The sequence below is a fragment of the Brienomyrus brachyistius genome, unplaced genomic scaffold, assembly GCF_023856365.1.
Source record: "Brienomyrus brachyistius isolate T26 unplaced genomic scaffold, BBRACH_0.4 scaffold45, whole genome shotgun sequence".
NCBI classification, from domain to species: domain Eukaryota; kingdom Metazoa; phylum Chordata; class Actinopteri; order Osteoglossiformes; family Mormyridae; genus Brienomyrus; species Brienomyrus brachyistius.
The window spans coordinates 2,616,294-2,904,651 of record NW_026042320.1 but is presented as its reverse complement, the minus strand read 5'-3'; the positions used below and the strand labels follow the sequence as shown (position 1 = coordinate 2,904,651).

The 288,358-nt window shown below is 44.0% G+C and overlaps 2 protein-coding genes and 1 long non-coding RNA gene across 4 annotated transcripts; 1 reads left to right on the top strand and 2 right to left on the bottom strand.

Moving 5' to 3' along the window:
• Nucleotides 1-71,022: 71,022 nt before the first annotated feature.
• On the bottom strand, nt 71,023-277,978 carry LOC125723102 (NACHT, LRR and PYD domains-containing protein 12-like). The gene is made up of 13 exons (XM_048999540.1): nt 277,639-277,978; nt 273,744-273,845; nt 273,100-273,213; nt 266,985-267,048; nt 266,573-266,801; nt 264,224-265,943; nt 260,398-260,571; nt 259,835-260,008; nt 259,214-259,387; nt 248,994-249,167; nt 248,833-248,879; nt 72,231-72,313; nt 71,023-71,070 (listed from the first exon to the last, which is right to left on the bottom strand). Exons 2-13 carry the CDS (start codon nt 273,803-273,805, stop codon nt 71,023-71,025), a joined length of 3,063 nt encoding a protein of 1,020 aa, XP_048855497.1. The 5' UTR covers nt 273,806-273,845; nt 277,639-277,978.
• On the top strand, nt 83,854-86,399 carry LOC125723107 (uncharacterized). Its single transcript, XR_007386743.1, has 3 exons — nt 83,854-85,072; nt 85,174-85,375; nt 85,486-86,399. It is a non-coding gene; the product is annotated as an uncharacterized LOC125723107 (long non-coding RNA).
• On the bottom strand, nt 201,424-208,091 carry LOC125723105 (G-protein coupled receptor family C group 5 member B-like). Of its 2 annotated transcripts, none has more exons than XM_048999547.1 (5): nt 207,279-208,091; nt 203,584-203,657; nt 203,194-203,274; nt 201,773-202,729; nt 201,424-201,479 (listed from the first exon to the last, which is right to left on the bottom strand). In XM_048999547.1, the coding sequence occupies exon 4, from the start codon at nt 202,725-202,727 to the stop codon at nt 201,816-201,818; it is 912 nt and encodes a 303-aa protein (XP_048855504.1). In that variant the 5' UTR covers nt 202,728-202,729; nt 203,194-203,274; nt 203,584-203,657; nt 207,279-208,091; the 3' UTR covers nt 201,424-201,479; nt 201,773-201,815. The 2 variants fall into 2 exon arrangements, with proteins under 2 accessions (XP_048855504.1, XP_048855503.1); XM_048999546.1 differs by lacking the exon at nt 207,279-208,091 and adding an exon at nt 204,258-204,930.
• Nucleotides 277,979-288,358: the final 10,380 nt, after the last annotated feature.

The window sequence follows — 288,358 nt, the reverse complement described above, 5'->3', positions numbered from 1 at the left end:
TGGCACAACGAGGCACTGAAGGTTTGAGCCTTTTTAACCATTGTATTGAAAACTGGTTCACTACGCGAAGACAGTGCACATGAGTGACATTTCGTGGTGAAAGTACCACTCCTGATTATATATATATACATGTATGAATGCATTTGACTATGTGTGTGTGTGTGTGTGTGTGTGTGTGTGTGTGTGTGTGTGCGTGCAAACTGACAGACTGGGAAAATGAATTCAGAAGTTTTGTTTTGCTAAAAGTAAGTTCATTTTTAGAGAAAATTAGTCACAAACGAAAACAAAAGAAACTGATGGATTTTTCTCTCTTTCCTATCAAGTGAAACAATAATAAAAGCAGACTTAGTTATTGAATTTATATAAAGAATAACAAACTATCTGCCATTCTTTACGGTCACTTTTGCCAAGTTTAATGCCCTTTCTTGTCAATGACCATCATGAGCCTGCAAGTATATAAGATTCTAACAGGTCGAGATGCTCTTCAGCCAAATGGCTGCTTCAATATTAGTTTAAATACTCATGGCCATAGGTGGAAATTAGTGGGAGAACATTTTAAACTGAACTTGAGAAAACACTTTTACACAGCGTGTAGTTAGAGTATGGAACAGTCTTCCTGTTCATGTAGTGCAAGCTAAAACCCTGGGTTCCTTTAAATCAGAGCTAGATAAGATTTAAAAAATTCTGAGCTATTAGTTAAGTTCTCCCCAAACGTGCTTGATGAGCTGAATGGCCTCCTCTCGTTTGTAAATTTCTTATGCTCTTATTATTTTTCAGTCCAAACTTGGTACCTATTTGGAATAATAGATATATTACCCACAGAAATCAGTCCCCGTACCATGAACGTTGGGTAGAGAAGAACATCTGGTCAGCTTTGCATCTATTGGACATCACAGGAAATGTTCTGTTTTTTGAAAACTTTTGTTTAAAACATAATACAGTTTATTAAAAAAGAGTTTGATATTGTTCTAAAATCTATTCCAGCTGCACATTTAATGTTGGTCAGGAACCTTTTAAACAATTCTCCCCTTCTCCTATTTCATAGCCTCCCTCCTCTCCAATACAATGGTATTATTTTATAAGTAGGGTAAATTCCTAAATGAAATTATTAGACATAATATTATTAGACGTTGCTTATGAACTATTTCGTCACCTTTCCAATAAAAATTCAAATCAACCAGTAAACACATTTGCACTAAATATATTTATTATCCAATACCCCCCAAAGTCAGAGTTACACTTTAAAGTATTCAATGCTATATATACCTGTAATTAATTTCTTCATGCTAAGTTTAACTTTGATAATAATACTTGCACCTTTTAAAATAATGACATAGAAACTTTGGACCACTTGTTCTTCTCTTGTTGCTTCTCAACAAGTACAAAATTTCATTTTTTGACTTCCTTTACTTGTAATGATATTATCTTTGGTGTTGTCCTAAATGATGATACGCTTTATCTTTTACTCAATAAAATTATATTGTTGGGAAAATCTATATTCATAAAACAAGTGTCATGCCCGGCTCGTCCGCTCCTCCTGTGTGCCACGCCCCCTGATTACCCACGTGTTTTCTCCCGATTGTACCCAGCTGTGTCTAGTTAATTTGCTCAGTCCTGTGTATTTCAGTCCGTGTCTTACCTGAGTCCATTGTCTGTCATTGATGTTAGTTAGCGTTTCATGTCTCCTGCTCCCTGTTTATTTATTAAATCCCTGGTTTACCCTGACTTCCGCCTGTCCGCCTGCTTCCTGCCCGTTCGCCTCGCACGATCGCCGTTCCGTCCGGCTTTGAACGTGACAACAAGATTCTTCAAAACTCCTCCAAACTTTTTTTTATCTTCAAAAAAGAACTTTCTCAGTTCTTCACAGCTTTGACGTTAATGAGGAAAAAAAGCTGCAGTGAAACTTTTGCAAAGGATAAGGGGCCAAACTTTTAGTCCGTAGTACGTGGCCCACGATCGTCAGTCGAATTATGCACTGCTTTTTGGAGCTACAAACGTTCCTGTTAACTTTAGGGATAACAAAAGAATGATGTCATGAGATTCACTGTAATAAAATCACTTTCAAATATTAACGAAATGCAACAAATAAGACTTCTTTAATTCTTATACATGTAGTAAACTGACAGACTGAGAAAATGAATTCAGAAGTTTTGTCTTGCTAAAAGTAAATTCTTTTTTAGAGAAAATTAGTCACAAACGAAAACAAAAGAAACTGATGGATTTTTCTCTTTCTCGTATTAAGAGAAACAATAATAAAAGCAGACTTAGTTAGTTATTGAATTTATATAGAGAAAAACAATCTGCCATTCTTTACGGTCCCTTTTGCCAAGTTTAATGCCCTTTCTTGTCAATGACCATCATGAGCCTGGTATCAGTTCACACACACACACACACACACTCACTCACAACCTCCTAGATGCCGCTCTGAGAAGTGTAATGTTTGTGATCGTGGTTAATCTTATGCTACATTAAGGCCCCATAGTTAATGATGGGGATTAAATCAGGCGATGAAGACAGCCAGGTTACAATTTCATCACCTTCCAAGCTGGTTTTAAGGTGATGTCATGGTCTGTGCCTATTCTTGAAGTTTCAACTTGTGAGCCTTATGCATTGTATTAAGCTGATGTCTGTGTCAAAGTACGCATGAAAGAAAATTAGACTATTTTGCTGGGGAAAGACGATCATGACTACAGACTGGCTTAGGTCCTACAGGCTTGTTGGCTCAGGGTGTCGTGCTCTTAACATCATGGCTGAGCTCTGCATGTCATATGCATGTTCTGCTGCTTGTTTCCTTGTGCCTGTGTGTGTCTGTGTCTGTCAGTGAGTCCTATGATGCACTGACCTTCTTAGCAGAATATTCCACTTCCTTACAGTATGTCCTATTGTGACTCCCCTATGATCCTGTACTGAATATATTATAAAATGCATGGACATAATCAAATGCTACATCTTCCTTAACTATTCATTTAACATTTTTTAAATGATTTATTTTTCCACTTTTACGTTTAGTGGTCACTCCATAAGAGCTGTCCTTTAACGTGCTGCGCAGTGTCCCTGGATGCTTTGCAGTCCACTGCAAGGCTTGGACTTGAGGAGTCAATTCATTATGAAATGACTCCCAGTCTGAGCTGTGAGCTAATGCAGAATAACCAGAAGCCAGGTAGTGACTCTTGGTTGTTGTAGTTGTTCTCTTCTGACCAGGGAGGTGTTCCACTAAGCAGGATTTCTCAGTTAGCGGAGTTAACTTAAGCTAGAAGTCATGATTGTTCAATAGGAATGCTCCTTACCTCTTACTGGACAATTATGAGTGAGCCAGTGTCTTGTTTAAAAAGAGAAAATCTGTATCCATCTTCTGAATTATTCTGAATTATTCTACTCCTAAACAAACAGTTATCCTCAGAGGCAGCATAACATCTTGGCAGCTGCTCAATGCAGCATTGAAAAGCACTACAGAGAGTAATGAGCTCACAGATGTAATGAGCACAGAGCACGCTGCTCTCAGCAGTTGAGGACATAAATTTTTCCCCACAGAATACTCTGCTTGTGTAGTGTTTGTACTTGGCCTGCTACTGAAGGGGCATAAGTGATAATTAAGTGACATGATAATAAAGTGCATTGCTGGGTGTTTCTTTGCCAATCTCGCATGAAACAGTACTGTGATGCAAGACAGGGAGCTCGCACTCCCTCATTCAGAGAAGGGCACAGAGTGCGGCTGTGGAAACCAGCGCATGTGCAAAAAGGGCATCAGAAATTCTCTGCACCCATCGAGACCCATCCTGGCTGACGGGAAAGCATGGCATGCTGCCCATTTGGCCTCAGTACCCAGTGGACTTCCCAAATTTCCAGCCCTGCCAAAGACTGGTCCTGAAGGAACAGTTGAGCTTGGAATGGCCTAAGGAACTGGAAGCTGTGCAGCCAGGGCACACAAACCATCATCGGCTCAAGGACTATGGAACTTCACAGAATTAAACAAAGAAATGAAATGCATGTTCTGACCGTGATTTTCTGGTTAGAAAGAGATACCTTAAAGGAAAAGATAGATTCAGTATAAAATATATAACAGTTGTTCGTAGATCCTCTTACTGTGGTCCTCAGTGAATGGAACATTTCTAATTGTAATTGATTTCTGTTGGAAGCAAAACAGGCAGTTCATAGTGAAAAGGTTGTGCAGTTACAGGAAGGCACAAGCACAATGTTTTTTGTTGAACTTACATTCTATTTTTTCTGGGGTGTAATGACCTTATAGGAAGAAATGTTACAGGTAAGGCGTGTCTTTAATAGAATACAGTGCTGCTGCAGGAAGTAAAGGGGGGATGTTGCGTTCAGTTAGTAATTGTTCTGTTTTCCATATTACTGTATGTCACAAGAGGGTGCTGTAAGGCTGTTTTATTCGACTTCAATTCCTATTCCAAGAGTCAAGAATGGATAGTGGATCCCAGGCAGCAGTTTTCCAGATTATCAACTTCAAAAACTTAAAAATATGATAGGAAAAAAGTCTTTGTAAAATTAAGAAGTATATAATACTATGAATGACAAGGGGTCTTAATACTTTTCATTTAATTTTATTAACTCAATCTTTTGCTGGCAAGTATACCTTTTAAATTATATACATAACAGTACAACTGCATTATTTGTGTCTTGTATGCACACTCCATACAAAGTAAAAGGATAGGGCGGCTACTTCATTAATAGTATTTCTTATTTATACTTTACATTTCCTTTCTACTGCCCAACTCCCAGAGGACCATACAGTTTTATTACAATATAGCAGTCTACCGAAATGTCGATACTAATCATACATTTGAGTGACATAACTAAATAGACATATGTTGACACACAGACACAGATAAAAACAATTAAACTCCCTCTATGTGAAAATGACATGAGACACACGTCCTCAATGTTAAAATTCATGATTGTAAAAAATGACCATTGTTGCTAATGTTATATCTCAGGTCTCAGATTACTTCGTTAAGTGTCAATTAAACTGAGGCAGACAGGCGAATTATGGGGCAAACTGGGGTTTTAATAAGGGAATCGGGGGAACGGGTAGCAGGTCACATCTGACGCGACTAACATCAATGACAGACAAGGCAAGCAGGTAAGACCAGGACTTAAATAAGACAGGACCAAGCAAAGTAAATGGACAAAGCTGGAGACGATCAGGGAAGCACACGTGGGTAATCAGGGGGCGTGGCACACACGAGGAGCGGACGGAGCGGGCGTCACAGCAACAACATGAGGAATGTTAAAACTAGAAAACAGGGAACCACATTTCACAGGTAAAAAAATCTGCAGTACGGTCAAATAAGATACATAACATGTTTACTTGCCTGTGACACTGACGGGATACTAGCATTAGTTTTTGTTGAGAATACTACATAAATTTGGGGGGGGGGCAGTAGTGGTGGGCTTGTTTATTTATTCAAAATAATTGTAAGATATAAAATGCGTTAATTAGTAAAGAAGTTATGGCTAAAAGGTCTTTCCATCTACACCCTGACATGTTGCTTGTTTATGTCTAATTACCGCTCCAAGATGGTGGCGCTGCTGACACGTTGTGGAAAAGCGAGGTGAGGCATCTAGGCTTTCAAATTCATGAGCACCACGATGTACTTCGTTTAAATGGGAGGTTCACCCCAAAACTATAAAAAGATATTTTAGAGGGGTCTTAATGTTATCTATTCATCAAAGTTCTGCTGGGAGTTGTTCAGGTTTGGAAATATCAGCCGTAGAATTGTCGGGCTTCTATCGAAGTACACTACTCGTATCACTGCACATTAGACACAAGCGCGAGCTCCCTGGCAATATCTGCTGCGCAGTGATATTATTGGTGTGTGGCGTCGGGTAGAAGGAAATAGTTCGTATATTCAACTGCTCGCGACGAAGTCTGTGGATTTTCTTAACCTGTTCCTCATTTCTGGTAAGGGATATTGCTGTTGAATTTTTCAAATTCAAGTAGTGAAAGCAAAATTGAATCTTATTATATTGCTTATTCATTAATAAGTAGCTATAACATGTATACTGCCCAATGTTTTGATTTAATAAATATTTAAAATAAATAAATATTTCAAAAACACTTCAACATTTAAAATAGTTCATGATTTTCAGGAGCGGTACAGTGGTTAGCACTGTTGCCTCACACCTCTGGGTTCCAGGTTCGAGTCTCCGCCTGAGTTATATGTGTGCGGAGTTTGCATGTTCTCCCCATGTCGTCGTGGGGTTTCATCTGGGTACTTCGGTTTCCCCCCACATTCCAAAGACATGCTGAGGCTAATTGGACTTGCTAAATTGCCCGTAGGAGAGCATGTGTGAGTGAATGGTGTGTGAGTGTGCCCTGCGATGGGCTGGCCCCCCATCCTGGGTTGATTGATGGATGATTTTCAGGTCACACTGCCCCCTCAGAGCCCACCAATCAGTGACTGTCTCATAGTGTGATGTAATACACAATGTCCGCACCACCCACTTTTCAGTGAGCAGTAAAAACACACCAACTTGTCTCAGCGGACAGCGGCTCTTATCAGATAAGGGGAAAAGGACGAGATATCAAAAGTAAAAATAAATATATCACATTTGGTTAACATCAAATGAAAACAGCCCTGCAATAATATATTGGATTCTAGGATATCACCTATTAAAAGGGTGAATCTATTCTAGCAGACCATAAAAATCCAATTATGAACAGTGAAAATGGGCATAATAGGTCCCTATAAACGACAGGTTTCTGTCCATGGTGCTGAAAACCAGGATTGGCAGAATTCACATTACAGCGATTCCCCACTATATCGCGGATTTTCCTCCGACGCTTCACAATTCTCTGCGTATCCCGTACATTGTTTGTGGTCCGATTGTTTTCGTTTTGTTCTAAGCCCTACGATGGAAGACGTTGACCATTCAGGAGAAGGTAAAACTTCTGGATATGCTTCGGGAAGGAAAGCGTTATGCGGACGGCGTTCGCTATTATGGCTTGAATGAATCAACAGTACGCTACATGAAGAAGGATGAAAAGAATGTGTAAGAGCCATATATATTTTAATTTTTATATATTCCATTACATATATAGAGAGAAAGTTGTGTGTGTGTATATATATAAAAAATTATTATTTTATTATTATTATTATTATTATTATTATTATTATTATGTTACTCATATCCTTAGCCTGACATTTAACATAGCCCGATATATGTGTTTTAATGAGTTTACATATGTTTAAAGCATGTGGGAGGGGTATTTTAAGGCTTAAACTTCAAAAAAAAATTATATGATCCTTCTGTATCGTGGATTTTCACCTATCGCTGATGGGTCTGGAACGCATCTACTGCGATAGGCGGAGGATCAAATTTACCTTCATGTGGAGTCTTGGCTTTTCACAATGTTTCATTCCTACTTATAGCTAAGGTTTTTTTTAGCCGTCGTCACTCTAAGGTTGCCCATTAATGGTTTGGAATTGGGAATGTAAAGCTGTTTTGTTAGCATGTCTGCCTTACAATTCCTTTACTGTAAGTCGAGGCCTGCTGGAGCTCAATTCTGCTTCATGGCACTTGTATTTACTCTTTATTTTGCATTACATTATGTGTGAGACTAACCCCTTTCTCTACCTGTCCATTCCTCCTGTCGAGCTCCATACAGAACTGGTGGAGAAAAGGGGTGCTTGGAGGGGGGACGATATCTCTGGATGCCCACTTAAGAAATATCTGCGTTACCTTCCAATACACCTTCCAAACTTAAGTGGATTGAACATGGGTGCTGTTGAATTAATAAAAAAATGCACTGTATTAAAAATTATTTTGTTTATATAACACAAAATTGAACTATAAACATGAAATTTAAATCTGTTGAGTTTATGTGACGCCCGCTCCGTCTGCTCCTCGTGTGTGCCACGCCCCCTAATTACCCACGTGTGATTTCCTGATCGTGCCCAGTCGTGTCTTGTTTCCTGTTGCCTTGTTTCTTGTATTTAAGTTCCTGTTGTGTACTAATCCAGTGTCTGTCATTGATGTTAGTCACGTCAGATGTTCCCTGCTACCCGTTCCCCCGATTCCCTTATTAAAACCCCAGTTTGCCCCGTAATTCGCCTGTCTGCCTGCTTCCTGTCTGCTCGCCTGCCTGTTCGCCTTACCGGCTTCCAGCGTCCCGTGACAGAATGACAGACCGAACCAAGGAGGCGCGGCAGCAGACCGAGGAGCAGCATCTCGGTCTGCTGCAAGAGACCTATTATTGGTTGAACCAGCCAGAGGTCCAGGAGGATCCTCTGGCTTTGGAGTTCGCCAATCGCGGCGCTGATCTCCTGATGGAGAGGCCTCCACCGGAGAGCGAGCACCTCCTGGAGGAGGTACGTGCTTGCCTCCAGCAGCTAGCCCAGCGTCTCATGGAGCGGAGACTTGGGCTAGCTGTACCACAAGGCACGGAAGCTGGGTCCCCGTTGTCCGTCCTAACGGAGAGGGTGCAGCCTCCTGCCAGCACCAAAACCCGGCGGAAAAAGAAAAGGACGAAGTCGCCAGCGGTCGCCCCGTCTATAAACCTGGGAGCGTGCGCGCTCGTTCCCGCTGCCCATGCGACCAGGGAACTGGAGGACTGCCCGGTCAATCTTCCCTTCACCGGCGCTGCACCGCTGCTAGCGCAGCCGGCTTTCCCCATCCGGAGAGAGCAGCCCACCGCTACGGACCTACCACCGCCTCTCGAGCGGTATTACTTCCGGCCCGAACGACTGGCCAATAAGGGGGCCAGCGCGGTGCGAGATGTCATCCCGCGAATACCCCGACGATTTAAAGGGGCCACGCTCGTCTTGCCCGCGCAGGACTTGCCAGTCCCGCCGCCGCCTCTGACTGAGCAGGCAACCCCTGTGCCTGCAGCCCGTGCTCAGGCCGAGCAGGCAACCCCTGTGCCTGCAGCCCGTGCTCAGGCCGAGCAGGCAACCCCTGTGCCTGCAGCCCGTGCTCAGGCCGAGCAGGCAACCCCTGTGCCTGCAGCCCCTGCTCAGGCCGAGCAGGCAACCCCTGTGCCTGCAGCCCCTGCTCAGGCCGAGCAGCCGCCTTCGTTACCGCCATTGCCGGCGGACCCCGCTGCCGGGCAGCCGCCGCCGCCTGCGCAGCCGCCTTCGCTGCCTGCACAGCTCCCTCCGCCTGCTGCAGCTCCCGGGCAGGCGCCCCCACTGCAGCAACCTGCTGTAGCTCCCGGGCAGGCGCCCCCACTGCAGCCGCCTGCTGCAGCTCCCGGGCAGGCGCCCCCTCTGCAGCCGCCTGCTGCAGCTCCCGGGCAGGCGCCCCCACTGCAGCCGCCTGCTGCAGCTCCCGGGCAGGCGCCCCCACTGCAGCCACCTGCTGCAGCTCCCGGGCAGGCGCCCCCACTGCAGCCACCTGCTGCAGCTCCCGGGCAGGCGCCCTCACTGCAGCAAGCTCCTGTTCCTGACCGTGCTCCTGTTCCTGTCCCGGCGCCCCCTTCGCCTGCTGCAGCTCCCGGGCAGGCGCCCCCACTGCAGCAACCTGCAGCTCCCGGGCAGGCGCCCCCACTGCAGCAACCTGCAGCTCCCGGGCAGGCGCCCCCACTGCAGCAAGCTCCGGTGCCTGCAGAGGCGCCCCCTCTGCAGCCGCCTGCTGCAGCTCCCGGGCAGGCGCCCCCACTGCAGCCGCCTGCTGCAGCTCCCGGGCAGGCGCCCCCACTGCAGCCACCTGCTGCAGCTCCCGGGCAGGCGCCCCCACTGCAGCCAGCTCCTGTTCCTGACCGTGCTCCTGTTCCTGCAGAGGCGCCCCCTCTGCAGCCGCCTGCTGCAGCTCCCGGGCAGGCGCCCCCACTGCAGCCGCCTGCTGCAGCTCCCGGGCAGGCGCCCCCACTGCAGCCAGCTCCTGTTCCTGACCGTGCTCCTGTTCCTGCAGAGGCGCCCCCTCTGCAGCCGCCTGCTGCAGCTCCCGGGCAGGCGCCCCCACTGCAGCCACCTGCTGCAGCTCCCGGGCAGGCGCCCCCACTGCAGCCAGCTCCTGTTCCTGACCGTGCTCCTGTTCCTGCAGAGGCGCCCCCTCTGCAGCCGCCTGCTGCAGCTCCCGGGCAGGCGCCCCCACTGCAGCCACCTGCTGCAGCTCCCGGGCAGGCGCCCCCACTGCAGCCAGCTCCTGTTCCTGACCGTGCTCCTGTTCCTGCAGAGGCGCCCCCTCTGCAGCCGCCTGCTGCAGCTCCCGGGCAGGCGCCCCCTCTGCAGCCGCCTGCTGCAGCTCCCGGGCAGGCGCCCCCACTGCAGCCGCCTGCTGCAGCTCCCGGGCAGGCGCCCCCACTGCAGCCAGCTCCTGTTCCTGACCGCGCTCCTGTTCCTGCAGAGGCGCCCCCTCTGCAGCCGCCTGCTGCAGCTCCCGGGCAGGCGCCCCCACTGCAGCCACCTGCTGCAGCTCCCGGGCAGGCGCCCCCACTGCAGCCAGCTCCTGTTCCTGACCGTGCTCCTGTTCCCGAGGCGCCCCCTGACCGCGCTGCAGCAGCTCCCGAGGCGCCCCCTGACCACGCTGCAGCAGCTCCCGAGGCGCCCCCTGACCGCGCTGCAGCAGCTCCCGAGGCGCCCCCTCCGCCTGCTGACCCGGTTCCTGTCCCTGGCCCCGCTCCTGTCCCTGGCCCCGCTCCTGTCCCTGGCCCCGCTCCTGTCCCTGGCCCCGCTCCTGTCCCTGGCCCCGCTCCTGTGACTCCTTCACCCTCACCCCGGCGACATCGAGCCCGACCGGGGGTCGGTATGTCTGTGTCCCGCAGAGGGAGGGGACACAGACGTCGGACTGGGGTCCCTCCCGCCCTGCCCCCTGGCTCGCCCTCCCTCGCCTGCGCTCTGGCTCGGTTGGCGCCTGCAGGTCCTGGCCCTCCGGGTCGGCTGTCGCCTGCGGGTCCCCCTCCGATGCCTCGTCGCCCTGCCTCGCTCCCCCCTCCGGTGCCTGGTCGGTCGCCTGCGGGCTCCCCGACGGCGGCTCCTCGGTTGCCTGCGGGGCCCCTACCTCCGGCCCTCCACCGGACGTCGCCGCCTGCTGCGGCTCCCCCCTCCTCCGGGCCTTCGCCGTGGGCCCCTCCTGCTCCCTCGTCCCCTTCCCCGGTGCTCCCTCCTGCTTCCTCCCTGGCCCCTCCGCGGGTCCCTCGCCCTGCCTCCTCGGCCCCTCCGAGGTCCCCTCCGGCTCCGGCCTCCCGGCCGCCTGCGGCCCCTCCGGCTGCCTCCCGTCGCCCGCAGGGGCTCCCTCGGGCTCCCCTTCCTTCCTCCTCCTTCTCTCCCTTCTTTCCTGTCTCTGTCCCGCTTGTCCTTGTTCCTCCTCCTGCCTTTGTTCTGCCCCACTCTGTTCCTGGTTTCCCGTCGTTCCCTCCCGTCACTCCCGCTCCTTTTGTTCCGCCTGTTCCCTCTGTTCCTCCCTTCCTGGTCTGTCTGTCGGCTTTTCCTGTCTTGTGTAGTGTCCTGTCCTGGCTCCTGCCTCTGTGTCAGTTTTGCCTGTCTGTCTTGTTCCCTGTTCCCCATTGATTTTTGCTCTTGTCTTTCAGGTCCTGTTCTCCCTCGTCCCGTCCGTCGCCCCCTTCCTGGGCGCGCCCGGTGTAGCGCGCCTTTGGGGGGGGGTTCTGTGACGCCCGCTCCGTCCGCTCCTCGTGTGTGCCACGCCCCCTAATTACCCACGTGTGATTTCCTGATCGTGCCCAGTCGTGTCTTGTTTCCTGTTGCCTTGTTTCTTGTATTTAAGTTCCTGTTGTGTACTAATCCAGTGTCTGTCATTGATGTTAGTCACGTCAGATGTTCCCTGCTACCCGTTCCCCCGATTCCCTTATTAAAACCCCAGTTTGCCCCGTAATTCGCCTGTCTGCCTGCTTCCTGTCTGCTCGCCTGCCTGTTCGCCTTACCGGCTTCCAGCGTCCCGTGACAGTTTATATATTGACAAAATAATAATTCTGAATTTTGAACCCTGTGTTAATTGAACAAAATTAAACTTAATATGGACAAATGGAAAGCATTAAAATTATCCTTATGGGGGGAAAGTTAATGTTACTAAAATGGTTGTGGTGCCTCAAGTTAATTATCTCTCTATGATGCTTCCATTTAATATTCCGGAAATGATATTTGAACATATAGTAAAAGATTTTTGTTTGGGAAAGAAAAAAACCTATAGGATTAAAATTACTTCGCCCAGAGACAAGGGAGGTCTAGGATTGCCAGATGTTAGATTATATAGCATGTCATTTGAAATAGCCAAACTCTACTATCACTGGAAGAATGTGAATTCTGATGTGGACTGGATAGCTATCGAGAGCAATTTGGCTTCACTATTTCAACCTCTGCACATTCTGTCACAATGGGGGGACAATATAAGAAACACAAACCCGATAATATCTTTTTCGAGGAATATATGGATCAAAATACATAAGAAGCTTAAAGTATCACATGACATGCAGCCATATTCCTCAATTTGGCACAATCCTCAAATACAAATAGGAAAAAGTATGGAAACAATGGCAATCCAAAGGGGTGAAAACTCTTTGGGATTTATTTGTAAATAGGATGTTTATGTCATAATCAGACTTAAAGAGTAAGTATGATGTAGGAGGAGGAGGGAGTTTTTGGAAATTTTTGCAACTGAGGCATTGAGTCACGAGTGTTAAAATAGAGAAGATGAATGGTTAAGAATACTTACTAGAGTGGGGAAATATTATAGGGAAGTAAAAGGTAAATTTATTCAGTGTATAATTATGCACTGACACTACTGGACACCAATTAGACTAAATAGAACTGGACTAATCAGTGTTTCGGAATTTTAGAAGGCAGGTGGGGGCTTATTTACACATGCTGTGGCAGTGCTCTCAGGTATATCCATTTTGGGGTAGAGTTCTTGATCTCCTGGACAAATGGCTAGGCTTTACTTTTCCCTGCAAACCCGACTCTGTCTGCTAGGAGATAGAGTGGAATTGCCAAAGGTGAATAATAAACAGTTTAAGGCTGTGATGGTGGGACTCATAACTGCCATGAGGGTAATATTAAGGCATTTGAAGTCCTCAACAATCCCCAATATAAAGGAATGGACCGATGAGATGATTAAGGCAGCTTCATATGAAAAAATGTTGGACAGACTAAATGGGAAACGAGATATAATGAAAATGTGGGAATGTTTCTAGGGCCATGTTTTTGAAGGATAAATGGCTGGGAGGTTGAACTAGTGATTGGTCATATTGTTTTATAAATGTGAATGGCTGAAGTGTATTATATGAGAGTGCTGTAACTTTTTGGTTTGAAAAATAAGAAAAATTTGAATTACAAAATAAAATGTTCTTAGAAAGTAATTTCATGTAACCACTTAAAATTAATTACATCCAACAGTAAATTTTTTAGTGTAGGTAAGTAGATGGATCGATAAAATTAAATAATTATTACAAATCACAAATAACTATTACAGTCATGGCCAAAAATATTGGCACCCCTGCACTTGTGTCAAAAAACACACCCATTCTCCTAGAAAATTGTTGCAATTACAGATGCTTTGGCATTGTCATTAATTTCTCTTTTTGGCACTTGAAGAAAACAAAAAGAGGAAGAAGGAAAAACAGGAATCGGAGACATTCCACGCAAAAGGGCACCTGCCCTTCTCATATTGTCTCAAAAACCCAAAGCCAGTCAGAGTGGTCTGGGGGTGATTGTACACCAAAATAGGCCATTTCATTCATGTTGATCTTAGTCTTTCTCATGATGGTGGGTAAATCTGGGGTGGCTCTTGTGGTTCTCATATGAGGTCTTTGGTGCACATTAAGTGAATCAGATACAGGCCACCCATTGTGTACCTCTGTGCCATTTAAATGGGCTTGCAATCTGAAGAGGTGTGAGGTCACAGTGATTTAACACTGGTCCACTTTTTCTTATGGCCTTGAGCCAGGTCATGACAATATCTTGTGCAGCACTAATGACGTAATGGCATCTGCTCATGTTATCTCATAACTTGAAGCTGTTTGTGCAGCACAACCCACACGGCACCAACAAGACATTGAGAACAATCCCAGCAGCCCTCGGCTCTCTTACCCAATGCTGTTATAAGGGGACCAAACTTCTTTAAATTTCGCTTCCACAGTGGCTTTTGAAAAAAATAAGCAAATCACGCAATGCTATTGAAATTATTAAAACATAGAGATTAACAGTCAGATATGTTTTGTGATTTTAAATGAGGAAGTGATATATTGGATATAACATGAATGTATTTCTTATTTCTTTTTTTTTTGGGTTTTCTGTGGTGAGAAATGAAAGCTACAGGCATGTAAATATTGCTTCCTGTAGTAACTTGTAAAATGTTCCTCATTGTTAACAATCACATTACATGTGAAGGTGTCAGTCAGTGGAAACGCATAGTGAGGAACGCTGGCCAGCCATTGTATTCGTTCAGGACCAGCCCATCAAGTAAAGGTTTCAGCACCACGGACAGTGACCTGTGTTAAACTGACCTCAGGTTCCTACATTGGCTCTATGGAATTTTCTGTAAATAATTAAATGCCACTGGCCCCCTACATGCGGAAATGTTTCCCCCTCCCCCAGACTTCTTCAGAGAGCTTTGGAGGACATTGTCTGCACGCTACCAGAGGTAACTAAGAATGTGCTTGAGTTGGGAGGAGGCAGTAGTCCCCATCTTTCCCTCCTGCTGTAGAGGGTCATGGGGAGGAGGTGGGTTTGCTGCTCTCTTTCGTGTCTCTTCAGCAGGTGGCTCTTAGAGATTTGTCTGAGAAAGGTCTGTACCAGGCTTGTGTTAAAGTGCTGCATTTTCGGGCACTGAGTGGACTGGCAGATTCTAGGTGGTCAGGTTTGTTGAGGCCTGGATCTTCCCCGCGGGGATGTTGGAGGTCCCTGTACAAGCCCCCCATTGAGAAGCACACGGTGGATCTTCAGTGGCAGATTGTGCACGGGGCAGTGGCCACAAACAGACAGGTGATGCACATTGATTCCACAGGGTGGCAATTGGTTTTCTTAGCTAATCTGTTTCTTTAAAACAAAGAAATGGATTGTTTACTTGTGTCTTTTATTCTACATCATAGATAATGCGAACCTTCATATAAGTAAGAGGTAATATTTTGCTCAGTATCAGTTCAAGTTCAAATACTTCAGGTTTTTTATTTGGCAAAACACATAAAATTGTTCAGATACTTCAGGTTTTTTATTTGACAAAACACATAAAATTGTCATGCAAAGTCATTGATTTATTTTTAAAACTATTGCACTGTGATACATTTAACATCATATTTTCAGTTCTGCCAAATCTCATATTGACATCTTAGTGGTTTTCCAACGGCTTGTGGTGTCACATGGTGGTCGAAAATGATATTACAGGCTTTTGTTGAAATTACCTTAAAATTCATCTGGAATGTATTGATTTATGCCATAATTAATGATGCAAATTAACACAGATGGGGCCATTTTGACCCCATTTTGATGTTTTTGAAGAGGTAGACGGTCCAGTTGGCTGTATTAGTCAGTCTGCTAAGAAACATGGCGCCAACAAGCCCATGGCCCCTTTTCATGTAAAACTTCGTACAGGAGGCTGTTTGTGCAGATTAGTGCCTTTGTTAGCCTCGGCTCCTGTAAATCATATAAGCACACCCACCACACCCCCAGGAGCATTCCGCGTGCCCCCACCGGCCAACCTGCTTGTCCCCCCCAACCCACAGACCGTCTGTAGTTCTGAAATTTATCCACATGGCTCCTGACCAAGTCTAAGGTAAAATTTCATAAATGAAATTTTCAGTAAAATACATTTTTTTCCTCTAATCTGGGAGACAGTGCAGAATTATTGGAGTCGGTCCTAACTCTGTCTTGAATATGTACCCAGCAGGCACCTAGGACTCGTATCTCCCTCTGAGAATCTCTTCTAATGCGCTCAGCAGCAGAAATTCTCCATCCTAGATGAGCCTGCAAAGTTCTGTAGAAGTTAAATATACTTTAGTCAAATAAAGGATGAGACAATTTACTTAAAGCATGATACAGTTCATATTGCTCTTCAGGCTTCGTGATAAAATATTAAAATTATGGAGTACAAAGTTGTACATGCAAAGAATACAATGCAGAGTGGCAGAGCGCCTGGCCCAGAGGGTTTAATGGAATTTATCTTAATGTCTTTATTCTATTTTACTTTAATTTTTACCGGCATTCATTGTATTGTTCTTTCGATTTTATTTCTATTTTATTTTTGCTAATACACCGGATCTGAGTGCCTCATTTTGTTCCCTTCATGTAGAACACGTTTTGTAATGACAATAAAACATCCTTATCCTCATCTAAATCACACTGTCTAACTACTAACCTGTTTAAATAATATAATTGGATCTCAAAGGTTAATTGTCACTCAATTACCCCCTCAGCCCAACAGTACCACAAACACCCAACATGCACGGAAATTTTCTCCTAAGTTGTTTTCCCTGCCTGGAACAATACCACAGCAGTCACATGGACTGATGTTTCAAAACATTTCAGAAACCTTGCATTGAAACTTGAGGTCTTTAGGAGGGATCAGTCCTGGGTGGCAAAGTTGCCACCACAAAGGTTTTTGATTAAGGGATTCATGATGCCAGGTAGCCATCTTTCACAAGCTGGTGGGCTGTGCCACTGATGCCTTTGCTTGGGTTTTATATGTCTGTCCTGGTTTGTGTTCTTGCCACTTCAGGTTCCCTGGTTTTGGTCTACAGTCCTCGGTCCTCTGCTGTGGAGTCTACCTTCTGCTTCACCTCATTCTGGAGCCGCCCATTCAGTCAGCGGCCCATGTCCCCCTGGTTCCCTGTTTCCTGAGGTTAGTCTGCTAGTCTCTGGGGCCAAGGGGCAGAAATCTGCCATGTTGGATGGGTGGCCCAGGTTGGGGTGCTCCATCATAGACTGGTACATGAATGGACGAGTGTGCGTCGTGACGAAAAGAATGTCATGGGAACATTTAGGACTGACTGCAGTATTAGTTCAAAGCATGATTGTGTTTTTCTTAATTTTTATTGATTTATTGTTGGATTATTAATTTTCTTAAGTAACTTGATTCAGTTAAAAGGGGTTTGTCCATTTGCTTTAGCAGAAGTTCGTGTAAGTATGATGTTCACCTTCCCTTTTCATCTTTGTCAAGTTTTATGCTTATTTCCCCTGGTTAAGTTAATCTGACTTGTGTGTTTAGGAGGGTCATACAGGCTTTTTGTTTGTAATGGAAGCACAGGGTCTGTACTTGCAGCTTATTTGCCATGCTAATGGAAGCATTTTACCTTCCTCTCTAATCTCTTTTTTTCTTGGCTCTCACTGCAGTCTCCTCTATGCCAGGGTTTCTCAACCCAGTCCTTGGACCCCACTGCAAAGATCCACAGTTTTGCTCTGTCCAAGCTCTCAGCACAGCAGTAAAAGGTGACTGTTTGGTTCATGCATGCAGGGATCTGGGACAGAGCAAAAACGTGGAGCTGTCTGGTGGGCTGAGGAATGAGTTTAGAAATGCTGCTGTATGAAGTATTAAACCATTTGACCGGTTGGATAAATGTTAAAATGTTTTCTCAAAATATAAAAAGAGATAATCTTCTGTTTTGCGTCTCATTACAAGCAAACTTGTTTTTTGTTTTTATGTCACTCTAGTATTTGATATCTAATTTTCAGTCTTCTGGCAATATAATCTGGTGAATGGGGAAAGACTTCCAGCAGGGGCTCCGGTTTCCTCCCACAGTCCAAAAGTGCGCAGGGTAGGTTAATTGGCAAATCTGAGTTGTGAGTGTTTGCGCCCTGCAGAGTGTTGACTCCTGCCCAGGGTTGGTTCCTGCCTACGCCTGTTGTTCCAAGGACAGGCTCCGGTCCCCCCCGCGACCTCAGTTTGGCTTGCTGTCTCCCCGCTTGGTTTTCTTTGGTTTACGTCTTCACTAGCCCCCTTGTTGCTTTGACTTGTGTGTAAGTTATGTATGTGTGATTGTATTGCTGCATAGGGAGTGACTGCTATTTTGTTTTGCAAGTGTGTGTTGGACTCTGTTTATTTGGTTAGGGAGTGAGGTGGAGTGTTTGTCTTTTGGTTTCCTTTTCTTTTGCACTTAGGTGAGATTAGCTGTGGGTCGCACTTGATAGTTGGGGATTTTGTTTGTTATTTTGGCTGTGGTCAGTCCCAAAGTCTTTTGCACTGGGTTATTTGTTCAGTGTCAGTATTATACATGGAAAAAAAATGAAAATACAAAAAATATCCCTTTGTCCACTGGTGTTCCCTTCTTGCCCTCACCCTGTTTGTCCCTTTATCCCATTCCCCTTTCCCGTGAATACTGTTACACTCCAACCCTAGACAGGATATCAAAACAGCATCTTACCTATCGTTTTAAAAGAGATGAGGGATATTAATCATTGACCTTTATCTTTGCTATTTCAGAAATCCGTATCTGCTACCTTGTGACTGGAAGTATACACTGTAAAAAAAAGGCAAAATTTGTCACAGTTTTAAACCATTTTATATTAGCCAATTTGACTACAGTATAATTATTTTTTTCCTCTTATGTTAAATGACAGAAAAGTTTTTATCAAAACTACATTGCATAACTGGCATCGTAGTACTGATTAGCACCGATTCAGGCATCCCGATGAACAAATATGAAATTCATTTAAACTGTGGTACCTTAAATCCGTCAAGTTACCCCGATAAGCCAGTAACCCTGATTCGTAGTACAGGCCACTGATCGGTGTAAACGTATTGTTTAAACGGCGCTGTTGCATTACCAGGGTGAGACGTTGACTTGTTGGTTAGCTATAAAAACAGACGTTAGTGCAACTCCACGTTAATGGTGCGGTCATCATGGCTTATAAATGCTTATTATCGTTCATCATTGTTTGTGTCAGTAACGATAACATAAACACGGGTAGGCACCAGGAGAACATCATTGGCTCTTGCATCGATTACTTTTCCCGTAACACCCTTTAGATTGTTTCCCTGAAGGGCAGCAAACCGACAATTTCGGTGTGATTGAGCTGATCACGTGTGCATGGGGAGGGAATGCGGACCACATGACCTTCCCGGCGAGCTCAGCGCATCCAGCATCGCTTCGCAAATACAATCAAAATGTTTTATCTTTATTCACACTTTCTATCTTTATTCATTATCTCTACGATCTCACTGCTGGACGAATGCCTGGCATTCAGAGCATTCTTTATTAGCCATTTGCCTTTGGATGCAGTTTATTTGCATGCCCCAAAGCTTCCAGGCATCAGTAATTGCTTCCCATGTTACTCCGGTCCTGGGGTCTTCTGTAACTGCCCTTTGGGATTACATATATTCAGCATATGCTTTTGTCCGAAGTGAGGAGAGTTTGGGGTCAGAGCACTTGGGTCTAAGGGACTTGCTCAAGGGCTTAACAATGTTACGATTACTCTGCCATGGGAGTTGAACCAACAACCAAACTGGCAGAGATGGCCAACCTGCTGAGCTCCACACCCGCTGACGATCTCCTTTTCCTGTCTGCTGCAGTCTCCATGGACCTGAGTCCAGAGAAGCACTCTGAACTTGAGGACATCCGGCTGAGGAAAGGAGCCCTTCTGCTGGAGATCCAGAGGCTATCACATTAACAATTACTGGTTGAAAAATGAATTGCTGTTAGTGTCTTAAATCATACTGCTGTAAAAGTAAAATTTACAAGAGAAATCAATATGCTTAGAATATGGGTTAAGATGGAAAATAATCCGTATTATTTGGGTTGTACAACTTTGTACTCCATAATTTTAATATTTTATCACGAAGCCTGAAGAGCAATATGAACTGTATCATGCTTTAAGTAAATTGTCTCATCCTTTATTTGACTAAAGTATATTTAACTTCTACAGAACTTTGCAGGCTCATCTAGGATGGAGAATTTCTGCTGCTGAGCGCATTAGAAGAGATTCTCAGAGGGAGATACGAGTCCTAGGTGCCTGCTGGGTACATATTCAAGACAGAGTTAGGACCGACTCCAATAATTCTGCACTGTCTCCCAGATTAGAGGAAAAAAATGTATTTTACTGAAAATTTCATTTATGAAATTTTACCTTAGACTTGGTCAGCAGCCATGTGGATAAATTTCAGAACTACAGACGGTCTGTGGGTTGGGGGGGACAAGCAGGTTGGCCAGTGGGGGCACGCGGAATGCTCCTGGGGGTGTGGTGGGTGTGCTTATATGATTTACAGGAGCCGAGGCTAACAAAGGCACTAATCTGCACAAACAGCCTCCTGTACGAAGTTTTACATGAAAAGGGGCCATGGGCTTGTTGGCGCCATGTTTCTTAGCAGACTGACTAATACAGCCAACTGGACCGTCTACCTCTTCAAAAACATCAAAATGGGGTCAAAATGGCCCCATCTGTGTTAATTTGCATCATTAATTATGGCATAAATCAATACATTCCAGATGAATTTTAAGGTAATTTCAACAAAAGCCTGTAATATCATTTTCGACCACCATGTGACACCACAAGCCGTTGGAAAACCACTAAGATGTCAATATGAGATTTGGCAGAACTGAAAATATGATGTTAAATGTATCACAGTGCAATAGTTTTAAAAATAAATCAATGACTTTGCATGACAATTTTATGTGTTTTGTCAAATAAAAAACCTGAAGTATCTGAACAATTTTATGTGTTTTGCCAAATAAAAAACCTGAAGTATTTGAACTTGAACTGATACTGAGCAAAATATTACCTCTTATTTATATGAAGGTTCGCATTATCTATGATGTAGAATAAAAGACACAAGTAAACAATCCATTTCTTTGTTTTAAAGAAACAGATTAGCTAAGAAAACCAATTCCCACCCTGTGGAATCAATGTGCATCAGCTGTTTGTGGCCACTGCCCCGTGCACAATCTGCCACTGAAGATCCACCGTGTGCTTCTCAATGGGGGGCTTGTACAGGGACCTCCAACATCCCCGCGGGGAAGATCCAGGCCTCAACAAACCTGACCACCTAGAATCCGCCAGTCCACTCAGTGCCCGAAAATGCAGCACTTTAACACAAGCCTGGTACAGACCTTTCTTAGACAAATCTCTAAGAGCCACCTGCTGAAGAGACACGAAAGAGAGCAGCAAACCCACCTCCTCCCGATGACCCTCTACAGCAGGAGGGAAAAATGGGGACTACTGCCTCCTCCCAACTCAAGCACATTCTTAGTTGCCTCTGGTAGCGTGCAGACAATGTCCTCCAAAGCTCTCTGAAGAAGTCTGGGGGAGGGGGAAACATTTCCGCATGTAGGGGGCCAGTGGCATTTAATTATTTACAGAAAATTCCATAGAGCCAATGTAGGAACCTGAGGTCAGTTTAACACAGGTCACTGTCCGTGGTGCTGAAACCTTTACTTGATGGGCTGGTCCTGAACGAATACAATGGCTGGCCAGCGTGCCTCACTATGTGTTTCCACTGACTGACACCTTCACATGTAATGTGATTGTTAACAATGAGGAAAATTTTACAAGTTACTACAGGAAGCAATATTTACATGCCTGTAGCTTTCATTTCTCACCACAGAAAACCCAAAAAAAAAGAAATAAGAAATACATTCATGTTATATCCAATATATTACTTCATCATTTAAAATCACAAAACATATTTGACTGTTAATCTCTATGTTTTAATAATTTCAATAGCATTGCGTGATTTGCTTATTTTTTTCAAAAGCCACTGTGGAAGCGAAATTTAAAGAAGTTTGGTCCCCTTATAACAGCATTGGGTAAGAGAGCCGAGGGCTGCTGGGATTGTTCTCAATGTCTTGTTGGTGCCGTGTGGGTTGTGCTGCACAAACAGCTTCAAGTTATGAGATAACATGAGCAGATGCCATTACGTCATTAGTGCTGCACAAGATATTGTCATGACCTGGCTCAAGGCCATAAGAAAAAGTGGACCAGTGTTAAATCACTGTGACCTCACACCTCTTCAGATTGCAAGCCCATTTAAATGGCACAGAGGTACACAATGGGTGGCCTGTATCTGATTCACTTAATGTGCACCAAAGACCTCATATGAGAACCACAAGAGCCACCCCAGATTTACCCACCATCATGAGAAAGACTAAGATCAACATGAATGAAATGGCCTATTTTGGTGTACAATCACCCCCAGACCACTCTGACTGGCTTTGGGTTTTTGAGACAATATGAGAAGGGCAGGTGCCCTTTTGCGTGGAATGTCTCCGATTCCTGTTTTTCCTTCTTCCTCTTTTTGTTTTCTTCAAGTGCCAAAAAGAGAAATTAATGACAATGCCAAAGCATCTGTAATTGCAACAATTTTCTAGGAGAATGGGTGTGTTTTTTGACACAAGTGCAGGGGTGCCAATATTTTTGGCCATGACTGTAATAGTTATTTGTGATTTGTAATAATTATTTAATTTTATCGATCCATCTACTTACCTACACTAAAAAATTTACTGTTGGATGTAATTAATTTTAAGTGGTTACATGAAATTACTTTCTAAGAACATTTTATTTTGTAATTCAAATTTTTCTTATTTTTCAAACCAAAAAGTTACAGCACTCTCATATAATACACTTCAGCCATTCACATTTATAAAACAATATGACCAATCACTAGTTCAACCTCCCAGCCATTTATCCTTCAAAAACATGGCCCTAGAAACATTCCCACATTTTCATTATATCTCGTTTCCCATTTAGTCTGTCCAACATTTTTTCATATGAAGCTGCCTTAATCATCTCATTGGTCCATTCCTTTATATTGGGGATTGTTGAGGACTTCAAATGCCTTAATATTACCCTCATGGCAGTTATGAGTCCCACCATCACAGCCTTAAACTGTTTATTATTCACCTTTGGCAATTCCACTCTATCTCCTAGCAGACAGAGTCGGGTTTGCGGGGTAAAGTAAAGCCTAGCCATTTGTCCAGGAGACCAAGAACTCTACCCCAAAATGGATATACCTGAGAGCACTGCCACAGCATGTGTAAATAAACCCCCACCTGCCTTCTAAAATTCCAACACTGATCAGTATTAATTAGTCCAGTTCTATTTAGTCTAACTAGTGTCCAGTACTATCTGTGTATAATTTTATACTGAATAAATTTAGCTTTTACTTCCCTAAAATATTTCCCCACTCTAGAAAGTATTCTTGACCATTCATCTTCTGCATTTTAACACTCGTGACTCAATGCCTCAGTTGCAAAAACTTCCAAAAACTCCCTCCTCCTCCTACATCATACTTACTCTTTAAGTCTGATTATGACATAAACATCCCATTTACGAATAAATCCCAGAGAGTTTTCACCCCTTTGGGTTGCCATTGTTTCCATACTTTTTACTATTTGTATTTGAGGATTGTGCCAAATTGAGGAATATGGCTGCATGTCATGTGATACTTTAAGCTTCTTATGTATTTTGATCCATATATTCCTCGAAAAAGATATTATCGGGTTTGTGTTTCTTATATTGTCCCCCCATTGTGACAGAATGTGCAGAGGTTGAAATAGTGAAGCCAAATTGCTCTCGATAGCTATCCAGTCCACATCAGAATTCACATTCTTCCAGTGATAGTAGAGTTTGGCTATTTCAAATGACATGCTATATAATCTAACATCTGGCAATCCTAGACCTCCCTTGTCTCTGGGCGAAGTAATTTTAATCCTAGGTTTATTCTTTCCCAACAAAAATCTTTTACTATACTCTCGTACTGTTCAAATATCCTTTCCGGAATATTAAATGGAAGCATCATAGAGAGATAATTAACTTGAGGCACCACAACCATTTTAGTAACATTAAATGCTTTCCATTTGTCCATATTAGGTTTAATTTTGTTCAATGAGGGTTAAAAATTCTGAATTATTATTTTGTCAATATATAAACTCAACAGATTTAAATTTCATGTTTATAGTTCAATTTTATGTTATATAAACAAAATAATTTTAATACAGTGCATTTTTTTTATTAATTCAACAGCACCCATGTTCAATCCACTTAAGTTTGGAAGGTGTATTGGAAGGTAACGCAGATATTTCTTAAGTGGGCATCCAGAGATATCGTCTCCCCTCCAAGCACCCCTTTTCTCCACTAGTTCTGTATGGAGCTCAACAGGAGGAATGGAGATGTAGATAAAGGGGTTAGTCTCAAACATAATGTAATAAAAAATAAAGAGTAAATACAAGCGCCATGAAGCAGTATTGAGTTCCAGCAGGCCTTGACTTACAGTAAAGGAATTGTAAGGCAGACATGCTAACAAAACAGCTTTACATTCCCAATTCCAAACCATTAATGGGCAACCTTAGAGTGACGACGGCTAAAAAAAACCTTAGCTATAAGCAGGAATGAAACATTGTGAAAAGCCAAGACTCCACATGAAGGTAAATTTGATCCTCCGCCTATCGCAGTAGATGCGTTCCAGACCCATCAGCGATAGGTGAAAATCCACGATACAGAAGGATCATATAATTTTTTTTTTAAGTTTAAGCCTTAAAATACCCCTCCCGCATGCTTTAAACATATGTAAACTCATTAAAACACATATATCGGGCTATGTTAAATGTCGGGCTAAGGATATGAGTAACATAATAATAATAATAATAATAATAATAAAATAATAATTTTTAATATGTATACACACACACAACTTTCTCTCTATATATGTAATGGAATATATAAAAATAAAAACATATATGGCTCTTACACATTCTTTTCATCCTTCTTCATGTAGCGTACTGTTGATTCATTCAAACCATAATGGCGAACGCCGTCCGCATAACGCTTTCCTTCCCGAAGCACATCCAGAAGTTTTACCTTCTCCTGAATGGTCAACGTCTTCCATCGTAGGGCTTAGAACAAAACGAAAACAATCGGACCACAAACAATGTACGGGATACGCAGAGAATTGTGAGGCGTCGGAGGAAAATCCGCGATATAGTGGGGAATCGCTGTAATGTGAATTCTGCCAATCCTGGTTTTCAGCACCATGGACAGAAACCTGTCGTTTATAGGGACCTATTATGCCCATTTTCACTGTTCATAATTGGATTTTTATGGTCTGCTAGAATAGATTCACCCTTTTAATAGGTGATATCCTAGAATCCAATATATTATTGCAGGGCTGTTTTCATTTGATGTTAACCAAATGTGATATATTTATTTTTACTTTTGATATCTCGTCCTTTTCCCCTTATCTGATAAGAGCCGCTGTCCGCTGAGACAAGCTGGTGTGTTTTTACTGCTCACTGAAAAGTGGGTGGTGCGGACATTGTGTATTACATCACACTATGAGACAGTCACTGATTGGTGGGCTCTGAGGGGGCAGTGTGACCTGAAAATCATCCATCAATCAACCCAGGATGGGGGGCCAGCCCATCGCAGGGCACACTCACACACCATTCACTCGCACATGCTCTCCTACGGGCAATTTAGCAAGTCCAATTAGCCTCAGCATGTCTTTGGAATGTGGGGGGAAACCAAAGTACCCAGAGGAAACCTCACGACGACATGGGGAGAACATGCAAACTCCGCACACATGTGACCCATGCGGAGACTCGAACCTGGGACCCAAAGAAATGCTAACCACTGTACCGCTCCTGAAAATCATGAACCATTTTAAATATTGAAGTATTTTTGAAATATTTATTAATTTTAAATATTTATTAAATCAAAACATTGGGCAGTATACATGTTATAGGTACTTATTAATGAATAAGCAATATAATAAGATTCAATTTTGCTTTCACTACTTAAAGCGCCAGAACATCGTATTTGAAAAATTCACCAGAAATCAGGAACAGGTTAAGAAAATCCACAGACTTCGTCGCGAGCAGTTTAATATACGAACTATTTCCTTCTACCCAACTCCACACACCAATAATATCACTGCGCAGCAGATATTGCCAGGGAGCTCGCGCTTGTGTCTAATGCGCAGTGATACGAGTAGTGTACTTCGATAGAAGCCCGACATTTCTACGGCTGATATTTCCAAACCTGAACAACTCCCAGCAGAACTTTGATGAATAGATAGCATTAAGGCCCCTCTAAAATATCTTTTTATAGTTTTGGGGTGAACCTCCCATTTAAACGAAGTACATCGTGGTGCTCATGAATTTGAAAGCCTAGATGCCTCATCTCGCTTTTCCACAACGAGTCAGCAGCGCCACCATCTTGGAGCGATAATTAGACATAAACAAGCAACATGTCAGGGTGTAGATGGAAAGATCTTTTAGCCATAACTTCTTTACTAATTAACGCATTTATATCTTACAATTATGTAGAATAAATAAACAAGCCCACCACTACTGCCCCCCCCCCAAATTTATGTAGTATTGCTCATAGTATTCTCAACAAAAACTAATGCTAGTATCCCGTCAGTGTCACAGGCAAGTAAACATGTTATGTATCTTATTTGACCGTACCGCAGATTTTTTTACCTGTGAAATGTGGTTCCCTGTTTTCTAGTTTTAACATTCCTCATGTTGTTGCAGTTTCGAAAATAGTCGGTTCACTAAGTCATATCTATGAATCCTCTATTTCACAATTACCATGCCAACATCGCGTATCGCCCAAGGAGGCACACAGGGTTTCAAATCTATGACGGTGCTGCCTACGCTACTACCAGTCACATGACACAGGAGCTACCGAATACCCGCCAATCGGGAGCCGGCTAGATCAACCACGCCCACCCGTCACATAGAGGAGAGTGAGGCGAAAGAAGCGAATCAGTTTAAAAATGTCACCATTAACGCGGTATTTAGTAGTCTGGAGATATTTTACTTTAAGCAAGGCACAAAATAAAGTTGTAGTATTTGTAATAAAATTTGAAGATTAGCTGACAGGAAAGCCAGGTACAGGTTTAGTCCTCCTTAATCAGCTTGTCGGTTACTAAATGTCGGCAAATAAGCTTGCCTTTTTCTGTGATTTTTTTTCAGTTTAATTGACACTTAAAGAAGTAATCTGAGACCTGAGATATAACATTAGCAACGATGGTCATTTTTTACACTCATGGATTTTAACATTGAGGACGTGTGTCACATGTCATTTTCACATAGAGGGAGTTTAATTGTTTTTATCTGTGTCTGTGTGTCAACATATGTCTATTTAGTTATGTCACTGAAATGTATGATTAGTATTGACATTTCCATAGACTACTATGTTTTAATAAAAATGTATGATCCTTTGGGAGTTGGGCAATAGAACGGAATTGTAAAGTATCAATAAGAAATACTATTAATGAAGTAGCCGCCATAACCTTTTGCTTTGTATGAAGTGTGCATACAAAACACAAATAATGCAGTTGTACTGTTATGTATATAATTTAAAAGGTATACTTGCCAGCAAAAGATTGAGTTAATAAAATTAAATGAAAAGTATTAAGACCCCTTGTCATTCATAGTATTATATACTTCTTAATTTTACAAAGACTTTTTTCCTATCATATTTTTTAGTTTTTGAAGTTGATAATCTGGAAAACTGCTGCCTGGGATATACTATCCATTCTTGACTCTTGGAATAGGAATTGAAGTCGAATCAAACAGCCTTACAGCACCCTCTTGTGACATACAGTAATATGGAAAACAGAACAATTACTAACTGAACGCAACATCCCCCCTTTACTTATGTATTCTTCTTCCTGCAGCAGCACTGTCTTCTATAAAAGTCACGCTGTCACGATCGCGGTCGGGCGAAGCGGCGATCGTGCGGGCAGGCGTGGAAATAGCAGGCAGACAGGTGAAGTCGGGGCAAAACCAGGGATTTAATGGGCGAACGAGGACTGGAAAACGTAGCACACCTACAAACATCAATGACGGACAAGGGAAACCGGGGAGACCAGGACTTAAATACACAGGACTAATCAAAGTAACTAGACAAAGCTGGAGACGATCAGGGAAATACACGTGGGTAATCAGGGGGCGTGGCACACACGAGGAGCGGACGAGCCGGGCATGACACACGCCTTACCTGTAACATCCATCCATCCATTTTCCAAACCGCTTATCCTACTGGGTCGCAGGGGGTCCGGAGCCCATCCCGGAAGCAATGGGCACGAGGCAGGGAACAACCCAGGATGGGGGGCCAGCCCATCGCAGGGCACACTCATACACCATTCACTCACACAAGCACACCTATGGGCAATTTAGCAACTCCAATTAGCCTCAGCATGTTTTTGGACTGTGGGGGGAAACCGGAGTACCCGGAGGAAACCCCACGACGACATGGGGAGAACATGCAAACTCCACACACATGTGACCCAGGCGGAGACTCGAACCTGGGTCCCAGAGGTGTGAGGCAACAGTGCTAACCACTGCACCACCATGCCACCCCCCATAAATTCATTTTTCCATTTTTATTTTCAATAATATTGATGTTAACTCAGCATCTTATTTTCAATGTTGAAAAAGTCACTTTATATCAAGGTTTCGCCACCATTAATTTTTCAATATTGAAAAAATGACCAAAAATCAATTCAGTTTCAATGCTGATAATTTAACACTGACCATAATTCAATGCATTTAACTATACTTCAACGCTGAAACAATAATATGATGCTATCTGGGCTATGAATAATTATTTCAATTGATATACAGATTCCAAGCCCATATAGGTGATACACAGGTACGTAATGGGCGTCTTATGTCTGAGGTAGCCAGCTACTGTGTTTGATAACCCACCATCATAATAATAGTTTCCTTGCACTAGTATAAACCAATTGATCCCTCTTGCAATAACCTGTGGTATGAAACTGAATAAAATGTATCGTACCAGTCTTGGGGAAAACCAGTGAGAATCCACTGTGAAACAGCACTGCGCAAATTCTCATGTGTTCCTAATGACAAGGGCAAGACTGGTAATCAAATTAGCCTCTCAGCAGGAGTGTTAGTGTAAAAGCAGGGCTTATTGACACAGATAATAAAGCTTGTTAGAATGCGTAACATAATTATTTAGCTGGGCCCAGAAGAGGTGAGAGCTCCCCTAGTGGCTACAGGAGTGCATTTTCCCCAAAGCAGGTATAATGGATGGTGGTCTTATTGCTTTTAGACCACAACTTGGGATAGAAGAACAAATCAAATTATTTTCCTCATTTAATATTCAGATTTTAATTGGGCTTAAATTTTAGAGCACAGTGTGTTCTAGGATGGTACGTTATGGATATTAGTCTCTACCACATTCTAACGCTATAAATCCGGACCTTTTCCTATGTTTGATTTGGTGGCTGCCAGGCGTTCTGAGTAGTATAGTGACTATGGTAGGCGTGTGATTCCCTAAGGAATTTTTTGTTCTGTTCTGTGTGGCAAATACATATAATGCTGACATTTTTCCTGGAAGATTTGGGATTTTTCATCCCGTGCCTTAAGGTATTTCTCTCCAGCTCTAGGGAGTCTCCCCCGAAAACACCAGTCACTCACTAGCCTTACACTTATGCTTGCTGACTTATTCAACACCATGAAGGATTAACAGAAAAACAGAAACCTATTAAAAGGCTGCACCATATCATGATATGCAAATAAACATCCAGCATCATTGTTTCACAGGGAAGTACATTATTTATTGATAATTATAACCCTAACCCTTACTTCTCAGCTTGACAAACATAAGGTGCGGTGTGTGAACATGTGAACTGGTTGAAATGCAAGTGTCTCACAGTCAATGCATAAGACTTGAGAGCCCTGACTTTACTTATATAGCCCACAACATGTTTATGATTCATGAATAAATCTGGCCAGCAAATCGGTCTTTCATTTTCCACAGAATAAAAAAAACGATAATGTTATCCCGCTGATAATTGCAGGCGCGTTTCACCCCCGGCACTGGCTGGAGACACAGGCAAAAGGCATACAATCTTATTGAGGTACAAAAATTATTCCATCTACTCTGCACTTCTGCATAACTTCCATCATAGTGCCAGTTTTTGCGGTCAGCAAGTTTATTACTGTAAGCGCCTCCATAGTAGTGCCTCTGAGGAACTGAACCGGACTTCCGATGGTGTCTCTCACATGTACATCATACATATATATATATACACTCACTCTCTCTGGGTCTTTCACGTGATATGTGGTCAGCCACTATATGGGAGGGATATTCAGGCATAAATTAAGGGCATATTTACAAGCCGCACTAGTGTACCTATGTAACCGGTCATTCCCTGCCTATACTCTGCATTGTGTTTTGGGGTGTTATCAGGTGTGTGTGGGGTGCAGGAGGAAGGGATATTACAGACGCCGTTGTCGTTCCTGGATTTTATTGAAACTGTTGGGAACAATAAGGAAAGGGGTAAACTTCATATGCTCTGGCCCTCTCGCTCTCTCTGCACAAAGTAAAACAATGTATATACTTATGCATAGACGTGTTTTCTATCCCCTGCTTATGATGAATAATAAATCAAATATAATATATATGGGTCATAATTATACAATTGATTTACTAACTCGGGGGACCCTGCCACTAGATCCTCACCTCTTCCCACGTGTGCAATACACCAAAGGGAAGAGGAAATGAGGTCGGGACCCTTATAAAGGGGAAAAGACAGAGGGAGGGGCGATGCAGGACAAAAGCATCATGGGAAAGTTTAAAGGATATTGTACCCATCAGGTTAGACAGAAGAAGGAAAACAGAATCTTGTATAATTATAAGTTAAAAGTAAAATAACAACCTGTTACACGTCACCTACACTTCAGACTTCATCCTCAAAATCAAAGCAGTATTAACACAAGCAACATGTTCCATCTCTTAAATCCAATCTAACATTTAAAAATAAAGTCTGTTTCAACTGGACTTTTATCTAAGAAAAACAAACATTTTATGTTCGAGTTGTTATAAAACTACTGAAACAAATAATTGGCTATACTGCAGTTCCGCTGTCTTGTTTGGCACCCTAAATTATGTCCTGCATTCTGTGGAAACAAATGAAGGCTGAGGAATGTTACGTAACACAGCTAGAATGCAAAAACTCTATCTGGTGTAATTCAGTGCATAAAACCAATGGTCTTAAGTGTGGTGTCTTCTTCGTAACACTCCCTGACTTTTGTATCCATGACCATGAGATAGGGTGGGCTGCTTTTCTTCCTTCCTTTGACTAGTATTCCTCCCTTTCCTCCCAGCCTTGGTTGGTGGGTCAGGCAGCATCACCTTCTTTTAATAGACCCAGGTGTCATTTATCTTGAAATTAGGTTCAAGTGCAGAAAATGATCTAGTCTTAGACAATCTCTGAATTACAGAGAAATCTGATTTATTCTGAAACTGTGAGAAATTGTTCATCTGTATTTTGCTGCATTGCTAATTGTTGATGTGTGTGCCCTCCTTGTGCAGTAAAGGGGAGATCACATGCAGAGCTGGTTTTCTGTAGTTTCTTAGCCTGAATTAAAATAAAATATTCTCTTCATATAGGAACCAAGTCTCTGGCTGGAAATTTCTACAAAAGGTCCATCTTCTTTTGCCGTATCAACACTTAAATGAGAAAAGCAGACAGGGACAGTATAGGTGACAGCAGTGACTGTCCTTCCATGCCATCCAAATGTCCAAGGGGTATGACCAGAGTACACATGTACAAAAAATTATATATCAAAAGCAAGTACCTTTGTTGAAACGTGAAGGTAATCGTTTACAACATAACAATTCCATCCTAAAAAAAAGAATTTGTCTGTGTATTGCCTAGGAACTGCTACAATGTTAAAATGGTAAATCCCAACCAACCAGAGCAAGAACTGACACGTTATTTAAGAACTGAAAGAAGGAGAAAATTGAAAACTTTCTTCGTGGGATCAATAACATATATGTTTTGTTTCCCACGGTCCTGTTACTAATTCAAATCTTAAATCCTGTACTTTGATATTTTGGGCTGAATGTAATGACAGCAAATGTAACAGCTGCCTCAATGCAGGTGAAGGCAGCCCAGAGGGTCCAAGAGGTCAGTGGTCAATTACTGCATAGGGATCAAATCTGCAATCAGAAAATTACTGCATACATGCCTTTATATTACGGTCAAGCGGAGAGTCAGAGCAGTTTCCATAGAAACAACGTAAACAAACTTTACCGTTTGAAGCACAACAAACTCTGAGTGAAAATGGCGCAGAGGTGAGTAGCTTGTTAGCTCTCCAAAATGTCTTTGAATTCTTCAACTGATGTTGTGCTACTTCGATTATTTAGCCTTTTATACTATAATGACATATAGTAAATGTCTATAATACAATAAAAAACATTACATATTTTTTTAATATTACATATTTTTTAACGTCATTTAAAGTGCAGTGGTTTTTATTGCTACTGTGGTTGCTAATATTTAAATAATGACAGACTATTTGGTTAGTAAATTCATCTCAAACATGCTAGTTTAGTAGGGCTTCCCAACCTTTCGATGTCCGCGGATCGGTTTCCGTCGTAGAAAAGTGTCACGGATGGGTAAGATGGCGGTATAATTTGGGGGTTCCCACGCCGAGCGGCGGGAGATTGACGGTGTATACGGACATGCGGGGCTAATGGCGTATTTCCGTACATCAATACGGGCAGCTTTCTTTCCAAAACGGCGCGATCCCCTAATAAACGGGACGGCTGGCTCCTCTACCCCCGGTTGTCTGCCGCCCGGTGCAATACTCCGCGCGGACGGTACCGGAACACCGACCGGAAGTTGGGACCCCCTACTGTACAGGGTGGTAGGTAAATTGTTAAAAAAAATTTGGGCCATTACTTTCGGAGTAGGCTAGATGCTTCTAAGTTTATCATTACATCTATTTACATTGTTACACAGGATTAACACTTTCAAATATTCTTAGCTTGGTTAGTGTTAACTCAGTTCTTGGTAGTATTCATCTGGGTATTCATTTGATGTGGAGCACAGTTGTTTCGTATTTGATTCTAGTTATAATTTGGTGACATTACTGTTTAATATGCTATTGCACTTACAGTATCGTGCATTTTACAGTCGATTTTTTTTGCAATCTTGCTCGCTGTTTCTTTTATTCTTTCTTTTTTATATATGTGACCCCTGTAATTATTTATTATAATAATTATAACAATTGTATTTTCTGTATGGTTGAAGAATTTCCAGCTCTTTATTTATTTTATTATCTCTCTTAAGTGCTGGTTAATCTCTCGTTTATTCCCCAGAGAGCGAATTGAGAGAGCTGATCGATGGACCAACACCCAACACTGGGAAGCCTGGAACCTGTGGGATGAAGTGATCAACTGGGGAGAAGGTGTGGAGGAGTTCTCACCAGTGACACTCCCCACTGTCCAGGCTGGGGGGGTTAAGGGGGGATTGGGGGGGTCTACTGATTTGGGTAAGGGAGGGGAGAGTGTGGGAAAGGATGGACTGCTAGCCAGCACTAGTATTTCATCTCAAAGTCTTCAGAGTAATTACGGCCTTTCATCTGAAGACTGGGAAATTTATAAAACTTGCTACCTTAAAAAAAAGAAAGTCAGGAAGGACCGGACAAGCCGGGGGGAGGGTGAGGTAAGGGGGCAGAGTAGTGAGGAATATGTGGAGGTACCAGAGTGGGGAACATTTGAGGGGAAGGCCTCCAGGGTTGTGATGGAGGGGACAGAGGCTGGTATTAGTATGATGGATATGCTAAATGGAGGTGAGGAGAATGGATGTGAGGTGGGAGTGAATGTGGAGGAGGTTAAGGGAGGAGGAGGGAGAAGTACAGGGAATGCTGTGGAATATGTGGTGTCACAAGTAGGCAGAACTTGGCTAGAACCCATCCAGGAGGAAGACCTTGAGGAAGATGAAGAAACAGATGAGGAGCTTCAGGAAGCAGAAGACACTGATGCTGCCACAGTGGACAGTTGGCAGTGCATGGCAGCATATGTAGCCAGAATATGGCTGCAGACTTTACAGGAAGATGGACCTGAGGAAAATGAAGAAGCTGATGTGGTATTCCAGCAGGCAGAAGATGCTGATGCTACCACACTGGTCAGGTTTCAGTGTATGGTGGCATCTGAAGACAGATCACAGCTACTGACTATACCAGAAGAAGGACCTGAGGAAGAGGACGAGACTGAAGTGATGAAGACAGATAAAACAAAAGAAGATGCCGATGCTGCCGAGAAGATCTACAGTGAAGAAGAAGTATCATTCCATGTGAATGCCGAAGATCTTTCTGAAGATGATACTGAGAAGAGCCACAAGAAGAAGAAGATGAAGTGGTGCTTCTTCTGCTGTCCCCTGCCCTTCAGAAGAAGTAGCAAGAGGCAGTAATTATAAGGTTGTGAATTCAGGTTTACAAATGACTTAAAGCAGTAATATAACTGCATTATTGACACCTTCACAATGCACTGTAATGCATCCATAAATATATTATAGACATGGGTATAAATATTGAAGAAAAAAAAGCATAACACATTATAGCCTTGTTTATTATGGATTAATGGCCGATATAATGTATTATGAAGATATTTATTGTGTATATATAGATCAGAGCATTCATAATGCATTATCAGCATAGCTATGTGTTATGCCTTTGTATAAGTATTTACAGCCGTGTTTTTTATACTTTTATAAATGATTTATAAGGCATTAATTGGGTATGTATAATGCAGTTATATGACTGCTTTAAGTAAAGTTAAGTAAAGTGTTTATTTTCTTTTTCTTAGAATACCCGTGTTAGAGCCCTGCATTGGGACTGGGATCCCGCGGGACCCAACGGAAAGAGATACTGTTTAAGTGTTAATGTAGCTATAAGATACGATAGGATAAGATATGCTAAGTTAAAATATAAGATAGGCTAAGACGAAATATATTAATATAAGCTAAGTTGAAATATAATAAGATAAGATAGGTTAAGTTATGATATGACAAGATAGGCTAAGATAAAATATGATAGGCTAAGTTAACATATGATAAGATAGGCTAAGTTAAAATATGATGATAGGCTAAGTTAAAATATAAGATGGGTTATAATATGATAAGGTAGGCTATGTTAAGATAAGAGATTTGCAATAAAACATATTTACTTTTCAAACTGTGTCTTTGTCATCTTTTCAGTGTTGTGTCTGTCTTTGTTTGATAATTTTGAATTGTTAATTTATATCTGAGACTCTCCTAAATGTCAATAAGCAGAGACGGAGGAATGGGAGGAAGGTACAGTTAAGTATAAATGATAAAGTATCAAAATCACAGTGTTGCCTTATTTTGACGCAGAGAAAGTAATTTCAGTGTTACTACCACATATGAGTTAACGGCTGCAAATGTTGGTGTTAGAAGTGCCGGTAAATAATGCGGCGTAAGTTTAACTCCGGTGTGTTTCTGAAAAACACGCAGCCTTCTGCCTGCTGTCATTCGTCGCACGTGTAGGAGGCTATTCTGGTAAGTAACAGGTAAAGTTGTCATTTAACGTAATGCTAACGTGCATTACCAGTTAGTAAGTGTTTTACTATATCACACACCTTACGTCCTTTATAGTTTTAGCCCGGTGCACTCTGTATCCATGCTAACTAGCTAGCTAATGTTAACATGACGCAGTACAGTCTTCCAGCTTGGGGATTCCCACCCCTGTCCGCGGCCAGTATTCCGCAGGGGGGTTTGCGGAGGTGTTGGTTGCAAATGCAAACGATCCCTTCATGTTCATGCGTTGTGTCCTAATGTGTAAATAAAAGATAACTATCAAATTCAATGTTCATGTCCTATTATACTAGATAAGACTGTAAAATAGTTTGCCCTGCATATGGATGCCATGTAGTCAGAGTATGATCAAGATAGGGTGTGAGTGTGGAAAAAAGACAAATGTAACAGTATTTGAGGGAAGAGTGTGAAGGAGGGAAATGTAGGGAGAAGGAGGTTCCTCGGAGCTCCGAGATGTGTTTAGCTGTAATAAATCTGAAATATAGCTATATGACATAGTTTTTGATAAAACCAGCATTTATTTTTTAGGTTTGTCGAGCTCCGTCAAAACAATTAGAACGAGTTCATTATGTAACTGGAACCCCTCTCACATGTAAACACAGTGACACACTACAGCATTGGTTTATTGTCTGAGGCTATGATACTGACCACAAACACATTCTCAAATTTCACTGCACCAATCACAGCATATGCAGGCAGAAAAATGATCGCAAAAAACATTCAGCATTAGACTCAAAAACCGTCTGTAATGTCTGTGTTTATCCAGTGGACCATAAATTAAAATAAGCTTTCCTATTTCAGTTTCTTTTAGATGTTATAAAGTAATAAATAAACAATCATAATAATTAAACCATGTATTACTGACTATCGGACAACTTCAACAAGTTACCACATGGATGCAAAATCAAAGATATTCATTTGTGCCTGGCACTAACCATGTATTCCTTCACAGTACTAAGCCATAGAAAGGTCCCCAATGAAACCCCTGCATTCCTGCATCGCAGATACCCTAATCTCAGCATTTATAAGGTTATATTTGTACTACCTGCCAATTTTTATATTAGATGAGACTAAAAATTGAGAAATATCTATATGCAGAAGTAGTTTTTCCTGATAAGAAGGATAATATCAAGACTGTCAGCATTTACAAATCGAATTATGACATATCTGAGTAGCCCAGACTGTCCGGAAAACAAAGCCGTACAGCATATGTGGATGACTAATGTACATACAGTGTAATAAGCTTATAATCAAATGGATAGAAAAACGCTCAATAATAGACAGGATTCAGAGGGTAAATAAGGTGCATCATGTGGAAGAGAAGTTAGGTGGCGTTGGGGTGCATTGTGAGTTTCATCTGGTAGCTAGAAGGGAACAAAAAGGGCTTTTTTTTGGGGGGGGGGGGGACTTCTCCGGCGGCTACATCGCTCTACCTTTTTTTAAAACGATTTATTTAAAAAAAAATCTTTTCTCCTTACACTATAATGGCAGGTTTAGGACTAATACAGTACAGTCATAACCAGTGTCAAGGATTCTATGCATTGCTACACAGAGACAAGTCCAGATATTGAGCCCAAGGCTAAAATTGTGGTTTACTTACGAGTGCACTTTGCTGGGCAGTGGGGGTGTTTGTCCTTCTCTGCTCACATTTTCCCCTCTTATCCTGTCTTCTCCTCCGCAGCCCTTCCTCCTTCTCTCTGTTGCTCCTATATTCCCTCCCCTCCAGTCATCTATGTTCTCCTTCCTCTGCAGTCTCTCCTCTTCTCCCATTCTTCAGTTATACTGTCTTCTCCGCTCTTCCTGTATCCCTCCTGTCTTCTGCTCCTGTCATCTCTTCTCCAGTCATCCCCTGCTTCTCAGTCATCTCTGCATCTTTTCTCTCATTTGTTTGCTTATTCTTTGATTGTTTGTGTTATTCGTTAACCCACCACCCAATGCTGGATGAGTCTTGATGTTTTTTGTTCTTTTTAAAGTTAGGCTTCTTCCTGTGTTTTTGTGCCATATCTTCTGCCCTCTTCTGGTTGTGGCAGTGCATGACACGGCTGGAAAAATAGGGTTTATTACAACACACACATCAAAACCAAAAGGATCAGGATGGATCCAAAATGAACAGCAAATGACCAGGAATGAACTAAATGATGGAATAAACACAACTAGAGAACTATATACATACATACAACATACAGCTATAATGAACCATCAAAGAACAGAAGCAGAACAGGCACTTAAATACACAGCTAACAAGACACAATGCAGGACAGTGAGAATCATAACCAATAACAAGGACTGAGGGCAACCCAGGAACAGGTGTTACAGTTAAACAGCACTGGTGAAATCAAAGTGACCTTTCAGCCACATGGTCAGCTCTGCATCGCCCTCTGCTGTTTGCATTAGAAGCTGCTTGAAATTCCCACTCTCCTTACCAACACCTCGAAAAGCCAGGCCTTGCTGTGCCAAGTACTTAACTTCAGAAGATTTTTCCTCACTTGCTGCTGCTCTTTCCAGCTCATCTGAAGGTTGAATATTAACAGGATTGATCTTCTGAATCCATGTCATCAGTGCTAATCTGTGGCACTGCCTGTCTTTATGTGCACTGAATTTCCCCAGTGCCTTTTCCAGTTTCACATGCCAGTCTTCACAAGAGCTGAATGTGTCTTTCATGCCAGTTTAGACATTTGTGTTACAAATTATTTTGCACAGTAGAAACAAAGAACCCCCCTTAAGACGAGGGGGGGCTGTAAGGGAGCCCAGTGTGATCTTTAAACCATTTCTCCTGAAAGCAGGGTCTCCGGTTTGATAGACGTGACATTTACATTTGGCTGATTTGGTGAAGGTCCAAGCTCCTCCCCCCTCCTCCCTAATGCACCTTCATCTTCATCTGCCTGTCTGCTCTCTCTCTCTCTCTCTGTCACTGTCTCTCTCTCTCTCTGTCATTGACTCACACTCAGTCTCCCTGATTAAATGCCGTATCTGAAATACACACCACAGGCCAAACTAAGAAGCATATTAAACTAACATCAGGATCAGGCTGCTGTGACGTCATTATTCACTCTTAACCATCAATATTTGCTCCTTTTCTCACTCCCCTCCATGTCACCTGCATTTTCTGCCGTCAGCAGCCTCTTGCTGTCTCTCCCTCTTCATCTTTACTCTCAGCACAGCAGAGTTTACATGAAAGCAGTTATCAGTAAACAAGTGGTGTTTCTTGGCATGATGCTCAGGAATGGATTTCTAAGCATTTGTTATCTGAATGGGAATGATTACAATTTTTTACAATCGCTATGACAGTTTTTGCAATACATTTAACAAGTTTCCTAAACTCTTAACACAATTTGCACAACATCCGTCTTTGTAGGCTATACAATTAACAAATTTCTTGTTGCTATGATACAAAATGCATACAGTTAACACCAATTTAAAATGCTTGAACTTCTTTTACACACAAGCTCAACCAAGACCAAAACAATGTAATTTTACAGTCAAATTTACAAATGCTTTCACACTGTATGTCAGAACAGATAACATCATGTTCTAAACATAATTTATATAGGCTAAAGTCAAAGTGAACAGCTGTTCATATTGTGAATTGAAACACAAATATATTCCCTGTATTTTATTCCATTGCCAATTAGAAACAGCTTATTGTAGTTATGAAAATATATAAATCACAGCTGATTCCCATCTAGGAACCACACTCAGGTGTTGAGGTTTTTCCAATCACATGATCATATGTTCTAAAAGAGGACTCTTTGGGCTGATCTTGTGTGGAAAAGGAACAATATAGAGCAACAGAAAGAGAAAGAAAGAAAGAAAGAAAGAAAGAAAGAAAGCCTGCACGAGGGAGAGGAAGACGAGTAGCAGGTGAATTGAGAGGAGTGGGACAAGGTAGAGGGAGAGGAGTTAGAATGCAAATAAAAGTCTGTACTGCAGCAGTTCTGTGTCTGTATTTTTTTTTTACATAAACTGTACATTTTATAAAGCTACTCTGAGATGGTCATTAATTTTTTTGCATTGAATTTTTGCAGCAAAGGAAACAAAATGAATGCATTTACTAAATGCAACAAAACAAAAATGTAGAAAGGCTTCAAATATAAGGGCAGACCTGACACATATAATAATGCAGTTTTTGTAATTTCAGCTGATGATAGTGTTTGTTTGTCAGTGTGTTATGATTGACTAAATGTTCTGGTGGAAGAGAACATGTGTTAGTGTTTTCAATAATTATTTGATTTTAAAACAGGTTTGCGGTGTTTTACTAGGCATAGTGTACTGTGGTAGTTTATTATTGTATTTTGAAAATTAGTTTTGAGGTTTAGTTTACAACGTGTGATTTTGAGCATGAAGTTAACCGTTTTGTCAATTGTGTGTTTTAGGTGTGTTGGTGCGTTAAGAGTTTAGGAAACTTGTTAAATGTATTGCAAAAACTGTCACAGCGATTGTAAAAAACTGTAATATATGAAGAACCTTTGACTCACATACTGTATACGTCTATCATCTGACTGGCACTAATTATCTCACTGTCTCTACTTACTTTTCTGCTTTTCTGTGGTTGCCCAAAAACTCATGATTGTCACACTTCCTCTTCATGATGACAAGCTACTCACTCTGAATAAAAGGTCACTGTAATAAAACTACCTGCATCAAACATTAATGACACAAAATACCTTAAAGTATTACTTACGTACTTATTTTGCACAGTAGAACCAAAGAACCCCCTTTAAGGTGGGGGGGGGGGGGGCAAAGTGAAAGTTATATGGAAAATCGCCTCTTACCACTGAAAGACATGGGGATGGGTGGTGCTAATAATGGTACTGCAGCCAGCCAGTAGGGGGCGCTTGACATTTAGTGTTTTCACCTTTTAGAGATGTTATGGTCTCCTTGTTTTTTGCAGTCAATGCTTTGATCACAGAATAAATGTTAAAGAAGTGAGCACTCCTGTCATGCTTTAGTAAGATTAGTAACACACTGCTTCAGATTTCACTGACCTGATCTCTGCTTGCAAAGAGCCTGAGATGGACCTCAAAGGTTTAAATATACATTTGCAGATAAATATTACATGTGGCCCAGTGGGTGGCGCTGTCTGGGGATTTGAACCCCCATTACTGCATGTTCGTACCTTGTTTGTGCTGGTTTGCCTGCTGTTTCTGCCGCAGGTGAAAAAGCATACAGGCAGCTGAACCGGTGTCTCTAAACAAGCCATTGTGGGTGCGGGTCATAAGGCGATTTCCTACTGCACGAACTTGGCCCAATTGAAGGTCTTAGGAGGTAGTTCCTGAACCATTTTTTAGTTCCAAAAAGAACATACTTTTTTCTCGACCAAGACTTACTGGGTGGGGCTTATAGTGATAAACTTTTCCTATTGGTTGACCACAAGCCCCAGCGCCAACTTGAAAGTTTCATGGAAATGCAGGAAAAGAGAAGTGGAGCAAAAATTGAGCAGATGTAATTTTTTGTAGCTCAGTTATACTAAAGGCATCAATGAGTAACTTTTTTGCTTCTGTCCCCATAGTTCTGCATCTGAAAATGCGATTGATAATGATTAGCGTAATGAAGAAGTGTATATTATGGACACTGGACTGGAGCATTGTCAGATAACCTCTCAGTTATCCTTGTGTGAGAAATATACACAGTCACATATTGAGATTATATTAGATGATGTGGTCTTGAGAGTGGGGCGGCATGGTGGTGCAGTGTTGCCTCACACCTTTGGGACCCGGGTTCGAGTCTCCGCCTGGGTCACATGTGTGCAGAGTTTGCATGTTCTCCCCATGTCGTCGTGGGGTTTCCTCCGGGTACTCCGGTTTCCTCCCACAGTCCAAAAATATGCTGAGGCTAATTGGACTTGCTAAATTGCCTGTAGGTGTGCATGTGTGAATGCATGGTGTGTGAGTGTGCCCTGCGATGGGCTGGTCCCACATCCCGGGTTGTTCCCTGCCTCGTGCCCATTGCTTCCGGGATAGGCTCCGGACCCCCCACGACCCAGTAGGATAAGCGGTTTGGAAAATGGATGGATAATAATAATAATAATAACAAATAATGATGATAATAATAATTGCACTATGTCCAATGACTGCCAGTTACTGTAAACAGTAAAGAACACGTAACTGGACATGTCTGTATTATTTTGGTTTATACTTATTAATCCATTAATTTTAACTTTTGTACTTTAAATGGACAGAGTACAGTTATTATTATTAGGAAAAGTATTGTGAGGGAACGCAAAACTATTGAGAGGAAACACAAAACAATTAAAAATATATTTTCTCACCCTGACATCTAAGGGACTCCATATACTGCAGATGATCTATAGAAAAAAATCACAAATACATCACTATCAACAAATATGTGGTTTTATTTATGATGTATGAAATCAAAATTATTGGGATGCAAAAGAAAATGGCTCTTCGCAATTTTCTTTTAAACCATAATCATAGGCTAATTGATTAAACATAAGTATTGATTCTATTTTGAAAGACCACTTTGTTATGGAAGGCCATTTGGGACTTAACGTCTACTTTGACACCCATGTCAACACGTCAAACAAATTACGTCTTAACACGTATATTATTTACGTGTTAAGCCATTCGGACATCTTAACACGTCTTAAAACTGCATGTTAATGTGGCCAATTTGAACCTCTAAAGACGTTTGTACCTTTAATGCATCTATGCTATTGGTTGGCATAAACGTACACACCCCTTTTGACGTAAGGGCTATACGCATGCAGTACGTGCCCTGTACGTTGTAGTCACGTGGTCTGTACGTTCAGCCATGTGAGTCCTACGTTGTTAATACGTATAGGCAACATATGTATTACGTGTCAAACGTGACTGTGATGTTGTTTTCAGCACAGTCCATTTGTTGGAGGAGTGACTCACGGGTTTATTTAAACTGGCAGAACAGTTATCTTTAAATCTTTACAAAGTATAACTGGCAGTTTTAACATTTAATGAAAATGGAGCAAAAATGGTAAATCTGGCTAATACTGATTTAATTGCATTTCCACAGAATGCAGGACATAATTTAGGGTGCCAAACAAGACAGCGAAACTGCAGTATAGCCAATTATTTGTTTCAGTAGTTTTATAACAACTCGAACAGAAAATGTTTGTTTTTCTTAGATAAAAGTCCAGTTGAAACAGACTTTATTTTTAAAAGTTAGATTGGATTTAAGAGATGGAACATGTTGCTTGTGTTAATACTGCTTTGATTTTGAGGATGAAGTCTGAAGTGGGGGCGGCATGGTGGTGCAGTGGTTAGCACTGTTGCCTCACACCTCTGGGACCCGGGTTTGAGACTCTGCCTGGGTCACGTGTGTCGAGTTTGCATGTTCTCCCCATGTCGTCGTGAGGTTTCCTCCGGGTACTCTGGTTTCCCCCCACAGTCCAAAAACACGGTGAGGCTAATTGGAGTTGCTAAATTGCCCGTAGGTGTGTGTGTGAGAGTGACTGGTGTGTGAGTGTGCCCTGCAATGGGCTGGCCCCCCATCCTGGGTTGTTCCCTGCCTCATGCCCATTGCTTCCGGGATGGGCTCCGGACCCCCCGCGACCCAGTAGGATAAGCGGTTTGGAAAATGGATGGATGGATGATGACATAACTGGTCTGTGAGCATATGATGTAGGCTGTCCAGGAATGTAATAATGTGTGCAGTGTTACATGGGCCCAGGGTTGCATGATGGTGAACAGCACCGTTCTGACTTATAGCTGCGCACATAGTTATGTTACCACCACGCTGTCCTGGGACATTGATTATGGCACCGTGTACAATAATGTTCCTGCCATGCCAACGCATTCACTGTTTCTTTCAAAAGGGACTCTGTAAATGTGCTTCATCCTGATTCTGTTGCATGCCAGTACACGAGATAATGCAGAGATGCTCACATTGTTCATGTTTTGGGAGGTGGTGTCATCCTCTGTTATACGCTGCTGTATTTCTCGTAGCCTAATGGAATTATTTGTGATCACCATATATGGGTCTCTCGTTCTTCAGTGAACATTCTTCCTCTGCCCCCAGATTCTGGATGTCTAGCAGGTCTGTAGAGTAACCTTTTCAGTTTTTACCTGTACAGCATTGTTGTGTTTCTCATTAGAGTATAGTACTATTACAAAACGTACTGTGAAGTAACTGTACTAACCGATTCTCATTTGGAACCGTCCTTATGATGCCTGCTACAGCGTAGCGGCTCAGGTCAGACTGAACCCATTGGCCAGCTTCCCTCAGGGTCATTCCATGGTTGATCACATGATCCACTGTTGTAGCTCTGATGACATCAGTTATTCTATTTCTTCTTACCCATCCTCCTTCCTCTTCACCTCCTCATCCTCTAAATTCACCTCCTAGTCTTCATCCTCTTCCTCGCCCTTCTCTAATTCTCACTCTTCTCAGTCTTCCTTCTCCCTCCATTGTTCTCCACACTGAAAGCTTACTGTACCTGTGGCTTATTTATAGCGCTCATGCTGATTGCAAAGTGAACTAATTATCTAAAACCATTTTCACATGTGACAGTGTGGCCAGACAGCTGGCAAAGTAGTGTAATCAATAGCTATAAATGTGTATAGTTTTACTAGGAGTGTGTTGATCATTTAGAAATTGTGTGTAAAACAGTGAGTTGTGTTTACAGTTCCGCAAAAAGAGTGCTGTGCAGTGGATTGTATTTACACATTTGCAAATTGTGTGTTACAAAAGTGCAAACTGAGTGCAAAACAGTGAGTAATTTTGCTATAACTATTAATAGTTTTATAAGAATCATTGTTAGTGTTTAAGTACTCAGAAAAACTGTAAAAAAATTAAACGGGGGTGACTGTCCATTAAGCTAATCTGCAATCCTATTACACATAGCATGACACAGTACTGTTTTTGACTTTTTCTTTATATCCACCGCGATTGTGATGAATGGGGCAAGAGAACAAAAACCACAGAAATGGCTCTTTGCATGCAATCCAGTGACTACGCGAGATGGTATAGTCTCTATGGTTTAACTAGAGAAGGCTTGGAGGAAAATTCTGTGGAAAACTGATTATTTTGTGTCTCATGCCTGGGCTCTCTAGGAAAAGCATAGAGACCATATGTATCTCTACAATTGTGGAGATTTCTGTGGTGTGCACATATATAGTATATATCAAATTTATATTATATAGATTATATCTAAGCATCATTCATACTCAAGTGAGAAGACAGTTATAAATCCATGTTAAGAAAAGGTTTCTGTGTCGGAAAGGTACAGAAAGAGCCTAACGCAGGTTTACAGGAAACAATCATGTGGTGTAGAACACAAGGACATGGACAGAGAAAGGCAATGGCACAACCCCTCAATATGATCAATTCATCTACTCTGTCTTCCTCCCAGCTGTCAAAGTAATTGTCAGCAAATGATGTACTTGACACGTACATTATTTACGTGTCAAGCCGTTTGGACGTTTTAACACGTCATGTCCAGTTACGTGTACTTTACTGTTTACAGTAACTGGCAGTCATTGGACATAGTGCAATTATTATTATCATCATTATTTGTTGTTATTATTATCCATCCATTTTCCAAACCGCTTATCCTACTGGGTCGTGGGGGGTCCGGAGCCTATCCCGGAAGCAATGGGCACGAGGCAGGGAACAACCCAGGATGTGGGACCAGCCCATCGCAGGGCACACTCACACACCATGCATTCACACATGCACACCTACAGGTAATTTAGCAAGTCCAATTAGGCTCAGCATGTATTTGGACTGTGGGGGAAAACCAGAGTACCCGGAGGAAACCCCACAACGACATGGGGAGAACATGCAAACTCTGCACACATGTGACCCAGGCGGAGACTCGAACCCGGGTCCCAGAGGTGTGAGGCAAAACTGCACCACCATGCCGCCCCACTCTCAAGACCACATCATCTAATATAATCTCAATATGTGACTGTGTATATTTCTCACACAAGGATAACTGAGAGGTTATCTGATAATGCTCCAGTCCAGTGTCCATAATATACACTTCTTCATTACGCTAATCGTTATCAATCGCATTTTCAGATGCAGAACTATGGGGACAGAAGCAAAAAAGTTGCTCATTGATGCCTTTAGTGTAACTGAGCTACAAAAAATTACATCTGCTCAATTTTTGCTCCACTTCTCTTTTCCTGCATTTCCATGAAACTTTCAAGTTGGCGCTGGGGCTTGTGGTCAACCAATAGGAAAAATTTATCACTATAAGCCCCACCCAGTAAGTCTTGGTCGAGAAAAAAGTATGTTCTTTTTGGAACTAAAAAATGGTTCAGGAACTACCTCCTCAGACCTTCAATTGGGCCAAGTTCGTGCAGTAGGAAATCGCCTTATAACCTGCACCCACAATGGCTTGTTTAGAGACACCGGTTCAGCTGCCTGTATGCTTTTTCACCTGCGGCAGAAACAGCAGGCAAACCAGCACAAACAAGGTAAGAACATGCAGTAATGGGGGTTCAAATCCCCAGACAGCGCCACCCACTGGGCCACATAGCATTTCATTTATCTGCAAATGTATATTTAAACCTTTGAGGTCCATCTCAGGCTCTTTGCAAGCAGAGATCAGGTCAGTGAAATCTGAAGCAGTGTGTTACTAATCTTACTAAAGCATGACAGAAGTGCTCACTTCTTTAATATTTATTCTGTGATCAAAGCATTGACTGCAAAAAACAAGGAGACCATAACATCTCTAAAAGGTGAAAACACTAAATGTCAAGCGCCCCCTACTGGCTGGCTGCAGTACCATTATTAGCACCACCCATCCCCATGTCTTTCAGTGGTAAGAGGCGATTTTCCACATCACTTTCACTTTGTGGTATTTTGTGTCATTAATGTATGATTTAGATGCAGGTAGTTTTATTACAGTCAGCTTTTATTCACAGTGAGTAGCTTGTCATCGTGAAGAGGAAATGTGACAATCGTGAGTTTTTGGGCAACCACAGAAAAGCAGGAAAGTACAGACAGTGAGATAATTAGTGCCAGTCAGATGATAGACGTATACAGTATGTGAGTCAAGGGTTCTTCATATATTAATCATCCCATTCAGATAACAAATCCTGAGAGATCCATTCCTGAGCATCATGCCAAGAAACACCACTTGTTTACTGATAACTGCTTTCATGTAAATTCTGCTGTGCTGAGAGTAAAGATGAAGAGGGAGAGACAGCAAGAGGCTGCTGACGGCAGAGAATGCAGGTGACATGGAGGGGAGTGAGAAAAGGAGCAAATATTGATTGTTAAGAGTGAATAATGACGTCACAGCAGCCTGATCCTGATGTTAGTTTAATATGCTTCTTAGTTTGGCCTGTGGTGTGTATTTCAGATACAGCATTTAATCAGGGAGACTGAGTGTGAGTCAATGACAGAGAGAGAGAGAGAGAGAGAGAGAGAGAGCAGACAGGCAGGTGAAGATGAAGGTGTATTAGGGAGGAGGGGGGAGGAGCTTGGACCTTCACCAAATCAGCCAAATGTAAATGTCACGTCTATCAAACCGGAGACCCTGCTTTCAGGAGAAATGGTTTAAAGATCACACTGGGCTCCATTACAGCCCCCCCTCGTCTTAAGGGGGGATTCTTTGTTTCTACTGTGCAAAATAATTTGTAACACAAATGTCTAAACTGGCATGAAATACACATTCTGCTCTTGTGAAGACGCATGTGAAACTGGAAAAGGCACTGGGGAAATTCAGTGCACATAAAGACAGGCAGTGCCACAGATTAGCACTGATGACATGGATTCAGAAGATCAATCCTGTTAATATTCAACCTTCAGATGAGCTGGAAAGAGCAGCAGCAAGTGAGGAAAAATCTTCTGGAGTTAAGTACTTGGCACGGCAAGGCCTGGCTTTTCGAGGTGTTGGTAAGGAGAGTGGGAATTTCAAGCAGCTTCTAATGCAAACAGCAGAGGGCGATGCAGAGCTGACCATGTGGCTGAAAGGTCACTTTGATTTCACCAGTGCTGTTTAACTGTAACGCCTGTTCCTGGGTTGCCCTCAGTCCTTGTTATTGGTTATGATTCTCACTGTCCTGCATTGTATCTTGTTAGCTGTGTATTTAAGTGCCTGTTCTGCTTCTGTTGTTTGATGGTTCATTATAGCTGTATGCTGTATGTATGTATGTAGTTCTCTAGTTGTGTTTATTCCATCATTTAGTTCATTCCTGGACATTTGCTGTTTATTTTGGATCCATCCTGATCCTTTTGGTTTTGATGTGTGTGTTGTAATAAACCCTATTTTTCCACCCGTGTCATGCACTGCCACAACCAGAAGAGGGCAGAAGATATGGCACAAAAACAAAGGAAGAAGCCTAACTTTAAAAAGAACAAAAAACATCAAGACTCATCCAGCATGGGGTGGTGGGTTAAGGAATAACACAAACAATCAAAGACTAAGCAAACAAATGAGAGAAAAGATGCAGAGATGACTGAGAAGCAGAGGATGACTGGAGAAGAGACGACAGGACCAGAAGACAGGAGGGATACAGGGAGAGCGGAGAAGACAGTATAACTGAAGAATGGGAGAAGAGGAGAGACCGCAGAGGAAGGAGAACATAGATGACTGGAGGGGAGGGGAGGGCTGCGGAGGAGAAGACAGGATAAGAGGGGAAAATGTGAGCAGAGAAGGACAAACACCCCCACTGCCCAGCAAAGTGCACTTGTAAGTAAACCACAATTTTAGCCTTGGGCTCTAGATTTGTCTCTGTGTAGCAATGCATAGAATCCTTGACACTGGCTATGACTGTACTGTATTAGTCCTAAACCTGCCATTATAGTGTAAGGAGAAAAGATAAAATAAATCATTTTACAAAAAGGTAGAGCGATGTAGCCCCAGGAGAAGTCCCCCCCCCCCACCCCACCCCCCCCCCCCAAAGCCCTGTTTGTTCCCTTCTAGCTACCCGATGAAACTCACAATGCACCCCCATGCCACCTAACTTCTCTTCCACATGATGCACCTTATTTACCCTTTGAATCCTGTCCATTATCGAGCGTTTTTCTATCCATTTGATTATAAGCTTATTACACTGTATGTACATTAGTCAGCCACATATGCTGTATGGCTTTCTTTTCCGGACAGTCTGGGCTACTCAGATGTGTCATAATTCGATGTGTAAATGCTGACAGTCTTGATATCATCCTTCTTATCAGGAAAAACTACTTGTGCATATAGATATTTCTCATTTTTTAGTCTCATCTAATATAAAAATTGGCAGGCAGTACAAATATAATCGTATAAATGCTGAGATTAGAGTATCTGCGATGGAGGAATGCAGGGGTTTCATTAGGGACCTTTCTATGGCTTAGTACTGTGAAGGAATACATGGTTAGTGCCAGGTGGAAATGAATATCTTTGATATTGCATCCATTTGGTAACTTGTTGAAGTTGTCTGATAGTCAGTAATACATGGTTTAATTATGATTGTTTATTTACTACTTTATAACATCTGAAAGAAACTGAAATAGAAAAGCTTATTTTAGTTTATGATCCACTGGATAAACACAGACATTACAGACGGTTTTAGAGTCTAATGCTGAATGTTTTTTGCTGTCATTTTTCTGCCTGCATATGCTGTGATTGGTGCAGTGAAATTTGAGAATGTGTTTGTGGTCAGTATCATAGCCTCAGACAACAAACCAACGCTGTAGCGCGTCACTGTGGGAGGGGTTCCAGTTACATAATGGACTCGTTCTAATTGTTTTTGACGGAGCTCGACAAACCTAAAAAATAAATGCTGGTGTCATATAGCTATATTCCAGATTTATTACAGCCATCTCGGAGCCCCAAGGAACCTCCTTCTCCTTACATTTCCCTCCTTCTCACTCTTCCCTCAAATACTGTTACATTTGTCTTTTTTCCACACTCACACCCTGTCTTGATCATACTCTGACTGCATGGCATCCATATGCAGGGCAAACTATTTTACAGTCTTATCTAGTATAATAGGACATAAACATTGAATTTGATAGTTATCTTTTATTTTCACATTAGAACACAACGCATGAATATGAAGGGATCGTTTGCATTTGCAACCAACTCCTCCGCAAACCCCCCAGCGGAATACTGGCCGCGGACCAGGGTGGGAATCCCCAAGCTGCAAGACTGTACTGCGTCATGTTAACATTAGCTAGCTAGTTAGCATGGATACAGAGTGCACCGGACTAAAACTATAAAGGACGAAAGGTGCGTGATGACGTTAGCATTACGTTAAATGACAACTTTACCAGCTACTTACCAGAATCCTCTCCTATACGGTCGCCGAATGACAGCAGGCAGAAGGCGGCGCGTTTTTCAGAAACACACCGGAGTTAAACTTACGCCGCGTTATTTACAGGCACTTCTAACACCAACATTAGCAGCAGCCATTAACCCATACTGTAGGTGGTAGTAACACTGAAATGACTCTTTCTGCGTCAAAATAAGGTAACACTGTGATTTTGATCATTTATTGTTTTTCTTTACTTAACCGTACCTTCCTCCCATTCCTCCGTCTCTGCTTATTGACATTTAGGAGAGTGTCAGATATAAATTAACGATGCAAAATTATCAAACACTTAAGAGACAGACACAACACTGAAGAGATGACAAAGATACAGTTTGAAAAGTAAATATATGTTTTATTGTAAATCTATCTTAACTTAGCCTATCTTATACGTTAACAGCCTATCTTATCATATGTTAACCTATCTTATATTTTAACTTAGCCTATATTATTATATTTTAACTTAGCCAATCTTATGATATTTTAACTTAGCCTGTCTTATCATATAAGAACATAAGAACATAAGAACTATACAAACGAGAGGAGGCCATTCGGCCCATCAAGCTCGCTTGGGGAGAACTAAACTAATAGCTCAGAGTCGTTAAAATCTTATCTAGCTCTGATTTAAAGGAACCCAAGGATTCAGCTTGCACTACATTATCAGGAAGGCTATTCCATACTCTGACTACACGCTGCGTAAAGAAGTGCTTCCTTAAATCCAGCTTGAAATGTTCTCCCGCTAATTTCCACCTATGGCCACGAGTTCGTGTATTTAAACTAATGCTGAAGTAACTATTTGGTTGAACAGCATCCAAACCTGTTAGAATCTTATATACCTGGATCATGTCCCCCCTCAATCTCCTTTGCTTGAGACTGAACAGATTTAGCTCAAGTAACCGTTCCTCGTATGACATTCCTCTAAGACCAGGAATCATTTTTGTGGCCCTACGCTGCACCTTTTCTAAGGCCACAATGTCCTTTTTAAGATATGGTGACCAAACCTGCACACAATATTCTAGGTGAGGTCTCACCAAGGAATTGTATAATCTTAGCATTACCTCCCTTGACTTAAACTCCACACACCTGGAGATATACCCCAACATCCTATTGGCCTTTTTTATTGCTTCCCCACACTGGCGTGAATGGGACATGGAAGCATCAACATACACACCAAGGTCTTTCTCATGATCAGCTACCTTTATTTCAGTGACACCCATGAAATACCTGTACTTTATATTTCTGCTCCCTAGATGGAGTACCTTACATTTATCGACGTTAAATTTCATCTGCCAGGTATCGGCCCAGTCACTAATTAAATCAAGATCCCGCTGTAGCTGCTGAGCCACTAATTCAGTATCTGCTACACCACCCACCTTGGTGTCATCTGCAAATTTCACCAGTTTACTGTATATATTGGTATCCATATCATTTATGTAAATTAGGAACAATAGTGGTCCTAAAATCGAACCCTGCGGTACCCCACTATGAACGCAAGCCCACTGTGACATTGTGCCTCTTATAACTACTCGCTGTTTCCTATCTGTTAACCAGTTATCAATCCAGGTCGCTACGGTACCTAAAATACCAGTCGCTTTGAGTTGCCTCTTGTGGGGGACAACATCAAAAGCCTTTTGGAAATCTAAGTAGATGACATCATAGGCCTTCTTATCATCAACTTCCTGAGTAGCTTCCTCAAAAAACTCCAACAGATTTGTTAAACAGGATCTACCTCTCCTAAATCCATGCTGGCTATCCCGCAAAATGTTATTGGAGTCCAGGTAATCTATCATTTTCTCTTTGATTAAAGCCTCCATAACTTTACCAGTTATACAAGTTAGACTGATTGGCCTATAGTTAGACAAATTACTTCTATCCCCTTTTTTGAAAATAGGCGTTATGAAGGCGTGCTTCCAATCAGAAGGTACCACACCTTCAGATAAGGATTTTTGAAACAGTAAAGTTAAGGGTCGGCAAATAATATCCCTCATCTCTTTTAACACTATAGGTAAGATGCCATCAGGGCCCTGTGATTTATTTATTTTGAGCTTAGCTAGGCTTTGCAAAACATCTGCTTCAGTTATATATATATTAGCTATAGACAATGCTGGATAGGTAATAACTGGTAAATTACTAAGGTCCTCAACAGTGAATACCCGTGCAAAACTATCATTGAACTCATTTGCTATATCAATGTCGTTTACTATTATAAGACCCTTACTATCCTGCAGATTAGTAATTTCAGGTTTTAGAGCTCTTTTAGAGTTAAAATACTGGAAGAAACTTTTAACGTCATCCTTAGCTTCCAATGCAACCATCCTTTCGACATTTCTTTTAGCTCGTCTAATATCATTTTTTAACTCAGTCTGTAGACTTAGATATTCCTGCTTAATTCTGTCATCATCAGTTATTTTCCATTGCTGGAACAAAGCCCTTTTCCTCCTTACTTTATGCTTTATTTCCCTAGTAAACCACCTAGGTTGCAATTTCCTAGATTTATTCTTGCTGGAAACAGGTATGAAGTCCTCTTGCACTTGCAATAATGTGCTTTTAAAAAATTCCCAGGCCTCTTCAACAGTTTTGTTATTTAACTCCATCCAGTTCACAGTTTCTAGTTTTAGTCTCATACACTTAAAGTCAGCCTTCCTAACATTATATATTTTTGATTTGGACTTAGCTCTTCGAACACTAAACTTAACCTCAAATTTGACCATGTTATGATCGCTACTGTCAAGTGGTTCTAAAACGTCTAATTTACCAATCCTGTCCTGGTTATTAGAGAGAACAAGATCAAGAATGGCATCTCCCCTGGTAGGGGTGTTAACAAACTGAGTAAAAAAACAATCCTGTACTAATTCCACCATTTCCAGTTCATTTTCTGAAGAGCCAGTGACAATGTCCCACTGCATTCCTGGTAGATTAAAATCACCCATAACTACCACATCATTTTTATTGCTCATAGTCCTAATCTCACTGTATAACAATCTGCTTTCCTCAGCAGCTATATTAGGTGTTCTGTAACAAACACCGACAATTAGGCTATTTGAGTTTTTAGCATCTAATTTTACCCATATTGCTTCCGTAGTTTTATTTATATCAGTAAGTTCCCTTGCCTGCAAGTTTTCCTTTACATATACTGCAACACCACCTCCCTTTTTTCCTATACGATCCTTACGGAACAACGTGTAACCATCCATATTATATTCTTGTCCATCCTTTTCACTCAACCACGTTTCAGTTATTCCTATAATATCATAAGAGTCCGATGAGATAAAAGCCTCTAAATCATGAATTTTATTCCTAATACTTCTGGCGTTTAAGTACAGACAACAAAGGGTAGGCCTATTACGGTGCCCACTTACAATATGATTATTTGGGGCTTTCCGTTTCCCCCCACTGACATAGTTAACTAACCTCCCTGCCCCCCCAGTCCCTAGTTTAAACATTCCTCAACGACTCTACACATACGCCTCCCCAATACACTGGTTCCCCTCTGGTTCAGGTGCAACCCATCCGGCTTGAACAGGTCCCACCTGTTCCAGAAGGTTCTCCAATGCCCCATAAACCTAAACCCCTCTTTCCTACACCATCCTTTTAGCCACGCATTTAATTTCCTTATCTCAGCTAACTTAGCCTGACTTGCACGTGGCACGGGGAGTATTTCAGAGAATACCACCGTGGACGTTCTGCTTCTAAGCTTATTGGCGACTTCTATAAATTTATCCTGCAGAACAGCCCTTCTACCCTTGCCTATGTCGTTGGTGCCAACATGCACCACGACAACTGGATCCACCCCAGCTGGGGCCAAAAGCTTATCCACACGATCTGGAAGGTCTCCTACCTGGGCACCAGGCAGGCAAGACACCGTACGGGACCCTCTATCACGCGTGCACACATAACTGTCTACTCCCCTAATAATGGAATCCCCCACTACCACAACCTCCCTCTTCCTGGGGGGAGGGGGCTCCTCAGTGCCCAAGGGCCCACCTGCCTCCCCAGTCCGTTCCGGCTCTAAAGCTGGAAGAACCTGAAACCTGTTCGACACAGTCACCTCAGGTGATGCCGCCTCTGCAACGTGTGTACGCCCTTTCCTGCGTCTACGACCTACGGTCACCCAGCTCTCTCGACCTCTCTGCTCTTCATTCTCCCCCCTCCCGGCTAGTGGCGTACACACCTTCTCCCTAAAAGGCGTATTAACTTGCTCCTCTAACTCACTGTTGCATTGGATGAGAGCCAGTTGCTCCTCAAGGTCGCGAACCTTGACCATGAGCGAGTCCACTAGCTTACATCGCTCGCAGATGAAGTCCGACTGGACACTAACGTCCAGAAGGGCAAACATGTTGCAAACGCCACACTGAGCCGGCCCCATAATTAACTAACTCACTATGACCCCGTACTCCCAGCCCAGTAAATTTATATAGCGTATTTAACTTTAAAGATTAATTAGCGTACCGTTAAATGCAATAAAGTGCCGAGTACACTAAAATAAGTTACTTGGGTTGAAACGGAACTTAATTATTATTTTTATTTAAAATTTTAAATCCGATAAATTTACTACTACTTACCAAAAGAACTTCTGCCTGAACCAAGTATGAACTAAAAACAAAACGAAATCGAAGTTGCTCTTGGGAGGTCGAAAAACCACAAAAACCCCCTCACAGCAGGCTACTGCCGGAGCGGGGAAAAAAGTGGAAAATGTCCTCCCGGCCCCGACTGGCGACCGAGCAAAGCTCAGGAGCAACTGTCCTTTTCTGGCGCTGAGTAACGTTACCGACGTTAGATATTATTAGCTATTTCGCCCCGCCGGTGTTTTTTATGGAGTTAAACGCGAACAGAAAACGCAGCTCACTGCCCGTAACAATCGCGCTGTTAATAAACAGACAGGACAGACAAGCACTCACGCCGACCAAAATAAGAACAATAAATAGAAATAATACAGCCACCCACTAAACAATTAAAGCACACAAACACTCAGAAAATACGTTCCAAACACCCCAAAAACAATCACAAACAATCCCAAAACAATCGCCGCAGCTCAACACCACTCTCTCGCAGTATCCCAGCAATCTCTCGCAGCAATCCCAGGATGCCTCAGGATTCCATGTTAACTTAACCTATCTTATTATGTTTTAATTTATCTTATCTTAATCTATTTCATCTAAGCCTCTTATCCGATCCTATCTTATCCGATCCTATCTTATCCTATCCTATCTTATATCTATAATAATCCTTAAACAACATCTGTATTATCCCTCTGTCCCCGGCCATAACCCACAAGTCCATCACCAATGTCTCTGCAGTCAGTCCTCCTTCTCCGGCCATAACCCATGAGTCCGTGCATTCGTTGCAGGAGTTGCTGCTCGGCGGATTGCTGACGCTGCCCCTGGCCTCTCTCTGCTCGCAGGGCGCAGGAGCCGTTGCTGTCCGGACGACGGAGGAACTTCAGCTGTGGCCTCCTCCTCGTCGCTCCTTCTTCACAAAATCAGAATGGCTCAATGGCTTTGAATATGTCAGTCCAGAACTCAGATAATCGAGAGAGCAGAGCCAAACATAGTTCTATCTCCTCTAACAAACCTGTTCGACATTCCACCATCCGATACCATGCACCCCTTACTGTCCAGGCACTTCATTCTTTTAAAATATACATCTTGAAATGTTACAAATTTCATTGCAGGGGTCATCCCCTCGAGTACTTAAACAGCATCAGTCTCCTATAGTGTAAGAACAAAGCTGTTAATATCTTTTCTTTAAAATTTACAAGTCTATTTTGTCGGTTTTTTCACAATAAGACTCATGAACGACTAAGTTAATATGTTTTGGGGTCTGAATACACATAACGATCCTATACTTTCACTGACCTAAAGTTAAACTCTAAAGCCCCTGACCCCCGATGTGTGTGTGTTTGTGCACATGAGCATGAACAACCATGTACTGGAAAAAAAAAAAAACGTATTTATTAAAATAACTAAGGCTTTATTCTGTCAAAATTCTTAAAAAATAAGGACCAACGGTTAAATGGGGCACTATAGTCACTCTCTAGTCCCCCTGCATATTGGATGACCGCTGTCACTGTTGAATCTGTACTATGTTTCATTAACTATCAAGCAGGCTGCATCTCAGTTACCATTGTCAACTTAACATGGTACTCCATCTAGCATCTCAAATCATGCTTGTAGACGCTATAAGCTGGGGCCGTGGGGTACCTTGTAGGATGTCTTTATTAAAATAACTAAGACCTTATTCTTTAAAGTTTTAAATGTGTATTTGATGCATGATGCTAAATACTTACTAGTTCCTATTAAAGCTTACTAGTTCTTATTAAATGTAATTAAATAATCATGGCCATCTTCTTTAAAATAACAAAAATGTATCCTAAATTCTTACACCCTTGCCTGATTCCACAGTTCCTACATCCCCCTACACTTCCATGACTTGTGAGATAAGAAAAGCAGACTTCTGTCTGCCTGGTCGATCATTTCTAGCCGCTACTTAGGTTCTTCCTCAAATCTTGTTGCCTAAATGACTTATATCACAATCATACTAATTTAAAATTGCGCTCTAACAGAGCAATCCTTACACATTTTAATAAAAAACGTAAACTATATGTGTCTGATGTTTTTTTGATTGAGCAAACTCTAAAAGCCCACCTTTGGTTGTGTGCTTGTGAGCATGCTTGGGGCTTTGCTGTGTGTGTGTGTGTCTGTGTGTGTAGATTGTTCATCTTGCGTCCAAAGTTAAGGTTATATTTTATACTACTTTAAAATAACACATTTTTGTTTGACTGTTTAACAAATACATCTAAAGTTTTTATACAATTAAACATTAACAAAAGCCGTTAATGTCTTTTCTTTAAAATGTACATGTCTATTTTGCGTGGTTTTTCACAATAAGACTCATGAACGACTAAGTTAATATGTTTTGGGGCCTGTATACACATCGCGGACCTATACTTTCACTGACCTAAAGTTAAACTCTAAAGCCCCTGACCACCGGTGTGTGTGTGTGTTTGTGCACATGAGCATGAATACACATTTACTGAAAAAACATATTTATTAAAATAACTAAGGCTTTATTCTGTCAAAAAATAAATTAAATAATGACAACAGATAAACGGGTCGTTATAGTCAATCTGTAGTCTCCCTGCATAGTGGATGACTACTGACACTGTTGAATTTGAACTGTGTTTCATTAACTATCAAACAGGCTGCAGCCCCGTTACCGTTGTCAACTTAGCATTGTACTCCAGCAAGCATCTCAGATCAAGCTTGTAGATTATATAAGCTGGGGTCGTGGGCACCTTGTAGCATGTCTTTATTAAAATAACTAAGACCTTATTCTTTAATGTTTTTAATGTGTATTTGCAACATGGTACTAAATGCAGCTTACTGGTTCCTATTAAAAGTAATTAAATAATCATGTACACCTTCTTTAAAATAACAAAACTATATCCTAAATTCTTACACCCTTGCCTGATTCCACAGTTCATTAAGACAAACAGTTAATGTCTTTTCTTTAAAATTTACAAGTCTATTTCTGTCTGTTTTTCGCGATAAGTTAGTAAACGACTAAGTTAGGGTGCTTTGGGGTTTGGTCACACATTGCGATCAGCAACCTAAAGTTAAACTCTAAAGCCCCCCGACCTCCGGTGTGTGTGTGTGTGTTTGTGTGCATGCGCGTGAATAAACATTTACTGAAAAACGTATTTATTAAAATAACTAAGACTTTATTCTTTCAAAGTTTTTAAAAATGTGTTTTGATGCATGTCACTAAATGCTGCTTAATAGTACCTAACCGGGGTTGCTCCCCCCAGAGAGAGTTGCTAGTCCATATCATTTCTCACTTAAAACATGACAGGGCTTTTGGCGTTGGAAAATAACGCATTTACTTAAAATAACACATTGACAAACACAACAAATGTTTTTATCCCTTAAATTATTAAAATAACTAAGGTATTAGTCTAACAAAGTTTTTTAAATGTTTTTGAAGTACGTAGCTAAATACCGCTCACTAGTTCCTGCATCTATTAAATTAATAATGCGCTGGGTGTGTTTTATTGAAAATAAAACTAACAAAATACAACTAAATTATTTTATTAATTAAATCTTATTGGCTTAAAACTTTATACTAATTTGTCATACCCCCGTTTAAGTTACGGCACTTTACCCTGCTGATTAAGCAATTGAAGTTAGATACTTCATCCAGCCCCACAGGCCCGCAGCGGGGCGCCCGGGGCTATGCTAGAGTCCCAGAGCTGTGGTGTTAGACATCGACTTTTATTTCAATTAGACATTTATTCGTAAATAGTATAAAATAATATAACTGATTAACAAATCGACGTAATGTGCTTTCTGCCGGGGCGTGAATGCTGTCTGTCTGCTTGTCACACTCGGGACCAGCGGTTAAACGAGATGTTACACGCACTCTGCAACAATTTGTCAATTGACGCTTCCTTCACATAGGCTTATCGCTCTCGCGCCTACGACCCGTTTCCCACTGCCGCGGACATTAGCTGATCGACATGTCTAGACATACAATGCGCATAAATCCCCCCTAAAAACAGGATTGCTGTGTTTTTACCGTTATAAAATAGGACATTTTGTTAAAAAATAAACCGTTAACAATACACAACTACTGCTTTTACCATTCAAAACTGCCCGACTCTCTTTCCTCTCTAGCTAGAAAAGCTCGACGCGTCCGGTGACCCCTTAAAATTATTATGCCTTAAAACGTATTTAAAATGTCGCATTGATAAATTCATATAATGTATTTTATTCTTTTAACGACTACTGATTCCAATTTGGTGCCATATGCTTTTCTCTTGTAGGCCGTAGGATAGCTCTTTTTCTACCGGCTTTAGGCCGTGGTACGTCTGGGCTATTATGCTTAAATTCTTTATTAATTAATGTTGGCTATGTGCTTTATAACACATTTTATACTTCTTTTACACACGTTTACTTGTTGTATACACACTTTAAAGTTCCGAAAACGACTTGCCTCAGCTGTTTTCAATAAAAGACAGTGGTGTGTGGGTATCGTGGCTGCACGCACAAGCGCGACATGGAGAGTTATTTTAACAAGGATCGCCAGCGTTATTCCTTGATTCTTGTTGTCGAAATGCTTAAGATGTTTTATTTTAAATAACACATTAGCCGAAAAGAGTTTCATTGCTTAAAAACGATGAGGTTAAAGAGGCTTATTTGAAATAAAAGATCAGCATGTGTTGTCATACATCTTTTCAAGTTCTGGTTATACCTTTTGATTAACCATACGTAGATAAATTTAGCTAAGCAATCCGGGGGGTTAGAGATCGACTTTTATTTAAATTAGAAATAGATTATTTTACACTATTTACAAATAAGCATATAAAATATAGAATTGGTGTGCATTCTGCCAGAATGGCGGCATACTTCTCACAATCCAGGCCAACGGTTCGCATCACGACAACAATTTCCGCTGGTAGCCATTTGACAACTGCTTCACGCAACGAGCTGGCTCAATAAAGGAAATGATGTGTGGATCTACGCGCGTGCGCCACACGAGAGTGAGAGCATGCATTCGTTTAAACAAGAATTAACCGCATTATTTCCTGATTATTGCTATCGAAAATGCTCAGAGCGCTTTACTTTATTATTCACATTGACAGAAAAGTGCCTCATTACTTAAAAACATTACGGTTATAGGGGTTTTATTTGCTAAAACAGGCGCTCCGCCGGCGTAGCCATTTTGAAAGGGGCGTCGTCGTGGGTGCGCATGCGCCAAACACCGGACTAGCGATCGTCCATTCCGACCCGCGTTGTTCAAACAGAGTAGTAGCATATGGCAGGTCTCTGGGATCGTTTCGTCCTATTTCTTCTAAAAGTTTGCCGCTTACATGCTTTCTCAAACCTGGTAAATATAACTAAAGTCTTTCGTGTTGGTTAAATGTAATGAGTGCTCGCTTCTTTTAAAACGACGGGGCTGTATGTTCATAGGTTTCGCTTGCACTTGTTTAAATTTGCTCTTCTGCTGCTGCTTTCGGGCATGTTTGTTTAAATTCACACTGCTTTTCTTTTAAAATAACACTAAGGGTTTTCTTCTTTTGGTGCTTTCTTCTTTAAAACATTTTGGTGCCTTCTTTTAAAATACGCCGCGGCGCTTACTAACAACACGCGGCTACGGGCCGGACGGACGCCCCCGCTGAACGTGTATGCGCTAGCTTGCCATCATCCTGTTCTATGTTTTATTATTCCTTAAAAACGTAATTAAAAAGCACATTAATAAAATACATGTAATGTATTTTTATTCTATTAAAGTTTAATCTCCCAAACCCCCCTATCGGCAGCACGTGGCATAAGCATGTATTGATACCATATATGTACATAACGGCAGTCTCCCAAAACCATTTCGCCCCCTATCGGCAAAACGTGGCATAAGCATGTATTGATACCATATATGGGCATAAACTCTCGACCAATCAGAATCAAGGATAAGCCACTTCCTCTTATGACGTCAGAAGCGGAGAATTAAGCTCCGCCCAAGGTACCACCTAACCTTTTTTTTGTGGAGGTTGTACAAGTAGTTATGAGAATTTCATTTCTGATCTGAGAAATGTACCAAAGCGACCGAGAAAACCTGTAATATTGTTCTGCTGTACACTAGAGTAAATGCATGGGCTGGACTATTCACAGTCCCATAGAACTTAACTGGAGTGATATATTGTCTACTCAGCCATTTATACTGAAGCAGTCTCAGATGAGCGTTCATTGTCTGAGTTTGGCCTTTTAAACATACTGTTTGCCATTCTTCCTCAGTTATAGTAACCTGCAGGTCAGATCGCCATGCATGAAGTCTGTCCTTAAATGATTCTTTAGATTTGGCCACAAATTGTTTATATAATAAGGAAATTTGGCCCCTACCTTTCAAACATTTAAGTGTAATATTTTCCAAAATAGAAAGAGGAGGCTCAACCCGGCTTTGGCCTTGTCTTGATTGAATAAAACTACGTAACTGCAAATATTTGAAAAAGTGTTTTTGCGGAATTCCATCTTACTAATACCTTGAGTTGACCAGATTTTAAAACCTGGATCAGCTCTACCAGGACGGAAATTCTCATTACCAAAGATTGGTGAAAAGGATGAAAGTTGTGGTAATTCACCTAAATGAGTAAGAGCCTCAAACCAAACTGATATAGTATTTCTGGTATATGGATTTTTTATACACTTAATCAATTTTGTAACATATGCTGAATATAGATATAAATTCAAAGGAATTGAAATAGAGTGAGACTCTATAGATATCCAGGTTGGAGGGTGTTATGTATTAAGCACAACTATGTTCGGAATTAATTTTAAGCAGACAACTGGAAGGACACAAGATGCAGAATGGTAAAAAGAAATGTATATCTTTTATTTACGAACCAAACAAAACCCTACACGAGCCATCCACTCTCAGCTCCCGGCGGGAAGAGAACTGCGCCCCTCGTGGCACAGTATCAATGTACATATTGACCGGAACAACAGATAAAAGCCCACCACCAGGGGTTTATCAAAATATAAGTCTTCTTCTCCATTAACCTCTCTGTGTTGGAACACCACAGCTCCTCCCCTGTAAATTATAACCTCAACTTGAACCCATAACTTACATAGTACAACATTTTTTTTTTTTTTTTTGCTTTTTTTTTTTTTTACTTACTACTCATCGGCAGTTACAAGTTCAGTCTTTCAGGAGGACGTCTGTTTCTCACAGGACGGCTGCTGCGTTCCACAACCAGCGGTGGTGATGGTACTATGGGTTGTTCTTCTACCGTCTTTGACACAGGTTGTTCCCAATCACGGCCTGTAGTGAACTCATCAAAGTCCAGACCTGCATCTGCACCAGAGTCCACTTGTCTCTGTGCAGGATTTACCTTGGTACTCAACATCTGGTTTACATGTTTTTTCACACACTTTCCATCTACTTCAACATTGTACGTCACAGGACCCAACACTTCGCGTATGACACCATTCAACCATTTTTCCCCTCCCCTGTAATTCTTTACCAAAACTTGTTGACCCACAGAGAAAGACCTAACACGAGGAAGGTGTGGTTCTGTCTCAGTTTGCATTCTATGAGAAAACTCTGGTCTGAGAAGTGACAACCTCGTTCGCAACTGTCTTCTCAGAAACAGCTCAGCGGGTGTCTTGCCTGTTGTAGTGTGGGGCGTGTTCCTGTATCCAAAAAGAAAATTTGCTACACAATGCTCAAGCGTCATGCCTCCAAGTGCTCTATTCTTTGCAAGCGATTTCTTAAGATTCTGTACTAATCTCTCAGCTAAACCATTACTTGCAGGATGGTATGCAGGCGATTTAATGTGTTTCACTCCATTTCTAGTAAGGAATGTCTCAAACTCTTGTGAAACGAACTGAGGTCCGTTATCTGTTATCACTTCTTTTGGTGAGCCATAAGCTGCAAACAAAGTTCTCAGCACATCTATTGTTTTAGCTGATGTAGTAGTGTGCATGGGAATAACCTCGGGCCATCTAGCATAAGCGTCCATCACTACTAAGAACATCTGCTTGTGGTCCTCAGCAAAATCAATGTGTATTCTCTCCCATGGACTTGAAGACCATTTCCAAGTATGTACTCGTGCAGTAGCTGGCATACTACGCTGTTGTTGGCAAATACTGCACTCACTCACCTCACGTTCAATGCTCTCGTCTAATGTAGGCCACCAGAAGAAACTTCTGGCTAGGGATTTCATCTTAACTATCCCCCAGTGGTGTTCATGTAGTTCGGAGAGTAATCTCCCTCTCAATTTCTCAGGAACTACCACTCGTAAGCCCCATAAGAGACAATCATCTTCCACAGTTAGCTCATATTTTCTCTGAAAATAAGGCTTCAATGCCTCATCCTGCACATGTTTTGGCCAGCCGGTCAAAACCAGTTGCTTAACTACCTTCAAAACAGGATCTTTATCTGTCTCTTTGGCAATTTCTCTCGCCGTAATAGGCAATTCTTCCAGATATGCAACTCTGTATACTGGATTAGACACCACATCCATGCTAGGTTTCACAGGTAACCTTGATAAGGCATCAGCATTGCCATGCTGCTCTGACCTCTTGTATTGAATCTCATAGGTGTACGCTGCTAAAATTAGAGCCCATCTTTGCATTCTTGCTGCGGCCAGTGTTGGCACACCAGTTTTTGGCCCCAAGATTTTCAACAATGGCTTATGGTCGGTCACTAACAGAAATTTCCTACCATAAAGGTATTCATGGAACTTCATAACCCCAAAAACCAGACCAAGAGCCTCTTTCTCAATCTGTGAATAATTCTGCTCTGTTTTTGTCAACATTCTCGAAGCAAATGCAATCGGTCTCTCACTTCCATCATTCATTTTATGACTAATCACCGCACCAACTCCATAAGGAGAGGCATCACAGGCTAACATCAGCGGTAAGTCAGGGTCATAATGTACTAACAATTTGTCAGACTGAAGAGATTGTTTTGCCTTTTCAAATGCACTTTGACATTTCTCTGACCATTCCCAAACAACATCTTTGTGCAGCAGTGCTGTCATGGGCTGAATCAAGGTAGATAGATTGGAGATAAACTTCCCATAATAATTCAACAGTGCTAAGAATGACCTGAGTTCCGTCACATTTTTCGGAACTGCAGCTTTCTGGATAGCATCTGTCTTTTCTCCCATTGGGTGAATGCCCATAGCATCTATGACATGCCCCAAGTACGACACACTGCTCTTCATAAACTCACACTTCTCTCGTTTTACCCTGAGATTGGAAACTTCTAGCCTCCTAAGAACCTCTTCCAAGGTAGCTAGGTGTCTGTCTGTATCCTTTCCAGTCAGTAAGATATCATCTAAGTAGCAGATGACACCGTCCAGCCCTTGAAGTACTTGATCCATTATCTTTTGAAAAATTGCCGGAGCACTGGCAACACCATATGGTAGTCTATTGTATAAACCCTTGTGCGTGTTGATAGTGAGGTAACGCCTTGAGCCTTCCTCTAGCTGCACTTGCTGATAAGCTTGTGATAAGTCTAGTTTGGTAAATTGCTGACCTCCAGCTAATTTAGCAAATAGATCTTGAGTTCGGGGTAGTGGATACTGTTCCACATTCAACCAGGGATTTACAGTGACCTTGTAGTCCCCACATATACGTACACTGTCATCTTTTTTAGGTACACAGACTATGGGAGCTGCCCACTCACTATAGTTAGTTGGTGAAATTACCCCTTCAGCTTCTAATCTTGCCAGCTCTCTCTCTACAGCTTCTCTAAGTGCATAAGGCACATTTCTAGGCTTACAGAACTTGGGCACAGCATTTTCAGTTACTTGCAACCTTGCTTCGATGCCCTTGAGCTTTCCTAACTCAGGTTTGAATACTGCTGCATGTCTAGCACACACCTCATCCACTGTTTCAGCAGTCACTCGGTTGACTCTTGACCAGTCTAGTTTTAACTGGCTAATCCAGTCTCGACCCAACAATGCAGGACCCTTTCCTTTCACTACTAGTAGTTCTAGCTTTTTTGTGACCTCTTTGCATTTCACCTTTGCTGTGAATTTGCCTATCAGTTGCAATGATTCTTGGCTGTAAGTTTTCAGCACACAGTTAGCGAGGCTAAGTTTAACTGACTTAAACCTGCGTTGGTACAGACTTTCAGATATCACTGACGCAGCTGCGCCAGTGTCAACCTCCATTTTTACTCTGGCACCATTTACACTGACATATGCATAATAAGGTTTCACCACATCTGTACTGGAGTCCACTGCAAAAAGATCAACCTCACCTCTGTCAAAAAGCTGACCAGTGTCACTATTTTGAACATCAGCCATGCACCTGGATGGCACACAACCTTCTTCCGGGTTGTCTCGGAGCTGCAGCTTTCTACAGCCACGATTAGTGTATAGCGGGTGATCATTACGGCGCTGGGGAGCGTTGCAACCAGGGTCTCTCTCGCGCTGGGGAGCGTTGCAACTGTGACCTGTCCGCTGTTTGAGAACGCTGGCACCGTGACATGTCTCATGCTTGAGAGCGTTGCAATTTCCTTTGTTCTCTGTGTGCGCGGTCCCTTTTTTTACTCCTGCCATGCGTGAGCGGCATGCTTTCGCGATGTGTCCTCTTTTGTTACACTGGTGACACTCCACGTCCTTGAATCTGCACTCATCTGGTCTGTGTCCCTTACCACTGCAACGATAGCAAGGCTTCCCGCTAGCTGCAGGCTTTCTTGTCGCCTCACGCTGCTTCGTTTTAACTTGCTTATCCACCACATTAGCCTTGTAGGTTTTCTGTGAGAACTGCTGCACACTGTCTTTCGTTACTTCAAATGCAAGCGCCATGTCAACTGAAAGCGGCAACGTTAAGTCTTTAATGTGAGCTGCGCTGAGCAAACGATCTCTCAGTTCAGTGCTCTTAACCCCACACACGAACCTATCACGCAGTGCTTCGTCTAAAAATGTCCCAAACTTACATGTGGCAGCTAACTTTCTTAAATTAGCAATGTACTCACTTATGGTCTCGTTTTCCTTCTGACTTCTTCCATGAAACTTGCATCTTTCGGCGATGAAATTGGTTTTCGGAACGTAATGCTGTTGTAGCAGTCCCACCAAATCCTCATAACTTTTTTTAGAAGGCTTAGCAGGCGCGCTCAAATCCATCAACAAGCTATGCGCCCTTTTCCCTACCACAGTAAGAAAAACCGCCTTGGTTCTCTCCTCTTTGGTATCCAGGCCATTCGCTGCAAAGTACTGCTCTAGCCTTTGACGATAATTATCAAAACTTTCTTCACTTTCCTCGAAGTGGAAATCTTCTGGCTTCCCAAATGCCATTTTCTGCTCGACGGTCCTTTCACTCACCGAACGTCTCTGTGGCTCGTCTGGATTTTCTGCTGCGTCAGAGTCGCTTGACATGCTAACACTGTGTCTTCCAACTTAAAAAAATCCCATCCTCGTCGCCAAAACTGTTATGTATTAAGCACAACTATGTTCGGAATTAATTTTAAGCAGACAACTGGAAGGACACAAGACGCAGAATGGTAAAAAGAAATGTATATCTTTTATTTACGAACCAAACAAAACCCGACACGAGCCATCCACTCTCAGCTCCCGGCGGGAAGAGAACTGCGCCCCTCGTGGCACAGTATCAATGTACATATTGACCGGAACAACAGATAAAAGCCCACCACCAGGGGTTTATCAAAATATAAGTCTCCTTATATTTTATATAAAGTAATCCTTCTCAAAGTAAACCATTGCTGCTCTAATTTGTGCAACCCATTTTAGGTTGGGTAGGTTTAACCCCCCTCTATCATAAGGCAAGTAAAGCAAGGAAAGTCTGAGGCGAGGACATTTATTGTTCCAAATAAAGTTTGTAAAAGTTTTTTTCAGTATAGCAAAAAAACAAGAATGTGGAGGAAGTGGGATGGATTGAAAGAGATATAACACTTTGAGCAAAATTGACATTTTTAATATATTAATACGGCCAATCAAAGAGATGGGGAGTTTTGTCCATCTGTTCAGCAGACCAGTTACAGAATCTGGAATGGGCTTATAATTAGCTGGTAAGATTTCATTAACAGTTGGAGTAATTCTGATCCCAAGATAAATAAAACCATCTTGTGAGATTGTAAAGGGTGTTTGAACTGGGGGAAGAAGCCTCTCAGGTTTGTGTAGGAACATCAACACAGATTTAGAATTATTAATTTTATACCCTGAGAATTCTCCAAATGTTTCAATCAAATTTAGCAATGCTGGGATAGATTGTTTTAAATTGGAAAGGAATATAATTATATCATCTGCATATAGTGAAATACGATGTTCTGAAGGGCCAATTGTAATTCCTGAAATATGTATATGTTTACGAATTGCCATAGCCAGTGGTTCGGTCGCTAAGGCGAAAAGCAAGGGAGAGAGCGGACATCCCTGGCGTGTTCCCCTGCAGAGCCTGAAAGGGGCAGATATTATTCCGTTCGTTAGTATCTCAGCTGAAGGGTTAGCATACAGGATCCGAACCCATTTCAAAAATGTATCCCCAAACCCCATTCTTTCCATAGTTTTAAATAGGTACTGCCACTCAATCCTATCAAACGCTTTTTCAGCATCTAATGACAGAAATGCATTATCACAAGTATTAGATTTCTCATATAATATATTTAATACTGTGTAAGAAATTTCTCGAAGTCCGATGTTTAAGTGTTTGACAGAACTTTATTATTCGATGAGCTCAAAGGGAACAGACACTCAGCAATCATGCGTCTCCTGTTCTGCTCTCCGAACAACAAGTGCATACATCTCTTATAGCCAAAAATGCAGTCATCAGACAGTTCAAAGAAAAGGATCTGGTGTCTGTAGACACCAGGCACTTCTGCTTATTGAGGCTTGCTTATCAGCACAGAAATTCCTTTGCGGTTTCATACTGAGTCGAGTTAAATTTATCCAATTACCCAATTACTTTTATCTCACTTCCAGGTCATGCTGACCCGGGCCCTTGCTGAGCAAGCAAACGTTAGCGCCAAACCTTTTCCGTTTCTTGCGTAGTTCAGCTGACACGTCAGAAAAGAGCATAAGCTTCACAGTACCTATTTCTCGAGCTGCTTTCAGCGTACGGACCTTGTCAGCGTAGTTTGGGAATTTCATTATCACAGCTCTCGGAGGAGAGCCAGAACGGTCTTCGGAGAATCTACCAATTCGGTGAGCTCTCTCTATTACGAGAGGGCCGGGAAATTTTTCCGGACCGAGGACCTCAGGGAGTAATTTCTCCAAAAAGACGCACATATCCTTCCCTTCAATTTTTTCTGGGAGTCCCACTAATCGTAGATTGGACCGACGACTGCGATGTTCCAGATCGTCGATTTTAGATGAGAGGGATTCTAAGGCAGTTTTCAATTTAGCATTTTCAACTCCGTGACGTTATCCTCTTGGATGCTTACTCGGTCCTCGGCCTCTGTTACCCGTGTTGTGTGAGCTTTAAGATCACACTGCACTTCGTTAATCACCTGGAGCAAGCCATCAAATCGCGCAGCAAAGTACGATTTCAAAAAGTGGATAGCCTCCAGGATTACAGACTCATGGCTAACGCCTGACTCTCCCTCCTCGCTAGTACCTTCATTGGTTTTAGCATCTGCCTCGGCCTCACCAGGTACGGTCGGTTTGACTTGTTTGTTTGTCTTAGCTGGTTTTGGTGGCATCTTGAAATGTTAAGTATCATCAGATTCTAAAATAGAATCAGTTTGTCAGCGTTTGTTGGGTTAAAAGGTACAGTTTAAATCAGCATTCGTAGCGGAGCTCCGATTCACCTTCACTCAGCACCGCTCCATAACCGGAAGATTAACCAGATCTTTTACAGTGGGGTGGGGCTGGCAAGGCTGTCTGGGCACCTGCCTGTTCTATCCGACAGGGGAGTAACCAAACCTTTTACAGTGGGGTGGGGGTTGCAAGGCTGCCTGAGCACCTGCCTGTTCTGTCCAACGGGGGAGTAACCAGACCTATTGCAGTGGGTTGGGGGTGGCAAGGCTGCCTGGGCACCTGCCCGTTCTGTCCGACGGGGGAGCAACCAGACCTTTTACAGTGGGGTGGGAGTGGCAAGGGTGACTGGGCACCTGCACGTTCTGTCTGACGTGAGAGCGACCAGACCTATTGCAGTTGGGTGGGGGTGGCAATGCTGCCTGGGCACCTGCCCGTTCTGTTCGATGGGGGAGCAAGCAGACCTATTGCAGTGGGGTGGGGGGTTAATTATTTGACAAAAATTATTTATTCAAAAACATTAATAATTTAATTTACTTTAATCCACTGAACCAGGACAGTAATAGGACATAATTATATTTTCCAGTGTTTTTTGTGTCTGTCTCCAGTTAAATGATTATTATACACATTGATTCAGTGTCATTGTGTCAGTTATGTTCAGCTGCAGTAATACAGTGAATTTAACTTAATCCAACAGACTGTGGTTTCATTATGTTACTCAGTTATTGTCATGACCCGGCTCGTCGGCTCCTCGTGTGTGCCACGCCCCCTGATTACCCACGTGTGCTTCCCTGATTGTCTCCAGCGTTGTCTGATTTTCATGCTTCATCTTATCGTATTTAAGTCCTGGTCTTCCCTGTTCCCCTGTCCGTCATTGTGGTTAGATGTGCTCCATGTCTCCTGCTCTTCGTTCCCTGATTAAAACCCGTAGTTTGCCCCGATTTCGCCTGTCTCGCCTGCTCTTTGCACGCCTGCCTGCACGATCACCGCTCTCCCCGCGACTGATCGTGACAGAATGACGGACCACCGAAACAAGGCAGCGTACCTCTCCGAAGAGGACTACATCCACCTCGGAGAACAGGTATTGTTCTAGATATCCCGACCCGGGACCAAGGAGGATCTCCCCGCATGGAGCCTCATCCGCCGGAGCAGGGATATCCTCGATGAACTGTCCCTCGAGGAGGGCTCACACCTTGCAGAGGAGGTGCGTGAGAACCTCCTTCGAGTGGCCCGGCTCCGGACCGAGCGCTATGTCGCTCCCAGCGAGCCGGGGCCCATTCTTCCGCCGTCCGTGTTTGCGGACGTGGCTCCACCTCCCACCACTGCCAAGAGCCGGAGGAGGAGAAAGAGGGGACCGACGATCGCCCTGGGGGCGTGTGCCCTTATCCCGGCGTCCCTCCCGGAAGAGGAGCGGGAGAGCTCCCCGATCACTCCAAAGGCCCCCAGCTCTGCTAAGCTGCCTCCCCAGGCAGCCTCTCCCGTCCGGAGAGCACACCAGGCCGCGGGGCGGCTTGAGCAGCCAACGCCGCTGCTCTCTGCGACCGCAGAACCCGAGGAGCTTCCCCTGCTCCTATTGCCTGCGGACCCCGTGCCAGAGCAGCCACCTCTGCCAGTAGATCCGGCACCGGTGCAGCCGCCGCTGCCACCAGCGCAGCCACCGCCTGCTCAGCCGCCGCCTCTGCCCGCGCATCCCGTGAAGCCGCCGCCTCTGCCCGCGCATCCCATGCAGCCGCCGCCTCTGCCCGCGCATCCCGTGCAGCCGCCGCCTTCGCTGCCGCCTGCGCAGCCCACACAGCTGCCGCCTCTGCCTAGAGCTCCAGCTCCAGTGCAGCCGCCCCTGCCTGCGGCTCCAGAGCCCGAGCTGCCGCCTCTGCTGCCTGATGTCCCTGCGCAGCAGAAGGTGGTCCCTTTGCATGCTACAGCTCCCGCGCCCACGCCCACGGCGCTCCCCCTGCCTGCAGCTCTCGCGCCCACGCCCGAGGCGCTCCCCCTGCCGGCAGCTCCCGTGCCCACGCCCGAGGAGCTACCCCTGTCCCCAGTGACTCTGGCCCAAGAGAAGCTAGTCCTTGCCCCGCCTCCAATCCCTTCGGCCCCAGTTCCCGAGGTGGTCCCAGAGGACTCCATCGAAGCTCCTCCCTCTTCGGAGGTGGAGGAGCTTGAGTGGGACCCCTCGGGGACCTTGTTTGTGACTCTGGTACCCTCACCCCGACGAGCCTGACCCCGGCCGCGGGTCCTTATGTCTGTGTTCCATAAGGGGAGAAGACACAGACGCCGCGCTAGGGTCCCTCCCGCCCTGCCCCCTGGCTCGCCCTCGCTTGCCTGCGCCGGGGCTCAGAGGGCGCCTGCAGGTCCTGGCCCTCCGGGTCGGCTGTCGCCTGTGGGTCCCCCTCCCCGGCCTCGTCGCCCTGCCTCGCTCCTCCCTCCAGTGCCCAGTCGGTCGCCTGCGGGCTGCTCATCGGCGGCTTCTCGGTCGCCTGCGGGTCCCCTGCCTCCTGTGCGTCGGAGGACGTCGCCGCCTACTGTGGCTCCCCCCCCTCCTTGCCCTCGCCCAGGCCCAGGCCCCCTCCAGCTCCCTCGTCCCCTTCCCTAGCTCTCCCTTCGGCTCCCTCCTCGGCCCCTCCGTTTGTCCTTCGCCCTGTCTCCTCGGCCCCTCTGGGGTCTCCTCCGGCTCCAGCCTAAAGGCCGCCTGAGGCCCCTCCGGCTGCCTCCCGTCGCCCGCTGGGTCTCCCTCGGGCTCCCCTTGGTTCCCCCTCCTTGTCTCCCTATGCTCCTGCCTTTGTCCCGCTGTCTTTTGCTCCTCGTCATTTTGTTCTGCCCTTCTCTGCTCCTTGTCCCCCGCTGTTCCCTCCGTTCACTCCTGCTCCTTTTGTCCCACCTGTTCCCTCTGTTTCTCCCTTTCTTATCTGTCTTTCTGCCTTCCCTGTCCTTTGCCACATCCTGTCTTATATCCTGTCGCTGGCTCTGTTTTGTGCTTCAGTCCTGTTTCCCGTCCTTCGTTAACTTTGTTCTTCTTTTCTAGGTCCCGGTTCCCGTGTGCCGTCCGTCGCCTCCTCCCTGGCGCGGCCAAATTAGCGCCTTTGGGGGGGGCTTCTGTCATGACCCGGCTCTTCGGCTACTCGTGTGTGCCACGCCCCCTGATTACCCACGTGTGCTTCCCTGATTGTCTCCAGCATTGTCTGATTTCCATGCTTCGTCTTGTGGTATTTAAGTCCTGGTCTTCCATGTTCCCCTGTCCGCCATTGTGGTTAGATGTGCTTCATGTCTCCTGCTCTTCCTTCCCTGATTAAAACCCGTAGTTTGCCCCGATTTCGCCTGTCTCGCCTGCTCTTTGCACGCCTGCCCGCACGATCACCACTCTCCCCGCAACTGATCGTGACAGTTATGCTTTGGGTGTCGCTGAAGCAGGACATTAATAGGACAGAACAGAAAGCCTTTATTGTCATTGTACAGGGAGGAAATACAGTAAATACACATAAATATATAAAATGTACATATACAGGGGAGAGGGAAAGCCCCCCCCCCCAATCAGGATTACATTTAGTTATATTCTAGCCAGAGAGAAAATGTATAATACTATATTTTTCGTGTTTAATCAGCTCACTGAACACAGGCATTTATTTTTGTCAAACATACAGTACTGTGCAAAAGTCTTAGGCAGTCCAAAGAAATGTTTAAAGCTGTTTATCTGGGTAGCAAGTGTACTTTGGCTTAGAACAAAAAATACAATTTAACATTAGAACGTGTGCAAATTAAGAGTAACACAATAAAAACTAGTAATAATTTCTTCTGTGTTCTAAAAAGTTACTGATATCTAGTTGGATGGCTAGATGAACACCACATCAGTTCCCAAACTTCTCCTCAGGGGCACCTCAGCCGTTCCATGATTTTGCTAAATTTCACCAACAGCTCAATTAAATTATTAAATATATTGGTTAAAAAAGTCAGTGCGAGATTGACTAGCTGTATGAGGTCTGCTAGTGGCCAAGTCAAAAAATACATGGCTGCACTGGACGGTCGCTGCAAATACTAGGATGATTTTAGCAGAGGTTCTGAAATGGCGAAGATGACACACTTTCAGAGTGAAAAGGATTATAAAGGTTAAAAAGCAGAGATTTCACCTTTTTGCCAGGAGAACCAGCAACATGTCACAGTGACACTGAGGAGTCACTATAAACCCGAAACCCTGGATAGAGGGACTGAGTAAATGAGGAGGTGAATCTGTGCAGGGGGGTCAGTCCATCAGAGAAGACTCTGTAGAAGGACAGAGCACCAGCCCCCCAGTCCAGATACACTCCTACTCTGCGGGAGCCTGAGGGCCGTATGGGTATGAGAGTCTCTTTATTATTGTGCCAGACAGAGTAACTGTCAGTATAACAGCACAGAATCCATGACTTGTCATTGTATCCAAGGAGACAGTCCCTCCCTCCTTTCCTCCTGATCCCTTTATAAGTCACTCCTATCCAGGCTTCATATCCATCCCACTCAGCCTCCCAGTAACAGCGGCCAGTCAGACTCTCTCTGCACAGAACTTGGGGGCGGCTGTCAAATCTCTCTGCCCCCTCTGTCACCTTCCTGTTCCCCCCTGACAGAGACAGGCGTCTGTTTGCTGTGTTGGGGTCCAGCGTCAGCTGGCAGGAGTCTGTAGGCAGGAGGAAGAATTATTAATCCCATCAGGCCGCCTGTACTTTATGTTTCTGTACGATATAAAAACAGCACAGCTTCCCCTAACGAAGCGGGAACTGAAGCTTATGAAACAGCTCAGGAAATGTCGGAGGGAAGCGAGCTAAACTAACAGCTTAATTAGTGAAATTACGGGGAAATAAAATTACAAAGCAGCGATATTCATCAGACATATTCATCACAAGCATATTTACCACAAAATGTCAGTGTCTTTCCTTCTAACTGCTAATTCCGGCGCGTGCGGCATGAAAATGGCCATCAATAACAGAATATTTAAGTAATATTATTACATATTTAAAGTGACATTTAATAAAAGTTTGGACCTGGATTCTGATACAAAAGCTGTTTCCGGCGCCGGAGTTGCGCTCCATGAGGATTCAGTATTTACAGCGATTGCTAAAGATGGTCTTTAGTCACAGCAAAGCCGGTCTGAATGCATTTCAAATGCATCGGCTTATTTCCATGAAGCATATGTCATACTGTATCTACTGATCCGGGAGAAACGCTGCAGTGTGGAGCGGGGCGGAATAGGTGCCGCGCAAAGCCGGCAAACTAATGATAATACCGTCTACAAACCATCAAAAAAAGCGGATTAAACTACACAATGAGACGTGCATCATGAAAAACAGAAAGGTTCTCATTACCTCATTAAACAGAAAAATATTGCTCAGAAAAACGGGATTATTATTTTATTAATTCGAAAAAACAGACTTGATTTTTTTCCCAGATGAATGCAATACGCTTCCATAGCGAACCGCTTACCGCGCGCGTGACTCTAGATACGGCGCCGCTACCGCGAGGCGTGAGCCCCGCATCTCGCGCACGCGGCCGCTCTAATCTGTTAACATGGGCGCCGAAATGAAATTTGATATTTTCCGCCGCACATGATGCACATCCAGTGTGTCCTGGGCGCTAATTTCTTTTAGCACCGTGGATCAGGAGAACTTTTTAATATTCATGAGTGAAGCCCTACACGATTGGCTGGCTGATTAATATTTATGAGAGGGGCACTACCTCATTGGCCAGTTAACATCGACTTGTGCTGCCTGTTTCTTCTACCTAAAGCAGGGGTGTCCAAATCCAGTCCTGGGGGGCCGGTGCCCTGTGTAGCTCAGCTCTTTCCCTGTTCCACCATAAATAATTCAGCTCAAGAGCTGTGTGGTTATTAGCACAAGGAGATGAATCAGGTGTGTTAAATGAGGGGAAACCCAAAAATGTGCAGGACTCTGGCCCTCCAGGACTGGATTTGGGCTCCCCTGGTTTAAGGCATTCAGTGACCAATCAGTAATATTCTCTCATGAATATTAATGAGTGTTACAGAACCACCCTGTAAAAATGCAAATTCACATTTCGCACATTTGCACGGAAAAGATGGCGGCAGGTGCAGTATTTATCAGAACAGTTTTGGTCACGTTGGAAAAAGGAGTATCTGTCTAACATCGCAACAAGACAGAAATGGCACTCTCCAAGGAGAAACTTGAAGGTTGGAGATGTTGTGATGGAGAAAATGGATGACTTGCCACGCAATGAATGGAGATTAGCACGTGTAATGGACACAACAACTGACAAAGATGGACTTGTAAGAAAGGTAAAGCTTCGTTTTGGAGAAAGGAAGATGGACAAAGGACAATGTTACAGTAAACCTTCTGTAGTGGAACGCCCAGTGCAGAAACTGGTTTTGTTATTGGAGACTGTTTAATTACATTCTGAAATTTAAGGTTTATTCTGTCATGTAAACTGTGTTTTCATACAATGTAATGTTTACAGGTCAACGGTTACAGGTCATTTCTTCATTAGGAAATCATTATCACTCCGTTTGGTTCCCATTTGAGCTCTAATGATTTGGTGGGAGTTTAAATGACCGTATTAATATTTCGTTTATTACATTTATTAGTTACAAATGTTATTCCTTGTTTAACTGTATAAGACGAGTAATGCCTTTTATTGTGAAAGAACGGCTTTTATTTTGAAGGAACATAGAGCAACAAGCTGCCGTAAACCAGTGTTGCAAACCGCACAGTAGCGGGAAAACTTCATGGAAGTCGAAGCAAGGTGTGTTCCGTGAAAAAGGAATAGTTATATTACGATTCTTTTTTGGTTAATTTCTTAAATACCAGTGATGGTTTTAGCTCCTGGTTGATGAGGAACAAGGTGGGTTTTGAAGGTAGATTTGTAAATGTATATATGTTTAATATTTCTGTTGTAAGGTGTTTTGCCGAGTAAAATGGACTACGTTTTTGCTCACTACAAGGTGCTAAAGAGCACGGATAAATTAAGCGTGTTAAAGGGTTATAATTTACAAGCTGCTTTGTTTTATTTGTCATGTAAGGTCACGGACAATTTGATAATGATTTACTTTAGTTTATTTCGTGATTCAAAGGTGTTTAAAAGCAAGTGTGACGGTGCGTCACGAGGGGGAAAGGAGGTTTTTTTTTTGGTTCGTTCGGGTGATGTAGAGTAAGTAGGGAGAATTCCTTAATGTAGTCACACAGGACCAGATTAGTCTGAAGGCAGGTTCGAGCCACGTTGGTGCTCCGGAGAAGGGAAATTGCTGTGTGTTACCAGAACGACAGAGGAGAGCTGCTCCCGGTGCCGCGCAGAGGGAACCGGAGCTTGGAGGAATCGCGGTAGCTTCCCTGCTATACAGAGACGACTCATCAGCTCCAGTACCAAGGACGACGCAGGTGATATTTAATAAAGTTTATTTCGGCGAATGTACATCAGGGTGATCAGCAACTTGGCCAAGAAGTAGAAGACTTCTGCTAACGTGACGGACACTAAGCGGAGTTTTAAAAGATCGCTGCTGCACACCCCATTTTCTGCGCACGCTACCACCTGGCAGGGCAGGCCCGCTATGTTCTAACTGCATGCCCGGATGCCTGATTTCTCTGGCGGTCATTTTTGGAAGTAAATGTACTGAACAGACTTTCGCATGGGAGTGTTGATGTTATCGGACGGATTATTACAATGTGCCGGTGGTATAAAGTGCTAAATGAATAAGGTTCATTTCTGTTATGAGGTTGTTGTGCATGTTTAATATGAATGTGTCCTGTTGTAAGGTTACTACGAACGTGTTATATGAAGGGTAAAAAATATCCCGTCGGAGGTAAACGGGAGTTCTTGCTTGAAGCCTCCACCGTTAGACACTGAGCGCTCAGTAGGGTGACTGGGGCTGGGGTTTCATTAATAGAGGGGAGTCAGGTGGTTGGTGAAACTCAATTTGGTAATTGCAGTCCTTTGTTTTATGTGAGCTTTGGTTCTTTCCATCTAATAATTTAGTAATCTTACAGAGAATAAACTGCCTATGTGTTCAATTTACCCTATCCTGGTGTACAGTGGTTACCCTGCTTCTATTATTTAGGCTCTCTCCGGAGTAGGGGCGTCTCACCTGCTACTGCTGGGTACTTCGGTCGGGGGGTGGGGGTACGGTGTGGGTACTTAAACATCACGCTATCCCCAACAGTACTACACTCCAGGTTGGCACCGTGACGCTGATAGGGAAGTGCTGGAGCCTTAGCCGATCTGCTCACGTAGTGCATGTAGCAGACTAGGGAGGCGATTGGTGAGGGTACAGGGACCTACATCCTGCTGTACCTTCTCCGTTTGGAGGATTGGGCAGCCTAGACCTCTACTACGCAGGCTGTGGCCCAGTCTGTTACACGTTGTTAAAATGGTTTAATTGAATATACGTGTAAAAGATAATCCATGTAGAAAACGTTAACAAAAGGATATTAGAACTTAAAGGAAAGAATTCATTTATGTTTTGGAATAAGGAAAGGTGTTAAAGGTAACTTGCTGTCTGAGCTACTAATGGTGATTATTTTCTGTACACTTTATAGCTCTTACGGTGAGTTCACAAGGCAAGGTTAAATAAAGGATTGTGAACCATCAGTTTGAGAGACCATCATTTCAACCGGGGACGCTACATTCTGTACTTTGCCTATTTTGACGCTAGTTTCATCACCTGATTCTACTCATCAACTCTGATCTGAGGAACTTTGTTTCTAGTGTCGACGACATTCCTAGGGTGAGTTACGCCCACTTCCGGTTTTGTTGCTAATATGCTAACATGATTGTAGTTTTTTTTTCGGTACATTGCCTATTTTGACGCTAATTTCTTCACTCGATTCTACTCATCAAGCCGGATCTGAGTAACTTTGTTTCTAATCTCTAGGGTATTCCTAGGCTGTGAGATGCCGACTTCTGGTTTTGATGCTAATATGCTAGCATGATTGTAGTTTTTTGTACATTGCCTGTTTTGATGCTAGTTTTATGTCTTTACTCTACTCATCAACTCTCATCTGAGGAACTTTGTTTCTAGTGTCGACGACATTCCTAGGGTGAGTTACGCCCACTTCTGGTTTTGTTGCTAATATGCTAACATGATTGTAGTTTTTTTTTCGGTACATTGCCTATTTTGACGCTAATTTCTTCACTCGATTCTACTCATCAAGCCAGATCTGAGTAACTTTGTTTCTAATCTCTAGGGTATTCCTAGGCTGTGAGATGCCGACTTCTGGTTTTGATGCTAATATGCTAGCATGATTGTAGTTTTTTGTACATTGCCTGTTTTGATGCTAGTTTTATGTCTTTACTCTACTCATCAACTCTGATCTGAGTAACTTTGTTTCTAATCTCTAGGGTATTCCTAGGCTGTGAGATGCCGACTTCTGGTTTTGATGCTAATATGCTAGCATGATTGTAGTTTTTTGTACATTGCCTGTTTTGATGCTAGTTTTATGTCTTTACTCTACTCATCAACTCTGATCTGAGTAACTTTGTTTCTAATCTCTAGGGTATTCCTAGGCTGTGAGATGCCGACTTCTGGTTTTGATGCTAATATGCTAGCATGATTGTAGTTTTTTGTACATTGCCTGTTTTGATGCTAGTTTAATGTCTTTACTCTACTCATCAACTCTCATCTGAGGAACTTTGTTTCTAGTCTCGACGACATTCCTAGGGTGAGTTACGCCCACTTCTGGTTTTGATGCTAATATGCTAACATGATTGTAGTTAGCATGATTACATTAGTTATTAAAATAACTAAGGTATTAGTCTAACAAAGTTTTTTAAATGTTTTTGAAGTACGTAGCTAAATACCGCTCACTAGTTCCTGCATCTATTAAATTAATAATGCGCTGGGTGTGTTTTATTGAAAATAAAACTAACAAAATACAACTAAATTATTTTATTAATTAAATCTTATTGGCTTAAAACTTTATACTAATTTGTCATACCCCCGTTTAAGTTACGGCACTTTACCCTGCTGATTAAGCAATTGAAGTTAGATCCTTCATCCAGCCCCACAGGCCCGCAGCGGGGCGCCCGGGGCTATGCTAGAGTCCCAGAGCTGTGGTGTTAGACATCGACTTTTATTTCAATTAGACATTTATTCGTAAATAGTATAAAATAATATAACTGATTAACAAATCGACGTAATGTGCTTTCTGCCGGGGCGTGAATGCTGTCTGTCTGCTTGTCACACTCGGGACCAGCGGTTAAACGAGATGTTACACGCACTCTGCAACAATTTGTCAATTGACGCTTCCTTCACATAGGCTTATCGCTCTCGCGCCTACGACCCGTTTCCCACTGCCGCGGACATTAGCTGATCGACATGTCTAGACATACAATGCGCATAAATCCCCCCTAAAAACAGGATTGCTGTGTTTTTACCGTTATAAAATAGGACATTTTGTTAAAAAATAAACCGTTAACAATACACAACTACTGCTTTTACCATTCAAAACTGCCCGACTCTCTTTCCTCTCTAGCTAGAAAAGCTCGACGCGTCCGGTGACCCCTTAAAATTATTATGCCTTAAAACGTATTTAAAATGTCGCATTGATAAATTCATATAATGTATTTTATTCTTTTAACGACTACTGATTCCAATTTGGTGCCATATGCTTTTCTCTTGTAGGCCGTAGGATAGCTCTTTTTCTACCGGCTTTAGGCCGTGGTACGTCTGGGCTATTATGCTTAAATTCTTTATTAATTAATGTTGGCTATGTGCTTTATAACACATTTTATACTTCTTTTACACACGTTTACTTGTTGTATACACACTTTAAAGTTCCGAAAACGACTTGCCTCAGCTGTTTTCAATAAAAGACAGTGGTGTGTGGGTATCGTGGCTGCACGCACAAGCGCGACATGGAGAGTTATTTTAACAAGGATCGCCAGCCTGACACTGACAAAGCAGCAGCAGCCTGACAAAGCAGCAGCAGCCTGACAAAGCAGCAGCAGCCTGACAAAGCAGCAGCAGCCTGACAAAGCAGCAGCAGCCTGACAAAGCAGCAGCAGCCTGACAAAGCAGCAGCAGCCTGACAAAGCAGCAGCAGCCTGACAAAGCAGCAGCAGCCTGACAAAGCAGCAGCAGCCTGACAAAGCAGCAGCAGCCTGACAAAGCAGCAGCAGCCTGACAAAGCAGCAGCAGCCTGACAAAGCAGCAGCAGCCTGACAAAGCAGCAGCAGCCTGACAAAGCAGCAGCAGCCTGACAAAGCAGCAGCAGCCTGACAAAGCAGCAGCAGCCTGACAAAGCAGCAGCAGCCTGACAAAGCAGCAGCAGCCTGACAAAGCAGCAGCAGCCTGACAAAGCAGCAGCAGCCTGACAAAGCAGCAGCAGCCTGACAAAGCAGCAGCAGCCTGACAAAGCAGCAGCAGCCTGACAAAGCAGCAGCAGCCTGACAAAGCAGCAGCAGCCTGACAAAGCAGCAGCAGCCTGACAAAGCAGCAGCAGCCTGACAAAGCAGCAGCAGCCTGACAAAGCAGCAGCAGCCTGACAAAGCAGCAGCAGCCTGACAAAGCAGCAGCAGCCTGACAAAGCAGCAGCAGCCTGACAAAGCAGCAGCAGCCTGACAAAGCAGCAGCAGCCTGACAAAGCAGCAGCAGCCTGACAAAGCAGCAGCAGCCTGACAAAGCAGCAGCAGCCTGACAAAGCAGCAGCAGCCTGACAAAGCAGCAGCAGCCTGACAAAGCAGCAGCAGCCTGACAAAGCAGCAGCAGCCTGACAAAGCAGCAGCAGCCTGACAAAGCAGCAGCAGCCTGACAAAGCAGCAGCAGCCTGACAAAGCAGCAGCAGCCTGACAAAGCAGCAGCAGCCTGACAAAGCAGCAGCAGCCTGACAAAGCAGCAGCAGCCTGACAAAGCAGCAGCAGCCTGACAAAGCAGCAGCAGCCTGACAAAGCAGCAGCAGCCTGACAAAGCAGCAGCAGCCTGACAAAGCAGCAGCAGCCTGACAAAGCAGCAGCAGCCTGACAAAGCAGCAGCAGCCTGACAAAGCAGCAGCAGCCTGACAAAGCAGCAGCAGCCTGACAAAGCAGCAGCAGCCTGACAAAGCAGCAGCAGCCTGACAAAGCAGCAGCAGCCTGACAAAGCAGCAGCAGCCTGACAAAGCAGCAGCAGCCTGACAAAGCAGCAGCAGCCTGACAAAGCAGCAGCAGCCTGACAAAGCAGCAGCAGCCTGACAAAGCAGCAGCAGCCTGACAAAGCAGCAGCAGCCTGACAAAGCAGCAGCAGCCTGACAAAGCAGCAGCAGCCTGACAAAGCAGCAGCAGCCTGACAAAGCAGCAGCAGCCTGACAAAGCAGCAGCAGCCTGACAAAGCAGCAGCAGCCTGACAAAGCAGCAGCCGCCTGACAAAGCAGCAGCCGCCTGACAAAGCAGCAGCCGCCTGACAAAGCAGCAGCCGCCTGACAAAGCAGCAGCCGCCTGACAAAGCAGCAGCCGCCTGACACTGACAAAGCAGCAGCCGCCTGACACTGACAAAGCAGCAGCCGCCTGACACTGACAAAGCAGCAGCCGCCTGACACTGACAAAGCAGCAGCCGCCTGACACTGACAAAGCAGCAGCCGCCTGACACTGACAAAGCAGCAGCCGCCTGACACTGACAAAGCAGCAGCCGCCTGACACTGACAAAGCAGCAGCCGCCTGACACTGACAAAGCAGCAGCCGCCTGACACTGACAAAGCAGCAGCCGCCTGACACTGACAAAGCAGCAGCCGCCTGACACTGACAAAGCAGCAGCCGCCTGACACTGACAAAGCAGCAGCCGCCTGACACTGACAAAGCAGCAGCCGCCTGACACTGACAAAGCAGCAGCAGCCTGACACTGACAAAGCAGCAGCAGCCTGACACTGACAAAGCAGCAGCAGCCTGACACTGACAAAGCAGCAGCAGCCTGACACTGACAAAGCAGCAGCAGCCTGACACTGACAAAGCAGCAGCAGCCTGACACTGACAAAGCAGCAGCAGCCTGACACTGACAAAGCAGCAGCAGCCTGACAAAGCAGCAGCAGCCTGACACTGACAAAGCAGCAGCTTGGCTAGTTTTGTCGTGTAGCTCGATATGGTATTGTGCGGGAAAACATCCATAGACGCATTGCTTGGGAGCGTGACATAAAAGCCGCTTTCCTCCATGGCTGTTTTTGATGGAACTGAACGCTACAAACACGGGCCGTCGCACTTATACGTCAACTACTTGTTTAGCAGGAACCCAGCTGTTAAATTTGTCTGGACATCCCTGCCATTTCACTACAAACATTTTGACCACGCAGCGTTTTTTCCGCAACAATTTTCTCAACTTTGAAGTTTTTGTCTTTGCCTAGTCTGATCTTTTGTAGCTCTTCGGCGTAAAATGTCCCCTCTATGATATCGTCGTCATAATCTTTTAACCTATACACCGGTGGTGCTCTAGGTAGATGTTCGGCTATGGTAAAATACTCATCCGTAAATGTTTGCTCATATCCTTTGGTGAATTTTCCACGTGCTTTAGACACCCTGACCACATCACCATTTTTAAACTTATGACGATGCTTTTTAGATATACTCGGCATCAAACCATAAACGTTGTTGAAGACTTGGGCCGCATTCTGTGCATTAACCTCAACCGGCTTCATTTTAATGGTACTGTGGTGGGTATTATTGTAAGCGATCGCTAGATCTTGTACAATGTCTACATACCTTCTTGAATTATAAGCTGTAAAATAACTACACATTAAAAGACACGAATGTGTCGCTAAACCTTTCCACTACAGACGCCTTGACATCGTTACCAGTGGCGAAATGTATTATTCCATGTTTCTCGGTAAGCTTATGAAACGACGCGTTAAAAAAAAATAAAAAAATCTCTGTCCCGCGATCGGTTTGTAGCCTTTTAGGGGTCCTGCCTTCAGAGAGAATGTTTTCAAACACTTTCTTTACCTCTGCCCCCATCTTGCTTTTAAGACATTGTACCCATGCGTATTTTGATAGAATGTCTATACACGTTAACATGTGTTTAAAATCGTCATTCTGTTCCGCGTAAGCCGACATGTCCCCCAAGTCAGCTTGCCATTGAGAATCGATATTAGTCACAAAGACTCTGTTCCTTTTAAAGTTAAACCTGATCGGTTTATGTAATGTGTATGCATCTTCACCAGATAGCCATGTAGCAACTTTTCTTATTTATATTACACACACCTTCTTCATCTATCAGAGATCAGTATAATCTGTCGGGGCCTCCAAAAGACCCAGGGTTTGATGGTGTACAATAGACACGCTTCAAGTGCTTGTCATCCATCATGTACCTCTAGCAATAATGGCACAGTGGTTTTTGAGTCAACTCTTTATTTAGAATGCATGCAAAAATTGTCAGAAACATTTCGATCACATAGTTCAGCGTTTACACAGCAGCCTGGGGTGGTTTGTATGCGTGCAAAATACAGAATTCATTAACCGTCATCTATAGCCCCCTCGTAATCTGCCCCTTCAACTTCACATTTCAACTCGCGCAATTTCTCCCGTATGTTTATTTCAGCTTTAAGATCATACATAACGGCTTCAACAGCACCCTGTACTTTCATGGGGGAGGGGTGGGGATTGAACACCGACACCGCTTTTGTGATGATATGTTTAAACCATGGTCTATACAGCTTTTTGACCAACTTTTCAAAATTGTGAAAGAAGTAAAATGGCTCGGGATCGTACAGGCACGTGTGCCGAAGCTGGCTAGGATGCATCACAGAGCAACCTACACAGTCCTCCAAGTCCTCCTCGATCACATGATCCAGAATGCAGGCAAGAGCCCCTTTGATAATTTTCATAGCCGAGTCAGTGATGCTCCCATCCACAACATCTTCAGACAATGACAGCGCAGAAAAACTCTGACAGAGCTCCTCGAGTGTTGGTGATGGGGACCGTGGTGCTCCCAAGAATACATGCGGGGTCACCTCCGCAGCCTCAACCATCGATGCCGGCCATTGCGCCCACGGTGGGCTCGAAGGGGGTGACGATGAAAGGCACGGGGTCGCCTTATGGACCCCATGATGCGGCCTGCTGAAGGTCAAAAGGCTCTGGTGAGTTGTCAAGTCGCAGCCCAAAAGTCACTGGCTGTATCGGTGGAGACCAGGATGGTGACCGCTGAGGGTCGATTTCAGCGTTGTTCAGCAGCAGTCCAAAAGTATGCTCGTCTATCAGAGGCAGCTGACAGGACGGATCCGGCTGTGTGGTCACTTCAGGAGACGTCGGGATAGTCGAAGTTGTCTGTTTGCACGACGTTGCTCGCTGGGGAGGTGTGTCTCATCTTCTGAGTGCTGGCTCACAGGCGTGGTGGGTATTAATACGCTTTTCACCATGGTTAAGTACATCCTTCTCTCATCTTATTGGTTGCTATTGCCACAAAGGGGGCTGGTCTAATGATTCCCCGTCAATCTCACTTTGTTCAAACTTTCTCTCGAGTTTTACACAGATACATTCTTTATGCGAGAATATGCTGCACAGAGCTCCATGCTTGCGTTACCTCCACGGTTTGCGGGGCGCCCATGTTGGGTTTAGCGGCACTAAGTCACGGCTATGGAGCGTCGCCGGTGTCAAACTCATGGTCGGCACTGTCTGTATGAGACCGGCAACAATTTGACAATTGTTCACCATTTGACAGTTGCTTGATGCAACGAGCTGGCTCAATAAAGGAAATGCTGTGTGGATCTATGCGCATGCGCTCGTTTAAACAAGAATTAACCGCGTTCTTTGATTATTGTTGTCGAAAATGCTCAGAGCGCTTTACTTTGTTATTCACATTGGTAGAAAAGTGCTTCATTCCTTAAAAACATTACGGTTATAGGGGTTTTATTTGAAATAACAGGCGCTCCGCTGTCGTCGCCATTTTGAAAGGGGCGTTGGCGTGGGTGCGCATGCGCCAAGCGCCGGACTAGCGATCGCCCATTCCGCCCTGCGTTGTTCAAACAGACAAGCCGCATGTGACGGAGCTCCGGGTTCGTTTCGTCATATTTCTAAAATTTTGCCGCTTACATGCTTTCTCCAACCTGGTAAATATCACTAAAGTCTTTCGTGGTGGTTAAATGTAACGTGTGCTCTCTTCTTTTAAAACGACGTGCGGTATGTTTATTGACTTCGCTTGCGCTTGTTTAAATTTGTTCTTCTGCTTCTTTCGGGCATGTTTGTTTAAAATCACCCTGCTTTTATTTTAAAATAACACTAAAGTTTCTTCTTTTGGTGCTTTCTTCTTAAAATACGCCGTGGCGCTTACCAACACGCGGCTACGAGGTGGACGGACCCCCCGCTTAACGTGTATGCGCTAACTTGCCATCATCCTGCTCGATGTTTTATTATTCTTTAAAAACGTAATTTAAAAAAACACAATAAAATACATTAATAGAATAAAAATACATTACAAGTTTAACGGCAATATCCCAAACCAAATGGCCCCCTATCGGCAACACGTGGCATAAGCATGTATGGTGTATAGAGATAAGCCATCGACCAATCAGAATAAAGGATACGCCCCCCTCCCACTTATGACGTCAGAAGCGGAGCAAAATTAAGTTCCGCCCAAGGTACCACATAATATCGCTCTTGTGCTTGTTTAAATTCAGCATTTGCTCTTCTGATTCTTTTGGGCATGTTTGTACTTGTTTAAATCCCGCCTGCTTTTCTTTCAAAAAATACACCGTGGCGCTTGTGCCTACTAACACGTGGCTATGGCCAGACGGACCCCCCCTGCTAGACGTGCATCTTAGCTTGCATTAATCCTGCTATACGTTTCATTATTCCTTAAAAACTATAATTAAAACACATCTAATGTATTTTTATTCTATTAAAGTTTAATGGCAACCCTTACCTCCCAAACCATATGGCGCAACACGTGGCATAAGCATGTATACCATATATGGACATAACCCCTCGACCAATCAGAATAAGGGATACGCCCCCTCCCGCTTATGACATCAGAAGCAGAACCAAATTAAGCTCCGCCCAATGTACCACCCAACATCTCTCTTGTCCTCTACTACCTGGAGGTCACGGTCATTCTGAAGCATCTACAGCGACCAGGCATGATGGAGCACATGACCGCAAGTATTGTATTCTTTTTGTCTTCACTTTTCCTTTTTGCCAATTCGCTTATTAATCAGTGGGACATCATTGTCTTGTGCAGGTCCAGGAGCAGGACCGAATCCGACCATGCGGTGATTGAGGTGAAGGAACAAGATGTCGGCACGGCGAGTGGCCACATTTGCATTGTCCTCTGAGGAGGAGGCAATAAGCATATCAAGCTTGAAAAGATTTATTGTCATTTATTTCAAAAGCAGAAATTAAATCTCTTCCTCTGTCAACAGTAGTTTGACATCTTCACATGGGAAGGGCTACAGCTTCTGAGCTCCAAGAGAACCGGGACGACGACTGATGACCTGGGAGGAGACCTGAACCGGCTGCACCAAAAGTGAGCTAATCATGATTCATTCCCCTATAATTTGTTCTAGATACATGTTGTCATGTGTTGTGCGAGACGTATTAATAAATCTTATTCGTTTTGTATTTTAGATACAAGCTGGATCCAGTCACCAGCCAAACGGCCCGGCGCATCTTTGAGACGGCCACCAAGGACTTGAGTGACCAGAAGTCGTCCTTGGTGGCCGATTACCTCACGCATTCCACTGCAACGGCTGACAAGCACTACCGGATAAAAGTCATGGAATGTGGTGCTGGCCAATAAGCTGCTGAAGAAGCTGGCAGGTGACTCAAGGTAGGCATGTTTTCCGTTTGTCAACACACTTACCAACATCAAGACACAAAACCAAAGCCCTCACCACTGAACAATAACCGTAAAACTTTGTGTGTTTTTTTTTATCCCAGCGCTGACTCCGCAGAGGAAGGATCCAGCTGTTCTGCCCATGGCGCCGCACGGGATGCTGCCCTGGCGTCCAACCAGCAGATGGATCTCCAGGCAGCATTCCATCAGCTCCTTCGAATCCACCCCGTGACCCTGGATGGCGACATCCCAGACAAGACTGTAGGGACACAGGTCGGGCCAGTTTCAGCGACAGCTCTGAGTGCTGGCTGAAGGCCCAGATGAGGATGCGTGTCCAGCATGTCCTGAGTATTGTTTGTAGCACTAATTTTTAAAGCACTTTACTGATAAGCAATCCTATCTACATAGTCTTCCTAACAACAATTTGCTTTGTTCTTGACAGCACACTTTGGCAGACAGCAGCCCACCGAGTCCCGGGTCGACGCTTGGATCAGGAACCAAGGCTGGAGAAGCAACATTCCAAAGCGCAGCCAGCGTCCTCAAGGACTGGAGACCAGTGGGTTCGGTGGACACCGCCATTGATTCCAGCCACATCCAGGAGCTCATCCACAAGCAGAAGTGGAAGGGACTTGCGGTGGACATTGCGGGGAAGGGAGTCTGCGCCACCTGGCAGTTCCAGGCTGGTGAGGTGGTATGTGACCACCACGGGCCGGTAGTCACAGCCACTGAGGGCCAGCGGATTCATGAGAGCACAAAGGAAGAAGAATCCGGCTACATGTTTTTTTTCAGGAACAGCCAGGGCATCCACATGTGTGTGGATGCTCATTCCCCTGAGTGTGCCTGTCACCCAGGCATACAGACCTTTGGCCGGCTGGTTAACCACTTCCGGAAAAAAAGCTAACCTCCGGCCAAGGTTGTACAGCACACCAGAGGGACATGACATGATAAAAATAAAAGAAAAATAAATGTTGGGGAGGAACTTTGATTATGGGGTGCAGAGGACATCATTCAGGGGAGAGGGGTTGGAGCTCTCCTGCCTGTGAAACCCTGCACCCCAGTTTGGCCCGTTTTATGTTTATGAATGTGCAATAAAGTTACACCTTTCTATGAAAACACAGGTATACTCATTTTTTAATAGTGTTTAATGCCTTGTAATATCTTTGAATCACTTTGCCTTTCCAACGGTTTATGCCCTGTGAAGGTAGGAAACGTACAATAATATTCCTAGAGACATCGGGCCACATACAATTTAGTCCTACTCAGGGTCATAAAAAAGCAGTTGAGGAAACTGCAGCAAAGTAACATTTTGTTAAGCAACGGCCAGGTGCTGGGAAAAATAACCTTTAAAATAACTGATTATGATTATGAGTAATGCAACAAAATATTATGATCATTATAGGTCGTTTCTGTCCTCCTGTTGCTGCCAGGGCTTTTGTTTGATGGCAGTTTCACACCTCTGTGGTACACAGACAGCTACCCATCCCACAACACGCTGCGAAAGCCAGACGTCACACCTTGAGCAGATCTGCATTTCCCTTTATTTTAGCTTAATCACAAAACAACTTGTGCTCAAAGAACTGTGCTTTCATTCTATAGAAATGAACAAAAAAAAAAGCATCACAGAGGTCAAAGCAATGCCATCAGGGAAAATAGCAGCAACATTACACAAACATGCACTGTACATGGGGAATCAGGGCTCAATTCTGGACAGGGAGCCTGAGAAACGGCTACCACATCCAAGGAAGACCGCTGCTGAATTTCCCCCCCCCCATTTTCTCCTATGCGCGATTTTCTTGTATGTATGGGCATTGAAGGGAAGACGAGGAAGTTTGTCGCTGGAAGAGGTAAGTCTGTGATTACCATGACAGGCACCTGACAGGAGGGTCAGTCCATGCCAAATCAAACAGGGGCTCCATGGGCATCATTCCTGATTTTGATAACTTGATATGTTGATCCTTATAGAGAACAATGAAAATTCCCCAAGTTTTATTGAAAAATTCTGATGCAGTCCAAAGTTACGGCCCTTTCAAAGTTGGGTGCCACGCCCCTTTTTTGCACTTATGAATCATGCATATAATTTGTAAGGGTTTTCAGGAGACCATACCTTCGCTTCTAAGCATGCTAGAGAGCTGAAAATTGCTCTCCTGGTATAGTTTTCCCTGCTCTTTCAGCTCTGGGGAAGCACTTCAAAATTATGGACCTGCAAACATCAGTTTTTGGTTCACTTGCTGTGGGGTCACCACCACACCTACATCCAATATTCTTCTATAGTTTTGTTATTTGAGGAAGATACTGTAAGCAGATGCAAATTCATTCTAAAATAACCATTTATTCTTTGACATATTGCCATCTGAAAATGGTCGCAGGTGAGAAATCCCCCACAGGACCCCCTACTTCGGGGTCATGGTTGACTGTAGATAGTTAGTGACGGGAATGAAACCCGTTATACCAGTTGAAAGAAGCATATCTGAACTATAAATGCTGAAAATATGACTCAACTCCTTCAATATAAAATCCCAGGGTCAAATATGACATTTTCAAGTCTTGCCAGATTCTGAAAGAGCACGGAAAAAGTATACCAGGAGAGCAATTTTCAGCTCACATACACATGCACACACACGTGTAGTTTTCCACCGATTTCTTGTATGTGTAACTTTTCTTAGGATTCTTTAATGAGAAAACAACGTGCCAAGTTGTTACCTCTGGTGCGTTTCTTATTTATGCAGAGACATAATGTCAATTTGATGTATGGTAAGGTCCCCCCCCCCTCCAGAAGTTTTATGCAAAGACATGTCAATTTAAAAACTTTTATGGCGTTACCGCATACTTCAGAGTTAGCCTGGATGACCCCGAACCAACGGCCAGTACCACCTGCAAACTGTTGATTTCAGTCTGGATGTCAGACAGCTTAATTTTTTGGAGGGAAGCTGCTCATCCACTTCAAGAAAAGTTTCAGACACAGTGATTAGAGAAAGAGGCCAGCTTACACACTTCCCCCTTCCCTCTGTCAGACACAGGCAGACGCTGCAGCAATGAAAAGCATTTTTATTGGAAGAAAGAAGGCATCTTGAGGATACAAAAGTCCCATGTCCTTCATTTACCGAGAGTCTTTCAGAACTATAAAACACCGGGATAATGTCCAGCAGCACTCTCAGAATCTCCAAGTCCTTCACTGACACAGTCTGAGGCCGTAGTAGATTTCCTAATTCAGTCTTGAGGCTCTGGACCACTGCTGCTGCTCCTCTAGATGGGCAGCACAGTCCAAGCAGGCTTTCCGGAAAGCGTAAAATGCAGTCTCCAGAAGGACATGGATGCCTCCCCATCACAAACTCTGTGGTCAGAGACACATTGCAGGTCATGTCAATAGTCAACGGACAATTACAGTCCAGTGACGACACACTCAGGCACATGCTGATCGCAATATTTAGAAAACTTTGAATGGACACTACCAAATGTAGATGCACAATAAGCACCAACTGTTTTGGGGAGAAGTGATAAGCAGTTACAAGTAAATGCGCATGTAAATGAGTATTTAGTGCCTCCCGTCTTTCAGTCTCTTGTTCGATAGTTAATGGATGACTGGGCAGACCAGTGATGCTGGAGGAAATGAGGACTGCATTGAGATATGCATAGTACAAGACATACTGAGGAACTGGAATGACCTGCCTTGCACTAGCTGAAGAAACTGGATTTGTGAGCAGGGAGAAGTTAATTAGGATCAACCCCAGACATATAAAAATGACTGATGGTGATTATTTTTACACTGAATAACATGGCAGTCCCTGCAAAGCAAATGTCCATGTGTATCAATATCTAATTGGATAGCTAGATGAATACTGCTTATTTAAGTAATGCTAAAACTAGTTACTCATTATTTAATACACGAATTCCTGTTGCTCAACATGAACCAATGATGAAACCACCAGGACTTCATGTGATTACTTCACACTCACTAGACCATCAGTTATGCAACGTTAATTCACTCTTCCTTCCTGCAGTAATTGATTTACCACCAAATAAACTGAATTCTAAGTAATATCACACAGTGACTTCATCATTAGCTGTTGAACTCTCAAGCACAAAATGTGTCATATGGGCAGAAATGGAGCAAGTGGGAGCAGCCAAGGTCCCAAACAAAAGGGGCTTTATAAAGGATAAATACAAAAGCATAAAACAAAGAGGACTGCAATGAGTCTCAAACAGACTAACTGAAGCAGCCACCAACATCAATGACAGACCTGCGGAACACTGCAGAGCGATGGGAGCGATTAACACGGGGCAGGAATGAGAGGTAAGACTAAATGAGCACCAGGCATTGCTCGTTAACCCTCTGGAGTCTAAGGCCTCTCAGCCATTTTTCATATCAAGTCTGAAATGCCTTTTAAAGTATTTCACCTATCTAAAAAACATTTACCCCAAAGTGCTGCAAATGTTTTCATCCAACACAAACTCAGAACAAATAATCTGAGACAATTCAGTATGGCATTCTTCTATTTTTATTTAAATCAACTTTAAAAATACACGTTTCAAAAACCTATTCTCAGAGCTGCTGAGAAAATGGAAATCAACACATTAAAAATGTTTCTAGCCAAGACTTTGAGCTCTGGAGCTTATAGACATAGGGGTTGGCTTCACATAGGTGACTGAAAAATTCAGAAATCTCAGGTGGTTTGATTACTAAAGTGTTATAATTTTGGAGTGACACAAAGTCAGTGGCTTACACAATGCATTTTGATGAGATGCACAACACACCTGTAATGGTTTGCATACTGTTAAAGTAATGTCATTGTTACTTCACCCACCCATCAGAATATCAGTTTGAAATGTAAAAAAGAGACAATTATAGGGTTTATAACATGCAATGGATTAAATTCTGATGAATAAAAAGTGCAATTATATATATGTGAAATTATTGCATCGTTTTTATGATTTCTTCTGATGAGCAGATTTGACTGTTAGAAAATCATAGCAGATGTGCTCCAGTATCGATGCTTGGTTCCCTCATTTGTAATGAATGCACTTTGTAGACGGTCCCTAGCAAAAGGCTGTACTTGTAATGCTGGTTTGCCGGTTCCGTGGAAAATGCTGCATAGTAGCATCTGTATCTAAGGGACTGGTGGCATCACATGTTGTTTCTAAAGTATAGAGATGGCAAAAGCAAATATCCAGCCAACATAAACAACATAAAACCAACTTTACTGTGTTGATTTATGTGAATTGTTTTATTTTAACCGCGTGTGCTTTATCATCTATTGCGTAACTACCCCAGGTTTCCCTGCCATGTTTGTCAGAATGTTGTTGCTGCTGCTTCATATAAGAGCAGCTGTGTGTAAAATCATCTCATCTCATCTTTTCTCTGCTGCTGTGTTGCCTCGGCCTGCCAAGCTTTCCCAGGAAGACTGAGAAGTGTAATACCCTTATAGTTGGAACATACAATCAGGTTTCCATTCTTAAATAAGGGGACCACCATGCTGGTCTGCTAATCCAGCGGCACTGTCCCTGACCTCCATGTGCTGTTGAGAAGGCATGTCAGCCATGACAACCCCACAACATCCAGAGCCTTTAGGTACTCTGGGAAAATCTCTTCCACCCCCGGGGTCCGGCCACCACAGAGCTCTTCAACCACCCTGCCCACCCCAGCCCCAGTGATGGGCAAGTCCACTCCAGCCCCCTCGGGCCTCGTGTCCTCAGATGTGTCAAAGGCAGTGCTCATAGATGTATCCGAGGCAGGGTTCAGGAGGTCCTCAGAGTATTCCTTCCACCTGTGGGTGATGTCCCCAGGTGAGGTCAACAGCACCCCCTCTCCAATGTAAACAGTAGGAACCAGGAGCTGCCTCCCCTTTCTGATATTCCGGATGGTTTGCCAGAACCTGTCAGCTGCCTCCGGAGACCCCCAGGCTATTAATTCCCAGTAGGCCTTCTTCAGCTTGACAGTCCCCCTCACCTCTGGTATCCAGCATCGGGTACGAGGTTTCCGCCACGACTGGCATCGACAACCCTGCTAGCCACAGCTCCATATGGCTGCTTTCACAATGGAGGTGCAGAACAGTGTCCATTCAGACTCAATGTTCCCAACCTCCCCCAGCATCCAGTTGGAGTTCTGCCGGAGATGCGAGCTAAAGATCTGGCGTACAGGAGCCATACGTTCCCATCAGACTCTTTCTGTATGCCTGGGCCTACCAGGTCTGACTGTCCCCCCTACAACTTGAGCCAACTCACTACCAGATGGTGATCAGTTGACAGCTCTGCCCCTCTCTTCACCTGAGTGTCCAATACAGAAGGCCTAAGTTCAGATGAAACGATTATAAAATCGATCATCGACCTGTAGCCCCGCGCATGTTCATACCATGTCCACTTATGGACACCCTTATGCTCGAACATGGTGTCCGTTATGGAAAAACCATGCATTACACAGAAGTCCAACAACTGAACACCAACAAGGTTCCGATCAGGGAGTCCGTTCCTCCCAATCACCCTCCCCTTCAGGCCACACTGTCGTTGCCCACATGAGCGTTGAAGTCCCCCAGCAAAACAATGGATTCCCCTCATGGTGCACTAATCAGCACACCACTCAGGGAGCAAGTACAGTCTATACCATTTTCAGCTTTTTTACAACTTTTACAAATTGCTTTATAGTCTTATATTTGGAAAAGAAGTCTTATAAAGTTAGTGAAAAATGGTAATCAACAATGGTTTGCATATATTTATAAAGACAAGTTTTTACAGTAGCAAACAAAATTAGAAAACATTTTGCAATTTACAAAGTTACTGCTTACTTGCAAATGGGTGGGCAATCAGGACTGCTTTGAGACAGGGACACTCAAGTCAGTGACTTGTTTTTTTTTTATTCTCCTTACAAAGCTCTAAAAATACATTTAGTTTCTACCAATATATATATTTGAAAAGTTTACCATTCAAGTTTCTGGGGGTGTTTTAAAATGTTTCAATGACAAAACTTTGCAGAGTTTGGTGAAATTTCTTTTTCATCCCGTGGGCAGCAGAGCTGACTCCAGCAGGTTAAAGACACATCAGGGAGGATACAAGAGGATTAGGCAGACATGGTGGGCAGGGCAGGACATGACAAAATGGTCTATCCATTGTGTGATGTGAGGTTGAACTCTTCAACCTCAAGTCTCTGTGTCCAAAGTTTTGATTTGGTTGTATTCTCTATATAGCCTATATGAGCAGTCTAGTCGGCTTCCTCTGTGTGAAGTATTGTTTTCTATGAGCTACTATCAAGCTACTTTTAGTGAGTGTGTTCATATCAAAGGATTCACTCCCAGTTCAGACCATTTCACGCTTCTCCTCAACTCTGATTCTTGCATCCCTGTCTGGTTATTTATTCATGCTGCATTTGATAGGTCCTATGGGACGAGCTGATACAGCAGGGTATCCTGCCCGAGTTGGGCGGCTCACCGAGTGTTGCATTCACTCCTGTGCGATTGTCGGCTGCAGCGGACGATTTGGGGCTGGTGATCCGCATGGATTTCAGGGATCCTCACTCAGACAGGGAGGACCTGCTGCTGACAATTTGGCTTAGGAAGCTGGAACTGAAGATTAAAAGGTAGGAGTACCAGGCTCAGCTACTCCGTGTCCAGGCAGTGGAAATAGTGGCTGATAAGGAGGTGGCATTGTGAAGGATGAGCATGGGTGAATAAAACCCTGTTCCCCTTCCGTGTAAGGTACACTCACCAGGTATAACCCTTCATTCAGGCCTGTCCGCCCATGACCGAGCTTGTGCCCCAGACACTCCTCGACCTAGCCTCCGTTCTCCCTCAGGTTTACCAGTCTCACAGGAAATTGGAGTTGGAAATTCGGCCTTTGATGTCAGTCGTCATATCGGTCTTGTTCCTGTGTTTCGTGAGAATGAGGTGAATGCCTACTTCTCTATTTCTGAATCGATCGCTACGACTTTTAACTGGCCTTGACATCTCTAGTCACTGTTGCTGCAATCTGAGCTAGTGGGTAAAGCGCAGGAATTGTGTTCGGCTCTCACACTAGAACAAAGCCTTGATTTTGGCATTGTGAAAGCTACAGTTTTAAGGGAGTATGAATGTGTACCTGAGTCTTACCGACAGAGTTTTCGGAAGCTGAGCAAATCCCCCAGCCCGACCAGCCAAGTTGTGGCTAGTAGGAATAGTGCTGCACCCCTGACCCAAGAGGTGGAGTCAGCTTTCAAACCTTTTGCCTTCACCGGATCTGTTTCGCTTAGCGAGACTGATATGCAACATCCGGTGACTATCCTGCGAGATATGGGTACTGCCCAGTCATTTCTATTGGAAGGAATTGCCCCTCTCGATGGTACGTCAGCTTATGGTACAAATGTGCTTGTACAGGGCATCGACCTGTGTGTGACGGCGGTCCCTTTGCATAATGTGTTCCTAACTACTCCAGATTTCTCTGGGTTCTTCCATATGGCAGTTCAGCCTCGCCTACCTGTTCCTGGAATATAATTTATTTTGGAGAATGACATTGCTGGAGAAAGAGTTGTTCCTCTACCTGAAGTCATCTCCGAACCAATGTTATGTTCAAACGATGTTTCTGTAGAACGTGTTTACAGCCTGTGTGTTCACCCGTGCCCAAAGGCATATATTTGCGGACATAGACCTAGCTTATACATTTATGTATGACTCTCCTTCAGCCACCCCTTCATTTTGTGATTTTGACACCCCTGTTGCTCGCCCTGTTATTGTTTCCCCTGAAGTTCCTTCTATGAAGGAAGCCTTGGTTCTGATAAACTCTATGCGAAGAAGATGTGTTGCATTGCATGAGGCAAATGGTGGTCACACCAGATACTGACCGGTTCTGAGTCCCCAGACCCCCAATAAAGCAAAAAACTGCACATTCCAGGGTGGCCTTTTATTGTGGGCAGTATAAGGTACACCTGTGCACTACCCATGATGTCAGATCAGCATCTTGATGTGGCACACCTGTGAGGTGGGATGGATTATCTCAGCAAAGCAGAAGTGCTCACTATCACACATTTAGACTGATTTGTGAGAAATGTTTGAGAGAAATGGTAATATTGTGTATCTGGAATGAATTGTAGATCTTTAAGTCCATCTCATGAAAAATGGGAGCAAAAACAAAAGTGTTGCGTTTATATTTTTGTTCAGTGTATGTGATAGAAACCCCAGATCATAGGAGGAAGTCCAGGGTTTGTCACATAAACATGTTTAAACCCTACCTCGATCGTTCAGCCTCTGCCCTCTCGTCCATTTCTCTCCCGGACCCCACTCTAGTAGAAATGGTGGCTGTTAGTGAATATTCGCCGGAGGGTGATGAGCCACACCTAGAAAAAATAGTTTACCGTGTGCTCGCTTCCCAAATTCAGAAGCTCTTCAGACTCTTCCTAGCCGGTTAACCCACTTGCCACCCAGTCTGACATCATGTCCTTTGTAGGTAGGTTTCGTTCCCTATTTTTGGATACCCCTTCATGTACTTCTGTTGTAGAACATGATATTGATGTTGTGGGTCACCTCCCTGTTAAACACCCTTACCGTGTAAGCCCGCATAAGCTTTTGTTATTATCACAAGAAACTAACTACCTGTTAATAACGGGTGTCACTGTTCCCAGCAGCAGTCCCTAGAGTTCCCCGTGTTTGCTCATCCCCAAGCCTCACGGGACGTTCTGTTTTTGTACCGATTACTGAAAGGTAAATGCAGTGACCAAGCCTGATGCTTTCCCGCTTCCACGCATGGAAGATTGTGTTGAACAAATCGGGTCTGCCAGGTATGTGATCAAGCTAGATCTATTAAAAGGTTATTGGCAGGTTCCTCTCACCCCTCGCACATCTTAAATTTCTGCATTTGTGACCACTGATGTGTTCCTTCAGTACACTGTTATGCCCTTCGGGTTATGTAATGCCCCGGCCACTTTTCAGCGGCTCATGCAAAATTAAGTTTTCACTCATTTAAAGGACGCTTTGTTAGTCTTAAACTTGGAAAAATTTGATTTTGGACAGGGTACTGTCAGTTATTTGCGTAAATTAGTAGGACATGGTGTGGATGCCAAAGTCCAGGCTATCCGATCATTTCCCATCCCGCAAATGCCACGTGAATTGAAGAGGTTCTTGTGGATGGCCGGGTATTATCAATGTTTCTGTCGTAATTTCTTGGATTTTGTGATCCGACTGACCCAGCTACTTTGAAAAGGTGTACCGTTTGTCTGGTCCCCAGCCTGTCAAACTGCATTTGACTCAGTAAAAATGGCTCCCCTGTTTTAGCTGCTCCCGATTTTTCTCATCTGTTTAAATTAGAAGTGGATGCTAGCGGTTTAGGTGCTGGTGCAGTTCTCCTTCAAGAAGACGATCACCGTTTGGACCATCCTGTGTGTTATTTTTCAAAAACATTTGTGAAACACCAGCTAGCATATAGCACAATTGAAAAGGAGGCCCTAGCTCTTCTTTTCGCCTTACAACATATTGAGGTTTATGTGGGAGATGGTGTATATGACCACCGGATTAGCACAAACTGTTACCCTTTAGTTTTCCTGTCCCGTATGTGTAACACAAACCAACGCCCCATGCGTTGGGCACTGATTGTACAAGCTTTCAATGTAGAAGTCAGACATAAGAAAGGTGCCAGCAATCTAGTAGCTGATGCCCTCTCACGATCCTAACTCCTTTGGTTATTTGATGTGGTCAATTTGTTTTCTTTTGTTTATTATGTGAGTTTTGATTTGGGGTCTGTGTATGTTAGTAGACCCCGGGGTTCACTCTAATATGGGGGTGTGTTACGGGCCATAAGAGTTTTGGATATGTCTACAGGACACCTCAGTCTTCTGCCCTAAGCTCCACACACCACTTGCTGCTTCAGCCCGCCTCCCAGTTTCCGGCCACGCCCCTTCCTCCCTCTGACCTCTGATCCTGGCCCTGTGTTCCGGTTGAGGATAAAGCCTGCTGATCACATCCAGCTCTTGCTCAAGCTTTGTCTTTTGCTATTTCTCTGTTAGTTTGCTGTTTCTGATTGACTTCTGGTGTATGACGGTGTGGAAGTAAAATTGGACATTGGTAGGCCCGGGAGATTGGTATATTGGGTCTGTTATGTCTTAGGCCTTAGGCAAGAAGAGATTGTTTTGAATACTGTGTGACCTCGCTTCGCGATAGCTGCCTGCAGTAAGTTCCTTAGACCCAGAGGAAAGCTTGGACCTTGGAGAGGCAGACAGCGGAACTAAAAGGGGGGGTAGAAACCACCTGCAGGAAGAGATTCGAAGCTGCCCCAACTGGTGCACAACCAGTTATAGCTTTATAAAATAGTTGTGGCAGACAATATATAGCATGCTATGCGGTAGTGCAAATGTATAAGTAATTATGTTAGTCATATTAATCATATCTTAACCATGTATTTGCAGTGATTCAATAACAATACGTCAATATGTTAATCATTAATCAAGGGACAACCAAGTATTTACAGTGATTCAATGTTACGTAATCAATGTCTATATTCATATCTCAAGTAGGAGCCTAGCAGTTGAGACCTGTTCTGGTAAACTGAGCTAGATGGGTGAATTTTACCTTGCCACCAAGGTAAACCAATAGAGCAGGAGAATGGTGTTTGTTATACGTTTCCTGCTTGGTTCGTTGGTGTTTATTGACCAATCAGGATTTAGAAGTCCTTATTGAGAATTGGGAGTTATGGTTTATCAACTGGTTGCTCTGTGAGCTCCAGGTGACTTGGTACCAAGGCCAGAGTGTGACGGGAGCACTTTGCTGAATTTCTAGAATAAAAGAGATTTCCTTTACCCACCAAACTGAGAGGTCCAGACTTTTATTCTAAGTGTTATATTTAAATTTTTTCTACCACAAGCTCTAAAAGCTGAAGTCACTAACTTGCAGGATAGTAAGGGCCTTATAATTCAAAATGAAACTGATATAGTAAATGAGATTTGTCAGGTTCCACGGGGGACGGGCAGGCTGGAAGTGGCGAAGGATGAGGCAGGTAGGTGGAATACGGGGTTTATTAGGGCTGACGGGGGGTATAGAGACGTACATTACAACAATGACAGACATCAGACAGGGCAAGACATGGACTGATATACAAAAGACAAGCCGAAAATAACAGGAAACAGCTGGGGACAATCGGGGAAGCACACGTGGATGATGAGGGGGCGTGGTGCTCACAGTAGAGAACATGAGTAACTTACCACCATTTAGTACGAATACAGCTCCATCTTTGACCAATATATGTATAACTGAGGCTGATGTGGTACTAAGCCTAGCTAAGCTCAAAATAAATAAATCGCAGGGCCCTGATGGCTTCTTACCTATAGTTATAAAAGAGATGAGGGATATTCTTAGCCAACCTTTACCTTTAATATTCCAAAAATCGTTACCTGCGGGTGTGGTACCTTCTGATTGGAAGTATGCTAATATAATGCCCATATTCAAAAAAGTGGATAGAAATAATCCAGCAAACTATAGACCAATCAGTATTTTTCCAGTAACTAGCATTACTGGAAAAATAATGGAAGCCATAATCCAAGTGAAAATGTTAGATTACCTGGTTGCAAATAACATTTTGAGGGATAGCCTATAATTGGTGCAGACCTTTTTTAACTGTTTGTTTTTTAACTTGTTTTTTAACTGAAACCTGGCTCATACCCACAGACACTATACCTCTTGTTGAAGCCTCACCTGATGGGTTTAGCAGAAACCGCATGACTCTGGGAATGGAGGCTGCCTGGCCGCTATTTTTAACTCACTCTTAAAAACTGAACCCAATATTATCAAAGATTTTACAAGATTTGAAGCAATGCTGATTCACATGGTGTCTGACCCGTTCATCTATATTCTTATAGTATACAGACCACCTGAACCATACACTTCACTACTGACTGAATTCGGGGAACTTCTCTCTGACTCAGTTGTTAACTCAGGGAATGTTATAATATTTGTAAACTTCAATATACATGTGGACAAAGAGATTGATGCATTCAGCAAAAGTTTCCTGCCCCTCCTGGACTCTGTTGAATGTCACCAACATGTAATGCATGTTCACAATCATACCCTTGACTTGATTATTACTCACGTAGTTTATGCTCATCATGTATCTGTCTGTCCATTGAGTAAGTCCTTCTCCGTCCATTTTCTAATTACCTTCATGATTGAGCCACCCTCTTAGACTATGGCAGAGAAGGTTATTAGGACACATCACCTAAATGATAGAAATCCCCTACAATTTATTAATGCAGTAAGTAATGTGATCTTCATATCTAGTAGAGATGTCAATGAAGTCACCCATGACTTCAATACAGTGGTTAGTTAGATTTTAGATGAAACAACCCACGAAACACTCCCCATGATTTAATGATCACACACTCTTGCAAAAAGGAGGGCTGAAAATTGGAGTGCAAAGTGAAATAGACAGGTTTCAATAGAAATAACCCTCACTGTCTTTTTAAAACAACAGCTCAACTAAAAAATAAGGCTGAAACTCTGCTACTAAGTAATTTTGGTAGTGAACATTTTATGAACTTCTTTAAAGATAAAATTACAAACATTAGGCTTCGAACATGTTAAAATGTCTCACAATTAACTTAATATAAACAGAACATGAACACACCCTTAATGTTTTTGAATTAATTAATGAACAAGAGCTAAAACTATTATAATTAAGATCAAACCAACCACTTTTCAACTGGACCCAATCCCCACTAAGCTTCTTAAAGAATCCTGGCAAGACCTACGTATAACTACCATAATGAATGCATCTGTTATCAGGTGATGTTCCTGAACAACTTAAAGTAGCAGTAATTAGGCCATTATTGAATAAGCCAAGTTTGGATCCACAGGAGCACAACAGTTACATATCTATCTCTAATGTGTCAATTTTGTCAAAGGTTCTGGAGAACATAGTTGCTGTTCATCTTCACTCATACTTGGAGAGACACACCATACTGGATTGTTTCCAGTCGGGCTTCTGCACTGAACACAGCTCTGCAACTACCTTGCTAAAGTTGTAAATGACATAACAATGGCAACTGATGCTGACAACGTGACTGTACTAATACTTCTAGACCTTAGTGTAGCTTTTGACCCAGTTGACCATACTATTCTATTACAAAGACTTAAATTTAAGGTTGGGCTGTGTGGAACGGTGTTGAAGTGGTTCAAATCGTATTTGACTAATAGTTATCAATATATTCAAGTGTCAGATACTTGTACTCCATCTGCAATGTGACCGGTCTAATATGGAGTACCACAGGATCAGTGCTTGATTCTTTATGGTTGTCTTTCTACATGCTGCCATTGGGAAACATAATGAGAAAACATAATATTAACTATCACTCCTATGCTGACAACACCCAAATATACATTTCAGTTATGCCTAACGACACCACATCTACTGTCACCTTAGCAAATTCTTTAATGAAGACAAGACCTGGACGGCTGAAAACCTTTTAATCAGTAAGCAATCAGAAAACTGAGGTTCTGTTTTTTGTCCGTGGATAGAAATGCTATAATCTCCGCACTCCACTCCAAAGGGCTGAACATTTCCTTCAGCAGCTCAGCCCATAACCTAGGTGTCATCTTAGATATAAACCTCTCATTCATATCAAATGTAGATGCAGTATCGAAGGTATGCTTCCTACAGCTACGCAACATGCTGTGACAATTTCTTACTACACAAGACATAAATGCAGCAGCTCGAATTGTCACCAGGAGCAGGAAGTTTGAACACATAACCCCTGTTCTTAGTTATCTGCATTGACTTCTTGTTTGGCTTAGAGCTGACTTCAAGTGGTCGGTAAAGCATTCTGTTACAGGGCCCCTATATTTTGGAATGTTTTACCAGCCTATGTTCAAGATGGGACCCGGGTTCGAATCTACGCCTGGGTCACATGTGTGTGGAGTTTGCATGTTCTCCCCATGTCGTCATGGGGTTTCCTCCGGGTACTCTGGTTTCCCCCCACAGTCCAAAGACATGCTGAGGTTAATTGGAGTTACTAAATTGCCCATAGGTGTGCATGTGTGAGTGCATGGTGTGTGAGTGTGTCCTGCGATGGGCTGGCCCCCCATCCTGGGTTGTTCCCTGCCTCGTGCCCACTGCTTCCGGGATAGGCTCCGGACCCCCCACAACCCAGTAGGATAAGCGGTTTGGAAAATGGATGGATGGATGGATGTACTTGTAAAGGGAGGCACATCTGGAGTTATGGATGCTGCCCTGTAAGTACCATCCATCTCATGTACACCCCGGATGCTTGGATAGCCAATTGACCTTGAACCCCCAGAGGTTTTTTTCTGCCTACTTTTTGGTTCCATTTCTCTGTTGTCATTTTGCTTTCTTTCATTTATTTGTTTTGAATTATTCTGTATAAACAATGTAGGAATGTATTACAACACACCCAGGTAAATGCCTTGGGCCAACTCTGTTGTGAAACGTGCTATATAAAAATAAATTGAACTATGCAGATGCTCCCAAATAAGGAAGAATAAAAGTTTAAAGGAACCCAGGGTTTTTTAGCTTGTGCTGCACTTGCAGGAAGACTATTCCATACTCTAACTACATGCTGTGTAAAGCAGTGTTTTCTCAAATTCATTTTAAAATGTTCTAATTTCCACATATGGCCACGAGTTCTAGTATTTAAAATAATCTTGAAATAGCCATTTGACTGAACAGCATCCAGACCTCTTAGAATCTTATATACCTGGATCATGTCCACCCTTATTCTCCTTTGCTCAAGACTAAACAGATTCAGCTCAGCTAACCTCTCTTCATAAGACATTCTGCTAAGAACAGGAATCATTTATGTAGCCCTACTGTCATGACCTGCTCATACGATCCTCGTGTGTGCCACGCCCCCTCATTAACTCTGTGTGTAATCCCTACGTTCACCAGCCGCTCTGCGTTTCCTGCCTTCAGTCTTGTATATTTAGTCCGCGTTCAAGTCTGTTTCCCCAGTCCTGTCATTGAAGTCTCTTGCTGTTGGTACCTGTTATCGTCAATGAACCCTCATTCCCGACTCTCCGTTTCCCGGATCCTTGATTCCTCGCTCCCTGCCTGTTCATCCAGCAGGTGACGTCACAGAATGACAGGACTCTCCAAGAAGATGCCTCAGCTAACCGAAGTTGAATATGGCGATCTCATTAGCGAGGCAGTATACTGACTACAACAGCCAGAAGTCCAAGAGGACCCCGCAGCTCGCACCTTAGCTACTGATATGGGGGATATCCTGTGGGGGATTTTTCTGATGAAGGGTGATTTTCTAGCCGAAGGGGTTCGACTGAACTTACGGCAGCTCAGAGAAGTGGCAGCTGAGGCCAATAGGCAGCAGGTGGCTTTGGACAGCGGACTACCGATGGATCCACCATCAAAGCCACCCGCGTTACCCTAGACTACTGAGAAAAGTGCAGAAGCTGGAAACATATGGAGACGCTGACGATCTTCCTGGGAGCCATCACTGTCTCCGCAGCTCCCTCTCTCCCCACTGCCTGCCCTGCCGCTTATCGGGAAATCTGAACCCAGCAATATGCGCGCCGGAAGCCGCTGTCGCCACCTCTGAGAGTTTGGCCGTGGTTGCGCAGCCAGCACCGGTAGCTCACCCCTTCCGGGGAACGCACCTAGCCCTTATAGGGGCCAAGTCTTTATTGGACGCTATACCGCGGGTCCCTAAGACCCTTAAAGGGACAATGCCTATTACGGAGGAGCTGGCTCCGGTCCCTGAGGTTTCTGCCCCATTCAAGGGTTCCGGCCTGCCTATAGTTCCTGACCAGATAGTGGATACAGTCCCGAAGCCTGTTCCTGTGCTGTCTGACCAGCCTGTTCCCGTGCTACTTGACAAGCCTGTTCTTTGTGCTTTTAACCTGCCTTTGCCTGATGTTCCTGACCTGCTAGTTCTGACACACCGCCTTCAGAAGCCCCTGCTGTGTCACCATCCACATAGACTCCCGCTTCGTTCGAGGTTCCTGCAGCGCCCCCTGTGGTTCCTGCAACACTGCTGTCCTCCGGGGCTCCAGTCCCAGCGCTGCCTGTTGCTGCGCCTGAGGTTCCAGCACCGCCTCTGCACGCTGCTGCTCCAGAGGTTCCAGTGCCGCCTCCATCTGCTGCTGTGTTTCAGGCTCCGACGCCGCCTCTGTCCTCTGCTCCGCTCCGCACTGTACCTGACCTACCCGTGCCTCCTGTTCTGGCTCCCACTGGGTCACTCTGCCCGAGGCTCCACTGCCTCTGCCCCCTGCTCCACCTGAAGTCCTGGCGTCACTTCTGCTCCCTGCTCCGCCCATGGTCCCGGCTCTGTCCGCGCCTAAGGTCCCAGCCCAGGCTTCACCCATCCCAGTTCCTACTCCAGTGGCCCCTATCCCCAATGACTCCCCCTGTGACTCCCTCTCCACAGCAGGGTAGATCCCAGTCTGGTCCCTACCTTTCGGTGACCCGTAAGGGGTGGGGACTCAGATATAGGGACTGGGTCCTGCCTACCCTGCCCCCTTGGCTTGTCCTCGCACGCCTTAACTGGGGCTTGGGGGGTGCCTGCTGGTCCATTGGCTCCTCCTCGACGATGGCCTGCGGGTCCCCCTCCGACATCTTGTTGGTAGCCTGCGGGTTCCCCAGCATCAACTCCTCGGTCGCCTGCAGGTCCCCCTCCTGCAACTCATTGGTCGGCTATATCTTTGCCGGCTGTGGCTTAGCAGTCACCTGCTGCAGCTCCACCTTCCTCCTTTCCTGCGTCGGACTCTCCTCTGACTCCCTCTTCAACCTCTTCGCCTGTCTCTCGGCCTATCTCCTCGACTCCTTCCTGCTCCTTTTCTTGGTGTCTCCTTTTCTGGTTTGTCTGTCCATGTTTCCCGTTTTGTGTCAGGTTCGGTCCTGGTTGTTGCCCTTGTGCCTGTTTTGTTTGTCCATCCTGTTCCCGGTCCCTCGTTAATATTCTTGGTCTTGTTTTTCAGGTCCCGTGTCCCTGGTCTTGTCTTCTCTGTCGCTTTCCCTGAGGCACGTGTGCGCCTTTGGGGGGGGTTCTGTCATAGCCTGCTGTTCTGGCTCCCACTGGGTCGCCTGTCCCTGCTCCACCTGAGACTCCACTCCCTCTCCCTGTCCCTGCTCCACCTGAAGCTCCTCTGCCTCCACGCCCTGCTCCTCCTGAGGTCCTGGCGCCGCCTCCGCCCATGGTCCCGGCTCTGCCCGCGCCTGAGGTCCCAGCCCAGGCTTCGCCCATTCCAGTTCGCACTGGAACCTCAGGCGCAGCAACATGATGTGTGGAATCTTTACGTTCACCAGCCATTCTGCATTTCCTGCCTTCAGTCTTGTGTATTTAGTCCGCATTTAAGTCTGTTTCCCCAGTTCTGTCATTGAAGTCTCTTGTTGTTGGTATCCTTTGATATGAACACACTTGCTAAAAGCCAGGGATCAAGAACACTTGATAGTAGCTCATAGAAAACAATACTTCACACAGAGGAAACTAAGTAGACTGGTCATATAGGCTATATAGAGAATACAACCAAATTAAAACATCGGACACAGAGAGCTGATGAGGCTGCAATGCAGGCTAAGAGTCCAACCTCACATCCCACAATGGATAGACCATTTTGTCATGTCCTGCCCTGCCCACCATGTCTGCCTAATCCTCTTGTATCCTCCCTGATGTGTCTTTAACCTGCTGGAGTCAGCTCTGCTGCCCACGGGATGAAAAAGAAATTTCACCAAACTCTGCAAAGTTTTGTCATTGAAACATTTTAAAACACCCCCAGAAACTTGAATGGTAAACTTTTCAAATATATATTGGTAGAAACTAAATGTATTTTCAGAGTTTTGTAAGGAGAATAAAACAAGTCACTGACTTGAGTGTCTCAGTCTCAAAGCAGTCCTGATTGCCCAACCATTTGCAAGTAAGCAGTAACTTTGTAAATTGCAAAATGTTTTCTAATTTTGTTTGCTACTGTAAAAACTTGTCTTTATAAATATATGCAAACTATTGTTGATTACCATTTTTCACTACCTTTACAAGACTTCTTTTCCAAATATAAGACTATAAAGCAATGTTAAAACTTTTTACATTTCTCAAAATACATGTTGTAAAAGAGCTGAAAATAGTATAGATTGTACTTGCTCCCTGAGTGGTGTGCTGATTAGCGCACCATGAGGGGAATCCATCGTTTTGCTGGGGGACTTCAACGCTCATGTGGGCAACGACAGTGTGGCCTGAAGGGGGGGGTGATTGGGAGGAACGGACTCCCTGATCTGAACCTTGTTGGTGTTCAGTTGTTGGACTTCTGTGTTATGCATGGTTTTTCCATAACGAACACCATGTTCGAGCATAAGGGTGTCCATAAGTGGACATGGTATGAACATGCGCGGGGCTACAGGTCGATGATCGATTTTATAATCGTTTCATCTGAACTTAGGCCTTCTGTATTGGACACTCAGGTGAAGAGAGGGGCAGAGCTGTCAACTGATCACCATCTGGTAGTGAGTTGGCTGAAGTTGTAGGGGAGGACAGTCAGACCTGGTAGGCCCAAGCATACAGAAAGAGTCTGCTGGGAGCGTATGGCTCCTGTACGCCAGATCTTTAGCTCGCATCTCCGGCAGAACTCCAACTGGATGCTGGGGGAGGTTGGTAACATTGAGTCTGAATGGACACTGTTCCGCACCTCCATTGTGAAAGCAGCCATATGGAGCTGTGGCTAGCAGGGTGGTCGTTGCCAGTCGTGGCGGAAACCTCGTACCCGATGCTGGATACCAGAGGTGAGGGGGACTGTCAAGCTGAAGAAGAAGGCCTACCGGGAATTAATAGCCTGGGGGTCTCCGGAGGCAGCTGACAGGTTCTGGCAAACCATCCGGAATATCAGGAAGGGGAGGCAGCTCCTGGTTCCTACTGTTTACATTGGAGAGGGAGTGCTATTGACCTCACCTGGGGACATCACCCACAGGTGGAAGGAATACTCTGAGGACCTCCTAAATCCTGCCTCGGATACATCTATGCGCACTGCCTTTGAGACATCTGAGGACACGGGGCCCGAGGGGGCTGGAGTGGACTTGCCCATCACTGGGGCTGGGGTGGGCAGGGTGGTTGAAGAGCTCCGTGGTGGCCGGACCCCGGGGGTGGAAGAGATTTTCCCAGAGTACCTAAAGGCTCTGGATGTTGTGGGGTTGTCATGGCTGACATGCCTTCTCAACAGCACATGGAGGTCAGGGACAGTGCCGCTGGATTAGCAGACCAGCATGGTGGTCCCCTTATTTAAGAATGGAAACCTGATTGTATGTTCCAACTATAAGGGTATTACACTTCTCAGTCTTCCTGGGAAAGCTTGGCAGGCCGAGGCAACACAGCAGCAGAGAAAAGATGAGATGAGATGATTTTACACACAGCTGCTCTTATATGAAGCAGCAGCAACAACATTCTGACAAACATGGCAGGGAAACCTGGGGTAGTTACGCAATAGATGATAAAGCACACGCGGTTAAAATAAAACAATTCACATAAATCAACACAGTAAAGTTGGTTTTATGTTGTTTATGTTGGCTGGATATTTGCTTTTGCCATCTCTATACTTTAGAAACAACATGTGATGCCACCAGTCCCTTAGATACAGATGCTACTATGCAGCATTTTCCACGGAACCGGCAAACCAGCATTACAAGTACAGCCTTTTGCTAGGGACCGTCTACAAAGTGCATTCATTACAAATGAGGGAACCAAGCATCGATACTGGAGCACATCTGCTATGATTTTCTAACAGTCAAATCTGCTCATCAGAAGAAATCATAAAAACGATGCAATAATTTCACATATATATAATTGCACTTTTTATTCATCAGAATTTAATCCATTGCATGTTATAAACCCTATAATTGTCTCTTTTTTACATTTCAAACTGATATTCTGATGGGTGGGTGAAGTAACAATGACATTACTTTAACAGTATGCAAACCATTACAGGTGTGTTGTGCATCTCATCAAAATGCATTGTGTAAGCCACTGACTTTGTGTCACTCCAAAATTATAACACTTTAGTAATCAAACCACCTGAGATTTCTGAATTTTTCAGTCACCTATGTGAAGCCAACCCCTATGTCTATAAGCTCCAGAGCTCAAAGTCTTGGCTAGAAACATTTTTAATGTGTTGATTTCCATTTTCTCAGCAGCTCTGAGAATAGGTTTTTGAAACGTGTATTTTTAAAGTTGATTTAAATAAAAATAGAAGAATGCCATACTGAATTGTCTCAGATTATTTGTTCTGAGTTTGTGTTGGATGAAAACATTTGCAGCACTTTGGGGTAAATGTTTTTTAGATAGGTGAAATACTTTAAAAGGCATTTCAGACTTGATATGAAAAATGGCTGAGAGGCCTTAGACTCCAGAGGGTTAACGAGCAATGCCTGGTGCTCATTTAGTCTTACCTCTCATTCCTGCCCCGTGTTAATCGCTCCCATCGCTCTGCAGTGTTCCGCAGGTCTGTCATTGATGTTGGTGGCTGCTTCAGTTAGTCTGTTTGAGACTCATTGCAGTCCTCTTTGTTTTATGCTTTTGTATTTATCCTTTATAAAGCCCCTTTTGTTTGGGACCTTGGCTGCTCCCACTTGCTCCATTTCTGCCCATATGACACATTTTGTGCTTGAGAGTTCAACAGCTAATGATGAAGTCACTGTGTGATATTACTTAGAATTCAGTTTATTTGGTGGTAAATCAATTACTGCAGGAAGGAAGAGTGAATTAACGTTGCATAACTGATGGTCTAGTGAGTGTGAAGTAATCACATGAAGTCCTGGTGGTTTCATCATTGGTTCATGTTGAGCAACAGGAATTCGTGTATTAAATAATGAGTAACTAGTTTTAGCATTACTTAAATAAGCAGTATTCATCTAGCTATCCAATTAGATATTGATACACATGGACATTTGCTTTGCAGGGACTGCCATGTTATTCAGTGTAAAAATAATCACCATCAGTCATTTTTATATGTCTGGGGTTGATCCTAATTAACTTCTCCCTGCTCACAAATCCAGTTTCTTCAGCTAGTGCAAGGCAGGTCATTCCAGTTCCTCAGTATGTCTTGTACTATGAGTATCTCAATGCAGTCCTCATTTCCTCCAGCATCACTGGTCTGCCCAGTCATCCATTAACTATCGAACAAGAGACTGAAAGACGGGAGGCACTAAATACTCATTTACATGCGCATTTACTTGTAACTGCTTATCACTTCTCCCCAAAACAGTTGGTGCTTATTGTGCATCTACATTTGGTAGTGTCCATTCAAAGTTTTCTAAATATTGCGATCAGCATGTGCCTGAGTGTGTCGTCACTGGACTGTAATTGTCCGTTGACTATTGACATGACCTGCAATGTGTCTCTGACCACAGAGTTTGTGATGGGGAGGCATCCATGTCCTTCTGGAGACTGCATTTTACGCTTTCCGGAAAGCCTGCTTGGACTGTGCTGCCCATCTAGAGGAGCAGCAGCAGTGGTCCAGAGCCTCAAGACTGAATTAGGAAATCTACTACGGCCTCAGACTGTGTCAGTGAAGGACTTGGAGATTCTGAGAGTGCTGCTGGACATTATCCCGGTGTTTTATAGTTCTGAAAGACTCTCGGTAAATGAAGGACATGGGACTTTTGTATCCTCAAGATGCCTTCTTTCTTCCAATAAAAATGCTTTTCATTGCTGCAGCGTCTGCCTGTGTCTGACAGAGGGAAGGGGGAAGTGTGTAAGCTGGCCTCTTTCTCTAATCACTGTGTCTGAAACTTTTCTTGAAGTGGATGAGCAGCTTCCCTCCAAAAAATTAAGCTGTCTGACATCCAGACTGAAATCAACAGTTTGCAGGTGGTACTGGCCGTTGGTTCGGGGTCATCCAGGCTAACTCTGAAGTATGCGGTAACGCCATAAAAGTTTTTAAATTGACATGTCTTTGCATAAAACTTCTGGAGGGGGGGGGGACCTTACCATACATCAAATTGACATTATGTCTCTGCATAAATAAGAAACGCACCAGAGGTAACAACTTGGCACGTTGTTTTCTCATTAAAGAATCCTAAGAAAAGTTACACATACAAGAAATCGGTGGAAAACTACACGTGTGTGTGCATGTGTATGTGAGCTGAAAATTGCTCTCCTGGTATACTTTTTCCGTGCTCTTTCAGAATCTGGCAAGACTTGAAAATGTCATATTTGACCCTGGGATTTTATATTGAAGGAGTTGAGTCATATTTTCAGCATTTATAGTTCAGATATGCTTCTTTCAACTGGTATAACGGGTTTCATTCCCGTCACTAACTATCTACAGTCAACCATGACCCCGAAGTAGGGGGTCCTGTGGGGGATTTCTCACCTGCGACCATTTTCAGATGGCAATATGTCAAAGAATAAATGGTTATTTTAGAATGAATTTGCATCTGCTTACAGTATCTTCCTCAAATAACAAAACTATAGAAGAATATTGGATGTAGGTGTGGTGGTGACCCCACAGCAAGTGAACCAAAAACTGATGTTTGCAGGTCCATAATTTTGAAGTGCTTCCCCAGAGCTGAAAGAGCAGGGAAAACTATACCAGGAGAGCAATTTTCAGCTCTCTAGCATGCTTAGAAGCGAAGGTATGGTCTCCTGAAAACCCTTACAAATTATATGCATGATTCATAAGTGCAAAAAAGGGGCGTGGCACCCAACTTTGAAAGGGCCGTAACTTTGGACTGCATCAGAATTTTTCAATAAAACTTGGGGAATTTTCATTGTTCTCTATAAGGATCAACATATCAAGTTATCAAAATCAGGAATGATGCCCATGGAGCCCCTGCTTGATTTGGCATGGACTGACCCTCCTGTCAGGTGCCTGTCATGGTAATCACAGACTTACCTCTTCCAGCGACAAACTTCCTCGTCTTCCCTTCAATGCCCATACATACAAGAAAATCGCGCATAGGAGAAAATGGGGGGGGGGGAAATTCAGCAGCGGTCTTCCTTGGATGTGGTAGCCGTTTCTCAGGCTCCCTGTCCAGAATTGAGCCCTGATTCCCCATGTACAGTGCATGTTTGTGTAATGTTGCTGCTATTTTCCCTGATGGCATTGCTTTGACCTCTGTGATGCTTTTTTTTTTGTTCATTTCTATAGAATGAAAGCACAGTTCTTTGAGCACAAGTTGTTTTGTGATTAAGCTAAAATAAAGGGAAATGCAGATCTGCTCAAGGTGTGACGTCTGGCTTTCGCAGCGTGTTGTGGGATGGGTAGCTGTCTGTGTACCACAGAGGTGTGAAACTGCCATCAAACAAAAGCCCTGGCAGCAACAGGAGGACAGAAACGACCTATAATGATCATAATATTTTGTTGCATTACTCATAATCATAATCAGTTATTTTAAAGGTTATTTTTCCCAGCACCTGGCCGTTGCTTAACAAAATGTTACTTTGCTGCAGTTTCCTCAACTGCTTTTTTATGACCCTGAGTAGGACTAAATTGTATGTGGCCCGATGTCTCTAGGAATATTATTGTACGTTTCCTACCTTCACAGGGCATAAACCGTTGGAAAGGCAAAGTGATTCAAAGATATTACAAGGCATTAAACACTATTAAAAAATGAGTATACCTGTGTTTTTATAGAAAGGTGTAACTTTATTGCACATTCATAAACATAAAACGGGCCAAACTGGGGTGCAGGGTTTCACAGGCAGGAGAGCTCCAACCCCTCTCCCCTGAATGATGTCCTCTGCACCCCATAATCAAAGTTCCTCCCCAACATTTATTTTTCTTTTATTTTTATCATGTCATGTCCCTCTGGTGTGCTGTACAACCTTGGCCGGAGGTTAGCTTTTTTTCCGGAAGTGGTTAACCAGCCGGCCAAAGGTCTGTATGCCTGGGTGACAGGCACACTCAGGGGAATGAGCATCCACACACATGTGGATGCCCTGGCTGTTCCTGAAAAAAAACATGTAGCCGGATTCTTCTTCCTTTGTGCTCTCATGAATCCGCTGGCCCTCAGTGGCTGTGACTACCGGCCCGTGGTGGTCACATACCACCTCACCAGCCTGGAACTGCCAGGTGGCGCAGACTCCCTTCCCCGCAATGTCCACCGCAAGTCCCTTCCACTTCTGCTTGTGGATGAGCTCCTGGATGTGGCTGGAATCAATGGCGGTGTCCACCGAACCCACTGGTCTCCAGTCCTTGAGGACGCTGGCTGCGCTTTGGAATGTTGCTTCTCCAGCCTTGGTTCCTGATCCAAGCGTCGACCCGGGACTCGGTGGGCTGCTGTCTGCCAAAGTGTGCTGTCAAGAACAAAGCAAATTGTTGTTAGGAAGACTATGTAGATAGGATTGCTTATCAGTAAAGTGCTTTAAAAATTAGTGCTACAAACAATACTCAGGACATGCTGGACACGCATCCTCATCTGGGCCTTCAGCCAGCACTCAGAGCTGTCGCTGAAACTGGCCCGACCTGTGTCCCTACAGTCTTGTCTGGGATGTCGCCATCCAGGGTCACGGGGTGGATTCGAAGGAGCTGATGGAATGCTGCCTGGAGATCCATCTGCTGGTTGGACGCCAGGGCAGCATCCCGTGCGGCGCCATGGGCAGAACAGCTGGATCCTTCCTCTGCGGAGTCAGCGCTGGGATAAAAAAAAACACACAAAGTTTTACGGTTATTGTTCAGTGGTGAGGGCTTTGGTTTTGTGTCTTGATGTTGGTAAGTGTGTTGACAAACGGAAAACATGCCTACCTTGAGTCACCTGCCAGCTTCTTCAGCAGCATATTGGCCAGCACCACATTCCATGACTTTTATCCGGTAGTGCTTGTCAGCCGTTGCAGTGGAATGCGTGAGGTAATCGGCCACCAAGGACGACTTCTGGTCACTCAAGTCCTTGGTGGCCGTCTCAAAGATGCGCCGGGCCGTTTGGCTGGTGACTGGATCCAGCTTGTATCTAAAATACAAAACGAATAAGATTTATTAATACGTCTCGCACAACACATGACAACATGTATCTAGAACAAATTATAGGGGAATGAATCATGATTAGCTCACTTTTGGTGCAGCCGGTTCAGGTCTCCTCCCAGGTCATCAGTCGTCGTCCCGGTTCTCTTGGAGCTCAGAAGCTGTAGCCCTTCCCATGTGAAGATGTCAAACTACTGTTGACAGAGGAAGAGATTTAATTTCTGCTTTTGAAATAAATGACAATAAATCTTTTCAAGCTTGATATGCTTATTGCCTCCTCCTCAGAGGACAATGCAAATGTGGCCACTCGCCGTGCCGACATCTTGTTCCTTCACCTCAATCACCGCATGGTCGGATTCGGTCCTGCTCCTGGACAATGATGTCCCACTGATTAATAAGCGAATTGGCAAAAAGGAAAAGTGAAGACAAAAAGAATACAATACTTGCGGTCATGTGCTCCATCATGCCTGGTCGCTGTAGATGCTTCAGAATGACCGTGACCTCCAGGTAGTAGAGGACAAGAGAGATGTTGGGTGGTACATTGGGCGGAGCTTAATTTGGTTCTGCTTCTGATGTCATAAGCGGGAGGGGGCGTATCCCTTATTCTGATTGGTCGAGGGGTTATGTCCATATATGGTATACATGCTTATGCCACGTGTTGCGCCATATGGTTTGGGAGGTAAGGGTTGCCATTAAACTTTAATAGAATAAAAATACATTAGATGTGTTTTAATTATAGTTTTTAAGGAATAATGAAACGTATAGCAGGATTAATGCAAGCTAAGATGCACGTCTAGCAGGGGGGGTCCGTCTGGCCATAGCCACGTGTTAGTAGGCACAAGCGCCACGGTGTATTTTTTGAAAGAAAAGCAGGCGGGATTTAAACAAGTACAAACATGCCCAAAAGAATCAGAAGAGCAAATGCTGAATTTAAACAAGCACAAGAGCGATATTATGTGGTACCTTGGGCGGAACTTAATTTTGCTCCGCTTCTGACGTCATAAGTGGGAGGGGGGCGTATCCTTTATTCTGATTGGTCGATGGCTTATCTCTATACACCATACATGCTTATGCCACGTGTTGCCGATAGGGGGCCATTTGGTTTGGGATATTGCCGTTAAACTTGTAATGTATTTTTATTCTATTAATGTATTTTATTGTGTTTTTTTAAATTACGTTTTTAAAGAATAATAAAACATCGAGCAGGATGATGGCAAGTTAGCGCATACACGTTAAGCGGGGGGTCCGTCCACCTCGTAGCCGCGTGTTGGTAAGCGCCACGGCGTATTTTAAGAAGAAAGCACCAAAAGAAGAAAAACTTTAGTGTTATTTTAAAATAAAAGCAGGGTGATTTTAAACAAACATGCCCGAAAGAAGCAGAAGAACAAATTTAAACAAGCGCAAGCGAAGTCAATAAACATACCGCACGTCGTTTTAAAAGAAGAGAGCACACGTTACATTTAACCACCACGAAAGACTTTAGTGATATTTACCAGGTTGGAGAAAGCATGTAAGCGGCAAAATTTTAGAAATATGACGAAACGAACCCGGAGCTCCGTCACATGCGGCTTGTCTGTTTGAACAACGCAGGGCGGAATGGGCGATCGCTAGTCCGGCGCTTGGCGCATGCGCACCCACGCCAACGCCCCTTTCAAAATGGCGACGACAGCGGAGCGCCTGTTATTTCAAATAAAACCCCTATAACCGTAATGTTTTTAAGGAATGAAGCACTTTTCTACCAATGTGAATAACAAAGTAAAGCGCTCTGAGCATTTTCGACAACAATAATCAAAGAACGCGGTTAATTCTTGTTTAAACGAGCGCATGCGCATAGATCCACACAGCATTTCCTTTATTGAGCCAGCTCGTTGCATCAAGCAACTGTCAAATGGTGAACAATTGTCAAATTGTTGCCGGTCTCATACAGACAGTGCCGACCATGAGTTTGACACCGGCGACGCTCCATAGCCGTGACTTAGTGCCGCTAAACCCAACATGGGCGCCCCGCAAACCGTGGAGGTAACGCAAGCATGGAGCTCTGTGCAGCATATTCTCGCATAAAGAATGTATCTGTGTAAAACTCGAGAGAAAGTTTGAACAAAGTGAGATTGACGGGGAATCATTAGACCAGCCCCCTTTGTGGCAATAGCAACCAATAAGATGAGAGAAGGATGTACTTAACCATGGTGAAAAGCGTATTAATACCCACCACGCCTGTGAGCCAGCACTCAGAAGATGAGACACACCTCCCCAGCGAGCAACGTCGTGCAAACAGACAACTTCGACTATCCCGACGTCTCCTGAAGTGACCACACAGCCGGATCCGTCCTGTCAGCTGCCTCTGATAGACGAGCATACTTTTGGACTGCTGCTGAACAACGCTGAAATCGACCCTCAGCGGTCACCATCCTGGTCTCCACCGATACAGCCAGTGACTTTTGGGCTGCGACTTGACAACTCACCAGAGCCTTTTGACCTTCAGCAGGCCGCATCATGGGGTCCATAAGGCGACCCCGTGCCTTTCATCGTCACCCCCTTCGAGCCCACCGTGGGCGCAATGGCCGGCATCGATGGTTGAGGCTGCGGAGGTGACCCCGCATGTATTCTTGGGAGCACCACGGTCCCCATCACCAACACTCGAGGAGCTCTGTCAGAGTTTTTCTGCGCTGTCATTGTCTGAAGATGTTGTGGATGGGAGCATCACTGACTCGGTTATGAAAATTATCAAAGGGGCTCTTGCCTGCATTCTGGATCATGTGATCGAGGAGGACTTGGAGGACTGTGTAGGTTGCTCTGTGATGCATCCTAGCCAGCTTCGGCACACGTGCCTGTACGATCCCGAGCCATTTTACTTCTTTCACAATTTTGAAAAGTTGGTCAAAAAGCTGTATAGACCATGGTTTAAACATATCATCACAAAAGCGGTGTCGGTGTTCAATCCCCACCCCTCCCCCATGAAAGTACAGGGTGCTGTTGAAGCCGTTATGTATGATCTTAAAGCTGAAATAAACATACGGGAGAAATTGCGCGAGTTGAAATGTGAAGTTGAAGGGGCAGATTACGAGGGGGCTATAGATGACGGTTAATGAATTCTGTATTTTGCACGCATACAAACCACCCCAGGCTGCTGTGTAAACGCTGAACTATGTGATCGAAATGTTTCTGACAATTTTTGCATGCATTCTAAATAAAGAGTTGACTCAAAAACCACTGTGCCATTATTGCTAGAGGTACATGATGGATGACAAGCACTTGAAGCGTGTCTATTGTACACCATCAAACCCTGGGTCTTTTGGAGGCCCCGACAGATTATACTGATCTCTGATAGATGAAGAAGGTGTGTGTAATATAAATAAGAAAAGTTGCTACATGGCTATCTGGTGAAGATGCATACACATTACATAAACCGATCAGGTTTAACTTTAAAAGGAACAGAGTCTTTGTGACTAATATCGATTCTCAATGGCAAGCTGACTTGGGGGACATGTCGGCTTACGCGGAACAGAATGACGATTTTAAACACATGTTAACGTGTATAGACATTCTATCAAAATACGCATGGGTACAATGTCTTAAAAGCAAGATGGGGGCAGAGGTAAAGAAAGTGTTTGAAAACATTCTCTCTGAAGGCAGGACCCCTAAAAGGCTACAAACCGATCGCGGGACAGAGATTTTTTTATTTTTTTTTAACGCGTCGTTTCATAAGCTTACCGAGAAACATGGAATAATACATTTCGCCACTGGTAACGATGTCAAGGCGTCTGTAGTGGAAAGGTTTAGCGACACATTCGTGTCTTTTAATGTGTAGTTATTTTACAGCTTATAATTCAAGAAGGTATGTAGACATTGTACAAGATCTAGCGATCGCTTACAATAATACCCACCACAGTACCATTAAAATGAAGCCGGTTGAGGTTAATGCACAGAATGCGGCCCAAGTCTTCAACAACGTTTATGGTTTGATGCCGAGTATATCTAAAAAGCATCGTCATAAGTTTAAAAATGGTGATGTGGTCAGGGTGTCTAAAGCACGTGGAAAATTCACCAAAGGATATGAGCAAACATTTACGGATGAGTATTTTACCATAGCCGAACATCTACCTAGAGCACCACCGGTGTATAGGTTAAAAGATTATGACGACGATATCATAGAGGGGACATTTTACGCCGAAGAGCTACAAAAGATCAGACTAGGCAAAGACAAAAACTTCAAAGTTGAGAAAATTGTTGCGGAAAAAACGCTGCGTGGTCAAAATGTTTGTAGTGAAATGGCAGGGATGTCCAGACAAATTTAACAGCTGGGTTCCTGCTAAACAAGTAGTTGACGTATAAGTGCGACGGCCCGTGTTTGTAGCGTTCAGTTCCATCAAAAACAGCCATGGAGGAAAGCGGCTTTTATGTCACGCTCCCAAGCAATGCGTCTATGGATGTTTTCCCGCACAATACCATATCGAGCTACACGACAAAACTAGCCAAGCCGATTTGAACTGAATGGTAAATGGGAAGTAGGATTAGCCGAAATCCATTACCCACGTACATGGGATACACTGGTAGAAGAAGACACCTTGTTTTACGTGACAGGATGGATGTCGTTACCGTCGACCCTACAGTACAAGCTAAAGGCGGGATATTAGAGATATTGAAAACCTAATCAGTGAGACGAATGAGGTTCTAGGAATGTCAAAACTAAAATTTGACTATAGCGTGATAAACAAAGTGTATATGGTCGGACCCCCGCACGTTGCCTTTAAAGCGAAAGGTAATCTTGCACGGATGCTGGGGTTTGTGCCTGATGTATTTCAGAAGATTGGCGATAGACCAGCGGCACCGTACCCCGCCGACATAAGCGCCGGTTTTTACACAATTTACATGTATTCAGACATTGTCGAGCATCAAAGAGTGGGTGACAGCTACGTGCCTCTTTTACGGGGTGTACATATAGCTGGGGAACACAACTCGATGGTCACAATACCTTACGACAGGATTCATTACATGTCGCTCTGCAAGAATCACATTGATAATATAGTCATTGAGTTAGTCTGAACAGAACAAGGCGATACCCTTCCGATACGGGAAAACGATAGTAAAACTGCATTTCAGGCCGGTTAAGCAGTACTACCCCCAATGTACAGCGCCGATGGCTTTTCAGATCCACATAGCACATACTACAGAAACCAGGCGGGAAACGGGCTACCCGGATACAATGGGGCCCCCGTTATGTACGGCGGTGGTCTGGGGGGGCTTTTTCGAGGCCTCCTCAGAATGGCTGTGCCATTTCTTAAAAGGACTTTCAATATGGCGAAGCCGCATTTAAAATCGGCCGCCCAAAATATCGTTAAAGACGTAGTAACAGGAGCCATGACGGGTCAATTGACAGCACAGCCGCAAGAGGGCTCGGGGCTCATGGTGCTTGCTCGCGGCAAGCGGCATAGACCCCCTGGGGATCGAATTACCTCCGCTAAAAAACGCAAAGCAATACCCAAGAGAGGCACAGTAGTCAAAAAGAAGCGCGAGAAGAAGGTGGCCAAAAAAGCACAGAGAAGAAGCTACATTTTCTAAAACTATGGCCCTCATTCACAACATGTCGGAAGAGTGTATGAAATCAGAATTGGACATTTTTGCATTACCGTACACGCAAGCAAGCATTGATAAGAATATATACGTGGAAGTGCCACCACTCTCAGCCTTAACTGATAATGGCCCCCTGGAGTTTTTTATCGCCGGTAATGGGGAAGATTACCTAGATCTCAACAACACGCTACTGCATCTCCGGTGTCGGATCACAAGAGCTAACGGTACAAACATTGACGCAGGGGCAAATGTGGGAGTCATAAATTACCCGATCGCCTCGATTTTCTCACAAGTGGACGTATCCCTGGGTGACCGGCTAGTGAGCCAATCTAGCAACACTTACCCTTACAGAGCGATGATAGTGCCTGCTTAATTATAGCGTTGGTACGCTCTCCAGACAGTTTACCTGCGGGTTGTTTTTCAAAGACAGCAGTACAGGAATGAATGAGACAGACCCGCAAGGCCTTAACGCGGGGCTAGAGAAAAGAGCCGCATTTTCGGCAAGAAGCAGCGTTTTCGATTTGATGGGCCCAATACACTCTGACATATTTTTTCAGGAGCGGCTAATGCTAAATGGGGTCGACGTCAAAATTAAAATGGTCCGAAACAAAGATGAGTTTTGCCTCATGAGCGGTGATGCAGCTGAGCAGTACTCGCTCAAAATAGTATCGGCATCCCTCTTTGTTAAAAAAGTTTCTGTATCGACGGCTGTCAAACTGGGGCACGCGAGCGCATTGCTGACAGCCAACGCGAAATACCCAATCGAGAGAGTATGTATGAGAACTTTTAGTGTGGCCGCGGGTAGCCGTGTCTGCGCTCAAGAAAATTTGTTTCTAGGTCAGCTGCCTAAAACCGTAGTTATCGGGCTTGTAGATAATATGGGTTTTATGGGCGCGTACGATCGAAACCCCTTCAATTTTCAACACTACGACGCTGAATTTGTAGTGCTTTACGTAGATGGCCAGCAGTATCCCTCTAAACCCTTTCAACCAGATTTTATCCGAGGAAACGTGGCCCGTGAATATTACAGTTTGATTTTGGCTACTGGGAGACATTTGAAAAACGAGCCTTTCGCTGTTGACAGAAACGAGTATATAAATGGTTACACTTTGTACGCCTTTACATCCCTCGTCGGGTGACAAGTTAATCAGCATCTCTCCATGGTTAAAAGCGGAAATATGCGCCTGGAGATGAGGTTCCGCCAGCCGCTGGCCAGGACTGCGACATTGATAGTTTACGCATCATTCGACAATATAATCGAGATTAACCAAAGGAGAAATGTATTGTACGATTACTACTAGTCATGAACACCCTGCAGCTATCCAACATCCTTGGCAGAAACCGCTGGACTGCTAGACATTTTTATGGGGTGTTGGCTTGTGACGAGCTGGAGGATGTAAAACTTGAAAAATTACCCGCAATCTTCATCGTCAACACACATCCGAGTTGGGCACCCGGTGAGCACTGGCTGGCGCTTTTCATCGGTACTGACAGCACCGCAGAGTTTTTCGACTCCTACGGAAATCCTCCGGATCACCCCAGCTTTCCGAGGGTCATAAACGCTTTTATGACAAAGCACTGTGACCGTCTCGTTTGCAACGCGAAGCAGCTTCAAAGCGATCTCAGTGTGACGTGTGGACAACATTGCATTTTTTATTTAATTAACCGCTGTAGAGGCTTTTCTTTTTGCAAAATTATATCGTTTTATAGCAATGATTTAAAAAAGAACGATGCTATGGTTTCTCATTTTGTTTCTAAATTTAAATATATCAATCGTGTGAAAAATATGTTTACCAAAATGCAGATGGTGAGATGTTGTAAAGCTTTGAAAAAGATTGTGCATGACAAATAAAAAACACAAAGACAAAATATCACGTTTGAGTGTTTTAATTAAGTACAAAAGCATTTTAAAATACAAGCCAGTCGGGTCTTAAGAATTTCCGTGGGGTTCGCGGTGACCGACCATCTCGGGGTGTCCCGTCACGCCGCTCCTCGGTGCGGGGCTTGTTCTTGATCGACTCTATGAGACGTCCGACATCTTGGTTAGGTATGAGGGTGCAAGGCATGTTGAGTCTAGCCAGGCCTTGTAGAAATTCTCCCCACCCCACAGGCCTTTTCCCCTCGTTCACGTTATGCAGGTTGGTAATGTTTTTAAGCAAATCGAGCATGTGGGATCCAGCGATAGTTGTACCATTAAAAACAAACTCCCCGCGCGGATTCCACGCAGTGACGGCAGAGTTTTCATGCATTTTACCCATTATATATTCAGCCTTTTTCTTGTTACGCGAAGCAACATTTTTAATGACTTCGTCCATAATGGAATCCCCAGTAACGGTGGCACGTGCCGCCACAGCATTATCTATCATGGACTCTTCAGGAGGAAGTGTTAAAGATAAGGGCTCATTATCACCTTGCCTGGCCAAAGTCAAATATCTCTGTAGCACCTCTGTGTACAAGTGGACCTTTTCGTGGTCAGCAACATCCGTTCTTGATAAAATGTTGCGTATTGCAATGTCCAATTCGCTTTCGGCAGTCTGTCTTATCGTGTCTTTAGGAGATGTGGCATTATGCAGTTTTTCAAGCTGTGCCTTAGGGACCAGATACATTTTCCTAGCGTGTTCCATTTACTTAGCTCCGTTGAAAAAGACTGGTGAGAAACGGTATGGCGACACTTAGCAGGGGTAGAATGAATCCCCCACCGGTCTGTATAATAGCCTTCTTTTTTTTAAACGATGCCCGTTTGTTTGCCAATAGTTTAATGCCGCTCTTTTGCTTTTTTAGTTGTACAATCTGGGCTTTGGTTAACGGGATCTTGCCGCACAGCACGTTCAAAGCTATTTCACAAAGAGTGTTCAGCAAACCCGGAGATGCCGTCTTTAAAATTTTCTTTCTCTGTCTGGCGTTACTGTCAAATAAAGCTTTCAGGTCACTCCAGTTTCTTTTTATACGCTCCGACATTATTATTTTTTCTTAAGCACGTAAGCAGCCGGCCACTCGGGTGGAAGCATTCTTGTTCTGAGCCTACAGTCATCGGGTGTCACGGCTTTTAAATCCACCAACAGATATCCGTAAGGGACTTTTGTAGCGTCTTCGAAAGCTTCGAGAAAAAAATTTGAATGCCGCGGGTACATCTGCCTTGCCAATACACTCGTCTGTAATTTTTCTCGGGGGTTTTTAAATAATACAATATAATTAGCGTTGAGATTGATGGTCCGGCTCTTCTTACCTTGGAAGCAAAGATTCTGCACCAGATATATGACGCTTAGATTTCTGTGATGCGTGTACTTGGTAAAAGCTTTTTCCACCTCGCCGTTATCGCTGGCTTTTTCCATAAGGTCGTCAATGATGATCAAATTAATTTTATTTGATGGTAAAAGTTCGTCGTCACACAGAGACTCTGGGATTCCTTCCACAAATTTAATATTTTTTATTTTGCACAACAAATCATCATACAATGGTTGCCAGCAAGAATAGCACCATACGACGTTTTCAGGCACTCTGGACAATGTACAATCCACATTCTCAAGCAGTCTTTTAATGAAATAAGACTTGCCACAGTTGCTCGGTCCCGATATAATGCACGAGAATGGGTGCTGAAGTCTATTGTCGAACCCGTCACTAGAATCCATAAGGCAGTGTGGAATAGTCAGGCAGTAGCTGCCGCTTGGTGTACACAACCTTGAAACACTTGTTGACTGTCTTAGTTTTCAAAAGGAAACCCCTTTTATCCCTCAAGATTTGCTGCGTAGATGTCCTGATCTCTCGAGGGGGGTCACGTGGGTTATTCACAAAATCGTGAACTAACTCTGTGAGGGATGCGATGTTGACAACTTTCGAATTGGTGTTGTGCAGCGTTATTCCCTTAACTTTCAAGTTTGTTTTACTTTTTGCGGTTCTGTACCCATAAGTTTTGGGACCCCCTGAAACAAATTCCACAATGTGGTCATCTGGGTCCAACTCGCTTGTCAGCTCACCAAGAAAGTCACCCAAAGGTGGCATCCAGTCCCCCGGCTTGCTGACAAAAATGACAGAGTCTGTATCATGGTACAGCGTACGCCGCCCCAAGCGGTCCATGAGGTTGTACAGCTCGAGCCTAGCATACGCGGTAGTGAACGCCGCAATAAACGTGTTGACGTGCCGCGGCGTGTTAGGGAGCACCTTTATGTTCCGCCATTGGACCATTGCCACATTGTCATTCAAAAAGGAAAAGTGAGACACATTGACCAGCTTTGAAAAAATGAACATGAGAAACTCATCGGGGTCTTTGATGAGCGTCGTACTTGACTGATTTATCCTCTGACCAAATTTTCCCCAAAGACTGTTTAAAAACAATTTGGAAATTTGGCGTTTCACTTTGTTCACCCCGATATTTTCGGGGTTCAAGCGGATGCCCTCCTTCTCAAAGTAGGTCTGAATGTATCTCTCTTTATCCTCAGCACTCTTTACCCAAGAGGGATAGCCCGAAGCCTCCTGTTTTCCCTTTAAATGGGTGTTAATATAGTCAGCAAAGAGTGTGTCTGTCCTGTCGGGGAAATGCCAGACCTCGTAAATCTTGGCAATTTTGTAGCCCTTTTCAACAGCCTTGTTGATTTCGATACTGCACCACGTACCGCTCAGAGCTCTCTGCTCATCTGAATGATTACAGATCCCCTGCGTCTCAGTTTCACAGCATGTTCTGCAAAGTGTGAACATGAGTTTACCACCGGACCTGTAAGGCAGAACCGATAGGTAAAGACCTCTCGGTGGGTAAACCTTGGCTTTGATCAACCCAAAATAGTTTTCCACACTGTCAAAATCGCGGTAAATGACAACGGGGTGTCCTACCGGGTACTCCTTAAACTTGTTGACAGAGGGGTAAAGGCTCGTGAAGTCGTAATAATCTATACGCTCGTCGCCCTCTGCTTTGTAGTGCAATTGCAGGGCGTTAGTTCTGCCGCCAAACAGAGCGTCCCAAGGATCGATGTGCTCTGGAAAGTCAAATTCCCTCAAGAATGCCTGTACATTAGCGTTTTCAGCCTTCAGTTTGTCCCACTGGTGTTCCCAAATAACATGTACATTGAGGTTGTACGTGTGTTTAAGGGCAAATATCTTATCCTGAAACTGCTGATGCATGTCCCCAAAACGCAGTTTTGTTACAGGATTCAGTGTGTTAGAATCAAAGCATTCTGGGCACCCGTGAAAAAAATTCGTACGCCGTACGAACCCCGTCGATTTCGGCATAGCCGTCGAGGTAGTAGGGACCCATTTTCACCTCCCCTCTACAGAGCGCGTGCTGAATCTCTAGTTTTTCGCTATGTGCTATGTATTCCAGCCACTGAATAGATGGCGTGGAGTATGCCTTTTGTCGCTTGATGTAATTATCTGGAGTGGTTAGCGCGACTGTATTTTCAGGCAAAAAACTCATGCAAAATTGTTTCATGCACACAGAGGCTATGGTGACACATTGAAAAGGGTCTAGATTACAGCTGTTTATAATCTCACCCCTGAACCTGAGACAGCCCTCTCTCAAGATGACAACATCATTTTTACAGTACTCTGCCATTTCTTTTCTAAAGTCAAACACCTCGCTCCCAACAGTACCGTACCACTCCATAAACTCTCTCTTTTCCTTCTCCATCATGGTTTGCACCCCGTATGCCTCTGGTAGGGACCGACGTAATTTTGATTTTCTACGGTGTTCCAAAAATGTGGGAAATAGCCTTTCTTTTCGCTCTCAAAACCCAAAGCGGCGGGGAATGCGCTCAGCTTCATGGGCAGAAAGCAGAGGGAGTCAATGTATCTTTGGCTAAAGTCCTCGTCTGACACACAGAGCAGTTTGCTGCCCTGTGTGATAATGTGGGGTGTGATGCCATTTTCAACTAAATATTTCATGAGCAGGTAACTATCATAGCCTTTAGAGTTGTGCGCTATAAATGTGTATCCCTTGTATTTACGGTTGCGGTACTTTTTGAAAAATTCCGCCACACGACCATCCCCCTTAGCGGTCCAACAATTGCCCTCAAAGTCAATGCAGCAGATGTAATTAGCAATGTGCGTTCCCTCATCTTGTCTACATTCAAAGTCGTAAAATACATAGCGGTCTGTCAAGGCCTCAGTCTTTACTGGCTCGATAAAACACTGATGCTCACAATCAGGTGTCAAGTCCTCTTTACAAAAAGCGCATCTGGTATTTGGTTTACATTTATGACCCTTTCGATTATTTTTAGTGACGGGGTACCGTCGGTTACACTTGTCACAATACTTGACAGTGTCGCATGAGCTGCGTACACTGCCCCCGCCTAGTTGCTGTTTTGACATTTTATGCTGCTCGAAGCAATACCGCGAACGACAAAGACCCACAATCCTCACAATGTATGTACTGTCTGCGGTGCTTATGGCATTCGGGACTGAGACATACATTGCAGTAATACTCACATTTGTGATCTGATTTAACACTGAATGAGGCATAACAGTAATCACAGACGTATGATTCCCCAAAAAACGCACTCAAGCTTTTTATACCGAAATAATGCTGATCTTGAAGGTAGAGAAAGATTGTTTTATTACGAGGTTCGGGGTTCGTCTGAAATTTCTTAAAAATGTCAGACTTGTCACAGCGGTACCACACCACGATTTTGACCCCTAACATTCGCTCAAACTCTGCTATGCTTGAGAATGAGACCATGTCGGCATCAGTTAGACCGACTGATTCCTGCAAACGTTTAGCTTCTATCTCAGCAATCTCATGGGACATGTCAGGGTTTAAGAGGCGGACTACACAGTAAGCAAAGCACAGATTATTGCCAGAGTTTTCAGAAACAATAAGACACCTGAGCTTCTTTTGCAAAATGTCCGACTTTAACAGCTTTGTTAATTTCTGTCGATTGCCTGCCCCACCATTTCGATTATGAATAATCTGCACAACCAGCTCCAGCGTTTCATCGCTAAAAACCTCGGTATTACTCTGTGTAAGGTCGTCAACCATCGATAGCAGATCATTTAGATCGATCTCGCCTCGAACATGCATGGCTGTGTTATAATTCACTGAATCACCCTGCAGTTCCACCTGTATGATATCCCCAGGCCCCGCTAAAGCGTTCACTCTGTCCACCAAATTTTGGAATGTCTGTATAACAGCCCTGTAGACATCTATGTCATCATGCTCAATCCCCTCAAAATGAAAGCGTTGCCTTATTTCGGTGTTGTTAAACTGTGGTCTACGTATTACATTAACAACCCCATCAGCGGCACCCCCACCATGTTGTTGTTCCACATTATCAACGTCCATAATTTCAGGGTCCACCGCCGCTCCATCTTCATCATCATTTAAATCATTTAAGAAGTTTTGTAAGATGGGGTCAAATTCACCCGGTTGCTCACCATTCAGTTCAGCAATCATCTGATGCAGTTCAGCGTACATGGCCGATCCGTCATCAGCGTCAAGCATTTGCACATCGGTGTCCGGTCCGCTGTCATCCGCGTGGTCGTCAGCCATTTCCACATTCATAGACACATGAGCATTCGGTAACCACCCGTCTACATTGTCTATAGCGTCACCCATATTAACATAGTCCATAGCCTCAACAGCTTCATGAGCACCATTCTCATTTAAAACATTTATTAAGGCAAGCATGTAGGGGTTAATTTCAGCCGGTGGTCCGTCATTCAGTTCATCAATCAGCCGAAGCAGATCGGGGTTCAGCGGCGTTTCACCATCGTCGTCATCATTTATATGCATGCTTCTACCCCCGTCAAAACTCCAATGCCGCCAGTTTTCTGCCATGTCTGTGCTTATTCTTTATATCTGATCAGACAAATCCGCCAAAAAATCACACATTTGATCCTGAAAAAGGAAAAAAGCTACCTTGAGCCCCTTCAGCCTCTCGGCCCGGGATACAGCGCCGTCCAGGGCGCTCGCAACCGGCCACTGCCAAGGTGTTAATTGGTCAATATCCCAATCTTGCGTCCTCTGCAGGGGTCCCGATAAGGCCCGGGATGTGGTCGCTGGATCACCGCTTGCTGGGCCCCCTTGGTCCGGTGTCACGACCCCTGTAGTAGGAGTACCCGGCGGCGTAGATTCCAACTGTTCTTCAGGTTCGCTCTGTGCGCCGTCGGTTGAGGTTTCGGCCGTCGCTAGACCCGCTTCAATTTTTTCAGCCTCAGCGATCAACAATTCATCATCGGCAGTGTCTTGGGGGGAGAAGGACAAAATCAGTCTTTAAGCATTTCATACAGAAAAATCCACGATGCAGGTATTGTTCCACGTACCGTTAAAACTATCCGTTCTTTTCCGCTTATGTTGTCCGTGGACATTCCCTTCCCGATTATCTCTGAAAATAACCGTCGGCGTGCTTAACAGGTCGGCGTCCTTATCTGCGACAGTGAACATAAACTTTCAGTCTTTCCACAATTTTAAAAACAGTAAATCCATTGATTTGCTTATCATTGATATTAACTTACCGCTATTCCAATCCTCTACTTCACGGGGCTTACTCGAGCTTGACACCGTGGAAAATTCTTGGTCAAAAGTAATCGCAAATGTTTTCACAATAGTGACAATTCAAACAATTTTAAAGTATGGCGAAAGAAATTTAACATACCTCCAGTTTGTCATTTCCATCTTTGTCGTAGTGAGCTGATCATCGATAGCGTTTCAAGTTCTTCTGTATTTTTGGTCGACAACGTCGCCCTTAATATAGGGGAAACTTTTTTTTTTTTTTTTTTTTTTGGGGGGGAGGGGTTGGGGCTGGACCGCCCCCTTCCTCGCTGTGGGGGCCACATGCTGTGGACACAGGGTGGCGCTAGCGACCCGTCTTTACCGCCGTTCGAGTTATTACCAGTTTTAAAATGCGCTTTTGCACCCCTATTAAATAATCGCGTACGTCTACTTTAGCCACATTGAAATAATTTTATTCATTAATTTATTACGGGGTAGTTTGTCGAGTGCTTTAGTCCTCAACTTATTTATTTTTATACTTAAATATTATAATTTGTGGTAATGATCGGTTTTTACACCTTGTTTAGTGTTGCGGCTGTTTGTCGAGTGCTTTAGTCCTTAAACTTTTATATATTTTATACGTAAGCATGTGTAATTAATGGTTTTTTATTCTTTGTTTAACACATTAGTGATACGGCTGTTTGTGGAACCAGTCGGATACCCTGTTGTTTAATTCCACCTCATTGCATAAATGGCATATCACACCCATACAAATTAAAAATAACGCTATAACGAAAGAATTTGTTGCTGCCTAAATTTCAGCCGTTCCTACACAACATCCTGCTGTTCTGATGAGCTAACCCCTGCCTAACGGCATTGCCAAGTATTGCCTGTCGACCCGAAAAAAAAGGTAGTTGCATTGCAAAGGTAGATGCATGAATTCTTGGTCCAGCGACAATTGTTCGCCATTTGACAGTTGCTTGACGCAAGGAGCTGGCTCAATAAAGGAAATGCTGTGTGGATCTACGCGCATGCGCTCGCTTAAACAAGAATTAACCGCGTTATTCTTTGATTATTGCTGTCGAAAATGCACAGACCGCTTTACTTTATTATTCACATTGGCAGAAAAGTGCTTCATTCCTTAAAAACATTACGGTTATAGGGGTTTTATTTGCTAAAACAGGCGCTCCGCCGGCGTCGCCATTTTGAAAGGGAGGCGGCGTGGGTGCGCATGCGCCAAACGCCGGACTAGCGATCGGCCATTCCGCCCCGCGTTGTTCAAACAGAGTAGTCGCATGTGTCAGAGCTCCGGTATCGTTTCGTCCTATTTCTTCTAAAAGTTTGCCGCTTACATGCTTTCTCCAACCTGGTAAATATAACTAAAGTCTTTTGTGTTGGTTAAATGTAATGAGCGATCGCTTCTTTTAAAACGCCGGCTGTATGTTTATTGGTTTCGCTTGCGCTTGTTTAAATTTGCTCTTCTGCTGCTACTTTCGGGCATGTCTGCTTAAAATAACCCTGCTTTTTCTTTTAAAATAACCCTAAAGTTTTCCTTCTTTAAAACATTTTGGTGCTTTCTTCTTTTAAAATACGCCGCGGCGCTTACTAACAACACAGGGCCGGACGGACGCCCCCGCTGAACGTGTATGCGCTAGCTTGCCATTATCCTGCTCTATGTTTTATTATTCCTTAAAAACGTAATCAAAAAAGCACATTAATAAAATACATGTAATGTATTTTTATTCTATTAAAGCTTAATCTCCCAAACCCCCCTATCGGCAACACGTGGCATAAGCATGTATTAATACCATATATGGGCATAAACTCTCGACCAATCAAAATCAAGGATACGCCACTTCCTCTTATGACGTCAGAAGCGGAGAATTAAGCTCCGCCCAATGTACCACATAACAATGTATTGTATCCCAATGCATCAGTGAAACCAAGCCAACCACAATGGAAGCGCATCAGCCACCTCCCGCCTCTGCTGCTCCTTCCTTTACTGCTTCTGAAACTGCATGTCCCACCCCCCCCTCCCCCAGTCGCCAACCTCCACTCCTCACTTTCTTTATGTTCCTCTGACCCTGGCTCCTCAGTGGCACCACCACCCCACCCCCACCCAAAGAAAGCAGAAAAAGGACACAGGGAAGTGTCCTCACTGCGGCCAAATCCTTAATAGAAGGAACCTACGGATGCATCTGCGAAGACGTCACACTCCCATCCAAATGGACATTACAGCACAGAACCACCTCCGCACTCAGTGTATCGATCACACAAATGGAGTGTTTGCAGTGGCAAAGTTTTTTATAACACCCAGCACACCAGTACATGTCATTAAAAGGACATGGGGTCCTGACCAAAAAACAATGTGTGAGATGGATATCTGCAGAAGTAATGCAGAGTTTGCAGAGAGATCGAACCTTCGTCCATTTGAGTGCCACCAGATTCAGTCCCTCTCGTACTGTCCTCCGGCCAAAATGGACTCTCCATCACTTACAGAGGATGTTTTGCAGGTCATGGTACAAGACAAGCGGCTTGGGGAAGACAAAAAGGAAAGGTGTTTGGTCAGAGAGAAGCAGATGAGCCCCTCTGTCCTGTCTGGTGACTGTGTGTGGATCCCCCTACAAAAGCACATTTCTGTATATGAGTCAACTATCTCCTATTACTGTGCCTTTGTTTCCTCATCTGCACACAGACTACACACGACTGAACCACATTTCTTAGGATATCCGAAGATGGCGGCGCGTGCACATGCAGCGGCTCAGCACTCCGTAAAGCGCTTCCCGTTCTTAGGCATTTTATGGTGTTTGTGGAGACGTGGCTCGGTTCGACAATCCCGGAGGAGGCTATCCAGCTACCCGGACGCACTATACACGCGCCAACAGGGCGATCGACTCCGGTAAGAGCAGAGGAGGTGGACTGTGTGTGTACACAAATAACAGCTGGTGCACAGACGCTAAAATCACTGACACTCATTGCTCCCTGGACTTGGAGTATTGGATTGTAAAGTGTTGCCCCTTTTACCTACCAAGGGAATACTTGGTTGTTATGATCGCTGCTGTTAATACCCCCCCTCAAGCTAACACTGCTATAGCTCTGTGCTACTTGCTAACTCCTATTAGAAAGCAACAGAGTGCCCATCCGCCAGGGGTGTGTATAATAGCAGGTGATTTTAACCAAAGCGAATCTGAAGACTGTGCTCCCAAAATTGTACCAGCATGTTCAGTGTCCTACAGGAGGAGCTGACACTGCAGACCATGTGTACAGTAATATCAAGCAGGGTTTTACAGTATCAGCTTTCCCTCATTTGGGCCAGTCTGACCACATCTCCCTGTATGTAACTCCAGCATATAGACCACTCATTAACATGGTGAAACCAGCTCCTAGAGTAAGACGAGGGTGGCCAGAGGGAGCATCTGAACAGCTGCAGGATTGTTTTGACCACACTGACTGGTCCATATTCGAGGATGCTAACATCGACACCTACACCTCCACTGATCTTTACTATATAAAATACTGCATGGACATTGTCACCAGCACAAAACAAATTTGTATCTTTCCCAGCAACAAGCCATGGATGACCAAAGATGTTTGTCTTCTGCTAAAGAGGCGTAACATGGCCTTTAGGTCGGGTGACGCACAACAATACAGCATTGCCAGGTCGGAGCTGAGGAGGGACGTCAGAGACGCAAAGGCGACCTATAGAAGGCGGATTGAGAGCCACTTCGGCAGCTCCGATCCCAGACGTGGATGGCAAGGGATACGGCACATCACAGACCAAAACAGCAGTATCAACTTATCTACCGGCAACAGTGTTCCTTTGGCCGAAGAGCTCGATCACTTCTTCGGCCGCCATGAGAGGGTGGCTACAGAGACTGTTACGGCCCCAGCAGCAGCCATCAACAGGCAGGAGCTCATCCTGCAGAGTACTGATGTAGAACGGACACTTCGCAGTGTCAACATACGGAAAGCAGCTGGTCCTGATGGCGTCCCAGGGCGGGTGCTAAGAGACTGTGCCTGGGAGCTGGCTGGGGTTTTCACAAACATCTTTAATACATCTCTGTCACTGTGCTCTGTTCCTGCCTGTTTAAAAACCTCTACAATAGTGCCATTATCAAAACAGACCATAATAACAAACCTCAATGACTACAGGCCAGTGGCATTAACACCTATTATTATGAAGTGCCTGGAAAGACTGGTTCTGAAACATATAAAGGCTGCTCTCCCACCAACACTGGACCCTCATCAATACGCATACAGTACCAATAGATTAACAGACGACACCATTTCTACTGCTCTTCATACTGTTATGGTCCACCTGGAACAACCAGGGACATATGCAAGGTTGCTATTTGTTAGGTTGAAGAAACTGTTAGTAATCATTTGTTATCATTTCTGTATAATCAGCAATGAGTGTAAATATGTATATACATTATTTTGTTTTTCTTTACCTTCATACTTTAGATTATATTAGTTTACACGTATCCTGAGCACGTGTTTAAATAGTTGTCCACCTGAGTAAAACCAGAACTTCTTCTTACTCTCACAGTCTTTTCTTTGTTCTCACTCCAAGACCCCTGCCCCCCATTGACTATAAATAAAGGTGCCAAGGGGAACCACCCTTTGTAACACATTCCTTTGTAGCCTAGTATGCAGAGAGTGTGGTTACCCTTGTGCAAGTAAAACTCTAAGTGTGTTGTCTCGTAATTAATGGTGTGTACAGAGTTGGAGTGGAAAGCCTGTCGCTTTCTCCAACATATACTGTATTGTAGTTTGGTCCTGTGTGCAGAGTTGGAGTGGAAAGCCTGACGCTTTCTCCAACATATAATTTGGTCCTTCGAGCCGGATACGAGGACACCTGACGACATCGCCAGCACGCCGAGAGGAGCGACACTGAAGCCTGCCGGCAGCCACTCGGAGACGGGTGCAAGAAAGACCTGTGACGTGAATTCGTCATCAGGCCGGTGGTTAGAACTGCGCTCGACGTCTGGTGATGTCTGACGGACCTCGGTGGCGGAACACAGGCACACAGGACAGGTGAGACAACAAAGGTTATTCAGCGAAATAACCGGGTCAATTGACGTGGGTTAGGCTTAGCTGTAATTAAGCAGAAAAGGGGTTAGGCTTAGCCGTAATTAAGCAGAAAAGGGGTTAGGCTTAGCCGTAATTAAGCGAAATATGAACATGCATGTATTGTGTGAATGACTGGACTAAGACTATTATAGAGGCTTAGAGTTGCTTCTGTCAGTCCATTTCTTATTTTGCCTGGTGGGAAAGAAGTACTGGTGATTGAAGGATCAAGGACGGGTTTCATCCCTGAAAACCGATACCGCTGCACGAACAGCGTGTAGTAGAAGGCCGTATTGGTGTCCTCCCATATATCTCGTACCAGTGAATTTCCACCCAGGACCTGTGTAGTGCGGAGACGGGAAAGAAAAAAAAATGGGAAAGAATCAGAGTAAGAGGATTGAACTAGAGGGAGATGAGAAGTTTATGGAAGGATATAAACCAGGTTCAGGACAAATAAGTAATCAGAGGTGGAGAAAAAAACATGGGTTTGAAGGGAAACTCCACACTCCAGATATCTTAAAATTACAAGGAAATTTAAAACTAGAAATGTTACAAACCTTGAAGAAAGGAAAATTGGAGAAAAGGAAAAAAGAATATAAGTATTCAGATAATTGGTTGGAACAAAGTAAGTTAAGAGATGTACGTAGAAAGCAGAAAAAGGATGATAGAAAGGATAAATTAACTGCAGCCGCTCTAGTCACTTTAGATGATGAGACGGTGGCCAAAATAAAACATAGAGAAAATAGACCAGCACCACCACTATTGCCTGCCCCCATGCAACCCGTAGATAGAAGGGAAATAAAACAACCATCAGCTACGGGCACAATACCAAAGAAGCCATCAGCTCTTCCTTCTTCCCCCATTATAACTAGGAGTAGAGATCCTACGTTATACCCTGTGCGCGATCTAGCTACTGCTAAGGTTCGATGGCATCCGCGAAATGAAGGCATTGATATTGATAGTGAAGAGGAAGAAATAGAATTACAATGCCCCCTAGTGGAGGTGGCAAACCCTAATAGAGAGCCAGATGGAGGACCTGAAACAATGTTAGTCTATAGACCATGGACAGCTGAAGATAGAACGGCAGCATTAAAGGGAATACCTCCTGTTGATGAAGGGGTACCAGAATTTTGGACAGCAATATTGGAACTACAGAGCAGTTTCCACCTGAATGGTAGAGAAATGTTCCAGTGTTTAAGACAGCTGTTCAATCATAAATGGGGAAGAGTAGCAGGAGACTTTACTGGTCATGGACCAGACAATCAACCACTTGCACATAATTCACAAGCTCTGCAACAGAGTATGCAGCAATTACATGGAAGGATAGAGACAGTGTTTATGAGACGAGCAGATTATGGCAGAATTGCACAATGCAAGCAAAAAGATGGAGAAGAGCCAGAGGATTTTATGGATAGGATGAGAGTGGTGTTTAGAGGGAATTCAGGAATTCCTTATAATGAGGAAAATGGAGGAGTTTATCAGCAACAGTTAAAACGTGCGTTCATCACAGGGCTAAAACCTGAACTGAAGAGATACATAGATAAACATTGGGTACATCAGAATACTGGTTCAGTACAGCAAGCCCTAGAATATGCCCAACACGCCCATACAGCACAAAAACAGAAATCAGACGCAGTGTTTGCTGCTAATGATACTGTTGCAATAATACATATGAATCCTCCGGGGAGGGGAGGGTTCAGAGGAAGGTCACGAGGTCGAGGAAGGGGGAGAGGTGCTTTTAGGAGCAATCAGCGAAATTTATTACAGCAAGATAACACTTGCTGGACATGCGGAAAACTTGGGCACTTAGCTAGGCAATGTAGAACCAAGTTTATAAACAACCCAAATTCCACAGAGAATCAATGACAATTAGCCTGTGAACCATCAAAAGAGCCAGATAAGCTGCAGAAACAGGATGAGACAGAAGAGATAGATTTGCAAGCAGTTTGCCAACTGCTAGCACTAAAACAACTTGAAGAACTACCAAAACGAAGGCTTATTATAAATGGGAAAATATATGAGTGCCTATGTGATACCGGAGCCTGTAGAACAGTGTTAACCACTAGCCCTCCAAGGGTCACCTTTTCTTCGTCCTCCATAAATATCCGAACTGCAGGAGGCCAAGCTGGAAGTCATCAATTGACAAATCCAGTTAGCATAAAAGATGAGGAAACAGAGTTAGAATGTCACGCCCAAGTGCTAATAAGCCCTTCATGTCCAGTCAATCTGTTAGGAAGGGATCTTATGATACAAATGGGTATTAGTGTGATTGCAACACCCACTGGCATGAAGGCTATAGTAGAAAAGCAAACTTTCGTGATACATGGCATGTCAGCTCCACAGTATTATTGGTCCCTAGATCTGGGGGGGACAGCACAGACACGTGAAATATTGAGAAAAACTAGAGAAAAGCAGTCCCCTAAACAAACCCAGTTCATGCCTGGTGATGCCTTACACGTCACTATGTGGTACAAAGGCACCCTAGGACCAGATTATGCCTATGACAAAACGTTTCATGCCCTTCAAGACACTTGTATCACCTTACAACATATATATGTTAACTCCACTACTGGCTTTTCTGCTGCCTCAGTCATCTTATCTAATAAACAACAGGCTGTGTTCAGAGGGGAAACACCACACGTATCTCTATCAAAACCACCTCAGATGCAGTGGAGGGACGTAGAGATGTTCTTACGAGATTCCATGCACAGTTACAATGACTACCAACCCGTACCTGGCTCCTTTTGGAGCTATGACAAAAAACACAATGTGTGGCGGTTTCCTTTGGGATGGAGAGTTCAAACCACTCTCACCACACACTTGCAGGACCCAACCTGACAAATTTTTCCAACCCTGGAGGAGGGATCATGTCCAGATCTAGATCGCCTCCCGGAAGGGTTGTGGTCGTCCTCCCCCCGCTGATGTAGGACTGGTAAAGGGGTTTCCACCTTACAAAGTAATTGTGAAATCAGAACACCGTCCGGTAGTTAGACAATACCCGTTAAAACCTGAAGCAGAGAAAGGTATAGCCCCTGTAGTGCAGGATATGTTGGCATCAGGAATATTGCGAGAGGCTCCTGAGGCCACTTGCAATACTCCTATATTCCCCGTCCAGAAGGGACATACAGGGAAATGGCGCATGGTGCAGGATTTAAGACCAGTAAATGAAATAGTACAACATGCTGCACCAGATGTGCCTAATCCACACCTTTTGTTAAATTCCTTGTCCCCTGACAAGAAGTATTTTTCAGTAGTGGATCTGAGTAATGCCTTTTTCTCAGTACCACTACATCCTGATTCACAACACTTATTTGGTTTCACTTATAAAGGACATAAATACACATACACTAGACTCCCTCAAGGGTTTTCAGAAAGTCCACATGTATATACAATGGCACTACGCTATTCAATGAGTTCCTGTAAAATACCATCCCATAGTCAAGTGCTACTGTATGTAGATGATATATTAATTGCTTCAGATACAAAACAGCATTGCAAAGAAGCCACACTGTTAGTGTTACAGCATTTGTATGATACAGGACATAAAGCATCAAAACAAAAATTACAGTATTGCAGAGAGGAAGTTATATATCTTGGACATAAACTCTCCCAACAAGGGCGATCATTATTAGAAACTAGAAAACAGGCAATACAAGAGGCACCAAAGCCAAAGACTAAACAGCAAATGATGTCCTTCTTAGGACTTTGCAATTATTGCAGGGAATGGTTACCTGATTATGCTGCACTCGTTCAACCTTTACAAACCCTGATTTATGGGAAGGACATGGCACTGAAAGATAAAATTCAGTGGACAAAAGAAGGAGAATTGGCATTCACAAACTTAAAAATGATGTTACAAACTAATGTGACACTTGCTCTGCCAGATTATCAACAACCATTTACCCTATGTGTTGATGCAAATCAAGGGTATATGAAGGCAGTATTAACACAGCCATTCGGCGCAAAAGAGAGGCCATTAGCGTTCTATTCTAAACGATTAGATGCAGTGGCAGCTGGTTTTCCGCAGTGTTTGCAGGCATGTGCAGCTGCTGCAGAAGCAGTGAAATTATCAGCAGAATTAGTGTTGTGTCACCCACTCACTTTGAAGGTGCCACATTCAGTTTCTTTAGTTTTACTGCAGACGCCACTGCCATTCCTCACACATGTTAGACATCTGACCCTAGTCTCACTCCTGCTTTCACAGTCAAACATCACAATACAGCGATGTGGTCCTCTCAACCCTAGCACCCTTCTTCCGACAGCGGAAGATGGAGAGCCACATTCGTGCAAAGCAGTTGTGGAAGAACAAACCAAACCAAGAGCAGATATTTTACAGACCCCAATACCAGATTCAACGGTTGTTTTTGTAGATGGATCAGCATCAAAAAATGACATGGGGAAGAACAAGGTCGGATATGCTGTAGTTACATCTACTGAAGTGTTAGAGGCCGATGCACTCCCCCCTGCTTGTTCAGCACAAGCGGCTGAACTCTATGCTGTAATTAGGGCATGTGAGCTCTTCAAAAACAAGCCACTTACAATATACACTGATAGTCAATATGTGTTTGGAGCTGTTCATCACCATGCAAGAGTGTGGAAAAATAGAGGATTCAAGACATCGCAAGGAACATCTTTAACTCATACGAACCTATTACTCAGGTTGTTAGATGTTGTGCAATTACCAAATTGCCTTGCGATATGCAAATGTAAGGCACACCAAACTGATGCTTCCGCAATAGCTAAAGGAAACAGTTTTGCGGACATGACGGCAAAAAGTGCTGCACAAAAACAACCTGCCTTAAATGTTACAGATGTCTTGTTGATAGATAGTGATGTACTATGTGATGCACAGACTCATGCACCTAAAACAGAAATACAGAGCTGGATTAAGAGAGGAGCAATACAGCAAGGGAAAACTTATTATATGAATGACAAGCCCATCCTACCAAAAAATTTATACAAGACAGCTGCCTTAGTGAGCCATGGAAACACCCATGTCTCAACAGGAGGGATGGTACATATTATTCAACAATACTTTTATACTATAAATTTTTCTGATTATGCAAAACAATTTTGTCGAGCGTGCTTAATTTGCTGTAAACACAATGCACAAGGCAACATAAGGCCAAAACGTGGCCAGTTTCCCGCAGCTGAGTATCCATTTAAAATTGTACATATGGATTTCATTGAATTATCTTGGTCACAAGGGAAGAAGTACTGTCTAGTCATTATAGACACCTTTTCTAAGTGGGTAGAAATATACCCTGTAAAACACTGTGATGCAATGACCGTTGCAAAATGTTTGGTAGGCCATTATTTCCCTACCTATGGCATACCTCATATTATAAGATCGGACAATGGGACTCATTTTGTGAATCAAACCATGTCCCTTTGCTCACAAGCACTCGGGTTTACGATCAAAAATCATTGTGCTTATCACCCCCAGAGCGCAGGCTTAGTGGAGAGAACTAACGGCACCATTAAAAGAAGGCTCAGAAAGACAGTGGAAGAGACAAAAAGACCGTGGCCAGAATGTTTGTCTCTAGTAAAATTATGGATGAGAATAACTCCCACTCCTGCAGGATTGACACCATTTGAAATAGTGTATGGTAGACCGTTTCCCTTAGCAACCGAAATGAGTGATATAGGAAAAGCAGACAGAGAAAATACGTTAGCCGATTGGATGCGTAAACTACTAACATCACAACAAAAACATAACCCCAGTAGTCTGCCAGTAAATTCTGTTTCTGTTCAACAGGATAATCTGCAGCCAGGAGATTGGATCCTGGTCAAGGTCCTGTTGCGAAAGGAGTGGAGCACACCTCGGTGGGACGGACCTTATCAAGTCCTCCTCACAACACCAACAGCGGTGAAAATAGCAGAGCGACCTTCCTGGATACATAAGAGTCACTGTAAGCCCATCAAGCCCGTATCAGAGACCTCTGTACCTTCGGAGTAGCAGTGGAAGTCCGCTACAAAGGCGCAGCAATCAATAGGATACTGACGTCTCAACCCGGTGAAGAAAACAGCTGATCTGCACTCCATTTAGAATGACTCTGATTGGGTGGGGATGTGGTAAGGTAACTCTCGGTGTAATTCTCTTTATGGGAATTGTTGGTCTGCTTCTGCACTCACCAGAGCAGGTGTTTCGCCCACCTAGATGGACACATGACGGCTCCCACCTGAGACCTATCTCCACAAATGAGACCCATCCTTTCCTACAAAATTACTGGTATCGTTATGTTTATGATTCAGCAAAGAAAGACAATTTAACTAACTGTTATGTCTGTACACATATGTCCCTGGATCCCCATGCCAGTCCCTCATGGTTGGACTGGTTTCTCACTGGGTCCTGGTGGCAGTTACTGCTAAAGTTCTCACTCCCCATTCTTGTTACATTATTATTTGTATGTTGTTGTTTCATTTGTATTATACCCTGCCTCCGTTCCATGATACAACATACTTTTAGTTCTGTTTTTCTGCTATACACTGCAGAAGAACGAATGGATTTACTAACCTTGTCTAGCCCTCTTAATAATGATGATGATGTGATCTGAATGACGGTTGTGCTGAAAGTGTTTTTGCAATTTGTACAATACTGATGCTTCTGATCATACTGTCATGATAAACAGGAGGGACTGTTAGGTTGAAGAAACTGTTAGTAATCATTTGTTATCATTTCTGTATAATCAGCAATGAGTGTAAATATGTATATACATTATTTTGTTTTTCTTTACCTTCATACTTTAGATTATATTAGTTTACACGTATCCTGAGCACGTGTTTAAATAGTTGTCCACCTGAGTAAAACCAGAACTTCTTCTTACTCTCACAGTCTTTTCTTTGTTCTCACTCCAAGACCCCTGCCCCCCATTGACTATAAATAAAGGTGCCAAGGGGAACCACCCTTTGTAACACATTCCTTTGTAGCCTAGTATGCAGAGAGTGTGGTTACCCTTGTGCAAGTAAAACTCTAAGTGTGTTGTCTCGTAATTAATGGTGTGTACAGAGTTGGAGTGGAAAGCCTGTCGCTTTCTCCAACATATACTGTATTGTAGTTTGGTCCTGTGTGCAGAGTTGGAGTGGAAAGCCTGACGCTTTCTCCAACACTATTTGTGGACTATAGCTCCGCATTTAACACTATCCTTCCAAACAGACTGTTCCATATATTGGCATCCACCATAACATCTGCTTTTGGATACAGGATTTCCTAACCAACCGACCACAGTCTGTCAAGATGGGTCCCCACCACTCCTCCTCCCTGTCTCTCAGTTCTTGTACTCCCTGTATACATATGATTGCAATCCAACCCACAATACTAATGTCATCATGAAATGTGCCGATGACACAGCTGTGGTGGGCCTGATTAGCAGTGGAGATGAGACAGCATACAGGGAGGAGATTGGCAGACTGGTGTACAGCTAACAACTGGATGTTAAATACCAAGAAAACAAAGGAACTCATCATTGGTTTTAGAAGGAAAAGGGTGGATCACCAGCCTCTGGTGATAAATGGGGAAGTTGTGGAGAGGGTGTCAACATTCAAGTTCCTGGGCACACACATATCGGATGACCTCACCTGGACAAATAACAGAATTTGCTTGATCAGGAAGGTGCAGCAAAGACTGTACTTCCTGAGAGTTCTCAGGAGAATCAACCTGCCACAACCTGCCACAACATCAGAGTGTCCTGCAGAGTAGCTCTGCAGCTGACAAAAATGCCCTGCAGAGAGTAATCAGAGCTGCTGAGAAAATAACCAACACACACCTACCTACCCTGGAATATATCTTCAACCCCTGGTTCCTCCGCAAAACATCAAATATCATAAAGGACTCATCCCACCCTGCTCATAATCTCTTCCAACGTTTGCCGTCAGGCAGACAGACGATACAGGACAATAAAAACACACACCACAAGACTTTTGAACAGTTTTCACACAGAGGCCATCACCACCCTGAATGACGCTATGAAGTCGCTAAAACATTGATTGTGGAATGACATGTATCCTTATTTTATGCCAGTTACTACTTTGTTTTGACAATACATGGCTGGTACTTTAAAATTACTCTGTGTGTGATTAATTTCTTTTAATTTAATTTAGGCTTATTTATTAGTTTTCTTATTTATTTATTTGTTTATTTTAAGATAAGATTTTCTGTATTTTCTTTATGTGGGTGTGATGCAGGGGAGGCATGGTGGTGCAGTGGTTAGCACTGTTGCCTCACACCTCTGGGACCCGGGTTCAAGTCTCCGCCTGGGTTACATGTGTGGAGTTTGCATGTTCTCCGCATGTCGTCGTGGGGTTTCCTCCAGGTACTCTGGTTTCCCTCCACAGTCCAAAAACGTGTTGGGGATAATTTGGCTTGCTAAATTGCCCGTAGGAGTGCATGCGTGAGTGAATAGTGTGTGTAAGTGTGCCCTGCGATGGGCTGGATGTAGCACACTTTCATGTTTCTGTGAAAAGTGATTCCAAAGTGAATCTTTACTCACTAAAACAATTTCACCGCATTGTTGTTCTTGCTCTACAATATTGTCATCTAAACGTTTCATAAGAATAGTACACTTGTATGATCCATCAGTTTCCTTTATGAAATACTTAACAAATACCATCTCAGCCAATTTGTGTAACGGTCTTGATAATTGTACAGATGAATTCTGGGTAGATTTGGGCACGCCTCAGAGTCGTAGTGTGAGCGGTATGGGAGCGAAATTGGAGCGAGACAGAGCGACTGCTCCAGCCTTAATTAAAAAAACCGCTCCGCGCTCTGAACAAATTCCGCCTGCTCCACTCCTCGCTCACGCTCCGCTCACATGCTCTGGAGCACGTTTGTTTTTACTGTAACCCAATACTGTAGGATCCAGGGTTTACCTCCCACAGGAGGGAGAGGAAGAATTTTGACACCGCAGCAGGAGGATGCTGTGGTGCAGATGGTGATCGCCAATAACAGTGTAAGGCGGAGAGAAATCCACGAGAACATTATTGCCGATAACAACATATTTGCAAAGATCAACACTGTTAGCACAACTGTTTGTCTCAAGTTGTTTTAAAAAGGTAGCGAGGGTTATTTCTATTGCAATGAATACGGTCAGAGTAATAGGCTGGATGAGCTCTATAAAGGGCTTACTCTTATTGTTGCAGGCTGTTGGTCTGTGGCACCTGAACACTTCTAAACCTGTGGATTCCCATCTGCTCTCCAGTCTGCAGCACTCCTGTTTGTAAGAACCTGTGTGATCATTAAACCATGTGGATTGTCTGCCGGTTTTTCCACTTTATCTTTCAAAGACGCTGTTTCTTCTAAAATCAGTTATGTGCCCCCTGGTCATATGTATAGTAATTCATTTGCGTGCTCCCACTTGAAGAAATTTCTTAAAGTCAGTCTAACAATTCTCCTTTGTCAGTGTGATGACTTCAGTGTGAGCCTTTTACCTGTAGAGCATTTTGGCTCTATTACACTAGACTTCTGCAGTGGCTCAACTTTCTACGTATTTGACTGTTTAGTAGTAATTTTGGGCACAGAATGTTCTCCTCTTCATACAGGACTGTGTAAAAGTCTTGAGCTGTCAAAGAGGATGATGTTCAAATGATCTTCATGTTGGTGTAGAACTATAAAATGATGTCTGTCAGAACATGGCAGCTCTGTCATTTCACAGCCTCTCCGACAGTCACCACAGTATCTGCAGTCCCACCCCATGCATACAGCTATTTTTTGACTTGACCACTATCACACCTCTTATGGCTAATTAGTACCTCTTTGACTTTTGTTAACTTATTAAATTAATGAGTAAAATGAGCTGGTGGTGAAGTTTACATAATACTGTACGTGGAACGGCTGAGGTGCCCCTGAGGAGATGTTTGGGAACTGAAGAGGTGTTTATCTCACCACCCAAAAAGGCATCAGTAGCTTTTTGGAGAACAGAAGAAATACTTGTGAGTTTAAATTGTGTTTCTTTTAATTTCCATCCATCCATTTTCCAAACCGCTTATCCTACTGAGTTTAATTTGCATATATTCTAATGTTAAATAGTCCTTTTTCTGATCAATTATGTAATTACTACTCGGACGAACAGCATTAAACATTTTCTTTGGCGGCCCAAGACTTTTGCTCAGTATTGTAGGTAAGAGTCTTTAGAAAAAGGACAGGAGGTACTGTGAGCTTTGAAGGACACGTTACCAGCTGTATCTGTGCAACGCGCTACAGCAAAAGATTGAAAGGGTCTGCTGAGCAGAGCGAGGAATCGAGGCAGCGGTGAATGAAACTGACAAGTGTTTCCTTATATTATTCCATAAAGGAACTGCACAACAAACAACAATAACATGATGACCATGAATGACAAGTTACACTAAGGATGGTAAGGCACACACACGGCGAGTAATTACACAATGGCTAAGAGATCCGAGGATCAGGCAAGAACCGAGGACAGCCACAGTTAAAGGCACAGGTGACAACCCAATACGCAGCACAAACTACAAACAGGGGCTATATACAAGACATACACAGGGCTATACACACGCGCTCACTGGGACATGCAGATGCTGCCGGCACTACAGTATGATAGCGTATTGGAATTATACACAGTTCAGTACAGTATCGTAATTTGAAAAGCATTTGAAACAGCTGTACTGTACATTGTCAAAAAAATCTGTAAATCGCGACACTGTCTATTGTATTACCTTATATCCATGTAATACATATACAAATGTCAGATGTTAATCTGCCTGAGACATGAAGAAAAAGGGAAAAAATCGGTTATAATGGTCATCGGCTTATAGCGATCAATTTCACCCAGACAGATGTGATCACTGTATATAGATTCCACTGTATTACATGTATTACACTGTATTAAAGGCAAGAGGCATAGCGGAAACTCGCTGACTTCACTTGAGTGAGATGCCTGAATGGCTGTCATGCTCTCCTTAGCATGTATTATTCAGCTCCATTCATGTAAGTTTTGCAGAAGGCTTACTGAGCTTCCATTTTGAGCAAACTGTGCCAGTCATAAGCACAAGTCTGCCTGTTGCTCCAGTGGCCTAATGGAAGAGGCACTGGTCTTCTGAGCCAGGGACAGAGCTGGACTGGGCACCTGGGATACATAGGAAATTTACAGACGAGAGGAGGCCATTCGGCCTATCAAGCTCGTCTGGGCAGAACTTACCTAATAGCTCAGAGTTGTTAAAATCTTATCTACTGTAGCTCTGATTTAAAGAAACCCAGGGTTTTACCTTGGGCTACACTAGCAGGAAGACTATTCCATACTCCAACTACACGCTGTGTAAAGAAGTGCTTTCACAAATACATTTTAAAATGTCCTGCCGCTAATTTCCCCCTATGGCCACAAGTTCTAATATATAAACTAATATTGAAATAGCCATTTGGATGAACAGCATCCAGACCTGTTAGAATCCTATATACCTGAATCATGTCCCCCATTAGTCTTCTTTCCTAGAGGTTGAACAGATTCAGTTCAGCTAACCTCTCCTCATAAGACATTCCTCTAAGACCAGGAATCATTCTTGTAGCCCTACGTTGCACCCTTTCCAAGGCAGCAATGTCCTTTTTAAGGTATGGTGACCAAACCTGCACACAATATTCTAGGTGGGGTCTTACCACGGAATTGTACAGTATTATTGTAGCATCACCTCCCTTAACTTAAACTACACACACCTAGAGATGTAACCTAACATCCTATTGGCCTTTTTAATTGCTTCCCCAAACTGACGAGAGTAGAACATGAAAGCATCAACATACGCACCGAGGTCATTCTCACAATCAGCTAACTTTATTTCAGTGGAACCCATAAAATATCTGTACTTTATATTTCTGCTCCTTTCATGGATAACCTTACATTTATCTACTTTAAATTTCATCTGCCAGGTATCAGCCCAGTTGCTAATTAAATCCTATTGTAGCCTCTCCGCTGCTAGATCAGTATCTGCTACATCACGTACCTTGGTGTCATCAGCAAATTTAACCATTTTACTGTATGTATTGACGTCACTATCATTGGCGCAAATTAGGAACAATAGTGGTCCTAAAATTGAACCCTATGGTATCCCACAATGAACGCAGGCCCACTGTGACATTGTGCCTCTAATAACTACCCACTGCTTCCTGTCTGTAAACCAGTTTTTGATCCAGGCTGATACAGTTTGTAAAAACCCTGTAGCTTTGACCTTAAGGACTTCTGGAAATCTAATAATTCAATGAATCTACATGGTGGTGAGTTATTTGTGTTCTCTACTGTGAACACCCATGTACAATAATCATTAAATTCATTTACTATATTAATTTCATTTTCAATTATAAAGCCCTTACTATCCTGTAGATTAGTGATTTCAGCTTTTAGAGCTTTTTTGGAGATAAAACATTGGAAGAAACTTTTAATGTCATACTTGTCATTCATTTTTTAACTCAACCTGTAGACTCCTGCCTTATTTTGAAATCATTAGTTATCTTCCATTTGTGGAAGAGAGCCCTTCTCCCCCGGACTTTATTCTTAATTTCCTTAGTAAACCACCTTGGTGGTTGTAGTTTCCTAGATTTAGTTCTGCTGGTAACAGGTATGAAGTCCTCTTGTCCTTTTAAAAAATTCCCATGCCTCTTCAACCGTTTTGCTATTTAACTTGTTCACAGTTTCTAGTTTCAGTCTCATACCATTAAAGTTTGCCTTCCTCACAATATATTTTTTTCTTTTGGATTTTACTCTTCTGACACGAAAATTAGCCTGAAATTTAACCATGTTATGATCACTACTGTCCAGTGGTTCTAAAACCTCTAATTTTTCAATCCTATCCTGGTTATTAGAAAAAAGAAGATCAAGAATGGCTTCTCCCCTGGTAGGGGTATTAAACTGAGTAAAAAAACAATCCTGTACCACTTCCACCATCTCCAGTTCATTTACAGAAGAGCCAGAGACTGTGTCCCACTGTATCCCTGGTAAATTAAAATCACCCATAACCACCACATCATTTTTATTACTCATAATCCTGATGTCGTCATACAACATTCTGCTTTCCTCTGCAGCTACATTAGGTGTCTATAACAAACACTGACAATTAGGCCATTTGAGTTTTTAGCATTTATTTTAGCATCTGTCATTTCCGTACTGGGCATCTTCCCAGGGCTACGGGGACCTTCAGAATTCATTATGCCCCCCCCCCCCCCCCATTATGTACTGGGGATCCCAAAGTGGAGGGGTGGGTTTGGGTCCCATCTAGGATGACTCCTTCTCTTTATCATATTGATTGTTGCGATGAACCAAGGCAGTAGAAAGTGTAACAGGAAGCTTCATCACCATACCAGGTCTGAGGCTTAGAACGGCCATGTCCTCTGCTGGGTCTCACTTTGTCTATGGCCAACAGCTTTTACCTGCTTGTCATGGTTAAATCAGGCATCGCTTGAGGAAGGCTCATGCTGCACCTCACAGGGGCTTTATAACCTAGGGGTCTCTGAAAAGAAGCACTAAGTACCATTATGTGTGTCCAGAGCCCCTTTGCTGTTTAAAGTGGACACACTAAGAAAACACTCACCCAGCCCCAACTGTGCAGCAGAGTGGCGCAGAGGAAGTGTGCTGGGCCCATAACCCAGAGGTCGATGGATTGAAACCATTCTCTGCTATGTTGTCTGTCTTTTCTTATGCCAAGTTTAAGTGCTTCACAGCAAATTGCTGATCTTTCCTTCATTAAGGCTCTTATCCCCAGTGTTCAGAGGTTTTCAAAGGGGGGTGTTTTGCCCCCCTTTCCTCAGCTCTTCTTTGAAACTCTGCTTCTAAGGTCAGCATCCCAGACACCTTTTCACTGATGCTGATGACACTGATAGAGATGGTGAAACATGGCACCAAGATAGAAGAATGAGTGAAGCACCAAGTACTCTAAAGTGTGTTATGATACCCTTTGCTATTTAAAGTAGAAACACTGAGGAAAGACTCAGCTGGTCATTGTTCTACTACCTGCAAGCCGATCATTAGTGCATCTCCAGCCAACCGCCTCTGCTGTTTTACAAAATTCACAGCTAATCAGCTCAAAAATTTGTCAGACTTTTTCATTTTCTGTTGGCATTTAAACCCCTGACCGCTAGATGGCAGTGATGTAATCTATCTTCAGCCATCTGACTCATCCACTCCAACGTAAACAGAGTCAAAAACCAAAATGGCAATGCATGCAGGCACAGCGGCCTGGAGCTTTTCAATGCTACGCTTTTGTTGTGTAATATCTGACAATGTGCTACTGGTTTCTTTGCTTCTAGCACCAGAATTTTTTCTTTATTTTTATTCTTTTTTATTTTTGGTCTATGTATCTTTAGCTTTTATATGTATTTTATCTGTATTTATACTCTGTAAGTGTTAGTCTGTAGTTTTATGCTTACTATGGCGTCTACAGGCTTGCTCCAAATTACATCTCATTGTATTTTCACAGTGACAATAAAAGCATCTCACCTTATCCAAGGTTGGAGGTTGGATAAGGGCGCACCGCTAAAGTTTAGCTTTAGCAAACCTAGCTGTTGTGTTCACTGACTTATTACAACCTTAGAACACTAGGTGGCAGTGTCGAAAGGCAGACACTGTAGAGACGAGAAAGGAAGAAGTGTGATGAGTAGAGTGAGACGAATACGAACATCCGTACTGCTGTGCTACCTTGATGTTTTTGATGTAATGCTTGTTAAGTAAATAGCATTTCGTTTAACAGCATTTGTATATTCTCTGGCCTGGTTATTCGAGTGCTACACTACATTTCTGGCGACGAGTTTTGTGTTTTCACCTCTTCTTTTTTTTGCTGACTCACCATGGCTGGAAACGTGCCTGCACCTCCGATGTTTTTGCCGTGCCCGGGAGAGCCCCCGATACCTTTCGACATGTGGATGCGGATTTTCAAGAACTACCTACTGGTAATTAATGCAACGGGAAATGCTTGGCCTGAAGCGCACAGGAGAGCTACGCTACTCCACTGTCTCGGAGCCGAGGGACAACGGACTTTCTACTCGCTACCAGATACAGGTGACTCCTTTGACTCTGCTGTCACTGCTTTAGAGAAACATTATACACCTAAAGTAAACGTTGTTGTGGAACGACATACCCTCAGACAGCGAAAACAAGCACCTCACGAGACTAGTATACAGTATGCGGCCGTATTGCGTGATCTCGCTTCAAAATGTGGATTTGATGATAAAACCGATGAGATGATCCGTGATCAGCTGATTGAACATGTGAATAACTCAAACATAAGAGAGAGGCTCCTGCTCGAATCGGATCTGACACTGGACAAAACCTTAACACTCGCATCACAAGTAGAATCTGCTGTTCAACAAGCAAAAACAATAGCAGGAAAGGACAGTGTCTCAGTGCAAGCTGTACAACCTCGTTCACAATTCACTAAAAAGAAATACACACAGCACATTCATCCTAATAAGCCATCCAATGCCACCACTACATCTTCCCGCAGCTGTTTCAGGTGTGGTTCTAACACACATCTGGCTAATTCTTCTCAGTGTCCTGCAGCCAAAGCAACTTGCAAGTCTTGCCATAAAGTTGGACATTTTTCTCGTGTTTGTCGCTCATCCAAGACAAGTGATGTACGTGAGATTCAGCTACCTAAACTGACTGTGCTATACTTAAACAACACTTGCCATGCACCACATACACTTACATGCAAAATCAATATCAGTACTTCTGCTTCTCTTACCAAAGAGCATGAAATGGTTGTTGACACAGGATCAGGAGTATCTATTTTACCACACCACATCTATGTTCAGTATTTCAATGACACACCACTACTAGTGACTTACACAAGGAAGAGAATTCCTGTGCTTGGTTGCCCAGTTACATTTTACGTGGTGAAGAAGGGCACTTCTCTTTTAGGAAGAGATCTCATGAAAGCCTTAAGCATCTGCATTGAAGGTAACACTACCCTCCCTCCCGTGTTTACCACAAACTCTGCATCTGCTCCCTGTATCCCTACTGCTAGTGCTGTTAGCTGTGTGACTGTTTCAACCGCTTCCTGCATCCCTACTACTCCAGACATTGGTTGTGCACAAAACTTTGTGCATAAGGTGAAAATTGACCCCACTGTTAAACCAGTACGCCAGAAATTACGACGCCTGCCTTTTGCTGTAAGAGCTTCTGTCTCAGCTGAACTTGACCGCTTGCTGAAAGCTGGTGTGATTGAGAAAATTGATGCATCACCTTGGGTTTCGCCTATTGTAGTTACAGGACGGAAAACTGGTGGAATACGAATGTGCACAGATCTCCGTGAACCAAACAAGGCTGTGGTCACAGATTGCTACCCTCTACCTCATGTGGATGAACTGCTTGCAAATTTACAAGGTGCAAAGCTGTTTTCTACAATCGATCTGGCTAATGCATACTACCAGTTGCCTCTTCATGAAGATAGCAGAGACCTTACAGCATTCATCACACATGATGGTCTGTTCCGATTCTGCAGAATTCCTTATGGCCTCACATCAGCCCCCTCAGCCTTCCAGAAAATGATGGCTGACATTCTCAACGGTCTTCCAGGTGTTCAAAATTATTTGGATGACCTTATTGTCTATGGCAACTCCCCTGTTGAGCATGACCAGAACCTCAACGCTGTCCTCCAAAAGCTGAAGGAGGCTGGATTGGTTCTCAATGAGAACAAATGTCACTTCAGGAAAACCTCCCTACGCTTCCTAGGTCATGTCATTACTGTAGATGGCATTCTTCCTGACCAAGAACACATTAATGCTGTCCTGAAAGCCCCTCCTCCATCTGACGCTGTTGCCCTGAGATCGTTTCTGGGCCTAGTGTCCTGGTATTCAAAGTTTCTGCCTAACTTTGCGACGGTTGTGGCTCCTATGCGTGCCTGTGTCAGTGAAAAAGACACATTTACATGGTCTCCTGCAGCACAAAGCAGCTTTGAGGAAGTTAAGCAACTTCTTGTGGACAGTCCTGCGCTTGCTCTTTTTAACCCTTCTCTACGACCGGTAATTTCCACAGATGCAAGTGACTATGGGGTCAAGTACAACCTGATGGCACAGAGAAGCCTGTGGCTTTCGCTTCCCGCACACTGACTGAAACGGAGAGGAAATACTCGACTGTTGAAAAAGAAGCACTTGCTTGTGTGTGGGCTACAGAAAAATGGAGAACATACCTGTGGGGACGTCGTTTTACTCTCCGCACAGATCACCAGGCATTGACAACACTGCTCAGCACAAAGGGAATCGGTCGGGCTGGTATGCGGGTTGCCCGCTGGTCTGCACGCCTGCTATGTTTTGACTATGATGTTGTCTATCGACCAGGCTCCCAGAACTATACGGCTGATTGTCTCTCGCGCCTTCCCCTGCCTGCGCCTCCTGACTCTATTTCAGATTCAGAACCCGAGATGGTGGCACATATTTCTGCTGTCCTAAGCTCCCTTCCAGTGGCTGACTTCAACTCTGCTTGTTCTTCTTGTCCTGAACTGTCAGCCCTGCGCTCACAACTTGAAAGTGGTTGGCCTCCATCGGTTAAATCAGTAAGTGGTGTACTAGCCCTATACTATAAGATCAGAGATGAGCTCTCCGTCAAGGATAACTACATCCTCAGAGGCTCAAGACTCATCGTGCCACTCTCCTTACGACACGCACTGATCATGCTTGCACATGAGAGTCATCAAGGAATCGTCCGCACAAAGCAACGTCTGCGCGACCTCTACTGGTGGCCAAAGATGGACTCACAAGTTCAGTCTTGCATTGCTTCATGTATACTCTGCCAGGTTAATGATAAAACAGCTTCTATTCACCCTGCTCCTTTGCAACCAGTCCCGCTGCCTGATGGACCATGGAAGAAACTTGGCCTTGATATTGTTGGACCCTTTAACACTGCAGTTTCTGCTTGCAAACAGGCGGTATTCAGGGCTAACGGGGGTTTCTTTGGGACGACAGGACCAGGAAACATTCACCCACGCCGAATCCACAATGACAGACAAAGGGAACAGGTCAGACCAGGACTTAAATACAACGAGACTAAGCAAAGAAATCAGACAACGCTGGAAACGATCAGGGAAGCACACGTGGGAATTCAGGGGGCGTGGCACACATGAGGAGCCGACGAGCAGGGCATGACACATACATACATACAAACGCACACCCACTGCCACCCCAGTCTTGTCTCTTAACGCACACGCGTAGGCCTTTTTGGAAAAAAACATCAATCACCGCAAGCAGATACTTTAACCCATCATTGTACGTCGCCAGCCCTTGCATGTCGCATAAATCGGCCTGCCACTGACACATGGTTGTCAGTACAAACACTCTGTTCCTGGGGAAATTCTTTTTAACCGGTTTATGTGAATTTGTACATTTGTACATCTTACTTTGAAAAACTTTCATGTTACATTTTAAAACATTTGTACATCTTTCTTTGAAAAACTTTCATGTCACATTTTAAAACATTTGTACATCTTACTTTTAAAAACTTTCATGTTACATTTTAAAACATCTGTACATCTCACTTTGAAAAACTTTCATGTTACGTCTTACAAATATTTGTGTAACTAAAAACTATGGTCAAGTTATATTACCATTCTTTAAAGTTTTTAATGTGTATTTGCAGCATGGTGCTAAATGCAGCTTACTGGTTGCCATTAAATGTAATTAAATAATCATGTACACCTTCTTTAAAATAACAAGACTATATCCTAAATTCTTACACCCCTGCCTGATTCCACAGTTCCTACCCCACACTTATGTGTCCCCCATCCCACCCTTCCATGACTTGTGAGATAAGGAAAGCACACTTCTGCCTGCCTGGTCGGTCATTTCTAGCCACTATTTAGGTTCTTCCTCAAATCGTGTTGCCTAAATGACTTATATCCCACTCATATTAATTTAAAATTTCGCTATAACAAAACAATCCTTATACATTTTAATAAAAAACGTGAACTATATATGTTTGTTTTTTTGATTGAGCAAACTCTTTTGTGTTTTTGTGTGCGTGTCCAATACAACTGTAGTTTGTATCAACTTTTTTTTTTAGTTTGACCTCCAGGGTGTGTGTGTTTGTCCGCATGCGCGTGAATAAACATTTACTGAAAAACGTATTTATTCAAATAACTAAGACTTTATTCTGTCAAAGTTTTTAAAAATGTGTTTTTATGCATGTCACTAAATGCTGCTTAATAGTACCTAACCGGGGGTGCTCCCCCAGAGACAGTTGCTAGTCCATTTATTCTTTTAAAGACTACTGATTCCAATTTGGTGCCATATGCTTTTATCTTGTAGGCCATAGGATAGCTCCTCCTCTCATTCTTTGCTCCAACTTTATCATTTTCTCCCAGAGTCTCATTCTCTCAGAGTTTCTCTCAGACTCGCGCAGCACGGCTCTCAGCTCTCCGGCATCGCTCTCTCCGAGTCCTTTGCGGATTATCCAAAGCCGTGGGGACCTTACCACAGTACCGCACCAGACACAGCGTACGCTCACGCTCCATCAGGTAACCCACCCCGCTCAGCCCCGGCGGCGGCGCCCGACAAAAACCCCGACACTCGTAAGCACTCTCCTCAATATAAAATTATAATTTTTAAAATAAATAATAATGAATAATTAAATAAATTAAAATAATAATAAATAAATAAATCCCTCTCCCGTGACGTCACATCGTACCACCACAACCAAGCCCCGCCCACAAGTGAACTTTTGACCCGTGACCTTTGACCCAACCTGTCAATTTGATGGAAGCGGTATCCTCTATCTCTCTCTAGGGACATTTTTCACACAGTCAACAATGACAAGATGCAAACAGCGTGGGCTGCAGTGAACATAAAATAGATGGAGATACAGCTGGTCAGCACGCTCTCTATGGTGCCTCCGTAGAAGGTGCTGAGGATGGGAGAGGAAAGCTCTCTTCATCCGGCGCAGGAAGTGCAAACGCTGCTGAGCCCGTTTAACCGGTGATGTTGTTTGGTGACCAGTCCAGACTGTCAGTTATCTGCACCCCCAGGAATCTGACGCTGCTGACCAACTCCACAGCACTGTTGTCAGTGACGAGTGCTGAATGATTGGGCTGTTTCCTCCTGAAGTCCATGATCATCTCCTTGGTCTTCTCCACATTCAGGATCAGGCTGTTGTCACTGCACCATCCCACCAGTCTCTTCATCTCCTCTCTACAGGGCAGGTCGTCACTGTTCCTAATGAGACCCACTAATCTACTTTGGATTAAGCCTGAACACCACCTCTCACCCCCCCATCACAGACGTCCCGCCATAACACTGCCTTAATATATTACCTGCACTGAAGCCCGTTTGGAGCGAGGTGTTTCAGTGCTGCTCCGGTCTCCTCCCACAGTCCAAAGGCGTGCAGGGTTGGCTGATCGGCATCTCTAAATTGTCCCTGTACTTGTGTGAGTGTGTGTGCCCTGCCGTGTGTTGGCGCCCGCCCAGTATTGGCTCCCACCAAGGGTTAGTTCCCGCCCAGGGTTAGTTCCCACCCAGGGTTGACTCCCGCCCAGGGTTGGTTCTCGCCCAGAGTTGGTTCCCGCCTGCACTCATTGTTCCTGAGATAGGCAAATCTATATTGTTCTATTATAAACTTATAATTAGTTACATCAAAGGCGTTTCGGTAGTTTGCAAACCCTACAGACTATTTACAAGGTAATAAAACTGTTACATACATGTAAATGGCGGTGGCATGGTGGTGCAGTGGTTAGCATTGTTACCATACACCTCTTGGACCTGGGTTCGAGTCTCTGCCTGGGTTACATGTGTGGGTTCTGGGTTGTGTATGATGGGGGCAAAACTAGACCTTATACAGTGGGGTGGGGGTGGCAAGGCTGCCTAGGCACCTGCCCCTTCTGTCTGACGGGGAAGCAACCAGACCTTGTACAGTTGGGGGAGTCAGATTATTTAACAAAACAAAACATTATTTAATCAAATATATTAAGAATAATTGCATTTACTTTAGTCCACTGAAGCAGGACAGTAACAGGACATAATTATATTTTGAATTTATACAGTAAATTTAAATTAATCCAGCAGACTGTGGTTTCATTATGTTACTCAGTTATGCTTTGGGTGACGCTGAAGCAGGACATTAATAGGACAGAACAGAAAGCCTTTATTGTCAGTGTACAGGGAGGAAATACAGTAAATACACATAAATATATAAGTCGTACATATACAAGGGAGGGGGAAAGCCCCCCCCCCAAATCAGGATTACATTTAGTTACATTTCAGTCAGAGAGAAAAACTATACAATTATATGTTTCATGTTTATTCAGCTCACTGAACACAGTCATTTATTTTTTGTCAAACATACAGTCCTGTGCAAAAGTCTTAGGCTGTCCAAAGAAATGTTTACAGCTGTTTATCTGGGTAGCAAGTGTACTTTAGCTTAGAACAAAAAACACAATTTAACATTATAACGCGTGCAAATTAAGAGTAACACAATAAAAACTAGTAATAATTTGTTCTGTTTCTAAAATGTTACTGATATCTAGTTCGATGGCTAGATGAACACCGCTTCAGTTCCCAAACTTCTCCTCAGGGGCACCTCAGCCGTTCCATGATTTTGTTAAATTTCACCAACAGCTCTATTAAATAATTAGATATATCGGTTTAAAAAGTCAGTGAGAGATTGACTAGCTGTATGAGGTCTGCTAGTGGCCAAGTAAAAAAATACATGGCTGCACTGGACGGTCGCTGCAAATACTAGGATGATTTTAGCAGAGGTTCTGAAATGGCGAAGCTGATACACTTTGACAGGCATCATATCATAGTTTTACACCAACAGGAGGATAATCCAGTTGCCCCTTGATGGTCTCATCCTCGCTGCACTCGGGCCTGGGGCAGCTGGGGTGTCTGGTCAGCTTATGCCTGTGCAAGACGTCCCTGACTGGCAGCTTACCATGAAGGCACTGCCAGTTCAGGTCCTGCAGCCTGTGATCCAAACCCTTAGGCTGGATTCTCGCCCATGTGCCTTCCTCCAGGCCCAACATGGCCCGAGTCTCCCTATGACCAAGCAAAGCCTTGTAAAGGGCTCTGTGCTTGGTCAGGGCCTCTGTCTTGACACCTGCCGGAATAGACTTACTCCACTTGACAGCGTGGCTGTAGTGGACCGGCAGGGTCTCAGCCTTGGGGCCGAGGTTGGTCCACGACGTCACCAGACGTCTCATGGGGAGAGCCAGTCACAGACGCACAAAGTGCTGATGGGGGTGCTCGAGGGGAGCTGCCAGGCGCGTGCAGAGCTGCGAGAAGAACAGGCAGTCAAGCTTGAGAGGAAAGTCAATAACGTCCCTCCCCCCCCTGTCCTTTCCGAGATACATCACTTCCCTACGCACGTACTCATACCTGCCCCCCCAGACGAGGTTAAAAACGTCCCTCGTCAGGCCCCTCCGTATGAAGCGGGGCAAAGGGTACACATGTGCAAGGTAGAGCAGGGTGGGAAGAATATCCACTTTTAAGGCTAAAACCTTACCTTGGAAGGACAGGGACCTGGACTTCCACAGTCCGATCTTCCGCCTGGCGATCGCCAACCGCTCCTCCCAATTCAACCGGGCGGCACCATCCGAAAGGAAGTTGACCCCCAAAACTTTGAGAGGACCGTCACAGAGGGTGAGACCACCTGCGACGTCCTCCCTCGCCTTCCAGCTGCCGAAATACTTGGCCACCGACTTACTGAGGTTGAGCGTCGCGCCAGAGGCCCAACCGAACGCGTGAACGAGGCTCAAGGCATGACCGAGAGACTGATCCGAGCAGACGAAAAGTGTGGTGTCGTCTGCATACTGGGTCAGTTTAACAGTTGTCCCCCGACTTCCTGGGATAAGAAGGCCATCGACCCCGGGGTGGGTGCGAATGGCGCACGCCAGTGGCTCTATATAGAGCGCGTAGAGGAGGGGGGAGAGGGGACATCCCTGCCTCACTCCACTCCGCTGGGGCACCAAATCACTCAGGAAGCCATTGATAACAACATGGCTCCCAACTTCGTTATACAAAGTGAGTAACCACCCCAGGTAATTGGGCCCGAAGCCAAACTTACCCAATACTTTGAACAGGAAGCGGTGATCTACCCGGTCGAAGGCTTTCTCCTGGTCCAAGCTGACCAGCAGGAGAGGGAGGTTCCTATCCTCTACCCAGGCGATGGCGTCGCGGATGAGGTGGAGATTCCACGTCGCCGATCGACCCGGTACTCCACACGTCTGGTCGCTGTGAACCAGATGAGCCATGGCCTTCTTCAGGCGTTCGGTAAGGGTCTTTGCGATGAGCTTTGTGTCTACACAAAGCATGGTCAGGGGCCTCCAGTTGCCAAGGTCGGCCCGATCGCCCTTCTTGTGCAACAAAGAGAGGACCCCCGACCTCATGCTCCTAGTGAGCAAACCCCGGCGCTGAACGTCCTCTACAACCTGCAGTAATTCCGGCCCGAGGACATCCCAAAAGGTGGAATAAACTTCCACCGGGAGCCCATCAAGGCCAGGTACCTTGCGGCGGTTCATCTTGCCAAGCACTGCGGTCAGCTCGGCCAAGGTGATGGGGGCTTCTAAGCCGTCCCAGATGTCACTGGGAAGACAAGGTGAGATGTTATCTAGGAAGCGCTCCCCAGCAACCGGGTCCGTGTCCCTAACATTAAAAAGGTTAAGATAAAACAATTTAGCAACCTCCAGCATGTCTGATGTATCCATGACTATATTGCCATTTGAGGCACGGAGAGAGCTAAAGCTCTTCTCCTCCCGGGCTTCCCTGGCTCTGTGGAAAAAAAAGAATTGCACTTTTCATTATTTTCCACATCAAATATTTTGTCGCGGAGCATTTGGGCCGAGGCAGCCTGTTCATGCAGGCGCCTAAGCTCACCCTTTATGTCAAGCAGCCGCTCGTGGTTGATGGTGCCCCCGTTGTTGTGAGCGGCGTATTCATCCCGCAACCTTCTCTCCAGCTGCAGAATGGAGAACTTCTTCTCCATCCTGCGCTGCTTGCTGTACTGCATGGAGAAGGTTCGGATGCTGTCCTTCACACTCTCCCACCATTCGGCCACGGAGGGGAAGGTAGGCTTGTCCTTCTGCCACTCGGAGAAGTGATCTAAAAAAAGGTGTCTAAAATCTCTCTCCTCCAGGATCTGCAGGTTCATTTTCCAATAGCCGCCCCCATATACAAGGGCGTCTATGGAGACAGTGGCCTCCACTGCCAGATGGTCAGTGGGCCACTGTGGGGAGAGGGACACCTTTTTAAAAGCAACGGGGGGTGAAGCTAAAATGTAGTCGATGCGGCTGCTGGCTCCGCGACTATTATGCCAGGTGAAGCCCGGCATGCTGGGGTTGCATGTTTTAAAACCGTCCACAAGTTTAAAGGAACGAATAAAATGGCCTGAGCTGGCATCCTGTCTACCCTCCAACGAGAGCCAGGGCGAGCTGCTCCACCTTGTTCGGAGACCCCTCCTGCATTGGTGTCGCACTCGAAGGGGCCTCCTCCACCTCGACCAGGGCTTCTCCTCCTGCCCCCATCGCCGGCTGTTCCTGCCCAGTCGTGGGGGCTAGAGCTCCCCCACCATTCTCCGTGCCGACTGCTCTGTTACCCGACAGAGCGTCGGCATATGTAGTCTTTTTCTGTGGGCAGGAACGAGCCAGATGGTCCTCGCCGTTACAGTGTTTGCAGCGACGGGGGCCCTTGCAATCCCTGGCCATGTGCCCCGACTCCAGGCAGTTGCGGCGGCGCAGGTTGGCGCATCCCTCCAGGGTGTGTCCAAAGCTGTGGCACTGCCGGCAGAAGGGAGGCTGTCCAGAATAAAAAAGGTATGCCTTATTTCCCTGTAGGTTAAAATAGGCTGGGGGGTGGCTAAAACCGCCTGCCCCATTAGCGTCCGGGCGCAGGCGGGCCTGGAACTGGCGTCGGCCAGTCCAGATTCCCAGCTCATCCCGGATGTCCCTGTGGCCAGGAAGGAGGTCCACATACTTTTTTTTAAAAACAAGCAGACGGACTCGGCGGTAACATGCGGGTTAAAACAGTGGACAGTAATAACCCGCTTGTCGGGCCACCACAGAGGCTCGATGGTATACCGTCTAAGGAGAGGGTGCTGGGCCCCCTCCTTGCTCCGCTCCAGGACCTTGCTGCAGCTGTCATCGGTGGACAAGGTGACCTCAAAGAATTCGAAGGGGCCATTCCGCGGTACGCAAAGAACATCTTCCATACGAAGGCCCAGTGCTTCGAAGGCCACCTCCCGGATGAAGGCCAGCCGGTCGGGGAAGGTGCCCACCTCCCCCTCAGCCCTCCAGCAGAACCGGGCGGTATTCCGCAGGCCCCCGCCTGCTACCAGCCACGGCCCGCTGAAGGGCTTCCTCGATGGTCCGCCGGCCGTTGCCATCCGGGAAGGTCCACCGACGTCGCCGCTGGAGCAGAGTCCTTCCGCCGCCGTGGTCTCGACGTCCGCCGTCCGCCAATCCGGGATGAGTCGAGCAGAGCTAAACTATAAAACCAGCTAAAAATAAAAACACCAGTTCGCCCAGCAGGGCGGCGGACAAGCCACCAGCCACTGCGGGATCCCCAGCCTACTAAAAACAGTAGTAGTTATGACCGACTCGCGTCGCCATAATGAGATTTAGTCGTACTTACGTTAAAAACCAAGGAAGGCACGGGTCGCCCCGTGGCAGCGGCGGTCAAGCCACCTGCTGGTCACGCCTTAGGTTAACCGTGCCTTCCTCTAAAAAACCCGACACAGTCCGTGAAAACCGGTAAAAAGTCAGTAAAATCCACTTGATTTTAGCCAAAAGGCCGAGAAGCGATACCCGCAGACTGCACCCCGCCGACACAAAATCACAATCTAAAAGGCTGAAACACCATGCAAATCAATGCCAACCCAGTACAATAAGAATTTTATTTATCAAACATTTAACACTACGATCCCTGAAGTCAACGAAATTTTTCGGACGCACCTCGGGTGGAGCCCCCCCCTCACTCCCCACACAAGCTGCCCGCCCCCTCATCAGCGCCAATCAACACCTATTGTTTTGCAAATGAAAGCGGAGTTTCACGGTTTCAGCTTCGGGTCTGCACAGAAACGTTTTCTAACAGTGTGGTCTGAGGAATCGTAAAATACATGCGTTAATATATCCTAATTTGAAACACAGTTGAATCCCCATTTCTCTTGATTCGGTAATTTCAGTTTCAAGAAAGTATTTGATGGAATAAATACATGCATTTGCTTACTGCCTGTAGCAATCGGTAATCTGATTTTCAGTTTTAAAGTTCGATCAGGGCTAAATGACACATTAATTAATTTATGTCATTAAAATTACCCTGGCATGATATTTGCATTATAAATGTACCGACAGACAAAGCATTTTTATAGGTAATGAAGAAAAACCTGCAACTTGCAATGTGCAAAGACCGTAATCCCCGTAAGAAGTGCATGCACACAAAAGACTGCTGATTACTATGTCCATTTGTTATGAGAGCACAATGCGCTTTGAATGTAAACACTGACGTTGCTACTTGCGAAAAAGATCGCGCAGTTATGAGCGCACAAAAGACTGTAAATTACTGAGGACATGTGTGCATTTGTGCGTAGGATTATGAGATGCCACGGTGAACTTCACACGGAAGCAATTCACATGTTACATGGGAAACATTGCGCAGTTATCAGCGCACAAAAGACTGTAAATTACTCCCGACGTGTGTGCATTTGTGTGTGGGATTATGAGATGCCGCAGTGCACACAAACACTTCGTGATGTACGTATGAAACAGGATGGGCAATTATGAGCACACAAAAGTGCTAATTATTCAAAAACAGATTGTGGTCCAGATATATAATTACGGCATAATAAAAAAAAGACTTTCGCGTGCGTGTGTGTTTCCGTATCACATTCAATCGGTTATTTTTGATATAATAAATACATACAGTTGATGTCTGCAACAATCTGTGTAACCTTATTCAGTTGTAAAAGTTAGAGCTAAAAGATAAATTGATTTACATATATCGGTAAAAGAACCCTGGCATAACATTAGCGCGATATATGCATTATAAATGAATCACTAAGTAAGAACTCAGGACACTGCAGCTGCGCTTTGCATGAAGGCTAAAGATGGCTCTGTTTGGGAAAAAGAAACTTCGGCGTCGATTTATGCAAGAAAAAGAGACTGAAAAAGAAATGAAGACACAGCTTAGACAAGCTTCTGTTCCTCAGCTTGCCACTGGAAAGAGGACTCAGTGTCAGGTGCTCCGTCACTGTAATAGGAACCACAGTACAGAGAGATGTGTGCATTGTGACAGGTACACCTGTCGCAAGTGTAGGAAGGAGGGTCCTTGGGTGTGTGATGACTGCTAGTGGATAGAAAAGGTTTTGTATCTTTAGTGTATGTGCTTATTTTGTATAATAAATGTGTATCTTCCACTTGAATGACACGGACTCTCTCTCTCTATCATACACACACATGCTCTTTATCTTTATACCATCTGATACTTGAAATTTACACATTCTTTGTCAATATTCCTGCAGCTTGTACTCGTGAATCAATGATGCAACTTTTTCCCATGTGGCACATGAAGTGTTTACATCAGAAATGCACATGCGTGCACATGTATGACATGTTATTTCATCATACATTTACACATATAGTTGTAGACACAGAACATACATCAAAATATATGTATTTGCTATATCAAAATATATTTGTGTAATTGACACCACGGTTACCGTAGTAGATTTGGGGGTTCCACTGTATTTCAAATTATTATGTATCAAAGCATGTGAATCCTTACAATACATCACTAGATAAACTCTTTAGTGCAGACCTGAGTTGAAGAAGTGACTTCAGGCTGGGGGATGACTTCAGCTGAGTGACTGTGATTCATTTGCAAAACAAAAGGTGTTAATGGTGCTGGAGAGGGGGCGGGCAGCTTGTGAGGGGAGTAAGACGGGGGGCTCCTTGTGAAGAGAGCCTCATTTTTCCAGGAATTCTAGTGTTAACAAATAGAACTACCTGCAGAACTATTACCCTTAACACAGGCAAAAGAGCAATTCCACCAGCAAATACAATTATACACCATTAAAATCCAATTACATGGCCAATAAAACAATTAAAATGTTACCTTACATGCATGCCAATAAAAAGTTAAGACAAAAAGAAAAAGTTCAAAAAGGAACATACCCGCAGACTTCCAAACTCTGCACAAGGGTCGGGCTAAAACAGCATCATACACTTTCCTAAAACACATAAAATCAGTAACCTTAGGAATAAAATAGGTCAATCACAAAATAAACAGCACAACAGATAAAATAAAATGTTAATAATGTTAATATTGATGAATATGTGCCAACAGTGATCAACCAAAAAAGTGCTCAGTAAATTCTGTACATGCCATTAAATACAATCCAAACCAAATAAAACACAAGCACAGAAAAAGAAAGCAAACTTACATAAAACCCGAGGTGTCCTTTGTGTGCTTCAGGAAAGCACATCATGTCAACCCTGTAGGATGGATTGTCACCACCTAGACGTACTGGGGCAGCCTAGGATCAAGGCAGTTAGATGGATGTCAGCTTACCTCTGGGGGTAGGTCGTTTAGGTGGATGGCAGCTTATTTCTGTGATCAGGGTGTTTGGGCAAATGTCAGCTTGCCTCTGAGATCAGAGTGTTTAGGTGGAAGCGAGGTTACCTCAGGGGTCAGGGGGCTGGGTCAAAGGCAGCCTACCTCTGGGGTTAGGGCATTTGGGTGGATGTGAGCTTACCTGAGGCGCCTGCGTGTTTGGGTGGACAGCAGCTTGTCTGAGATCAGAGCATTTGGGTGGATGGCAGCCTACCTCTGGGGTTAGGACATTTGGACCTGAGGGGTCTGCGTGTTTGGGTACACCGCAGCTTGCCTCTGCGATCAGGGTGTTTGGGTACATGTCAGCTTACCTCTGGGGTCACAGCGTTTGTGTGTAGGGCAGCTTACTACAGCTAACTCTCAATTAGTTTAACTGAATTTATCCTAAAAAATAATATTCATCTCTATACCTGACACACAAAATACCGTGACTTATATATAATGTGGCATGTTGTAAATGCAACCAGTAATCAGAAGACATGTGAAGACACACAGAAGTGTGACATGTGCTGCACACCAGGGCAATTTCAGAATCCCAAATCAGATCTGTAGTTAACACCAAGCTATGGTAAACCAAGTGGCAACTATATACATGTATGGAAATCACACAACCCGAAAAACATATTAATACACAGGTATGTCTGACTCACTATCAAAAACGATGTAAACTTCTGTAGTAGTTAATAGATTAACAGACACAAAAAACCCAGAGGTACACCAACGAAAACACAGTGCAATGCTAGTATCCAACTAGCAAGAACTAGCTAACCAGCTAAAAAGTCGCAATTAACTTCTAAATTATCGAAACCCAGCTACATCGATAAGTACAAAAATTACCACGGAACATACATGTATTAGTTTAATAAAGTTTAAGCAGAAATTATCTAAATAAATCCGGCTTTAGTTTTGTTTGCCGGAGCTCGAACGCCGGACATGTCTTACTAAAAGGGCGCGAACTTCGGCCGGTTTGTGGCAAAGTAACCATGACAACCGCCTGCGGCTGGCGCCACACAACGTCGTTGACCGCAGTCAGACTCTCGCGTGTTTATGTCTGACCGACTCGCGTCGCCATAATGAGATTTAGTCGTACTTACGTTAAAAAAAAAGCTCTTACCAACCTCATTTCACTGTATCCTATGCACAGCAATTTATTTAGCTTTCAACAAACTTAATTTTACAGAACAGAATTTCGGTATTGCCTCATTATATATATATATATATATATATATATATATATATATATATATATATATTCATTAATTTTCTCTAGTCAACGCACTGAATTACGACGGCCAATATTATGTATTATTTTGACAATAATATAAGTAGATTATTCTTTTACTATATGTAAATTCCTTAATTATATTCCATTGCTACTTTACAAAAGCCTTCAGGAAGTTTGGTGTTTTCATGACAACTAACCAAGTGTCTAACCAGTGTTTACCTGAATAATACAGAAAATTAAATGACACTTGTTAAACTCACCTGGACGTACCTTTTACAGTCGTTTAAACCGTCATGAGCAATGCTGAAATCACTGTTGCAAACAGTTCAGCGCGTAACATTGTCATTATTTTTCATCCTTATTAAACAAGGGCACGTTTTTGTGTAATCTGTGGTGAAATGCATTTTATATTTTCGTTTTTTGAGACACTCTCCCTCCGCCGTGACGCTCCATGGAACCAATACCTTCGGTTCTCTGGGAGTTAAATAAAGGCCCGCCCGCACTGAAATATGATTGGCTTATATGGCTAAGTAAACCAATCAGGATGCTGTCTGTCTAGCACTGGCTACATGAAGAGTCACACATATAGGGATCCACACATACGCACGTTCTCTCTTTCTCTCTATCCCTCTCTCTCTCGCTCATTCCTAGCTCATTTACTTGCTCATTCGTGTGTGCTACTGTCTCGCGTGCATGCTCTTGTTTGCTTGCTCTAGTTTCCAGGATATTTTTTTTTTAATTTAGGGGCATCAGGGAGCCGCTGTCAATATGCGGGAGACTTGGGATGTCTGGATAACTGCTTATTTGTACTATCATGATAACTGATCATTTCCAGGGAGCCGTAAATGTTTACACATATTTATTATTTTATAATATTTCATGTATATTTTCAACTTATTCACACCTTATTGTACCATGCGTCCATGCATACTTTACTGTAAAATCAGACAGATAAACATTTAGAAAAATAATCGATTCTACAACTTAACTTGCAGCTGTCCAATTACACATCCATATTTTATTGCTGCAGATAACTGAGGTAGGTGTGGTATATAACGCTGAAGGTTAGACGTATAGTACAATAACATATGTACAACATGTGGTCATTTCAGTCAGACAAACGTTTAAAGTGGAAAACGAGCTTTATATTTTACCGGCAATTTCCATAGCACGTCTTAGTCGAAGTACTACACTGCCATCTATTGAACAAGTAGGGTTACTGAATCGTGAAATGTTTTTTTAGGACCACTAAAAGAGGATTATCAGTATGAAGGTTTATCAATAAAAATAATTTATTAAAATAAATATTACAGGACTCTCCCTGAAAATAAGGTGTTCTTAGCTTCCAAAGCCAAGGACACATTCTAGTGATTTTCCAGGAGACTGAACCTAACTAACCTGGGGCCTTATGAAAAACAATCAATCAGCTCATGTTGAAGCTCACAAGGTGTGGAGAACAAGAAAGACAAGTAAGGGAGAAAGGCAAGGTGCAGAGCATACACAAGCAATGTAGCGGCACATCAGTTATAGTGTATGATTAAAAATACATCATTTCTCACAGTATCAATAGTGGCCCATTGCTCCTACTGTAGCCTCACACCTCCAGGGTTGTGGGTTCAATCTGCACCCCTGCTGTAATAAACAGTGAAATTATCACAGTAACACTGTTTATCAGTAAAATAGTACAATACTGTAGAAAGTAGGGCAATATTTATGAGAACCTTGCCGATAAAATGCTGCAATGCACTGTAATTCAGTACGTAAACTGCAAATAAATAAACTGTAGAATTTACTCAAATTAAATGATGTAATAATTTGCACTCGCTTTTTTGGGTTGAATTTAGTATACGCAATTCTAGGAAATATTTTAAATAAATCAAGTTAAAGTCTGGGGTGGCATGGTGGTGCAGGAGTTTAGAATGGCATCACCGGTTCATCAGGTGTGGAGTTTGCATGTTCTCCCCATGTCGTTGGCACTGTTGCCTCGCACCACTGGGACCCGGGTTCGAGTCTCTGCCTGGGTCACATGTGTGTGGAGTTTGCATGTTCTCCCCATGTCGTCGTGGGGTTTCCTCCGGGTACTCTGGTTTCCCCCCACAGTCCAAAAACATGCTGAGGCTAATTGGAGTTGCTAAATTGCCCGTAGGAGTGCATGTTTGAGTGACTGGTGTGTGAGTGTGCCCTGCGATGGGCTGGCCCCCCATCCTGGGTTGCTCCCTGCCTCATGCCCATTGCTTCTGGGATAGGCTGCGGACCCCCCGCAACCCAGTAGGATAAGCGGTTTGGAAAATCGATGGATGGATGGATGGATGTTATTCCAAACAATAAGTAAAAAAAACACTTACCGTGTCAATTCTAGGGAAATTAGTTTCAGTAGTTTTGTGGTTGAGGTGACACTTCATCCAGTCCAGACGGTGGATAATTGCTAGGCAAAACATCAGGTCAGCAGGATCACCGCTTCGTTTCACAACTAACATTTTCCGGGCTCTAACATACCGGTCTCGCACTTGTTGCCACTTGTTTTTATGTAGCCCTACCTCTCGGCTCTGCTTCAAGTGGGCTCTGCCTGCAAGATTTCTGACAGAGGGGATAATCCAGATCTGGCAGGTTAAGAATAATATTGTGAAGTTGTTTACCAATCTCTACCTCAGTGCCCTCTCTAAGATGCCAAATAGTCTATCTGCTGGGGAAACCTCTGAATGCTTAGGTTCACCCATCCCTACTGCAGGCACAAGCAGACTGATGGGATGTGCCAGAGATGTGGTCAGAGCATGGCTGCATAGTAATGATATTGTCACTGCCACTGGAGATGTGGATGCAGTCCTTAGTGTCCTGAAGCAGCATTCTTATTTGACTGTGCATTCTGGGATGCCTCCAGCAGATTTTTGTTCAACCAAGTCAGATGCTAGGGAGGATCCTCTGGACTATTGGTTTAGGCTGAATAAGGCAGCAGATGATGCCAAAGGGTTTATTACATGAGATGTTAGGGCACTGCCATGTCTATTAGAAATTGCTCTGTAGGAATATCTTATTAATGCTTTTACATTTATCTGATGCTTTGATCCCTGCGATGGGCTGGCCCCCCATCCTGGGTTGTTCCCTGCCTCGTGCCCATTGCATCCGGGATAGGCTCCGGACCCCCCGCGACCCAGTAGGATAAGTGGTTTGGAAAACGGATGGATGGATGGATGCAACAAATACCAGTTACCATGTTCAGAAGGTCAAGTGCACTCACCCTACCCTTTGTTGGCATTAAGTGGATAACATTTGCTGGGTGATACTGTATGACCGGGGGAGGCGTTTGATGATGGATGTATTATGTGACATTATAATGTTCTGGGCATCTACTTTGATAATGCTTGGGTAATAGTACCATGTTTTGTTATTTAATATAAATACTTGACTGAACCAGCTTATGTATTTGGTCTTTAAGAAGTTTTTACTGTTGTCTGGTGTGCTGTCATATAACCTGTCTGACAGAAAGCTGTTTCTCCTCTCAGCACTAGGCGAATGGAAAAAGCCGTGAGCTGGGCTGATGACGAGTACTGGGCAGCCTGGGATAAATGGGATGAGGTGATCGAATGGGGAGATGAAGGATCTTCACCTAAAACACCTTCCTCCAACCAGGCTGGCACCAGTAATGGAGACATGGATGCTGGGGCGGTGAAGGAATATTATCAGAATAAAAAGAAAAAGTCAGACTTTAATCAGAAGTCAGAATTCAAACATATGTATTTCAGACCTTTTTTCTTCTGAGTTGGAGTCAGTCTGATATTAATTGAAACCACAAACTATGTAACACTATGTAAATGATTCTCACTGACTGAGCAACATTGAAATAATTGCTATAATCATGTTACAGTTTACTATAAAGAGAAATGTTTCTGTGCAACAGGTCAGCAAAAGAAATGGGTGTGCAGAGGCCTAACAGTGAGGATACGTAAATACCACCATCCTCAGCCTCAGCAAGTGGTCCATCAATGTCAAGCGGATGACAGTGAACAACAAACCCCACTTCTGCCAACCATAGTTACCCCATCAGTTTGGAGGGAATCAGTGGCTGAGGGGATGAGGAGATCCACTGGGCGGGAGGACCCATTCTCTGTGGCTGAGTACGAGATCCACCACTGGTCCGGAGTGAGATACTGGTCACGAGAGGCAAAGAAGACACCTGTAAATGAAAAATCCATTCTGGACCTTTGTAATGCCCTGCAGTCATTTACTCTCTCTTGGGGGGAAGGCTGACAGGATGTCCAACACCCAGAACCATATTTAAACCTTTAAAATTATAAAATAAGTTCAGTCTGATATTGTGTCAGCCAAATGGTGTCATCAATGTGCATCATAAATATAACACCTAGCTGATGGTGGACCTAAATTTTCCAAATAAACCAGGAATCATATGAATCATGTCAGTGCACTTTGTACTGAATTGCTTTGGTATAGTGATGTATGCAGGGTTTCATCTATTCCCTTACATAGTCATGTGTGACGTATTGCTGTAATGCAAATGTTTTTTTTTTTTAAACTCCCCATTCATTTGTGTTCCTGCCACTCTATAGCTAAGTACAAACATTAAATGATAAAGGCATAGCGGAAACTCAATGAGCGCATTTGACCGAGATCCATGGATGGATGTCATCTTCTCCTGAACTGTGAGTGATAATGTCTCGGCCCCAAGATGCATTTTACCACAGATCCATTCATGTCACTTTTGCAGGCTTGCTTATAATTTTCTGAGCTTCCATTGTGAGTCAAGTGTCCTGGTCATAAGCTCAGGTCTGCCGGTTGCCCCACTGGCCAAATTCCCACGGCCCTGACTTTCTGAGCTGGATATCGTGGTTTTAAGTCCCATCTGGGGTGATTCTTTTTTTACTTTTCCCAGCTGCCTTCTGCAATAAGTTTCATCTTCATTTTCAATTAATCAAACTGTATGAAAACTATATTTGCAGCAATTACAGCTTTGCAGTCCTTTGCCATTAGAGCTGTCCGTTTATGACAATATTAGGGGAAATTTCAATCCTGCTATTCCCAGAGGTGGGACTGGCTTGGTATTTTCTCTGACCTCATGGTGAAGCTGGTCTCACATGAGCTTGATAGGCTGGAGATGTGATGATTCTGTAGGCCATTCAAGCAGGACAGTTCTCTGGATTCCTCATCTTTCACCAGTGTGCTTTGAATCAGCCTTGCTGCTTGATAGAAGTGCTGACCACAGGGGGTGGCATGAGTTGTAAAACAGAGCGGTAACCTTGCTGGTTCATTGCACCTTGTACTCTGTGTAAATCACCCACCTTACCAGCACCAAAGCAGTCCCATACCATGTTACTCCCTCTGCCATGCTAGACAGAAGCATGGCAGCTATTCTTTTAAGTTGTGCTTCTAAGGCCAGCATACAAGTTGTATTTTCCCTGTTGCAAAAAACACTGGTAGAGATGGCACAACGAGGCACTGAAGGTTTGAGCCTTTTTAACCATTGTATTGAAAACTGGTTCACTACGCGAAGACAGTGCACATGAGTGACATTTCGTGGTGAAAGTACCACTCCTGATTATATATATATACATGTATGAATGCATTTGACTATGTGTGTGTGTGTGTGTGTGTGTGTGTGTGTGTGTGTGTGTGTGTGCGTGCAAACTGACAGACTGGGAAAATGAATTCAGAAGTTTTGTTTTGCTAAAAGTAAGTTCATTTTTAGAGAAAATTAGTCACAAACGAAAACAAAAGAAACTGATGGATTTTTCTCTCTTTCCTATCAAGTGAAACAATAATAAAAGCAGACTTAGTTATTGAATTTATATAAAGAATAACAAACTATCTGCCATTCTTTACGGTCACTTTTGCCAAGTTTAATGCCCTTTCTTGTCAATGACCATCATGAGCCTGCAAGTATATAAGATTCTAACAGGTCGAGATGCTCTTCAGCCAAATGGCTGCTTCAATATTAGTTTAAATACTCATGGCCATAGGTGGAAATTAGTGGGAGAACATTTTAAACTGAACTTGAGAAAACACTTTTACACAGCGTGTAGTTAGAGTATGGAACAGTCTTCCTGTTCATGTAGTGCAAGCTAAAACCCTGGGTTCCTTTAAATCAGAGCTAGATAAGATTTAAAAAATTCTGAGCTATTAGTTAAGTTCTCCCCAAACGTGCTTGATGAGCTGAATGGCCTCCTCTCGTTTGTAAATTTCTTATGCTCTTATTATTTTTCAGTCCAAACTTGGTACCTATTTGGAATAATAGATATATTACCCACAGAAATCAGTCCCCGTACCATGAACGTTGGGTAGAGAAGAACATCTGGTCAGCTTTGCATCTATTGGACATCACAGGAAATGTTCTGTTTTTTGAAAACTTTTGTTTAAAACATAATACAGTTTATTAAAAAAGAGTTTGATATTGTTCTAAAATCTATTCCAGCTGCACATTTAATGTTGGTCAGGAACCTTTTAAACAATTCTCCCCTTCTCCTATTTCATAGCCTCCCTCCTCTCCAATACAATGGTATTATTTTATAAGTAGGGTAAATTCCTAAATGAAATTATTAGACATAATATTATTAGACGTTGCTTATGAACTATTTCGTCACCTTTCCAATAAAAATTCAAATCAACCAGTAAACACATTTGCACTAAATATATTTATTATCCAATACCCCCCAAAGTCAGAGTTACACTTTAAAGTATTCAATGCTATATATACCTGTAATTAATTTCTTCATGCTAAGTTTAACTTTGATAATAATACTTGCACCTTTTAAAATAATGACATAGAAACTTTGGACCACTTGTTCTTCTCTTGTTGCTTCTCAACAAGTACAAAATTTCATTTTTTGACTTCCTTTACTTGTAATGATATTATCTTTGGTGTTGTCCTAAATGATGATACGCTTTATCTTTTACTCAATAAAATTATATTGTTGGGAAAATCTATATTCATAAAACAAGTGTCATGCCCGGCTCGTCCGCTCCTCCTGTGTGCCACGCCCCCTGATTACCCACGTGTTTTCTCCCGATTGTACCCAGCTGTGTCTAGTTAATTTGCTCAGTCCTGTGTATTTCAGTCCGTGTCTTACCTGAGTCCATTGTCTGTCATTGATGTTAGTTAGCGTTTCATGTCTCCTGCTCCCTGTTTATTTATTAAATCCCTGGTTTACCCTGACTTCCGCCTGTCCGCCTGCTTCCTGCCCGTTCGCCTCGCACGATCGCCGTTCCGTCCGGCTTTGAACGTGACAACAAGATTCTTCAAAACTCCTCCAAACTTTTTTTTATCTTCAAAAAAGAACTTTCTCAGTTCTTCACAGCTTTGACGTTAATGAGGAAAAAAAGCTGCAGTGAAACTTTTGCAAAGGATAAGGGGCCAAACTTTTTGTCCGTAGTACGTGGCGATCGTCAGTCGAATTATGCACTGCTTTTTGGAGCTACAAACGTTCCTGTTAACTTTAGGGATAACAAAAGAATGATGTCATGAGATTCACTGTAATAAAATCACTTTCAAATATTAACGAAATGCAACAAATAAGACTTCTTTAATTCTTATACATGTAGTAAACTGACAGACTGAGAAAATGAATTCAGAAGTTTTGTCTTGCTAAAAGTAAATTCTTTTTTAGAGAAAATTAGTCACAAACGAAAACAAAAGAAACTGATGGATTTTTCTCTTTCTCGTATTAAGAGAAACAATAATAAAAGCAGACTTAGTTAGTTATTGAATTTATATAGAGAAAAACAATCTGCCATTCTTTACGGTCCCTTTTGCCAAGTTTAATGCCCTTTCTTGTCAATGACCATCATGAGCCTGGTATCAGTTCACACACACACACACACACACTCACTCACAACCTCCTAGATGCCGCTCTGAGAAGTGTAATGTTTGTGATCGTGGTTAATCTTATGCTACATTAAGGCCCCATAGTTAATGATGGGGATTAAATCAGGCGATGAAGACAGCCAGGTTTTAAGGTGATGTCATGGTCTGTGCCTATTCTTGAAGTTTCAACTTGTGAGCCTTATGCATTGTATTAAGCTGATGTCTGTGTCAAAGTACGCATGAAAGAAAATTAGACTATTTTGCTGGGGAAAGACGATCATGACTACAGACTGGCTTAGGTCCTACAGGCTTGTTGGCTCAGGGTGTCGTGCTCTTAACATCATGGCTGAGCTCTGCATGTCATATGCATGTTCTGCTGCTTGTTTCCTTGTGCCTGTGTGTGTCTGTGTCTGTCAGTGAGTCCTATGATGCACTGACCTTCTTAGCAGAATATTCCACTTCCTTACAGTATGTCCTATTGTGACTCCCCTATGATCCTGTACTGAATATATTATAAAATGCATGGACATAATCAAATGCTACATCTTCCTTAACTATTCATTTAACATTTTTTAAATGATTTATTTTTCCACTTTTACGTTTAGTGGTCACTCCATAAGAGCTGTCCTTTAACGTGCTGCGCAGTGTCCCTGGATGCTTTGCAGTCCACTGCAAGGCTTGGACTTGAGGAGTCAATTCATTATGAAATGACTCCCAGTCTGAGCTGTGAGCTAATGCAGAATAACCAGAAGCCAGGTAGTGACTCTTGGTTGTTGTAGTTGTTCTCTTCTGACCAGGGAGGTGTTCCACTAAGCAGGATTTCTCAGTTAGCGGAGTTAACTTAAGCTAGAAGTCATGATTGTTCAATAGGAATGCTCCTTACCTCTTACTGGACAATTATGAGTGAGCCAGTGTCTTGTTTAAAAAGAGAAAATCTGTATCCATCTTCTGAATTATTCTGAATTATTCTACTCCTAAACAAACAGTTATCCTCAGAGGCAGCATAACATCTTGGCAGCTGCTCAATGCAGCATTGAAAAGCACTACAGAGAGTAATGAGCTCACAGATGTAATGAGCACAGAGCACGCTGCTCTCAGCAGTTGAGGACATAAATTTTTCCCCACAGAATACTCTGCTTGTGTAGTGTTTGTACTTGGCCTGCTACTGAAGGGGCATAAGTGATAATTAAGTGACATGATAATAAAGTGCATTGCTGGGTGTTTCTTTGCCAATCTCGCATGAAACAGTACTGTGATGCAAGACAGGGAGCTCGCACTCCCTCATTCAGAGAAGGGCACAGAGTGCGGCTGTGGAAACCAGCGCATGTGCAAAAAGGGCATCAGAAATTCTCTGCACCCATCGAGACCCATCCTGGCTGACGGGAAAGCATGGCATGCTGCCCATTTGGCCTCAGTACCCAGTGGACTTCCCAAATTTCCAGCCCTGCCAAAGACTGGTCCTGAAGGAACAGTTGAGCTTGGAATGGCCTAAGGAACTGGAAGCTGTGCAGCCAGGGCACACAAACCATCATCGGCTCAAGGACTATGGAACTTCACAGAATTAAACAAAGAAATGAAATGCATGTTCTGACCGTGATTTTCTGGTTAGAAAGAGATACCTTAAAGGAAAAGATAGATTCAGTATAAAATATATAACAGTTGTTCGTAGATCCTCTTACTGTGGTCCTCAGTGAATGGAACATTTCTAATTGTAATTGATTTCTGTTGGAAGCAAAACAGGCAGTTCATAGTGAAAAGGTTGTGCAGTTACAGGAAGGCACAAGCACAATGTTTTTTGTTGAACTTACATTCTATTTTGTCTGGGGTGTAATGACCTTATAGGAAGAAATGTTACAGGTAAGGCGTGTCTTTAATAGAATACAGTGCTGCTGCAGGAAGTAAAGGGGGGATGTTGCGTTCAGTTAGTAATTGTTCTGTTTTCCATATTACTGTATGTCACAAGAGGGTGCTGTAAGGCTGTTTTATTCGACTTCAATTCCTATTCCAAGAGTCAAGAATGGATAGTGGATCCCAGGCAGCAGTTTTCCAGATTATCAACTTCAAAAACTTAAAAATATGATAGGAAAAAAGTCTTTGTAAAATTAAGAAGTATATAATACTATGAATGACAAGGGGTCTTAATACTTTTCATTTAATTTTATTAACTCAATCTTTTGCTGGCAAGTATACCTTTTAAATTATATACATAACAGTACAACTGCATTATTTGTGTCTTGTATGCACACTCCATACAAAGTAAAAGGATAGGGCGGCTACTTCATTAATAGTATTTCTTATTTATACTTTACATTTCCTTTCTACTGCCCAACTCCCAGAGGACCATACAGTTTTATTACAATATAGCAGTCTACCGAAATGTCGATACTAATCATACATTTGAGTGACATAACTAAATAGACATATGTTGACACACAGACACAGATAAAAACAATTAAACTCCCTCTATGTGAAAATGACATGAGACACACGTCCTCAATGTTAAAATTCATGATTGTAAAAAATGACCATTGTTGCTAATGTTATATCTCAGGTCTCAGATTACTTCGTTAAGTGTCAATTAAACTGAGGCAGACAGGCGAATTATGGGGCAAACTGGGGTTTTAATAAGGGAATCGGGGGAACGGGTAGCAGGTCACATCTGACGCGACTAACATCAATGACAGACAAGGCAAGCAGGTAAGACCAGGACTTAAATAAGACAGGACCAAGCAAAGTAAATGGACAAAGCTGGAGACGATCAGGGAAGCACACGTGGGTAATCAGGGGGCGTGGCACACACGAGGAGCGGACGGAGCGGGCGTCACAGCAACAACATGAGGAATGTTAAAACTAGAAAACAGGGAACCACATTTCACAGGTAAAAAAATCTGCAGTACGGTCAAATAAGATACATAACATGTTTACTTGCCTGTGACACTGACGGGATACTAGCATTAGTTTTTGTTGAGAATACTACATAAATTTGGGGGGGGGGCAGTAGTGGTGGGCTTGTTTATTTATTCAAAATAATTGTAAGATATAAATGCGTTAATTAGTAAAGAAGTTATGGCTAAAAGGTCTTTCCATCTACACCCTGACATGTTGCTTGTTTATGTCTAATTACCGCTCCAAGATGGTGGCGCTGCTGACACGTTGTGGAAAAGCGAGGTGAGGCATCTAGGCTTTCAAATTCATGAGCACCACGATGTACTTCGTTTAAATGGGAGGTTCACCCCAAAACTATAAAAAGATATTTTAGAGGGGTCTTAATGTTATCTATTCATCAAAGTTCTGCTGGGAGTTGTTCAGGTTTGGAAATATCAGCCGTAGAATTGTCGGGCTTCTATCGAAGTACACTACTCGTATCACTGCACATTAGACACAAGCGCGAGCTCCCTGGCAATATCTGCTGCGCAGTGATATTATTGGTGTGTGGCGTCGGGTAGAAGGAAATAGTTCGTATATTCAACTGCTCGCGACGAAGTCTGTGGATTTTCTTAACCTGTTCCTCATTTCTGGTAAGGGATATTGCTGTTGAATTTTTCAAATTCAAGTAGTGAAAGCAAAATTGAATCTTATTATATTGCTTATTCATTAATAAGTAGCTATAACATGTATACTGCCCAATGTTTTGATTTAATAAATATTTAAAATAAATAAATATTTCAAAAACACTTCAACATTTAAAATAGTTCATGATTTTCAGGAGCGGTACAGTGGTTAGCACTGTTGCCTCACACCTCTGGGTTCCAGGTTCGAGTCTCCGCATGGGTCACATGTGTGCGGAGTTTGCATGTTCTCCCCATGTCGTCGTGGGGTTTCCTCTGGGTACTTCGGTTTCCCCCCACATTCCAAAGACATGCTGAGGCTAATTGGACTTGCTAAATTGCCCGTAGGAGAGCATGTGTGAGTGAATGGTGTGTGAGTGTGCCCTGCGATGGGCTGGCCCCCCATCCTGGGTTGATTGATGGATGATTTTCAGGTCACACTGCCCCCTCAGAGCCCACCAATCAGTGACTGTCTCATAGTGTGATGTAATACACAATGTCCGCACCACCCACTTTTCAGTGAGCAGTAAAAACACACCAACTTGTCTCAGCGGACAGCGGCTCTTATCAGATAAGGGGAAAAGGACGAGATATCAAAAGTAAAAATAAATATATCACATTTGGTTAACATCAAATGAAAACAGCCCTGCAATAATATATTGGATTCTAGGATATCACCTATTAAAAGGGTGAATCTATTCTAGCAGACCATAAAAATCCAATTATGAACAGTGAAAATGGGCATAATAGGTCCCTATAAACGACAGGTTTCTGTCCATGGTGCTGAAAACCAGGATTGGCAGAATTCACATTACAGCGATTCCCCACTATATCGCGGATTTTCCTCCGACGCTTCACAATTCTCTGCGTATCCCGTACATTGTTTGTGGTCCGATTGTTTTCGTTTTGTTCTAAGCCCTACGATGGAAGACGTTGACCATTCAGGAGAAGGTAAAACTTCTGGATATGCTTCGGGAAGGAAAGCGTTATGCGGACGGCGCTTGACATTACGGCTTGAATGAATCAACAGTACGCTACATGAAGAAGGATGAAAAGAATGTGTAAGAGCCATATATATTTTAATTTTTATATATTCCATTACATATATAGAGAGAAAGTTGTGTGTGTGTATATATATAAAAAATTATTATTTTATTATTATTATTATTATTATTATTATTATTATTATTATGTTACTCATATCCTTAGCCTGACATTTAACATAGCCCGATATATGTGTTTTAATGAGTTTACATATGTTTAAAGCATGTGGGAGGGGTATTTTAAGGCTTAAACTTCAAAAAAAAATTATATGATCCTTCTGTATCGTGGATTTTCACCTATCGCTGATGGGTCTGGAACGCATCTACTGCGATAGGCGGAGGATCAAATTTACCTTCATGTGGAGTCTTGGCTTTTCACAATGTTTCATTCCTACTTATAGCTAAGGTTTTTTTTAGCCGTCGTCACTCTAAGGTTGCCCATTAATGGTTTGGAATTGGGAATGTAAAGCTGTTTTGTTAGCATGTCTGCCTTACAATTCCTTTACTGTAAGTCGAGGCCTGCTGGAGCTCAATTCTGCTTCATGGCACTTGTATTTACTCTTTATTTTGCATTACATTATGTGTGAGACTAACCCCTTTCTCTACCTGTCCATTCCTCCTGTCGAGCTCCATACAGAACTGGTGGAGAAAAGGGGTGCTTGGAGGGGGGACGATATCTCTGGATGCCCACTTAAGAAATATCTGCGTTACCTTCCAATACACCTTCCAAACTTAAGTGGATTGAACATGGGTGCTGTTGAATTAATAAAAAAATGCACTGTATTAAAAATTATTTTGTTTATTGTTAGGTTGAAGAAACAGTTGTTAATCATTTCTGTATGATCAGCAATGAGTGTAAATATATATGTATACGTTATTTCTTATCTTCTAGCCACATACTCTTAGCTATTGTACTCTAAGTAGGTGGTTAACAGCTGCCTACTTAGATAAGAATCTCACTTCCCTCTCTTGCGCCCCCCATTGACTATAAATAAAGAAGCCAAGGGGAACCACCCTTTGTAACACATTCTGCTGTAGTTTGCATTGCAGAGAGTGTGGGTACCCTTGCAAGTAAAACTGTAACCTGTGTGTGTCTCGTAAATGTGGAGTTGGGGTGGAAACGCCGGGCGCTTTCCCCAACATAGAATTTGGTCCTTCGAGCCGGATCCGAGGAACCCCGAAGACGTCTCCAGTACGCCGAGAGAAGCGACACCGAAGTCTGTCGACAGCCACTCGAAGTCGGGTGCAAGAAAGACCTGTGATGTGAATTCGTCATCAGGCCGGTGGTTAGAACTGCGCTCGACGTCTGGTGATGTCTGAAGGACCTCGGTGACGGATCAGAGAGCACACTATACAGGTGAGAGATATGGCACCTAAGTGAGTAGGTGGCCAAGTGAGAGATACGGCACCTAAATAAGTAGGTGGCCAAGACATGCATGTGGTTGAGGTTAGCCGAAATTAACCGGGAGAGAAAGTAGGCGTTATTGGAAATATATATATTGATGTATGTGGATGTGTTTTTATAGGTTTTAGATTAACCTACACGATCCACCCTAAAAGCAACAACATACTGGTGACTGAAGGATAAAGGACGGGTTTCATCCCTGAAAACTAACACCGCTGCTCTAATAGGGAGCAGTAGAAGGCCGTGTTAGTGTCCTCCTGAGGTCTCATGCCAGAGACTTGCTTTTAGGATTTTTTATTTTTTGTAGTGTATCCATTAAAAGGTAACAATGGGGAAGAATCAAAGTAAACAAATGGAACTAGAGGGAGATGAGAAGTTTATGGAAGGATATAAGCCAGGATCAGGACAAATAAGTAGTCAGAGATGGAGGAAAAAACATGGGTTTGGAGGAAAACTCCACACTCCAGATATATTAAAATTACAGGGAAACTTAAAACTGGAGATGTTACAGACTACCAATAAGAAAGAAGGTAAAGACAGAAAAAAAGAATATGTTTTTTCTGATGCATGGTTGGAACAAAGTAAGTTAAGAGATGTACGTAGAAAACAGAGTATGCAACAATTACATGGAAGGATAGAGATAGTGTTTATGAGACGAGCAGATTATGGCAGAATAGCGCAATGTAAACAAAAAGATGGAGAGGAACCTGAGGATTTTATGGATAGAATGAGAGTTGTATTTAGAGGAAACTCAGGGATCCCATTTGATGAAGAGGCAGTAGGAGTGTACCAACAACAGCTAAAACGAGCTTTTGTCGCAGGCCTAAAGCCCGAATTGCGAAAATATCTTGACAAACATTGGGTACATCAGAATACTGGTTCAGTCCAACAAGCACTAGAATATGCCCAACACGCGCAGAGAGCGCAGAAACAGGAAAAGACAGACACAATATTCAGCGCCTCAGAAGTAGTAGCGCTAGTGCAAATGAATCCTCCGGGGAGGGGAGGATTCAGAGGAAGGTCAAGAGGCCGAGGAAGGGGGAGAGGTGTTTTCAGAAACAATTACAGGAATTCGTCTCAGCAAGATAACATTTGCTGGACATGCAGGAAACCTGGACACTTAGCTAGGAATTGTAGAGTAGGGAAACAACCATATAACCCAAACTCCATTGAAAACAATGATCAATGACCCCCCTCGGAGGCCCCTGTTACCGACACCATCCGAGGCAAAACAGAGGTGATTTTAAGAAAGGAAACGGAGGTCACTTTACAAGACTTCTTAGATAAGGAAATAGATTTACAAGCAGTGTGTCAGTTATTAGCAGAAAGGCAGTGGGAAACTTTGCCAAGTCGGAAGTTAGTCATAAACGGCAAAGTATATGAATGTCTGTGTGACACTGGAGCATGTAGGACTGTCCTAACCTCCAGTCCTCCCGGAGTCACATATTCTTCATCAGTCATAAATATAAAAACGGCAGGAGGTCAGACAGACAGACATCAGTTAACAAACCCAGTTGCAGTAAAAGATAAGGAAACTGGACTTGAATGTCAAGCACAGGTGTTAATAAGCCCTTCTTGTCCTGTTAACTTGTTAGGTCGAGACCTTATGGTACAAATGGGCATTAGCGTGGTTGCCACAGCCACTGGCATGAAAGCAATCGTAAATGAGGAAGCTTATGTTGTGCAAGGAACCACAACACCAAAATATTACTGGTCTCTGGACCTAGGGGGAACTGCACAGACACGAGAATTATTGCGGAAAACTAGAGAAAAGCAGTCCCCTAGACAGGCCCAGTTCATGCCTGACGATGCCTTACACGTCACTATGTGGTACAAAGACACCCTTGGACCAGATTATGTCTATGACAAAACGTTTCATGCCCTCCAAGACACTTGTATTACCTTACAATATATATATGTTAACCCCAACACTGGGTTTTCAGCAGCCTCAGTCATTTTATCTAACAAGCAACAGGCTGTATTTAGAGAGAGAACACCACACGTATCTCTTTCAAAACCACCCCAGATGCAGTGGAGAGATGTAGAGATGTTCTTACGAGATTCTATGCACAGTTACAATGACTACCAACCCGTATCTGGCTCCTGTTGGAGCTATGATGAGAAACACAATGTGTGGCGGTTTCCTTTGGGATGGAGAGTTCAAACCACTCCCACCACACACTTAAAGGACCCAACCTGACAAATTTTTTCAACCCTGGAGGAGGGATCATGTCCAGATCTAGATCGCCTCCCAGAAGGGTTATGGTCCTCCTCCCCCACTGATGTAGGGCTGGTAAAGGGATTCCCACCTTACAAAGTAACTGTGAAATCAGAACACCGTCCGGTAGTTAGACAATACCCATTAAAACCTGAAGCAGAGAAAGGTATAGCCCCTGTAGTGCAAGACATGTTAGCATCAGGAATATTGCGAGAGGCTCCTGAAGCCACTTGCAACACTCCTATCTTTCCAGTCCAGAAGGGACATACAGGGAAATGGCGCATGGTGCAGGATTTAAGACCAGTTAATAACATAGTGCAACATGCAGCACCAGATGTGCCTAACCCACACTTATTGCTCAACTCATTGACTCCTGATAAAAGCTACTTCTCAGTAGTGGATCTTAGTAATGCATTTTTCTCAGTACCATTGCACCCTGATTCTCAACATTTATTTGGATTTAATTATAAAGGGAAAAAATATACATATACTAGACTCCCTCTGGGATTTTCTGAAAGCCCACATGTATATACCATGGCCCTTAGATACTCTATGAGTACCTGTGAAATACCATCACATAGTCAGGTATTACTATACGTGGATGATATCTTAATAGCAGCAGATTCAGAACAACATTGCAAAGAAACTACCCTAACTGTGCTTCAGCACTTATACAATACTGGACATAAAGCTTCTAAACAGAAGTTGCAGTATTGCAAAAAGACAGTTGTCTATTTAGGGCATAACCTTTCACAAAAAGGTCGCTCGCTGCTAGAGATAAGGAAACAAGCTATACAGGAAGCACCTAAACCACAGACTAAACAACAGATGATGTCCTTTTTAGGGCTCTGCAATTATTGTAGAGAATGGTTACCAGATTATGCTTTTCTAGTTCAACCTTTGCAAAATTTAATATACGGGAAGGAGATGACTCTAAAGGACAAAATACAATGGACTGAGGACGGAGAAAATGCTTTTACAAATTTAAAAAGAATGTTGCAAACCAATGTGACCCTTGCTCTACCAGATTATCAACAACCATTCACCCTATGTGTAGATGCTAATCAAGGTTATATGAAAGCAGTATTAACACAGCCATTCGGAGCAAAAGAGAGACCGTTAGCATTCTATTCAAAACGATTAGATGCAGTAGCAGCTGGCTTTCCACAGTGTTTACAGGCCTGTGCAGCTGCTGCAGAAGCAGTAAAGGTATCAGCAGAATTGGTACTTTGTCACCCCCTCATACTTAAAGTTCCTCATTCTGTGTCTCTAATCTTGTTGCAGACACCGCTTCCATTCTTAACACATACAAGACATCTTACCTTAGTGTCACTTTTGCTCTCACAACCTAACATTGAACTTCAGCGGTGTGGCCTATTGAACCCTAGCACGCTCCTCCCCACCGCAGAGGATGGGGAGCCACATTCTTGCAAAGCAACAATAGAAGAACAAACAAAACCAAGAGCAAATATTCTGCAAACTTTTATACCAGGATCAGAAGTTGTTTATGTAGATGGCTCAGCATCAAAAAAATGATATGGGAAAAAATAAAGTTGGGTATGCTGTAGTTACATCTACTGAAGTGTTAGAAGCCAATGCACTCCCTTCTACTTGTTCAGCACAAGCGGCTGAACTTTATGCTGTGATCAGGGCATGTGAACTGTTCAAGAACAAGTCACTTACTATCTATACTGATAGTCAATATGTGTTTGCAGCTGTCCATCACCATGCAAGAGTCTGGAAAAATAGAGGTTTTAGAACATCACAGGGCACATCTCTTACTCATACAAATTTGCTACTTAGATTATTAGACGTTGTGCATTTACCGACTCACTTTGCACTGTGCAAATGCAAAGCACACCAGACTGATGACTCTGCAGAAACCGCAGGAAATAGTTTTGCAGATAAAACCGCCAAAGAAGCGGCACTGAAACAACCTACCTTATCAGTGGCAGACATTCTTTTTATAGATAGCGATGTGCTATGTGATGCACAGATTCATGCTCCTAAAATAGAAGTACAAAGTTGGATCAAAAGAGGAGCAATACAACGAGAGAAAGTTTACTATATGAATGACAAGCCCATCCTACCAAAAAATTTATACAAAACAGCTGCTTTGGTGAGCCATGGAAATACTCATGTCTCAACAGGAGGGATGGTACATATCATACAACAATATTTCTATGCTATAAATTTTTCTGATTATGCAAAACAATTTTGTAGGACATGCTTAATTTGTTGTAAACACAATGCACAAGGAAACATCAGACCAAAACGTGGCCAGTTCCCCACAGCTGAGTATCCGTTTCAAGTTGTACATATGGATTTTATTGAATTATCTTGGTCACAAGGAAAGAAATACTGTCTAGTTATTATAGACACCTTTTCTAAGTGGGTAGAAATATACCCTGTAAAGCATTGTGATGCAATGACCGTTGCAAAATGTTTGGTAAGCCATTATTTCCCTACCTATGGCATACCTCATATTATAAGATCAGACAATGGGACTCATTTTGTAAATCAGACTATGTCCCTTTGCTCACAAGCATTAGGTTTTACGCTTAAGAATCATTGTGCGTATCACCCCCAGAGCGCAGGCTTAGTGGAAAGGACCAACGGCACTATTAAAACAAGGCTAAAAAAGACAATGGAAGAGACAAAAAGGCCGTGGCCAGAATGTTTGTCTCTAGTAAAATTATGGATGAGAATAACTCCCACTCCTGCAGGATTAACACCTTTTGAAATAGTGTATGGTAGACCATTTCCCCTAGCAACTGAAATGAATGACATAGAAAAAGCAGACCGAGAAAATACGCTGGCTGATTGGATGCGTAAACTACTAACATCACAACAAAAACATAGCCCCAGTAGTCTGCCGGTAAATTCTGTTTCTACTCAACAGGATAACTTGCAGCCGGGAGATTGGGTCCTGGTCAAGGTCCTGTTGCGGAAAGATTGGAGCACACCTCGGTGGGACGGTCCTTATCAAGTCCTCCTCACAACACCAACAGCAGTAAAGATCGCAGAACGACCTTCCTGGATACACAAAAGTCACTGTAAACCCATCAAGCCCTTATCAGAGGCCTCAGCAACAGAGTAGCAGTGGAAGTCCGCTACAAAGGCACAGTAACCAATAGGGTGCTGTTGTCTCAACCCGGTGAAGAAAACAACTGAGCTGCACTCTATTTAGGATGGCCCTGATAGGGTGGGGATGTGGTAAGGTGACTCTAGGGGTCATTCTTGTTGTAGGACTTGTATGGTTGTCCTTGCTCTCACCAGCTCCATTACAGCACCTACGGCGATGGACCCATGATGACTTCCATCTACGCCCGTTGCCCGCTGACCACTCACATCCATTTATGCAAAACTACTGGTACCAATATGTACATGATACTGTAACAGCGAAAAATGTGACAAATTGCTATGTTTGTTCAGTAATGCCCACTCATAGTGAAGGACCTACGGTGTATGGTAAAGCTATGAACATATCCCAAGCCAAGTGCGCTGCTTCTTTCGCAGGAATAGGATACCAGAGCCGTCTTTCCCTTATATTTTCGCTAGCAGGGGAAGATGTGAACATAACTATACCTGGGACTAATAGAATGACAGTGGTCCGAATTAAGTATCCGGAGGCTACAGGAAACTACCCAGATGACGTTGGGTTTCAAAATGGTACCTGTATACAGGATTTCTGGGTAGACTTCGCTGTTGCTAAAACTAATGTCTCACTTCCTTTTTCTGTCTTGATGGAAAGAGACCCACTGACATATCAGCATGCCATTTGTTTTAAGCAAGATAATGGTACGCGATGGATAGGAGGAAACACCACGAACTGTAACCTAACATATGTAGACAGCATGTATGGATCTCCAATTTCGATGCTTCGCCCCAGTAATGGAACATATTGGGTGGACGGAGTAGCATGGTTGTGTGGACCTCGTGCATACTTTGTCTTACCACCGAACTGGTTTGGAGTATGCGCTCTTATTTTTGTTTCAGATCACACCTTCCTGATAGCACAGGAAAGTAAAACTTTCTTCAGAAGCAGGAGAAGGCGTTCGATATCAATACAACCCCATGATAGTGTGTGGGGAACCGACGTGCCTGCTGAACATAAATTGTGGGGAACAGGCAGTAAAGTTATGCTGGCCCTGTTCCCTGGGCTAGGAATTGGAAAACATGCTACGCGTAGAAACTCTAAATTATAGACTAGGTCTATTTATGAATGATTCGATACTGATTAACCAAAAACAAAATGAACAATTAGACATAACCAGACAGATGGTAATCCAGAATCGTATGGCATTAGACCTACTGACAGCCGCACAAGGAGGAGTATGTGTCCTCCTGAACCAAACGTGCTGCACTTACATTCCTGACAATGTGCACTCACCCAATATGACATCTGCCTTAGACCGCCTCCGAAACTTACAAAAAGTAATGACCATGGACAGTCGACCGCAGTCCTCCTCATCCTGGTTAGACTGGTTTATTACAGGAACATGGTGGACAATATTGATGAAAACATGCCTACCTCTTCTTTTGTTTTTCATTTTATTTTTCTGTAGTTTTATTACTGTTATACCATGTTTGAAAATGTTTATTAATCAAGCTCTAAATGCTGCTTTTCGGACACGCAGTACAATGTTTCTCTCCCTTACCCAAACTATAGAGACAGAGCCTGTTTCCAGCGATGGCGATGAAGAAGACATATAATTCATAATGACGGCCGAGCCGAAAGCACCCGTGCAGGGCTCAGACCTGAAGAACCGGAATTAAATGTTTTCCAGGATAATGACAATGTGGTCTAATTGAAGATTGTACCTAAAGTGCTTTTGCAACTTGTACAATGTTGATGCTTCTGATCATACTGTCATGATAAACAGGAGGGACTGTTAGGTTGAAGAAACAGTTGTTAATCATTTCTGTATGATCAGCAATGAGTGTAAATATATATGTATACGTTATTTCTTATCTTCTAGCCACATACTCTTAGCTATTGTACTCTAAGTAGGTGGTTAACAGCTGCCTACTTAGATAAGAATCTCACTTCCCTCTCTTGCGCCCCCCATTGACTATAAATAAAGAAGCCAAGGGGAACCACCCTTTGTAACACATTCTGCTGTAGTTTGCATTGCAGAGAGTGTGGGTACCCTTGCAAGTAAAACTGTAACCTGTGTGTGTCTCATAAATGTGGAGTTGGGGTGGAAACGCCGGGCGCTTTCCCCAACAGCGACGTTTAGTAAGCGACTAGCTGGTTAATGATGACTATATCTGTTCCTGACTTTCCAGTCAGCTCCTTGGGGATGGCTAATCTTCAAATTTTATTACAAATACTACAACTTTATTTTGTGCCTTGCTTAAAGTAAAATATCTCCAGACTACTAAATACCGCGTTAATGGTAACATTTTTAAACTGATTCGCTTCTTTCGCCTCACTCTTTTCTATGTGACGGGTGGGCGTGGTTGATCTAGCCGGCTCCCGATTGGCGGGTATTCGGTAGCTCCTGTGTCATGTGACGGGTAGTAGCGTAGGCAGCACCACCATAGATTTGAAAGCCTGGATGCCTCGTTGGGTGATACGCCATATTGGCACGGTAATTGTGAAATAGAGGATTGATAGATATGACTTAGTGAACCGACTATTTTCGAAACTGCAACAACATGAGGAATGTTAAAACTAGAAAACAGGGAATCACATTCACAGGTAAAAAATCTGCGGTACGGTCAAATAAGATACATAACATGTTTACTAGCCTGTGACACTGACGGGATACTAGCATGATTAGTTTTCGTTGAGAATACTATGAGCAGTACTACATAAATTTGGGGGGGGCAGTAGTGGTGGGCTTGTTTATTTATTCTACATAATTGTAAGATATAAATGCGTTAATTAGTAAAGAAGTTATGGCCAAAAGATCTTTCCATCTACACCCTGACATGTTGCTTGTTTATGCCTAATTACCGCTCCAAGATGGTGGCGCTGCTGACACGTTGTGGAAAAGCGAGATGAGGCATCTAGGCTTTCAAATTCATGAGCACCACGATGTACTTCATTTAAATGGGAGGTTCACAAAAAACTATTAAAAGATATTTTAGAGGGGCCTTAATGCTATCTATCCATCAAAGTTGTTCTGCTGGGAGTTGTTCAGGTTTGGAAATATCAGCCGTAGAAATGTCATGCTTCTATCGAAGTACACTACTCGTATCTCTGCGCATTAGACAAGCACGAGCTGCCTGGCGATATCTGCTGCGCAGTGATATTATTGATGTGTGGAGTTGGGTAGAAGGAAATAGTTCGTATATTAAACTGCTCGCGACGAAGTCTGTGGATCTTCTTAACCTGTTCCTGATTTCTGGTAAGAGATATTGCTGTTGATTTTTTCAAATGCGTTGTTCTGGCGCTTTAAGTAGTGAAAGCAAAATTGAATCTTATTATATTGCTTATTCATTAATGAGTCGCTTTATCATATATACTGCTCAATGTTTTGATTTAATAATTCAAAAATTCAAAAATACTTCAACATTTAAAATGGTTCATGATTTTCAGGAGCGGTGCAGTGGTTAGCACTGTTGCCTTACACTTGCCTGTCCCCCCATCCTGGGTTGATTGATGGATGATTTTCAGGTCACACCGCCCCCTCAGAGCCCACCAGTCAGTGACTGTCTCAGAGTGTGATGTAATACACAAAGTCCACACCACCCACTTTTAAATGAGAAGTAAAAACACACCAGCTTGTCTCAGCAGACAGCGGCTCTTATCATTTAAGGGGAAAAGGATGAGATATCAAAAGTAAAAATAAATATATCACGTTTGGTTAATATCAAATGAAAACAGCCCTGCAATAATATATTGGATTCTAGGATATCATCTATTAAAAGGGTGAATCTATTCTAGCAGACCATAAAAATCCAATTATGAACAGTGAAAATGGGCATAATAGGTCCCTATAAACGACAGGTTTCTGTCCATGGTGCTGAAAACCAGGATTGGCAGATTTCACATTACAGCGATTCCCCCACTATATCGCGGATTTTTCTCTGACGCCTCACAATTCTCTGCATATCCCGTACATTGTTTGTGGTCCGATTGTTTTCGTTTTGTTCTAAGCCCTACGATGGAAGACGTTGACCATTCAGGAGAAGGTAAAACTTCTGGATGTGCTTCGGGAAGGAAAGCGTTATGCGGACGGCGTTCGCCATTATGGCTTGAATACGCTACATGTACGCTACATGAAGAAGGATGAAAAGAACGTGTAAGAGCCATATATGTTTTTATTTTTATATATTCCATTACATATATAGAGAGAAAGTTGTGTGTGTGTGTATATATATATATATATTACATGTTATTATTTTATTTTTATTATTATTATTATTATGTCACTCTTATCCTTAGCCCGACAAACAGATATATGTGTTGTTTTAATGAGTTTACATGTGTTTAAAGCATGTGGGATGGGTATGTTATGGCTTAAACTAAAAAAAAAATGTATATGGTCTTTCTGTATCGTGGATTTTCACCTATCGCTGATGGGTCTGGAACGCATCTTCCGCGATAGGCGGAGGATCAAATTTACCTTTTTAACCTGATTTGACTTCAACCCTCTTATTTTGTTAACAGAGTGTGCGGGTGGAATACAAAGGATTACAGTGGGAAATAGGTGATTTATATTGACCTTAATTGTCACCCAAGTGACTCTGGACAATAAGTTCAATAAAGCTTCCCAAAAGCTTCTCTCTTTTTCACTAGTTACACTTCATTACACCGAAATCAAGGAAGAATCAAATGTACAAGCACATTATACAAAATATAAGATGCAAACACATAAAAAATATTTTGTAAAAACATTAAAAACAGATTTATATATATTGTGCAATTTGAAACTTTACATTTAGACCTCACTTAGAAAACGCAGGTGATGACCAGCCCAACCAGCAGTTCCGTCTGGTTGTACAGAATACCTACTTCAATTAAATTTTGAGGTCATGACTAAACTAAATTTCAGCTCTGCCTTTAACATCAGCAGTTAGATGAAACTGATCATTGCAGAGGGAAATACAGTGAAGCCATGAAACATACTAGATGTAAATATATTAATTTTCACATACACTTGAGCTCAGTGAATTCAAGCGCGTCATACACTGTAAAAAAAAAATCCACCAAAAAATGGAAAATGTACTGGCAGAAAATTACCAGCACATTTTCCGTTAAGTTAATGGACTCTTCCTTCAATTTACAAATATTGTATATTCAGTTTTCCACAGTTTCTTAAATGATAGTTTATTTTCATTTTTAATTCTTCATTCTGCCAATGCAGATTTGTTTGTTTAATAAATATGTTCGTAAAAGTACAACAAGTAATTTGAGAATATAGTGATTCACTGCATTGATTATTTTTCATAACTCAATGGCCCATAAACATACAGTTATCCATCTGAAGCTGGATTTAAACCAGCAAACTTTGGATTACAAGCCCAAATACTTGAGCTACTGAGCCACACACTTACACTGACTCAGCTTAAGTTGCAGAGACACAGTGGACTTTCTGTTGGATGTCAGACAGAACGGCAAAGGACCCCTCACTAACAGGAACCTAAAACACACAAACACTTGGGAACACTTCAAATTCGTGATCTGACTCTGCAAGGGGAGAACATGTTCACGTGGAGTCTTGGCTTTTCACAATGTTTCATTCCTACGTATAGCTAAGGTTTTTTTTAGCCGTCGTCACTCTAAGGTTGCCCATTAATGGTTTGGAATTGGGAATGTAAAGCTGTTTTGTTAGCATGTCTGCCTTACAATTCCTTTACTGTAAGTCGAGGCCTGCTGGAGCTCAATTCTGCTTCATGGCACTTGTATTTACTCTTTATTTTGCATTACATTATGTGTGAGACTAACCTCTTTCTCTACCTCTCCATTCCTCCTGTCGAGCTCCATACAGAACTAGTGGAGAAAAGGGGTGCTTGGAGGGGAGACGATATCTCTGGATGCCCACTTAAGAAATATCTGCATTACCTTCCAATACACCTTCCAAACTTAAGTGGATTGAACATGGGTGCTGTTGAATTAATTATAAAATGCACTGTATTAAAAATTATTTTGTTTATATAACATAAAATTGAACTATAAACATGAAATTTAAATCTGTTGAGTTTATATATTGACAAAATAATAATTCTGAATTTTGAACCCTCATTGAACAAAATTAAACTTAATATGGACAAATGGAAAGCATTAAAAATTATCCTTATGGGGGGAAAGTTAATGTTACTAAAATGGTTGTGGTGCCTCAAGTTAATTATCTCTCTATGATGCTTCCATTTAATATTCCGGAAAGGATATTTAAACAGTACGAGAGTATAGTAAAAGATTTTTGTTGGGAAAGAAAAAAACCTATAGGATTAAAATTACTTCGCCAAGGGAGGTCTAGGATTGCCAGATGTTAGATTATATAGCATGTCATTTGAAATAGCCAAACTCTACTATCACTGGAAGAATGTGAATTCTGATGTGGACTGGATAGCTATCGAGAGCAATTTGGCTTCACTATTTCAACCTCTGCACATTCTGTCACAATGGGGGGACAATATAAGAAACACAAACCCGATAATATCTTTTTCGAGGAATATATGGATCAAAATACATAAGAAGCTTAAAGTATCACATGACATGCAGCCATATTCCTCAATTTGGCACAATCCTGAAATACAAATAGGAAAAAGTATGGAAACAATGGCAATCCAAAGGGGTGAAAACTCTTTGGGATTTATTCGTAAATGGGATGTTTATGTCATAATCAGACTTAAAGAGTAAGTATGATGTAGGAGGAGGAGGGAGTTTTTGGAAGTTTTTGCAACTGAGGCATTGAGTCACGAGTGTTAAAATAGAGAAGATGAATGGTTAAGAATACTTTCTAGAGTGGGGAAATATTATAGGGAAGTAAAAGGTAAATTTATTCAGTATAAAATTATACACAGATAGTACTGGACACTAGTTAGACTAAATAGAACTGGACTAATTAATACTGATCAGTGTTGGAATTTTAGAAGGCAGGTGGGGGTTTATTTACACATGCTGTGGCAGTGCTCTCAGGTATATCCATTTTGGGGTAGAGTTCTTGGTCTCCTGGACAAATGGCTAGGCTTTACTTTACCCCGCAAACCCGACTCTGTCTGCTAGGAGATAGAGTGGAATTGCCAAAGGGGAATAATAAACAGTTTAAGGCTGTGATGGTGGGACTCATAACTGCCATGAGGGTAATATTAAGGCATTTGAAATCCTCAATAATCCCTAATATATAGAAATGGGCTGATGAGATGATTAAGGCAGCTTCATATGAAAAAATGTTGGACAGACTAAATGGGAAAAAAGATATGATGAAAATGTGGGAACGTTTCTAGGGCCATGTTTTTGAAGGATAAATGGCTGGGAGGTTGAACTAGTGATTGGTCATATTGTCAAATGTGAATGGCTGAAGTGCTGTAACTTTTTGGTTTGAAAAATAAGAAAAATTTGAATTACAAAATAAAATGTTCTTGGATAGTAATTTCATGTAACCATTTGTCTTAAAATTAATTACATCCAACTGTACATTTTTTAGTGTAGGTAGGTAGATGGATCGATAAAATTAAATAATGATTACAAATCACAAATAACTATTACAGTTATGGCCAAAAATATTGGCACCCCTGCATTTATGTCAAAAAACACACCCCTTCTCCCAGAAAATTGTTGCAATTACAGATGCTTTGGCATTGTCATATTAATTTCTCTTGTTGGCACTTGAAGAAAACAAAAAGAGGAAGAAGGAAAAACAGGAATGGGAGACATTCCACGCAAAAGGGCACCTGCCCTTCTCATATTGTCTCAAAAACCCAAAGCCCCAGAGAGCAAGTCAGAGTGGTCTGGGTTGATTGTACACCCAAATAGGCCATTTGATCCATGTTGATCTTAGTCTTTCTCATGATGGTGGGTAAATCTGGGGTGGCTCTTGTGGTCCTCATATGAGGTCTTTGGTGCACATTAAGTGAGGCAGATACAGGCCACCCATTGTGTACCTCTGTGCCATTTAAATGGGCTTGCAATCTGAAGAGGTGTGAGGTCACAGTGATTTAACACTGGTCCACTTTTTCTTATGGCCTTGAGCCAGGTCATGACAATATCTTGTGTAGCACTAATGACGTAATGGCATCTGCTCATGTTATCTCATAACTTGAAGCTGTTTGTGCAGCACAACCCACACGGCACCAACAAGACATTGAGAACAATCCCAGCAGCCCTCGGCTCTCTTACCCAATGCTGTTATAAGGGGACCAAACTTCTTTAAATTTCGCTTCCACAGTGGCTTTAGAAAAAAATAAGCAAATCACGCAATGCTATTGAAATTATTAAAACATAGAGATTAACAGTCAGATATGTTTTGTGATTTTAAATGAGGAAGTGATATATTTGATATAACATGAATGTATTTCTTATTTCTTTTTTTTTGGGTTTTCTGTGGTGAGAAATGAAAGCTACAGGCAAGTAAATATTGCTTCCTGTAGTAACTTGTAAAATGTTCCTCATTGTTAACAATCACATTACATGTGAAGGTGTCAGTCAGTGGAAACACATAGTGAGGCACGCTGGCCAGCCATTGTATTCGTTCAGGACCAGCCCATCAAGTAAAGGTTTCAGCACCACGGACAGTGACCTGTGTTAAACTGGCCTCAGGTTCCTACATTGGCTCTATGGAATTTTCTGTAAATAATTAAATGCCACTGGCCCCCTACATGCGGAAATGTTTCCCCCTCCCCCAGACTTCTTCAGAGAGCTTTGGAGGACATTGTCTGCACGCTACCAGAGGCAACTAAGAATGTGCTTGAGTTGGGAGGAGGCAGTAGTCCCCATTTTTCCCTCCTGCTGTAGAAGGTCATCGGGAGGAGGTGGGTTTGCTGCTCTCTTTCGTGTCTCTTCAGCAGGTGGCTCTTAGAGATTTGTCTGAGAAAGGTCTGTACCAGGCTTGTGTTAAAGTGCTGCATTTTCGGGCACTGAGTGGACTGGCAGATTCTAGGTGGTCAGGTTTGTTGAGGCCTGGATCTTCCCCGCGGGGATGTTGGAGGTCCCTGTACAAGCCCCCCATTGAGAAGCACACAGTTTATCTTCAGTGGCAGATTGTGCACGGGGCAGTGGCCACAAACAGGTGATGCACATTGATTCCACAGGGTGGCAATTGGTTTTCTTAGCTAATCTGTTTCTTTAAAACAAAGAAATGGATTGTTTACTTGTGTCTTTTATTCTACATCATAGATAATGCGAACCTTCATATAAGTAAGAGGTAATGTTTTGCTCAGTATCAGTTCAAGCTCAAATACTTCAGGTTTTTTATTTGACAAAACACATAAAATAGTCGTGCAAAGTTAGTGATTTATTTTTAAAACTATTGCACTGTGATATATTTAACATCATATTTTCTGTTCTGCCAAATCTCATATTGACAGCTTAGTGGTTTTCCAATGGCTTGTGGTGTCACATGGTGGTCGAAAATGATATTACAGGCTTTTGTTGAAATTCCTTAAAATTCATCTGGAATGTATTGATTTATGCTGTAATTAATGATGCAAATTAACACAGATGGGGCCATTTTGACCCAAAACAGCTAGTTGGAGGGTAGCAATCCTCCAGATTGCAAAGGTCAAGATACTAAAACCTGGAAAAGTACAAAGGACTGGAGCAAAAGAATAACAGTGAAAGCTGTCAGAAACAGGCAGGAAACTCTGCATGGATGTTTTTGAAGAGGTAGATGGTCCAGTTGGCTGTATTAGTCAGTCTGCTAAGAAACATAGTGCCAACAAGCCCATGGCCCCTTTTCATGTAAAACTTCGTACAGGAGGCTGTTTGTGCAGTTTAGTGCCTTTGTTAGCCTCGGCTCCTGTAAATCATATAAGCACACCCACCACACCCCCAGGAGCATTCCGTGTGCCCCCACTGGCCAACCTGCCTGTCCCCCCCAACCCACAGACCGTCTGTCGTTCTGAATTTTATCCACATGGCTGCTGACCAAGTCTAAGGTAAAATTCCATAAATGAAATTTTCAGTAAGATACAATTTTTTCCTCTAATTTGGGAGACAGTGCAGAATTATTGGAGTCGGTCCTAACTCTGTCTTGAATATGTACCCAGCAGGCACCTAGGACTCGTATCTCCCTCTGAGAATTTCTTCTAATGCGCTCAGCAGCAGAAATTCTCCATCCTAGATGAGCCTGCAAAGTTCTGTAGAAGTTAAATATACTTTAGTCAAATAAAGGATGAGACAATTTACTTAAAGCATGATATAGTTCATATTGCTCTTCAGGCTTCGTGATAAAATATTTAAATTATGGTGTACAAAGTTGTACATGCAAAGAAAACAATGCAGAGCGGCAGAGCGCCTGGCCCAGAGGGTCTAATGGAATTTATCTTAATGTCTTTATTCTATTTTACTTTCATTTTTACCATATTATTCATTGTATTGTTCTTTCAATTTTATTTCTATTTTGTTATTGCTAATACACCGGATCTGAGTGCCTCATTTTGTTCCCTTCATGTAGAACACGTTTTGTAATGACAATAAAACATCCTTATCCTCATCTAAATCACACTGTCTACCTACTAACCTGTTTAAATAATATACACTGAACAAAAATATAAACGCAACACTCTTGTTTCTGCTCCCATGTTTCATGAGATGGACTTAAAGATCTACAATTCATTCCAGATACACAATATTACCATTTCTCTCAAACATTTCTCACAAATCAGTCTAAATGTGTGATAGTGAGCACTTCTGCTTTGCTGAGATAATCCATCCCACCTCACAGGTGTGCCACGTCAAGATGCTGATCTGACATCATGGGTAGTGCACAGGTGTACCTTATACTGCCCACAATAAAAGGCCACCCTGGAATGTGCAGTTTTTTGCTTTATTGGGGGTCTGGGGACTCAGAACCGGTCAGTATCTGGTGTGACCACCATTTGCCTCATGCAATGCAACACATCTTCTTCGCATAGAGTTTATCAGATTGTCAATTGTGGCCTGTGGAATGTTGGTCCACTCCTCTTCAATGGCTGTGCGAAGTTGTTGGATATTAGTGGGAACTGGTACACGCTGTCGTATACGCCGGTCAAGCACATCCCAAACATGCTCAACGGGTGACATGTCCGGTGAGTATGCTGGCCATGCAAGAACTGGGACATTTTCAGCTTCCAAGAACTGTGTACAGATCCTTGCAACATGGGGCCGTGCATTATCTTGCTGAAACCTGAGGTGATGTTCATGGATGTATGGCACAACAATGGGCCTCAGGATCTCATCACGGTATCTCTGTGCATTCAAAATGCCATCAATAAAATGCACCCGTGTTCTTCGTCCATAACAGATGCCTGCCCATACCATAACCCCACCACCACCATGGGCCACTCGATCCACAACATTGACATCAGCAAAGCGCTCACCCACACGACGCCACACACGCTGTCTGCCATCTGCCCTGAACAATGCAAACCGAGATTCATCCGTGAAGAGAACACCTCTCCAACGTGCCAGACGCCATCGAATGTGCGCATTTGCCCACTCAAGTCTGTTACGGCGACGAGCTGGAGTCAGGTCAAGACCCCGATGAGGACGACGAGCATGCAGTTGAGCTTCCCTGAGACGGTTTCTGACAGTTTGTGCAGAAAGTGTTTGGTTATGCAAACCAATTGTTTCAGCAGCTGTCTGAGTGGCTGGTCTCAGACGATCTTGGAGGTGAACCTGCTGGATGTGGAGGTCCTGGGCTGGTGTGGTTACACGTGGTCTGCGGTTGTGAGGCCGGTTGGATGTACTGCCATATTCTCTGAAACGCCTTTGGAGACGGCTTATGGTTGAGAAATGAACATTCAATGCACGAGCAACAGATCTGGTTGACATTCCTGCTGTCCGCATGCCAATTGCACGCTCCCTCAATGCTTGTGGCATCTGTGGCATTTTGCTGTGAGACAAAACTGCACATTCCAGGGTGGCCTTTTATTGTGGGTAGTATAAGGTACACCTGTGCACTACCCATGATGTCAGATCAGCATCTTGATGTGGCACACCTGTGAGGTGGGATGGATTATCTCAGCAAAGCAGAAGTGCTCACTATCACACATTTAGACTGATTTGTGAGAAATGTTTGAGAGGAATGGTAATATTGTGTGTCTGGAATGCATTTTAGATCTTTAAGTCCATCTCATGAAAAATGGGAGCAAAAACAAAAGTGTTGCGTTTATATTTTTGTTCAGTGTAATTGGATCTCAAAGGTTAATTGTCACTCAATTACCCCCTCAGCCCAACAGTACCACAAACACCCAACATGCACGGAAATTTTCTCCTAAGTTGTTTTCACTGCCTGGAACAATACCACAGCAGTCACATGGACTGATGTTTCAAAACATTTCAGAAACCTTGCATTGAAACTTGAGGTCTTTAGAAGGGATCAGTCCTGGGTGGCAAACTTGCCATCACAAAGGTTTTTGATTAAGGGATTCATGATGCCAGGGAGCCATCTTTCACAAGCTGGTGGCCTGTGCCACTGATGCCTTTGCTTTGGTTTTATATGTCTGTCCTGGTTTGTGTTCTTGCCACTTCAGGTTCCCTGGTTTTGGTCTACATTCCTCGGTCCTCTGCTGTGGAGTCTACCTTCTGCTTCACCTCATTCTGGAGTCGCCCATCCAGTCAGCGGCCCATGTCCCCCTGGTTCCCTGTTTCCAGAGGTTGGTATGTTAGTCTCCGGGGTCAGGGGGCAGAAATCTGTCATGTTGGATGGGTGGCCCAGGTTGGGGTGCTCCATCATAGACTGGTACATGAATGATTATAAATGGTTTTTAACCAGTATGTACCGAGTGTGCGTCGTGACGAAAAGAATGTCATGGGAACATTTAGGACTGACTGCAGTATTAGTTCAAAGCATGATTGTGTTTTTCTTAATTTTTATTGATTTATTTTTGGATTATTAATTTTTTAAAGTAACTTGATTCAGTTAAAAGGGGTTTGTCCATTTGCTTTAGCAGAAGTTTGTGTAAGTATGATGTTCACCTTCCCTTTTCATAGTCTAGTCTTTGTCAAGTTTTATGCTTATTTCCCCTGGTTAAGTTAATCTGACTTGTGTGTTTAGGAGGGTCATACAGGCTTTTTGTTTGTAATGGAAGCACAGGGTCTGTACTTGCAGCTTATTTGCCATGCTAATGGAAGCATTTTACCTTCCTCTCTAATCTCTTTTTTTCTTGGCTCTCACTGCAGTCTCCTCTATGCCAGGGTTTCTCAAGCCAGTCCTTGGACCCCACTGCAAAGATCCACAGTTTTGCTCTGTCCAAGCTCTCAGCACAGCAGTAAAAGGTGACTGTTTGGTTCATGCATGCAGGGATCTGGGACAGAGCAAAAACGTGGAGCTGTCTGTTGGGCTGAGGAATGAGTTTAGAAATGCTGGTGTATGAAGTATTAAACCATTTGACCGGTTGGATAAATGTTCAAATGGTTTCTCAAAATATAAAAAGAGAGAATCTTCTGTTTTGCGTCTCATAACAAGCAAACTTGTTTTTTGTTTTTATGTCACTCTAGTATTTGATATCTAATTTTCAGTCTTCTGGCAATATAATCTGGTGAATGGGGAAAGACTTCCAGCAGGGGCTCCGGTTTCCTCCCACAGTCCAAAAGTGTGCAGGGTAGGTTAATTGGCAAATCTGAGTTGTGAGTGTTTGCGCCCTGCAGTGTGTTGACTTCTGCCCAGGGTTGGTTCCTGCCTACGCCTGTTGTTCCAAGGACAGGCTCCGGTCCCCCCGCGACCTCAGTTTGGCTTGCTGTCTCCCCGCTTGGTTTTCTTTGGTTTACGTCTTCACTAGCCCCCTCGTTGCTTTGACTTGTGTGTAAGTTATGTATGTGTGGTTGTATTGCTGCATAGGGAGTGACTGCTGTTTTGTTTTGCAAGTGTGTGTTGAACTCTGTTTATTTGGTTAGGGAGTGAGGTGGAGTGTTTGCCTTTTGGTTTCCTTTTCTTTTGCACTCAGGTGAGATTAGCTGTGGGTCGCACTTGATAGTTGGGGATTTTGTTTGTTATTTTGGCTGTGGTCACTCCCAAAGTCTTTTGCACCGGGTTATTTGTTCAGTGTCATTATACATGAAAAAAAATAAAAATACAAAAAATATCCCTTTGCCCACTGGTGTTCCCTTCTTGCCCTCACCCTGTTTGTCCCTTTGTCCCATTCCCCTTTCCCGTGAATACTGTTACACTCCAACCCTAGACAGGATATCAAAACAGCATCTTACCTATTGTTGTAAAAGAGATGAGGGATATTATTCGTCGACCTTTAACTTTGCTATTTCAGAAATCCGTATCTGCCGGTGTGGTACCTTCTGAATGGAAGTATACACTGTAAAAAAAAGCAATTTTTTTTCACAGTTTTAAACCATTTTATATCAGCCATTTTGACTACAGTATAATTATTTTTTTCCTCTTATGTTAAATGACAGTAAAGGTTTATCAAAACTACATTGCATAAACATATTTTTACGCACAGTTTGTAAAATAAAAGAAACCCCTTCAGTGAAACTGGTCAATTTCTTTTCTGTATTTTTACAGAAATTAAACTTAGGGTCATATGCAGGGGCAGCATGGTGGTGCAGTGGTTAGCACTGTTGCCTCGCACCTCTAAGACCCGGGTTCGAGTCTCTGCCTGTGTCACATGTGTGTGGAGTTTGCATATTCTCCCCATGTCGTCGTGGGGTTTCCTCCGGGTACTCCGGTTTCCCCCCCACAGTCCAAAAGCATGCTGAGGCTGATTGGAGTTGCTGAATTGCCCGTAGGTGTGCATGTGTGAGTGAATGGTGTGTGAGTGTGCCCTGTGATGGGCTGGCCCCCCATCCTGGGTTGTTCCCTGCCTCGTGCCCATTGCTTCCGGGATAGGCTCCGGACCCCCCACGACCCAATAGGATAAGCGGTTTGGAAAATGGATGGATGGATGGTCATATGCTTTATCTGTAAAATTTTAATGGTTTTATTGTACCAACATGTGTTTTAGTAAATCGAAGGCACAACAGCTGTTTTCAATAATTTTGCTTTCATTATTAACTTTAATTTTACATTCAGTGTACATAAAATGTACATTGTTTTACTGTCATAAACCAGATGACCACCATAATTGTACTGTGTTGTTGGATATATATGAAATGGTTTGCATAGATCTAAGGTTATAAACATTAAAAAAACTTAAAATTAGAAAATATAGACCCTATATTATAGGGAATATGCGAGTAATCGAATTGATATTGTAACGAACCCAAACTACAGTAGCGTCAGAGGCTGTAAACGGAGAACAGATCACCACCAGACTGCAGCTACAATTACAAAGATAATTTTATTCAGTACAATTCATGCAGCGACCCATCGGGTCGGATCTGGATTCACAAAGAGTTCGGTCCCGCTTTCTCCCCGTAGCACACCACCCCTTTTTAAGCGTGTGTTAACCCACGCTACCACACAGTAAATCCCGCACCACACAACATCCCCATTAGGGCACGGCACACCAATAGCAATGCAATGCACAGTAATCCCCACACTTCGGGCACAGGCAAGCGTTACGGGACCCGAACCGCCTCTATAGTCCTGTCCCGACCCTAAGCGGTTACACTGCGCATTTAAAACACACAGAACACTCACACAATAAAGACATAGTTAAAACAGAACACTCCCCTCCCACCGAGGATCAGGACTCTCCCCCGGGGAAGGAATAATCACACCGGTCCGTCACCTAGAACGTCCCACGGAAAGGGAATTTCCCTTCCCCCCCCAATCCGTCCCTATGAGGGCCGCTACTCCCGTCTATCAACCACCCCCACTGTCCTGACTGTCCTCGCCCTACCACACCGGGAACTGTCCCTACAGCCCACTCTCTGGCTTCACAGCAGCCCTAAACGGCATACGAGCGGCACCTCCCTCCCGGACCCCACCCGTACGGTGCCTACCTGACCAATTCCCCCTAACGCGCCTCCTACTCCCTCTCTTAACCCCAGATCCCTCACAACCCAGGAGTAGCCACTTAATTAACTATTACCTTCCACGCCCATCCCTCACACCCCACACATCATCATTACACTCCCCCACCCTTAGGGCAGACTCGTCCTCGAGTCACAACATTTCATAGTCCTTGGACCATGTTGGTGGCCTCCTCTGACGTCGCAGACGAGTCTTCTGAACTGGAGCCCCTTCCCTCCGTTCTTGTTCCTTGGCCCCATGCATAGCAGCAGGCCCATCGCTGTGTGGCTCTGGAGGGACCTTACGGGCTCGGCTCCGCCAGGTTCAGGTAGGCTGGTCCCCTTCCCCCTGCTGCCCTGGTCCAATTGCACTTGCCTCTTCTGGCCGATTCGCTGCCATTGCCCACACTTCTAGCCCTGGCACCCCCCCCTCCATCTCGCCACCCTTTTCTACTTAAGGCCGTGGTTGCGGATAGCCACCACCAGGGGGGGAACCCCTTAGCTCAGGCAGGGTACCAACAGGCATCACTTGGTCTCTGCCCTCCTGATTCGCAGCCTCTGTTACAGTAGAGAGAAATGGTTTAAGTCGATTAAAATGCACCACCACCTCACTTCCCCCTTCCACTGGTACCACTCGATACAATACCTCCGTTGCCCTTTCCACCACCTTATATGGACCCTTGAACCTCCTCTGTAACTTTGGACATAACCCCCGTCTTCTAGCCTTCCTCCAAACCCATACCAGTTCCCCCTCTGAATAGTACTTGACTTGCGCTCTAAAGTCATACGCTTGCTTCTGCTTACCCGAAGCTCTTGCCTGATGACATTTCACTGCTCCCACCACTGTGGACAATATGTCCCCTAGTCTGGCCACATATTCCGTTACAAAGGAAAATCTTTCCCCCTCGTTGAGATTCAACATAACATCCACTGACAACACTATCTCTTGCCCAAAAACAACCTTGTACGGTGTAACCCCAGTACTAGAGTGAATACTACTCCTGTAAGCCATCATCACACAAGGCAACAAAACATCCCAATTGGACTGATTTTCCTCCACAAAGAGAGACAACATTGCCAACAATGTCCTGTTAAACCTCCCAATCATCCCATCTGACTGGGGGTGATAAGCTGATGTCTTAGTCTTTTGAATGTTCAACAATTGACACACCTCGTTGAATAGATTTGATTCAAAATTTCGGCCCTGATCTGTATGGATAGAGCGAGGGGCCCCCAAGCGACAGACCCACTGCTCCGCCAAGACCTGGGCCACAGTGGAAGCTTCCTGATTAGGGAGAGGGAATGCCTCAGTCCATTTTGAGAAATAATCCCCAATGACCACAATGTACATATTTATCCCTGGAGTTACCGGTAATGGCCCTAAAATGTCCAATGCTACCCGTTCATATGGCCTAGCGGTTACAACAGACTGCAGCGGGGCACACCCCTGTTTCCCCCCCACTTTCCGGGAACCACAATCCACACACTCCCGACACAAGTGCTTAACATCCCCAAACCATCCCAGCCAATAATAGTGATCTTTCACCTTTGCTTGCAACTTTTGTATTCCCAAATGACCCCTAGTGGTAGCATCATGCAACTGCCTCAAAATTTCTGGCACCAAAGACTTGTCGATAACAACCTGGACTTGGTTTGCTGCATCAGAATGCAAAGGTGGATATCGTACCAACCTAGAACCCTGCAACTGATCCCACGCTGATGCATATTTCCACAACTCATTTGGAGGCTGACTACCTGCCCTCCCTCCCTTCCTTTAAAGCAAAAATCTCCCGCAGCTCAGCATCTCCTTGCTGATCCTGCCCCAGCTCATCACACTCCTCCTGACATGCCACTGCCTCCTGACACACCTCTCTCACAGCACATATCACCTCTCCCCCTTTTTCCTGGGTAGCTGGCGGTGAGTCTGAGGTTACTGGCAGAAAAGCGGGCACTCTAGAGAGGGCGTCCGCATTAGCGTGTCCCCGACCCGGCCGATGCACTCTCTTATATTGGAAGCTGGCCAGCTGCTCCACCCACCTAGCCAACTGCCCCTCTAAACCTTGGAAATTATGCAACCATCTTAAGGCGTTATGATCTGTCCGTAAGACGAACTCCTTCCCCAACAAGTAGTATTTAAAATGTTTTATGAAGGTAACCATACTTAACTCCTTCTTGGTTGTTGCATATTTCCTTTCTTGTTTAGTCAAAGCCCTACTAGCATATGCTATCACCTGTTCCCGTCCCCCTTCTACCTGGGACAATACTGCCCCAATACCTGCATCACTTGCATCCGTATCTAATATAAAGGTTTTATTAGGGTCGGGGTAAGACAGGACTGGTACAGACATCAAACTAAGTTTGAGCTGTTCAAATGCTGCCTGACAAGCTTCTGTCCATGTAAACCGTCTGCCCTTCTCGGTCAGCTGGAGCAGAGGACGAGCAAGTTCAGCAAAACCCCGAATAAACCTCCTATAATAAGAGGCAAGGCCCACAAAACTCCTCCCCTCTGTCTGATTTTTAGGCACCGGCCACTGGCGCACAGCTTCCACTTTAGCCGGATCAGCTTTCACACCCCTAGCCGATATTATATGACCCAAATACTGCACTTCTGTGGCAAACAAGTTACAGTTCGCCGGTTTAACCTTCAGATTAGCCTGACGCAATTTCGTTATAACCTCATCCACATGGTCCAGATGTTCTTGAAAGGTACGGCCAAATATTATTGTATCATCTAAGTACACCAAACAAGTAGTCCACTGAAGACTCGCCAACTCTAAATCCATGAGACGCTGAAAAGTTCTCAGACTGTTACACAGGCCAAAACTCAGCACATTAAATTGGAAAAGGCCTGACGAGTGATAAACGCCGTCTTATGCTTATCTTTTGGATCCACCTCGACTTGCCAGTACCCACTGGCTAAATCCAATGTAGAAAACCAGCAAGCCTTGCTCAAACTACCCAACGCATCATCAATTCGGGGTAAGGGGTACGTGTCTTTACGGGTAACATCATTCAATTTGCGATAATCAACGCAAAACCGAAGGCCACCATCTCGCTTCCGTACCAGAACCACCGGCGCTGCCCAAGGGCTATTCGAGGGCTGAATGATGTTATTCTCCAGCATCTGCTTTAAGTGACCAGATACTTCCTCCTGCAAATGGAGGGGGACACGGCGGGGAGGCAACTTTACCGGCTTCGCCTCACCAGTATCAATGTTATACAACATCAGGCGAGTTCTCCCCAAATCTCCCTCTCCGGCACTAAATACAGACAAATTCTTCTGCAACGCGGTATAAATACCAGTCATATCGGATGAGGCAAACCCCTTCTGGTGCAATCAAAATATGTTACAAGCCTATCGACTGTCCAGGGCACAACAGAATCCTCCTCATCCTCACCCAGGTCTACATTCTCTGCTTTCCGACTCACCTCAATACCCGTATGCAAGGTACCTACCCTCATCCCCCCATCATTATATTACACTGGCTAGATGCCGAATCCAAAGGCTCCAACATACCCTCAAAAGCAGCCCCACCTGTATTCTCCACCTTACCAGCAATGATTGCCTCACTTCGAGGGGGGGGGGATTACAGTATCTTCTGGAACCATGACGACCCGAGGCTTGTCCACATCTGCTGGCACAAGGAGAGGTAATAATTGACCCATAACCCGACACTCCTTCCTACCAAAATCCAACACCACCCCATATTTACTTAGAAAGCTTTTCATCCCCTCTTGCATCTTAGACACCGTGGTACGAAGCGATTTTACCTCCTGCCTTAACTCCTCTACCACCCCCAACAACACCTCCATTTGTTCATCCCTTTCTAATTTATGCTCCACCACTCCCCTCACTTTAACGTCAGGTGGCAAAGAAGTCTGCTCCAAACTTCTCAGCAACTCCATTTCAGAAGCAAGTTCAATGACATCTTCCAGCGTATTAGGCTTGGCACTACACAGGCTAACCCGAAAATCACCGGTAGCAAAATGCGTAATAAACTGGTCTCTTGCCAACAGATCACAAATCCGATGATCAGCCGTGGGATAAGCCCTAGCGGCTAATCTCCGTAAGGCGTTACCAAATTCCCTTGCCGTCTCGCTATGCAGGCGGCGACGGGCGGTAAAACTAGCTCTATTCCAATCACTACTATCACCAGGTTCAAAACACCTTGCCATAGCCGCTTTTAACAACCCATAATTACTTTTAGCCTCACTCGGCATCCCACTATACATCTCTCTAGCACGGCCAGACAACAGCAAAGACATAAACTTAATTTTCAGAGACTCATCCCACCTGTTTACCTCAGGCGCCAGATAAAATTGTTCCGACCAGTCAGACCACTCACGCCCCACACCATTAAAAGTTTCCGGTATAAATATTGGGTGAGCAGGGGGGGCCACCGGGAGATTGAGAAAACACTCTCTACACGTATAACAGGACAATCAGCGCCCTCATAATTAGGAGATTGTACACTATCCTCCGCCTCCGATATGTTAAAGCTAATTCTAGGTTTCTAAACGGGAAAACCACAAAGGAAAGAAATGATCCCACCGCTGCCACCAGTCAGACCTACAGTGTGAGGTGTAGAGCTGGGTGGCGTTCGATGCCATTGGCTTTAGATAAACTGAACTGTCAGCGCTGTCACTCTAGCTTCACCATCCCTTGTGGAACTGGAGTGCTGACATTTCAGGGACTCCCCATGCCTGTGTTCCCACTTGCCTCTCCCTCCTACTTATGCTGCCATTGCCATATCTGCCGGAGCTTGCACTTTGCACTTCATACTGCACTCACCTAACTGTTAGCACTGCCTATAGTCTCCCCTATACTTTGACTAATTGCACATTTTATTTCCCCAACTCCTCCTCGGGTGTGCTGCCTGGAGACCTCAATCTATCAAGATTTTCAGCACACCCTGCTACATGTGACATGTACCCATGACGTCCTTGCATCCAGCTCGCGTTCTGCCTGTGCCATCTTCCATGTATGACCCGCTGCCTAATTACTTCTGGTTGCCTGGCGATTGGAAGGAGAGTCGGCACGGGCTTGTCATCACCTCCCTGCTCCCCGGTTGTGCCTCAAATCCTGTGATTTGGACAATGTGACTTGGCACTTAGCCATCTCTTCTATTCGACTCTCCCTGCCGGCCCCTGGAGGTTGGGCTCCCCCTTTGAGTCTGGTCCCTCCCAAGGTTTCTTCCTTCTAGAGAGTTTTTCCTTGCCACTGTCACCTATGTCTTACTCACTGGGGGCTTTGGGTGGGGATGCTGTAAAGCGCTTTGAGACAATGTATTGTTGGGATAACGCGTCATACAAAAATAAATTTGTTGTTTTTCTGTTTTAAAACCAAATGGGAAAACCGTAAAATCACCTTTTTTTGTTTCTTTTCTATGAGTAAATTCAGATCTAACAGATACCAGAGATGTAAGATACAGCCTAATGTGAACTTTATCTTAATTTTACAACATTAACAGTCCCAGTCATAAGCTTGGAAACACCCACCCTTAGAATGGTGTATTTTTGTAATATTTTCTACATTTTAGGATAAAATATGAAGCCTGATTTTTTGTTTTCTGCTTTTCGCTTTTTCCCCTTCTGACAGAAAAACCAAAAAACGCTGCTGTTGTTTAGTTTTCCTGATTTCGTTTTGGACTGGAAAACCCAAGGACAAACGATACATGGACTTTTTGCATTTGTTTGGCTTTAATGTGTTTGATATAAACCTAGAGTTGAGAACCTACAGATGTGTGTGTTTGTATGAGTAATCCATCCATCCATCCATCCATCCATTTTCCAAACCGCTTATCCTACTGGGTCGCGGGGGGTCCGGAGCCTATCCCGGAAGCAATGGGCATGAGGCAAGGAACAACCCAGGATGTGGGACCAGCCCATCGCAGGGCACACTCACATACCATTCACTCACACATGCACACCTATGGGCAATTTACCAACTCCAATTAGCCTCAGCATGTTTTTGGGCTGTGGGGGGAAACCGGAGTACCCGGAGGAAACCCCACGACGACATGGGGAGAACATGCAAACTCCACACACATGTGACCCAGGCGGAGACTCGAACCTGGGTCCCAGAGGTGTGAGGCAACAGTGCTAACCACTGCAGGACCATGCTGCCTGTTGTATGAGTAATATAATGTAAAAATTAAATTCTATTTTATGTCCAGTACAAAAGGCAAGCATATCATACAGGTAAAACACCCACATTTAAAAAATGTTTTCATGAAAGTCTGTAACAGTAGAGTGAAGGAACTGACCAGTGGCTGGGCTACTGATATATGGTATGATGATGACCATTGAATGTTTCTCAACTTTTTAACCCTAAAAAAACACACCACTTCCAGAGATGATGATATATATATATATATATATATATTATTTATTTAAAATGTAATGTTTCCTGGGGGCTGGGGAGGACACCTGCAGGAGAGAGACAGATATTGATCATGTAAACATCCTTCAGCAGTGCAGTAGTCATACTTCACATTTTTTATTGGGATTGTTGTGGGGGGGGCACATGCAGCCATGGTACCTAAGCTCTGCTCAAGTGAGATCTGAGTTACAGGGAAAGGTCCATAGACCTTGTTTATATGCTGCTGTTCCACAGACTTCCAGTAGGGGCTCCATGTGAGGAAAGAGCGAGGGCTATGCTCTCTCTCAAGTACACACAGAGTCACAGAGTAGGTCAAAGAAGCGAAAACAAAGTACCATACCTGAGTTGTTGTCACTGAACACGAAGTCCCGGTTTGCTCCAAACTACAGGTGAGAAAGGCCCTCCTCTAAATTGGCCTCTCTCATGCGGGACGGGGGCCGTAAGGTGGCGTGGACCTCAGGAGCAGCGTGCAGCAGTATGAGCAGCCATGCCTGTGCCAGCAGCACCACTGCCTGTACCCGGTTGTCCCATGTTGGGGACAGGCCAAGCGCCGCGTTGCCATACAGGCAGAAGGTGATCCAGGCCACCCACAGCAGGACTGAGGCCAGGCAGGTGATGAGCAGCCACGTGGTCCTGCACCTCCACCGTGGCTGCTGCCTCCACAGACTGCAGGCGGCCCCCACCAGTGCTGCCAGGAGCAGGACCAGCACATAAGTGGTGGCCAGCGCAAAGTCCAGCGGCTGGTATTCACAGGCTGGCTGGCACATGGACATCGTGGCTAGAAGGATCCACTCCGGATCCAACACGGCCAAGGCCACCGCCAGCCCCATCAGTTGACCTGTGCTGGGGCTATGAGCACCTTGTCCCAACCGGCGCAGTCGCAGACCATGAAACACGAGGCAGGTGTTGCAGACAGCAAGCAACACCCCCCTCAGGACACGCCGGGCGAAGCAGAGGCTCTCTTGCTGCTCAGCGATGTATCCCAGGCTGAGGCCACAGAGCCCAAATATGGCAGCGAACAGCAGGAGTAGCGGCGCCACCCCGCTGCGCTCCTCAGCCTCTGTGATCTTCCGCAGGCGACACAGTACCACCAGGAGCAGGATCAGCGAGGCGAGGGCCGCCGCCGCTGCCGCCACCACCACCACCAAGCCCCACACCGCATCCAGCTCACACAAGGCCGTGTAGGGCCTTGTCAGGATGGAGCCGGATCCGCAAGGCGAAGCTTCGTCCCATGAAGAGCTGCCCCCCACCAGGGACAGGACGAGGAAGGTGAAGAGATTAATAGAGGGAGCCATCACTGGCAGGGAGAGAGAAAGGAATCATTTAATGGGTTGAAGAAGTATTAGTCCATTAAACGCAATGTAGCCTGCTGCTGTGCAGGACACATCACAGGCGACACGCTGAGCATGCTGACAACTGAGCAATGGACTTCTACAGTGTGAGACTACATGCACTTTCTTAAAAAGCAGTAATCAATGCCATGTCAACCAGCTGAACAACTTCACAAGTAAATCGGCACATTATATAGGCCACCATCGTTATAAAAATTAATTATTATTTAAATTCAGGGGTCTCAAACAAATTACTGTATCTGGCCGGCCGATATCAGAGAAAAATTAAAACCATGTAATGTCATTCCAGCGCAATTGACACCCGCCAGTCTGCATGTTTTGCGGTCAGGAGTTTAGCATCTCCCAGCGATTTTTTTAGTTTAAGACCTTTGATCTAAGTGAAGTATACATTTTGAAGGGGAGGCCTTACCTTCACTGTCAATGTCTTTCAGCTTCACTTGCTCTTACAACACGTACGATGCACTCACGAATCGTTTGTGTTTGCTTCTCCCTTATCAAACAGATTATTTATAAGCGGTGCATCATGACGTAGTACTGCATTTTTTACGTAATGGAACGCTAACGTTCTAAATAGGGTGGGGGCAGGGAGGGGGCATTAAGTGTAATCCTTTTTGTGTTTACTTTTGAAAAATTGAGATATAACCTTTAAAAAGCACGGATATAATGTAAGAAACTTTTAAAAAAATAAATACAAATAAAAAACGAGCAAATGCATTCAATCTCATTTCTTGTAGCTAGTGCTGGAAACTTTGGTGGACACCAATAACGATATATTTTTGTCCAGTAATATTACCAATACCTAATGTTTGTCCAAACCCATGCAGCGCTCTAAGAAACTCCAGCTTCTGCGATTCCCCCTGCAGACCGCTACGGCTGATACAAAGACAAATGCGCAAAAGATGCTAGTAAGATACAGAGATTGGTCATTGGTTAATATTATATAAATACGCAATTAATAATATGACAAGTGGCAGTATTGCTACACGATTAAATAAACGACAAAAACAATAATAATGACTGATAAGTCATAACGCGTTTTTTTCTTTGATGGTGATAACATGTACATGCAGTACACCGATACCGAAATAAGAGAATTAATGCTATTAGCAGAAAATTATTACTGGAGACATAATTGTTAGGACACCCTCGGCAGGGAAACGCGGACCCAGGAATGCGGAACAGAGCGATCTTTATTAGATCGAGCAGGTAACAGGCTTTCAATGGGCCAGGCAAGAAGAATGGTCGGGGACAGAAGGTAGATTCGGTAGCCGGGGAGATCCAGTCCAACAGGCAGGCACAGGACACGGAGACGAAGGGAAGGGGAGACGAGAGATCCTGGGGCTGGCAGGGAAGGCAGGACGGGAGGTTCAGGGACGAGGGCTGCTCTGGGAAAGGAAGGCAGGCAAGGTAAGGAACGAGGGAATGACACTGGACAAGCAAGCGCTCGATATAGAAATGAAACATTGGCAATACTTCGCAACCCCCGTTGCGTGTGCTGTCCCGTTGTAGTCTCCAGTATGCAGGCTTAATTGATGACATCCGCCGGTGTACGTGACAATAGTTATGTTTCTTCCCGTTTGCAATCAAAGTGTGAGCTTCGGGCGTGACGTTAAGCGGAATCCCAGACCGATTGTATAAAAACGCAACAGGCTTCATTTGAGACTGTATAGGCTTCTGAATTTTTCGTATAGGCTTAATTTGAGTCTGTTTTCAAAGTAAATTAAAAAAATATAGATAACTGATATGTTATCAGTTAATTTTTCAAATATTCTCATTAAAGTGCTTCTGTTGAGAGGGCTTAAATTACGAAAATGTTAACATTGTTCAGTTATTTTTATGTCCAGTGTTGTGGAGTAGCTAACTAAAATAATCGACGCTACTAACTTTACTTCTTTCAGTAGCTTATCGGTAGAGCAAATACTTTTAAAACGCTGTAGCTTTTCCAGTAACTATTTTTTTCCTTTTTTTTACAAATAGCGATATAGCAGCGACATCGTCAAAAATATTACAGGTCGTCGATCGCTGTCAAAAAATATATTTTCATTTCAACATTATTTTCCGCGTTTTTTAATTCATTTGGTTTTTGATGTAGTTAGCATCTCCCTAGCACGGCCACACAATAGCAAAGACATAAACTTAATTTTCAGAGAATCATCTCACCTGTTTACCTCAGCCGCCAGATCAAATAGTTCCGACCAGTCAGACCACTCACGCCCCACACCATTAAAAGTTTCCGGTATAAATATTGGGTGAGCAGGGGGGCCACCGGGAGATTGAGAAAACACTCTCTAGACGTAACAGGACAATCAGCGCCCTCATAATTAGGAGATTGTACACTATCCTCGGCCTCCGACATGTTAAAGCTAATTCTAGATTTCTAAACGGGAAAACCACAAAGGAAAATGATCCTACCGCTGCCACCAGTGCAACTAACCTAAACTAGCGTCAGAGGCTGTGAAAGGAGAACAGATCACCACCAGACTGCAGCTAAAAGTACAAAGATACTTTTATTCAGTACAATTCATGCAGCGACCCATTGGGTCGGATCTGGATTCACAAAGAGTTCGGTCCCGCTTTCTCCCCGTAGCACACCACCCCTTTTTAAGCGTGTGTTAACCCACGCTACCACACAGTAAATCCCGCACCACACAACATCCCTATTAGGGCACGGCACACCAATAGCACTGCAATGCACAGTAATCCCCACACTTCGGGCACAGGCAAGCGTTACGGGACCAGAACCGCCTACTGTATATAGTCCTGTCCCGACCCTAAGCGGTTACACTGCGCATTTAAACCACACGTAACACACATACAATAAAGACATAGTTAAAACAGAACACCCCCTCCCCCCCAGGTATCAGGACCCTCCCCCGGGGAAGGAACAATCACACCGGTCCGTCACCTAGAACGTCCCACGGAAAGGGAATCCCACCCCCCCACCGCCAATCCGTCCCTATGAGGGTGCCGCTACTCCCGTCTATCAACCACCCCGTCTAAGCAGTGGTCATAGCCTCCTACCCCCACTGTCCTGACTGTCCTCGCCCTACCGCACCGGGAACTGTCCCTACCGCCCACTCTCTGGCTTCACCGCCGGCCGCCCTAAACGGCATGCGAGCGGCACCTCCCCCCGGGACCCAACGCGTACGGTGCCTACCAGACCAAATCTCCCTAACGCGCCTCCCACTCCCTCTCTTAACCCCAGATCCCTCACAACCCAGGTGTAGCCACTTAATTAACTATTACCTTCCACGCCCATCCCTCACCCTCCACATGCACACATATCATCATTACACAGTATTTGAGGGATGGAGGGATGAGAAGAGTGGGATAGAGGGAAATATAAGGAGAAGGAGGTTCCTCGGAGCTCCGAGATGTGTTTGGCTGTAATAAATCTGGAATATAGCTATATGACATAGTTTTTGATAACACCAGCATTTATTTTTTAGGTTTGTCGAGCTCCGTCAAAACAATTAGAACGAGTCCCTTATGTAACTGGAACCCCTCTCACATGTAAACACAGTGACACGCTACAGCGTTGGTTTGTTGTCTGAGGCTATGATACTGACCATAAACACATTCTCAAATTTCACTGCACCAATCACAGCATATGCAGGCAGAAAAATCATAGCAAACAACATTCAGCATTAGACTCTAAAACCGTCTGTAATGTCTGTGTTTATCCAGTGGACCATAAATAGCTTTCCTATTTCAGTTTCTTTCAGATGTTATAAAGTAGTAAATAAAGAATCATATTAATTAAACCATGTATTACTGACTATCAGACAACTTCAACAAGTTACCAAATGGATGCAAAATCAAAGATATTCATTTGCGCCTGGCACTAACCATGTACTCCTTCACAGTACTAAGCCATAGAAAGGGCCCCAATGAAACCCCTGCATTCCTGCATCGCAGATACTCTAATCTCAGCATTTATAAGATTATATTTGTACTACCTGCCAATTTTTATATTAGATGAGACTAAAAATTGAGAAATATCTATATGCAGAAGTAGTTTTTCCTGATAAGAAGGATAATATCAAGACTGTCAGCATTTACAAATCGAATTATGACATATCTGAGTAGCCCAGACTGTCCGGAAAATGGCTGACTAATGTACATACAGTGTAATAAACTTATAATCAAATGGATAGAAAAACGCTGAATAATGGACAGGATTCAAAGGGTAAATAAGGTGCATCATGTGGAAGAGAAGTTAGGTGGCGTTGGGGTGCATTGTGAGTTTCATCTGGTAGCTAGAAGGGAACAAACAGGGCTTTGGGGGGGGGGGGGGGGGGACTTCTCCGGGGGCTACATCGCTCTACCTTTTTTTAAAATGATTTATTAAAAAAAAATCTTTTCTTCTTACACTATAATGGCAGGTTTAGGACTAATACAGTACAGTCATAACCAGTGTCAGGGATTCTATGCATCGCTACACAGAGACAAGTCCAGATATTGAGCCCAAGGCTAAAATTGTGGTTTACTTACAAGTGCACTTTGGTGGGCAGTGGGGGTGTTTGTCCTTCTCTGCTCACATTTTCCCCTCTTATCCTGTCTTCTCCTCCACAGCCCTTCCTCCTTCTCTCTGTTGGTCCTATATTCCCTCCCCTCCAGTCATCTATGTTCTCCTTCCTCTGCGGTCTCTCCTTTTCTCCCATTCTTCAGTTATACTCTCTTCTCCGCTCTCCCTGTATCCCTCCTGTCTTCTGGTCCTGTCGTCTCTTCTCCAGTCATCCCCTGCTTCTCAGTCATCTCTGCATCTTTTCTCTCATTTGTTTGCTTATTCTTTGATTGTTTGTGTTATTCGTTAACCCACCACCCCATGCTGGATGAGTCTTGATGTTTTTTGTTCTTTTTAAAGTTAGGCTTCTTCCTTTGTTTTTGTGCCATATCTTCTGCCCTCTTCTGGTTGCGGCAGTGCATGACACGGATGGAAAAATAGGGTTTATTACAACTCACACATCAAAACCAAAAGGATCAGGATGGATCCAAAATAAACAGCAAATGACCAGGAATGAACTAAATGATGGAATAAACACAACTGGAGAACTATATACATACATACAGCTATAATGAACCATGAAACAACAGAAGCAGAACAGGCACTTAAATACACAGCTAACAAGACACAGTGCAGGACAGTGAGAATCATAACCAATAACAAGGACTGAGGGCAACCCAGGAACAGGTGTTACAGTTAAACAGCACTGGTGAAATCAAAGTGGCCTTTCAGCCACATGGTCAGCTCTGCATCGCCCTCTGCTGTTTGCATTAGAAGCTGCTTGAAATTCCCACTCTCCTTACCAACACCTCGAAAAGCCAGGCCTTGCCGTGCCAAGTACTTAACTCCAGAAGATTTTTCCTCACTTGCTGCTGCTCTTTCCAGCTCATCTGAAGGTTGAATATTAACAGGATTGATCTTCTGAATCCATGTCATCAGTGCTAATCTGTGGCACTGCCTGTCTTTATGTGCACTGAATTTCCACAGTGCCTTTTCCAGTTTCGCATGCCAGTCTTCACAAGAGCTGAATCTGTCTTTCATGCCAGTTTAGACATTTGTGTTACAAATTATTTTGCACAGTAGAAACAAAGAACCCCCCTTAAGACGAGGGGGGGCTGTAAGGAAGCCCAGTGTGATCTTTAAACCATTTCTCCTGAAAGCAGGGTCTCCTGTTTGATAGACGTGACATTTACATTTGGCTGATTTGGTGAAGGTCCAAGCTCCTCCCCCCTCCTCCCTAATACACCTTCATCTTCACCTGCCTGTCTGCTCTCTCTCTCTCTCTCTCTCTCTCTCTCTGCCATTGACTCACACTCAGTCTCCCTGATTAAATGCTGTATCTGAAATACACACCACTGGCCAAACTAAGAAGCATATTAAACTAACATCAGGATCAGGCTGCTGTGACGTCATTATTCACTCTTAACCATCAATATTTGCTCCTTTTCTCACTCCCCTCCATGTCGCCTGCATTCTCTGCCGTCAGCAGCCTCTTGCTGTCTCTCCCTCTTCATCTTTACGCTCAGCACAGCAGAGTTTACATGAAAGCAGTTATCAGTAAACAAGTGGTGTTTCTTGACATGATGCTCAGGAATGGATCTCTCAGGATTTGTTACCTGAATGGGAATGATTAATATATGAAGAACCTTTGACTCACATACTGTATACGTCTATCATCTGACTGGCACTAATTATCTCACTGTCTCTACTTACTTTCCTGCTTTTCTGTGGTTGCCCAAAAACTCACGATTGTCACACTTCCTCTTCATGATGACAAGCTACTCACTGTGAATAAAAGCTGACTGTAATAAAACTACCTGCATTTAAATCATACATTAATGACACAAAATACCTTAAAGTATTACTTACTTACTTATTTTGCACAGTAGAAACAAAGAACCCCCTTTGGGGGGGGAGGGGGGGGGCAAAGTGAAAGTGATGTGGAAAATCGCCTCTTACCACTGAAAGACATGGGGATGGGTGGTGCTAATAATGGTACTGCAGCCAGCCAGTAGGGGGCGCTTGACATTTAGGGTTTTCACCTATTAGAGATGTTATGGTCTCCTTGTTTTTTGCAGTCAATGCTTTGATCACAGAATTGTCACACTTCCTCTTCAGGATTACAGACTTTCATGAAAACATTTTTTAAATGTGGGTGTTTTACCTGTGTGATATGCTTGCCTTTTGTACTTTATGAAGGACATAAAATAGAATTTAATTTTTACATTATATTACTCATACAACAGGAGGCATGGTCCTGCAGTGGTTAGCACTGTTGCCTCACACCTCTGGGACCTGGGTTCGAATCTCCGCCTGGGTCACATATGTGTGGAGTTTGCATGTTCTCCCCATGTTGTCGTGGGGTTTCCTCCGGGTACTCCGGTTTGCCCCCACAGTCCAAAAATATGCTGAGGCTAATTGGACTTGCTAAATTGCCCATAGGTGTGCATGTGTAAGAGTGAATGGTGTGTGAGTGTGCCCTGCGATGGGCTGGCCCCACATCCTGGGTAGTTCCCTGCCTCGTGCCCATTGCTTCCGGGATAGGCTCCGGACCCCCCCCGCGACCCAGTAGGATAAGTGGTTTGGAAAATGGATGGATAATAATAATAATAACAAATAATGATGATAATAATAATTGCACTGTGTCCAATGACTGCGAGTTACTGTAAACAGTAAAGTACACGTAACTGGACATGTCTGTATTATTTTGGTTTATACTTATTAATCCATTAATTCTAACTTTTGTACTTTAAATGGACAGAGTACAGTTATTATTATTAGGACAAGTATTGTGAGGGAACGCAAAACTATTGAGAGGAAACACAAAACAATTAAAAATATATTTTCTCACCCTGACATCTAAGGGACTCCATATACTGCAGATGATCTATAGAAAAAAATCACAAATACATCACTATCAACAAATATGTGGTTTTATTTAAATTATTGGGACTCAAAGGAAAATGGCTCTTCGCAATTTTCTTTTGAACCGTAATCATAGGCTAATTGATTAAACATAAGTATTGATTTATTTCCATGACAACATTGTATATAATACTTATTTTGTCACCCTGGTCTATTTCATTGCACATAAGAGAAGGCACACAGAATAATAACCAAAGGGTGAAGAATTTGATTGTGATTTTATTTTGAAAGATCACTTTATTATGGAAGGCCATTTGGGACTTAACATCTACTTTGACGCCCATGTCAACACGTCAAACAAATTATGTCTTAACACGTATATTACTTACGTGTTAAGCCATTCGGACATCTTAACACGTCTTAAAACTGCATGTTAATGCGGCCAATTTGAACCTCTTAAGACGTTTGTACCTTTAATGCATCTATGCTATTGGTTGGCATAAACGTACACACCCCTTTTGACGTAAGGGCTATGTTAAGACGTTCAGATTGGCCGCGTTAACACGTAGTTTTAAGACGTGTTAAAACGTCCGAACGGCTTGACACGTAAATAATGTAAGTGTCAAGTACATCATTTGCTGACAATTACTTTGACAGCTGGGAGGACGACACAGAGTAGATGAATTGATCATATTGAGGGGTTGTGCCATTGCCTTTCTCTGTCCATGTCCTTGTGTTCTACACCACACCTTTGTTTCCTGTAAACCTGCGTTAGGCTCTTTCTGTACCTTTCCGACACAGAAACCTTTTCATAACATGAATTTATAATTGTCTTCTCACTTGAGTATGAATGATGCTTAGATATAATCTATATAATATAAATTTGATATATACTATATATGTGCACCCCACAGAAATCTCCACAATTGTAGAGGTACATATGGTCTCTATGCTTTTCCTAGAGAGCCCAGGCATAGAGAAGACACAAAATAATCAGTTTTCCACAGCATTTTCCTCCAAGCCTTCTCTAGTAAAACCAGAGACTATACCATCTCGCGTAGTCACTGGCTAGCATGCAAAGAGCCATTTCTGTGGTTTTTGTTCTCTTGCCCCAATCATCACAATCGCGGTGGATTAAAAGAAAAAGTCAAAAACAGTACTGTGTCATGCTATGTGTCTATGTGTAATAGGATTGCAGATTAGCTTAATGGACAGTCACCCCTGTTTAATTTTTTTACAGATTTTCTGAATGCTTAAACACTAAAAATGATTCTTATAAAACTATTAATAGTTATAGCAAAATTACTCACTGTTTTGCACTCAGTTTGCACTTTTGTAACACACAATTTGCAAATGTGTAAATACAATCCACTGCACAGCACTCTTTTTGTGGAACTGTAAACACAACTCACTGTTTTACACACAATTTCCAAATGATCAACACATTCCTAGTAAAACTATACACATTTATGGCTATTGTTTACACTATTTTGCCAACTGTTTTTTACACTATTTTGCCACACTGGCACATGTGAAAACGGTTTTAGATAATTAGTTCACTTTGCAATCAGCATGAGAGCTATAAATAAGCCACAGGTACAGTAAGCTTTCAGTGTGGAGAACAATGGAGGGAGAAGGAAGACTGAGAAGAGTGAGAATTAGAGAAGGGCGAGGAAAAGGATGAAGACTAGGAGGTGAATTTAGAGGATGAGGAGGTGAAGAGGAAGGAGGAAGGGTAAGAAGAAATATAATAACTGATGTCATCAGAGCTACAACAGTGGATCATGTTATCAACCATGGAATGACCCTGAGGGAAGCTGGCCAATGGGTTCAGCCTGACCTGAGCCGCTACGCTGTAGCAGGCATCATAAGGACGGTTCCAAATGAGAATCGGTTAGTACAGTTACTTCACAGTACGTTTTGTAGTGGTACCATACTGTAATGAGAATCGGTTAGTACAGTTACTTCACAGTACGTTTTGTAGTGGTACAATGTAATGAGAATCGGTTAGTACAGTTACTTCACAGTACGTTTTGTAATAGTACTATACTCTAATGAGAAACACAACAATGCTGTACAGGTAAAAACTGAAATGGTTACTCTACAGACCTGCTAGACATCCAGAACCTGGGGGCAGAGGAAGAATGTTCACTGAAGAACGAGAGACCCATATAGTTAATATGGTGATCACAAATAATTCCATTAGGCTACGAGAAATACAGCAGCGTATAATAAAGGATGACACCATCTCCCAAAACATGAACAATGTGAGCATCTCTGCATTATCTCGTGTACTGGCATGCAACAGAATCAGGATGAAGCACATTTACAGAGTCCCTTTTGAAAGAAACAGTGAACGCGTTGGCATGGCAGGAACATTACTGGACACGGTGCCATAACCAATGTCCCAGGACAGCGTGGTGGTAACATAACTATGTGTGCAGCTATAAGTCAGAACGGTGCTGTTCACCATCATGCAACCCTGGGCCCATGTAACACTGCACACATTATTACATTCCTGTACAGTCTACATCATATGCTCACTAATGTTCACAGACCAGTTATGTCATCATATGGGACAATATTAGTTTCCATAGGACTGCTTTAGTTCGCAACTGGTTTACAGTCGCCCACTCTTCACTGTACTCAACCTCCCGCCTTACTCTCCATTCTTGAATCCGATTGAAGAATTCTTCTCTGCCTGGTGCTGGAAGGTCTATGATCGTCATCCCCATCAACGCATGGCTCTTTTACAGGCAATGGCGGAGGCATGCGAGGATATTGACCAGGCATCATGTCAGGCCAGGATAAGGCACTCCAGGAGAGTTTCCCCGGTGCCTTGGACTAGAAAGCATTGCATGTGATGTTGATGAAATTCTGTGGCCGGACGCAAAGAGACGACAAGAATGATTTTTTTTCTCTCTCTCAGTGAAATTGTATGTTGTCTTATGTTTCTTTTGATGCATGTGAATAAACATTCATACTTGAAATTTGAATCTTGAATTGTGTTTACAGAACTATTTATGACAAAAGTATGACCTCAAATTGACATACCTCGTGCACAGAGAAAGCAAAAGCCAGATGTGTTTTCCATTCCTACCATCAGTGTGTAGTTAGTGCATTGTGTGCTTATTAAGATGATGGTTTGTGTTAACTGATTGGTACAAAAATAAAATTTTTCCAAAGGTTTGAAGAGTTAAGCAAGATTTATTAGCTTTTGCAAGAGACCTACAACATTTTGCTGATTTGGTGGTTTTTTTATTTGTGTGCAGAGTTTTTGCAAAATAGCCAGTAGTTACAAAAATGTGTTTAAGCCACCAGAAAAAAAACGTGTGTGCTTTGGTGCACATCCATCCATCCATCCATTTTCCAAACCGCTTATCCTACTGGGTCGTGGGTGGTCCGGAGCCTATCCCGGAAGCAATGGGCATGAGGCAGGGAACAACCCAGGATGGGGGGCCAGCCCATTGCAGGGCACACTCACACACCAGTGACTCTCACACACACACCTACGGGCAATTTAGCAACTGCAATTAGCCTCAGCATGTTTTTGGACTGTGGGGGGAAACCAGAGTACCCGGAGGAAACCTCACGACGACATGGGGAGAACATGCAAACTCCACACATGTGACCCAGGCAGAGACTCAAACCCGGGTCCCAGAGGTGTGAGGCAACAGTGCTGACCACTGCACCATCATGCCGCCCCCCATAAATTCATTTTTCCATTTTTATTTTCAATAATATTGATGTTAACTCAGCATCTTATTTTCAATGTTGAAAAAGTCACTTTATATCAAGGTTTCGCCACCATTAATTTTTCAATATTGAACATCTGACCAAAAATCTATTCAGTTTCAATGCTGATAATTTATCACTGACCATAATTCAATGCATTTAACTATACTTCAACGCTGAAACAATAACATGATGCTATCTGGGCTATGAATAATTATTTCAATTGATTTACAGATTCCAAGCCCATATAGGTGACACACAGGTACATAATGGGCGTCTTATGTCTGAGGTAGCCAGCTACTGTGTTTGATAACCCACCATTATAATAATAGTTTCCTTGCACCAGTATAAAAGTAAACCAATTGATCCCTCTTACAATAACCTGTGGTATGAAACTAAATAAAATGTATTGTACCAGTCTTGGGGAAAACCAGTGAGAATCCACTGTGAAACAGCACTGCGCAAATTCTCATGTGTTCCTAATGACAAGGGCAAGACTGGTAATCAAACTAGCCTCTCAGCAGGAGTGTTAGTGTAAAAGTAGGGCTTATTGACACAGATAATAAAGCTTGTTAGAATGCGTAACATAATTATTTAGCTGGGCCCAGAAGAGGTGAGAGCTCCCCTAGTGGCTACAGGAGTGCATTTTCCCCAAAGCAGGTATAATGGATGGTGGTCTTATTGCTTTTAGACCACAACTTGGGATAGAAGAACAAATCAAATTATTTTCCTCATTTAATATTCAGATTTTAATTGGGCTTAAATTTTAGAACACAGTGTGTTCTAGGATGGTACGTTATGGATATTAGTCTCTACCACATTCTAACGCTATAAATCCAGACCTTTTCCTATGTTTGATTTGGTGGCTGCCAGGCGTTCTGAGTAGTATAGTGACTATGGTAGGCGTGTGATTCCCTAAGGAATTTTTTGTTCTGTTCTGTGTGGCAAATACATATAATGCTGACATTTTTCCTGGAAGATTTGGGATTTTTCATCCCGTGCCTTAAGGTATTTCTCTCCAGCTCTAGGGAGTCTCCCCCGAAAACACCAGTCACTCACTAGCCTTACACTTATGCTTGCTGACTTATTCAACACCATGAATGGATTAACAGAAAAACAGAAACCTATTAAAAGGCTGCACCATATCATGATATGCAAATAAACATCCAGCATCATTGTTTCACAGGGAAGTACGTTATTTATTGATAATTATAACCCTAACCCTTACTTCTCAGCTTGACAAACATAAGGTGCGGCGCGTGAGCATGTGAACTGGTTGAAATGCAAGTGTCTCACAGTCAATGCATAAGACTTGAGAGCCCTGACTTTACTTATATAGCCCACAACATGTTTATGATTCATAAATTAATCTGGCCAGCAAATCGGTCTTTCATTTTCCACAGAATAAAAAGAACGATAATGTTATCCCGCTGATAATTGCAGGCGCGTTTCACCCCCGGCACTGGCTGGAGACACAGGCAAAAGGCATACAATCTTACTGAGGTACAAAAATTATTCCATCTACTCTGCACTTCTGCATAACTTCCATCATAGTGCCAGTTTTTGTGGTCAGCAAGTTTATTACTGTAAGCGCCTCCATAGTAGTGCCTCTGAGGAACTGAACCGGACTTCCGATGGTGTCTCTCACATGCACATCATACATATATATATATATATACACTCACTCTCTCCGGGTCTTTCACATGATATGTGGTCAGCCACTATATGGGAGGGATATTCAGGCATAAATTAAGGGCATATTTACAAGCCGCACTAGTGTACCTATGTAACCGGTCATTCCCTGCCTATACTCTGCATTGTGTTTTGGGGTGTTATCAGGTGTGTGTGGGGTGCAGGAGGAAGGGATATTACAGACGCCGTTGTCGTTCCTGGATTTTATTGAAACTGTTGGGAACAATAAGGAAAGGGGTAAACTTCATATGCTCTGGCCCTCTCGCTCTCTCTGCACAAAGTAAAACAATGTATATACTTATGTATAGACGTGTTTTCTATCCCCTGCTTATGATGAATAATAAATCAAATATAATATATAATATATGGGTCATAATTATACAATTGATTTACTAACTCGGGGGACCCTGCCACTAGATCCTCACCTCTTCCCACGTGTGCAATACACCAAAGGGAAGAGGAAATGAGGTCGGGACCCTTATAAAGGGGAAAAGACAGAGGGAGGGGCGATGCAGGACAAAAGCATCATGGGAAAGTTTAAAGGATATTGTACCCATCAGGTTAGACAGAAGAAGGAAAACAGAATCTTGTATAATTATAAATTAAAAGTAAAATAACAACCTGTTACAAGTCACCTACACTTCAGACTTCATCCTCAAAATCAAAGCAGTATTAACACAAGCAACATGTTCCATCTCTTAAATCCAATCTAACTTTTAAAAATAAAGTCTGTTTCAACTGGACTTTTATCTAAGAAAAACAAACATTTTATGTTCGAGTTGTTATAAAACTACTGAAACAAATAATTGGCTATACTGCAGTTCCGTTGTCTTGTTTGGCACCCTAAATTATGTCCTGCATTCTGTGGAAACAAATGAAGGCTGAGGAATGTTACGTAACACAGCTAGAATGCAAAAACTCTACCTGGTGTAATTCAGTGCATAAAACCAATGGTCTTAAGTGTGGTGTCTTCTTCGTAACACTCCCTGACTTTTGTATCCATGACCATGAGATAGGGTGGGCTGCTTTTCTTCCTTCCTTTGACTAGTATTCCTCCCTTTCCTCCCAGCCTTGGTTGGTGGGTCAGGCAGCATCACCTTCTTTTAATAGACCCAGGTGTCATTTATCTTGAAATTAGGTTCAAGTGCAGAAAATGATCTAGCAGAAGTCTTAGACAATCTCTGAATTACAGAGAAATCTGATTTATTCTGAAACTGTGAGAAATTGTTCATCTGTATTTTGCTGCATTGCTAATTGTTGATGTGTGTGCCCTCCTTGTGCAGTAAAGGGGAGATCACATGCAGAGCTGGTTTTCTGTAGTTTCTTAGCCTGAATTAAAATAAAATATTCTCTTCATATAGGAACCAAGTCTCTGGCTGGAAATTTCTACAAAAGGTCCATCTTCTTTTGCCGTATCAACACTTAAATGAGAAAAGCAGACAGGGACAGTATAGGTGACAGCAGTGACTGTCCTTCCATGCCATCCATATGTACAAGGGCTATGACCAGAGTACACATGTACAAAAAATTATATATCAAAAGCAAGTACCTTTGTTGAAACGTGAAGGTAATCGTTTACAGCATAACAATTCCATCCTAAAAAAAAGAATTTGTCTGTGTATTGCCTAGGAACTGCTACAATGTTAAAATGGTAAATCCCAACCAAACAGAGCAAAAACTGACACGTTATTTAAGAACTGAAAGAAGGAGAAAATTGAAAACTTTCTTCGAGGGATCAATAACATATATGTTTTGTTTCCCACAGTCCTGTTACTAATTCAAATCTTAAATCCTGTACTTTGATATTTTGGGCTGAATGTAATGACAGCAAACGTAACAGCTGCCTCAATGCAGGTGAAGGCAGCCCAGAGGGTCCAAGAGGTCAGTGGTCAATTACTGCATAGGGATCAAATCTGCAATCAGAAAATTACTGCATACATGCCTTTATATTACGGTCAAGCGGAGAGTCAGAGCAGTTTCCATAGAAACAACGTAAACAAACTTTACCGTTTGAAGCACAACAAACTCTGAGTGAAAATGGCGCAGAGGTGAGTAGCTTGTTAGCTCTCCAAAATGTCTTTGAATTCTTCAACTGATGTTGTGCTACTTTGATTATTTAGCCTTTTATACTATAATGACATAGTAAATGTCTATAATACAATAAAAACATTACATATTTTTTTAATATTACATATTTTTTAACGTCATTTAAAGTGCAGTGGTTTTTATTGCTACTGTGGTTGCTAATATTTAAATAATGACAGACTATTTGGTTAGTAAATTCATCTCAAACATGCTAGTTTAGTAGGGCTTCCCAACCTTTCGATGTCCGCGGATCGGTTTCCGTCGTAGAAAAGTGTCACGGATGGGTAAGACGGCGGTATAATTTGGGGGTTCCCACGCCGAGCGGCGGGAGATTGACGGTGTATACGGACATGCGGGGCTAATGGCGTATTTCCGTACATCAATACGGGCAGCTTTCTTTCCAAAACGGCGCGATCCCCTAATAAACGGGACGGCTGGCTCCTCTACCCCCGGTTGTCTGCCGCCCGGTGCAATACTCCGCGCGGACGGTACCGGAACACCGACCGGAAGTTGGGACCCCCTACTGTACAGGGTGGTAGGTAAATTGTTAAAAAAAATTGGGGCATTACTTTCGGAGTAGGCTAGATGCTTCTAAGTTTATCATTACATCTATTTACATTGTTACACAGGATTAACACTTTCAAATATTCTTAGCTTGGTTAGTGTTAACTCAGTTCTTGGTAGTATTCATCTGGGTATTCATTTGATGTGGAGCACAGTTGTTTCGTATTTGATTCTAGTTATAATTTGGTGACATTACTGTTTAATATGCTATTGCACTTACAGTATCGTGCATTTTACAGTAGATTTTTTTTGCAATCTTGCTCGCTGTTTCTTTTATTCTTTCGTTTTTATATATGTGAACCCTGTAATTATTTATTATAATAATTATAACAATTGTATTTTCTGTATGGTTGAAGAATTTCCAGCTCTTTATTTATTTTATTATCTCTCTTAAGTGCTGGTTAATCTCTCATTTATTCCCCAGAGAGCGAATTGAGAGAGCTGATCGATGGACCAACACCCAACACTGGGAAGCCTGGAACCTGTGGGATGAAGTGATCAACTGGGGAGAAGGTGTGGAGGAGTTCTCACCAGTGACACTCCCCACTGTCCAGGCTGGGGGGGTTAAGGGGGGATTGGGGGGGTCTACTGATTTGGGTAAGGGAGGGGAGAGTGTGGGAAAGGATGGACTGCTAGCCAGCACTAGTATTTCATCTCAAAGTCTTCAGAGTAATTACGGCCTTTCATCTGAAGACTGGGAAATTTATAAAACTTGCTACCTTAACAAAAAAAAGAAAGTCAGGAAGGACCGGACAAGCCAGGGGGAAGGTGAGGTAAGGGGGCAGAGTAGTGAGGAATATGTGGAGGTACCAGAGTGGGGAACATTTGAGGGGAAGGCCTCCAGGGTTGTGATGGAGGGGACAGAGGCTGGTATTAGTATGATGGATATGCTAAATGCAGGTGAGGAGAATGGATGTGAGGTGGGAGTGAATGTGGAGGAGGTTAAGGGAGGAGAAGGGAAAAGTACAGGGAATGCTGTGGAATATGTGGTGTCACAAGTAGGCAGAACTTGGCTAGAACCCATCCAGGAGGAAGACCTTGAGGAAGATGAAGAAAGAGATGAGGAGCTTCAGGAAGCAGAAGACACTGATGCTGCCACAGTGGACAGTTGGCAGTGCATGGCGGCATATGTAGCCAGAATATGGCTGCAGACTTTACAGGAAGATGGACCTGAGGAAAATGAAGAAGCTGATGTGGTATTCCAGCAGGCAGAAGATGCTGATGCTACCACACTGGTCAGGTTTCAGTGTATGGTGGCATCTGAAGACAGATCACAGCTACTGACTATACCAGAAGAAGGACCTGAGGAAGAGGACGAGACTGAAGTGATGAAGACAGATAAAACAAAAGAAGATGCTGATGCTGCCGAGAAGATCTACAGTGAAGAAGTATCATTCCATGTGAATGCCGAAGATCTTCCTGAAGATGATACTGAGAAGAGCCACAAGAAGAAGAAGAAGAAGATGAAGTGGTGCTTCTTCTGCTGTCCCCTGCCCTTCAGAAGAAGTAGCAAGAGACAGTAATTATAAGGCTGTGAATTCAGGTTTAGAAATGACTTAAAGCAGTAATATAACTGCATTATTGACACCTTCACAATGCACTGTAATGCATCCATAAATATATTATAGACATGGGTATAAATATTGAAGAAAAAAAAGCATAACACATTATAGCCATGTTTATTATGGATTAATGGCCGATATAATGTATTATGAAGATATTTATTGTGTATATATAGATCAGAGCATTCATAATGCATTATCAACATAGCTATAATGTGTTATGCCTTTGTATAAGTATTTACAGCCGTGTTTTTAATACTTTTATAAATGATTTATAAGGCATTAATTGGGTATGTATAATGCAGTTATATGACTGCTTTAAGTAAAGTTAAGTAAAGTGTTTATTTTCTTTTTTTTAGAATACCCGTGTTAGAGCCCTGCATTGGGACTGGGATCCCGCGGGACCCAGCGGAAGGAGATACTGTTTAAGTGTTAATGTAGCTAAAAGATACGATAGGATAAGATATGCTAAGTTAAAATATAAGATAGGCTAAGACGAAATATATTAATATAAGCTAAGTAAAAATATAATAAGATAAGATAGGTTAAGCTAAAATATAATAAGATAGGTTAAGTTAAGATATGATAAAATAGGCTAAGATAAAATATGATAGGCAAAGTTAACATATGATAAGATTGGCTAAGTTAAAATATAAGATAGGCTAAGTTAAAATACAAGATGGGTTAGTTAACATATGATAAGGTAGGCTACATTAAGATAAGAGATTTGCAATAAAACATATTTACTTTTCAAACTGTGTCTTTGTCATCTTTTCAGTGTTGTGTCTGTCTTGGTTTGATAATTTTGCATCGTTAATTTATATCTGACACTCTCCTAAATGTCAATAAGCAGAGACGGAGGAATGGGAGGAAGATACGGTTAAGTATAAATGATAAAGTATCAAAATCACAGAGCTACCTTATTTTGACGCAGAGAAAGTAATTTCAGTGTTACTACCACATATGTGTTAATGGCTGCAAATGTTGGTGTTACAAGTGCTGGTAAATAACGCGGCGTAAGTTTAACTCCGGTGTGGTTCTGAAAAACGCGCCGTCTTCTGCCTGCTGTCATTCGGCGACCGTATAGGAGAGGATTCTGGTAAGTAGCTGGTAAAGTTGTCATTTAACGTAATGCTAACATCATCACACACCTTACGTCCTTTATAGTTGTAGTCCGGTGCACTCTGTATCCATGCTAACTAGCTAGCTAATGTTAACATGACGCAGTACAGTCTTCCAGCTTGGGGATTCCCACCCCTGTCCGCGGCCAGTATTCCGCTGGGGGGTTTGCGAAGGGGTTGGTTGAAAATGCAAACGATCCCTTCATGTTCATGCGTTGTGTTCTAATATGAAAATAAAAGATAACTATCAAATTCAATGTTTATGTCCTATTATACTAGATAAGACTGTAAAATAGTTTGCCCTGCATATGGATGCCATGCAGTCAGAGTATGATCAAGACAGGGTGTGAGTGTGGAAAAAAGACAAATGTAACAGTATTTGAGGGATGGAGGGATGAGAAGAGTGGGATGGAAGGAAATGTAAGGAGAAGGAGGTTCCTCGGAGCTCCGAGATGTGTTTGGCTGTAATAAATCTGAAATATAGCTATATGACATAGTTTTTGATAACACCAGCATTTATTTTTTAGGTTTGTCGAGCTCCGTCAAAACAATTAGAACGAGTCCCTTATGTAACTGGAACCCCTCTCACATGTAAACACAGTGACGTGCTACAGCCTTGGTTTGTTGTCTGAGGCTATGATACTGACCACAAACACATTCACAAATTTCACTGCACCAATCACAGCATGTGCAGGCAGAAAAATGATAGCAAAAACATTCAGCATTAAACTCTAAAACCTTCTGTAATGTCTGTGTTCATCCAGTGGACCATAAATTAAAATAAGCTTTCCTATTTCAGTTTCTTTCAGATGTTATAAGGTAATAAATAAACAATCATAATAATTAAACCATGTATTTATTACTGACTATCAGACAACTTCAACAAGTTACCAAATGGATGCAAAATCAAAGATATTCATTTGCGCCTGGCACTAACCCTGTATTCCTTCACAGTACTAAGCCATAGAAAGGTCCCCAATGAAACCCCTGCATTCCTGCATCGCAGATACTCTAATCTCAGCATTTATAAGATTATATTTGTACTACCTGCCAATTTTTATATTAGATGAGACTAAAAATTGAGAAATATCTATATGCACAAGTAGTTTTTCCTGATAAGAAGGATGATATCAAGACTGTCAGCATTTACAAATTGAATTATGACATATCTGAGTAGCCCAGACTGTCCGGAAAACAAAGCCGTACAGCATATGTGGCTGACTAATGTACATGCAGTGTAATAAACTTATAATCAAATGGATAGTAGAACGCTCAATAATGGACAGGAGTCAAAGGGTAAATAAGGTGCATCATGTGGAAGAGAATTTAGGTGGCGTTGGGGTGCATTGTGAGTTTCATCTGGTAGCTAGAAGGGAACAAACAGGGCTTGGGGGGGGGGACTTCTCCGGGGGCTACATCGCTCTACCTTTTTGTAAAATGATTTATATTTTTAAAATCTTTTCTTCTTACACTATAATGGCAGGTTTAGGACTAATACAGTACAGTCATAACCAGTGTCAGGGATTCTATGCATTGCTACACAGAGACAAGTCCAGATATTGAGCCCAAGGCTAAAATTGTGGTTTACTTACAAGTGCACTTTGGTGGGCAGTGGGGGTGTTTGTCCTTCTCTGCGCACATTTTCCCCTCTTTTCCTGTCTTCTCCTCCGCAGCCCTTCCTCCTTCTCTCTGTTGCTCCTATATTCCCTCCCCTCCAGTCATCTATGTTCTCCTTCCTCTGTGGTCTCTCCTCTTCTCCCATTCTTCAGTTATACTGCCTTCTCCGCTCTCCCTGTATCCCTCCTGTCTTCTGGTCCTGTCGTCTCTTCTCCAGTCATCCCCTGCTTCTCAGTCATCTCTGCATCTTTTCTCTCATTTGTTTGCTTATTCTTTGATTGTTTGTGTTATTCGTTAACCCACCACCCCATGCTGGATGAGTCTTGATGTTTTTTGTTCTTTTTAAAGTTAGGCTTCTTCCTTTGTTTTTGTGCCATATCTTCTGCCCTCTTCTGGTTGCGGCAGTGCATGACACGGCTGAAAAAATAGGGTTTATTACAACACACACATCAAAACCAAAAGGATCAGGATGGATCCAAAATAAACAGCAAATGACCAGTAATGAACTAAATGATGGAATAAACACAACTAGAGAACTATATACATACATACATCATACAGCTATAATGAACCATGAAACAACAGAAGCAGAACAGGCACTTAAATACACAGCTAACAAGACACAATGCAGGACAGTGAGAATCATAACCAATAACAAGGACTGAGGACAACCCAGGAACAGGCGTTACAGTTAAACAGCACTGGTGAAATCAAAGTGACCTTTCAGCCACATGGTCAGCTCTGCATCGCCCTCTGCTGTTTGCATTAGAAGCTGCTTGAAATTCCCACTCTCCTTACCAACACCTCGAAAAGCCAGGCCTTGCCGTGCCAAGTGCTTAAGTTCAGAAGATTTTTCCTCACTTGCTGCTGCTCTTTCCAGCTCATCTGAAGGTTGAATATTAACAGGATTGATCTTCTGAATCCATGTCATCAGTGCTAATCTGTGGCACTGTCTGTCTTTATGTGCACTGAATTTCTCCAGTGCCTTTTCCAGTTTCACATGCCAGTCTTCACAAGAGCTGAATGTGTCTTTCATGCCAGTTTAGACATTTGTGTTACAAATTATTTTGCACAGTAGAAACAAAGAACCCCCCTTAAGACGAGGGGGGGCTGTAATGGAGCCCAGTGTGATCTTTAAACTAACATCAGGATCAGGCTGCTGTGACGTCATTATTCACTCTTAACCATCAATATTTGCTCCTTTTCTCACTCCCCTCCATGTCACCTGCATTTTCTGCCGTCAGCAGCCTCTTGCTGTCTCTCCCTCTTCATCTTTACTCTCAGCACAGCAGAATTTGCATGAAAGCAGTTATCAGTAAACAAGTGGTGTTTCTTGGCATGATGCTCAGGAATGGATCTCTCAGGATTTGTTATCTGAATGGGATGATTAATATATGAAGAACCCTTGACTCACATACTGTATACGTCTATCATCTGACTGACACTAATTATCTCACAGTCTCTACTTTCCTGCTTTTCTGTGGTTGCCCAAAAACTCACGATTGTCACATTTCCTCTTCATGATGACAAGCTACTCACTGTGAATAAAAGCTGACTGTAATAAAACTACCTGCATTTAAATCATACATTAATGACACAAAATACCTTAAAGTATTACTTACTTACTTATTTTGCACAGTAGAAACAAAGAACCCCCTTTGGGGGGGGGGGGCAAAGTGAAAGTGATGTGGAAAATCGCCTCTTACCACTGAAAGACATGGGGATGGGTGGTGCTAATAATGGTACTGCAGCCAGCCAGTAGGGGGCGCTTGACATTTAGGGTTTTCACCTTTTATAGATGTTATGGTCTCCTTGTTTTTTGCAGTAAATGCTTTGATCACAGAATAAATATTAAAGAAGTGAGCACTTCTGTCATGCTGTAGTAAGATTAGTAACACACTGCTTCAGATTTCAGTGACCTGATCTCTGCTTGAGAGCATGAGATGGACCTCAAAGGTTTAAATATACATTTGCAGATAAATGAAATGCTATGTGGCCCAGTGGGTGGCGCTGTCTGGGGATTTTTTACCCCCATTACTGCATGTTCGTACCTTGTTTGTGCTGGTTTGCCTGCTGTTTCTGCCGCAGGTGAAAAAGCATACAGGCAGCTGAACCGGTGTCTCTAAACAAGCCATTGTGGGTGCAGGTCATAAGGCGATTTCCTACTGCACGAACTTGGCCCAACTGAAGGTCTTAGGAGGTAGTTCCTGAACCATTTTTTAGTTCCAAAAAGAACATACTTTTTTCTCGACCAAGACTTACTGGGTGGGGCTTATAGTGATAAACTTTTCCTATTGGTTGACCACAAGCCCCAGCGCCAACTTGAAAGTTTCATGGAAATGCAGGAAAAGAGAAGTGGAGCAAAAATTGAGCAGATGGAATTTTTTGTAGCTCAGTTACACTAAAGGCATCAATGAGTAACTTTTTTGCTTCTGTCCCCATAGTTCTGCATCTGAAAATGCGATTGATAATGATTAGTGTAATGAAGAAGTGTATATTATGGACACTGGACTGGAGCATTATCAGATAACCTCTCAGTTATCCTTGTGTGAGAAATATACACAGTCACATATTGAGATTATATTAGATGATGTGGTCTTGATAGTGGGGCGGCATGGTGGTGCAGTGTTGCCTCACACCTCTGGGACCCGGGTTCGAGTCTCCGCCTGGGTCACATGTGTGCAGAGTTTGCATGTTCTCCCCATATCGTCGTGGGGTTTCCTCCGGGTACTCCGGTTTCCCCCCACAGTCCAAAAATATGCTGAGGCTAATTGGACTTGCTAAATTGCCCGTAGGAGTGTGTGTGTGTGTGTGAATGGTGTGTGAGTGTGCCCTGCGATGGGCTGGTCCCACATCCTGGGTTGTTCCCTGCCTCGTGCCCATTGCTTCCGGGATAGGCTCTGGACCCCCCGCGACCCAGTAGGATAAGCGGTTTGGAAAATGGATGGATAATAATAATAATAACAAATAATGATGATAATAATAATTGCACTGTGTCCAATGACTGCCAGTTACTGTAAACAGTAAAGTACACGTAACTGGACATGTCTGTATTATTTTGGTTTATACTTATTAATCCATTAATTCTAACTTTTGTACTTTAAATGGACAGAGTACAGTTATTATTATTAGGAAAAGTATTGTGAGGGAACGCAAAACTATTGAGAGGAAACACAAAACAATTAAAAATATATTTTCTCACCCTGACATCTAAGGGACTCCATATACTGCAGATGATCTATAGAAAAAAATCACAAATACATCACACATCACAAATACATCACATGTACATTTTATATCCCCTACTCCTCCTGGGGGGTGATGCCTGGAGACCTCAATCTATCAAGATATCCAGCACACCCGGCCACATGTAACGTCGCCACCACCAGTGACGTCCCTGCATCCAGCTCGCCGTTCTGATCTTCCATGTATGACCCACTGCCTTACCTCTGGTTGCCTGGCAGTTGGAAGAAGACTTGGCATCGGCATTGGCTTGTCATCTTCCTTGCTCTCCAGTTATTTCCCAAATCTTATGATTGGGACAATGTGACTTGGCCCATCTCTGGCACTTAACCATCTCTCTATTCGACTCTCCCTACCGGCCCCTGGAGGTTGGGCTCCCCCTTTGAGTCTGGTCCCTCCCAAGGTTTCTTCCTTCTAGGGAGTTTTTCCTTGCCACTGTCACCTATGTCTTACTCACTGGGGGCTTTGGGTGGGGAAGCTGTAAAGCGCTTTGAGACAATATAATGTTGTGATAATGCGCTATATAAAAATAAATTTGTTTGTTTGTATCACTATCAACAAATATGTGGTTTTATTTATGATGTATGAAATCAAAATTATTGGGATGCAAAGCATAATGGCTCTTCGCAATTTTCTTTTAAACCGTAATCATAGGCTAATTGATTAAACATAAGTATTGATTTTATTTTGAAAGACCACTTTGTTATGGAAGGCCATTTGGGACTTAACATCTACTTTGACGCCCATGTCAACACGTCAAACAAATTACGTCTTAACACGTATATTATTTACGTGTTAAGCCATTCGGACATCTTAACACGTCTTAAAACTGCATGTTAATGTGGCCAATTTGAACCTCTAAAGACGTTTGTACCTTTAATGCATCTATGCTATTGGTTGGCATAAACGTACACACCCCTTTTGACGTAAGGGCTATACGTATGCAGTACGTGCCCTGTACGTTGTAGTCACGTGGTCTCTACGTTCAGCCATGTGAGTCCTACGTTGTTATTACGTATAGGCAACGTATGTATTACGTGTCAAACGTGACTGTGAGGTATTCAGCACAGTCCATTTCTTGGAGGGGTGAATCACGGGTTTATTTAAACTGGCAGAACAGTTATCTTTAAATCTTTACAAAGTATAACTGGCAGTTTTAACATTTAATGAAACTGGAGCAAAAATGGTAAATCTGGCTAATATTGATTTAATTGCACTGGTGTCTTTGTGGTGAACAGTGCAGATGAGCTAAACTTATCATTTTGATCACTTCCTGTTTTGCATTAACACCAAAAACTATATATTCAGCAAGGAAACGTATGTAGTTATTCATTTATTTGTAATAAGGAGTTTATAGTGAACGGTCATAGCAACAGTATGAATGGCATCAATAATTTAGCTGCCTTATATTTTACCGGATGTACGTCGCATAGCCATTCTAGATATCTGAAATGACAATTGTGGATAGGAAGAATGTCATTGTGGATATCTGAAATGCTCTCTTTGACTAGGAAGAATTGAAGTAGAGATATCTGCAATACATATCCAGTCTAGCGATTAAATGTTAAAACTCCATACTTTTGCATGTATTGTTCCTGTGCTGCAGTATTAAACTATTTTAAAATGCAAAATAATTATTCTGTGACTGCATTGTTAATTGTTTTCCCACGTATTTTAAACAAATCTAATAAAAAACTGTAAAAACATGGAACAGATCAGGCACTGACAGTCAATCAGCCACCAGAGGTCATTATCTAGTGACCGAGGAACATATTTCTCTTCTTGCAATGACTGTCTGCAGGGCTTCCCCTCAAAACCGATAAAGTGGTAGCATCCAATTTTAAACATGTTAAGACGTTCAGATTGGCCGCGTTAACACGTAGTTTTAAGTGTTAAAACGTCCGAACGGCTTGTCACGTAAATAATGTACGTGTCAAGTACATTATTTGCTGACAATTACTTTGACAGCTGGGAGGAAGACACAGAGTAGATGAATTGATCATATTGAGGGGTTGTGCCATTGCCTTTCTCTGTCCATGTCCTTGTGTTCTACACCACACCTTTGTTTCCTGTAAACCTGCGTTAGGCTCTTTCTGTACCTTTCCGACACAGAAACCTTTTCATAACATGGATTTATAATTGTCTTCTCACTCGAGTATGAATGATGCTTAGATATAATCTATATAATATAAATTTGATATATATTATATATGTGCACCCCACAGAAATCTCCACTATTGTAGAGATACATATGGTCTCCATGCTTTTCCTAGAGAGCCCAGGCATAGAGAAGACACAAAATAATCAGTTTTCCACAGCATTTTCCTCCAAGCCTTCTCTAGTTAAACCATAGAGACTATACCATCTCGCGTAGTCACTGGATAGCATGCAAAGAGCCATTTCTGTGGTTTTTGTTCTCTTGCCCCATTCATCACAATCGCGGTGGATTAAAAGAAAAAGTCAAAAACAGAACTGTGTCATGCTATGTGTAATAGGATTGCAGATTAGCTTAATGGACAGTCACCCCCGTTTAATTTTTTTTATAGTTTTTCTGAATGCTTAAACACTAACAATGATTCCTGTAAAACTATTAATAGTTATAGCAAAATTACTCACTGTTTTGCACTCAGTTTGCACTTTTGTAACACACAATTTGCAAATGTGTAAATACAATCCACTGCACAGCACTCTTTTTGCGGAACTGTAAACACAACTCACTGTTTTACACACAATTTCCAAATGACCAACACACTCCTAGTAAAACTATACACATTTGACGGCTATTGTTTACACTATTTTGCCAACTGTCTGGCCACACTGTCACATGTGAAAACGGTTTTAGATAATTAGTTCACTTTGCAATCAGCATGAGCGCTATAAATAAGCCACAGGTACAGTAAGCTTTCAGTGTGGAGAACAATGAAGGTGTCACGATCGGTCGCGGAGGTAAGCGGCGATCGTGCGGGAAAACGGGTAAGCAGGATGCAGGCAGGCGGAATACGGGGATTAACGAGGGTTTAATCAATAAACAGGGAGCAGGAGACATGTAACGCCAACTAACATCAATGACAGACAAGGAAAACTGGGGAGACCAGGACTTAAATGCACAAGACTGATTGAAAGCAAACGGAAACAGCTGGGTACAATTCGGGAAACACACGTGGGTAAGCAGGGGGCGTGGCACACAGGAGGAACGGACGAGCCGGGCGTGACAGAACCCCCCCCCAAAGGCGCGCTGCACCAGGCGCGCCCGGGAGGAGGCGAAGGATGGGACGAGACCAGGGAACCAAAACCTGAAAAACAAGAACCAAAACCATCAACGAGGGACAGGGAACAAGACAGACAGGCAAAACTGACACAAAGGCAGAAGCCAAGACAGGACACGACACAGGACAGGAAAAGCGGACAAACAGACCAGAAAAGGGGACACAGAGGGAACAGGCGGGACAAAAGGACTGGGAGTGAACGGAGGGAACCCAGAGGGAGAAGGAGGCACAGGAGGAGCGAAGGGACGAGGGACAAAGAAAGGGGAAGCAGAGACAGAAGGGACCGAGGCAGGGAAGAAGGGAGAGAAGGCGGGGGAACGAAGGGGAGCCCGAGGGACACCCAGCGGGCGACGGGCGGCAGCCGGAGGGGACGCAGGCGGCCGGGAGGCCGGAGCCGGAGGGGACCCCGGAGGGGCCAAGGAGGCTGGGTGAGGGACCCGCGGAGGGGCCAGGGAGGGAGCAGGAGGGAGCACCAGGGAAGGGGACGAGGGAGCTGGAAGGGGCCAGGGCGAAGGCAAGGCGAGGGGGGGAGCCGCCGCAGGCGGCGACGTCCTCCGACGAGCCGCAGGTGGGGGCCCCGCAGGCGACCGAGGAGCCGCCGTCGGAGAACCCCCAGGCGACCGACCAGGCACCGGAGGGGGGAGCGAGGCAGGGCGACGAGGCACCGGAGAGGGACCCGCAGGCGACAGCCGACCCGGAGGGCCAGGACCCGCAGGCGCCAACCGAGCCCCAGCGCAGGCGAGGCAGGGCGAGCCAGGGGGCAGGGCGGGTGGGACCCCCGCCTTGCGTCTGTGTCCCCTCCCCTTGCGGGACACAGACAGGCCGACCCTAGGTCGGGGTCGACGTCGCCGGGGCGAGGGACAAGGAGTTACAAGTTTTGTCCCCGAGGGGTCGCATTCCAGCTCCTCCACCTCCGAAGAGGGAGGAGCCAAGATGGAGTCGTCCGGGACCACCTCGGGGACTAGGGTGAAAGGAACGCGGTCAGGGACAGGAACGCGGTCAGGGACAGGCCATGGAGGCGCCACTGGAGCTGGAGCTGCAGGCGGAGGGGGCGCCTCTGGAGCTGCTGCAGGGCGGTCAGGGACAGGAGCGCGGTCAGGGACAGGAGCTGCAGGCTGTGGGGGCGCCTGCCCGGGGGCTGCAGGTGGCTGCAGTGGGGGTGCCTGCCCGGGAGCTGCAGGTGGCTGCAGTGGGGGCGCCTGCCCGGGAGCTGCAGGTGGCTGCAGTGGGGGTGCCTGCCCGGGAGCTGCAGGTGGCTGCAGTGGGGGCGCCTGCCCGGGAGCAGCAGGTGGCTGCAGTGGGGGCGCCTGCCCGGGAGCTGCAGGTGGCTGCAGTGGGGGCGCAGGGACTGCTCTCCGGAGCGAGATCAGCCTCCGGAGATCCTCGGCCAACCGCTCAAGGTCTCTCAGAGGCGAGGTAGGGGAGAACGTGGCGAAATCCTGCCCCAGCTGCGCGGCCAGTTGTTCCCCCTCCGGGGAGCCCCGTGTAGCAGGTTCCTCCATCACCCTCCAGTACAGCCCCTGGAGGGCGAAGAACCGATCGGCGATGGCCAGGGGCTCACTCGGGACCTCCAGCTGGGGCGCAGCGCATGGGAGAGGCAGCGGCGAAGAGGGCGCCTTAGGCTGGGGGGCTGCAGCAGGCAGAGACAAAGGGATCCCCTCCGGGGTCGCTGCTGCAGAGACCGGCGTGGCCCCTTTAAGACGCCGGGGCACACGTGGGATGGCGTCCCTCACCGCTCTTCTCCCTCCCCAATTTGTCAGCCGCTCGGGCCGGTAATCACACCGCTCGAGGGGCGGCAGCTGTTCCGTGAGGAGGGGCTCCAGGTCTGGGAAAACGAAGGACCCGTCCTCTTCCTCCTCATCCGGAGCCCAGAGCCTTACCAAGGAGCAGGGACCCAGACCGTACGGTCCCAGGTCGGGACCCAGGACGAGCTCCTCCTGCTCTTCCTCCTGAGGGAGCCCGGGGCTGGAGAGCGAGCAGGCGCCCAGATAAACCGGCGATGCCTCCGGGATTCGCCTTCCCCTGCGTCTCCTTTTCTTTGTTGGGTCTGTCATTCTGTCACGATCAGTCGCGGAGGTAAGCGGCGATCGTGCGGGAAAACGGGTAAGCAGGATGCAGGCAGGTGGAATACGGGGATTAACGAGGGTTTAATCAATAAACAGGGAGCAGGAGACATGTAACGCCAACTAACATCAATGACAGACAAGGAAAACTGGGGAGACCAGGACTTAAATGCACAAGACTGATTGAAAGCAAACGGAAACAGCTGGGTACGATCCGGGAAACACACGTGGGTAAGCAGGGGGCGTGGCACACAGGAGGAGCGGACGAGCCGGGCGTGACAGAAGGGAGAAGGAAGACTGAGAAGAGTGAGAATTAGAGAAGGGCAAGGAAGAGGATGAAGACTATGAGGTGAATTTAGAGGATGAGGAGATGAAGAGGAAGGAGGAAGGGTAAGAAGAAATATAATAACTGATGTCATCAGAGCTACAACAGTGGATCATGTGATCAACCATGGAATGACCCTGAGGGAAGCTGGCCAACGGGTTCAGCCTGACCTGAGCCGCTACGCTGTAGCAGGCATCATAAGGACGGTTCCAAATGAGAATCGGTTAGTACAGTTACTTCACAGTACATTTTGTAATAGTACTAAACTCTAATGAGAAACACAACAATGCTGTACAGGTAAAAACTGAAAAGGTTACTCTACAGACCTGCTAGACATCCAGAATCTGGGGGCAGAGGAAGAATGTTCACTGAAGAACGAGACACATATAGTTAATATGGTGATCACAAATAAATCCATTAGGCTACGAGAAATACAGCAGCGTATAATAGAGGATGACACCACCTCCCAAAACATGAACAATGTGAGCATCTCTGCATTATCTCGTGTACTGGCATGCAACAGAATCAGGATGAAGCACATTTACAGAGTCCCTTTTGAAAGAAACAGTGAACGCGTTGGCATGGCAGGAACATTACTGGACACGGTGCCATAACCAATGTCCCAGGACAGCGTGGTGGTAACATAACTATGTGTGCAGCTATAAGTCAGAACGGTGCTGTTCACCATCATGCAACCCTGGGCCCATGTAACACTGCACACATTATTACATTCCTGGACAGCCTACATCATATGCTCACTAATGTTCACAGACCAGTTATGTCATCATATGGGACAATATTAGTTTCCATAGGACTGCTTTAGTTCGCAACTGGTTTACAGTCACCCACTCTTCACTGTACTCAACCTCCCGCCTTACTCTCCATTCTTGAATCCGATTGAAGAATTCTTCTCTGCCTGGTGCTGGAAGGTCTATGACCGTCATCCCCATCAACGCATGGCTCTTTTACAGGCAATGGAGGAGGCATGCGAGGATATTGACCAGGCATCATGTCAGGCCAGGATAAGGCACTCCAGGAGAGTTTCCCCGGTGCCTTGGACTAGAAAGCATTGCATGTGATGTTGATGAAATTCTGTGGCCGGACCCAAAGAGACGACAAGAATGATTTTTTTTCTCTCTCTCAGTGAAATTGTATGTTGTCTTATGTTTCTTTTGATGCATGTGAATAAACATTCATACTTGAAATTTGAATCTTGAATTGTGTTTACAGAACTATTTATGAGAAAAGTATGACCTCAAATTGACATACCTTGTGCACAGAGAAAGCAAAAGCCAGATGTGTTTTCCGTTCCTACCATCAGTGTGTAGTTGGTGCATTGTTTGGTTATTAAGATGATGGTTTGTGTTAACTGATTGGTACAAAAATACCATTTTTACAAAGGTTTGAAGAGTTAAGCTGGATATATTAGTTTTTGCAAGAGACCTACAATGTTTTGCTGATTTGGTGGTTTTTTTATTTGTGTGAAGAGTTTTTGCAAAATAGCCAGTAGTTACAAAAATGTGTTTAAGCCATCAGAAAAAAACGTGTGTGCTTTGCTGCACATCCATCCATCCATCCATCCACCCATTTTCCAAACCGCTTATCCTATATTGGGTCGCGGGGGGACCGGAGCCTATCCTGGAAGCAATGGGCACGAGGCAGGGAACAACCCAGGATGGGGGGCCAGCCCATCGCAGGGCACACTCACACACCATTCACTCACACATGCACACCTACGGGCAATTTAGCAACTGCAATTAGCCTCAGCATGTTTTTGGACTGTGAGGGGAAACCGGAGTATCCGGAGGAAACCCCACGACGACATGGGGAGAACATGCAAACTCCACACGCATGTGACCCAGGCAGAGACTCAAACCTGGGTCCCAGAGGTGTGAGGCAACAGTGCTAACCACTGCACCACCATGCCACCCACCAGAAAACCATACATGTTCTTAATCTCAAAATCTGTTCATCGTTTTCCCAGAAGGTGGCAGCACTTCATCACTGCAACCTTGGACAAGGATCGCCGCACCTTTTCCTGCATTTGGAGCTGTTTCATTCCCTAATTTTGCGACTTAACAGACTTTAGGCCGCCCTTTCTTTCTGTATGGGACTGCTGCAGAGTGACGGCCTGTATTCTGGTACTCATTGTTTGCACTCTTCATAGATTTCAACACTCAGATTCTTGGTTAGATTGGGGTATTTTCTTTTTGTTTTCCGTTTATTTGTATACCAGTGGCTGCCTCTATTGATCTGGCTGACTAAGATTTGATTGGTCTGGGGTGGTGGTGTTCACACTTTCACCGTGTGCAGTATAGTTGTGTGGGGATCAGTGTGGTGGGGCAGTTGTGTGTGTGTGTGTGTGTGTGTGTGTGTTTAGGGGACTCCATTCCCCTTTTTGATCAACTTCACCGGACACCTGTTTCTTGCTTGGGTTTTGTCAGCCAGTGGCCAAAGGCTGGTTGCTGGTTAATTTTTTAACGTCGTTGATGCTAAAGCGCTTGTCTTGTTTCTTGGTTTTATATTTTCATCAAACTGTTAATAGTACAAACACGTCTCCAGCTCCATTCGGTAAATGAACTTGTCTGCTCTTAATTTAGAGTAATTTTTCCTGTGGTGAAATTCCCCAGGTGGCATAGTCGTGTCCTTGTACTACTGACCGCTCTCTGCCACAAACACTTTACCCTAAACCTAAGCCTAACCCTAACCCTAACCATAGCCCCAAACGTCATGTCCTGCCACCTCCCTGACGTGGCTCTAATAAGCCATGCCTGCTGCTCGTTGGTCTCGCGTCTCGTTCCATCCCTCATGTTAAACACTCCCAGCTACCTCCAGTCTGTTGCCTTGTTATTCCTGTATAAGTGCTTCCTGGCCCTGTGTTCCCCATTGATGTGGTGCCCTCCGTGTTGCTCGTTCCCTAGCCTCCCATCTTGATCCCAGTAAATCCCAGTTTATTGTCTGACAACACCTGCTCCCAGAGTCGTTCATCCTGGCACCCATCAGACTGACGGAACTCGACAAGCCCCAGTAGGTTCCCCAGGTCCCTGCAGCCGATCACTGCTGCTTGTGTCAAGCATACCTAATGTCGCTGGTTCAGGCCGCAGTACATCTTCCCCAGAGAGAATGGCCCATCTCTGACGGAGGGCATAGCCGCCCTCTCCCCGGACTCCCAGGTGGAGGGTGTGACAGCTATAGCGGAGATCCTCAGGGCCCTCTGGAATGGAGTGAGTGTGCTGAACCCCGCAGAGGTGGGGTGCTCTGGAGAAAAGGAGCCCGCCGTCTCCATGTCGTTTGCCGTAGGGCGACCTGCGTCCTCATTGTCACTTGAAGTCTGACAACATGACGCTTCTCTGGGATTTACTGTGATCCCCCTGTTCGCCAAAACATGCTCCCCAAAGCTCTCCAGCACAGAAGAACAGGCTTCACTCCTAGTTCTATGGTTGTCAGAGTGCTGGACCACAGTAGAGGTCGGATATTGCTTCAACAAGGTTTTATTGGAAGTCTGCACACAATACAGATGTTTCCTACCGTCCTTCGTTCCAATTAAATGTGGAAACGTTTTGTCAGCTGGCTGGACAAGACCCTACTGCCTCTTTTAGTAGTACACATAGTAGTGAGCAGTGGTGACTTAATGGTTAGGGAAGCGCACTTGTGATTGAAAGACACTGCATCTACAGTATCTGGCCCAGGAGAGCCAGCCGTTGCAGTCGTTACATCCGCACTTAAGGCTCCCGGCCCAGAGAGGGCCGCTCAGGCCGCACCCACAGTGTCCAACACAGGTGAGGCTTGGTTGCCTCTAGGCTTCTCATAGAATCTGACACGGTTCCCTGGTAACCAGCCGACACCTGCCACACTGCTCCATAATGTCAGGCCAGCGTCCACCTCTCTGTCCCCTGATGCCTGGCCAGCACCCACCTCAATGTCCCCAGACGTCCAGCCGGTGCCCACCTCATCTCCTGACGGCCTGCTGGTGCCCACTTTCTATCCTGACGTCCCATGGGCACATGCCTGCAGGCTGCCACCAGCCCAGAGAAGATGGATCCAGAGGATGTCCTGCTGGACTGCCCTGGGTCCTGGTACGTGGTCCCTCCTTCATCCCAGACTCCGGTTACTCTGGTCCCATTTTCTTGGGTGGTCACCAGTATCAACAGGAGTCCAAGAAAGCGGCAGGCAGAATGTCTGTCTCCCAGAGAGGGTTTGCCAGTCTCTGCTCTTGCCCTGTATGTCCCTTGTCATCTTCCTGTTCCTGTCCTGTTGTCTCCTTGCTGCCCTACTGCTCTGCGGTTCTCTCATCACCTCCCAACCCCTCACGTCCTCCAGCCCTGCTGGCCCCCCCAGACCCTCTGGTCCTGTGATTCGGCAGAGTTCAGCCTCACCTGGAAAGGGGCCTAGGAGGGTCCCCAGCCCCGAGTCTTTGCCTGGCTTCCCTGGATGCCCCATGTTATTCCTTTTTGTGCCTCAGTGTTTGTCTTGTTGCTCTGTCCCGCCTGTATCTCTCCTTGTCTTGTGCATCCTGTGCCCCTGTTCTTGTTGACCCTCCACCTCTCCGTCCTGTTTTGGGGTCTGACAGGACTGCTGTACCTGTGGTTCCTAGCTTTTCCTTTATCCGCTCCATGTCCTTAGTGATGTCCTGCAACTGCTCTTATGTCTGGTGTTGCTGTCTGTCTAGTGTTCTGTCTAGTCTTGTCTGGTCTTGTCCTGTCTACCATCTGTTCTGTCGTCCCCTGTCTAGTCCAGAGTCCAGTCTGGTTCCATCCCTGTTGTCTAACCCTCTTGGACTTCATGGCCAGAGCACATGCTTTTGGTGGGTTGGGGTGGGGGGGTACTGTCACATTAAGCAATGCCATTTTTATCCACTATGCTTGTCCATCTATGGGTCAACGCATGTTCTGACCATCCATGCTCTCTGCCTCCCCACATTTCCAGGTGCTGCCCGGGGGGGGGGCACCATCTCAGCTGGAGTCCAGGTTCTGTCCCATGGAGGGGTGACACTGCGAATTGGACCTGCTAACTGTGTCATCCTGGGTGCAGCCTTGAGTGTCACCCTACACAGGCCAGCGTGGAGAACAGGCTTATTGACAGACTTTAATCACACCTCACACCTGGCCTTTAGCAAGCAGCTCCACTCTTTTCTGTTCTCAGTAATATTGGTCTGCCGGGGGGGTTGGGCAGCCAGTTGTCCATGGACCCCCAGAGGTCTTTTTTTCTCCTTACTTGGGGTTTTTTGGTTCCTCTCCTCCGTTGTCATCTGGCTTTCTTTATTTAATATCTTTCTTTCCTTTTTCCCGTTGTGTATTACTCTCTTTAATGATGTTGTAATGTATGACTACACATCTATGTAAAGTGCCTTGGGACGACTCTGTGAGGCACTATATAAAAATGAAATTAAATGTCCCGCCTCCTCCCTGACGTGGCTCTAACAGGCCATGTTTGCTGCTTGTTGGTCTCACGTCTCGTTCCAGCCCTCGTGTTAAACACTCCCAGCTGTCTCCAGTCTCTTCCATCATTAGTCCTCCATTTAAGTGCTTCCTGGTCCTGTGTTCCCCAGTTCGATCACTGATGTTGTGCCTTATGTGTTGCCGGTTCCATAGCCTCCCATCCTGATCCCAGTAAGTCCCTGTTTGTTGTCTGAGAAACACCTGCTGCACGAGTCTTTCACCCCGGTGACCACGACACCAACCACCAGTGATGTCTGTGGAGCCCAGAAATACCAGCCTAGCTGCACTAGTGCCCAGGCAGCACCTTGACAGCAGCATGTTTGCATTGTTATATTTGCCTCACTTGTTCACCACTTTCAGCAACAGTATCTGCTATGTACTAGAACTGTAATCATATGTGAGTGAGTCTGTCTGCTTTGAAGGAGCAGAGATCCCAGCTCCTTACTGTAGGTACAGGGCACAGAAACGGGTAAATCCTGTAAGGTAACATTCTTACAGTCAGCATAGATCCCAACACAGTTCTGGAATATGAAGTTCATAGTCAGTCATCATTTTGTAGCATTAAAATGTAACTTTTACATAAATCCTAACAGTATGTGTGATTGTGGGGGGTGTGGGGTCTCGGGGTATAACCTCTGTCTCTTGGCTTGTTTCCTGTCCCTCCTGCTGTATGTGTGAAGTCTGCATGTTCTTCCAATGTGGGCTTTCTCCTCCTACTTTAGAGAACATGAAACCGTGATCAGCCGATTGGAATCTCTAAGCTGCCCTTAGTGTGAGTCTGTATGTGTGAGTTTGTGCTCTGCTATAAACTAGTATCCTGTCCATTGTGTCCCCCGCCCTGTGCCACCTGGGACAGGCTCCAGGCTCCCCACCCCCCCGTACAGGATAAGCAGTAATGCAGGACGGCTCCACACTGTTCCAAAGAAATGGCGCTCCAGCTCCCTTCAGGACTTCAGACCAGCTGCTCTCACTTCACACCTCCAGGCTTGTGGGTGTGGTTCCCACTCCTGGTTCTGCATGTACAGCTTTCATATTCTCCCCGTGTTCCTGTGGGTTTCCTCAGGTTTCTTCCTGCTGTCCAAGATCATGCAGTTTGGTGAATTAGTGTCACTAAATTGTCCTCAGCATGTGAGGGAGTGTTTGCCCTGTGATGGACTGGCATCCCATCCAGGGTGTCTCTGCCTTGTGCCCTGTGCTTCCTGTGATGTGTGTGTCCCATAACCCTGTACTGGATAAGCGGTTATTGGAATTTGTTGGTATGGGGCACTGATTGTAAAGGTAGCAAACATTTTTGTACTTGCCACTTTTTCAACATTTAGTGCAATTTTCTGACATTTAGCTAGAAGTCAATGGTGTTGTGGATTATCAGGTTTTTTTGCTGTGTAAATTATGTTCAAAATTGTTTATCATATGTAAATATAAATGGTTTGTCTATATATAAATATTAAATGTAAATGTTAAATATAAATATTAAATGTAAATGTTAAATGTAAATGTGAATATAAATGTTAAATATAAATGTAAATGTAAATATAAATGTTAAATATAAAACTTAAATATAAATATAAATGTTAAATGTAAATATAAATATAAATGTTAAATATAAAACTTAAATATAAATGTTAAATCTAAATGTTGAGAACGTATGCAAATTAGCCACGCCCATTTGTGTAAAATGGGCGGTACCAATGAGAGCGCAGGTTAGGGCTGATGCGGGACAACATGGCGAATTCTGCTCACTTAGAGGCCATAGAACGTGCAGTTTTGGCAGGTGTTCGCGCTGCATTACATGGTATTGCTACACAGCCGGGAGCAACATCATGTACACCTTCCACTGTGACATCGGGAAGCTCTGAATGTACATTGTTGTGTTTCTCACTTTCACAACATACATCCAACAGACACCAAAGTAAAGTTAGCAATGTCTTTACTCGGAATTGTACTGCATCGCATGTCACTTCTCAGTGTAGGACTATATAGTTCTCTAACTCTGCGTATTCCTACGCTAGCCAGTCTGTATGTTAATTATTGTGGTACATACCAGAAAAGTAGTTCCTATATAATTAATGTGAACATAACATTTCCTCCCTTACAGCATTGATGTCTATCTCATATAAAAGGAAAACGAAACAATAATATACCCCACAACTACAGTACTGGCAATTACAACTTTACAATTACAACCAAATACTCCTGAACACTTCGACATTCGTGCTGAACACTTAACACACCTAACACTCATTAAACATGGCAAAAACAACGCAATGCATTTCTATAGGTCCAGTCTTTGGGGAGGATGATGAGCTCTTTCAGGATAGCGTCTCTCGTGAGGGTCAGAGCCCTGAACAGGAACCTCAGGAATACCCGCATTAACAAGTGCAGCATTTCCATGATCAGGAGGCGGCGGCTCTGAGGCTGTGCACACGAGCTCATCAGAGCCCTGAACAGGAACCTCAGGAATACCCGCATTAACCAGTGCAGCATTTCCATGATCGGGAGGCGGCGGCTCTGAGGCTGTGCACACGAGCTCATCAGAGTCCTCAGGGTTATGAAGGTCATCCTCTGTGCTCTTATTGGCTGAACGTTGAGCGGTTGCTTCCAGCAATTGATCGACGTGTCGACGCCAGATAACACTTTCCCCAACTCTCACAGTGTATGTTAGAGGGCCTGTCTTGGACAGTATTTCACCATGCTGCCATTTCTGCTTAGACTGACGGTAGTCTCTTGCCAGAACTTGTTGTCCAATCACAAAGTTTTTAACATGACCAGTCTTTGCTTTGATGGATTGTTTTTGCATGACATCTCTACGCAGGTCAGGCTTTAGCAAATCAAGATGTGACCTCAGTCTTCTTCCCATGAACAAAACGGCAGGAGCTTGACCTGTGGTAGTATGGTCAGCATTTCTGTATGCAAGTAAGAAATTTACCATCTTCTCTTGTAGTGACACTTGAGCATTTGACATTGTTTTCATTGACTGTTTAAATGACTGAACAAATCGTTCAGCTAGCCCGTTCGTGGCGGGGTGGTAAGGTACTGCTGTGGTGTGTTTGATGCCATTTCTCTGGAGGAAGGACTGAAATTCCTCGGATGTGAATTGACTGCCGTTGTCACTGACAAGTCGTTCAGGCAATCCTGTTCTTGCAAACAGTGTGCGGAGTAGTTCCACTGTTTTTGTGCTTGTGGCATTTCTCAATATGAAGACCTCTGGCCACTTTGAATATGCATCAATCACCACAAGAAACATACGATCTAGGAAAGGCCCAGCGTAGTCCACGTGGATCCTTTGCCAAGGGGCAGTTGGCCACTCCCAGCTGTGGACAGGGGCGGATGGAGGCTGTTTTTGCGTCTGCTGACATTCAGGTGTTTTTGGCAGGCCACCCCTTCACAGTTAACTCAAAGACCTTTGCCATAGTTGGATCTCTGGATGTTTCCTGTTTGACCTGTGCGCTTGTGATAGGTAGGTTCTCCAGAAGGGTTGTATGGAACATCTCAGCTGGGTCTGCAGTGGCATTGACTTCAGGTTCACATGGTAAACGAGAGATTCCTTCAGCATTACCATGCCGTGTTGTGCCTTTGTACTCAATCACGTATCTGTGCCCTCCTAAAAACAATGCCCATCTTTGCAAACGTGCTGTAGTCATAGCCGGAATAGATTTCCTAGGGTTAAAAATGGCCACTAGGGGTTGGTGATCTGTAATTAATGTGAAACATTTGCCATATAGGTATTGGTTGAATTTCTTGACACCCCAAACAAGGCTAAGCCCTTCTCTGTCAATTTGTGCATAGTTCTTTTCAGCAGCACATAAAGATCTGGATGCAAAGGCAATAGGGCGTTCAGAGCCGTCCGGCATTTTGTGTGAAAGGACAGCACCTGTGCCATATGGCGAGGCATCACAAGCCAAGCGAAGAGGTAAATCTGGGTTACAGTGAGTCAAGACTTTTTCGGATGGGATAAGTTCTTTCGCAGTCTGGAATGCCAGGTCACAACTCTTTGTCCATTTCCAAGTCACTTTTGCTTGTAGGAGGCTGTTCAATGGATGAAGCACAGTTGCAAAATTTGGCAGGAATTTGTGATAGTAATTGACCAGTCCCAAAAATGAGCGAAGCTGGGAAACATTGGTGGGCTTTGGAGCCTTCAGGACGGCATCAAATTTGTCTCGTGATTTGTGGAGACCCTCTCTGTCTATTCTGTGCCCACAGTACTCAATGGAGTCTTTAAAGAACTCACATTTGTCCTTATTGGCTCTAAGTCCACACTCAGCTAGCCTCATTAGGACAGCCTCTAGATTAGCCAAGTGGGAGCTGTCGTCATGACCTGTCACAATAATGTCATCTAAGTAGCACTGGGTGCCTGGAATGCTGTAGCACTTGATCGATAGCACGCTGCCACACCGCAGGCGCGGATGCAGTACCAAACACTAGCCGATTGTACCGAAAGAGGCCTTTGTGGGTATTAATTGTTAGGTACTTTTTTGATTCAGCATCCATTTCCATTTGTAAATATGCTTGAGCCAAATCAATCTTTGAAAAATGTTGCCCTTCAGCTAATGAAGCAAAAATGTCTTCTATACGTGGTAACGGGTATTGATCTGCATGGAGAACTGGGTTGATTGTTACCTTAAAGTCGCCGCATAGCCTTATCGCGCCATTTTTCTTCACAACTGGTACGATTGGTGTTGCCCAGTCTGACCATTCAACTTTGGACAAAATTCCCTGGTCCTCTAGTCACTTTAGTTCTGTCTCTACTCTTGGACGCAACGCATAGGGGACAGGACGAGCTTTCAAAAACTTGGCTGAGGCACGCTCATCCACTGTGAGGTGTGCTTTCATGTGTTTTAAAGTTCCTATGCCCTCCTGGAAGACTGATGCTGTCCGTTGAAGTAAAATTTTCAGCTCTTCCTGTGTGGCTTTACGGCTTTCATTCTCAATGGGCTGCATTACCTTAATAGACTGCCAATTGAGCTTAATCATCTGCAGCCAGTCGCGTCCAAATAATGGTACACTTCCGCATTGCAGCACATACAAATCCAAAGTTTTCATTTTGTCTTCATATTTCACTTTGACTTCAATTTTTCCCACCGGTGCCACCTTTTCTCCTGTATATGTTTTCAGTAACAGTGGTGTACGTTTCAATTTAATATTTGCAAACTTCTCTTTGTAATCTTTCAGCGATATAAGAGAAAGTGCTGATCCAGTGTCTAGTTCTATTTTTACTTTCTTTCCTTCAATCTCTGGGGTCACCCATATCATCCTCTTATCACTGCCTGACACTGAATGGAGTGCTATATGCCTCAACCCTGTGTCAGTATCATCTGAGGTTGAACCACTTGTATCGGTGTCATTCATTTCATTCACCCTTTTATCTCTTTTTTGGAATCTTTGTTTTTCCTCATTTTGCTTCATTTTACACATTCTCTGTATGTGGCCCTTTTTATTACAGTGTTTACAGTTCTTATCACGAAACCAGCAGTCTGCTTGGTCATGAGAACTTTTCCCACATCGGAAGCATACAGCTGCCTTGACTGGCTTGGTTGAGAATTTGTTAACATTATGAGTCTCACTTGTCATTTTCTTTTGTAACTGTGATGCATCCCTTGAGGCAGTTTCCATTGCCACTGCAATTTCTAATGCTTTGGCTAATGTCAAGTCTTTTTTGGTTAGGAGTCGTCTTTGTATGCTTTCGTTATGCATACCGCACACAAGCCTGTCTGAGTGCGTCAGACAAGCCCGCGCCAAACTGACAATGTTCTGCGAGCTTCCTGAGCTCTGCCATGTAGTTGGGAATTGATTCGTTCTTTTGCTGATTTCGGTTATGAAACCTGAATCTCTCTGCAATAACAAGTGGCCTCGGATTAAAGTGCTCCTGCAACAGTTTGGTTATATCTTTGAACGATTTCTGAGCAGGTTTTTGCGGCGCGGTTAAACTCCTCAGTAAGTTGTATGTCTTTGCGCCCATAACACTCAGGTAGACTGCCACTTTTCTCTCATTTTCAATGTTGTTAGCTAAGCAATATTGTTCCAGTCTTTCGATATACGTGTCGCGGGGGTATGTGTGCCTGGGCACCTGCCCGTTCTGTCTGACGGGGGCATAACCAGACCTTTTACAGTGGGGTTGGGGGGGGGGAAAGGGTGCCTGGGCACCTGCCCGTTCTGTCTGACGGGGGCATGACCAGATCTTTTACAGTGGGGTGGGGGTGGAAAGGCTGCCTGGGCACCAGCCAATTCTGTCCTACGGGGGAGTAAGCAGACCTATTACAGTGAGGTGGGGGTGACAAGGGTGCCTGGGCACATGCCTTTTTTGTCTGATGGGGAGTACCCAGATATTTTACAGTGTGGTGGGGGGGGGGGTAAGGGATCCTGGGCACCTGCCCGTTGTCTGACGGGGGCATAACCAGACCTTTCACAGTGGGGTGGGGGTGGCAAGGGTGTCTGGGTAGCTGCCCTTTTTGTACGACGGGGGAGAACCAGACCTTTTTCAGTGGGGTGGGGGTGGCAAGGGTGTCTGGGTAGCTGCCCTTTTTGTCCGACGGGGGAGAACCAGACCTTTTTCAGTGGGGTTGGGGGGGGGGAAAGGGTGCCTCGGGACCTGTCCGTTCTGTCTGACTGGGGCATAACCAGACCTTTTACAGTGTGTTGGGGAGGCAAGGATGCCTGGGCACCTGCCCCTTCTGTCCTACGGGGGAGAACCAGACCTTTTACAGTGGGGTGGGGGTGGCAAGGGTGTCTGGGCACCTGCCCCTTCTGTCCGACGGAGGAGCACCAAGAACTTTTACAGTGTGGTGGGGGGGTTGTAAGGCTGCCTGGGCTCCAATCCGTTCTGTCTGACGGGGGAGAACCAGACCTTTCACAGTGGGGTGGGGGTGGCAAGGGTGTCTGGGTAGCTGCCCCTTTTGCACGACGGGGGAGAACCAGACCTTTTTCAGTGGGGAGGGGGGTGGCAAGGTTGCCTGGGAAACTGCCCGTCTTGTCTGACGGGGCTTTAACCAGACCTTTTACAGTGGGGTGGGGGTGACAAGCGTGCCTCGGCACGTGTCCATTCTGTCTGATAGGGGCATAACCAGTTATTTTACAGTGGGGTTGGGGGGGGTTAGGGTGTCTGGGCACCTGCCCGTTCTGTCTGATGGGGGCATAACCAGACCTTTTACAGTGGGGTGGGGGCGGCAAGGCTGCCTGGGCACTTGCCCGTTGTCTGAAGGTTGCATAACCAGAGCTTTTACAGTGGGGTGGGGGTGGCAATGGTGTCTGGGCACCTGCCCGTTTTGTCTGACGGGGGCATAACCAGATCTTTTACAGTAGGGTGGGGGCGGCAAGGCTGCCTGGGCACCTGCCTCTTCTGTCTGACGGGGGCACAACCAGTCCTTTTACAATGGGGTGGGGGTGGCAAGGCTGCCTGGGCTGCTGCCCATTGTCTGATGGGGGCATAACCAGATCTTTTACAGTGAGGTGGGGGTGGCAATGGTGATTGGGCACCTGCCCGTTCTGTCTGACGGGTGCATAACCAGACCTTTTACAATGGGATGGGGGTGGCTAGTGTGTCTGAGCACCTGCCCCTTCTTTCCGATGGGGGGGAACCCAGAACTTTTACAGTGTGGTGGGGGTTGCAAGGGTGCCTTGGCACATGCCTTTTTTCTGACGGGGGCATAACCAGACCTTTTAGAGTGGATTGGGGGGGGGGGGTATGGGTGCCCGGGCACCTGCCCGTCCTGTCTGACTGGGGCATAACCAGACCTTTTACAGTGGGGTGGGGGTGGCAAGGCTGCCTGGGCACTTGTCCGTTCTGTCCGACGGGGGCATAACAAGAACTTTTACAGTGGGGTGGGGGTGGTAAGGCAGCCTGGGCACATGCCTTTTTTGTCTGAGGTGGGCATAACCAGACCTTTTACAGTGGGGTCGGGGTGGCTAGGGTGCCTGGGCTGCTGCCCATTGTCTGATGGGGGCATAACCAGATCTTTTACAGTGAGGTGGGGGTGGCAATGGTGATTGGGCACCTGCCCGTTCTGTCTGACGGGTGCATAACCAGACCTTTTAAAATGGGATGGGGGTGGCTAGTGTGTCTGAGCACCTGCCCATTGTCTGATGGGGGCATAACCAGATCTTTTACAGTGAGGTGGGGGTGGCAATGGTGATTGGGCACCTGCCCATCCTGTCTGACTGGGGCATAACAAGAACTTTTACAGTGGGGTGGGGGGTGGCAAGGCTGCCTGGGCACTTGTCCGTTCTGTCCGACGGGGGCATAACAAGAACTTTTACAGTGGGGTGGGGGGTGGTAAGATATCCTGGGCACCTGCCTGTTCTGTCTGACGGGGGCATAACCAGAGCTTTTACAGTGGGGTGGCGGTGGCAATGGTGTCTGGGCACCTGCCTATTCTGTATGACGGGGGAGCAACCAGACCTTTTACAGTAGGGTGGGGCTGGCAAGGGTCTCTGGGTACCTGCCCCTTCTGTCCGATGGGGGAGTAACCAGACCTTTTACAGTGTGGTGGGGGGAGGGGCGGGGGGGGTGGGTAAGAGACCCTGGGCACCTGCCTGTTCTGTCTGACGGGGGCATAACCAGAGCTTTTACAGTGGGGTGGGGGCGGCAAGGCTGCCTGGGCACTTGCCCGTTGTCTGATGGTTGCATAACCAGAGCTTTTACAGTGGGGTGGCGGTGGCAAGGTTGTCTGGGCACCTGCCCGTTCTGTCCGACGGGGGCATCACCAGACCTTTTACAGTGGGTGGGGGGTGGCAAGGTTGTCTGGGCACCTGCCCGTTCTGTTTGACGGGGGGCATAACCAGACCTTTTAGAGTGGGGTGGGGCTGGCAAGGGTCTCTGGGCACCTGCCCCTTCTATCCTACGGGGGAGTAGCCAGATCTTTTACAGTGGGGGGAGGGGGGGGGTAAGGGTGCCTGGGCACCTGCCCGTTCTGTCTGACGGGGGCATAAGCAGACCTTTTATAGTGGGGTGGGGGTGGCAAGGCTGCCTGGGCACCCGCCTGTTCTGTCCAACGGGGGAGCAACCAGACCTATTACTGGGGGGTGGGGGTGGCAAGGGTGCTAATTTTTTAACAAATCAAATTTCTTTATTTATTTAAATATATTAATAATAATTTTATTTACTTTAATCTACTGAACCAGGACAATTATATTTTCCAGTTTTTTTCAGTCTGTTATGTCTCTAGTTAAATGATTTATACACTGATTGACAGTCATTATGTCAGTTATGTTCAGCTGCAGTAATACAGTGAATTTAACTTAATCCAGCAGACTGTGGTTTCATTATGTTACTCAGTTATGCTTTGGGTGACGCTGAAGCAGGACATTAATAGGACAGAACAGAAAGCCTTTATTGTCATTGTACAGGGAGGAAATACAGTAAATGGACATAAATATATAATATATAAAATGTACATATACAGGAGAAGGGGATACCCCCCCCAATCAGGATTACATTTAATTACATTTTAGTCAGAGAGAAAACGTATAAAAAACAATATTCTTCATGTTTATTCAGCTCACTGAACACAATCATTTATTTTTTGTAAAACACACAGTACTGTGCAAAAGTCTTAGTCAGCCCAAAGAAATGTTTAAAGCTGTTTATCTGGGTAGCAAGTGTACTTTGGCTTAGAACAAAAAACACAATTTAATATTAGAACGTCTGCAAATTAAAAGTAACACAATAAAAACTAGTAATAATTTCTTCTGCTTTCTAAAAAGTTACTGATATCTAGTTGGATGGCTAGATGAACACCGCTTCAGTTCCCAAACTTCTCCTCAGGGGCACCTCAGCCGTTCTGATTTTGTTAAATTTCACCAACAGCTCAATTAAATAATTAAATATATCGGTTTAAAAAGTTAGTGAGAGATTGACTAGCTGTATGAGGTGTGTTAGTGGCCAAGTCAAAAAATACATGGCTGCACTGGACGGTCGCTGCAAATACTGGGATGATTTTAGCAGAGGTTCTGAAATGGCGAAGCTGACACACTTTGACAGGCATCATATCATAGTTTTACACCAACAGGAGGATAATCTAAACATCATTTTCTTTGCCTGCCTAAGACTTTTGCACAGTTCTGTACATTTCAGAGTAAAAAGGATTATAAAGGTTAAAAAGCAGAGATTTTACCTTTTTGCCAGGAGAACCAGCAACATGTCACAGTGACACTGAGGAGTTTCTATGAACATAAAACCCTGGATAGAGGGACTCAGTGAATGAGGAGGTGAATCTGTGCAGGGGGGTCAGTCCATCAGAGGAGACTCTGTAGAAGGACAGAGCACCAGCCCCCCAGTCCAGATACACTCCTACTCTGCGGGGGCCTGAGGGCTGTATGGGTATGAGAGTCTGTTTATTATTGTGCCGGACAGAGTAACTGTCAGTATTACAGCACAGACTCCATGATTTGTCATTGTATCCAAGCTCACAGTCATAACTCCATCCTTTCCTCCTGATCCCTTTATAAGTCACTCCTATCCAGGCTGCACGTCCATCCCACTCAGCCTCCCAGTAACAGCGGCCAGTCAGACTCTCTCTGCACAGAACTTGGAGGCAGATGTCAAATCTCTCTGGATGATCAGGATATGGCTGCTCTGCCCCCCACCCATGTGTCACCTTCCTGTTCCCTCCTGACAGAGACAGGCGTCTGTTTGCTGTGTTGGGGTCCAGCGTCAGCTGGCAGGAGTCTGTAGGCAGGAGGAAGAATTATTAATCCCATCAGGCCGCCTGTACTTTATGTTTCTGTACGATATAAAAACAGCACAGCTTCCCCTAACGAAGCGGGAACTGAAGTTTATGAAACATAAAGTGGGCGCGCGACGGCGGCGGGAAGAGCCGCCAAAATGGGCACGAGCTAAACTAACAGCTTAATTAATTTAATTAAAAAATGACAAAGCAGCGACATTCATCAGACATATTCATCACAAGCATATTTACCACAAAACGGCACCAGAGATCAATACTAAAGTCAGTAACCGCGCGGCGTGAGCCCCGCATCTCGCGCACGCACGCGGCCGCTCTAATCTGTTAACATGGGCGCCGAAATGAAATTTGATATTTTCCGCCGCACATCCAGTGTGTCCCGGGCGCTAATTTCTTTTAGCACCGTGGATCAGCAGAACTTTTTAATATCCATGAGTGAAGCCCTACACGATTGGCTAGCTGATTAATATTTATGAGAGGGGCACTACCTCATTGGCCAATTAACATCGACTTGTGCTGCCTGTTTCTTCTACCTAAAGCAGGGGTGTCCAAATCCAGTCCTGGGGGGCCGGTGCCCTGTGTAGCAAAGTGCTTTCCCTGTTCCACCATAAATAATTCAGCTCAAGAGCTGTGTGGTTATTAGCACAAGGAGATGAATCAGGTGTGTTAAATGAGGGGAAACCCAAAAATGTGCAGGACTCTGGCCCTCCAGGACTGGATTTGGGCTCCCCTGGTTTAAGGGATTCAGTGACCAATCAGTAATATTCTCTCATGAATATTAAGGATGTTCCAGAACCACCCTGTAAAAATGCAAATTCACATTTTGCACTTGAGGAGAGAGTCCGGTCTCACTGCCTACAGGTGCCTCCTTAGGACAATACTAACGAATCTCACACAGAAAACACATACACTCACGGCATCCGCAAAAAGAACAAATGCAAAGGATTCTTTTTTTGTGAAATTAAAGATGTATAACTAATTCATAATATATTTAACCATCCTACACTCCCACACAAACACAAAGATAATACAAGCAGCTATAAAGCATTTGTAAAAAATATTTTTAAAAACAATTAAATGAATTGATAGTGTCTTTGGTGATGATTTTGATATTTTGTTTCTCGTTTGGATGTTGTCTAAAATGACATGAAACTCACCTAAACACAAACATGGAAATCCATCTACACACAGTGCAAAAAGCCACACTCATCACAACAACTGTGTGAATACAACCATAACATACAGTAGTATTCATGGTATTATTAATAAAAACATGCAAAGACACTTACATTTCTGTAAGCCTGGTCTGGTCCTGCACTCTCCACCGTAATCCACACTACAGGAGAAGCAGAATGATATAGTACTGCTGTATCCATTTATTTATTGGTGCCTCTTCTTCACATACATGCATAAGTATCTGTAGCGTGTCAGACAAACACTCTGTACTCACTGCAGCTTCTCCAGTTTACAGCTGGGATCCTCCAGTACAGCAGAGAGCAGCTTCACTCCTGAGTCTCCTGGGTGATTGTAGCTCAGGTCCAGCTCTCTCAGGTGTGAGGGGTTTGATCTCAGAGCTGAAGCCAGGGAAGAACAGCCTTCTTCTGTGACTCTACAGCCTGACAGTCTGCAGAAACATGGAAAAAAAATCCACAATAAATAAGATCACCTGACCATTACAAGCATTACTTTTAAGCAAAAGTGATTCCTCTAATAAATATTTCAATAATCACACAAAATTAACATCTTTTGAACATTTTATAAGAACCTATACTTCTCAGAACCAGATCCAGTTGATATAGAATCATTTAAAAATAATCTAGACTTACCCATATTAACCAATGAAACAGCAGATGCCCTTGATGCCAGAGGTGGAGATTTCAGGTCCAGAGAGTACAAATCCAGACCAAGATTTTGTTTCAACCAACCAGATGAATATAAAGAGTCACAATCACAGAGACTCAACTGGTTTGTTGAAACAAAATCTTGGTCTGGATTTGTACTCCCTGGACCTGAAATCTCCACCTCTGCTTGATGCACCATCAGAAGAACTCCATAAGGTCCTCAACCAAATGCCTAACAACCAATCGCCAGACCGGATGGTTACCCTGCAGAAATCTATAGGCCATTACAGTGTTATTGAAACCTGATAAAGACCAAACACAGCCCTCCAGTTACCGGCCATTACAGTGTTATTGAGACCTGATAAAGACCCAACACAACCCTCCTGTTACCCGCCACTCTCATTAATGAATAACTTGAAAATCATTACAAAAGCTCTCGCCACTCAGTTACAGACAGTCATTCCTACTATAATCCATCCTGATCAGACAGATTTCATCAAGACCAGACATGCCTCGGACAACATCCATAGATTATTTAATTTAGTCTAGACTGCTCAGCATACCCATACTAAAACCATGATTACATCATTAGATGCAGAAACGGCATCTGACAGTCAGGTGGACATTCCTCTTTAATACATTGCATAGATTTGGCTTCGGAGAATCGTTCACCCACTGGCTTAAAATACTGTACACCTCACCCAAAGCTACAGTGTCACAGATGGGATGACATCACCTGCATTCACACTCCGACGGGGAAGACGGCCTGCATGCCCACTCTCTCCTTCACTGTTTGCCATCTTCATAGAAACAATTGTGGCAGCAATATGACAGAACAGTGAAATAAATGGAATTCATACTAATAACAACACAAAATTAATCTCTATGCAGATGATATCTTGCTGTTTTTATGAAACCCTCAAAATATGAAATTTTAATTTTATTAATACCTTTTCAAATCTATCAAACTACACAATAAACTGGAAAAAAACCCATAATATTCTCACTGTCTGAAGATGCCTGGGATTCAGCCGATCAGGATGGTCCATTTCACACTGGAAATATCCGGTACTTGGGTATCTACATCTCCCACAGGCTGTCTGACTTGGTTACTCTCAACTACACCCCCTTATTCAAAACAATAGATGAGTCTCCCACTTCAATCAATAAAAATAAAATTACTCATCCAGAATAAATTCAGAAAAATTCTTTCAAACTCATTAATGTCACATTTTTGCTGGAAAAACAAAAACTCAAAATCAAACATTCCACATTACAGAAAAGTAAATCTCAAGTTGGATTACAAGCTCATTTTTCTTAATTATTACTTAGCAAATCAACTGCAAGACTTAACTAAATGGTCACACTACAGCAGTAACAGCAGCTCATGGTTACAGCAGGAGCAGCTGTACTGTAAAAATCTCAGACATGCAGACTTACTCAAAATTTCATTAAAGAAACAAAACTGCTTTAACAACACAGTGCTGCCATTTCCACAGCACTGACAGCACAGAGGAAAGCCATTAAAATCACTAACTGTACTCTCAGACCCTGTAAATACACGCCAATCTGGAATGATCTGGACTTCCTACTTCACAATATCACTATTCACTATCACTCACGGGGACAGAAAGGGATTACACATCTCCACCTCCTTTTCAGTAACAGTCATTTCATGACATTCGAAGACTTAATCCATAAATACGAGTTGAGAATAAGCAATTTTTCTAATATTTACTAACTGAATCCAGCATCAAAACCAAAATGAACCACAGACATAATACACTGAATCCTCCTCAGATGAGACAACATTCTGCAACTTAAAAATAAAAAGAAACCTCTAGAATATATAATCCTCCATCTGCGACAGACACATTGATATTTGTACCAAAAATTAATTGGAATAAGGACCTTATCTTTTCCCCCAGCTCTGATTTCTGGATGGACGTCTGCAACAACATATTCACAGTGACAAATACTGGCCTTCAGTTCAGTACAAAGTAATTCACATAAAACATGTGACTCAATATCAAAAGTAGTCAGTACTGATACCTGCTCACAGTGTACAAGGGGTGTCACAGATAATTATCTGCATACTCTGTGGGCCTGTATACCTGCTCACAGTGTACAATGGGTGTCACAGGTAATTATCTGCATGCTCTGTTGGCCTGTATACCTGCTCACAGTGCACCATGGGTGTCACAGATAATTATCTGCATGCTCTGTGGGCCTGTATACCTGCTCACAGTGCACCTTGGGTGTCACAGATAATTATCTGCATGCTCTGTGGGCCTGTATACCTGCTCACAGTGCACCTTGGGTGTCACAGATAATTATCTGCATGCTCTGTGGGCCTGTATACCTGCTCACAGTGCACCTTGGGTGTCACAGATAATTATCTGCATGCTCTGTTGGCCTGTATACCTGCTCACAGTGTACAATGGGTGTCACAGGTAATTATCTGCATGCTCTGTTGGCCTGTATACCTGCTCACAGTGCACCATGGGTGTCACAGATAATTATCTGCATGCTCTGTTGGCCTGTATACCTGCTCACAGTGCACCTTGGGTGTCACAGATAATTATCTGCATGCTCTGTTGGCCTGTATACCTGCTCACAGTGCACCATGGGTGTCACAGATAATTATCTGCATGCTCTGTGGGCCTGTATACCTGCTCACAGTGTACAATGGGTGTCACAGATAATTATCTGCAGGCTCTGTTGGCCTGTATACCTGCTCACAGTGCACCATGGGTGTCACAGGTAATTACTGTATGTTCTCTATAGGTGAAAGATCTGGACTGCAGACAGGCCAATTCAGCACCCGGACTCTTCTCCGACGAAGCCATGTGCTTGTAATAGCTGCAGTATGTGGTTTTGCATTGTCCTGCTGAAATACACAAGGCCTTCCCTGAAACAGACGTCCTCTGGAGGGGAGCATGTGTTGCTCTAAAACCTTTATATACCTTTCAGCATTCATAGTTCCTTCCAAAACATGCAAGCTGCCCATACCGTATGCACTCATGCACCCTCATACCATCAGAGATGCTGGCTTTTGAACTGAACGCTGATAACACGCTGGAAGGTCTCCCTCCTCTTTAGCCCAGAGGACACGGCGCCCTTCATTATCAACAAGAATGTCACATTTGGACTCGTCTGACCATAGAACACTTTCCCACTCTGAAACAGTCCATTTCACATGAGTCTTGGCCCACAGGACACGACGGCGCTTCTGGACCAGGTTCAGTTATGGCTTCCTTTTTGCATGATAGAGCTTTAGCTGGCATCTGCAGATGGCACGGCGGATTGTGTTTACCGACTGTGCTTTCTGGAAGTATTCCTGGGCCCATTTAGTAATGTCACTGACACAATCATGCCGATGAGTGATGCAGAGTCGTCTGAGGGCCCGAAGACCACGGGCATCCAATACAGGTCTTCGGCCTTTGGACATTTGTAATATTATCTATGTTCTGTTGTGAATAAAATATAGGCTCATGTGACTTGAAAGTGTTTTATTTGTTATTTCATTCAAATATAAAGTACTTTTCTAGAATTCTGGTTGTTTGTATGTTTGCTGGGGGGCGGCATGGTGGTGCAGTGGTTAGCACTGTTGCCTCACACCTCTGGGACCCGGGTTCAAATCTCCACCTGGGTCACAAGTGTGTGGAGTTTGCATGTTCTCTCCATGTCGTCGTGGGGTTTCCTCCGGGTACTCCGGTTTCCCCCCACAGTCCAAAAACATGCTGAGGCTAATTGGAGTTACTAAATTGCCCGTAAGCGTGCATGTGTGAGTGACTGGTGTGTGAGTGTGCCCTGCGATGGGCTGGCCCCCCATCCTGGGTTGTTCCCTGCCTCGTGCCCATTGCTTCTGGGATAGGCTCCGGACCCCCCGCGACCCAGTAGGATAAGCGGTTTGGAAAATGGATGGATGGATGTATGTTTGCTGGGGGCGGCATGGTGGTGCAGTGGTTAGGACTATTGCCTAACACCTCTGGGACCCGGGTTCAAGTCTCCACCTGGGTCACATGTGTGTGGAGTTTGCATGTTCTCCCCATGTCGTCGTGGGGTTTCCTCCGGGTACTCCGGTTTCCCCCACAGTCCAAAAACATGCTGAGGCTAATTGGAGTTGCTAAATTGCCCAACTGGTATGTGAATGTGCCCTGCGATGGGCTGGCCCCCCTCCTGGGTTGTTCCCTACCTTTTGCCTATTGCTTCCGGGATAGGACCCCCTGCGACCCAGTAGGATAAGCGGTTTGGAAAATGGATGGATGGATGTATGTTTGCAGCAAACTATTTTGTGAATAAAAGCTACCTCAACGCCCACCGCCCCCTTACTTTTTTGCAGTTATTTTTATTAATTATTATTATTACTGTTTAATTCATGTATTGTATGTTTCAATCATTACAGATATGTATGAAAGTGTGTCTGTGTATGTATGGACATTCATATCTATGTATTAATATACACTGCTCAAAAAAATTGAAGGAACACTTTTTAAACTTCTGGGATATTGATCAGGTCAGTTAAGTAGCGGAGGGGGTTGTTAATCAGTTTCAGCCGCTTTAGTGTTAATGAAATTATCAACAGGTGAACTAGAGGGGCAACAATGAGACGACCCCCAAACCAGGAATGGTTTAACAGGTGGGGGCCACTGGCATTTTTCCCTCCTCATCTTTTCTGACCGTTTTTTCACTAGTTTTGCATTTAGCGACGGTCAGTGTCACTACTGGTAGCATGAGGCGATACCTGGACCCTACAGAGGTTGCACAGGTAGTCCAACTCCTCCAGGATGGCGCATCAATACGTGTCATTGCCAGAAGGTTTGCTGTGTCTCCCAGCACAATCTCAAGGGCATGGAGGAGATTCCAGGAGACAGGCAGCTATTCAAGGAGAGCTGAACAGGGCAATAGAAGGTCCTTAACCCATCAGCAGGACCGGTATCTGCTCCTTTGTGCAAGGAGGAACAGGATGAACACTGCTGGAGCCCTACAAAATGACCTCCATCAGGCCACTGGTGTGAATGTTTCTGATTGTTTGGTCAGAGACAGACTTCATGAGGGTGGCTTGAGGGCCCAACGTCCTCTAGTGGGCCCTGTGCTCACTGCCCAGCACCATGGAGCTCGATTGGCATTTGCCATAGATTACCAGAATTTGCAGGTCTGCTACTGGTGCCCTGTGCTTTTCACAGATGAGAGCAGGTTCACCCTCAGCACATGTGACAGACGTGAAAGGGTCTGGAGAAGCCATGGAGAACGTTATGCTGCCTGCAGCATTGTTCAGCATGACCGGTTTGGTGGTGGGTCAGTGATGGTCTGGGGAGGCATATCCATGGAGGGACGCACAGTCCTCTACAGGCTAGACAACGGCACCTTGACTGCCATTAGGTATCAGGATAAAATCCTTAAACCCATTGTCAGACCCTATGCTGGTGCAGTGGGTCCTGGGTTCCTCCTGGTGCACGACAATGTGGCAAGAGCATATAGGCAGTTCCTGGAGGATGAAGGAATTGATACCATTGACTGCCCCCCACGGACATTATGTTTCGTCCATTCGATGCCACCAGGTTGCACCTCAGACTGTCCAGAAGCTCAGTGATACCCTGGTCCAGATCTGAGAGGAGATCCCCCAGGACATCATCCATGGTCTCATTAGGACCATGCCCCGACATTGTCAGGCATGCATACAACCACGTGGGGACCATACAAACTACTGAGTATGATTCTGAGTTACTGTAATGAAATTTCAACAAAATGGACTAGCCTGCCGCATCATTTTTCACTTTGATTTTCGGGGTGTCTTTGAATTCAGCCCTCTGTAGGTTGATAATTTCATTTACATCAAACGATGTGGCATCCTTTCGTTCCTAACACATTACCCAGTCTACATCAGTATAGATATCCAGCATGATTTTTTCCCCCATTGATATCTGATGTGTTTTCAAAGTGTTCCTTTAATTTTTTTGAGGAGTGTATATGTGTGATAATTTTTTATTTACTAATTTCTTTTTGACAATTACGGCTCCAATCATCCACAATCATCATATATAAATAGAATCCTTAGTTTTTTACTTTTTTGCATTTATCTCCTTTTCTTTTCCTCTCCCCTCTACGACTCCTCACATTAAATACTGACTTCATTCGCCCCCCCATTCCTGCCACTTCAACTAGCCTCTACTTTGGGCTAGTGGTTCTTTTCTCCTGTGCCTCTGGGTGGGGCAGGTCACCTAGTGCACTGGGGGTGGGGTGACGCAGACACTCTCACAGACAGATACCCAGTCACAGACACTCTCACAGACACGTACCCTGCCGCAGACACTCTCACACACACGTACCCTGCCGCAGACACTCTCACAGACACATACACTGTCACAGACACTGTCACACACACGTACCCTGCCACAGACACTCTCACACACATGTACCCTGTCACAGACACTCTCACACACACGTATCCTATCGCAGACACTCACACACGCGTACCCTGCCTCAGACACTCTCACACACACGTACCCTGCCACAGACACTCTCACACACACGTACCCTGCCACAGACACTCTCACACACACGTATCCTGCCGCAGACACTCTCACACACACGTACCCTGCCACAGACACTCTCACACACACGTATCCTGCCGCAGACACTCTCACACACACGTACCCTGCCACAGACACTCTCGCACACACATATCCTGCCGCAGACACTCTCATAGACGCGTATCCTGCCGCAGACACTCTCACACACACGTATCCTGCCGCAGACACTCTCGCACACACGTACACTGTCACAGACACTCTCACACACGCGTACACTGTCACAGACACTCTCACACACGCGTACACTGTCACAGACACTCTCACACACACTTACCGTCACAGACACTCACACACATATCCTGCCGCAGACACTCTCACACACACGTATCCTATCGCAGACACTCACACACGCGTACCCTGCCACAGACACTCTCACACACATGTACCCTGCCACAGACACTCTCACACACACGTATCCTGCCGCAGACACTCTCACACACACGTACCCTGCCACAGACACTCTCGCACACACGTATCCTGCCGCAGACACTCTCGCACACACGTACACTGTCACAGACACTCACACACATATCCTGCCGCAGACACTCTCATAGACGCGTATCCTGCCGCAGACACTCTCACACACACGTATCCTGCCGCAGACACTCTCGCACACACGTACACTGTCACAGACACTCTCACACACGCGTACACTGTCACAGACACTCTCACACACGCGTACACTGTCACAGACACTCTCACACACACTTACCGTCACAGACACTCACACACATATCCTGCCGCAGACACTCTCACACACGCGTACACTGTCACAGACACGCTCACACACACGTACCCTGCCACAGACACTCTCACACACGCGTACCCTGTCACAGACACTCTAACACACACATACCCTGTCACAGACACTCTCACACACATGTACCCTGCCACAGACACTCTCATACACACGTACCCTGTCACAGACACTCTCATACACACGTACCCTGCCACAGACACTCTCGCACACACGTATCCTGCCGCAGACACTCTCGCACACACGTACACTGTCACAGACACTCACACACATATCCTGCCGCAGACACTCGCATAGACGCGTATCCTGCCGCAGACACTCTCACACACACGTATCCTGCCGCAGACACTCTCGCACACACGTACACTGTCACAGACACTCACACACATATCCTGCCGCATACACTCTCATAGACGCGTATCCTGCCACAGACACTCTCACACACACGTATCCTGTCAAAGACACTCTCGCACACACGTACACTGTCACAGACACTCACACACATATCCTGCCGCAGACACTCTCATAGACGCGTATCCTGCCGCAGACACTCTCATACACGTGTACCCTGCCACAGACACTCTCACACACACGTATCCTGCCGCAGACACTCTCACACACGCGTACACTGTCACAGACACTCTCACACACACTTACCGTCACAGACACTCACACACATATCCTGCCGCAGACACTCTCACACACGCGTACACTGTCACAGACACGCTCACACACACGTACCCTGCCACAGACACTCTCACACACGCGTACCCTGTCACAGACACTCTAACACACACATACCCTGTCACAGACACTCTCACACACACGTACCCTGTCACAGACACTCTCACACATACGTACCCTGTCACAGACACTCTCACACACATGTACCCTGCCACAGACACTCTCACACACGCGTACCCTGCCACAGACACTCTCACACACACTGCATTATATGCGAGTCCGCTATATCCGATGCTTTTTCTGCATGTAATTAAAGGTGCACAACCGGCAGTCCTGGTCTGTTATAGACGATATTCCGTTACAAGCGAGTCCATTATAACAGGATTATACTGCACCTTCGACTCCACCTAGCAGACATACTTATGAGGGGATTGAGGTATGGACGTTTTGAAAGGTATGACAGAAAGAAGCTTTTTCTGTCAGTTACTTAAAATGTTAGTGCCAGGAGTTTTCAAAACATTATACAACATTGACTGGAATCAAATTCAACTACCTGATTAAACAAAAATGCTTTTGTGGCAATAAACATTAAAGGTGGATTTAGCGTAAAAAGAAGGATGGTTATAATGAAATGAACCTTATCCCAACTGTAAGATATGGTGGAGGTTCCTGATTTTCCTCCAAAAACCCTGGAAACCTTGTTAGGGTACATGGCACTATGGGGTCCATGAGATACCAGGACATTTTATATCAAAATTTGGCTGCTGCTGCCAGGAAACAAAAACTGGGCCTTCATTGGATCTTCCAGCAGGACGGTGATCCTAAGCACATGTCCAAATAAACAATAAAATGGTCAGCTGACCGCAGAATCAAGCTTCTGCCATGGCCATCTCAGTCCCCTGACCTGAACCCCACTGAAAACCTGTGGGCTGAGCTGAAGAGGAGATGCACAAGAGAGGGCCGAGGACCCTGGGTGATCTGGAGAGATTCTGTAAAGAGGAATGGTCTCAGATGCCCTGCTCTGTATTCTCCAACCTTATAAAATGTCATAGGAGACTCAGTGCTGTTATACTGGCAAAGGGAGGCTGTACAGAGTATTAAAAGCAGGGCTGCCAATAATCGTGGCACATGTGTTTTTCTTGAAAATTATTATTTCTTGATGAAGGATTTGTTTTTCTTTGAATAAATTTATTTCAATGAAAGGTTGAATTTTTCTCATTTTTTCAGTGTGAGATGAAGCTGCTTCGCCAAAAGGTGGATTTTTTTCTAACCCTTTTTACAAATCTTTACAAGGGGCCAATAATTGTGGAGGGACTGTATATTGTTTATATACGACACTGTATTTGTACTAAATGGTGGTAAGTTAAGCATGTCCTCTACTGTCAACACCCGTGTAAAATAATCATTAAACTCATTTACTATATAAATTTTAATTTTCAATTATAAGGCTCTTACTATCCTGCAGATGAGTGATTTCAGCTTTTAGAGTTCTTTTGGAGTTAAAATATTGGAAGAAACTTTTAATGTCATCCTTAACCTCCAATGCAATCTTCCTTTCGACATTCCACTTACTGTAGTGAGTCTAATGTTATTTTTTAAGTCAACCTATAGACTTTGATACTCCTGCTTTATTTTGAAATCACTAGCTATGTTCCACCTTATTATCTCCAGCGTACAGTGTGAAATACCCAGTAATACTCACCTCACTACCCACAATTTACAGTATGGAATACCCAGTAAGACTGACCTCAGTAACTCTAGTTTACAGTGTGGAATACCCAGTCAGACTGACCTCAGTATCTCCAGTTTACAGTGTAAGTCCCCCAGTCCAGCAGAAAGCAGCTTCACTCCTGAGTCCTGCAGGTCATTGTCACTCAGGTCCAGCTCTCTCAGGGGTGAGGAGTTTGATCTGAGAGCTGAAGCCAGTGCCTCACAGCATTTCTCTGTGAGTTCACACAAGCCCACCCTTAAAAAAATGAAACACTTTTAAATCCACTTTTTACACTGCAGCACTGTATTCAAATGAGGAGAATAGGGACCATGACATAATGGATTTTCAGAAAACAATTAAATTATTAAAAATAATTTTAACAATCATTCCGATTCTGTTTGGTGTCCATTATTTTTTTCTCCATAACACGTTAAAGTCAACATGTTTATCTGTAACAGTGCCGTTAACTTTGCTAACCAACACAAATGTTTTGCATGGATTATATGGTTGAATGGATATTTCCTGCTTCACTGCTTAATTATTTCTAGCATGGATCGAGGGCTGATAAGATTGTGGGATATAAGGAAGTAGGATAAGAAAACAGAAGCTGTTTGTGTTTGTTTATTATGTAACTGCTGAAAGGCATTGTGGGTTTTCTTACTGTCCAGTTACGTTTGTGTAAAATGCATATTCTGTACTCACTGCAGCTTCTCCAGTTTACAGCTGAGATCCTCCAGTACAGCAGAGAGCAGCTTCACTCCTGAGTGTCCTGGGTGATTGTAGCTCAGATCCAGTTCTCTCAGGTGTGAGGGGTTTAACTTCAGAGCTGAAGCCAGGGAAGAACAGCCTTCTTCTGTGACTCTACAGCCTGACAACCTGCAGAGAGAGAGACAGAAACTCCCCAATAAATAATATCACCTCACCATTATAATTATTAAATAAATACAGCCCTCAGTATCTCCTGCGTAATGTGTGAAATACTGAGTAATACCGACCTCAGTATCCCCAATTTGCAGTGTGAAATACCCAGTAATACTGACCTCAGTACCCCCAGTTTACAGTGTGAATTACTCAGTAATACTGACCTCAGTACCTGCAGTTTACAGTGTGGAATACCCAGTAATACTGGCCTCAGTATCTCCAGTTTACAGTGTGAATTACCCAGTAATGCTGGCCTCAGTACCCCCAGTTTACAGTGTGGAATACCCAGTAATACTGGCCTCAGTATCCCCAGTTTACAGTGTGGAATACCCAGTAATACTGACCTCAATATCTTCAGTTTACAGTGTAAATCCCCCAGTGCAGCAGAGAGCAGCTTCACTCCTGAATCCTTCAGGTTATTGTCACTCAGGTCCAGCTCTCTCAGGGGGGAAGAGTTTGATCTTAGAGCTGAAGACAGCACTTCAAAGTGTTTATCTATGAGATCGCAGCTGTTCAGCCTGAAACAGAAAACACTTTAAGACACAGACATACACACATCCTACACATTAGTAAAATACAAAGCATTACAATAAGCATTTGTTTTCAGTATAATTAGCAGCATAGCTTACACCTCAAAATGAATTATAGTCTGCAGAATGTTCTGTGCGTCTGACAATCTGCTGCAGTTATATGATCACTAATTGTGAGTCAGTGCATCTTTGCTCAAAACTAGAGGTAAAAACATTAAGTAGAAGCTACAGCCAAAAATCACAGAATATACAGGAATATATAGGAACACAACAGCAAGATGGATGTGAACCTCCCATAACAGTCAGACCAGTGCTTCCAGTGCAGTCCTTAGCCATCTTTCTGCCAGGTGTCCCTACACTCGACACGTATCACTGAAAGGAGGAGATGTGAACATTCCCAGCAGCTAATGCAGCAGCAACTGGCACTTGGATTCCTGATCCCATGAGTAAAATCCTTTTTCTCCCTGTATTGTTATACCTGAGAACATGTCAAATCACCAATCACGTCTGGGTGATATGACGATATTATCGGTAATGAGTGTAATCAGACAAGTATTCCGGTGTCGATATCTGACAGTGACTAACCGGCAATTATCGTCTTTGCTGAGGAAACGCGCTTAGGCTACATACAAAGCAAGATAACAGAAGGATCCATGATTTGCTTTCAGTTCAGCTTTCTAGCCAAAGATTCTGAAGCAGTTAAAAAGAAACATTGCACAGAATTTCACAAGCATTGTCCCTTGCAGTAACCATGCGTTCGCCATTCTTGTAAGTTCAGTATTGTCACATCAGCAACTTCTATCTCTGAGTCAGCAGCCAGAATGTCAGTCATTCAAGTGCAGCTTTCTGGTGGGAATTTTGAGCTTCCCGACTCAGTTTTTCGTGTCTGAGTCTTAGGCACGGCTTTAAGTGTGTCCCTGACCCGCCGTCTCGGTGGAGGACTGTCTGCTCGCGGCCGGTGGTTTTGGGCATGTGTAGCAGGCCTGCCCACGAGGAGAGCTCCCCCCGGGGGAGCGCGAGGAGGGGCGCGAGGCCCCGGCGCTGGTGCGGGACACCGAGCACTGCGGGGGCGCCGATACTGTAGTAACGGACTTGGACTCAAACCGTGGGGACCGGGAGGACGAGCCCCCCCTGCCCGTAGTCACTGCCCCCACCCCCGCTCCCGAGCCACGCCGGGATGGCGGGCTGACAGAGGAGCCCGGTCCGGACACAGCAGGGCCTGCTGGCAGCAGCGCGGTGAGTGACTCCGCTCCCGCTGAGACAGCGGTCTGGCAGAGGAGCCCGGCCCGGACGCAGCAGGGCCTGCTGGTGGCAGCGCGGTGAGTGACTCCGCTCCCACTGAGACAGCGGGCTGACAGAGGAGCCCGGCCCGGACACAGCAGGGCCTGCTGGCGGCGGCGCGGTGAGTGACTCCGCTCCCACTGAGACAGCGGGCTGACAGAGGAGCCCGGCCCGGACGCAGCAGGGCCTGCTGGTGGCAGCGCGGTGAGTGACTCCGCTCCCACTGAGACAGCGGGCTGACAGAGGAGCCCGGCCCGGACACAGCAGGGCCTGCTGGCGGCGGCGCGGTGAGTGACTCCGCTCCCGCTGAGACAGTGGGCTGGCAGAGGAGCCCGGCCCGGACACAGCAGGGCCTGCTGGGGGCGGCGCGGTGAGTGACTCCGCACCTGCTGAGCCAGGCACTGACCCACCTGTAGACACACCGCAGCGGAACATCCCGAGCCTGAGCTGGACCTGCACTTACTGGATTCTGATAAAGATCATGAGGATGTAGAGAGTTTGGCTGATGACTTGGAGGACTCACAGGCCTCCATGGACTCCAGCACCCCTGTAGGTAGGACCAAGGTTTACTCTCTTGAGCAAATCTGTTTCTTTCTGGACAGCACTAAAGGCCAGAGAAAACCTAAGATAGAGTGCTATGCCCCTGATTGGAAACTGTTTTACCTTCATGTACGATGGCGATGAGGAAATTTACTTTGGACGAGCTTGATAAACAGAAGTGGTGCAGATTAAAGAAGCTTCACACCCCCTTGTGGAATTGGAGTGCTGACATTCAGGGACTCCCCATGCCTGCGTTCCCACCTGCCTCTCCCTCCTACTTATGCTGCCATTGCCATATCTGCCGGAGCTTACATACTGCACTCACCTAACTGTTTGCACTGCCTCTAGTCTCCCCTACTTTGGCTAACTGCACATTTTATTTCCCCTACTCCCCCTGGCTGTGCTGCCTGGAGACCCCACATTTTCAAGATATCCTGCCTACCCTGCTGTCTACGACGTCTCCACTACCTGTGAGTCCTTCCGGCCTGCTCACCCTTCTGCCTGTGACATCTTCCCTGTTTACCCTGCTGCCGTACTACTGTTCGCCCCCCCATCTGAAGCAGCTCCAGCACTTGCTGTCATCACCTCCCTGCCCCCCACTTTGTGACTGAAATGTTAAGATTGGGATAATGTGAATTAGGACTTTGCCATCTTGATCATTTGACTTCCTCTGCTGCCCCCTGGAGGATGGGCTCCCCCTTTCAGTCTGGTTAGGGTTAGGGCTTCCTCTGCTGCCCCCTGGAGGATGGGCTCCCCCTTTGAGTCTGGTTCCTCCCACCGATTCTTCTTTCTAGGGAGCTTTTCCTTGCCACTGTCCCCTCTGACTTGCTCACTGGGGGCTTTGGGCAGGGATGCTGTAAAGTGCTTTGAGATGATGTAATGTTGTGAAAACACACTATACAAATAAAACTGTACTGAACTGAAACTGCATTCAGTGTTTGGTGGGGGGGGGGGACTCAAAATGAGATCTGAACCAGCAACCTTCCGCTCATGGACACAGAGTCCGAACCCAAAGAGTCACGCACCACACCCAGTATTTACAGAAATGCTTCCTACAGCATCCAGAACTGAAACGAATATGAGTGGTTTTCCCACTATTAATGAAAACTGGACCATTCTGTATGATGCTGTATCTTTGGTTATTTGTTACACAAAGGATGGTCGTGGAAATCTTGTCTTTTTTGTTTTTACTACATCACTACCTTCAGTTAATATAAACCAGATTAAAAAGGAACCTTGTTGTTAAAAGAGGGGAAATAAATTTTATATATATATATATATATATATATATATATATATATATATATATATATATATATATTAATTTAATATTTTAAACAATGTTTATCTATCTCTGCCGGACTAGATGTGCCATCACATCCTCAGCCAGGTGCAGCTGAGGCCAGCAGAGGGCGCCAGTGAGCAGCCAGAGACAGCAGTCATACGGAAGCTCCCAGCTCTGGGCTCCATCACATGAACACGCCTGCTGACAATAACACTCACATACCACTTATACACCCTGTGGATAAAGAGCCCTCACTGTTTCTATAGCAGGTTAGGATGCTGTGCTGTGATCAGGAGGCAAACTGGATGGGAATGGAAACGTAGTAACAAACAAAAAGTGACATCACTACCTTCAGTCATTATAAAGTCTGTGGTCAAGATTAGCTACTGCTGTACAAACAGCTATAGCTGTGATTATCAAAATAAAACCCAGTTAATCCATGAGGAGAAATATATAATATATATTACACATTTCAAACAATATTCATGTATCACTGCCAGACCAGACATGATTTCTCATCCCCACGTCACTTACAGAGCCGTCCTGGAGTTCTTGACCACAGGCAGCAGCCTGCAGTGCTGTTTATCTGATCTGATGTATTTCTTCAGATCAAACACATCCAGCTGCTCATCTGACATCAGCATCACAAAGGCCAGAGCTGAGTACTGTGCAGGTGAGAGGTCATCTACTGAAATGTTTCCTGAATTCAGGTATCTTTGTACTTCCTCTACTAGAGAATTGTCACCCAGCTCAGTCAGACAGTGGAACAGGTTGATGGTCCTTTCTGGAGATAAATTCTCCTGTATTTTCTCCTTGATGTATTGGACTGTTTCCATAATGGTATGTGAGCTGATTCTTGTCGGCCCCAGTAGCCTTTGTAACAGAGTCTTACTGGAGTCTGTTGAGAGGCCCAGGAGGAAGCGGAGGTAGAGGTCCAAGTGTCCATTCTTGCTCTCTAATGCCTGATCCACTGCAGTCTTCAGCAGGTCAGCTGATGTGTTTGACAGAAACACATATAAAGCAGCGAGATACTCCTGGATGCTCAGATGCACAAAGCAGTACACCTTCTCCTGGTACAACCCATACTCCTCTTTAAAGACTTCTGTGCACACTCCAGAGTAAACTGAAGTTTCAGTGACATCAATGCCATTCCCTGTCAGATCTTGCTCATAAAATATGAGATTGCCTTTCTCAAGGTTGTCAAAAGCAAGTTTACCAAGTTTTAAAAGGAATTCCTTGCTGTATTCTTTAAGCTTAGTTTCTTGTTTTTTCATATACTTGTCATTTGTTAAACTTGTCTGAAAGATCAGGAAGTGTGTGTACATTTCAGTCAGAGTCCTTGGAATTTCTCCCCTGTCAGTCTCACTAAAAAACCTCTTAAGCACAGTGGCTGAAATCCAGCAGAACACAGGTATGTGGCACATGATGAAGAGGCTCCTTGATGATTTCACATGTGTGATAATCCTGCTGGCCACGCTCTGATCCCTAAATCTCCTCCTGAAATACTCCTCCTTCTGGGCATCACTGAACCCTCGTATCTCTGTCACCTGGTGGACACACTCAGGAGGTATCTGATTGGCTGCTGCTGGCCGGGAGGTTATCCAGAGGAGAGCGGATGGGAGCAGATTCCCCTTAATGAGGTTAGTCAACAGCACATCCAGTGACGTTTTCTTTGTTACATCAAACCAGCTCTCATTGTTCTGAAAATCGAGAGGAAGGCGACACTCATCCAGACCATCAAAGATGAACAAGATTTTGTACATAAACAGCTCAGTGGATTCAAGAGATTTCAGTCCTGGGACAAAGTGGCAAAGCAGTTCAATGAGACTGTATTCACCCTTAATCAAATTCAGGTCCCGGAAAGGAAGAGCAAATATGAAGTGAACATCCTGGTTTGCTTTTCCTTCTGCCCAGTCGAGAATAAATTTCTGCACAGAGACTGTTTTCCCGATACCTGCCACCCCTTTAGTGAGTACAGTTCTGATTGGTGTCTCATGCCCACATAAGGGTTTAAATATATCATTGCACTTGACTGTAGTATCTTCTGTTCGCCTTTTCTTGGATGCTGTTTCAATCTGTCTCACTTCATGTTCATCATTGACTGTTCCAGTCCCACCTTCAGTTATGTAGAGTTCTGTGTAAATCTCACTGAGAAGTGTTGGCTGTCCTTCCTTAGCTTTCCCTTCAAATACACACTCAAATTGCTTCTTAAGTTTACATTTCATTTCCTGTTGATGTTGCAGCATGAGCTGTCCTGAAAAGAAATGAGAGAAAAATGCACTAATTCTCACCGTGATCCCGACCAATATGAGAGGAAGAATATTTTCCAAAAACACACTTTTTTGCACATACATATCCTGATATTTCCCTGTGACTGTGAATGTGAAACTGAAAGTTTTATCATGCGTATTTTACTGGAACACTGCATACAGGACCGTGAATAAGCCTTAGGCAGCCAAAGGAAATGTTTAAAGCCATTTATCTGGGTAGTAAGTGTATATCTGCTCAGAACCAAAAAAAACCCAAAACCCCTTTTCATTTCCCAAACCTCTCCTCAGGGGCACCACAGCCAGTCCATGTATTTGTTAAATTTCACCACCAGCTCACTTCATGAATTAATTAAATTAGTTTAAAACTCAATGAGATATTGATCAGCCACATGAGGTGTGTTAGTGGTCAAGTAAAAAAATACAGGGATATACTGCACAATATCAGCAAATATTAAGGTGATGTTGGGAGAGGTTCTGAAATGGCAAACACACTTTGACATACATATTATAGTAGTTCTACACCAACATAAAGACCATTTAAACTTCCTTTTCTTTGACTGCCTAAGACGTTTACACAATATTGTACATGTAGATAATATTATAAAGTTCTTACTCTTGTCCAGCAGGTCAGCAAGATCATTATGTTTCATGATCCTCAGGATGTACACTGTGATCTTCAGAGCTACCTCTCTAACACTGGTCTTCTGCATCTGACCATCACAGTCCAGGTCATTGTCCTCCTCCAGCTGAGGCTCAGAGCATTCTGGGTAATTCTGATCTAGGTGCCTCACAAACGTCTTCAGTTCCTCCTTTAGGAACTTCATGGCTTTTACCTCTAGCGACTAAAATAAACAGTCAGAGTTAATTATTGATACTTACACCAAACCTTTTCAGAGTTTCACTTGTGAATCATAGTTTAAAACATATTTTCTTTAAGATGATGAATTTATTATTATGCAGCTGTATAAAATATAAGCTAATTCACATAACAGCCAAGAAAATATATATCAGCAATAAATACAAACCTTCAATATGGATGATAAACCCGATTTATCATGTAGATCTGAACTGCAATCTTCCATTTGGTCTCTGTGAATTAGGCAGAAACATAAAGACCTCAATTCATCTACACAAATGTAACAGAAAGGCTGAAAAGTTCCCCATTAAAATTGCTGTTACTGCAGATAAAGAATAACATTGTGGTATATTACAACACCAATTCCAAAAAGTTGGACATTGTGCAAATTGTAAATAAAAACAGAATGTAATGATATGGAAATCTCATAAACCTGTATTATATTCATAACAAAGTATAGAAAACATATCAGATGTTTAAAGTGAGACATTTTGCTATTTCATGAAAAATATTGGCTGATTTTGAATTTCATGACAGCAACACGTCTCAAAAAAGTTGGGACAGGGGCAATAGGAGGCTGGAAAAGTTAGTGGTACAAAAACCCAATGTTAAGATCGCCGGTGAACGGGGAAGGTGCACGGACAGGCAGGCAGGCAAGGATCAGGCAGGCAGGTAGAATAAGGGGGAAACGGGGTTTAATCACAGGACTAAGGGCAGGAAACATCAGACGCCAACTAACATAAATGACAGACCGGGAACCAGGGCAAGACATGGACTCAAATAGACAGGACTGATTGAAAATAATCAGACTCAGATGGGTACGATCCGGGAAGCACACGTGGATAATCAGGGGGGCGTGGCACACACGAGGATCGAACGAGCCGGGTATGACAGACCCCCCCCCCTCAGAGGAGGCGACGGACGAGACGAGGGAAACGGGACCTGGAAAAGAAGAACAAAACCATTCAAGGGACACCGGAAACATGACAGAGACACAGAACAGGCACAGAGACAAGAAGTAGGACAAAACCTGATAAAGGACAGGGAGGGCAGACAGACTAGGAAAGGAGACACAGCAGGAACAGGCTGGACAAAAGGACCAGGAGTGAACGGAGGAGGAACAAAGGGACGAGGAAGGGAGACAGGAGAGACAAAGCCGGGAGGAGGAGCAAACGAAGGAGGGAGACAGGCAGGGGAGTAGGGAGAGAAGGAGGGGGAACCAAGGGGAGTCCGAGGGAGCCCCAGCGGGCAACGGGTGGCCGTCAGAGGGGCCGCAGGCGGCCGGGAGGCCGGAACAGGAGGGGACCTCAGAGCAGCAGAGGAGGCAGGGCGAGGCACTGATGGAGGGGCCGAGGAGGGAGGTGGAGGGAGACCCAGGGAAGCGGACGAGGGAGCTGGAGGGGACCTAGGCGAGGGCAAGGAGAGGGGGGGAGCCGCAGCAGGCGGCGACTTCCTCCGACGTGCCGGAGTGGAGGGAACCGCAGGCAACTGAGGAGCTGCAGCAGGGGAGTCCGCAGGCGACTGACCGGGCACCAGAGTGGGGAGTAAGACAGGGCGACGAGGCTGCGGAGGGGGACCCGCAGGCAACAGCCAACCCGGAGGGCGAGGACCCGCAGGCGCCGACCAAGCCCCAGCGCAGGCAAGGGAGGGACTCGTATCACCTTGTTTACCACATCCCTGCCCCCCCGCTTCTGTACCAGCTGGTCCCCGGGTCCCCACTAGCTGGGGCGATACTGTTGCCTAAATATGACGAAACATTAAACATGTCATCATCCTGCACCTGTTCTCCATCCCAGTAGACATAATGTGCATGATGTCATCAGCGTGCGCCACTCCCTCTGGAATGTCCTACTTTATTACAGAATACTAACCGCTTCAGGGATCACAGCAGTGAAGGAAGTTGCGCATGCAGTCTCCGCCTGGGTCACGTGTGTGGAGTTTGCATGTTCTCCCCATGTCGTCGTGGGGTTTCCTCCGGGTACTCCGGTTTCCCCCACAGTCCAAAAACATGCTGAGGCTAATTGGACTTGCTAAATTGCCTGTAGGTGTGCGTGTGAGAGTCAATGGTGTGTGAGCGTGCCCTGCGATGGGGTGGCCCCCCATCCTGGGTTGTTCCCTGCCTCGTGCCCATTGTTTCCGGGACAGGCTCCGGACCCCCCACCACCCAGTAGGATAAGCGGTTTGGAAAATGGATGGATGGATGGATGGATGGCCAGACCTTTAAGTTTGACTACAAAGCACCTATGACAGACATCAGCCTTCACATGATGTCACAACACCATCCCTCACTGATGTGTCTTACCTGGCTCAAGCTATTCAGAACAGCAAAGCCGTTAACAGGCTCCCAATGCCAGAGCCTGCGATGTTTAACGGGGATCCAATTCATTTTATTGAATGGAAGGCATCCTTTATGTACTCATTCAGAGAACAGGTATCTCTTCAGCAGATAAGCTGTATTACCTTAAGAAATATATCAGTGGTCCTGCTCATAAATGTCTTGAGGGCACGTTCTACCAAAGTGATGATGAGGCATGCAAAGATGCTTGGAATAAGCTTGGTCAGCGATACGGTCAGCGATACGGTCAGTGATACGGTCAGCGATATGGTCAGTAATACGGTCAGTGATATGGTCAGTGATACGGTCAGTGATACGGTCAGCCATACGGTCAGTGATATGGTCAGCGATACGGTCAGCCATACGGTCAGTGATACGGTCAGCGATACGGTCAGCCATATGGTCAGCGATATGGTCAGTGATACGGTCAGTGATACGGTCAGCCATACGGTCAGTGATATGGTCAGCGATACGGTCAGGAATACGGTCAGCCATACGGTCAGTGATATGGTCAGCGATACGGTCAGCCATACGGTCAGCGATACGGTCAGCCATATGGTCAGCGATATGGTCAGTGATACGGTCAGTGATACGGTCAGCCATATGGTCAGCCATATGGTCAGCGATACGGTCAGTGATACGGTCAGCCATACGGTCAGTGATATGGTCAGCCATACGGTCAGCGATACGGTCAGCCATACGGTCAGCCATATGGTCAGCGATACGGTCAGTGATACGGTCAGTGATACGGTCAGCCATACGGTCAGCGATACGGTCAGCCATACGGTCAGCGATATGGTCAGTGATACGGTCAGCGATACGGTCATCCATACGGTCAGTGATACGGTCAGCCATACGGTCAGCCATACGGTCAGCAATACGGTCAGTGATATGGTCAGCGATACGGTCAGCCATACGGTCATCCATACGGTCAGTGATACGGTCAGCCATACGGTCAGCAATACGGTCAGTGATATGGTCAGCGATTCGGTCAGCCATACGGTCATCCATACGGTCAGTGATACGGTCAGCCATATGGTCATCCATACGGTCAGTGATACGGTCAGCCATACGGTCAGTAATACGGTCAGTGATATGGTCAGCGATATGGTCAGCCATACGGTAAGTGATACGGTCAGCGATACGCTCAGCCATACGGTCAGCCATACAGTCAGCCATACGGTCAGCCCTACGGTCAGTGATACGGTCAGCGATACGGTCAGCCATACGGTCAGCCATGCGGTCAGTGATACGGTCAGCCATACGGTCAGTGATACGGTCAGCGTTACGGTCAGCCATACGGTCAGCCATACGGTCAGCCATTCATCATCCAAAGGGCATTTCCGGAGAGGCTCTCAAAATGGCCACAAATACGGTCCAAAGATGCCGAAGGGTTACAGACATTTTCTTATTTTTAAATGCCTGTTTGCAAACTATGCCTCATGCAAGAGATAAAGAGACATCAACTAACGACAGAGTATGGACTCCACAGATGTCCTGATCTTATGAAAACATGTCTCAACGGAAAAGAATCTAGAGGGAAAAGGAGTTGTTTTCCTCATGAGTTGTTTAAATGAGTTGTTTTCCTCAAATTGGTTTAGTGGTTCTGTGTTCCTCTGGAAACGGATCGGTGACTGCAGTGGGTGCGTGTATACACAGTGATATTCCAGCAGACCAGGGGAGGGCAGATGTACTTAAACAAAGTACATCTACACAGTACAGTACAAAAACCACGACCTCCATCACAACTATCACCCCCCCCCCCCCCCCGGTAAAGGCACAAGCTCTTACGTTAGCTACGTTTTTTTTGGTAATTAATTTATTTTAAATAAATCGTGAACCATCAGTCAAGTCTTTCGGCCATCAATCCGAGGGGAATGCTACAGAGGAGTATGATGAATTCAAAGGTTTAGTATCTACTAAAGGAAACACATCAAAAGCGACCCAAACCAGAAAAGAAGGCTGCAAAAAGTGTCCGACAAATTAAATGTCATTTTTAGTTATTGTATTTATCACTTGAATGTAGTATTACGTTCCCAGTGTTTCATCATTATTTTATTGTCATAATTACAGATCAAATAGAAGCACAATCATGCAGGATATGGGAACAAGTTAAAGTGAAGTACAAACACAACATTTCATTCATATATATATATATATATATATATATATATCCATCCATTTTCCATACCGCTTATCCTATTGGGTCGCGGGGGGTCCGGAGCCTATCCCGGAAGCAATGGGCACGAGGCTGGGAACAACCCAGGATGGGGGGCCAGCCCATCACAAGGCACACTCACACACCATGCACTCACACATACACACCTATGGACAATTTAGCGACTCCAATTAGCCTCAGCATGTTTTTTGGACTGTGGGGGGAAACCGGAGTACCCGGAGGAAACCTCACGACGACATGGGGAGAACATGCAAACTCCACACACATGTGACCCAGGCGGAGACTCAAACCCGGGTCCCAGAGGTGTGAGGCGACAGTGCTAACCACTGCACCACCATGCCGCCCCATATATATATATATATATATGTTTGTATGTATGAGTTTGTGTGTGTATGTATGTGTTTGTTGATTTTACGTATATGAATGGCGAGGCCATGACTGAACCCATTTCCATGCACGGACACTGATTAAGTCTGTGAGCTAATCCTAGTTTACGCAGAACAAACCTGCTCCGAGCAGGTTTGAGGATTTGGATGTGCTGCTATGACAACACATCCAGCAAGACTTTCGAAAAACCTGCCAACTACCCCAGGCGGCTGGCGTGTGCCAAGTGCCCCAGGCGGCTGGCGTATACCAAGTGCCCCAGGCGGCTGGCGTGTACCAAGTGCCCCAGGCGGCTGGCGTGTACCAAGTGCCCTATGGCCTGACTATAGACCCAGAGAGACATGCATGCTAGTGGGCTGTAACACTGTTACCTCTCAGGGCTCTTTCTCTTACACCCCACAGGGGGGCGCATTTCATGGCTTACACTATAAATGTTGTCACTCACAGCTTCTAATGTCCTGAGGCCTCAGGGCACTGGCCCCACTGGCCCGGTGCATAACCCAGCCAAGGCTCCAGGGGGCGCTATCTTGGGGCACCTTCAGCCACCGGCTCATTCCCCCACCGTGAGCTAAGAAGCGCTACTGGGGATCTTTCCTGCCTGCTGCCGTTAGACACCACAATGCCTGCTGTCGATGTGCAGCCCCCACAGCCAGCCTTAACGTCCCATTTTTAATGTGGTAAAAGCTGCTCTCTGTTTTTAATCATATAAATAACATAACACTTTGCTGCTGAACACAAGAGAATTTCCCCTCTTGGATCAACAAATCATCTTATTTTATACTCAGGGGATGAGAACCACTACAGTGTCACATTAATTATGATCTGAATCAGCAAGTATAAACGTCACCTTTGGCAAAGAAACCAATAGTCTTTCACTTTTTTTTGTCTGATGATAGTAGTTTATTGTTTAAGCCACACAGTTTGACTAAACATGTTAAACTGAAGCCTTCGTCTGAATATGATCTAATGAATTCATGAGAGTGAAATTATTTGTTATCATAACAGAAACATCCATCTCACGAGACGACAATCTATTGTCGAGTCATTCTTTAATGGACATGCAGGGGGGTAACAGGTAAACCAGTTTTTTCCAGCTCTGTGCTGAGGACTGAAATTTAAAATCCACTTTGCGATTAAATAACTTCCAATTCCGGCTCGCAGAAAGTCAGGTTTTACAGTAATCCTCATCCATTTACTTCAGATGGTATTTATATAGAATACAGACAAAACTTTTGTTTAAATTCTCAAGGTGATGGAATCTGTTAAAGGTAAAAATTGGTGCATTCATTATAAATATGTTATTTCCTCATAGCTTGTATGTGTCTCTGTGCCATTTGAATGAGAGTCTGAATGTCATTAACAGTGTTTGTTTAAATGTACATTTACCTTTGATCTGTAGGAAAAGGTCCCTCTCTGAAGTTGAGTGGTTTTCCCATTGACCAGTCACTCTTCATGGAAACACAGCTGGGTACAGGGGAGTCTGTTCTCTTCATCGGGACACTGTGGGCAGCGAGAGGAAACAAACCCTCATGGTATAAATAAAATTCATACAATGGGGACAACATCACACTGCTGTTTATCCTTCTGCTCTGCCTTCATGTACTTTGATATGCTGTGAAGCTCTTGATGTAAACAGACTTATTTACAGTCAGCTGTTAAGGAAATTGTATAATCTAAAATTTAGATATTATATGAAACTTTTAGTATGACCGTTAAAAACCTCCAATAACTAGACTTGACTGATGTTCCTTTTTACCTGTTTATATATGTTTTTGTTTGTTTGTTTAGTTTTGTTATGTGGCCATTTTGTATAGGAGGGATGGTCTGTTACTCGCCTCTAGTATAAAAGAACTGGCTGATTGTGGAAGAAGACGGTGAAGACAGAAGATGGCGAGGTCTTTTTATTAAGCTACACATATTAAAGTGCTGCCCACTGACCAGCCCCAGCTAGGAGCCCAGTTTACTTTTATGTTATGGCCTGACTATAGACCCAGAGAGACATGCATGCTAGTGGGCTGTAACACTGTTACCTCTCAGCGCTCTTTCTGTTACACCCCACAGGGGGGCGCATTTCAGAAGCAGATCCGTCCATTTTGATGCTGATCCAGACCAGATGATTCCTGCTGGGGCCTCTGTGAACATGAAGGGTAAGTAGATACATAGATAAATACACAATATCGAGGACTCAGCATTTTTACATCAAACTGATGAATTGTGTCTCCATTCTGTTATGTTCGATGTGTAGAATTACACATAGTAAAGAGGTTTAGTGCAAAATTTCAATGCCACATTTTTTTATAAATATATGTATAAACATCCTCTCCTGGAGCCGACACCTTATGGTGGTGGAGGGGTTTGCGTGTTCCAGTGATCCCAGGAGCTAAGCTGCCCAGGGCTTTATGCCCCTGGTAGGGTCACCCAAGACAAATAGGTCCTGGGTGAGGAACCAGACGAACTGCGGCTCATTAGACCCCTTATGATGAGTAAAAACATGGATTCACGTTCTCCTTCCCCTGGACGCGGGTCACTAGATTTTTATGGATGGAATTTCTAGGCACAACCAGTGCGTTGAGGGTGTCCGGTTTGGTGACCTCAGGATTGGGTCTCTGCTTTTTGCAGATGATGTGGTTCTGTTGGGCTCATCAGACCGTGACCTTCGGCTCTCACTGGAGCAGTTCGCAGCCGAGTGTGAAGCGGCTGGGATGAGAATCAGCACCTCCAAATCCGAGACCATGGTCCTCAGCCGGAAAAGGGTGGAGTGCTGTCTTCGGGTCGGGGGTCTTTCCCCAAGTGGAGGAGTTTAAGTATCTCAAGGTCTTGTTCACGAGTGAAGGAAGGATGGAGCTGGTGATCGACAGGCGGATCGGTGACTGCAGTGGGTGCGTGTATACAGCAGTGATATTACAGCAGACCAGGGGAGGGCAGATGTACTTAAACAAAGTACATCTACACAGTACAGTACAAAAACCACGACCTCCATCACAACTATCACCCCCCTACCCTCCCCCCTGGAACTCAGAATACACGAAGCGGATGTGAGCCGGCTGTTCCAGAAACAGAAATCCAAGAAGCCCCCAGACCAGACGGTGTCTCCCCCTCCTGCCTCAGAACCTGTGCTGATCAGCTGGCTCCCATCTTCACCCACATCTTCAATAGATCCCTGGAGCTGTGTGAAGTTCCCTCCTGCTTCAAAGGCTCCACCATTATCCTGGTCCCCAAGAAACCCACCATCACAGGACTGAATGACTACAGACTTGTCGCCTTGACATTTGTGGTCATAAAATCCTTTGAACACCTGGTTTTAGCCCATCTGAAGGACATTACAGGACACCAGCTGGACCCCCTGCAGTTTGCCTACCGGGCAAACAGGTCGCTGGATGATGCAGTGAATATGGGGCTGCATTTTATCCTGCAACATCTCGACCGTCCAGGAACTTATGCCAGGATCCTGTTTGTGGACTTTAGTTTGGCTTTCGACACCATTGTGCCTAATCTCTTCTCCTCCAAACTCTCCCAGCTCAATGTGTCACCAGCTACCTGCCAGTGGATCACCAGCTTCCTGACAGACAGGAAGCAGCAAGTAAGGCTGGGGGGGGTTACTTCTGAAACACAGTCCCTCAGTATCGGTGCCCCTGAAGGATGTGTCCTCTCCCCACTGCGCTTTTCCCTCTACACCAATGACTGCACCTCCAGGAACTCAGCTGTGAAACTCCTGAAGTTTGCAGATGACACCATCATTGGACTCATTCAGGATGGTGATGAGTCTGCATACCGGAAGGAAGTGGAGCAGCTGGTACTCTGGTGCAGTCAGCACAACCTGGAGCTGAACACGCACAAGACTGTGGACTTCAGGAGACGTCCGTCATCATTGCTCCCCCTCACCATATCAGACAGCCCGGTGTCTACTGTGGAGTTCTTCAAGTTCCTGGGTACCACCATCTCCCAGAACCTGAAGTGGGAGACCAACATCTCCTCCATCCTCAAAAAGGCCCAGCAGAGGATATACTTCCTGAGACAACTGAGGAAGTACAGTCTTCCACAGGAGCTGCTGATCCAGTTCTACACTGCAGTCACTGAGTCTGTCCTCTGCTCCTCCATCACAGTCTGGTATGGAGCAGCCACCAAACAGGACAGGAAGAGACTGCAGCGGACCGTAGGGACAGCAGAAAGATCATCGGTGCCCCCCTGCCCTCCATCACAGTCTGGTATGGAGCAGCCACCAAACAGGACAGGAAGAGACTGCAGCGGACCGTACAGACAGCAGAAAGATCATCGGTGCCCCCCTGCCCTCCATCACAGTCTGGTATGGAGCATCCACCAAACAGGACAGGAAGAGACTGCAGCGGACCGTACAGACAGCAGAAAAGATCATAGGCGCCCCCTGCCCTCCATCCAGGACCTGTCTCTCTTAAGATCCAGGGAAATGGCAGTAAAATCATCACAGATCCCACACAGCCTGGACACAGACTTTCTGAGCTGCTGCCCTCTGGCAGACGATATAGAAGCCTGCAGACCAGGACACCCGACACAGGAACAGCTTCTCTCCCCTCGCCATCTCCCTCCTAAACAGCTGATCTGTCACACTGCTAAACACCTACAGCACTGCAACTGCACTGTATGTACAGTCTGTGGGATATATTTCTGTAATCTTTTCTGTATATAAGATTTACGTTGCTTACTATATCGTATTGTTCATTTACACACTTTGTGTATATGTGTGTGTGTATGTATATATGTATGTATATATGTACACATGTACTGTATATACTGTATATATATACAGTATCCATAAATATATTTACATTTATAAATAGTATAAACATATATCTACAAATAACACTTTTATACATTTTTTAACATTTACCTTTATATTTATAAATATAAATCCATAATACATATTCATATTGTAGATTGTTGTTGTTTTTACACTGTTGTGCTTGAGACCATCGACCGGAATCTAATTCCTTGTATGTGTTCGCTCACATACTTGGCCAATAAACCCGATTCTGATTCTGAGACTGATTTCCAAGGGACCTAAAAGTATGACAAGTCCAAATCGCTATTACAACAGTTCCGAATATACTTTAACCATGTCGAAGTCACAAAGATTTTCCCATTTTTTCCTCAACTCGTTCTCACACTGACAAGAAAAAAAAATTAATCAGCTCGACAAGTATCCGCTGGTCAGGCAGACGACGACTCCCATTCTATCGCGGGCGGCGCCGATTCTGTGCTGGACCGGATTTTGGCTCGTATCGATGGTATTGAAAAATCTCTAAACGCCTTGGACGATATAAAATCATCAATTTCCTCCATTGAGAGATCTCTTTCTAGCTTATTACTGTTAATGATTTGTTGTGATTGGTCGGCTCCACTACTCACGGTTTGGCGGAGTAAGTGGCACCACCTTCTGTCATTCAGCTGCGCCGTGGGTTGCGTTTGACTTATTCTTTACCGATTATTTATATCAGACTTGCGTACTGTTTGCATTAAACAGTTTAAATACGACTGCAAAGTATGACTACAATTAAGATCAGCACATTTCAGATTGGAGAACACAGAACAGATCCGTAGTAAAAGCTTTGATTTAATAAAATGTTAAGCATTGAGTTTAACCCGGATATTTCGGCACACTGGCATTAATCCCCAACACTTAATAAAAGAAAAACTTAATATAGCTTCAAAATATTACAGCCTACGTCCCGGTCCATAATTACGCAGCACAGTATATTACAACTCATGGCTGAGCGTAAGTAATTAAATATTATTGATGTTAATTTGAAAACTCTTCTGATACACGTACAGTAACCTACTGTGCTGTACGGACGTATATTTAATATTTAATTGTATTGAAAATTTTAAATTCCGCTGTATATTTAGGCTGTGTTAAACATATAAATTTTATTATTATTAATTTAATCTTACCTTGAAACATAGAATATCTTTACATTATTCCAGAATCTTGATAAAATGGCGACTCTGCCTTTAAAATCCCGACACTTAATTTCACTTTCGTTTACAGGCAGGAAATGATCAGCTCCGTCTCATGCAAAAAATGGACACGGACTCAGCGGCACTTCGTAGGGTTTTTGGGGGATATTATCTATGTGTCTATGTTGCACACTTGGACAAGGTGAATAAATTCCAGGCATGCATAGGGTTCTTTTTCAATAATGTGATGATTTTTACTTCACCGGAAAAGCACTGAAACACAAGCACAAAAACCCGCTTGTTAAACAGGACTGTATGCAGCGATCCTTGTCGAGTGCTCTGCATGACGCATGCGCTCTTTGCACTCCACTCAGTGGAACCCCCCGCGAGCTGGCCAAAGTGCCTGTGTGTGCTCCGCTCCTGTTACCCTGCCTGCCTGAATCGCACCACAGTTGTTCCTGCCCTAAACCCATCAGCCACGCAGTACATTACACTATCACAAGAGATGAACAATGCAAATAACAGTGCAAAATAATAACATTGAACACAATATTTAGCATATGGGAAACTAACAAGGGGTCCACATCTATTAGTAACAATAACCGTAATTTGGTTAGGCCACTTAAAAAAAAATTGGTTCTCGTTCCCTCCCGACCCGCCGAAATGCCTCTGACCCGATTTTTTTTTATTTCGTAAAAATCGCATGGAAAATGCCCAAGAATAACGAAATTTGAATTTCCCGTGCATTCCACATCGACGATTGATCCACATTGTGTAATCCTAGTCTTGGAATGGTTTCATGAACCTAAATTTGTCCCTACTTGAGATGGGCTGGTGCAAAGATTTAAATCTGGGGAAGTGATGTGGTACATGTTCTTAAGTACTTGTTTGTAGAGTTGCATTTCCTTGTTCAACCATTCAGGTTCCTGTATTTTGTAAATTCCTCGTGTTTTAACATGTTCTAATACACTTTCTTTCTAGATATATATTTTAAAATCTTGGTTGTTCATTTAGAATGGGAATGACAAACAGAATATTGGTTTCAAATAGTATCATTTTTAGATTCACGAATGAAACATCAGCATAAAGTATCCAAATCAATAGTTGGGAAGGCATTTATGAGATACACATGGATCAAGGAATTTACATTCTTGTATTTTCTTACATTTAATATATTTGAAACGCAACAAACTGGAAGAACTGAGGAGGTGTACTAAGTAGGTCTGCTCTCTTCCGTATGTATTTTCAAATATGTATTTTCTTACATATTTGAAAGTCCAAACAGTCAATCAAAATTTGTAAAAAAAATAAAATAATAACAATAATAATAAAAATCCCTCCCCCGACCCACCCCCTCCAAAAAAAAGGACGAGAACCAATTTTTTTTAAGTGGCCTTATAACACAGATTCAGGATGATCGTGCATGTAAAAAGCGGCACTGCAGTAACTTAAATCATTAACAGTGGCGATTTGAGAAATTTAGAAATGGGGGAATCCAAGCTATTTGGGGGGGTCAAAGACAAAACTGTGTAATTTTATAATTTCATCAAAATATATTAACTGGTGTAGCGAAATAAAGGTCAAACTAAACACTTGAATCACACTTTTAAAAAAATTCCCAATACTCAACAAGTACAGGTAATATATTTTACAGACAGAATATTAAACAAAACAAAAACAAAAAATGTTATTCAGACAGAGTTATTACAAAGTAAAACATACCATCTCAATACCAAATATGACAGAACATTTTAGCACTATGTCTATACATCAGGTAAAAAAGCATCAAATCATGATACATTCTGATTGTTTTTTATTTTTAGACTTTCTGATTAGATTAATATAATTCATTAGGTCTAATTTGTGAACAAGGAAAAATAGGTTAGATTTATTGTATTTACATTTATGAATATAAAATTAGTAGTATTAAATTTATCTGTATTGTCACGCTCGGCTCGTACTATCCTCCTGTGTGCCACGCCCCCTCATTAACTTCATATGGAACCCCGACGTTATCAGATGTTTCTTGTTTCATTCAGTCCTGTGTATTTAAGTTCACGTCGGAGTACGTATCCCCAGTTCCGTCATAGACGTCGTGCTCCGGGTTTCGCCTCGTATGTTTGTTCTACCTAATAAGCCGGAGCTCCTGATTCTCCGCTCCCTGCTCGCTCGACGGCGATCGTGACATGTATTCTTCCAGACACAAAAAACCCGCAAAAAACATCTTTACAAGAAAACTGAAAATTATGACATACATTTGTTTGTATCATGTTAAGCATATCAGAGTAGAATTTTTCAGAAAAAGGGCAAGACCAAAATAAACGAACATTAGTTTTGCAGTCACATTCACAGAAAGAACAGCTGGTGTCAATCTCTCTCATCCTTTTAGATTGAAAATATTCGGACGGATAAACTTTATGTGACAATTTAAAGGTGACCTCTTCTACATTATTTGTTAATAAAAACTTACATGGTAAAGTCCACACGTTTTTCCAAGGTATATTATCCACTATGCCATTCCAGTATGAAACAACATATGGAACGAAGGTGTAGTTTTGGGTAAAGAATGTCCTGATTTTTTCATTATTATTTCTTGAAAAGCATGTATAGAAAAACACACCTTACCTACAGCAGATTCAACAGGATCCATAGATGGAACAAAATTCTTCAACAACATAACTACTCCATCAGGGGTTGTATCAAAAACAATGGCAAACTTTAGCGCTTATTGGGATTTCAAAAACTGACAGAAACTCTGAATAGCTATAAAGCTGCCCAGCTCTGCTAAATAGTTGACTTATTAAAAGTACACAGCAAATGTGCCAGTGTTAAATTAACACTGCATGGTGTCTATATGGGTTCACACCATACCAGGAGCTGCACAGAAAAGGGCATCACAACTGTCCTAACACCTTTCCACATATGCTAAACATTCAAGAGCAGGACCGGCAATCAAATACACCCCCACCCCATTAAAACATATACCACTCTGGAGACGTGTGCTGTCGGTTTCCAAGAGATTTTTGCTGACTTCCCACCAACATACTATAAACCCACCAGCACCACAGCTCTCTAACCTTCAGGATCAGCCAGAACTGAGCCAGCAAACCTTCAATATAAACCAAGAAACAGCTGTAAGGTCCTTCTTGGTCAGAGTCTTTCTCATGATGGTGGGTAAATGTGGGACGGCTCTTCTGGTCCTCAGGACTTCTTGTGCGCATATTAAAATGGGGCAGATGTGTGGGGATGGAGACTCGGTGACTTACAGTAACACCCTATGGTGTAAATTGAACACTATTTAAGTTAATAAAGTTTAACACTGTAAAAACAACACTCAAGGCACTCTGTAAAGTGTGAAAGATAACACTGGACCCATATAAACACCATGCAGTGTTAATTTAACACTGGCACATTTGCTGTGTAGTGAGCGGCATTTAGCAACCAGCATCAAAAACATTTTAGCTGTATTTTGTTAGTTTATTTTAAATAAGTCGCCCCCGGTTTATTTAATTACATGTATTAGCTATAGGAACTAGTGCCCGGTATTTACAGTAGTGACATACATTAAAAACATTTTAAAACTTTGGTAGAATAATGCCTTAGTTATTTTAATAAACAAGCTTTTTCAGTAAATGTTTGTTCACACTCATGCGAGCGCACGCACACACACACACACAGACACACACACAGACACACACACACACACACAGACACAAACGCACGCACACACACACACACGCACAGATAAGATAAGATAAGAAAAAACTTTATTTATCCAGAGGGAAATTCTTTTGTCCTTTACATGCTCAGTGCAACAATAGGAATAAAGGTAAGGTAAAGAAAATAATAGTGCAAATAACTATGAGTAATACTTTGTATTATAACTATATAAATACTCCTAAATACTCATACTCTGTACAAAGTAAAAAAAAAAAAAAAACTGTAACTAAGCTATAACAAATATAAAATAACAGATTATTAGTGCATGTGGTAATGGAAAGTGTCTTAGTGTAGTGCCTTGAATAATTGAGATAGCAGCATGTGATGATGGGATAGAACAAACATTCAATACCAAACAGACGTGTAATATTGCACAATCCAAATAAGGATTAATGACAGTTCTGAAAAAGATCACCTACAGAATGAGGAAGAGTTATACAGTCTTATTTCCACAGGTAGAAAGGATTTCCTGTGGCGTTCGGTTCTGCATTTGGAGGCAGTTAGTCTTTTGCTGTGGGAGCTCTGATGACCCATCATGTCTGCGTACATGGGGTGGGAGGGGTTGTCCATGATGCTGAGAAGCTTTTTCAGCATCTCCTCTCAGACACTCCGCCAGGTTCTCCAGTCTGACCCCCAGGACACAGGCACAGACACACACACACAGACACACACACACACACACACACACATACAGACACACACACAGACACACACGCACACACACAGACACACACGCACACACACAGACACACACATACAGACACACACACACAGACACACACACACACGCACACACACAGACACACACACACAGACACACACACACACACAGACACACACACACATAGACACACACACACAGACACACACACACACGCACACACACAGACACACACAGACACACACACACAGACACACACAGACACACACACAGACACACACAGACACACACAGACACACACACACGCACACAGACACACACAGACACACACACACACAGACACACACAGACACACACACAGACACACACACACAGACACACACAGACACACACACACACACAGACACACGCACACACACAGACACACACATACAGACACACACACAGACACACACACACACAGACACACACGCACACAGACACACACAGACACACAGACACACGCACACACACAGACACACAGACACGCACACACAGACACACACACAGAAACACACGCACACACACACAGACACACACAAAACCCCAGACATGCACACAAGTGCACACCCCAAGGACTGACCTTTAGAGTTTGATAATCAAACTCAATCAAAAATCACCAGGCATATATACAATGTACTGTAGTTAACATTTTTTCTTAATATGTATAAGGATCATTTTGTTAAAGCAAAAAGAAATGCTGTAGGTGACGTCAGACACCGGAGACTTGGCGGAAAATCTGAATGAACAGCGAGGACAGCAAGGGGAATTTGGAATCTCTTCAGGAATACATCGACTGGTACTTCGACATTATAGTCATGAAGAAGAACGCAAATGCATCTTCTCCAGCCAAAAGCGAGACGCCGTCCTCCAAGAGAAGTCGCCCGGCAGACTCCCCCGGCACAGCATCGCCGACTGGTAAAGACTTTGCCGACATCCTGGATTCAATCGACAAGCGATTGTCCAGCTTCGACGCGAGGTTGGCTCTGGTCGAGATTCTACATCAGGAATTCAAATCCCTGAGGGAATCTTTGGAGTTCAGCCAGCAGCAGGTGGAAACTCTCTGCTGAAAACGGTTAAGTCTCTAACTGAAAATGTGACCCATCTAAATGAAGAACATAAAAAACTAAAGAGACTGTCATCGATCTACAGGCCCGTAACATGAGCGATAACCTGGTGTTTTCAGGCATCTCGGAATCTGCCGAAGAGGACGCAGAAGTTACTGTTAAAACCTTTATGAAGACCCACCTGAAAAACATCTGCTTTGAGAGAGTCCATCGGCTGGGAGCCAAGAGGCCTGGTGCACTGAGACCGCGTCCTATTGTGGCTAAATTTGGACATTTTAAGCAGAAGGAGCAGGTGAAGAGCCGCGGCAGGGAGCTGAAAGGAACGGACTTTGGCGTAAACGACCAGTTCCTCAAAGAGATCCTGGAGCGACGCAGAGTTCTGTTCCCAATCCGACGTAACTTCATTCAGAAGGGCTCCCGAGCTGTCATCGCCGTAGACCGGCTCTACGTGGATGGGCAGCTGTACCGCGACCCCAGTACCACTCCCTGCTTATATTAATGCCAGTCCAGATAAGAACCCGTTATATATTTTTCTTATTTCCTCTAATCCTTTTCCAATAACATCTCTCTAGCTTATACATGTCAATCTGCTAATTTAACGTGATGTCATATCGAATACATTACCGTCAGTCTCCACAGCGCTACAGTACTAGCAATGTTTCTGCTTCTCTCTTGTCCCCATGTAAACCCTCACCAACTTGCCCCTTTGTATGTCTCTCTCACCCCTTTGTATGTCTCTCTCACTTCCCCCTTCTTTCACTGCACCGATCACCTGCTTTTCTACTGTGTCACACACAAAACCCTCAATCGTTACGCATCTGCATGGCATGACCACGTACATATGCACTCAGCGTCAGCACAACCACTCCGACCTCATAGCGCACACAGACACATAGGACACACACACACACATAAGCGTGTACACGCTCGCTTATACCTCATTCATTTGCATGTGCAAATGTCAGTTTCACAGTTATAGATCCAGAGGGTAGATTTATAATTATTAAATTATCTATACTTAACAAAAAGTTATGTATTGTTAGTATATATGGTCCAAATGTTGATAACCCCTCATTCTTCCACGTTTTATTTACCGCACTCTCTGAACACCTAGATTGTGCACTTGTTCTGGGGGGCGACCTCAACTTTGGACTAGATGAAGAAATGGACAGGCTCAGTACAGCTGCTCAGCGCAATTGGGAATCCACTAATATAGGTAAACAGTGCATGAGCGACTACGGACTTTACGATGCATGGCGTTCTCTTCACCCCACCCGTAGGGAATATACTTTCTTCTCACATGTCCATCACTCTTACTCTCGTCTGGATTATTTCCTAGTCAGTAGCTCACTGCTGAGTGACATTTCAGACACAGAGATACACCCTATAGCTGTCAGCGATCATGCTCCTGTATCTTTAACCCTAATAAATAAGAAGGCCACTCCACCAAGCAGAAACTGGAGATTTAATACATCATTGCTTAAAGATGGAGATTTTATTAACTATTTAAAAAAAGAGTGGGCTTTATATTTAGACTATAACGACCTGCCTGGAACATCAGCATCTGTTCTCTGGGAAGCAGGCAAAGCTGTGATGAGAGGTAAAATAATCTCATTCTTATCATATAAAAAGAAGAGAAAACAAGTGTATCCAGGAATTAGAAGAAACCATCAAATCCTTAGAAGAAGCCTACATATCATCCCAGGAACAGGAAATGCTGAATAAAATACGCAAAGCAAAACTAGAATTAAATGAAATTATTAATAAAAAAACTCAATTCTTAGCACAAAGGCTTCGCTGACAAAATTATGAACATGGTAACAAATCAGGTAAATTTTTAGCTAATCAGTTAAAAATAAATAAGAAAAAACAGCTATATGTGCTGTTAAAGACTCAAATGGGGATAAAGTATATGATCCTGACAGAATAAGCAACATTTTCAGGGACTGAAAATCTTTATATTCTTTTTTTTTTTTACAAATCTTTATATTCACCACAGATAAACCCATCTAAAGACGAAATTGATCAGTTTCTTGATAGTATAACCCGAAATTATCAGACAATCAAGCGATGGCACTGGACTCTCCGCTGACTCCAGGTGAACTCCAGGAAGCCCTGAACGGTATGCCCAATAAAAAGGCGCCAGGTCCAGATGGATTTCCAGCAGAATTCTATAAAGAATTCTGGACAACTCTGGCACCAACATTCCACAGAATGTTGCAAGAGACCAGGGAAAATGGTAGGCTACCACCAAATATGAATTCTGCTAACATTAGTCTCTTGCTAAAACCAGGCAAAGACCCTACATTGCCTACCAGCTATCGTCCAATATCCCTTATTAACGTTGACCTTAAAATAATCTGCAAAGCTCTCTCAAAAAGAATGGAGAAAATAACCCCTTTCATAATTCATCTTGACCAGACTGGTTTCATAAAAGGGAGGCACTCAACAAATAAACAAAAATAACTAAACCTGATAGACTATTTGTCACGGGACGCTGGAAGCCGGTAAGGCGAACAGGCAGGCGAGCCAACAGGAAGCAGGCAGACAGGCGAAAGCAGGGCAAACGGGGATTTATTAAGGCAGACGGGAACAGGAAACATCTCACACGAACTAACATCAATGACGGACGAAGGACTAAGGTAAGACACGGACTGAAATACACAGGACTGATTGAAAAGAAGCAGACACAGCTGGGTACAATCGGGAAAGAACACGTGGGTAATCCGGGGGCGTGGCACACAGGAGGAGCGGACGAGCCGGGCATGACACTATTCATGCAATAAAAACCTTCAAATTACAATATTGTCTCTAGATGCAGAAAAAGCATTTGATAGAGTTAACTGGAATTTTTTATTTGCAGCTTTACGCAAATTTGGTTTCGGAAACTCTTTCAAAAACTGGTTAAAAATATTATATAGTTCCCCAACAGCATATGTCAGGACGAATGACCAAACATCCTCCAGTTTCTGTCTCAAGAGGGGCACCAGGCAGGGATGCCCTCTCTCCCCCTCACTATTTGCAATTTTTATTGAACCACTAGCAGCAGCAATTAGACAGGCTATAGTGATCAAAGGCATTAAATGCAGGAATATAGAACATAAGGTAAGTCTTCATGCGGATGATGTGTTACTTTTTCTCCAGCATTCACAAACCACTCTTTCTGAGGTAATTGCATTAATAAACTCTTTCTCAAGAGTCTCAGATTATTCGATAAATTGGTTAAACCACCACCTGACTGGTTTAGATCTCTGGACTCCACCATCTCTAAATTCCTCTGGAAAGATAAACCCCCACGTATTAGCTTAAAAACACTGCAAAGGACTAAGGACAAAGGAGGACTAGATCTGCCTAAGATCTGCCTAACTTTCACCACTATTTCTTAGCCAACAGGCTCCAAAACATCTCAGGGTGGTTAAAACATACCCTCTTAGATGAGCCTTGGCTAGACGTAGAACAAGCACTATGCAATAATATAAAGATTTCGGATCTACCATTCATTAGCTCAAACATTAAACGACACGAATACTTCAAAAGCATCAGTATCAGCTCTTCTCTGACAGCGTGGTGGGAGTTTCTAAAAGCGACTGAGTCTTCATTAATCCCATGCAAACGTACTCCCATCTGGAACAACCCTGATGTACTACTAAATAATAATATGATAAACTTCCCAGATTGGAGTTGTAAAGGTATTAAATACTTGGAACATATATTCGAAGGATATAGGAAGGAATAAGGAAGGAATAGAGGATAAGGAATAGACTTTACTCCCTTTGACATATTAGTTAAACAATATGGGATTAACAAGAATAGATTTTTAGAATATCAAAAAGTTAAATCTATAGTAAAAAAGAAATTAAGGTCTAAACAAATCAAATTACAAATACCACCAAGTGTGGCAGAATTCCTTAATCTCAAAACCCCCAAATTACTGCCTAAAATATACAGGACACTTTCTGAAATGTACCATTCCAGCCTCTCCTTCAGTCATGGGCGACCTAGATCGTGTCACTACAGAGATTAACACAACCCACATGGCTTTCACCACCTTATGCATTGCTAAGAAGACTGTCCTTATCCATCCATCCATCCATTTTCCAAACTGCTTCTCCTACTGGGTCGCGGGGGGTCCAGGGCCTATCCCGGAAGCAATGGGCACGAGGCAGGGAACAACCCAGGATGGGGGGCCAGCCCATCGCAGGGCACACTCACACACCATGCACTCACACATGCACTCCTATGGGCAATTTAGCAAGTCCAATTAGCCTCAGCATGTTTTTGGACCGTGGGGGGAAACCGGAGTACCCGGAGGAAACCCCACGACAACATGGGGAGAACATGCAAACTCCACACACATGTGTGTGAGGCAACAGTGCTAACCACTGCACCACCATGCCGCCCCCTATTTTAGAACAAATAGACTATGATATAACAAATCATAATTATGATCCACTAAATGAAAAATAGGCCAGCTATCCCTTTCTATCCAATGATTATTGAATATAATGTCAGTCCTCCGTAAAAATATCTATTATTCCAAAGAGGACTATTGCGAGGAGCGAAATTATGTGAATACAACATTTTCTAATATTGTGACACCTGTTTATGATAATTAAATAATTGAATACTTTGTCTGATAAACTCAAAAACACAAATTAAAGAAACTGAGATCACACTTTGCTTGAGGGGACACAGATACTTAGCAGTAACACTGTTACCACTGAACTACAAATCATTAACAAATATAGTTGATACTTGAGGTGATAGTCATGTTTGTTGACATCAGTATTTCACTTTGTTATTTGTTACATGTTCCTTCAGTAACTTCCTTAGTAGATATAGTTCAATGATATATGTCTTAGGCCTTAAGCAAGAAGAGATTATTTTAAATACTAAGTGTCTTTGCCTCATGAGAGCTGCCTGCGTTTGGTTCCACAGACCCTGAAGAGAGATCAGACTTTGGAGAAATGAACAGCAGAGTAAGGAGGGGGATGAAGGGATTCGAAGCTGCCCCAACTGGTGCACAAAGTATTTTTATGTAGTTATGAAGCAGTCGCAGTAGGCCGTACACAATATGTTATGCGGTAGTACAAATGTATGAGTAGTTCTTACGTTAATCATATTAATCATATGTTAACCATGTACAGTATTTACAGTGATTCAATGACAATATGTCATTGTGTCAATCATTAGTCAAAGAACAACCAAATATTTACAGTAATTCAAT

Excerpts from the sequence above, each read along its gene's own strand:
- LOC125723105 (XM_048999547.1), bottom strand. The coding sequence starts at position 202,727 with ATGGCTCCCTCTATTAATCTCTTCACCTTCCTCGTCCTGTCCCTGGTG.
- LOC125723102 (XM_048999540.1), bottom strand. The coding sequence starts at position 273,805 with ATGGACGGATCTGCTTCTGAAATGCGCCCCCCTGTGGGGTGTAACAGA. Across the intron at positions 267,049-273,099 it reads CCTTTTCCTACAGATCAAAG|AGACCAAATGGAAGATTGCA; the intron begins GTAAATGTACAT and ends CCTAATTCACAG. Across the intron at positions 259,388-259,834 it reads TGTAAACTGGAGAAGCTGCA|GGTGGGCTTGTGTGAACTCA; the intron begins GTGAGTACAGAA and ends CATTTTTTTAAG.